A 288,358-nucleotide genomic window follows, 5' to 3' on the forward strand; every position below is an offset into this window, starting at 1 on the left:
CTTCATCCACAGATGCCATTTGGCAGAGGGCAGCCACATAATGACTCAACAACACACATGACTGCTTCAGAGCACCTTCACGTTGCTTCCATAGCGCTGTGTTTCAACAGATTGCAGAGTGTATTCCTTGTTTAGTTCTGCTATGGTCATCTTCGGATCTAGCTATTTCAATAGGAAAAAAACAAAGTCTTTCCTAAAGGAACAAAATCTATTCCCATTATGTTAAGAGTAGATGTAGGAACTTTGCTTCCAGAAAGCAAACAATTCTTAAAACCCATCTCTGAAAGTAGTGAATGCTAGAAACAAGCAAGCAAAGGAGTAAAATCTGAAATTCACCCTGGAAAAAGATCTCACGGGTGCAAAGATCCACTGAGGGAGGCTTTGGGAATCATTATGAGAATGAAAAAGACGAAGTGTAGCAACTGAGCTGATGATGCCTGAAACTAGGCATCATAATGACATTATGATAGCATTATAATGACAGCGATAGCTTTATTAGTGGTGTTTGTTTTTGTTTGTTTGGTTGGTTGGTTTATATTCCTGAGTGTGACCTACATGACCTCGAGGAAGTATTCCAGGATGTCAATAATAGTCTCATTACCTGCTGGGACTGCTTGCATTTACCATGCAACTCCTGCAGTACCACTGATCAGCAATCCCATTCTTATCTCATCGGCTGCCCAGCTTTCAGCAGCGGCTCCAGTGGTGACATGGCTGGAACTGCTGCTGTGTGCCTTGGAGATAAAAAAAGAACACCCTATCTGACTCACTGAGTTAATATCTATTAGCTCTGCCAACACTGTGTTCAGTGTCTGGGAAGCTGATATAGTAAATTTCTGCCCATATTGGTAATGGCAATGATTCACTGAAGCAGTTTTAAAGATGTTAGGATCATGTAACAGGATTAGGATTTCTCTAACTGGCAAAAGAAATAGGGATTTAAACTACTATAAATTATCCCTGAAATCTTTCTTTTGCCTTGGCTTTCTTTTCCATACTTGGATTTCTGTTCCCAATGTTCTTTTGTTGTTTCCCTTCTTTTAATTTCCTTCTTTTTTTCTTTAATTTTCCTTCTTTTTTAATTCTTTCTTTCCTTCTTTCTTTCTTTCTTTTTCTTTCTTTCTTTCTTTCTTTCTTTCTTTCTTTCTTTCTTTCTTTCTTTCTTTCTTTCTTTCTTTCTTTCTTTCTTTCTAACTGAAACCAGGACACTTTCTTTCTTTCTTTCAGCACAAACTGAGGTACAAGAAATACATTGATTACACTATGTGCCTTTGGTTTTTAACCTGTTGATACTGTACTTATGGGAGCCTGTAGTTCCACTTCTGTCAATGCAACTCTGCAAAAGTTTGGACCCTGAAATTTTCATGGGACATGCCTATACCTATCCCCCTTCGTGAGAATTCATATTACTTTGCTAATGACTGACCCCACAGAAGTAACTGGTGTCTAGAAATCTTGTAAGGGATGTGAGGCTACAAGATAGAACAGAAACACAGAAGAATTAAAGTTGCAGGATTCGGACACAGCAAACAAATACGATGCATCTATTTTGGATGGGCCTGAGGGAAGGAAGGAGTTTGAAGGGCAGAAGACAATGTAGGCATGGAGGTGAACTGAAATGAAATGTAAGTGTACCAGGGAGGTAGCAGAAGAGTCTTCACTGAGCACCTGTCACAGGACCACTAGAAACTGAACTCCTATGGCCCTCCCTGGGAAAGCAGAACTTTTTAAGAGGGATGGGTCCAGGAAATCTGTCCTTCATCACTTGTTCCCCTACCTTTCTCCCAGCAATAGCTCTGAGTATCAAGCAGACACCACAGCAAAACTTGTTGATGCCAAGAGCCTGGATGTGTCAGGAACATAAAACAAAATGAGTCACAACAGGAAGAACATAACTAATTCTAATTGCATATGTAGGAACACTGTTTACATCTGATCCGTTTTCCAGTTTTATAATTTTTTTTTTACCGGAAATCTTACTGGATGAGCAGAAGGAATCTCTATCCCACTTGCTTGCTTTTGCCCTTCCAGCTGTGAGATAATAATCACATTGCATCTTTTCTTCCCCCTGCCACTTGTTCTCAGAAGTTTTAATCTTATTTTCTAACCACCACACATTTTCCATCTGTAGAAACAACATAATAAAACACCTCTATACAAAGTTGAACTTTTTCTCCTACTTATTTCTAGTATTCTATTTTTTACACCAAGTTGTCTGTTGTTCCCATAGTGTCCACTCTTCTAATTTTTCTGCTTAACTAGGGTTATGTGCAGTTCTCCTTTGTGTTCTCATCTACCCCTGTTTTCAAGTCTTCCTCAAATCTTCATGTGGTGGTTCATGTTGCTGCCATCATCCCCACCAGGAGGAATAGTGACTGTGTACTTGCCAGAATTGGAAACAAAAAGCTGTAGATGGAACAAGAGCTGTTATTGCCTGTCTACAGATAAAGGTCTTGCCTTGAGGATATAGATACTTTACTTTCGTGATACTTTGCAACAGTGATCTTGAAATATGTGGAGCTCCATGAATGAGTCATCAGTGGTGTCTATCTAGTGTTCACTAATTCCCAACTACTGTTATCCATAGTTCTGCCTTCAGCAATACTTCTGAATATGAGTGCTACAGTTGGCTATAAAATCATTGCTTAGCCTGGTTTAAATCTGCACAGGCTGAATTTTCTTGACTTGCATGAGGCTGGAGATCCAGACCTCTTCCTAAGATGCATTTCTTCTAAGTGAAAACCCCAAAATATATGTTTATAAGAGCCTCCTAACATTTTTTACAAAAAATTAGGCAGAAAGGACCAAAACAAATTATGGAGCTTGGTTCATTCAAGGTGGCTTAACAGCAACAGACAAGACCAATGTCTCATCAACAACATACCACCTTGGACTATAATCAGTACATAGCATTCTTCAAATATTGAAACAGGGCAGTGTTTAGATCCCAGGTTTGCTCAAAAACACTGGAATGAAAAAAAAAAAATTAGAAGAAAATAGTTGGCTACCACTTACATGTCTTCTGTTTGTTTGGAGCTGGGAGAAAAAATGTTACTAGAAGCTGTAGTGAGACTTCCCTAATTATACTGAAAGGGATAGATTGAAGCCCAGGTTAGGTAGATGTAACTATTGCCCACTAACTATAAAAAAGGTGTACTTTTGTGGCTTATTTTTGCAAAAAGTACCTTGTGGCTTCAGTGAGGAACTGGAAAACCTCCTTGCCTTGGCGCATCCATGACATATGGTGCTCCATGCTTTTTTCCCACATCTGTTATTTTGTGTTATTTTCACTTTTGGCCATGTAATCAAACCTTGTAAAACTCAAAGCTCAAAACTCAAAAAAAAAAAAAAAAAAGTCCTAAAGATGCAAAGAACATGCAGTACCAAATAACATTTGAGGCTGATGTGGTAGAAGAAGAAAATGAATCAACAATTTGTGAATTATAGGTTTGACACCAATGGGGGAAAATGCTGTAAAACACTTCGCACCCTCAAATATTCACTATTTCCCTGTCTTTGCATGGGGCCAAGTTCTTGAGCTCTATATGCGTCCGTCTACTCTACAGCTCAACAGCCTCAAATGCCAGTGCAGAATGACATTGACCAGTTCCTTTTTAAGTAACTTTACCGGAAAGCCTGAATGTTTGCAGATTAACTCAAGGCTAATCACTGAACTTCCTCAGTGATGGAAAAAATGTTGGTCACACTTACCTTTTTTTTTTTTTTTCAGTGGGGGAGGGGATGAGGGGAGACTAAAAACATTTGATTTGGCTTGAAGTAAAAGTGCATACTTCACACATATTTCTAACCAACCCCCCAAAACAGTCCCTGGCTTTGAACATGTTGAACAGGAAGCCATTTAGTGTTGGAATGCTTGCTTTGCCAGTCCAAGAAACACACATTCTTATTACTCCTGGGCTATCTAAAAAGGTTCAGGGTGAAAAAGTTTAATTTATATGTAGAACCTTGTTTCCTGTTTTTTTTTTTTTTTTTTTCCCTTGTGTGCCAAGTCTGTTTTTTAAACTCTGTGATAGGAAACACATTTCCCTTTTCTCCCTTTCGTCTCACTTTATTTACCCAGCTGTATATTTCGCTTCAATTTATAGCTTATACTCTTACCTGGCTTGAAGTCCAAAGACAGAATGAGAAAGAGGGAAAGATGGATGTTGTGTTTTCTTGGTTACTGAGGCAAGGGAAGAATCTGGGTGGAGATAAAGCTGCCTTTACATCAATATCAAGGGAGTGGTGGATGGAGACTTTTCTTTCAGGATGGTCTACAGTGTATGTTCAAGAAAGGTGAGGAAGAGGACACAAGGAAAGAAGTGGCAATGCAGAGCAGTTTTCCCCCCATCACTGAATGAACTTGTGCAAGTCTGCACTCTATTTACTGTCTACAAATGAGATAGGCATCTCATATTTTGCTCAGTTTGGAACTACTTGCACATAGAAGCATGAGAAACTAAAACTAAAGTTAAAATTAAAATAATATAAAATAAAATAAAATAAAATAAAATAAATAAAATAAAATAAAATAAAATAATAAAATAAAATAAAATAAAATAAAATAAAATAAAATAAAATAAAATAAAATAAAATAAAATAAAATAAAATAAATTAAAATAAAATAATAAAATAAAATAAAATAAAATAAAATAAAATAAAATAAAATAAAATAAAATAAAATAAATAAAATAAAATAAAATAAAATAAAATAAAATAAAATAAAATAAAATAAAATAAATAAAATAAAATAAAATAAAATAAAATAAAATAAAATAAAATAAAATAAAATAAAATAAATAAAATAAAATAAAAAATAGTTTACAGATCTTTGGTGTGCCTAGTATAGATATGTCCATATGCATCCACTCTGCAAGAGAATTAGCTCCCCAAAGAGGAAGAAAAGCCTTCCTGAACGAGGACTGTTCAGAAACAGTCATTCAAAAGGAACAGGCATTCAAAAATGAAATTGTGCACAGCTATTAAGTTTTCTACAATTAAAACCCAACCATTATACACATAATTGTGCGTGTTTATCACAGCTAAAAGGGACTACCAGGTCCACTACATTTTTGTAGTTCATTTCTGAAATTTTTAAGACAACAGCCTTTGAAATGGTTTAAGGCTTTTCTCTTCTTGCTGTCCCAACACCTTGATATTACCCAATTAAAAAAAAAAAAAAGAGAGAGAGAGAGAGAGAGAGAGAGAGAGACAATGCACCAAAAAGAAGCCTGTGACTGTGGCCTTTCCCATGTGCTGCTCTGTGGGTGAAATGATGCAAAAATGCCACTCCTCTGTTTTGCATTACTCTTCCTCAAGAGGTCAAAGTATTTTCATGAATAACCTCCAATTTAGAGTTTGGTATAAACACAAATGATTTCGTCCACGTCTACAGCAGATCTTTTGCTTCTCTATACCTCTATTACTAAGAAAATCTGAGATTTCAATAAAGTAGCTGATGTACCTACAAAATCTCTTCAAAGAAATCCCCATTTCTTCAAGATGTGGTTGGGACACCCAGACTGCAGAGCACCTATACCTGCAGGAGAACCCCTGACCTTACACGTGACATTGCTTCCCCATGGACTGCTATAGTGTCAAGTATGTGAATGAAGAGATTTGCCCACATTTCTACCAATATTCCCAGACATACTGACTGGCACACACCAGCTGGAGTTGGGACGGAATCCTCAGGGCTGTCAGGAAAGCAGAAATTCTTGAAAAAAGCTGTGGCATTTGTAGCATTTTTTCCATTTTTCCTTAGGCCTGTGAGCGGTTGCTTCCTATAAGCTGGCATACTCTAGGAAGCGGTGTGCTGAGGAGGCTCTGCTATGTGCTGGCCACAGCAAGTCGAGAGCTTGAGGTCTTCCATCCCCCACATCTTTGATTTATTTTAATTTATTTTAATTTATTTTTATTTATCTTTATTTTTTATTTTTCTGAAGAACAAGAACAGAAAGTAAAATTGTACCTCCTCTCCTGTCAGAACCGCACAACCATTGCTAGAGAGTCCCTGGAACAAAGTTCACGCTGGTTTGAAGAACCATTCTACTTTTTCTCTCTCTAGGGATTTTGGACTCAAGGAAGAAAGGAGGTCTGATACTTCTCTTCATATCACCTTGCTCAAGAAGGAAAGATGCTGAGTTCAGTTCTTGACTTTTGGATGTTGAAAATTCTCACCCATCCTCTGGACAGCAGAATAAAAGGGTCTTCCATGGTCTGTCAGAACACTTGCAAAACCAAGTTTAATTAGACCTTTTCTGACTAAATGATAAATAAATAAATAATAAGAAAGGACATTGTGCACTATTTTGAGGGCTGGATGCTAACAACCAGCAGTAAATGTATTTCAATGGTAATTGAATTCAAGAATTATGGTAGAGCAAATCACTATTTGGAGACTGACTGTGACATATTATTACAATGTGGAATTGGCAGAAGTAGAATGAACTTCTTATCCAACTACTGTGCTTTCCATCCATCATCCCTTTTGTTGTCTGAATAATTATAAATATTTTTTCTGCTTAGGTGTTCCTCAGTCTTCTGGGAATCCTTAAGTACAGCTCTATTTCTTCTCTGTTTTGTGAACTCTTCATTTCGTTTCTGCAGCACCAGCTGCAACCATATGGCTACAGGCCTTCCCTGAGGGAGTAGTCCTACAACAGGCAGCATGGAGTGACTTGCATACATACTCTTCAGGGCTGCACTGTGCAGCAACTCTCCTGCTGTCTTCTCTGGAGTCCATAGAAAAACTCCATGGCCCTAAGACACACTTATTGTATGTCATGGCCTTTCAGAACATTTCAGCCTGCTTCTTTGGTGTCACCATAGCATGATATCAAATTAATGCACACCATGGACCAGGTATAAGTCTGTGTGAGGATACCCAAGGGCATGAGTTTTCTAGAATAACAGGAAAACTGCATAGAGCTGAGCAAGCCGAACTGGTGGTTCCTGGAAGAAAATTCTCTCCAGAATAACTTGTGGGTTTAATCTCAGGAAGACTAGATTTATTCCAAAGGGGTGCCTGGAACCCTGTTATCAACAGAAAGAAAAAAAAATGAGCAAAGGTCCAGAGCCTGAGAATAAACTGGGCACCTAAGCAAGAGTGAGGACATATCTGCAGCTCTGGCATTTCTACCTAACCTGTAGCTTCCTCAGCTCTTTTTTCTTAATTAGCCACAAGTGATCCTGCAAGTGACAGCTGAGCACATCCCTACCTGCTGAGAGGCTTTGCATGATTCTTGAAAGTTTCCAAAAGGTTAGATTATTCAGGAAAGAGAATGTCTGCTTGTGCCTCCACCTACATTTCTTCAACTTCTGACCTGTATGAAAATGAAAAGTAATTCTTTTAAAAATTAACTTCTTTCCAAACCTTTAAAAAAATAAAAATAAAAATCAAACAACAACAACAAACACCACAGTTGATTAGAATTTTTGATGGAAAAGACTTCCTCCCAATAGTTTTTATTTTATCCCAACAGAGTTATTCCAACCTTTGTAACTACTGTGCAAGCAGGATGAAGAGCTGGCATCCTCCAGTGCCCCCTCTCATCAGTGGGGAATGAGAGCCCAGGAGCAATGCTCTGACAGGCCTCCTGCTGTCTCAGTTGGATTAGTTTTGGCCCAACACTTTCAAAAACTTCAGGGGCATGACTCTATGCTCAGCAAAGTTGCTGGTAACCATCCTGTTGATTTCCACATTTGCTAGATCTGGGTCAAAATGCACAATTCCTATGAAAGTCTTTGGAGTTTGTGCAAAACACTATCTGGAGAAAGAGTGCCCAGAAAGTTTTTGGAGGCTCCATAAAGCAGCCTAATGAAACAGAAGGTAAGTCTCCCCAGGCTGTGATGCAAGTGGAGGTAGGCAGTCACACAGGACTTTTGGGAGTCACTTAACACCAACTGAGGTGTAAAGCCCATACACTTATCCAGGAGTAGGTGTTTGCTGATAAAACTGAGCAAACTATAATCCACATTTAATGGTTAATGGTTTTGCATAGCTGATAATAGAAAATTTTCTGATAAGGGTTTAAAAATCCTGTCAAGCTCTTTGTAAGCTTCCTCAGCCAAATGGTTCAGGCTAATTAGAGAGCATCATCATCATCTGTATTTCTGCTGGAATGAGCCTAGGAAAAGCTGCTTTTATATTGATTGTTATGAAAGTCTGAAAAAGTAGTAACTCTCTTGTATGCACCAACTTAACTCCTGCCTGATCTGTGAATCCTGGCATACAGCCTGCCACCTCCAGGAGCTATGTTTCTTATCGAACTAATCCAGAGACCAGCTGTCCACTGAAAAAAAAAATATACCTTCCCAAATCCTAATGTTATTTTTTCCCAGTGTACCTTCCTTAGAGTTGACCTTATAACGCAGTGTGAACCACAGAAGAATTTTCTCATTCTGTATAACTCTCTATGACTGTAAGTCATCTTCAGTCTTACAGATACCTTAATTGAAAAATAGAAGGTTTATTTTTCTGTTTTTGAGTTAAATAACTGCAGGCATTTAATGAGACCTCCCATACACACTGGGATGCTGGAATTATTATAATGGTTTTAACGAGAAGATTTTCAGCTATTTTCTGTTCCCTGACAAATTCCAATAGACTGACAAAGATGATCTTTGTTTGATCTTCAGGGATTTGTGGCATCCCTGTCCATGGCAGAGGGGCTGGAACTGGGTGATCTACAAGGTTCCTTCCAACACAAGCTGTTCTCTGATTCTATGAAGGAATATAACAGAAAACTTTTATTGCTGTAGATTTAAGACTTTAAATCGCAGTAACTAACATATATTCTGTCTCTTTCTGGCTCTTGAACTTCCAGGTAAACAGAGATTAAATTATAAACTCTTCTGTGTGATAGCTGCACTGTCTGATTACTTAACTCAACAAACTGAATTATGTAAATACTCAAACATTAATAAAGATGAAGCTGAAAGGAAAAGATCTGTGAAATTACAAAAAAAGCAACCCAAGGTATCGAAAAAATCCAGTCTATAACTTACTCTGTGCTTAAGCTGTTAGTAAATGTTGTGTCAATGTCCTCCTAAACTGTAGAAGAAGTAGGTCTTCCAAAATACCTAGAAAGGAGCCTCCAACCTGTCTTCCAACAGCAAGGCATGGTAAAGCACACACAAGCTGTCATGTACAGATATTTGTCTACAAAAGCTCTTAGCATCTGTTCCAGAAGTCAATACCCCAATTAAAAATTTTCACATGAAATCTAATTTCTTTCTTTGCTGAGAATTAAGTGGATCTCTTGTCCTGTTCCCAAAGAGAAAAGAAGGGAAAATGCTCACTGTCCTTTTCATAACAACATTTTTTATATTGAAGGATTATGTTAATACGTCATGTCTTAGTCTTCTGTTTTCTAGACAAAACGAACCCAGTTCCTTTACCTTCTCCTCTAGGTCATATTTTCTAAACTTACAATTTTTACTCTCTTACGAACTCTCAAGCCAAAAAAATTGTTTCATTATTGTAACTAGGAGCCAAGTAGAGTAACATATTTGCCTCTCTAATCTTGCCACCTTAAAAATCACATTCCTCTTAATGTAAATCACAGCTTAAATGTTTGTTGTTTTGTTGTTGTTTGGTTGACCTTTTCTTTCTTTCTTTTTTTTTTTTTTTTTCATTGACATTGTAAATGCACCCTATTCTCATCCATACTTGCTTTGCATTGTACCAGCTAAACATCCCGCCAGATCCTTTTAACCTTTTGGAAAGTGCTGAATCTGTGGGTAATTTTCATGTAGCTGTGGTCCTCTGACTCCTTCCCTATGACCTTGAAGTTCAACATAAGTTGCATGTCAGCACAGCCAAGTCTTCACAAACAAGTTGCTATGCTCATCTGACCCCAAACTGAAGGATGCCCCCCACCTTTTTCCACAACAGGAAAATATGCCCTTAGGCATATTTCTACCCTCACACTTAGTATGCTGCCAAAACCACATTTGCCTCCCTGCATCCAGAAAATGCTGCACTCAGCCATCCTGGGGTGGATGTGCTCACGTGGAGAGGAGACAGATGTGTGCCAGGAGCTCAGATGGCACAAAGCACTTAAGGACACTGCAGTACGGTGAGGTAAGAGGATAACCTGGGATAAATGGTTAAATTGTTTTTTAAGTAGCTTAATTATTTCTAACTCATCCATGTAGCAAATTATTGTAACTGGTTACATGAAGACAGTGACAGAACTTTAGTGGCCACAATCACTAACCAAAGTCTTGGTGAACAAAGGTGTAGTTGAGCCAGTACCAGTGATTGTTCTTTCTGTGTAAAACATGGGAAAAATATTTAATATACTTTATTGTTAGCTTATATCCCTGTGGTGGAAAACCAACGAAGTATTATTGGGTGTGTAACTTTTAAATGTATTTTTCTTCTTTTCTGCCAATGTTGTGGGAAGAGTAAGTAGCTTTCAAAGATTCTGGTCATTGACTTCAGCTTCCTCAAATCCCAAAGCAGACTTTTTCAATTCTAGTAAAATTATCTTCATTTTTCAAACCTTGCTTTATCTGTATGGCTGGCGATTCCCTCAGCTCTGTATTTCACCAAAAATAAGATTACTTTTATACAGTTAGTATAAAGACATTAGTATGTCTGCAAGAAAAATAGACTTTAGTTAATAATGTATCTATGGAAATTATGTTAATGTAGCTTACTGCATTACCTCTACATCAGTAGTAATTTACATTAATAATTAGAAATTGAAGTTGTGACTAGATTCTGAGCAAGAGAAAGTGGCTTTTGATTTGAACCCAAACGGCTAAAAGGCATTTCCTTTAATTTTGGATCAACTGTCAAAAAAGCAAGATTAAAACCCATACTATATAATTTCCTCTGCTCCCTCGAACACTGGATGTTGACATTATTCCATCCCAATTTATCAAGAGTTATTTTTCTACTATATGTAATAATGATGACGCTCCTTTTTTCAAGATTTTATGTTTTGCGTGAGTGAGTATGCACATGCAGATATGGACAATTTCATGCACATAGTGTGAGACTGGGTTTCTGTCTGTATCAATCTGTGCTTTATGATGAATTTTACCTTTAGAGATTTCTCTGAGTATCCTCAGTTTCTTTCTAGAATCTAACTCACTCTTTCAAGAAGCACTAGGCACAAATCCAAGAAGCTAATGCCTTTCTGTTAAACCCTTGACTGTTTCCCATAAGTAATATTTTGGGAAACAGGCCTTGATAAACATTTTAGTTTTCTCTGAGTTCTGTGTGTATATATATATATGCAGATATGGGTATATCAATGAGTCCATTGTTTATTAAGGTGAAAAAAAAAAATGAATTTGTATATTAATGATCTTGTTTATTCTTACTCCTTTTTGACTTGTGATCCTGATGGGAATTGGGTTTCTTTAATGTTTTATTTATAGTTTATGCAAACATTACAATTTTCATTGTATTTGCATCAACTCGTCCTGCAGAAGTCCTGTAAGTCTCAAAATAAATAGTTTTCTGTGTGTTGTCAAAACTCTATTTAAAACCAGTTTAGCATTTAAGTGTGGTTCACGTTTACCGTCTTTCAGTGACTTCCCATCACTTGTGCTTAGTTTAGAAGTAAAAGGATGTTGGTGGTTTTAGCAGAAAGTAAGGCAGGATTCTTCCTGGTTCATGTATCATCACCTTTAAACCAGTCCCAGTTTCACTATGATATTACTGTAGAAAATTAGGGACATCTTGAGAAGCACAAATGCCAGGAAAGCACCACAAGGTGCAAATCATTTATAATAACCAGACATATTATTTGTGATGGGGTAAGTGGCAGTGCACAAGGATAAAATGACTAGTGTTTCCTTATCAACCACACACACAGTCCCTGGGATTGAAAGATAAACAGTATTTTAGCTGTAAATGGATTAAAGCTTTTTTAAGCCATGTCCTGGTTTCAGAAGACAAAAACCATGGTGTATACCAGCATTTTTAGAGAAACACTGCAGAAGGAAGTTAAATTTTGGTCTAGCAATAAATACACTGGTTGAGAGAAACACTTCATGAGTACCTGCTATTATCTACCAAATACAATAAATCTGTCCCTGGTAATGCATTTCACAGTTGTTTTTCTTTTGTGAATACATATATCTTTAAATATCACTACATTTGTCTGTATTCGTGTAATAGGTCCAGGTTTTAATGTCTTGAGGTTTCCTGGAAAACACTGAGGTGAGGATGGACAAAGTAGTTTCAACAAAATAAAAGACCTTTGCCTTTTCTTAGAATCAGTACTATCCACAGCTTGCCTTGCTTTCTGAAATATTAGGTTGGTCTTTTTTACAAATGTTTTTCTATGCTTTGGTGCTTCTAGATCTGGGATAGACATGGAAATAAATGTTAACAGTACAAAAGAAAAGCTGAAACTTTAGTAGTGCCAACTGGAACCACCAACTGGATATATGACAAGAAAGTCTTATATCATTTCCAGTTCAATTTTGCAGTATCAAGATGTTTGACTCGTTTAGATAAGGTCTGGATAGAAGTCTGGGCTCTCTGATGTGTGTCTGAACTGAAAACACAAATTAAAGTGAAGTTGCCAATGTTTTGGGACAAAACTATTTGGACGCTGGGTAAGTTAAAATGTTATAGGAAGAATATTCTAAAAACTCCAGTATCCAGCTGTTGTATAAAAATGTGGTTGTTTGAAATTCTGTCATCAGTCAACTTTTTGCTAAATGGATGAATAAATTCCGAATGTGAAAAAAATCTCATTAAGGCAGTCTCTGTCCCTCATCTATTGATGAACTACTGAAATCTAGGTAACACATTATCAGGAGAAGTCCTGCTTGTGCTTGAGGCTCCAAGGGGTTAGACTGATGCTTAGCTAGGAGTCTTTCTAGTGACCTTGTTGAATTTTGGATCAGCCAGAGAAGTCAGTTTATGTGTATATTTGAAGATCAATTCTATATTATTTTCTCCCCCTTTTCCTTTGAGAAGGGAGAGTGAGAGAGCAGTTTTGGTGGAGTTCAGCTGCCCAGCAGGGTAAAACCACCACAACACTATGCCTTAGGCTCTGCAAAAATACAGAGTAATAGATAGAAGGACAAATGTGATAGCAAGTTAGTTAGATGAAACTAGTACTCTTTTATAGTTGCAGTTAAGAGTTAAGCAAATGGCAATTGCAAATTTTCATCTTTCTAACATGGGAATGCAGATGTTTTATGGCTGTTAAAAGACAGGCCTTATAAACCACACTGTCAAGTATGAGCAATCAGTTTTTACTTTAATTTTCCCAGGGTTCTATCTTTCCACAGGAACAGTATAATGTTTCTTAGAGGGGTACATTTCACAATGGCTGCTTAGGTGACTGAGCACGCTGCCTCAGAAAACATGCCATTTCTCACAACTTGCTACATATCTCCTACCTGAAGTGAAACTTTAGTCCATTTATACATCTCAGACTTGAATAAGGAGTGAGACATGCATGATGTCTAGGTACTTCCTAGCTTGCCCTTGATTTTGCATCTTTTGCATAATAACAAATTATCACATTGTGGTTGTTTCTGAAGTGGACGGCATAACAAATTCATTTCCCCGTTTAATGTTCTCTGTGTTACTACATTTTGAAACATTAGAAAGTCTGTAGTTATTCCACATTTCTTTAGTCTGTAGAACATGAAGTGAAAGTAAATGGAGAAGTGAATTCTGATGCATGGCTTTTCTTTGAACGCAATCAGGGCAGTTTTCTTTCACTCAGATTGAAAGTAGGTGACTCGTTATCCCCCCTGCACTGTTAGGACTCAACTCAGTAGCATATGATTTATTATTCCCAAACACCCACAGAAATGTGAGGCATGTGTTGCACGCTTGAAGGTACGGTAAGGTCTGATTATCAGTCTGCCTTTACTCTGAGTAAAAACATATTAATGTCAGCATCAAGTCAGTTGAACAACTTGCAGAAGGTTTCCAGGAAGCATCTTTCTTCTCATGAAGAGCCTTAAGGCTTTTGTTACAACTCCAGGAACTCTACCAGACACAAAAATGCATACGACAACAAGCATGCCCTGTATTACTCAGTCACAGTCCATGAACTGTCACTTTTATAATTGTAAAGCAATTGCAATAACCCGAGTTGCTTAGAAAAAAATTGTGTCAGAAAATGTTTCTTTTGCTTTCCCCCCCATCCAGCTAACTGTCCAGTGTTAGAGTCACACAAAACTCCTGCAGATGATAAAGGCAAGTCTTCCTCTATATGGAATGGGTCTCTGCTCTGATACACCAAGATTATCAGCAAGGTGATCCAGCTTTTGCACTCAATTTTTAAAGCAGACCTCTGGTGTTTGTTTCTTCTTCCAATTAAACTCTTACACTGGGAAAACGTGATGACCCACCTACTTCTCTCCTTCTTGCTGCACTAAGATAAAGGAAGATGGCAATAGGTTTCAGAGCAAGATGTATTGGAGAAGAGAAGCCCATTCTCCTGTCCCATAACAAGCAGCATCTAGCCAGCACTGCCTCTGCAGATCTTTTCTTCAGGTGACTCAGTCTCCCACATTGCCTGTGATCCTGGAAAAAGGGCTCACGCCAACTAACCGTCCAGATAATGCTGCAAATTCCAGGCTAATCAGGGAAATTGCCTATTCACTTGAACAACAGCCACAGGCCTGGGAGACGCCAGCCTCCAGCTGCAGTCATGCCTTGGCTCATTAGTCCTATGTGCCCCTGAAACTCAACTGTCAAAGGGGTGTTGAGCGCACAAAGCACTGGGCAGCATCTGAATTAAATTCCTGTGCGGAACCAAAAATAGAACACTTTGAGCCCCTTCTCTGTTGTGAAGGAAAAATGCCTGGACAAAAAAAAATGCTTTTCTTGGTATTATTTAATGTGTTTTTCTGTCTAAAAAGCTAAAGATTTTTGGCCTCAAGGGGTGCTAGCCTGTTACCTTAGAGACTGTTTCTTTTAGAGGCAGTGGAGTGGCAGAGGGCATGCCTTTGCTGCTTACCTTGGCAACCATGAATTGCTAAATGCTATTCCCATGAATGCAAGCCTTTCACTGCCATTAGCGCTTGCCCACAGGTATAAACATTCCTTCATGAAAAGGTCCAGGGGAATGTACACTACGTCGATAAAAATCAAGACGACAAACAAAAGCATATTATATAACGGAGCAGTTATATAAAATTAGATTTTAAAACAAGACGTGTCTTTAATGACATTGATCCTGGACGCGGTCAAATTTCCTGTTCCATTTATATTCCCTACAGCCATACCAAGCGGTGGCAGCAGGGAAGGGAGGAAAGCAAGAAAGCTCGACAGGATATTCTTGTTTCTGTAATTGCAAAATGGAAGACCACTGCGTCTGTACTCAGAATAAACGTGCTGGACGGCCTCACAGGAATAGCACGACTCCAGCGGTCTCCCTGCCTGGCACTCGGGCAGATGGACACGGGAGGAAAGCAGAGCTCCTCGGGGCCGTGCAGTGTCACCAGCTCCCCCTGCTCACAGGGATTCTTTATGGTCTAGCTGGGCAAACACTACAGGCAAAATTCTCGACGTGTTTACCTGTATAAAGCCCTTGTGCTGCAAAAACAAGAGATTTGTTGTATTCTTCCTGTAAATGAAGCTGTTGAGTGTGGAGGAATTAAGTTCTAAACTTAATTCTCCCCCTCCTCCTCCCCCCAGTCTCCATTTTGTAAACTGATGATTTTTAAAGAACAGCATTTCCATGCCATTATCAAATCAATTCACTTTCTCAGGTCTCATCTGATAGGACTTCCAATAAAAAAAAATGACTCATCTGGTTTTGTTAGATTGTAGTGAAGCATATTTTAGAAGGAGAAATCTCTCGGGAAAACGACACCACTATGAGACTTTTCTCTAAATGCCGGTCAACAGGGAGCCAGAAACCAACTAATGGTTCCCATGGGCTGAAAAGCCCAGAGCTCAGCAAAGCACTAGGACACTATGGTCTTGATATGCCTATACAACAGCACCTTTGTGCAATGATATTGTGGTATTGTCAGGCAGGCTCATCCAGCCTGGAGAAGGTTCATCCCACCTTGGGAAAATCCATGTAGACGCAGTGCTTAGCACCGCACAGAGAAGTCTCCCTGCCTTGCATCACACATGTGCCATGACAGCCAGCAGTCAAATGGGCTCTTGAAAGCTGACCCTGATACAAGGGCAGAAGGAGCAGGCTCTGGATGGCTGCTCCAGAGCACTGCAGCCTTGAAGAGCTTCATCATCACTGCTAAACCAGCAGTGATCAATGCAGTGGTCAAATTTATTGGAAAATAATGTGAGGCTTTCCTGAAAACAAAACAAACAAAAAGAAAATACAAAACAACCAAACAAAACCATTCACCAATCCAACTCCAGCATGCAGGTTTTAAAGCCAGATTTCAAAGGAAGGCTTTGGAGGGGCTGGCCAGCTACCCGCAGAGCTTCTGCCCCAGCATCTCCCTTCACGCTCCCACCTCCTGATGTAGCCCCCACACACCTGGCATCAAGTACTTTCAACCAGCACACAGCAGCCTGTGAGCACCAGCCAATGACCCAGCCTCCTCTCCCACTGCAGGGGCACAAGCTCAATGCTGCTAAACAGTTAGTGCTGGAGCTTTGGGCTTTTGCTGGTTTCACTGGGGAACAGCTCTCCTCTGCATGCTAGTAGCACTGGTGGTTGGGATGCCGTTGTACCCTTTTAAGAATGGGATCTTTACAAATGTACTTCACATGCTTCTGTTATCCCACCATTTATTCTGCTACTTTATTACACAGGCTTTTATTACAATTTTGTTAGGGCCAGAAAAGGTTGAATCTTCAGTCAAATCAGCAGAACGAACATTCCTGGTGCATCAGTAAGAGAACGAGGAACCACTTGCTTCATCTTTTAGAAGAAGAGTCCATTTTTCAGAAATGCTGACGTGGAAATACGTGGAACAGAAATGCCCAAAGCCAGGGCCATGATGCCTTGTAAGAGGAAACAGGTGTGGTGCCACCCTGCTGGCCCCGAAGCTGCTGGGTGTCACAGCAGACAGCAGTGCTCTCAGGACCTGGCTGAGCCTCGGCCGCTGCAGTGTCCCACGTGAGCATCGCAGCGGGGGCAGAGCTCTCGTCCGGCTGCTGCCCCCAGGTCTGCCGCACCGGGCAGGCGTGCCTGTGGGTTGGATCCGCTGTTGGGTCTCAGGGACGTTCAGGGGTGTTGTCAGGGTCCAAAAACCTCATCCTAAAGAGGCTTCTTATGAAGATGAAACCTGGAAAACTTGAAGAGCACAGGACTTACTCCTGCTTGAATTCAAGTCATCCAAGAGATTACTTGTATCCATCTGTATGCACATAAATCTAACCAACACAGGCCATGCCAGACAGGAAGAAATAGGCACCAACAAGTACCTACCTTTTGGTCCCCAGCACTGTGAATGTCCTAAGCAGCAGTAAATTCAAAAAACAGAAAGCTGGTTCATGGACTTCCAGACTGAAATTACCTTTCTTCACAAAACAAATTGTGTTGCTTTCCAGGTGCCTGTCAAGTGAGAGACAATGGTAGTTAAAGGACATTGCTACAATCCACAATTCCCAACTGAGGAAACTTGAAAAGACATTTAATTTATGAGACATGAAGAAACTGTGAAGCAATGTAGTTGTGAAATCCATTAGTGCATACAGCTTTCAAGGAATGCTAAAAAATTGGTGATGCGTAGAGCAAGCTTAGCAACTTTACAAACTCAGAATATTTGCTGTGTAAAAGTTGTGGTATATTTCAAGAAAACAATCCCTCCAAAATGTATGATATTTTTCCTTGTTTTTCCTGTACTAACTACATGACATTGTTTCAAGCACCTGGATTTCAGTTCAAAGTAGCAGAAAAGAAAATGTGCAAATTGAATAGATTAAACAAAAAAGTCATAAGCATTTCTGAATTAAATATACACTTAAGAAAAATCTTCTGTTTCATAGTTGTGTCCAAAAACCGTTCTTTGGGTTGTTTACTGAAGCCCTTAGTGTACGCACTGAGAAGGCCAATGTGAGCCCTGGCATCTCCTTCAGGAAAAAGAAAAAGAAGAGAAAGAAATGAAAACAATCAGGAGTATCTGTAAGCATCCACCATCTGGCAGCTGAGCTGGTAGCAAGCAGACTTTAATATTTACAGTCTGTTCAATTTTTTAGTCAAAACCATCACAATTCTGTTCCCTTTGAAAAGTTTGGAGGGCTCAGACTTGGGGTCCCTTCCTTCCTCTTCCCCATGGCACCCTCACCTTCCTCCCTTGTCTGATTCCTTTTTGAAAGCACAAGACAATGGCTGCTGCTCTTTCTTTCCTGGCATGGAGCAGCAGCAACTGTTTACATCAATGAAACACAAATCTGGGCACATAATACCATCAGGTATCAAATGAAATGAGCCAGATACTAAACAAACCTGGGGACTGGTAGTGGAATAAGGATAAGATCAAAGGCTGCAGTTATCCTAACACAAGCTTTTCAACTGCTTCCCAGTCGTGCCATTGCAGCTCTACCAAGTGACGACAGTGAGAAATTTCCATTACAGGAAACACAGAGAATAAGGTCAGATACTTCATTATTCTAGTTTTCCAGCATCCATGTCAGGTTATATTTAGATTTGTTTAGCTGAGTTTTCTGCATCTGGGCTGTAAATTCTTGCCATAATCTACAACTCCCAGAACAAGACAGTCATGACTTGCCTTGCCCTGCCTTGCCTTTCCTCACCTTGCCATGTCTGCCTTCCCTCCCCATAAAATTCTCCTCCTTCCCCAAGAGAGGAATTTGGTGTGGTTTGGTACCAGCTATGGCACTTTGGATTTCAGTGGATGGCTTTCCCCAGCTCTGCAGCCTGTCGGCAGGTGGTCCTAAAGGCAGCTCAGCCCCAGCCTTGACCCAAGAGCATCCACAGGATCACCAGGTCTGGTGTCCCTGGCTGTGACATACAGTGTTAGCATACAGGGTATAATAGTCTGGGTGGGTGAAATCAAATAAATAGGTATAATTTCGGGAGCAGCAAGTACTGGTGGTTTTGTTTCTTTAAGCTGAACACATTCATGTTAAAGGCCAAGTGTTGCCATTAAAAGGACTATGCAAATTAAGGGATATTTTTTTCCTCTAGCATGGTGAAATTAAAGAAAACCTAAAATTAGCATTCTAACACTAGTTTCACAGGTCCCAGTTCTGCCATTACAGAATGAATGTGCTGAAATGGAGGAGGGGAGAGGGGGGGACCTCTTATTTCTGGCAGAGAGTTGTGAAACGCTGTGATTATCAGGGAGCAGCAGCAAAGTTCCCTGGAATTAGCTAGCAGTCATACACCTCTAGCTAATCATGTTTCAGCCACTGTGAAGAGCTCGTACCCACTGTGAATACACCGGGGGAGCAGCCCTCATCTCCCCCTGCCCAGATTTTTGGCCGGCTGGATGTTCCTGATTATTTTCTTCCTCTGCTCAGAGTAAACCTCCTCTAATTCATTCACCAACATAACATGTCAGCTTCCATTGTAAACCAGTGGTCACAGTTGAAGGTATCAGTGCAGATGGCCCACAGTGATCCTCTTATACTGCTGTTCCAAAGTCACCATCAAACATTCCTCATCTGAAAGTAACCGTAGCTAATTGTGCTGCTGATTTATGTCAGAAGTTATTGTGTTACCTAGTCATGTTTAAAAACACATCTTACTCTGAGAGTTTTGGACTAACACAAATTCTTGATGCTAAGTACCACAAGAATACGCTACTAATTTTAGCTCATCCGGTGGCTTACTTTAATCACTGCCACTATAGTGAAGTCGCTGCTGGGATGTTGGACAGCAAATATTTAACAGCATTCTATCGTGCGAAGGTGTAGGGCACAAATTGAGGAAGAATACCATATCCAATTGAAGTGGCAGAGGAATGCAGTAGACAGAATGTAATTACTTGTATGAAAATTTGCCTAGGAAACTGAAGCTACCACCTCCAGTCCTTTAAAAAATATATCTTTAGACTATAATAATTAGTCCAAATTTCTTTTCTAGGTGCACATTGCATTGTTAGAGAGTAGGCAGACAAGTTAGAGTGAAAAAAAAGGTATTAAAAAAGCAACAACAGAATGAATGTTTCCTGAATTTCTATTAAATTCAAGCTGATATTAAAAAAAGGCCATGACTGTCTAAGAAAAGCAAAATGGAAATCAAGGGAAAATAAGGTCTGTTTAGAGATTTACACATTTCTGAACTTCCAGAATCCAGAGTCAGAAGGCAGAGAGAACCTGAGATACTTCTGACCCAGGAAAAGGTAGACTCCCTGTGAATGCCTTTTTCTCCGTAAGATTTAAGACCTGTGGCTAGGCTTTCACTTGGAAGCTGTTTGTCAATTCATTGGCATTGTGGTAAGAGCGTTCAAGTGTTCGAACAATAACCTGGGATTTTTTTGATGCCCTTAAGTCTTGTGGGGAAAGCCTTGAGTCTGTACTCATTAGAAACAGCAAAGTCTACATCCAGAAGAGATTCAGAGGCAGCGCTGCAGGGATGCCCAGTGTTGAGGAAGCCAGCACCCAGCCCTGCAATGCTGGGCTGCTATGTACCAGGCACTGTGCAGGGGATGCCTACAGGGAACCACATCCATTCTCTGCACTGCAGAGACCAAAACCAAGCAGCAAGCCTCTCCAGCTTGCAAACAAGTAAACCCTGAGGACATGCATAAATTTTAACTCTATCCACGGTGGCCCAGGTTTTGCATTCAGAATTATTGTAATGTACCTTCCTCTCCTCAAGCCAAAGTCCTAATCCGTAAGAAGACAGCCTAAATTACAACAGAGAACACAGATTCCTGGCCATGCTTTGCAAAATTGACCACAGGACAGTCTCCAGTGGTCTGGTGGACATTTGCACTTAGGTTGGAAGTGGCTGATTACTACTCACCTTGGTCCTTGGGCTCTGCCCTTCCCTGTTTCTTTGGAAAATTCCCAAACAGCAGGTTACAGGCACTTGTCTTCTCATCCACTTAGACACCCCGTGCAACAGAAGGATAGATTCTCTCAAAGACAAAGTGACAATTTGGTGTCGAGTATGAAAAGGGGCAGCCCTCCAAGCCAACCATAATCCCTTGAGCTCTGGAAGCAGCACAGCTAAGAAAGCCAGCTGGCTTAAGCATAGCACCATGCAGAGACAGCAACACTTCCATCCACCCAGAGGCTAACTTGGGTGTGCAAGGCACACATACACACTGTAGACATAGGACAGCAGGGATATTTGCTCACTGCTCTGATCATTGTTCTGGTTGTCAGTTTGCTATGCTGTCAGATGTTCCACAGGTGTTAAAATGGGGTGTTTTGTATCTATACAGGCTGAAGACAAACTCATTACCCATTTGAACACTGTGGTATATACCTGCAGCAAGAAAGAAAACTAGAGAGTGGGTAGATGAGCCTCAAATACAAAAATCACTTTGATGATATATCATATTTTGGGCCTTTCTCCCTTCACAGTGTTCCATAAAATCAGCCTTAACAGAGACATTTACAAGCACTGAGCATTTAGAGGCAGCAAAGACCCCTTTTATTCCAGGAAATTGAGAGAAACTTTCCATGCACACACACATGCTCGTGCACTCACAAAACCTCCTTGAGTATAACTTTAAGAGATCCAGCACTATCGCTCGGCTCATCGGCCAGAACCACTTCATCGGCCAGAACCACTTCATTTTGATTGAAGAGAGGAAAAACAACAACAGTAAAACTCAAACCACTGGGTTCCACAAATTGGGCCAAGTTCTAAAAATAGAAACACTTTCTTATGGAAAGAAATACAGAAAAGAAAAGAAAAAAAAAAAAAGACCAACACCAACAACCAGCCTCCAGAAGATCTGAACTGTTCCCAAAATTGTCTGAATTTGGTGCCAAGCACACAGGGCAGCCTAATACTTCAGAAGTCTCTCATGCCAGCACTGGATCTCTGCAGGAGCTAGTGACTGGATGTCCAAGACCGGGAAGTGACTGTGGAAAAAAAAACAACACACAACTCTTTTCTAATGGACAAGCTGTTCGACCATTTTAACTGTTGCTTGAATGCTTGTCTTCAGGCAACACGATGTAAAATCTTCCCTTGGAGACTCAGCCCAGCTGCTGAGACTTGCAGCCTGGCACGGTGCTGCAGGCGCAGCCTCCAGCAGCCGCCTCCCCACAACACGAAGAGGAAGGCAGCAGGTTTTCTGCTCATGAGGACGCAGTTCAGCTCCGCTGGCGAGGCAGGCATCTTGGGCAGCCTCTGCCCACACACAGGGGGGCAGCTCGTCGGGGTGGTACCGAGCCCCGCTGGGTGCACAGCAACCCAACGGCTTCCACCCCAGTGCTGAGCAGGGAACAGCAGCTACACGGACAGCACACACAGGGTGTGTGACAGCGCTTTTGCCTGAATGTAACAGCATGTTTTCTTTCTACCTCTGAAGACAATTTGGATTGCTTTTCATTGAAATATCTTTCTCCTAGAGACCCCAGTTTATTATGGATGGATTCCAGCACTTACAGTCCTGAACACAACTCTTTGCTGCTGAAAAGAAACTTCTTGTGACAATGCAGCAGACAAACAAAGGATACCTTAAAGTGTGAAGTATTCTTTCCACTTGCACAAACACGGCAGAAGTGGCAGGTCAAGCAGCCCCGTGAGCGTATGCTCAGTACGTGCCGCACATTTCCTCTCCGATGGAAAGGGAGCGGTTCAAAGGAAGCAGAGCAAAGTTCCAACACAGCCTGGGCGGGCTCCGACTCCAATTTCTGTTTTGAAACCTTGCCTGCATTTCTCCGGGTATCACTGATTGAGAATGGATCTGCTTTCTCACAACAAATAACTCCTGTCAATTATTTGTACTGCAGCAGGGCCTGAAATCAACAGTCACGGGCCCGAGGTCTTGTTCTGTTTGGTGCTGTACCACCCTAGACATGTTTCTGCAGGGCTGAAAAGGCACAGAGATGTGCTTTCAGTGAAATTTTAAGTATTTCAAGAGGAAAGGCCGATTTCTGTTTTCCTGCCTGCACTGTTCAGAATGCACAAAACACAGAAAACAATGTTAAGAAAGTAAGTAACAAAGCAGCTTATGTTTATCCTCTGAGACTATTATCTTACTAAGAACCAGGCAGAAACACAGCTCCTTATGATTTTGCTTTCATGTTTTGCCCAATCTCAGGATATATGGTACTAAAAGAACATATCCATTTCAGGGACAGAATAGCAGAACAACTGCTTTCTGCACATTGTAATGGCAAGAAATGCAGGCCTTTAATATCCAGGCAGGAAGACAGCACTCAGGATTTACACAAATCACTGGAGAGCTTCGTGCTAAAATACCTGAAATGTCACTAACGACCTCCAGCAAATGAGTTCTGGAGGGTTTTCAAACCTTCTTGTCCTTCTGTTTCTCCCTAGACCTACGGCCTAGCAGACGTTTGTCCCAAACACTTGAAGACGCGGCGTGCAGAGACCCTGGCAGGGCAATTCTGCCATCTCCTTCTGTAATCCATACCAGCCTCTGGTACTTTTGTGAGGCATTTCACTTGTTATCCAATGCAGTCTCAGTGTTTCTGAGTGGTCATTTGCCCTTTCTATTAAAAAGATTTAAAAAAAAAAAAGTTTAAAAATCTTAGTAATACAATGTTATTTAAACTTTAACAGCTTTACTGATGCTAAACAAGCTCCGTTGTAACTCTAGCAGTTTCCATATAAACTCCATATCCAGTTCTAACTTCTGCTTCCTGAAAACCTTAGCTAGGATAGCAGGGTAAGCTATCTTCTTACTGTCGACACAGCTGAAGCTTGTAGAAGGAATATGAAGGGCCAGGACTTTTAAGGAAGCAAGGCCACTTCTTTTTTCTTTTTAAAAAGGGTTTTTAAGAAGCCAGATCCCAGCGGAATTTTTGTATGCCAAATACAAGAAATATAATATGAGAGAAACAGAAGTGCTATTTTGGGTCACATGAGTATCATATTCTGGACAATCCTTTTATTAGCAGGCAGATAGCCCTTTCCTGCCTCTTCTTTTAGTATTTTCAGACTTCAGCCTCATACATTTCCACCACTGCTGTGAACGGGACATTTATAAACTTCCTGCCACTAAAAATTATAGGTAAATCTGAACTTGAACTTAGCTAGAAGCACATCACAAAGCGCAAAGCAGCGACTCGCATCCTTGTTTAAAAACATGTTTTCAAAGAGAAGGTCAATATTTTTTTGTATTATATTTATCTTCTTTCTAAATGCCTGACCCAAATAAGTAATCAAATAGAATGAAAGCCTAAACCCATCAGTTCAAATTTCATCATGTGATTCTATCCTGGTGCGTAAAGAAAACACTCCATTAACTTAACAAGCAAGGTGTGCATTGGAAATATTATTCTAAGCATTTAATGGAGTTACATAAGTCTTGTGTGTTTGCTACAGATAGTAAAAATAGTTGAGAAACTTTTTTTTCAGTAAAAAATGCCCTTTTATTTTAAAAATAAAAGTTGTTTATAGTTTTCACAGGCAATTATATCAGAATGTTTCTGATAAATATTATCAAAGCTCTTCATCTTACATATTTAATAAAACTAGTTATTAAAAATAGGCTCTTTTAAACATGGCAAAATAAAAATTGAATCTTTCTTTGGAAAGTTTTGTTTTCCAGACAGCTATCACAAATACCTTTACTTCAGAGTAGAATGTGGTAAAATTCGATTATTCAAGAGTCTTAATGATTCAGGCATTTTCTCCCCCTTCTTTGTAAGTTTAAGCACATACATAAGTTTTAAAGCTTTCGTATGTTTTGGACCAATAAGAGAAACCCCTTGGAACTAAGACTGTGTCTGTACTAGGCACAGCTCCGACGCCAAGGCCAACCGAGAGAGCGAAGGAGCATTTTTAATTACAGCACTACCCTATGCATTTATGATTACTTAAGTGCACTTGACCCCACCAGTTGTCTAATCCTTCCTTTTAACTTCTCCACGGTCTATTAAACATCCCCATTTACAAGACTCTCTGCTGGAATCAAACACTTGCTGGTTGCAATGTCTGTCTTTCCTGCTTACAATGTTCTGACAGCCCTTAACATATTCCAGTCCAGATTTGACCTCTCAACGGTATGCATCTAAATTGAGTCGATCTCACTGACAAAGATCAAGCTGCTACTTAAAGTGTCTCGTGGCTGGATTTTCCAGCAGACCTACAACTCCAAGCTGAAGGAGACATGAAAGACTGTGTGCAGCTGCAAGCGGTATTAGGAGGTAGGAGAACAGTGCAAGCCTCGCATGAGCTGAACAGCAAGTGCTACAGCGAGAAAGAAAGGGACATAGGCTACAGACTCTTGGTCCCAACGTAAGCCCATGCCTAGAATGCATGATGGTTACACTCAGCCATGCATGATGGATACTCACCCATGCACTACTCATGCATGATGATGATACTATCCATATTAGATAAACAGGCTCTCCGAGTATAAATTAAAGATTTTATGCCATCTCCCTTCTGCTGGATTCAGTTGTACTAATGGCTTAGAACTTTTCTAAAATACCATGAGGGAAAGCAACTTCCCTACAAATCTAGGAGGTTCATCAGTGCAACATGCAGTATAGGTCCTCTGTATGGAGAAAAGATTTGCTGCTCTCAAGAGAGTACTCACATAGACTAGTTAATGAATGTTGTCCTGAAGGTGATTGCCAGCTGACATTAAAAAGAATAAAGAATGTAATTCCTACAGTTTTCCACTCAAAAGTCACAAACAATGTAGACAAAACCACAGCTTGCATGGGGAGATGAAGAGACTAGGCAAACAGCTGTAACATTTACAGTTATATCTGTGTTTTTGTTATTTACTTACATTTCATTTTCCTTTGAAGTAATAGCCTCTTCTTTTCAGACAGTTTTTGCTGCTGATGTCCTTAATAAACTTTAGTAGTATTTTAGCAGGGAGAGAGGAGAAAGCACTTGATTTCATTTTCTTGAAAAGCCTGTTTTGCTATCAATATATTGGAAAGCAAACAATAACTATCTTCCTGCAGGGCCTACATAAAAAGATTTAGTACAAGAAAAGTCTTTGAAATAATTCTTGCGACATCAGTGTAAAAGAAAATCATGTGCTTGCCTGGCAAGCTCTTTTGGTCTAATGCAGAAAGAATGTGCATCTTGAAAAAGACAATCTATTTCCCAGATAATGTTTTTTGAATTTTTTTTACATGTTTCTAGAAATGAATCTGTGCAGTTTGTATTCTGGTTACCTTCATGAGGGAATACCGATCCAGAAAATATTCTCATCATTTTCAGTGGATTAGAAAAGTTAATGCCTGTCTCTCACAACTCTTTTAACTTTCCTTGCTCCTCTCATTTTTCTAGCCATCATTTCTACACTCAGTGACTCTAATCTCACAGAATGTAAGCTTGCCATTCCTTGATTTCTTTACCTACATCTAGTTCCCGAAGCATGGAGTTGTCATTCAAAACCTTTGTGCAGTGAGTCCAAGTATCAAGGAAAACAAAACCAGAGGCTTGACAAGATCTCACTGGGTGACTGAGATTTGGGACAACTAAGGCTTTCTCAGGTCCCAGTGCTAAAAAAGATACCTCTTATTGTTCTGGTAATGGAAGGGAGAGATCGTTAGGTGGTGACTCATATCTAATCCAGGCAATGATAAGCAATTATAGAAGAAGAAAACCACTACCTCATTTCAAGAAATACATATATATACGTATATACAGCTACCACTGAAATAATATATCCCCTATGAAATGTTTTCTTCTTCACATGTAACACAATGGGCTGAAGAGTTTTAATTATCTTCTCCCAGTGCTCTCCTCCCTGCTAGGATACAAAAACCTGTGACATTTCAACTCCATTGTGCAGCTAAGCATTTTCAGTATAGTTGCTTGCCTTGGGGTAACAAAATCAATTTGCTAATTTGGTTGTTAATTCGGGAAGAGAGGAATGTTGTTTCAAGGTTTTCTAAGGCTTCTGTATAATTCTCTGTCCCTTAACTATGTCTGATTTTCTTCCAAACATACTGTAGGTTTTGGAATTTGTAGTAGAGATGACAAATTATTCTAGGATTTGTTTCTCCCTTCAAAAGGTATTTAAGCTGAAGTACCTGGCTAGTACTCGGCAATTACTACTTACTGAATAAACTTTCTTGCTAAATCCTGTGTGCACCAGGTGTCCATCAGTCACTGAGCTGAAGGAAATTGAGGTTATTCCTAGGGTTTCCACTAAAGATGTGTGTAGACTTAAAACTTCAGCACATATTAGGTAAGCAGTTCTATTGTTTCTGAACTCTACATCTGAACAATACTATTGTCTTCCTGTCTGCTTTGAAATGACACAGGGTGTCTGCATAATGACATTTTCCCCTTTCAACAGTATAAAAAGTGATGTCATCTCTCTGCAAGCACACACATAAATCTGCTGGAATTACATATTATGAAACATTTGAGGCAAGACATCCAGTATCTCTAGTATGAGACTCTTATGTTGTAGAAATAAAATGCAGGAAAGGATTAACAGTATCTAAGTTACTTAATAGCTCAGAAATGTAGGCAGAGATGATCTACCATACAGATTTCTTTGCACTCAGTATGACTAAATCTTTGACTAATTTAAACATTTTAAAAGCATTTCATGTGTATCTCATAATTCCAGGAACACAGCAAGCATGTTGCTGCATTGCCATTTGGATGTTTTAAGTGGTAAGTCCTGCACTCCATGTAAGCATCTGCTTCCATTACAGTTGGCTTAGTTCCCAAGAACCAAAAACCTCTGCTTTTAAAAACTTCCTCTAGTTTCTTTTGAATTTTTTTAATAAAACTTATGGAATATATTTAATTTGCATAGAATTACCACATCCATTTTACTCTAACTTCATCCTGGGAGCATCATCTTTCAGTATGCAAAAGCAAAATAATTCTGTTTTATACTATTAAACTCAAAGTAAACTGTCAGTACACCGGTTGGTCTCTGACCTGATTTTCTTCTGTCAGAACCAGGACCAAAATACTGTGTGACTCAACTAGTGAGACTATCTTCAGCAATTTCATTCTTTGCTGACTTGTAGATAAGACAGAAATAATACACCATAGTACATCATAACAGCTGCTTTAGCATTTTTTACAGTTACACCCACAGAGAGCAGAGTTTTCTGACTTGAACTTAGACTGACTAAGCTAGCCTTCTCCCATCTTAAGACTGAAGAACCTTCAAGAACCTATGGGGCAGATCCTTTGCTGTTATGATTCTTCATAGTTCCTCCTTTCTTTTAGTTCTCACTTTTAGTATTGAAGTGTTCATTGAAAGTGAGACCCTTTCTGCTCTTCTCAGTATGTCAGCACTTAAGTAGCTGATTGCACTGGAAAAAAATGGGAATTGCCTAGAACAGTGCAAAACGTACTACCTTTTACGTAGATAATGACTATACATTTCTGTTCCTTGGAAAAAAATATATTCCAAATTGTCTAGATTCTTTGGCCAGTTGAATTTGTTGTCACTGAATTCCCTAATGATATTCATTGCCTGGGACTTTTTCTTCTTCCAGCCATTTTATTCTTTTTCAAGGACCCATGCTGCTTTGTTCATTTGATGTTCTCCTTCAAAGAACTCAGCTTCACCCAGCTGCAGAAATTTTTCTGCTGCTCTTGTTTTCGCTTCAAGTCTCATCCTCTATTCCAAGACAGCAGTGCTATTCTCTTTTCCATGTCATGGACCCCAAGAAGCCCTTTTGCTTCCAACACTGCTTCTCCCTGTCTCTAAATCCCTTCTTCCTTTTGGGACAATATTCCCCTTTGAGCCTCCTATCTATCCACTTGCCACTGAGATCGACACAGACAAGTTCCCTTCTGCTCATCTATGCCATATCTCATACTCCAGCACCAGTCCTCCTCCACTCCAGCACTACTTCTTCACACAAAACAGCTCAGTTTAACCGGTTGGCATGCAAAGAAAACTGTCAGATATATCTTCCTTCAGAAAGATTTCAAGGCTCAGTTTTAGCATAACAGGCACAGTGAAATTATCAGTCCTTCAGTGTTCACATATTCACAGGAACATTCTTGCATTGTGTAAACAGTTTTTATACGTGTTCCCTCATTTCTTTTCTCCACGTCTCAAGTTTAAGATTTAGCTTAAATACATTAGATCAAATTAATGAGCACTTTTCTACTATGTGTCTCAGTCACCCTAAAAAAAAAAAATAAAAAAATTTGCCACTATGTTTTCTGCAGTCATAAGAAAGTAATTTGGCCTAGGTGATTCATTGTTTATTCCTGCCCAGATTTAGTGCTCACTATGAAAGAATAAAGATCTTTCTTTCAAATGCCCAGCAAAACAACAGTAGCTGTTTTCACAGACTGAGTTTTGTGGTCATAAAGAAGTGTCGATACAGGAATGGAACTGTCAAGACTCAGTTTCTTGTTTCACATGCACAAAACTTAAGCATGTTCAAAACACACCATTTGAGTACAGAACATTATTTAAAGCGAAGCACTTTCGGGAAGCAGCTCAACTGACTGAATGTGCCGAAGCATAGCTTTGAAGAAGAATCCTATTTTTCTCTATCTTTCCCAGGTATTTCTAAAGCATTCATCACTGCAGCCTGCAAGGCCACAGCAGAACATGAAGACAACATGATCGTACCACATTTACAAATCCCAGGTACTACCCTGACTTTCTTAGTTCTGGTTCCAGTGGGTCGTGATGCTTTTTGTCAGTCCTGAATACGTCAAAACCTGTAACTGACTTCAGAAGTGGGCCCAACTGGGACAGCTTCTCATGGGGGACCTTGCAATGCAAGACCGAAAACAGCTTGTACACCAAATGCAGTTTCTCACTGCATGTGGGCTTGTTAGGTGAGGAGTTCTTGTAGGGTGGGATACTGATCCATGCATAAAGCAGTCTGGTTCTTAATATCCGGACTAAATCATGAAGAACAGTACAAACCATGGTATTTAAATTAAGAGTAAATTGCAATTTTCAGTCATGTTGTTGCTCTGTTCTCTAATATGCCGCATGTGGTGGCTGAACCATCCAACATCTGGACTGTGAATATGATACTGCCAAAGCTGTACTCAGTGGCTGCCAAACGGCTGAGCCCATGTGTGGCTTCACAGCTTGATATCCAGAGAGCTCAACTATGATTCAAATTCTGAAAAATCATCATGTCTAAGATTGCAGCATGATTCAGCAGTTTGGAGGAGAGCCTTCTTAAGAGGAGAGAAAAAAACAACAGCAACAACACCAAAAAAAAGCAAAACAAAACCACCGCAGCTGACCATAGATGGCATAAAACTTTTAACAAAGAAGTAAATGTCTTAAACACCTTTGCTTCAGAGCAGAGCTCCATAACTTGACTGGTTGGTACAAAATATGGCTAGTCACAAGCACCGGGAGCTAAATTCTGCTCCCCTAACAATGGTGCAAGCTAATTTCAATGGTACCCAGCCTGTTTAAATATGAATACACAGAAGCTCCTCAACACGTCTCTTGCTGGCTCTGTTTGAGGTAAGTCTGAAATCATTAACCAGGTAGAGAGCAAACTTCTTTATGAAAGAAAGCCTCCAGTGGTATTCCAGGAATGCTGCGAGAGAGGTGGACTCAATCCCTACCACACAAAGATGCTTGATTTATAAATGAATTAAAGCTTGTGAACTGACAAGGAACAAAAAACGGGGTCCTGCACACACACACACACACACAGAATGCACTGGAAACCCCAGTGTTGTGCTAATTACTCCGTGTGCTCCAGGGATGTTTACACATACATAAAAGGTGAACAAAGCTTGTGAAAACGTGAAAACCGGGTGCCTACTGTCCTGGGACATGGAAGAGTTCAGCTGCTCATTCACATTGCAAAGCCTATTCCTTCAACTTGGCTCCTTGCCTTCTTAAAGCTGAAAATAGCTAAACTGTGTGATTTCCTTCGTGCACTGGTGGATCAGGCGGGCCAGCTCTGCCTCCAGCCATGAGAACGCTCGGACTTCCCACTGTGCTTCTGAACGCTGCCTGGCCAGGCAGGTCACACACCGTCCATCCATCTGTACCGCGCTCATTCTTCTGCTGACGATGCCTACATTTCCCTTGCCAAGCAGAGTGGCTTAACGAATATTCTCTACTCCTTACAAAATACATGCTCGGTCATTTGGGAAATAATAATAATAAAAAAAAAAAAGTGGCATAAATGCTGCTCCAGTTCAGGCTGAACAATTTGATCAGCACTACAAAATGTTGCTTTAGGAAAGCTTCCTTTTAATATAGTACATGAGATAAATGGAGCCTTTTTTTCTCATTCCCTTCTCTTTACCAGTAATTGAATGAAGTGGAGATTGTGAAGTAAAATCAAGCACATCTGGGTCAATTAGCATGGAAAGTCAATTCTTTAAAACCTGATGGATGCCTCTGGGAATCGTGCACTTCACAGCACGAATCTCAGTGCAGTGCTGCTCTCTCAGCAACTCAACTCAATTAAGCCATTACGTGGTTCTTTAAATCGGGGATCTGGGGGAATTGGTTAATTGTCTGCTTGTCATGGTTCCTCCTCAGGGAGCATGTAAACTTCTTCTGTTTCTCCTATAGATGTGCAGTGCACATAAGAACAATCCATTTTAGCTGACTTATTCAAAGCTTATTTCTCCCGTGGGAAAATTAATCTTCCTCCTCAAATACTGCCCTGAAGAGCAAAGCTGTCCAGTGGAAAAAAACCATCCCATCAATACGGAAAAGGTTTTCATTGATTACAGTCAGGTTTGTATTTCTTTTTCCTTGCAAGTCTCAAGTATTTCTCCCTGCTTTCACTTGATCATAACTTTCACAACCAACCTTCTCAGGCTTGTGGTAGGGTTTCACCGTTCTCTGCAGCTACGAAGAGCTCTGCAACACACGTGGACTTACCTAGTGCACTGTAAGTCACCCACTGCCTTTACAGTCAGCAGAGTCTGAGCAAGCAGTCTAAGCATGTATGAAACTCTGCACTCAGTGGGCAGGGCTGACCATCTCTGGAGGACAACTCATCCTGTGACCAGATAGGTGGACAGAATGACACATTGGGGAATTCTCATCTGCCTCCACTGAGAGCTGTTCTGCATCCACTGAACCAAGGGATCCTCTAAAGGGATTGTGAACAATCAGCCTAAGGCAGATATCCCACTTCTAGACTGCAAAAATAGTGAGATTAATCCCACCTGCATCTCCCCACCACCGTCACTGTGACAACCAACCAGTAAAGACAAACTGCTGCTCCTGCCTCACACCACGTAAGTGAGCTTCTCTTCACGTGCACACAAACAGCTGCCTTTGCTCTTCTTTTGCTTCACGTTTCAGACTGATGAACACCCAAAATCTCCAGCTGGCCTCAGTGGGAGACAGTTGCTGGGTGCTCAGGGTTGTGGAAAACAAATCACCCCATTTAGCCCCTAAATATGGATTTAGAAGGCTAACTTTAGATTCAGACTTTTTTTAACTTGGCACGGTACTAAAATCCATCCAAGAGGCAAGTTAATTTTTTTACCATCAAAGAGAAGTAAAACAACTTCTCCAAGGTCATACAGTAGGATGACTAGGATTAGTATGCCACAAATTTTGTGTGCTATAACCAGAAAATTATTCTGTTTCCTAAATGTGACATAATTGGGACATAGTCTGATAAATGGAGACTGAGTAAGCCACACTAAATCTACTGATGTGTTCTGTAATGTCTGGATGTGTCCCCAACCCTAGCTATGAAAGGAAATGTAATTATGGTAATGGGAAAGTGCAGTCCGCCCATCATTTGGGTTACCACACACATACGTAACTGATTTCAAATATAGAACTGCAGTAACATCTCTTATACTCTTATCTCCTTTAGATAGCTTTTTCCTTCAGTTATAAGCTTGACATCTTTTCCTCTGACAGGAGAAACACAATTCTGGTGCATGTGCATTAGCCAGGGACTGTCATACCATTCAGAGGAGGTGGAAGGGCTGCTCTGCTCATGAGAGCTGCCATTGGGGCAGGCACCCTCACTTGCCCACGTAGGTCTAACCAGAGTATTTGTTTGGGTGCAATGGTGGGGATGAAGGAGGGAAGCTAGGTCTGAGGAAGAAAGTTCAAGAAGATCAGGAAGCCAAAAAATTTTACAAAGCACCCTTGTGTTTTGGAACCTAGGCCAATTTTAAAAATGAGGCATATGGCTCTTGCTGCAGTCTCAGCCGTGAATGCAGGGCACTGTAGAGATTCACAAGCCTTATTCAGACAGCCTCGCCTGGCTCTGGGCAAACAGAACAGCACAGCACACAGTGTGGGCTAACTCACACAGCTTCTGAGATGGCAGCTTAAACCAGTCAGCTCCTCAGGTGTAAAAGGGTAAATTTACACTGGCATCCTCAGAACATATCACTCACTCAGCTTGCATCATCTGGAGGACTTCTTGTCTTCAGAAGTTGTGCAATACGTACGTGTAACTTAAAAACTTGAGCTGCCGCCCCAGAGTACGTGCGAGGGTTCCTGACGACAAATCTTCTGGCTCTCCTGCCTGTCTGCACTCCAGTGACACAATGCCAGGCTATTTTCCTCCTGCAGCGGACTGGCAGGCAACCATTTTTGTGCACTTCTGCTTGCCCTGGTTACAGAAAAGAGAGGAAATATTTTATTAACTTCCATCTCCTAAACCAGAGTGTGCTAGATAGCCAGACTTCTAGTTTCACCAAGCTTTTGTGGGTAAAAGAGAAGTGGCTTTCTGCCAGATGTTTGCAGAGGCGTTCAGAGGTATCTGAACTTTAAAATGTTATTATCTTTAGGCTGTCATGCCCCGATGTTTATCATGAGCTAGAAGAGTATAAACAGAGGCAGCCGTGAATAGCGTTAAAGGGAACTGTGACCTGCACATCGCCACACAAAGCCACCTTCTTGTAAGCGCCTTGTTCTTGCGCTGAGCAACGGCATGTAGCAGCAAAGTAATCCCAGCCATGCCAGGGGCAGCCAGCCCGGCGTGCTGGTGGCAGCTCCTCCAGCATCCAAACGCAGCCGCCAGCCAGAGTTTCATGTCCAAAGGGGCTCTCCTTTCGTCTTCCACCCTGAGCCAAAATCACATGGTACTTCTGTTCTCTCTGAAAATAACATTAGTGCTCACATACATGCACCTGGACCAATTGCCAAACTATTGTAGATTCAAGACACTTTATATCCTTTCGTGAAAACGAAGCAAACAAACAAACATCAGCACGCAGTATCACTTCTGCCTTCTGCCTTTCTTATGGCTTGGAATTCATCAAGATCGTGCCTCATCAATCATGTCTGGAAGAAGAAAAATGGGGAAAGACTAGCACGGTCACAGAAAATTCAATCTAACCAAGTCAGCAGTGGCTTGAAAGCTTTTGGATGCCTTGCAATTCACACGCAAGTAGTTCCCACAGTCTAATTTCTAACAAAAAGATATTTGCACCCCAAAGTTAGCGCAGGTAGAGGCCAGTAACATCTGAAAGGGGCCAGTAACAACTGATTTGCTTCCTGACCATCAGATGCAGTAACCCCTACAGTTAAATATACCTTCTCTGCATGGCGAGGATGGGACAGATCATTGCACAGCCAACGCATATCACATAGCCAATGCATGACTGCCCTGCATGTCCTGTACTGCAGCCTTCCATCCCAGGTCAGAGACTCTGCACAGTGCTGCCACCGTGTTTATGCTGGGGCTGCTCTGGCGCAAAGGGCTACATGAAATGTGGCACATGCTGAATAAAGACAGGCCTTCTTCCACAGCTGTCAGCAGCACCTTTGAAAAGCTGTATATGCATCTTAAAAAATAATTTTAAAAATAATAATAATAATTAAAAAGGAACCATTTACAACAAATAAGAACTTCCTTTTCTTGCCTTGCTTCAAAAACAGCTCTGGCACCCTCCAAGCCCCAGAGCAGCACAAAAACTGTTATGCTGGCATTGGCATTGCAAACACGTACGCCCAGAGGAACACACATACACATACCTACACAGACCCAAAGCCCTCTTCCCAGGAATGTGGCCATCTCTTTTCAGGTACATACCAGCAGGAATGCATACACTGAAGAAACAGAGGAGGAAAAGAGTAATTTTTTTTTTCACATGGTCGCTTTCACTCTGCTTGCAGCAGTCCCCTCCTTTTACAGCCTCAGGCAGGGCTGAATTTGGCTGTGCCAAAGGCGGTGGAGGCATGATGCAGATGAGACCACACCTTCCAAGCACCCTCCAATCACACAGAAAGAGAGCAGATGTCAACAAACCCACACCTTTGTGGGACCAGCCCCCTCTTCTTACGTGAGGCAGTTTCCACTAAATAAGACCGCTCCCGCAGATGGCCGGCCTGTTTCCACTTGTGAGAGGTAAGCAAGCAAGGCCAACACTTTCCATAAACTCTGAAGCAAGGCTGAGAGGACTGTAAGCAGCTTTTCCGCTTCTGCTCAGAGAAAAGCTAGCTCCTTCCTTGGGAAGCGCTTTCACGCTGTGTGTGGGGTATCAGGAGCCAGTACAAACCTTCCCTCAGTCTTCCCTTCAGGCAGTCAACAAATTGTTTGCCTACAGAATATGGATACACATTCAAAGATGTGACTACTACCTCACACTGACAAGCCTACTTAACCTCTCCACCGACATTAGATGCCTTCTTTGCCACTCAGCAGAATTCAGATGAGATCCTCTTGCATTTTCTCTTACATCCTTCTCTACACATGCACATCAAAACATCTCCAAAGCTGCTTTTGAGAATTTCCAGCCCAGATCAAATGCAAGAGGCTTGTCCTAAAAGGTAAAGAACTGAACTGCAGCCAGGCTTCAGTATAACTTTTTCCAGATGTCAGAGCACACTCAAACTATCTCTAACATCAGTTCTGTTTTGGGACAACACGCAACATAAGCATCAGTAAAACCTTACTGTCACGGGACAGTAATTTAATTCCTTGGAAATGCTTAAGATGTCTGGGTTAAGAAGGCAAACAACTTGAAGGCATCCTGAGAGGAAAACCACAGTTCTGATGTACACTTTGCACAGCAAGGAAGTCCTGTAGAAACGAAAGAGGCAGACTCCAGCTTCCTAGAACAAGAAATATGAGACATCATGAAAGTGCTTGCAATGGCACACACTCTAGCCAAAAAAGTGGTTTTTAATAAAATTGGAAAAGGGTGTATTGCATTCCCACAGAAATGGTAGAAACACAGATGTTGTCCAAGTTTAGAGAAGGGAAAAAAAAAAAACACAACACTATCCACATTTTTGATGTTTGCACCAAAAGAAAAAAACTCCTGCTTTGAACATTTGATGGAAGAGTATTAAAAGAAATCATTATTATTATCGTGGCTCCCACCAGCAATACAAGAGGCCAGGATCTGTCAACATTTTCCTTATAAATCCATCCTTCAATAGAATCTAAGTTGGCCTGAAATAGCTAGTTGGGACCAAAATCTGGTTTGTGAGATCTCTGGAAACAAAACTCCATCTGGCTGTTTACAAAATTCTAGTCCGAAGAAAATGAGAGAGACCGTGAGAGCGGAAGAGGGATAATTTTTAGTGGCTAAAGCTATCTTGTTTGTTTTGCTTCACAGTGCTAATCAGCAATCAGCAACTGAAAAGAAAGTTTGGAATTAGTGCTGATGAGCATCCCAAAGCCGGCATGCATGTTCAGCTATCTCCAACGTTTTCTTCTGAAACAGGCAGCTGCCACATAAAACAGGCTGTCTCACGATATATCTGGAGCTCGCATTTCCTATGACATCCTGGACAAAACTCATCAAGGACCACAGCAGGAAAAGAAAGATTCCCAGACATTCCTGATTTTCAGCAAAAAACCATTTCATGCCTAGGCTTAAAACTAAGTTGTCTAAACCAATATTATTATACTCATTTATTGAGCCAGTTCATTAGGCTTCAAGGGTAGCACTCAAACCAAAGGATAGATGCCATTTTCCTTTCTGAGCCAGCCTCCAAAAAGTACCTAACCCAAAGCTGTCCAATCCAATGGAAGACAGAGAAATGCAGTTTCACTGCAAGTCAGATTTGGCAGATTTTTCATTTTATTGACTGGAAATACTGTTTCCCACCCACTGGTCCTGCACCATTGCATTCTTCAATGGCTTGGACCTCCTTCACATACACGAAGTCCATCCCAGCTTTCTATTGGCTTCTGCAGTCTCCTTCCACACTTCAACTCCCACAGCTATAAAACAGGAAAAAGCCAAAGGCTTTGTGATGTCCATTAGCATTTCCCTGTACCAACAGGCTTTGGAACCAGGCAGAACAGCAATGGGCCCTCATGCTTCAGCTCCATTCTCCTTTCAGCTGAAACTCCCCACAGTCAAACCAATTTACCTGCACTGTGATGAAATATCCATCCCTGAGTTGCTTGTTCTCCCTTACTTTCCCAGAGTTTACAAGCTCTTTTACACAAACATTCCCTTAATCTGTGCAGCACGACTGCCAAAATCAGGACTTGAGTGTGGTCTCTTCAACGCTTGGGCTGTGTTTTACTGTTCATTCCTGCAACACTTTGCACAACCAGTATCTTTTGCACACTAGTTTACTATTAAAATTGTACAACCCTCTCAATTATGTCTTAATTTTACCAGTTCAACAAATTACATAAATCCCTCATATTTTAACTCTCTGATGAGTTAGATCCTGTAGGAACAGTTACTTAGCTCCTAAGCTTAGAGCAGAATTACTTTGCGAACAAAATCTCTATGACAGTATCTGAAAGAAACTTTGAAACAAAATATTACAAGAGAGAAATTGCAGTTGGTGAGAGACCAATAAACACACTGTAAATTCTGAGGGTTTGCACAAGAAACACTGCGTCGTGAATGGCTATTCCAGAAATGGAAAAATAGAGAGCCTCTTAACATCCAAATAGGGTGAGAAGGCAGTGCTCCAACAAGCAAATCAGAAGTGGAAAGAAAAAAATGTCTCTCGGATCCAAATAGTTTTGAAAATGAAAACAGGGATTAAAAAAGAAGAATTAAAACGTGGGAAGCCAAAGCCTATTCTCATATTTTATTGCGCCACTTGAAAGAAAACTAAATGCAGGCTATGTCCTGATGAGAAGCAACATCCTGTGTTTTCTGCCAGTGTTAGATAAGACTCACTGATGAAGATGGGATTTAAAATAGGATGGGGTTCAAATTGATACACAGAAAGAGAGGTCATGTTACCTCTTTGCTTTTTTAAATGCAAGGATGACTTTTCTAACCTATGCACTTGGGAGGTGGTAGATACAGCAGGTAAGGCTCCTACATCAGTTCTTCCCTGTGGCCATCTGCAAAGCTGTGATTCTGAAAGAGGAACTGCTGCTAACACTGACAGGCACTGAATGCTACAGCCCTTTGTTGTGAGAGGCAGGAAAATCCCTGAAGGAATAACCTGCACCACCTCTCAGACTCCAGGCACCTGCAACACCACCCACTTTAGCCCTCTCAAAATGTCCCTAGCTTGTCACCCTTCCTTGAGATCCTTGAGGAGTCACGGCAGAGATCCAACTACAACTACTGTGGAGAGTTGTTCTGTGCAGGGCCACTAAGATGAAACTTTATAAACAGGAAATATCCAAGTAGCTGTGAAGGGAGGTAAGGCCCTAGTATGTGAGTGCTATCAGAAAATGGCTTGGTATCTTCAGTTCTCCCAGTTGTCTCTCAGCAAATTCAGGCCTTTTTGTGCTGTATCTCAGCAACTCCCTCTCTAACCCCAGCAATGATTAAGTCCTACATACAAGGACCACTTCATTCAAAGCAATGAAGCTTGAGCCAACACTCCCAAATACAGTATATATTCAAGCGCAGGACTCAAGGAAGAGCACAGAAGACACGAACTGATTGCTGAAGGTCTCCACAGAAGTCATCAGTGATAGATTGCTCCTACAGGTCTGTCATCCAAAACTGAGCCTTTGGACTACTTAATAAGAGGCCTTGTAGTCCAATCATTCACAACACTGGGACTTGTTTTAGAAATAACTACAGTGACAGAAAACAGTAAAACTGTTACCAAATTTGCTTTTACACAATAGGCTTTAATGACTTAAAATGAAACATGAAATATTTTTAAGTGTTCTCTAATGTGGGCCACAAAATGGTTTTTCTGCTTCTTGAAAAATACTGGTATTCCAAACGTCTCTTCCAGCTTCACTTAAAATGACAAAGATCAAAAAAGTCCCGCAAAGTGAAAAAAAAAAAAAGTATTTTTTCATGCTAATCAAACCAGTGGGTTATTGATACAAACTGAATTTCAAAATATACTACCCCAATGTTTTTCCCTTCCAAAATCAGAAAGGAACATTAACATGTTAAAAGAAAGAATTATGAACTTTTTGTAATCTTCATTTTACAACAAAATTAATACAAGTGATGCCCATGGTCAATTTCATCAGAATGCCTCTTTCTAATGAAAACAAACTTTGATGAAAGCTTTCCAATTGCCCTAGAAATTTAAGGAGAAAAGACTACAGATGTTTCTGGTGACTTTTCCTGTCAGTTGAGAAAATGCGAGGCTGTACGACCTGCATAAGACAGATGAAGAGGTATTAAAAAAAAAAAAACACCAAAGGTTTGACACAGAGATTTGAAAGGGATTTTCGTGGCCTGACTGTAGTTCTGACTGGTTCCCTAAGAGGAAAACATCTGATTGCCTTTTATACTCTTAAAAAAAAATCCTGTCATAATTTTTAAGTGTGTTGATCATAGCTTATTTTTAGCTCTGACAAACCACAGAAACATCTCCAAAAATATTCCGAAGAAACACAGTGACCTTTCCAGCTTGGAAAGCAGAGGTCTTAACAGAATTGTCCATACTACTGTACAGGCTGAACAAATCTGTAAGACCCCTTGATGGCCCATTGAAAAGCTTTCCACATTTCCCATAAAAACCCTGCTAGCCCTTTGGCTAGCAGAAGGATATCAAACCATATTCAGAAACAGCTCAAGGAAGTCACCTACAAAAGACTGGAGCGTTACTCTGAAGACTGCAAAGGAGATTTATGGGACCCCAAGCTGAAGGCTGTGAGGAATAAGAGTTTCAGAGAAGGCAACTTACTGATGACCCAAGTGAAATGGGGAAAGGCGGTAAAAAGGACTGAGAGTCAAAATGCATTTGGAATGAGAAAACGATGGCCAGGAAAAAGAGAAAGTTGCTAAAATGAACAGGGATTTGATATGTAAATCATGTGAAAGTCAGTGAATGCTTTGCAAGATGGAGAGCGTAGACACGTAGGGAAGAAAGTTTTACCGCTCACGTGCCAGTGACGACATTTTACAGTTGGTCAGGAGGAATGTGACCGCTGTCCTATGGCCAGTCTGCTGAAGCTATTTATAGCTGGGACTGGTTGTATATGTTTAATGATTATCTCAGCCCCACACTTACTCACTTCATGGATTGTCATTTCCTGATAGTAATTCCTTTGGGTTGAAGCTTGTTCATATTTGGTCACCCCCTGAAACTGAATCTCTGAGCAAGATGAAAACAATTACTTATGTGGGGGTGGGACAAGGCACTTTCTGCTAAATACTATAACCACGAAGGTCATGCTCACAACTCAAAAATAGCTAAATGTTACAAATTTTTTTTCTGTGCTGCTTAGTAGAGTAAGCCAGGACTCAGGTTAAGTTTGAAGAATATTCGTCCAGCACTTTTAAAGTCAGGAGTGCTTACAGTTGTAATTTTCACATGTAAAGCTTAAAATTATCTATCCCTTTAAAGAAACTTTGCTGTCATTCCAGTTGTGGAGCAATGTTATATGACTGTGTACTTCATATGTCCAAAGCTGGGGAACTCAGACTTTTTTTTAAATGATGGCTGACAGCTAAACCAGAAACTTTTTAAAGACAACCGCATAAAAAGATTGTGTCATCACAGCAACAAGCTGGTATCTACTGTCTGCACTCCTGATTCAAAACTTCCTTCCAAGGAAAAACAGTCTCTAGTCAAGAGCATCGCAGAGCTTGTGTCTATATTCACATTTGTCCATGAGAGAAGTTTCTCATCATCGATGCTGTGGTCCCATATCACATAAATTATGGGAGCTGTACTGCCTTAACCTTTTGGAGTTTTCTTCTCTCCATCTTCCCTGTTATTCTCATCTTAGTTCTCCACAAAACTCTAGCACATTGGTTCATTTAGTCTTGAAGTACCAAATATGCTCTAAGCCTCGCAGCTATGTTCCAGATTGGTTTTCTTGATAAATATCTGTGGACAGAACTTTTTGTTACCTTGGTTTTTATTCATTCTGTTCTAATTTACGTATTTTTTTAATAATTAAGTGATGAGAATTTACTGCTTTGTGTTGGTCTGCAGGAGAAGCATGACAATTTCTGAGTAATAACATAACTTTGGCAGGATTTGTTCAGACTAGCCTTCAAGAAACAAAAATCAGACATCCATTCATCAACTAATTTGGCTTGAAACACAGCATGTGTGGTTTTATTGCTGGAATTGTATCATAGCAAAATAACCTTTTTCAAATGTCAGAAGTCCTTTATGTGTCAGCTCTGAACATAATGTACAGTGTATTCTCTGCAGGAACAAACCTGTGACCTACAGCACCAGAAACATGTATCTACACCTTTTCAACTAAAAGAATGATTTGGTTGCATTACAAATAACAATACAAATTACAGTAACTGTGCTGTCCATTCATCCTATCCAAGGGTTAAACTGTAATGAAGAGTAGAAATAGAAGAGCTAACACATCTAGCCAAAGTGTTGGATGTCTTAAACTGTCAAAATGGATTGCTGTAATTTCCCTCAAACTCCAAAATATTTTTATTTTTTTTCCTGAAAAGAATAAAACAATGAAAACTGAAAAGCCACAGAAAGGGTTATGTAATCACTAACCACATAACGCTGGTTTTGCTGTTGTTTTTGTCTTTGTACGTGTATTCATTTTTCAGATGTTAAGGAACATGCACCATGTCCAGAATGAGCATCTTGACACGGCACATAGCAAAAACGCTCTAACTTCTTGTTGTGGTTTAACACAGCCAGCAGCTAAACACCACACAGCCGTTCGCTCACCCTCCCCCCACCCTCTCTGGGATGGGGGAGAGAAACGGGAAAGTGAAGCCTGTGAGTGGAGATAAAGATAGTTTATTAAGACAGGAAAATTAATAATAATAATAATATAATAATAATAATAATAATAACAACAATAATAATAATGTGTAAGAAAACAAGTGATGCACAATGCAATTGCTCACCACCCGCTGACCGATGCCCAGCCTATCCCCGAGCAGCCGGCCCCCCACCCCGGCCAGCCACCCCTATATATTGTTTAGCATGACGTTAGATGGTATGGAATACCCCTTTGGCCAGTTTGGGTCAGCTGCCCTGGGTCTGTCCCCTCCCAGCTCCTGCTGCACCCCCAGCCTGCTCGCTGGCAGGACAGAGCGAGAAGCCGAAAAGTCCTTGGCCTGGTGTAAACACTGCTCTGCAACAATTAAAACATCAGCAGGTTATCAGCACTCTTCTCATCCTAATCCAAAACATAGCACCCTACCAGCTACTAGGAGGAAAATTAACTCTGTCCTAACTGAAACCAGGACACCTGTGCCTAGGATTTTTACATTGTTAGATGTCTTCCTTTTTATCTTCTTTTATACGCTCGCACATCAAGGCCGACTAGCAAATGTTCTAGAAGAAAAGACTTGACAACATAAGCTGAAAGTGCTTTCAGAAGAGTAGGACAGTAGTGCGGGTAAATTTACATGTGACACTGTGACACTAACTCAGGTCTGTGTTCTGCAGGTTTTTATGATTTGAAGAGTCCCGATGAGTGCAATAAACGGTGGCACAACTTTCAGTATGTTTCTGACTTGAGTTCCTTCTAGTACTCATGCATCACTGGAACTAAGGGACAAATTCAAAGTTGCTCTGAATTTATTTGATTTCAGCTTTTTCCATTTGCAGCTTTGTCTCCAGTTAACTCTTGAACTTACGACAACTGTCCCTAAGAATAGTCCAGAACCTGAGGTTTAAGAACAAGTTTGCCAAGTGTATAAATGTTCTTGTTACTTTAGATATTTATTGCTGAATAAAACCAACCTTGCATTCCGTAAGACTCTGAATATACTTAACATAGATCCACTGAAACCTTGATACGTTACCTCCCAACAGCATAAACAAATTCCTTGTGTCTTACTTGGAAACCAAACCATTAATTCTCTTTTTTGTGTGTGTATGTTAGTCTGTGGACAAGGTTGTGGAACAGGCACTGAATTTATCAATATATTTTAAACAAAGAATGTGGATTTCTCCCAGGTTCTTTTTGATGATAGTTCATCAGTCCTAGAATCACAGGCATACAAAAAACACAGAAAAATTTCACCCAAAGAATTTTCTACTTTCATATCTACTTTGCTGTTAAAATGATAAGGAAGACCTGCTCACCATCTTTCCTCTGCATTTTTAAAATAACACATTTAGCAAGGAGTACATACCATTTTTTGTTATTTCTCATGATAGGTTAGGAAAACATAAATGTCTTTTTTGCATTTTTCCTTTAATTCTTCCTTCTTCCTTACTTAGTCTATCTCATGGTGGATCTGTACGCTCAGATCTGGAGGATTTCATAAAAGAAAATGTGCCTGATCTATTCCTTTCAGTTGCTTTCCTGATCCATAAGTAGTTCCTGAAAATTACTTCATTCTTTCCCCATTAAAAAAAAAAAAAAAGTAAAAATGTTGACTAAGTTGTTCAATGACATAGCTCCCCAATACAGATCAGCCTGTTCCTGAGTTCAGAGGGGCAAGTTAAAAGGGAGACTTGCATCCAAAGGGGCTTGGGACAGAAGCACACAGAATTCACCACAGACGCATCTCTTTTTCTGGCAAATGAGTTCGCCCATGGGTTAACAGACCTGAACACTGTTTCATGGTGGTAAAATGCTGTGGTGGTGGTGGTGGGAAGGAAGCTGCCAAGCCCACCTCATCCTTGGCCAGTTCATTCTCGCTGCTCTCTTCACACACCACATTCTCCGCTTCCTTCTCCGTCCCCCAACCCTTCCCACATAAACACATGCATGCACCTTTCTCTTCAGCCCTGCTCACCCTTTGCCACTCCAGACCGTGTCTGTGTGCCTGAGGGTCCTGGACACAGCACTAGACGGTGGCCCCGCACCAGGCCCAAGGTGTAAGAACATATCTCCCAGAGGCCAGCTTCCAGCTGCTCCTGTTTTACACAGGGCAAGTGGACTTCACCAGCCCTAGTGGTCCCACAAGAACAACCCTTTCCCATCAAGTTGCAAAGTCCTCGCTCTCTCCTCTGCCTTGCAGAGATGCTTTGCCTCTGCCGAGCATTTTTTCTTCATTAGCAAATAGCTTATCGTGGGAAAAGCCTTTTGTCAGACTGAAGGAGTTTGCAAGCCCTGTACAACTCCCACATGTCATCTTCCCTTCTGAGCCAGAGAAGCAATTCAGTCACATTCCCCTCACATCTGGATAGAAAAGCTGGTCACAGCGAATAAGAAAAACAGCGTGGTTTTGCGACGTGGTGAACCATTCAGCTCGCCCCCGCTGCACAAACCTTCCAGCTCCTTCCTCCAACAAAACCTTTAATTCCCAGCACGTACGTTCTCCTTTTGCACCAATTCTCCTCCACGCACCGGACTGTCTAGGGTATTCACTTGGAGTACAGCACTTGCCCTGTATCAGTGACTTCTTGGGCAGCATGGTCCTTTCCAACCTTCTACTCCCCCCTGTGGCAGCTTGATGGCAAAAAAAAAAGAAATACAAAGCACACCTCCGAAGCCACGTACTGTATCATCACACTTTGTAAGTCATTTATGAAGAAAAAAAGTTATGTGAAGGCCTAGGAACAGTCTCACTAGATTAAGATTGTAAAATAAGAAAGCTGTTCCTAGGAAATTTGAAATTCAGCCCCCTGTATCTTATGAATGACATGAGGAGAAAGAAAAAGATGTGACTAGTACTTATCTGCTTTCAAAACTCACCTGAAAATTTTGTATTACAAAGTTCCTAACTCAAGAGATGAACATTGGTTAGGACTGTTTTAGGATTTCCAAATACCTTGCAAATCTTAGGTAATGAAAAAAGGCAACTGATGAACTGTCTTTTCATCCTATGTCATAACTGAATGCTAAATAATCATAAAGATTTACCATGCTATTAAGGTCAGACTTTTCCACAAGATCCATCGAGGGTAACTTCCTCACAAGAAATGCACCACAAATAACTTCATAGACTCAAACTTCATAGAGACCCCACTGTCCAAACTGGTCAAAACAAACACCTAGGTACAGTAAAAACCTAACCTTGATTTCTATTTAAAACTCTTTAATAAAAATGTTGTACACAGAGTAATATGCTCAGAAACACTTGCCATTGGTGTAAGTCCTACCACTTTTACAACTTCATGCTTATTACTTAAAAGCCACTCATCACCAAGACGTTTGCTGCAACACATCTGTAAGCCTCAGACCTGGGACCACTGCACAACTCAGTTTCCTCAACTAGTTCCTGCAGGAAATTGAAATATCTTAGAAATGTCCCCACTTCCCTGACAACGCACATTTCTTCGAGTATCTGCTCTTCTCGTCTCTGCATGAAAAATGGTCTAACAGAGAATTTCCCACAGACACCAGAGAGATCAGCATTGTAGGATGGTTTTCAGACCTGGTCTGGTGGTTGCCAAATTTCACACACATCCGCAGGTCAATAAGGAAGCCACCTTGGCCGTTGTAGGTTACATCCTAGTTTCCCCGTCTGCGTCAGTGTACAGATGTATTTACACAGTTCACATACCACAGATCACTTGCTGAAAAAACAGCCAGCCAAGCTGGCAGCTGAACCATGGGGAGCCATTTTCCTGAAAATCAAGCACTCCCTAAAATAATATGTTAGTATGTTGAAGTCATAGGTCAGCTGATGCAGCATGCTTATCAAGTTCTCCAGGGGCTTTGCAGACCTGTGCGATAATCCAATCTGTCTACCACCTCAGGAAGGCCTGTGCAAACAGAAAAGCCCATGTTACACCATACCAAGGTCAGTTAACTCAGGTTGCAGCAAAAAGGAGCAAATTTCACAGACAGTGATATCTCTCTTTCTCCCCAAGGAAAATGGTCCATTCTATTCATCATCCCTGAATGTATAAATATTGGCCCTACCCCATCACACAATGTGGACAAATGTATCCCACAGGATTCTCCACAGGACTCTCATTTTCCACAGCAGCTACAACATAAATTAACAGCTCCCATAGTCTACTGCAGAGTAAACAGCATTTGTCAATTAAAGTCCTTAATCTGGTCAAGCCTTAACTAAACATTGATGTTTCCCAGCTTGGGGAAAACAAAAGGCAAAACCTCAAAATTTACACTGACAGTTCCTGAGAGCAGCAAGGTGGAAAAAATGAAAATAAGATCACATGCATTTTAAAATAAGGAGATCTGATTCACTCCTTCTCAAGTAAGCCATGACGGAGTTGAAGGAAGTCTTCCTCCAACTCTTTTCCATGTGGTTCCTCTAAGAGAGGGACTTCAAAGGACTCCTGGTGAATGTCCTGAATCAGGTCCCCAAACACGTTCCTCTCCATCCAGCACCACTCATTTTTTATGAACTCTGTTAACCATTTATAGGATAATTGTCAAAGGAGTGGCAGGTGACTCACTTCAGTCCCAGTTTGACTTACTGCTGAAAGAGGTTGTGAACCTCAGTCAAAACTGAGGAACTGACAGCTGAAAGCCTCTTCTCTCTTGACTGTCTCTTGCAAGCTGTGGAAAGGGCTCTGAGCTTCCCCACAGAAATGCAGGACACAGCCAAACTCTGCACAATGTAGTGAATGCTGCTCCTATAGCACTGAAAAGATCCAGGGCAAATTTGTCAGAATACATTCAGATATACTGTACCTAGGGTTTGGTAGGTAAAAGACCCTTGGCTTCATGCTCCTTAGAATCTCTCTTTCATACAAATAGTTTTACGTGTGCTTTGAATACTCATTTTGATTATTCTACTTCCAGTAACCACGTTGCTGCTTTAAGACCACACACATTTGTGAAACACTCCAGTTACTTTTTAAGAATGAAGCCAAGAGCTGAAAGCAACGTTCCCAGTGACTCTAGAAGCAATAAAGCATTACAAGTTCGAACATAAAGAACATAAGTTTAAGGACAATGATTACAGAAAGCAAGAGAACTCGGATCTGCTAACGGGAATTACATTGGAAGGATTTGCTTTACTCAAACTGCTGAGTAGGCTTAGCTCGATGGACTTGGACTTCTCAAGTGCAGATATTTCGATGGCCAACAGTGCACTCAATGAAATGACCCGCTTGACACTTGCAGAGAATCTGACCTAGTATCTCGAGGAACCTGGACTACGTCCATAAGTTCAGCAGCGAACATTTCCACAGGCCTTATGCCCTCTATCCAGCGCACCGCCCAGCCTTCTCCTTCCACTTCACCCTGGAGAAGAGCTAATGACTATTAGCAAATAAAATATCACTGGCAAGGTTAGCTGAAGTGAACCGTTGTTGCTCCAGCGCAGAAGAGTTGAGCCATGTGACTCACTGACACAGCAAAACAACAGCACGACGTGGATAACTGGCTTGACAGCTCCTGGGAAATGAGGTTTTCTGTTTTCCTCTGCCTTTGTTGATTCGTGAGTGCACACATGCCTCCAGAGAAGGACGAGTAAAAGTGCAGCAAGCAGTCTGCTTTAGAAGCACTCTCTGTGCCTACAGATGCATAGAATAAGTCAGCAGATGACTTCTAAGAAAGATAAATACCAGGCAACCACAGTCACGACAGAATAAATCTCTTTATTTTTATTTTGTGTCCACTTCTGAGCTAGCAGAGCAAGCATTGCTCGGAACCTGCATTTTAAGCGAAAGCCTGTGAACGTAACTTTAATGAGACCTCTCTGGATTTTGAGATATATTTGTTACGATGCTTAAGAAATATCCTGGTGAGCATTTTGGGAAAGGAACTAATTGGCACACTAAAGCCGAGGCAAGCCAGGAAGGGTCCGAAGCCAGCTACAAGCCCGCGGTGATGATAAACAGCCCAGGGTCCAGGTGTCCATATATGGCCAGACTTCCTATAAGACTGACAGTACTGTATGTGCATTGCGTATGGTTCTTGGATCCCGTTCACATTCCTCGGGTATGTTTCTCTGGAGCTTTTGATTTCCGCTTTGAGGGCTGGCTCAGACCTCCAATTGCTCTTATAAAAAAATATCTGTGACTGAAAGTTGAAAATGTGCAAGATTCTTTCTTTAAGTACACAAACACTCCAAGTCTAGCCACTTTCCTGTAGTCTTGCCAGGTTTTCAGTATGTCTGATACCCGATCAAGTGACTTTTTGGGGGGAAGGAGGAAAAAAAAAAAAAAAGAAGAAGGAAAAACACAAGAGAGGAATTTAGCATATCCACACCTGTACATTTTACAAGACTTCACCAAAGGAACTGCACCAACCGAAGCTGATGTAGACACATGCATACCGTATATAGCTGTGTAAACAAGTCTGCAAGGCCAGTGTAGTGAATTCCTAATTTCAGCAGAAAAAATATACTATCTTAAAAGCATGTCCTGTATAAACACCTGCATGGAAGTCAAAATGAGTGCATTTCAACCATTTTATGCCTCAATGCCAAGATGTTCTTCTCCAGCTCGTGGCACAGTGTCACCAGAGAGGACAAGCTAACGACAGCTTAGCCTCTGAAAGAACCACCCTTAACTCCAGGGTCCCTTTGCCCCATGGTAGATGGTGAGTCACATTCAACAGCGCAGAAACCAAAAATGACAAAACGGCAAACCTGAAGAGCACTGATCCCTATCCCACTTCACTGGCTGGCACAACTTGTAACTCAGGGGGCTAACTCCCGATTCAAGTCTGTGCAAGGACTAGTTCTGAGGTCCAAATGCCTGTGTAAGTCTTTTTTCTCAGGGCAGCAAGTGGATGGGGCTTGCTGTACTTGGCCCGCAGTGTGAGGACTTAGGACAGATTTATCCTTTAATTTTGGATTTCCTGGCTTTCTGGTGGTTTGTTACTTTTAAACAGACTTTTTCTGTCGGTGAGATTCTCGGGTTTTGTTTAATAAAATTGATTCTCTGAAAAAACCTCTTACATGGAAAGTTATAAAACATGTCTAGAGCCTCTCTCTCTCTGATGTTCTCCTACCATATTTAGGCATTTAAAAAAGGCATTCTGTTTACCTGGTTACATTTGCATTTTGGTATGCATGTCATACATAGTTTGGTACACATATTATTTACCCAGCACTGAGGCCATTGGAGTCCTTCAAGTAAATAGAGATTTCGGGCGGCCTCATGTTTGAGAACATATATTATTTACCATAACCGTTCCTCTGGGACTTCTTCCCTTTCAGAGCCAATCTCATTTCTTTTAATGGAGAACTTCAAGTAGACGGAATGACATCCAAATGACTTTAGCAGCCAAAAGTACAGGGCTGGCAGAATATAAAGACAGTTTTACAGTACAATATATCCTACTGGGGCTTTACATGAAAATGTATCTTCTTCCCTCAAGAATCCTGTGAATACATATTGCAGTGTCATAGCGTGGATATGAGCACGCATGTGTACAGAGGAATGGAAAGAGGGAGGGATATGGCAGCGGGAGAATGACTACATGCAGAAGATGCTGGCTTTTAAGACACCCACCAGATTCCAATTTGCCTAACAAGATGCACGAAGGCAATCTCTCTCGTTAAATGCTAACATACTTCTGTGGGTCAAGAGTCAAAACGCAGGCATTCCTTGTGCCAAAGCGGAGGTCAAACATCGTGACATCACTGAATATTCAACTGGTACACGGGGAGCGGGGGGAAGAACCATCCTTCTGGCCTATGAATAAATAAATAAATAAAAGAAAATGCAAAGCCTAAGAGTTATCTGCAAGGATTTAATCCAAACCACAACACGTAGGTTTGGGGTTCGGTCAGATCCAAGGCACGGTGCTGGGGTTTCGGCTGAGCGCGGTGGCACGCCTGGTTGTCCTCCCGGGACGGTCTGACAGGGAGCTTCGGAAGCGGGGCTGCGCTAAGACTGTGTTGCTCGGGGATGACAGCTGCACACAGGCAGCGGGAAAATAATAGCCACTTCTTCCATGCTCCAGACTCGCTCCGTTGTGCCAAATATTTCAGAGTAAATAGGCACTCTCTCTATTCATAGAGAGCATCTATTAGGAAAGGAACACATTACAAATATTCGGTATGATTCAGGAGGACACAGAGTCAATTTATACACCCCGCGGGGTAATTATACCTTTTTTGGTCGTAACAAAACGCTCGGAATACGCCGGGACGGGCGGCGGGCACCGGCCGGCGAGGGCCTGGGGCGGGGGGGGGCGAAGCATTCCCGGGCCGCCCCTAGCAACCGGCCGGGCGCGGGGCGGGCCGCGGCGTGAGGAAAACACGGCGATTTTTTTTTTTTCCCTAAAAAAAAAAAAAAAAAAAAGGGAAAAGGGGGGCGGAACGGGGGGAGGCGGAGGAATGCGGGAGCCAGGGGTCAGGGCCGCTCCGGGGCGGGGCGGGCGGCGCGGCGCGCAGGAATGCGGGGAATGCGGCTGCTGGTGCGCGGCCCCATTCAGCCCATTGGCGGGGCCGCGCCGCCGCCGCCTATAAAGGGGCGCCCGCCGCCGGGCTCCGCAGTCACGCAGCCACTGTCCCGGCGGCTAACGGAGCACCGAGCACAGCACAGCACAGTCGAGCCGAGCCGAGCCGAGCCGCGCAGCTCAGACACCGCCCGCACCGGCCCCGCTGAAGGGAAGCGCTCTCCCGGGACCTCGCCTCGCAGCCGCCTCAGGATGTCCCCGTCCAGCCTCGCCGCCGCCCTCCTCCTCCTCGTCGCCCTCCTCGGCCCGGTAAGTGCCGCCGCCGCCCGCCGCTGCTGCCCCGGCCGGCCCGGGCACGGCGTGGCGGCGCTGACGGCCGCTGTCTCCTTCTCTCCCCCCGCCGCCGGCGCAGGACGAGGCCCGCGGGCAGGAGTGCAGCGGGCAGTGCCAGTGCGGGGCCGGGCCCGGCCCCAGCTGCCCCGCCGGCGTCTCCCTGGTGCTCGACGGCTGCGGCTGCTGCCGGGTGTGCGCCAAGCAGCTGGGCGAGCTGTGCACCGAGCGCGACCCCTGCGACCACCACAAGGGGCTCTTCTGCGACTTCGGCTCCCCCGCCAACCGCAGGATCGGCGTCTGCACCGGTGAGTGGGGGCCGGCACCGGGGACGGGGGACGGGGGACGGGGTCCCGGCGGCCGGGGCTGAGCCTGACCCTTCTCCGCCTCCTGCCCCCGCAGCTCGGGACGGCGCCCCGTGTGTCTTCGGCGGCATGGTGTACCGGAGCGGGGAGTCCTTCCAGAGCAGCTGCAAGTACCAGTGCACCTGCCTGGACGGGGCGGTGGGCTGCGTGCCCCTCTGCAGCATGGACGTGCGCCTGCCCAGCCCCGACTGCCCCTTCCCGCGGAGGGTGAAGCTCCCCGGCAAGTGCTGCGAGGAGTGGGTCTGTGACGAGCCCAAGGAGCAGACTGCTGTGGGACCTGCTCTTGCTGGTGAGTGGGGGTCCCTCCGTGGGTGGTGGGCTGAGGGGAAAGGGCTGCCTGCTTGGGGTCAGGTGTAGCAGGGTGGGTTGATGTGGGGCTGCCCCAGCAGCCGGAGGGCAGCAGTGAGTGGGGTTGCCCTGCAGATAAGCATAGTTACGGAAATTTCCCTGGGAAGGGGACAGAGCCTCTAGCAGGGTGCAAACTCGGATGGTAGCCTCATCCTGGTTGTCTGTCCCCTGCAGCGTACAGACTGGAAGACACTTACGGTCCGGACCCGACCATGATGCGTGCCAACTGCCTGGTGCAGACCACCGAATGGAGTGCCTGCTCCAAGACCTGCGGCATGGGCATCTCAACCAGGGTCACCAACGATAATGCCTTCTGCAGACTGGAGAAACAGAGCAGGCTCTGCATGGTCAGACCTTGTGAAGTGGACCTGGAGGAAAATATCAAGGTAAAGAGTCTCAGCTTTAATGTATGATCTATTAGGATGCTTTCATCAGCTGGCAAAAAAATATCTCACCAAAGAACATGGCATTCTGATAGGTAGTAAGTTTCAGTAGTAAGTTTCAAGTGGCTCATCATGAAGTTTGAGTTTTGCCCCAGTAGTGAATATTTTGCAGTTAAATGTCCTTATAATTCTCTTTCACACGTTATTATGATGCTATGTAAACACTTTCTCCTGTTGAAAGCATTGTAAGGATTCGTGCATCTGCCTGCTTTTAACATTTAAGCTTAGTGCTACATCAAAGCCTACCTTCTAAACATGTTGTATTCACTTATATCCCAACAGAAAGGCAAAAAGTGCATTCGCACCCCCAAAATCTCCAAGCCCATCAAGTTTGAGCTGTCTGGCTGCACCAGCGTGAAGACCTACAGAGCTAAGTTCTGTGGTGTCTGCACTGACGGGCGCTGCTGCACACCCCACAGAACAGCCACCCTCCCCGTGGAGTTCAAGTGCCCTGATGGGGAGATCATGAAAAGGAAAATGATGTTCATCAAGACCTGCGCGTGCCACTACAACTGCCCTGGAGACAACGACATCTTCGAGTCTCTGTACTACAGGAAGATGTATGGAGACATGGCATAAAGCTAGAAGGAGACGCTAACTAGATTCTCAACTTGAACTGATTTGCATCTCATTTTGTAAACATGATTCAATAGCACAAGGTATTTAAATCGGTTTTTTTAATTTCAACAAACTGCTCCATGTGACCTAAGACAATTTGTCTACTGACCCCAAACGGTGGTTTGAAGAAGAAGGTAAAACGGACAGTGGGACCACAGCAAGACACAGCTTCAGAACATGCTGTTCATGAGGTGGTGTGAAGGGGTTAAGGGAAATGTGCAGGAAAAGCAGATTCAAGCAAGTGTTCCCTTAATGTGGTACAGTATTTTTCATCTGGTAGTGCAATTGAGAAGGAGACCATTAGCATGTTTGCTGACACTGGTTTTAGTGACAGCAACAGCTGGAATGCAAACCCTCACCCAGCAAAGTGCTAAGCAGAAGGTGTTCTGTTAGTCAGGACAATAATGTTTCAGCTCTGACACTCTGATTCATATGGCTTGGTCAACAAGAATCAGAATCATGTCTATTAGACTGGACAGCTTGTGGCAGTTAATTTACCTGTAACAAGCTACTTTTTATTAATATTGTAAATACTGTGTATATATATTTGTACAGTTATCTAAATTAATTTAAAGTTTTGTGCCTTTGTTTAATGCTTTGAAATTTCAGTGATAGCCTTCTTTTTTGGAACAAGATAGGTAGGATCTAAAGCTTGTCTGACAATGCATTCAAAGCATGAAATAGATACTCTAGTGGAAATCATTCAGATGGGGCGAAATGGTGTATTGTGATAAAGATGGAGAGTGTAAGACTTGGTGTCTGTATCCTTAAAAAGCACTCATCTGTTGGGCAAAATGCAGTTGCCTCCATTTTATTTGAACAAGTGGCTTTAAGAAGAAGAACTCTTCTGTAGCTAATCAGTCTTTCCACTTGAGCATTTGTTTCTGTCTTTGACTATGGCTCTTTTTGGACAGTTCATTTGTTGAGAAGTGTGACCAAAAGTTACATGTTTGCACCTTTTTAGTTGAAAATAAAGTATTTATATTTTTTATATAAATGGCTTGGCATTTCATTTAATCTTTACTATGACCTTATATATTTCCTAAGGGGCTTTGCTTTGCACTAAGTAAAACTCAAGTGCTGTATGTTTTATTTGTCCAGAAACACATACACTGGGGAATAAGCTAAATGATTTGTGGTTACTTGTTCTATTAATAGTGAATCAAATGTAGCGTATTACTCTTCTACATTTTGAATGGAGGGCAGGGCCAGGCTTGCTCTGCCAAGCCCAGTATTGCATTAGAAAGTGCAATGGCTTCCTCAGGCATCACGCGGTGTCTTTAAAACAGGCCAGCTGATCACCTTAGTGTTCAACCCCTGTCATAATAATCCATGCAACATGCTTAATTACATTTAAGTGTTTCACTGGTTAAAATTTCTTTTTCAGCTAAGGAAAAAAAAAAGTGTCTGCATTGAAATGGTTCCTGACTCAAGTCAAATCTAGAAGTTTGAAATCTGGTAAAATTCTCAGTGAAGAGCTAATGAGCTGTACCATAAAAATCATAGAATAATACAGGTTGGAAGGGACATCTTAAGATCTCCTGATTTAACCTCCATGCAGAGTAATTCCAACTTACACGTGGTCCTACCTAAATTAAGACCTTAGTGTGTTATGGTAGACAGAGCACAGAACTCAGATGCCAAATACCTGGATTATCTTCCTACCTGATGACTGGGGAGCAAATCTGTTTACCTGACAGTTCTGCCTGTAAAATATCCATTGATTCAAACTCATGCAGGCCCACAGGTAAGAAATGTGAGAGCTACACAATTTGGTGATGGTCCAAGCCTCTTCTCAGATAAGAGAGAACAGTGTGAGGACAGTGAGACTCACTTTCCTCATCCCCTAAAGTTAAAAGGGAAACTTCAGTCCTGTACTAGGTCCTACATTAATAACAGAGTTTCTTTGCCCCTTTATTAAAACTAGGGGATTCTTTGAATTTAAAATTAACCTTTGCACCAGAAGCATTAGTTCTTGTTTTCAGAAAAAACACGTACCCTCCAACAAGAATCCTTTTCAGGCAAACAAGTTCAATCTGGAATTTCCTGGTGGTGAAAGAGTGTTAGCTTACAAAAATGTCCATCCTTCTTGAGAAACTTCCAAGCCCATTGATTTCAGCTAGCATTAGCAGCAAATCAGTATAACACCAGCTTTGACTAATGATGGACAGCAGGGCCCTAAACTAATAGGAAGTCGATGGGAGTCTTTCCAGTGGCCTCACGACTGTGCATAAGGCCATAGAAGCATTTCCCCTTCCTCTTAAAAGTACAAGGAATTCTCTTGGCATGAGGAAGTGGCTTTCTGTGTCCCATATGAAATACTTTTGGGTAGCCTCTGGCTCTTACACTCCCTGAGACGCTCCAGCATTTTTTCTCTCTTTTTTTTTTTTTTTCAGGTTATGAATATGATGCAGCCGTTCAGTTCAGCCTGGAAACACTTCAAAGGTTCATACAACCACAAGGACTGGTTGTCCAACTGCTACTGTGTCTCCACCCCCGAGTAATGAGAGAACTGTCATTTCTAGTTCCAGCAAGGACAGGACACACACGGGCTTCATTCATAGCCATCACTACACAACCTCTCAGGGTCGGAAGAACAAAAAGGAGCACAATGTTTCTGGCAGGTTGTGAGTAACACCTTTAAAGATGAGGTACTTATGGAGCTGCTCAAGCCTATTGATTAAAACCCTACACTCTGTTCTTTTACAATGGTCAAAATTGATATTGAGCATTATAATGAATAGCCATTCCTTATAACATCAGTTTGTGGGTCTCCTGACCGGCTCATGAGATACACTTGGTTTTTGCTCCCAGTCCCCTAAGGTGGGGGCTGTATCTCAGATCCCACAGCCGCACAGCGCTGTGTCCTCCTGTGGCACCATCCACCAGCTGTGCCTGCCTTATGAGGCTGCAGGGCTGCAGAGGGGCAGCAGCGCCCTGCTTCAGGGAGCGCCGCCTGTAACTGAAGGCACCCACACAGGGGTTCCCCCAGAGCAGCCCACGACCACGGCCTCTGGTTGGTAATACAACAATACAGATGCTTTGAGCACCATCTGACAAACTACCACGCTATTTCACAGGCCAGAGGAGGAGTATGGAAGAGGCTTCCTATTAGAATATTTTAATGGTGGTTGCTCCTACTGCCATGAATTAAAATAAGCAAGTATGTTGCATATGCAAATGTGTTTGCAAGTTGTTACTCCCCCCTGAGCCTATCAAGGATCATAAATTTCAGCTACCGCTGCAACATACTAATTTGCAGTCCTCTTCTTTTCCAAGGACAGAGGTACTCTTCTGGAAGAAGCATGCATTTTACACCTTTTCACAGGCATTAGGTTTCCACCTCTGAAGGTAAAGAAGTTTAAATAGTTTGTTGTAAGATCTCCTAGAGGTGTATGCATCACACTGTGAGATTTTCTTTCAAAAGTTTCCTGGGAAAAAGGAACTCTTGTGTGGAATTTATGGTATCTTAAATGATGGTTACAATGTGGACCTTTCAACCATAAAGATGTTTCCTCATTTCATTCTTCGTGCCCAAGATATATGGATGCAAGAATAAAAACTTGACTTCAGAAATCCCAAGCCACTTACATGGGAGAGAACGTTGATTCACATTCCTTCCAAAATACCTTGTTTTGGGAGTTTGCTTTTAGGTGTTTGAGTTTGCATTCTCAGAAAATTCTATGATGTGGGTTTGCTACTGCACTTTTAAAAGACCTTATTCACATATGAAAGTATAAACATTCAAATAGCTAGCTCCTTAAAATGGATCTCCAAGAATACTAATAATACAGTAGGTAAAGCACCACTGTGAAGTCAATGCTCATTTAATAAATGATACTCAATTAATCATTAAACAGAAGGTGGTTGGAGACCAAAGTATCAAATAATTTGTGAAATAACTGAGCCATCGTATTGCAGAATTTTGTCCCATAACACATTTGCATGGATTTGCAGCTTAGTTTTCTAACACAAGACAGATGTGAACAACAGACACTGATTATAGCCCTTTCATATGAAATAGGCTCTACTATCCAGATGGAAATTTGTCAGATTCCTTAGAGCTAAGAAACATCCAAAAGACACTCGTTAAGAAACTCTTCAAGAATGAGCGACTTTTAATGATCCATAACCACACAGGAACAAATAAGTCTTTGAGCAGTGTCCAGTTGTTTGTCTCACAAAGATGGGGGCTCAGCTGAGAAAACTGACTTTTGGAGACATCACTAGAAATAGCACACTCTAACTAGATCATTTGTATTTTTATAATGTAGCCCATCTTTTTCAGATATTGCACTTGAAGAAAGTACTCTTAGCATTACACTGAAAAGGACATTAAACGTTAGAAGGCACAGTAATATTCTACCTAAACATATAATAATTCAACCATTCTGACTTTGTATCCTACCACCAAAAACACTGCTTAAATGTGGCTTTAACTGATGTTATACTATGCCTGCATATGGAAGTAGTTAGCAAGGAGAAGTTGGGATGAAATACCAGTGTAAGGCTTTGCCCAAAACCCAAGAAGAATCTGAGAGAGGAAGTAGCTCAGTTAACTTATTTTTCCTCTCATTTTCCACTTCTTTCCTCCCTGCAGTTCCTTTGATTCATGCCCTTAAATGGACATACCAAAAACCACCACATTCTCACAGTGTTTTTCAGCCTGACTGGAACCAGGAAATACCAGAAATTTCTTCAGAGAACCTGTTCCCAAACTGTACTAAAGCCTTCAACACATTTAGAGCCTGAACGCAGTTTAGAAGCATGACTAAGGCCCCATCTCCACCGCACGATCGAGCGTTGCTCCTGCACTGAGGGATGACTGCTTGCAGTCACTACTGCTAGCCCCGGCAGCTTCAGCTCTCCTCTGTTCTCATCTGAGCCCATGCCCCCAGAGCAGCAAATCCGGAGCAATTCTGAAAAGACCCCCCAGAAACCTTGCCCAGTGTATTGTGACAGCATTCCTCAGCTCCTGCCCGTTACTGAGGCAGTGCCAGATGTATTTGCTTAATGGGCAGTAAATCCAAGCCTAACAGTGGCAGTGTTTATGCTGTGAGGAACAGCCTCGTGTGCTGGACCAGCAGGTTGCTAGCAGTACCGCGGGGTAAGCACAGCCCAGTGGTGCCTCCGTTCATTACTCGGCCCCACTAATTGGGCTCCTGAAAGAAATGCACAATCTAAAATGTTTGTTGTTGTAAATTAGTCTTAGTATAAGCAGGTATTTAAGAGCTTTCAGCAGCTACAAAATACGTTTCCCTGCTCCCAATCTAAAAGCTAAGAACAAGCGTTTCAGCTGGTGTCAGGACTTATCTCAGCCCAGGTAACTGACATAGCTGCATTTGCAGTGGTTTACACCAACCCTGACACAAAATCCCAAGGCTAAACAATTTAAGGGAATCTGACAGGGCTCTGTGCCTGAGCAGGCTCCCAGGAGGACACAGGCTGGCACCTAGGGCATTTACTGGGCAACAAGCACTTGGGGGAACACAAATTACACAATAAAGCAATCTGTAAACAGATAAAAGTACAACCTGCTAGGCAAGTGATAAAGGCAACCAGAGTATCTGGTAAACAAACATGATGGACTAGACTTCAAAATACATCTGAAATACTGTTCAACCTCTAGATAACAAAACATCTATGAAGGTACTAAATACTATCTTAATGCACTGTGATGTGCTACGAAGTCAATTATGCTGTATTTCTTAAATCACACAATTTAAAAAAATAATAATAATTGTATTCTTAACCAAAGAAGATATTTGATAGTTTCCAAGGGCGATCATCTCATCACGGGCTTTGTGATTTGGTACAATGCCATACTCTGGAGGAACTTGCTTTGCCCTAACTCTCAGGCTTTGGTCTCTCCACAGGTGCATGGCGTTTCCATGATCCAAGAAGAGGTATGGCCCAGCCAACTCTCCGCTGCCGCACAGCTCAAGCCCCAGGTGGAGAGCCCAGCAGGAAGAGAGGACTGGTAAAACAACAGAAGACAGATCAGCTAAACAGACAACCATCCCTCTGGGGTTCAGCTTCTTGGCCAACAAGAGCAAGATGAAAATTACTGTGCGGAATTTGCACCTTCTTACCAGTGAATCAAGAGCAAAAAGAGAAGTGCATCTTTGAAGAAAAGCAGCAGGGAAAAACAAAAACAAAACCAAAAACATGAGAGCAGTTGTGTATGACTACAGTCTGTAAAGCCAGGGAATAAAAGTACACGGTCTGGCTGAGAAATGTGTTATCTTCACAAATTCCCAAGTTCTGCTACCCTAAGTAAGGTCAGTGTTAGAGTTCATTGATCTCAGTGGAAAAGCCTATTTGTTTTGAATGAATTTTCCACACTGTTTATGCAGCAGAGGAAACATGCAGAACAATGGAAATATGTAGATAGTCACATTTGGCCTTTCCCATTTAGAAATATTGCGCTAATTCTAGGCTTGTTTTGAGGTCAAAAAGGCCAAGGTCAATAAGCTGATGAAGCTTTTAAAATCCTATATGATAGGAGTTAATAGGCCAGGTCGCCTTATCTTGGGAACTGCCATGTGTCTCTCAATGGGATTCCCATCAGTGCTGTAGCTGTAATTGCCCTTCTGGGAGGACATGTCCAGCTGAGGATTTTCCACCATGCGTGACACTAAAACTTTTTGTAAGATAGCACAGAAATTAAATGTTTCTTTCCCTCTATTGCTCATTCCAGCCACAGCTCCATAGACTCAGACAAGGAGCCTCACTGGACAAGCTCTGCGTAGATCAGCACATGCCCCTGTCAGTGATCCCAAAGGGATTCCAGCATTGCTAACACCCACCAGAAACTACCTGGCATCAGCGTTGCAAGGGAAAGCAACATTTAGCCTTGCTTGCTGTGTTATACATTCAGTAATGCTGCTCATGCTTATGATCCACAGCTGTAACAAACAGCAGCAGAGAAGTGCCCTTTTACTTTGCAGTTATCATATTAGGTACCCAACAAAATGCTGCTGGAGGTGAACTGGCAGCGTTACCCACCTTGACTTACCATCCAGAGAACCAGACCCTTAAAGCCAGAAAACACAGGATAAATCTAGTGTAAGGATCTCCAGTAAGGGCTCACCATATACACACGCACATTGTAGCTTTCTGTATTATGCATTTATCCTCACGAGGATGCCGTTATCATAAAAATGTTTCATCTCATCCAGTATTCCACTCCACAAATCTGAGTGTAGTCCACTTTGGAAAACTGTCTTACAACTGAGATTCTTAACTGTGGCTTTTCTGACTTCTGCAAGTATATAATGAACATGGCAAAGCTTTGAAGTACAGCCAACCTTTAGCGAGCAATAACTTTCCAGGTAAAAACACGCTTTCTGTATCAAGAATTAATAGACAAAATATATGCAGAATTTTAATGTAATATTTTTCCTGTCTTTGCATGGCATTCTCCACAGACCTTATCACAAGCAATTCAGAAACTATATGAATATTTTCCAGCAATTGGGCATAGATATATATAATTCCACACACACACACACCAAAAAAAAATAAATAAATAAAAATGCACCTGTAATGCTGGCAGATAAAATCTCCTTGTGCTGTAGGTGAAGGCTGGTTGTGATAGGCAACAGGTATTTGTTCCAAACAGTTAACAGTTCTGTCAAAGACCTCTCCAAATAATTAAATTTGTTAAAACAACCTTCAGATGTGTTTGTGCTCTGTGGAGCCACACCAGGAAGACCTGTGGGCTCCCAGGATTGCACAGAAACAACCTGTCCTTTGGTCAGAAAACACAGACTTGTGCTCTGGCAACTGCATTTTATCTGGCTGCTTCTACAAAACAGGAAAGAGGAAAAAGTCAGTCTGACATTTAATTTAATGAGTGTGTTTAGATTTTTTTTTTTTTTTTTTGATGAGGCAAATTTGGAGCGCATCATTATAGGCTTTTCATTATAGGCTGCTGTTAATAGATGGTGCAGGGGGCATGGCAATACAGTCTAATACCTAGCCCAGCTGGCACTGACAGGCCACCAGACCCAGCACCGGCCCCAGGCTCCCAAGCAGCACGTAGACCCTCCTGTGGGCGCTCCCCGGACCCGCCGGGGGGCTGTGAGCGAGGTGCCGGCAGCGGGACGGGGCCGGTTGCCGGCCCCACACCGACCCCGCGTGGCTGCTGGGCGTGCTGCTCCCCTGCTGCAAGCTTCGCCTCCGCACACAAACCAGCCCTCGCGCTCTTGGCGGCGGTAGGCGTTTCATTTCTCCATTTCTCCTTTGAAATCCTGATATTTCTTTGAGGGTGGTGCGAGATAAGAACGGAATATAGGGAACGTAGGAAATCTTTCCTATTTTCCCTATAAAGTATTTGAGCAATAGCTGCAACACCCATGAGCGCCATGCATTGCTTAGGCACGTTCATGCACTCTGCGTACCAATGCCTGCAAGGATGCAGGAAATAGAAAGCAATAAACAAGTGCTCGGCTAATATTGTCTGGAAGCAGCTGCCAGACACAGGTTGAGGTCTCACTGATCCTGTCTCTCTCCACTGCTTTTGGGCTGTAACAGGAGCCCCGCACAGACCCTCCCTGGGCATCCCAATGGCACCCGGCCTGAACCACTATAACGTGCCTCAATACATCACAATTATCATCACCAGAAAATGTCCAGAAAATCATATGAAGGAGAAAACAAGTGTACTTATTGAAGGCAATAATAAAGAAAAATATTTTAAATGCCTTGCTTTTTACCTTGCATGTCTCTTAGAAACTAATCAACCCTCTGAGGTCCGAGTGTTGGGATGAACAGGGCTTGCTTTTCCTCCTTAGGCGGGCAGAGCTCCACACGTAGGCGTTGGGGATCTGTCAGCCATCCATGGCATTACCTTATGTAATTACACCTCTTTTTCCACTTGACTAATTATGTTACAATAAGCTTTTGCGTTAAATTGTTGAAAGGGAAACTCATGTCCCTCCTGGCTTCTTCGACGTGCATAGACAATGAGTCGCGTCCATTTTGTGTAGGTTGGGTCTGATGAAGGGGATTATGGGTCTGATGTTCTGGATCTAACCCAAACTGAGTGTAAAAAAACCCTCTGATCCAGCTCCTTAGTAGAGGCCCTTTTCTGCAAAACGGATTTGGACATGCAAGTGGCCAAGAGGGCTTCTGGGTGTTGTTCTCCCCATCATCTCTACCACAGCTGACCCCTCGGCCAAAGCGTGGAGCAGAGTCCAGTTTGTGGACACCTACATTACTTAGACTCAAAACAGTGGTGGAAAATGCTGGATGTTAGGTTCATACAATTCCTTCATTAAAAATACTTATGAAGATCCTTTCAGTAATGTTTGAATAACACCTTTAAATAACAGCAGCCTTTCTTTGGTAGTCGTTCAGAACCAGAGAATCTGAAATCTCACCTGAGAAGATTCTCACCTGAGATTTGCTTTCATTGCTCTGTTCCTGAACACCACTGGTGCACCTCATCGGCATGAGAAAGGAGGCTTTTTAGAGATATATTTCCTCACATCACCTTTTCCAGGCAAACAAATGGTCTTCACAGAATTTCAGACCTTTATCACCAACTCTTAACCAACCCAGCTGGAAATGCTTAGTAAGCCTCCAACCTGGCACAGGACCCAAGAGGCTTTGAGATATCAGGACCACTGTGTCAGGCATGGGTCAGAAAAATATCCTTCACTTTTCTGGTGCCAGTCTCTTTCTTGGGAAGACCTGGGGACAGCCCAGCTTTGTGCTCACCATCATCACCGTTCTAACAGACCAAACTCTTCAGCTTCTAAGTCTCTGCCAAGAGTTACACCTGGAAACTACCTGTGCACAAGTAGTGCTCCCAAGTTGCTGGTTTGAGAACCTAGATGAGGCAAACATTTCCTTACACAGCTTGGTTTACACAGAAATTTCTGTACCCCCTTTTTTCCTGCTAAAGGTGGTGGCTCAGCCAAGCAAGGGGGTCTCAGCCAAGCAGGTCTAAGGACATTTTCAGGTTAAATTCTCTCCCTAGTAAATATTTAATGTTCTGATTCTGCCTTAGCGCAGCAGCTCCAGCTGTTTTCAGGTTGGCTTCGAAATTCTGATGTTCACATTGGGAAGAGGAGGTTCCTTGATTTAAATTTTGAGTTTTGCTCTAAAGGCAAATTTCCCCTCTGCTTTTACTTGCTTGTCTGGTTTGTTTGTTTATGCTAGTATCATTGCTTTGGTCTTTCAAACATCCCCAAACAAAGGCATACTTCAATTGGCCAAGCCTTACTCACCTGCCTGGCCATTTTCTTAGCCTACATGTAATGTGCAAATCCAAGACTGATACAGATTTAGGCTCTAGACATCTAGGTAGTCTAACCCAAATACACAGAACACTGACTTCATAACGCTTAGAAGTCCAATACTCATTCAAGACCTGTGACAACACAGTGCCTGCTTACCAGCCATCTCAATCCTGTTCACACCATCTGCAAAGACCTTAGTCTGAGCCAAACTGAACTGTGACAAATTTACTCATACAGCTCAGCAACAGCTCCTGAATTCCCGGCATAAAAGCCCTGACCTTTCCCATGCTACAGGGCATGTGAAGACAGATTGCCTTCTTTATGGCAGCCATTAAGTTAAGGGATCTCAGGCACTGGGATGCCACAGGTGTGACTGGTCTGTGAAACGGTGATAGAGATCAACAGACATGGGAGTCAGAGCTGGGGTCAGGTTTGGTGGACCCACATGGTGGGAGACCTGAAGCTGTCTCAAAGTGCAAGTAACTGCCCAGCTGCATGGTGGTGCTTGGAAGAGCTGTGGCAGCCACCCAGAAAGATGCTGAAAGATGACAAAACTCAGAGTTTCAAGTTGTTTTGTTTTGTTTTATTTTGTATGTTTGTTTGTTTGTTTGTTTGTTTTTTGGGGAGGTGCTGACTAGACTTGTTCTGAGGGGTATCATTGCCACTACATTTCAGAGACTCACCCAGAGCATGCAATTGCCACTGTCAACTCAAGCACTGAGATGGAAGAGCCTCTGGTATACCCACAACCTGCTCCTAGGGCCAGTCTACCAGCTGCAAGGGTGAACCCCACAGCCTGATTTTGGGGAAGCCCAGGCATGCTGTCAGGGAACACCTGGTCCAGAAAACAACTTGTCCAGTTCCCCATGGAGTCAAAAGCCCATAAGTAGGCCATGCAAGCTTCCAGGTGAGCTTTTTCCTTGGGACCAAAGCAAGCTTTCTTTCTGTTGTAGTATGATCATAGAATCGCATAATGGTTTGGGTTGGAGGGGACCTAAAAGACCACCTAGTTCCCACCCCCCTGCCATGGGCAGGGACACCTCCCAACAGACCAGGTTGCCCAAAGTCCCATGCAGCCTGACCTTGAACACCTCCAGGGATGGAACATCCACAGCTTCTCTGGGCAACCTGTGCTGGGACCTAACCACCCTCTGAGTAAAGAATTTCTTCCTTATATCTAATTTAAATCTACCCTCCTTTAAATTAAAACCATTCCCCTTGTCCTGTCACCACACCCCCTGACAAAAAGTCCCTCCCCAGCTTTTCTGTAGGCCCCCTTTAGGTACTGGAAGGCCACCATGAGGTCTCTTCACTTAAGAGCCTTCTCTCCTCCAGACTGAATAACCTCAACTCCCTCAGCCTGTGAGGGAGAGGTCCTCCAACCCTTTGATCATCTTTGTGGCCCTCCTCTGGACTCGTTTTAATGCTTCCACGTCCTTCTTGTGCTGGGGGCCCCAGAGCTGAACACAGTTCTCCAGGTGGGGTCTCACAAGGGCAGAGTAGAAGGGGAGAATCACCTCCTTTGCCTTGCTGGCCACATTTTTTTTGACGCAGCCCAGGATATGGTAAGCTGGAAAGCCAACAGTATCCAATGATGCCACTCCTTGTCAAAACTATAGTTGATCTGGGGCAATGGATGTCAACATGTAAGCCCTTCATGATGGGGTGGCTTTGCCAAATTGTTTCCTCCAGATATGAGCCCTTTTACCCTCAGGAGACATTGTACTCCCTTAGCACACAATCGGTAGTTTTCACAAGCTCTTTCTTAGTGCTGCAGTACCTTGTCCTGTTTGGCTAAACCTGGGGAGTTTGCTGAAATATCTACTGCTTTGTGATTTTTGTGGACTCTGGTATTAAACTCCATGTGTCTTTTTCTTGTATATAGGTCTTTTCACTGGTAGTCCTTTGGATTTACCATCATGTCCTTGATGCCAAAAATGTCCAATTTTCAGAAGTTTCCTTCTGGTATGGATGACTTGTTTTGGCAAATTATCATTGCTTTGCAAAGGGTTTATTCTGGTCAATGCAGGAATCTCCACATTTTCAGTGTACAAGGAGCTACACATTAGTAAGCTATGAACGTTGAATGCAACTTTCATCAGATGCTGAATCTGTATGGCTGTCACCAACTGTTCCAGAGTTATAGCTACCTCATCCCTCAGATGACAAGGCTGTAGAGACTGCAAGTCATTGGAACAGACACTTGCCTCAGAGCCAGCTGGTGCAGATATCTAACAATTGGTGCCTTCTTCTTCAAGATGATTTTTGATCTTCCAAAGTGTTTTTGCCTTGCCCTTTATACAAACTGAGAACTTGTGTACTGGCCCAGCCCTGCTAAAACTCTTCGCTCCCCCATATGAACAGCGTATCAGGCCAAATCCTGTCCTGTGGAACCCGAGATCTGAAGCCAAACTTGTTGACTTAACCTACAGATTTTGCCACCCAATCCATTAGCTAAGTTTCCACTGAAGTCTTGAGTGTCCATTGTCATACCACCACCCACCTCTCCAGTTTGAACCAGACTATTCTGGCTATGATGTGTTCTGACCTTGTTGTATATAAACGAGCAAGGGAAAGAAAGCTACGGACAACCTGATTTATATTACATGAACTGCAAAATGGCATCCGTTTCTGTAAAGTACCTGAAGAACAACTATTGGTCACAGTGATCAAGCAGTCGATACAGAGTCATAGTGCATTTCTGCACTGCTGAAGCCAGCAGTGGGATTTAGCAACACTCATCTTATATGATTTGCACAAGAAAAGTAAATTATTAACATCTGCAGTGTAATTAGTTTTACTAGAACACAGGATATACAATAATGTATGTGAAAAACACCCTTCCTCAGTTTGTCTAGCATAACCTTCCAATAATGTTTTGGATTCTTAGGACTCCAGTAATTCAGTCTTCCCAGTGCTCTCATCTCTAAAAATTGTAGTAGGAGTGTTAGCTCATTACAAGAATGTGAAGTATTTCATAAAAAGCTTAGGAAAGTCCATTTTCCAAATGGTTTGTCTAGATTTCTACTATCCTGGGGCCATATTTCTTTAAAAAATATACGCCAAGAAAAACAGATCTTTTCCCAGTTACCTCAGATCAGACCAGAAGAGGGGCAGCTATCTGCAAACACGTTTGCTGTTGTGTAAAGTCAAATGAATCCATAAGTGATTAGTAAACTTTGCACTCCCTTAAACATTTTTTATTTTCAATAACAGAACCAAGTGTACTTACAAATTACTTTCTGCAGTGTAAAAAAGCCAATTACAGCTTTCATGTAGTTTCAGCATTACAACAGTTTAATTAAAATTTTGTGGTGGAATGTGCAATTTCACGCAGCCAGCAGGTACTCGATTTGAAAGTGAATTTGTTATTCTCAAGCAGTGCACTTTCTACCACCTGGAAATTCAAAGCTTTGGTACAGATGGAGGATTGCAAAGCTTCCAGCACAGGGAGACAGGAAGAGACACAAATGATTTCTTTTTCAAACGCCAGACAGAGGCTGGTGTTGGAGTATAGCTTTGCCCAGGTGCTGTGAACACAGAGCCTCACGTGTGTTATGGACACAACCCAAGGGCACTTCCGCTGCCTCTTGATTGGGGGACATTGGTCAGGGTTTTGGGGTGACTCAGTTTTCCACCCCACTGCATTTTATTCAAGTGGAGAAACTAAAAATAAAAAGGACTAAACCTGCAATAAAGGGCAACACAAATTTAACACATGTTGTGGCCAAGGAGGAATATGATAATTTGCGACAGCATCCTTTAAAATCTGTTGCCAGGCTTCCATAATTATTGCAAGTTTGTCCATGGTCTCCATAGCAGCTTTTCCTGAGGCTGGAGGCCGGCATGGTGACTCATAGTGGTTCAGTGAGGGACTCGGACTCTTTTCCAAGGGCGTCTGAGTCACAGGATACCGAACCTGGGCTGGTTTCCTGTAATGCAGAGGTTCCCAAACTATGGTAGACGTACCACTCATGATACACAAGCCACCTCAGCGCGGTGCTCCCAGACAGCTGGACGTTGCCGCAGGGTGTATGAGGGTAGGCAGGAGACGTTGCTGTTGCTGCTGCCACTCGCGATGGCGGAACCCAAACAAAATATTTGGCAATTTCTGCTTTAGTAAGTTGCTGGGCTCACATTCACTCTGTCCTTGAACTCCTCAGAAGGGTAAAAATGGCTTTCCACAACACAGTGATAAAAGAGCTGGATATAGTCCTCACCATGCACCCTGGGATGGGTTCCTAGCCCTGTTGTGGTGCTGCCGTGGGCATAGCGTTACAGCAGCTGCAGGGTGACTCTGCCGTAGGAGAAGCCCCTCATGGTGCCGTTGCCCTTCACATCCTCTCCGGGGCAGTAGGATGGGCAGCTCATCCTGGCACAGAGGCCTCCTCAGCAAGAGCACTGAGTTCCACTGCAGATCTTGGAAGAAGTGAGGCGAGAAATGAGGCCTTTCCTCCCAGCTGAGTGCCCTAACCACAGAGCCACAGATTTAGGCTTTCTTTGCCATTCCTTTTTGTCTTCTGGCCTCCGTGAATCTCATTTTCCTGGAAAAGGGAAAGTGCCCTCCCATGCAACAGAGGAGTAGGTCCTCCCTGACTGCCAGGCCTGGTTTATAACCTTGTATTAAAAGGGATAATTACGTACATCGAATCTCCTCAGACTAAGGACAGACAGATGCCCAGGCCACCCACTCTCCATCTGAGACCAAGCACCCTGGCAGGTGCTGATGGCAAATGGCTCTTGTGCGCTGGGTGGATGCAGTGGTCCCAGTGTGTGATGGGTGTGTTGAGAGCACACATGCCAGAACATGCCTCTCTCAAATACAGGCAGACAGATTTTGCCTCATTTTATTTTTAAAACACTTTGGACAGCCAGGGATAAGTGAGAGCAAGAAATCCATCACGTTAGTCAAGCGAATACAACTCCAAGGGCATTTTGTCAGCAGCAAAACCATCCTGAGATGTCCTCTCCCCAACGCTCATTCCTGCCCCACCATCCTATAAAATTAAGTAAATAAACAAGTCAAGTTATGGGAAAAAATAAAAGTGTTTATTCACAACACTTAGATGACACAATTGCACATTTTTAAAAAGCAAATATGAAGAAATAAAAGAAGCAAAACTATTTACACTAGGATGAAACCAAGATAGCTCTCTGCTCTGTCAAGTTAACTTGAAAATTTCTGGCAAGGCCACATCGCACACTCTTCTCAGCAACCACCCCGTCTTGATGACCACATCAGCTTTCACAGCCACTCTCCCATCCAAAATCTTCCCTAGGTCAAACCAGAAGTCAGCTGCTCCCTAAAGTCCATCCTGTTCCATCTTTACCCAGGAGCTAGGCTGGCCGTGCTGCCTCTCAATTGAAATTGGCATTGCTTCACTTTCTGAAGGCGTTAACATCCCTGTCATTTGCATTCAGGAGATGATACCGGTTCTACCAGATGTAAGAATATTTTGTCCCAAGAGGACATAGGTTTATCTCCCAAATTTACTGATTTATTGGTGTATTTCATTGAGATTATTTTATATTGGAGCTTTATTCCATGCCAATCTGAATCAAAACCAACCTTGATAAATGAGATTTATATGGAACTTCTCACCACCTCTTGCCTGAAATCAGGCATCGGTCAATAACTACTGCAGCTTAGAAGAGTTACAGAGTGCTATGTATGTGTACTAGTATTCAGCTAGTCAGTAGCATTTGGTACAAAAAAGGGTCAAGAACAGCATACATCATCCGATGTTTTTATTGGTCACAGGCAACGTTACAAAGCAGTTACACTGAATAATGCTGTCACAGTCATGTCGTCATGTGAGGTTGCTACAACACATTTAAATTTCACACAGTGAAACTACTTTAGGAAAAAAAAAAAACATGCTTGTAACAGAAGGTCAAGAAAATACACTTAGGTAAAGGAAAAAAATGTCCCAGGACGTCAGCCCACTCAAACTGAAGTTAATGGGAAAGCTTCTATTGACTTCAGCAGGCTTTGAATCCAGCCTCCACCATGCCCTGACCAAACTGTAAGGTCAAATGCCTCTCTCTGCTCAGTCACAGACTCTTCAGTCTTCTAAAATACTTGTGCGTGATGTATTTTCTTTCTTTTAAAATGAGAAGAACAAATGTGTAATTGACTACGCCAAACTTTATACATAACAGAGGCAATTTTGGCTCATCAGTTTTAGAGAGAGTGGGAGAATTACAAAGGCGAGAGTCTAGAAAAGGAGGGAGTTTCTACACTCCTGAGTGCCTGTAGCAGCTGTGCGTGTGACCTGAGAGCTTCCAAGAAAGCTCATGACATGCTTCTTCAGGATTTGCATCTAGCACTGTCTGCGTTCAAGATAGGTAACTTATGTGAGCTGGATGATGTAGCACTAAAGAGACAGCTAAAAATGTAGCTAAGATCTGACTGTTTGCTGCCAATGGACAACTGAACTGCCTGTGAGCATTTACTGTAGTGATGAGAAGTAAAACCTGTGCCATTAAAGAAGATCATATTACCATTTTAAGGCAACAATCTTAGTGCAAAATTACCTTTTCTTGGAGGAAAAAAAAAGAATTTCAAAACCACAAATGATGTAATCATGCACCAAATCTAAAAAGGCATCTTTGCTTTAAGAAAAAAAACTATTTTACTTCAAATTAAACTTATATTTGGTGAAAAATTATTTCTGAGAGGTCAGGCATCTTTCTGATTATTTTTTTTTCCTAATTTGTAGGTGACTTGATACATCATATTCAAAATAATTCTGAGGACGCATATGCAACATGTAAAATATGCATCAAACTCTCCCTCAGTGTTGGAGACACTAGAGGGCAGCAACATACCAACACTTCACTGCTATCAAAACTACCTAGGAGCCTATTCCTTGCTGAGGAAGTTTAACGTGTCAGTCTTACTGCTAACCTCAATATAGGTTCTTGCACCATAATGCTGCATTATTTTATGAGACCCAACGCTCAGAATGCAATTCATGCTTCAAGGAAAACTGGAGTAGAAAGGTGCTGCTGTTTGTATTTCAATGGTCAAGAACACAGTTATTTCCCCCAAACTGTAAGATATTTGCTAATTATCTCTATTTTTAGAGTAGAATATTGATCATAACCCATACCTCATAAATTTCTTCTTCTCCAGTGCATGTAAAAGATATTTTTTTTTGTTTGTTTCTCAGACTATGATGATCAAATGCCAATAACATTTAATAATGGACATGGTTTACCACATTCAAGTGGGAATGACAGGAGCTGCCGTCCTGTGTTATATACATAGTCCATCAGGAGTCCCTGAGATACAAATATGGCACCCACTCTCCTCCCTACTGGCATTTTGGTCAAGAGATCTCAATAAATGTTCCAGCTTATTTAAAAAAAAAAATCATTAATTAAAAACAGTCTATTTACAAATCAGTTGTGAAATGGACAACAACATTCCATAGGAAAAATCAGACTGTTTCAAAAGTTGGTAAATATGTTTTTAACTGTAAAATCTCAGATACTGGCTGTTTTCTGTCTTGATAGAAGCTGAGTCCTGTAAGTAATTCTATATCTCTGACCCGAGCTGTGTGAAACTTCATTCTCTCTTCAACCCACAAAGACTCAGACTTGCCATCCTATTGGGAAAGAGGAAGAAAAACAGGGTTTGTAAAATGTAATTTACTAATTGACTAAACATATGTCAGGGAATAAAAAAGACATTTTAATGTTTTATAAGGGCAAAACGCAGTCACTGGTGGCAAGCATTTAACAAATAGAAAGCACTGGCTTCTATAAATAGTTATAATAAGCTTGACTGAATTTAGTACTTGCTGTTAACATCCTCAAGTACACAGAACGAGAATCTGCACCAGCTGAAAGCTGGTGATAGTGAGGAGTGTCTGGTGAAGTCCAACATCTATCCACCATCTCTATCATAAAGCTGCTGCTGAGAACTGTATTTGACTTGGGGAGTGACTTGTGTAAATCTCTGTAGGACAGGTCAGCACGCTTCACATGCTTTGTTCTGGTTTATATGGAGAATAGCTATGTGGATTCCCATCATAATGCCAAGGCACCTGAACTAGAAGCAGCCAATGCTGTTCAAGACTATCTATGTCTTCTCCTTTTGGGTATGCATTTGATCTACAACTGAACCTTCTTTGTGGATGAAACCTTCTCCTAGAAGCTCTTCAGCCTTCTCAGATATTATGACTAGATACTACTGCTACAGAAAGTTATGTATTCATCACACCAATTCTCTCAACACATTCTCACTACTCCACTAGCTAAAAGTCTTGGTCTTTGAACAGAAAATGCCTATTTTCACGTTTAAGCATATATACACATTTTAACATAATTCTGTTTACAAAAATGTCTTCCCTCCTGGGATGATCATGATAGACCTCAGGGTTTTTACAGTCTTTAATTAGCTAATCACTGATATTCAAGCAAAACATGTTCAAGCCTCGCTTCTGATGTGTATGGGGACTAAACAGCCTACTTACTGTGCAGCTTTCACTGTTGTCTTCTCTGTGAGGCAAAATGAAAGACAAGGCATCTAGAGACCCTTCACATTCCAGAGGAGTTTCAGAAGTATTTTTACAACTAGTCAGCATAATGAAGAAATGACTTGGAACAGGAACTTCTGAGTTACCACGGTGTCTGAAATGCATAAGATCTTTCAGTAAATCTACCAAATCACACTTGTGCAAAGAACAAATGGCAATAATCAGCTATATTCTGGCATAATGACTTTACCAATCCATGTGTTTAATTGAAAGAAAGCCTAGTCCTGGAAGGCAAATTCATCTGCAATCAAAGTTGACAGTATATTCCAGATATCAAGTTTGGCTTGTAGGCTGATCCAAATAATGAGTTTGATGAGGTATAACAACTAAGAACTGATTTATCATAAAAAGGTGCAGGAATTTACCATCTGTCCTCTATCTTAAACCAATTTTGCTAGCTGGGACCAACTACTACATTTGTGCTGACAACTTAGTAGTGGAATACTGCCAGATACATAGACTCAGGAATATCAACCACAATACTAGAGATAAGACCCTGCCTCATCCGCTCCTAGAGGCAATGGCATAAGTTTTCAGGCTAACAGACATTATTCCACATGCAACAGCTTCTCTTACGCTTCACTGTCAGGTTTTAGGATGACACATTTCTAGCATGCATTTTCTATGTGCTTGTTGTTTACTTCTGAGCTTTACACAGCTCTGTCTGTTTAGAGCCATTTTACTGCCTCTCTCTGAACTGTCATAACCTGAGAAGGGTCCATCTCAGCAAGATGCCTTCCTGGCTAACAAGGATCATAATTACTTTGTGACTTCTAATGGAGTAGAGAAGCAAAGGATTACAATGCAAAAGATTCTCACCTTTTCACCTTTTCTGGGGTATCATACAGTCCATCAAAGTCATAATCAAACACAGGACCACTGACTACATTGACACCATTTCTGGCTGCAGCATATTCAGGCAGCAGGTATTGATGGAAGTAGTTCCATAACACTGAAACACAGCAGTTGAAGTGGTAAGCATCATCTCCAAGGTAGGAGATGTTAATATAACTGTGCAGAGTTTTCAGTAGAGTACAGGCAGGCATGGTAAGCTAGGAAAATAGCAAATTATACAGGTGTTCAGAGTTTACAAAGGCTACATCTATCATGGCTAGCATGTACACCCACATCTCTATTTCATGTGCATGTTTTCAGTTTAGATGTACATGCAACGTCTCCTTACTTCTATATTTTTAATTCAATTTAAGAGAGAACTACTGCTCCATTACAAAAAAAGGACACCTCTTTTGTCCAAAGGAAGTGCCATACTTCTTATTCTTTTCACCAGGAATGTGCTTAATCTCCCTTAGCTGACTGCCTTGTGTCCAGTCTCATCTAGGAACACCCAGGTCTTCATATCTTTTCTGCTAGAGATTTGATTATTTTCCTGTTTTCTTAGTGATTGAGACCCTAAATTTCTGCCAGGAAAGTCATCTGAGATTAGGAGATGTTCCTAAAATAGGAGTGAATTTAACTCACATAACTATACAACTGGCATCTAGGTTCTCTAGAAGACACTGTATAAAACCTTGTTTAGATTGGTAGGGAAATGCAAGCAAAAATATCAGGCATTAAATGGAGACATCTATACTACAATCCTGTGCAACTAGCCAGTTGATTAGGAATCCTAAGCTCACAATGGTAGGTCTTTGTCCCACAGGTGACAAGCCTACTTCAAGGAAATTTTCACCAATATAAGAAGTCCACAGTCTGGGCAGCTCTTATTTCACAGAGACAGCTGTATCAGGGATCTTTTGAATGGTTTGGAAGCAAGCAAGATATCAGGAGTCTTGCATTCAAATGCACAAATATATACCTTTAAATGCAGGATACATTGGCACAATGTTGCTGGTAAGCAAGGCATCATAGTGAGGTTTGCTTGCATCTGTCATCAAATCTAAAATCAAAAAGGAATTAGTTACTTGGATTTGTTACTTTAAAAGCATGAAAACACAACTTTAAAGATTAATGTAATGATGTTAATGTGGAGCTGACCTAACTTCACTTCTCAAAGTTGATGTGGGTCTCAGTGGTAACTTCAGTACATGCTGAAGTTTCCAGTTCCAAAAATAAAATAATCTTAGCAGCAATACTAATTGCACTTGTCACAGTGGACACATATTTTAACATTTTAGAATATCAGAACAGGTTTTTGAACTGAGGGGAAGGGTATAAAATTCACCCCATGAATGTCAGACCAACTTGTTCTGCCTACAGAATTTCGGCACAAAAATAGGAGCTCTGTTTGACTTTGGAAGTTACACTTGATGTGGATGTTAAAATAACCTACTACTCAATACTTTATGCAGTAAAATGGATGTAGAATACTTCCAGATCACATCAACAACAGTTCACATACAACGTAACCATTTGTAAACAGACGAATATTTTTGTAATATGCATCGAGAGCAAGAGCATAACTTTTCAGACCAAATACTAAATCCCTTTACTAAAGACCACATAGGGCACGTAAGAGTATATTTCAAGTATAAAATAAACTTAGCATGGCAGTTTTTCACTTAAGGACAAATGGCTCAATTTTACTTTGGGTAGTTCCAACTAATTCCTGTCACACAACGCGAATTTGCAGTTTTTTAGTTTGCCAGACTTGACTCATGTTTTATACATTCCTTCCAGTTTCTTCCGTGAGATGCCATGTTAGAAACTTGACAAGCTCAGAAGCTTTCAGGAAGTAGTAAATGACCTTGGACAACCCACCAACTGCTGAAGCACCTGCAATGTTTTTCTTTCTCATATGCTAAAAAGAATTGCAATAATTCAGCAACTACTGCTTCAAACTCTGATTAATCAATCAGTAACATTTATAAAAGAATATAGCTACTGCATTACAAATTATTTAAATCTCATATACTGTAAACAATGAAGGCAATGTATTTACTTGGAGGAGAAAGGAATCCATAAGATAGCTGAGGATGATGGTTGTAAAACGAACATGTCTGGTTATGATTAAAAGGAATACGAACATCCTTGTGTAAACAGCTGGAGATACCTTCTGTAGCAGAAAGCCATTTGTCCTGTTGAACAAGAAGAAAGTATCACTGGTAAAATGGACAGCTGACTTGCAATAATGTCACAGGGTGGGGGATTGAAGAACTCTAAATACTTAGCAACAGTTGCCTTCAGTGGTAGTGAAGAGACTTAAGATTCAACTGGTATCCCTGTTTCACCAGTGAAAAACAAGCCCTCCCATCTGCTACATATTTTGTAAATAGATTGAACAGAACTGCAGATTTCTAGTTGACAGTAACTTTTTCCAAATGAAAAGTCAGAGGTCCCTATTAAAGATAACTTGATCTGGTGTGAATGTATTTGCCCATTCAGGCTAAGAATCAGAGGCAGCCAGATGTGCTGTTAGTCATCTCTCCCCACATGGCCACTTGCTACAGTAAATGGTTGCTTCAGGCCACCAAACTCTCCACAGATTGAAGATCAAGCCAACCTTGACAGAGCTTAGTTTGATTTACTTGTAGTAGTCATTATTTAAAATCTATGAGGCCCAGATAATCGAACCAAAAAGCATCTTCTACAGTCCTAATTCAAGAATGACTTGGCTTCTACATCTTCTCCAACTTGGAAAACCAACCTGAAAAACTTTCGTTCTTGAGATCAGTGATCTATCTGCATGTATATGAACATTTTAGCATAGGGCCGAGGACAGCAAAGGCCAGATTTATCTCCACCGACTCCCCCCCCCCCCCCCCCCCGAATCAGGATGATCTGGTGGAAAGATTGGATTAGGGCATGAATGGTTGTAGATAGTACAAAGATTATCTTTTCAAAAGGCTCCTACAGCACTATGAGCACCGCTTAAAGACTTAAAGGATAGCCCTGCCAAACTGCTATAGTGGACCTATGTTGCCAAGCCGTAGACTCATAGGGCCTCAGTACCACTGGCAACGGTCTCCACACTTCCTGGTGGATCTGCTCTCTCCACAAGGCAAAAACCGCAGCTCATGCTGAGGAACAGGAAGGAATCAAAGCCAATCCTTACTAATATAGGAAAGTAAATAGAAGATCATACAAAATGCCTTTTTATATCTCACATATATTTGGACTCAGTACTGAGGCCACTTCTCTTCAGTATCTTTATCAATGATCTGGATGAGGGGATCAAATGCACCCTCAGTAAGTTTGCAGATGACACCAAGTTAGGTGTGTGTGTGTTGATCTGCTTGAGGGTAGGAAGGCTCTGCAGGAGGATCTGGATAGGCTGGAGCGATGGGCTGAGGCCAACTGTATGAAGTTCAACAAGGCCAAATGCCAGGTCCTGCACCTGGGGCACAACAACTCCAAGCAGAGCTACAGGCTGGGAGATGAGTGGTTGGAAAGCTGCCTGGCCGAGAAGGACCTGGGAGTACTGGTTGATAGTCGGCTGAATATGAGCCAGCAGTGTGCCCAGGTGGCCAAGAAGGCCAACAGCATCCTGGCCTGTATCAGAAATAGCGTGGCCAGGACTAGGGAAGCAATTGTCCCTCTGTACTTGACTCTGGTGAGGCTACACCTCGAGTACTGTGTTCAGTTTTGGGCCCCTCACTACAAGAAGGACAATTGAGGTGCTGGAGTGTGTCTAAAAATGGGCAAAAAAAGCTAGTGAAGGGTCTGGAGAACAAGTCTTATGAGGAGCAGGTGAGGGAGCTGGGTTTGTTTAGCCTAGAGAAAAGGAGGCTCAGGGGAGACCGTATTGTACTTTTTACAATTACATTAAAGGAGGCAATAGCAAAGTGGGGAATCAGTCTCTTCTTCCAAGCACCAAGTGATAAGACAAGAGGAAATGGCCTTAAGTTGCACCAGAGCAGGTTTAGGTAGGATATTAGGAAAAATTTATTCACTGAAAGGGTTGTGAATTGTTGGAACAAGCTGCCTAGGGAAGTAGTTGAGTCACCATCCCTAGAAGCCTTCAAAAAATGCGTAGATGTTATGCTTCATGACATGGTTTAAGGGTAGACTTGGCAGTGCTAAGCTAACTGTTGGATAAGATGATCTTAGAGTCTCTTCCAACCTAAATGAGAGGTGTTCAGGAATAACTTATGCTCAAGCTTTTTACTTTTCAAATTTGCTTTAACCTTTATTCAGTTACTTACATCTTTGTTAATGGTATACGCATTCCACAAAGACATCCTGTAGTCCTTGCTGTACGCATTTACATAGCGGTAATGGTAAAGTAGGCAGTAATTATGTCTCTTCTGCAGAACTCTGGGTCGTCCATAGGGCAAAGTAAGTTTCTCTGTCTTCTTAACTAGAACAGAAATAGTGCTTGTTACGTTTCAGTCAATACTGATTTTTGAGAACCCTCCTCTCTTATACACCTACACTTGCCCTAGTTTCTAATTACCAAACAGAGAAGTCACAGTAATGGAGTAAAAGAAATTAATTCTTGTATCAAAGGCATAGTTTCTGTGACAAGGCAATAAGTAAACTGACAATGCCAGTATAAAGTAAAACACCAATATCCATAATTCAAACATACCAAGTTCACTTTTACAGTATAGTTAAAACATTTTGCCATTTAAAATAATAGATGAATCTGATGCAAATTTAAGTCTTAGTTGACTTTGTGTTTTGATATAAATATATAATGTGGGATCTGCTTTTACTTAACATTTAGATGGGACACAAACAAACTGTCATGATTTCTAAGCTGCTAAAGGGACTACTTTAGCATAACCCACAAAGTCATATTAAAAGTGACACTTAAAGGGCTATGAAATATAGAGATCTAAATGAAATACTGGTTAGATCTTCAGATGCATGTGGACTTGCTTTATAATGACGGCGATAGCCACAAAAGCTTTCTTCTCTCTCTCATGGACCACACCTCTTTAGAAAGTTTGTATATGGAAATAAGTATCTCCAAGTGCCTTATGCAAGATATTGCACAAATCCTTGCCTAAGACACTGCCTGTTTATATCGATTGGCCAACCACCTCATCCAACAGACGAGTGAAGACTTTCCTTTACAACCGTATCAGAAAGACAGTATGTGCGATAAGAAGAGGAGAAGTTATTAAACATAAGCTGAAGAGTAAAGCAGAGTTAGCAACAGAATTATTTAGAGTCAATATAATTTATCTTAAAAAGAAAAAAAGGTAACTAAAGAAAGTCATAAGAAACACATGCTCTTGTAATCATCTGCTGCTGTCAAAAGACATCAGCAAAAACTTTCAGGTCCTTCTCCCCACCCACCCCCCCAAGATAGATTTAAATTTCATCAAAACATTGAAGACTATTTTGCTGACTGGAAACAAACAAAAAATAAGTTCTTCAAGTTTCTAGTTCTCTGACGTAAAATAAAAAACTAAGCAAAGCTAGAATATTATGAAATTATCTTAAATGATAAAAATATTACTTTGCTCCTGAAAATTGAAGTATTTTCAATTGTTACAGGTCTGGAATTATAAGGAAGGGTATCAAGGTTCAAAGGATATTTTCTGTTAAGTAGTTCACTGCCATGCACAAATCTACAACTTCAAGGCAATTGTTTTAAATGAGGAAAAAAAACGTTCAATTAATGCTGCAGTTTTCTTTCTCACTGTAATTCCACATCACAAAGAACGTCAAGATTATGACATTTACTTCTCTGTCCATGAAGGAAAAGGCAAACATTTTAGTTTTTTTTTTTTTTCATAAAACTGAATATGCAGTTAATACCTCATTGTTCTCACAGGCTGTCAAGTTATAGTGATCAAAGCCAAAATACGCAAAGGTAATTAATAAACTCTAAATAAGCTTAAGGAGCACCTAGTCTGGCTACTAAGTTTTCATTATCTGTGATAATGCCTTTTATAACTAATAAGTGCACAATTCATACAGCTTAAAAGCAAATTGCTGCTATTAAGATGAGTGCTAACATAGGTCTCACTCATAATCCAAGCCCAGACCCCACTGTTTCAGAAATGTAGATTGAGCACCTTAGGTTTATATTTTAAAAAAATGGGACTAAAATGGATTATGTGCCTGGCATATTTCTTCAAAGCCAGATTCAGCAGAGCACTCAGGCTTCTACCTACACATTAACAGCTTGTTTTAGTGAAACTGCTTACCTGCTACAGGAAAAGCACATACTTCTGTATCTTACTAACTGGATGTCACTGTGTGCTCTCATGGGTGTTACAATACAGAAAGATTTTTAAAAGGCTCTGGGACACATTTTAAGAAGATGCCCTGTTGTTAGTGGAAAAGACTCAAGAAAACTCTGCCCGCTTTTTGTGCCAGGGCAAACTACACAAGTCAACAGAAGGCTTAAATTAGTCCTGAATAAGCAGCAAGTATTGCTGTATGCCTGCCTGTAGCTGGCATACAAATCCAGTAGTTATTAGTGAGGTACAGTGTGGTGTCACCAAATACAGAGTTTATTTGCTTAAGAAACAAGGTTTAATGAGCAAACACATGGCAAAGGTCTCTATCAGCTTATTTCTCCTTCTGACAACCTAATTATCTTGATTTCACTTTTTAAAGTATTAGTATCAAGGTATTAGTATATTCCATTTCAACTTGATTTTCATTATTTATTTATTGTCTTACTTGCTTCATGCCCAAACTAGTCTATTTTGTTTTATGAGTCATGAGCACATTTACCACCTTGCAAACTGCAGCTCAAACTTGGCATGTGTATGCCCATAGTTTTGAAACACAGCAGAATCACAACAAGCAATGACTTAACCCCATGTAACAACCAGATCACATGAATACTCCATGCTTCATTATAAGTGTGCTGGCGTCACATTCTTGTCAGATACTTCCCTATACAACACCTTTGCTTTACCTTCTGGAGTGATCATTACTTCAGTGCTGGAAAATTCAGATGATACATGTGCCATAGAAACACACGTACAAGAATAAACATTTATTTAAGAACAAATGGTTCAGCAGGACTGCATCTGAATCCCAAATATATACACATCACTATAGCCCCAGAGTAGTTCAAAGAATTTTTATCCCACATGTCTGAGATTTGCTCAGGGCTTTAGACATCAAACATTTCATGTTTTTTAATCATTCTTACATTTTTGTTATCATTCTATTCTACTAGCTAAAGTGCTTACCTTCTGTTTCAGTGAGATTTAAACGCTGTTGAAAATCCCTTACTGGCAAACCCTGTAAGTATAAAGCAAAAACACTGAGATTCTCCTATGTGTTCCACAAAGCAAATTATGAGGTACTGCTACACTTAAAATAACAAATGTTAATACTTCTGTCTTGCAAGTTATCCCTGTACAGAACTCACTGACATCTACGGGAAAGGAGCTATGGAGAATATTCAGAAACATGCTTTTGCCACAGGCAAATCAACAGCCTTGAAATACACAGCCCAAGGACACAACATAGTCACAGAAAGAAAGTTTCAACACAATTTAGTGAAGCAAGAACTGAATGCTTTCCCCATCAAAACTTGCTTCTGCAGTGTTTTCCAGGCTCTTCATAGCTGAATGTGTCTTTACATAAGAAAACTGCAAAAATGAACGTGCAAATACAGGCTAGTACCCACTAGCCCCAGGCAAGATTTCATTTTGATCTGAGACTAGATCAAAAAACAGATAAAAAACCCAAGCTGAAAAACTACAGGGTAAATACATAATCCAGAGTCTCCCTCTGAATACACCACAGACATCTGCCTCCACAACTTCAACCATTTCAGCACATACCACTGTCTTGCAGGAACAGCCAAGGCTCACTGGAAAGGTTCTTTGTCCCACAACAGAGCATTCAGAAGGATGGATTGTTTCCTTGGGATGCTGAGGGATGTAAACGGGATTCCTTAAAAGATGGTTTAGCTGTCCATGGGTTCCATTGTTTGGGGCTGGTTTCAAATCAAGCAAGTCTACAAAACAATTCAAATAACAGGATGTAAAAAAAGACTGTAACACACTGCTGCTTGTATTGTGATTACAGTTATGGGTGATTAAAAGTATGGGTGAGTCAATAATCCTGCACTGCTTGCTATTCAGAACAACTGAAAGGGAAAGTAATGACCCCTTTAAAAGGAAGCACATATATTCTCAGCTAGGGTTCAGGATAGTATTAGTCTGCTTGCAAGGACAGAACAAGCACAAAAAATAACAGAGGATTACTTCTAAAGGGAAGTGAACTTGCAGCATCCAAACATGCAATAGAAGACAGAATGGAAATCTCAAACACATAAAGCCTGTGGCTACACATTTAAGTTTTGGGGCATAAGTCTGTTTTTTTGTTGTTGTTGTTGTTTTGTTTTGTTTTGTTTTTGGTGGTGGTGGGTTTTTTTCTTTGTTTGTTTTTTAATTATCTGGAAATTAAGTACATACACTTCAGTTAAACATCACTAACGTGTAAAACTGTAGAATAACCAGCATAGAACATGGGTTCTGCTTAGCACTGAACTCTAAAATGTTAAGCTTCAAAATTCCAACCAAAGCAGAGTCTAACCATAAAAAATGTCTGTATTGCAAAACCACATCTGCAGTTAAAGAAACTCAACCAACTAAAAGCTGCCTAACACCAGTGCTCAGAGACACATCAGGCAGTTTTGCAAAGCTGAAAAGACCAAGCCCCATTTCATGTTTAATCCTCACTAGGATTTGTAGATTTTTTGTTCCTCCATCTACTTCATATTATTTCATAGGTTTAGTATGTTTTCAAAGTACAGCACATGATGAGACAGCCTTGTATCCAAAAGCTCAGTGGTTAGATCACTCACCTAGAGCACAGGAGTTCAGAGCTCACCTTTCCTTCCTACATGTGGGAATTGAATACATTTCTCCCTGCACTGTGCCATTCATGTTATGACCTCATTCCCTCCAGAATAAGCTGCTTTGCTTTGGGAAGAATAAATCAAGGTTTCTAAAGCAGTCCCTGCTCCAATGAACATCTCAAACAAAACAATATATAAATAATAATAATAAAACAACAAAAAAATAATAATAACCCACACCACAGAATCAATCCTGGAACTCACATCCCCAGTTCAACAGCTAAATTACACTCTTATCTTCTTATCATTTTAATTGGAGCATCCAGGAACTCACAATATCTGAGAAACCCCCAAGTCTAGCAGTTCGAACGCTTTGGAAAACATGAGATGAAATTCCCTCATTCAGACAAGACAATCAGTTGTGCATATCTGGTGTTCATGATTTGAGCTCTGATGTGCTGCATAAATTGGAACCGTTCTTTCTCTAGCTGCCCTTTGAAGAAGGTGCACCCTAGGAACCCAAATGACAAGGGAAAGAAGATGCCTTTTTGCCATCCAGAACCACACCTAAAGCCCTTAGCAAGGAAAAGGTTTAGGAAGTTGTCTCGTGTCATCATTTTCTACCTAAAAGTTAAGTTGCTGGCTTCTAACTCTTTCTGTACAGGATAGAAGAAATCTGTATCTCAGGGAATACACACAAGATGTCTCATCTGTCACTGAACTTGCTTCCATGAGATGCCAGTAAGGACTCTACCCCTCCCCTGAGGCATATACAGAAAGGAATGGGGGAATATAAGAAGGTTCAAGGAAATCAACCACTACATGACAAGACATCAAAATATACAAGGGTATGCAATACACACTTCCTAATGGCCTCTGTTTCCTATTCCAGCAAAGAATTTAAACATGTGGTTTAAATATGGTATACCTGAATATTGCCACTGATCTCAAGCACGTGCAGTGTTCCCGTTAAGTGCTTTCTGGATCAAACCCTTTGGCAACATATTGTCTCTCACAGAAGCATGTGTTAGAGCAAGCATGGATCCTGGCAAGAAAGAGAAGGAGGCAGGAGATAATGGCAAACAGGTGAAGACCTCGAGGGGAATAAATTAACTCTGAAAGCAGAAAAACTAGCAATGGGCTTTGGGAGAAACCATGAAATACAGAATGAAGGAGAACGGGCACAAGAGCAGGAAATAACAGTCACATTGTATGTGAAAGGGGAAAAGCAGGAGGGCAGCCAGGTCTGATTTTCTGAAATAAAACCCACTTCTCCAGTGCACTGAAGACCACAGAGGTATAAGAAATGGGGAACCTGAGTACTGCAGCTATGCAAATGAAGAGACTGAGCTTTAGAGCAAGACTCTAAAGCCATGGAACTGCAAGCTAACAATATAGTTGCAGACCATTAAAAGACAAAAAAAGGTGCATTTGAAACAGCTGTGATATTAGACACTGAGAATGGACAGGGAAACATCCAAATTCATGTATTAAAAGATACAATACATACATTGAACACGTGACACAGACATGGGTGAATCAGGGAGAAAGTCTATTACATGACTCAGGAAGATATGTCAATTTCAAAAAGAAAATCTCAAATTCAGTTAACTGAATTAAAAACATCTAAATCAAATAATTAAAATTGAAAACATAGAAAAGGAAAACAACAAGTAAGAACACACATGACAGACCTCACAAGAAATTGCTCAAGTGCATGAAAAATTGGATGGGGCAGGGGGGACATGACTCAGGCTTTCTGGAAATGAGCTGCATGGCAGCTGAACCCATATCCTCATAACCGTTACTGTGATTGCTATTACTACACTGCCTGAGTAAGGTCACCTGAGGGATTAATATTGAATTAAACTTCTAATTAAATAGGAGAGAGAAAGGGAGGGTGCCTTCTTGACAAGAGGAAGATTGTAAAGTAGGCAGTTTTAGTACTGGTGAGCCAGTGGCACGCACAGGGACTGGTGGAAAATACAGATACAAGCAGCCTAACTTGCACAGCCTGAATAGTTCTCAGTCATTTAGAAGCTGAATCTTTCTCAGAAAAAACAGCTTTTAATTAATGAAAATCAGCATGAAATCTTAAGGACAGTTTTCTAAGGACTTTAAAAAGTTCATTATTAAAAGAAGATTTCTGACACCCAAAAGCTGTTATGTTTTTAATGAACAAAGGAGACCCCCATTGATTGTACTTACCACACATTAAATTATATACTTCAATGTTTTCAAATGGATCAACCTGAGTTTGAAACTTGAATCCTGGTCCAAAACCAATGAAGATAGCCTAGGGTTCACAGAGAAAAGTGAAATTCTCTTTCAGACAGTTTGAAACTGAAAATATCTTCGCACTCAGCATTTTCTTCCAAAAACTTATCTTTACTTTAGCAACATAGTATGGATCAAGTTAAAACATCCTTTTCTTTAAAAATAATTCCAGTAAAACACATGTAATCAGATATTTGAAAAGATATAGCAATGATTTTAAAAAATAGTAAAGGAGTTGTAGGAAAACCAATTCTGTCTCGTTGCCTTTAAAAAGATTCCTTCATCCATTTATGAAGTTCTTTGCTCTCCTCTGCTTTCCAAGAACTTAAGCTTATTCTCCTAAATGATTTAAGTGATTTAATGAAAATGTTGAGCCAAAATAACCATTGCTGTTCATGCCCTGTTGTGGTTTAAGCCAGCAGGCAGCTAAACACCATTAACTCTACTCTAGCCGAAACCAGGACACCTGTAGACAATTTGGAAACTTTTAATTTAAGTCTGTAAAAACATCTGTTAGAATCAATGTTCTAAACAGATGAAGGAATTGTGAGATCCTAGACTTCTATCTCACATTTGCAGCTGTTTATTCTTCTTGCACCACTTCCTGAGCTGTGCTGGCACAAGCAATTGTATAGCCATACAGCAAACCTGATCCAGAAACTCGGTCACTTCAAAACATTTTTTTTTTCTGCTGGCTCTTTTTCATCTGGTTCAGTTCCCAGACCTATTTAGCTCTGCAGCCACGTAAAGCTTACGCTAGGATAGAGCAGGGTTCACTGCAGGACTAAGAGCAAGGTAGCATAGGCAGCAAATGCTTGAATTCAACTGTTGTCAAGATAATTGTTTTTAAACTTACCCTGAGATATTCAGGTAGGGTTGTTTGTTTGTTTGTTTTTAAGTAAAGCAGCTTGTGCACATCTGCCACATAAATATACTGAATGAGCAATGGATGCTTTGCATTCTGCAGATCTCAAAGCTCTTTGCAAACAATGCAATTGTCTCATTTCATAGCTGTGTGGCAAAAATAGAGGCTGAAATTTCTAACTTCTTTTTTAAGATGTTAGCATAATGCAAGCTGTTATTCTGCAATTGTTGCTACCAAAATCTGTGGCCTAACAATGTTCTCAAGAGGCCTAATCGCAACTAGATGAGGCAGGAATACGCTACCTCCTTTCTGTTGACCTGGGCAATTACACAGTATGAAATCTATGCTGGTATGATGTAAGCTACAACAGGATGAGAAAGACCAATTAGGGATGCTATAAACTGACAATCCCAAGTCTGGCAAGAAGTTTGACTTTATTGTAAAACTGCTTAAGAAAATTTATGCAGTCACACTGTAGCAGAGAGACTACAGTACGCTGTCATTTGGCATCACATGGCCCTGTTGGTTTAACCCATGGTTAGGTATAGAAAAATCAACAGATTTTCTGTTGTCAGATCAGGGAAGAAGAATAAGCCTGGAAGGATAAACTGATACACAATTAATACAGGTTTGATTAACAGTTAACAAAATAAGTTGATGTCAACACTAAATATTTCTATTTATCATAATGTAAAATAAGTCTTTAAAGAGTAAAATATATGTTTTACAGGGACTACATAGGTCTTTTTACAACACTGTTTAACTCACAACTGTTAGTAGATTTTATCCTGAAAATAACTTTTTTGAAATAAAGACTATCACCTTTCGTTTTGTTGATAGAGACCAAAGCAGAGAATAGGTTAAGTGACTTGCCCAAATCAGAGGGAGCTGACTGAGAATATGATTTCATGTTTCTCAAGTTTAATACCCTATATTTCCTTTCCATTCCTTATTAAAGAGAAGATGTTAGGGACTCTGTCCTCAATTTAAACATGACTGACACGCTTAACAGCAGGGCTACCTCAGAACAGTGTTACCTAGGCTATCATGAAACAACAGAATTATAGAGTTGGGAGACCACTTGGTCAACTTACGCAATAAACAGAATCAAAAATAATATAATTATTTCTGCAAGATGTGTGTCTGAACAGTTCTTAGAGTATTCCTCTGGTGGGACCTCCATAGACTTCCAGGTCAAACTGTTCTACTCTATAATGATTTAAAAGGAGTTTTCTAATAATCAAATCCATTCTTCTTTACTGTAGTTTAAGACTGTTACTTCTGGTGGTAGTTACTGTGGAAAATGGAGAATGGACCAGCCTTAGAGACCAGAGGAACTGACTGGCTAAGGGATGCTGGCAGCACCATGCTCTCCAGGGGTACGTGGTAGGAGGCAGGGAGACAACAGTAACTCCCCACCCTCTTCCTTTTATTTATTTTTTTAAACCATGAGGCCAAGGAGCTGCCCAGAGAGGTTGTGCATTCTCTGTCTTTGGCAGTTTTCAAGATGCAGTTGCATAAAGTCCTGAGTAATCTGGTCTGATCTCACAGCTGACTCTGCTTTGAGTTGGAGATAGAACTAGAGACCTCCTGAGGTCCCATCCAATCTGAAATCTCGTGCTCTATGATTCCTATATTTGAGGATTTGGAAAGATAAGTTTTCTCTTTTCCTGCATTTAATGTTAAAACAATAAAACTTGGAACATCTTTATATTCTCACCAGCACAGTCAAATCTCTGGGGCGAGTCCTGTTGCATATTTGCCCGACACTTACAACAACAGAATCCCACCTTGTGTGGGTTACCCAGCACATCATAATAGTAATCAAAGAAATGTTTGATTTCTTTAATTGCAGATGACCATAGGTCGTAAAATAATAATAATCCCAACACCTAACAGCCACAACATTCATAAACTGAAGGTGCTAAAAGTAAGAGCTAACATAAGTTTTCAAGTCTCACCTGCATACTGGGGAAGCGATTATCAGAGCCATGGAATCCACCTGTGCAACTTTTAATCTCAAATGGTTTCCTATTAAAAAAAAAATCACAATTTATATAACTCATACTTTACAAACCATATCAGCTTAGAATACATTCCATGGTGCATTGTTTACTTGTCTATTTAAAGATTTCAGAGGTTTATCCATAGGGAATAGAAATTCTTCAAGCTCTGGAGAAGAATGCCTTTAAAATTAGAATGATAGTTTTCTCCATAAATCTTATTCCTCTGGAATTCTCAAGTGTCTATTTAAAGTCAAGTATCAGAAGACACATGAACAAAATATTTGTTCTCAGGGTAAGAGATTATCACTTCACTGGCATTTAAGAAACAGAACTTTACAGTATACTATATAAGTATTTTCTTAAGATTTTTTTAATAAACATTGTAATGTAATTCAGAGCATTCAGCTCGGCATCTTACAGTCTAGTAAAAACAAATCTCCAACATATGTCAGGTCCACATACATCACTTAAATCCATTCATTTTCAGTAACCTAAATCTGATTTACAAAACTTGCACGTTTTCAGTTTTACAGAACAAGACTTATTGAATACATGAGCTGAAAACCTCTTTGGTGATGCAAGCCCTGGAGTATCACAGAGGTGTTCAAAATTACATTATTACAGCAGGTGCCCTTATTCTGGGGGTTGTAATTTCATTGGTCGCAACATGTAAGCTAATTACTAACAACAGCATGTTCTGTAAATTCAATGTGGATCACTCACAAGACTGATTCAACAACAGTTATACACATGCTTAACATTCATGACTCACTTCAGAAATTCCTAAAGTATGGCACGATGTGCTTGAGAAAAAGGAGATCTTAGTTTCTAACATTTGTGTCACAAAGCCTGCCGCTACGTGCATATTCAACAGGGGAGTATCCATAGCTGTGAGTTTAGAATTGAGCCTTCTCAGGTCTGCACAAACTGCAGAGAAGAGCATGGTTTCTGCATCCCTTGCAACAAGAAATTCAAGAACAAGAACAAAAATTCCAGGCTCCGATAGCTGTCACTGGACTCTAAGCATCTGGAAGACAAAGGCTATGAGAAAACAATGAATTCTTTGCTGTATAACCAAGTACTGAAAACTGCAACTTACCTAGCAAGTTGCCACTGGGAGTTTAAATAAAAGTGCAATGGTTCAATCCGGTCATTGTTGGCATAATGGAAACGCTTGGGCAGAAGGTGTTTCATATAAGCTTTGAAAGGTTGATTTGGTTCTCTGCACTGAAATATTTCAAATTAAAATATAAATTGTAAATTTCATCACAATTTTCTTTATTTCATGCACAGTTCTTACAAAGCACTTCACTTACAAAGCATCTGCAACAGCTTCTATTAAGGGACTCCTTTAAGTTTGGAGTCATATGGTCTGGCACATAAATATTAATACTTAGAGCAAAAAATAACTGTTTTTTTTAATTATTAAAAGAATATTTATATGAGATTATAGAAACCATTTACTCTTCTTATTTTTTTCTTTACAGGCTACAGTTCTACAGAACCAAACTGTATTGCCTATAATTCATAAAAACTACAGAGACATGAACATTATGATATTTTCAAGTGGTAGGAGACTATCCAGCACAATAATTGTACATTTCTGTAATACTGGAAGTCACAGACACTCTAGGGTTTTTTAGATTGGTTACACAGGGACAAACAGATTTTTCAGTGGTGCAGGGATGTGAACAGAAGTCTAGAAGTATAGAGCAGAAAAACAAATTCCTTAAGTTGGAATTGACAAAAACGTATCACTATCCCAGCTCAAAGCTGTTTATCAAAAGGGTGTGAGCAAGCTAATCTTATGCTTGTCCAGGAAATGGAGCTAAGCTTTACATTGATTTGGCCCTCAGTCAGCATGGTCCAGATACACAAGTTCTGCAGTTTGAAGAGCAACATGATACAGCATGTAAGAGGTAGTGAAAAGAAATGAAAACAAAACCTTAGTTAATGCACAACCAGAGACAGTCAAATGACACCTTACTGAACTTTGACCTTCCCTTCCCTTTCCCTACAAGGAACTACTTTTTTTTGTTGTTAACTTTACAGCATATGGAAGGTCACTGATTCAAAGTCTAGATGCTATTTCAGTAGCTTGGAAAATAGCTGATGCTATAAAATACCAAGTAGAAGTTAAGCTAGAACAGGTAAAACGACACTTACTGTGAGGTTTCTGACAATGCCTTCATAGTTAACTGGAAGAATCATATGTAAGAATTAGTCACCTAAGTTAAAAAAGATCAGATATAAAATGAAAGCATTCCCATTATGTAATATATTTAACTTCAAAATATTTCTGACACAGAAATCATTTTTCCAGAATGAAAGCTCTGCGGAGCAAAACATTCACTAAACCGTCAAGTTACTGTTTCTATGAACTTTTAGTTCAGAGACACTCCTTCCTTGCTTAATTACAGCTTTAAATTTTTCAAGTACTTTAGCTACAGTTAGAAAAATAATCTGAGACGTACACTTTCACAAAAGAGGCAGCTAAATGCTGTGCTAATGAAGCTGGATTTTTCCTACTTACTAATAAAACTCTAAGGAAAAAAAGAAACAAATAGAACAATGAGGACGGCAGCTTTATCTGGCAAGCGTCCTTAGAAAGAAAAGCCAAGAACAAGCGAGCCAAGGTTCAGATTCTTAGACTCAAGCCAAAAGGGGACATCACATCATTTAACTTGACATTTTGTATAACACAGGCCCATTACATTTCACACAGTTACTCTGCCCTGAGTCTGATATTCAGCGCCTGACTGAAGTACATAAAGGATTACGCTTGCAAGGGAATCATTAATAATTCCTGCACAGATATACTCAGTGCTACAAAGACAGATACAATATTTCATGAAAATAGTGCATGTGTCAAAAACAGGAGATACTCTGCTTTTCTTCTCCCTGAACTTGTTTGTCCAAAGAGAACCTGGAACCCACACTTTCCAAAGGAAACATTAAAATTGTTTAGAATAGCACCAAGTAAACAGAACTTAAAGTCATTGGGGTTGAGGCATACAAGTTTTAATGGGCTTGGAAAACAATTATCTAGACAGAAAAAGCAATGAAGCGTGAAGGAAGCACTTGTATTCAACATTAAAATGAATTAAAAACTGCCAGCATTAAGTGTTCTGCTGCAATGAGACTGCTTAATGAATTGAAATTTAAGATCTGTAAGCATTCATTGATCTTTACTCAGGTTGATAAACTTCTTTTATGATTATTTGCAGTTTATTCAACTGGTTTGTTGTCAGGCTATTAGGAGAAAAAACTTTTATTTTAAATAACAATGAAATATAATACTCGATATGTAAAAGATGGTAAATTTTTTACATTTCTTTAAGTCTGAAATACAGCAACTCTATATAAACTGGTAAATCAGGAAATAATGTGAGACATGAGGGGAGATTTTGGGGTCTATCTTGAGTACTGAAGATACATTCAAAGGAATGACCTTCACAAAGCAAAGCATGTGCGTGTTGTCACTCTGAGGCATCCCACATAAGCAATTTGTAGAATTTATGTACACTTTCAGACCTGCAAAGGTGAATGGTCTTTAAAAGCACGGGTGTACCACTCAGTATTTCCCCTTAATTATTACCCAGCTTGTCCCTAGCTGACACAGAATATGTATATCCTAAGATTGTACTCAGAAAGCACAGAACGGTACAACAAAGTAACAGAAATTAGTTTAGCAACTACATACAAGAGAAATACTCATCTGGAACATTATTAGGTCGAAGGCGAGCTGCAGGACCAGGTACTAATATGAAATCTTGAACATTATCCAGGTAGGTGCTCAGATATGCTGTTTTCCTGCAGCTCCCTGCTTCCATTCCTGCACAAGAAAATAAGTTTTATTTAAATATGTGAGTATCAGTGTGGAGTATCCTTGCTGATGAGATACATAAGTTAATTGTAAAAATCAGAAATATAATATCTCAGGTCTTTTTATCAGCAACACCAAGACATGGTCAGACCAAAGATTCACTTAGCCCGATACCTTCCAAAAGCAGGAAAAAAAAAAAAAGATTGGTAAAAGATACAACTTTTCACTTATTACAGAAATAATTATAAAAATATAGAAAAGCTATTAGAGAAATAAACCGAAGTTTCACATTCACAGCCTTTTAGTAATGGATAAGAGAATTAATAACTGCAAGGAAGATGTGGCTTTGATTTTCACTTCAGCAATTCATAGACTTGTTGTGTAGTGTAGTTAAAAGAATAAAATGAATATTTTTTTTCAATTCTCCTTTTGATTTCTTTTATCAGTTGGTAATGATTACAGGAGAAATTTGGAATAAAACATGAAAATGATTTAATCCGTCTCAATGTTCTCCACTTCTTTTCCCCACACTCATAGTATAATTCTCACCCACACTGATTATCTCTTATGCCATGCCCATAATACAGAAGTTTATGTATATATTAGCAGGTTCCTTAACATTGCCACAAACATGCAAGTATAAACTCAGAATACTACTTTATAAAAACAGCCCTTCAAAATTTTGATACATTTTACAAAATCAAATTTACCATGATCTGATATAAAAATAATGTTCAGGCACTTATGCAGGTTCATCTGTTTGAGACCATCCATCAGCATCCCAACTATGTTGTCCACTCTCTGTAGTGCCAAAATGACCTGCAAGGACAAAAGCAGGAATGTAAAGTGCCTACTGATCACTTTAATTAAAAATAAATTAAAAAATACTGCTAGAGAGAGTGAATAAGTTTAAACTGCAACAGTACGTGCTAGTAATAAATAAGGATTTCTTCTTATAGACCATTCAAGGTTAGATGCAGTCCAGACATAGGTAAAGGACACAGGGGAACTAGCCAACAGTGCAGCAACCCCCAAATGCACAACAGGGAGCACACAGAGTTCACATGAGAGGAGGAACTGTGAGGACAGGAGAATACAACATTCTCAATACCACACTAAACCTGCTTTTCCTTTATTCCCACTTCTCTCAGTTCTGCACCCTTTAGATACATATTTTTTGTATCTACTGAGAACAGACTCAGGAGGTGCATCTGTAACGCTAAATGAAAGAGAGCCTGGAGACTGGCTAGCACCTGCACAGCTCAGAGCTACCTCCATCTACAGAAGACTGGATGTATCTACACTATACAGCTCTTGGTCCTACTTTTTTTCTGTGCCACAACCTTTACTAAGACACAACTACACATTTTTATGTGTTTTCTCAGTTTAAAACATTTGAACAAATCAGATTACAGACAGTAAGACTGGTTTTAAAGTATGATATTAAGGATGTTTGTCACTTTACCAGGAGCATAATCGAGGACAATATGGAATGCCTTAGGGTAAGAGTGCTGGTGGCAGAACACCAGAGGACTCAAGAGAAAAAAGGAAGCCAAGCCTGCGGCAATCTTCCTCCAAATTACCATTGTGAGTGGCCCTGGAGCAAACTGTCCTTGCAAGCACCTTTGAAAAAGCAAGAGCTTTTTCTTGTTGTCACCACTGCAGTTAGATACCTAGCTGATGCTCAAACTTTCTGACCAATCAAGACAGGAGGATTTTTTAAAGTTCCTGAGAGCTTTTTCCTTTGCATGTTTCACTTCTGTTTGTAAAAATATAAAGCTACTTAGTGCTCTTGTAAACTACAACATTAACCAGTCCCTAAAACTTATACAATAGCTTATACAACTGTGTGATAGGGTGAGCTTCCCTTTTATCGCTCTCTTTCCAAGAAGACATAAAATCTAACTGCAGGGAGATAAGACCAATATTCATCTGAACTTTGCACAGGGACTGGGGAAAATGAATGAAAATCATAACATGAATGCTTATCCACCAAAATTTGGACTATCATGGGTAAAATCTCTGTTCTTGACAAGATGAAACTGTACAAACTTTTGGTGGTGTGTTTTTGCTTTTTTTGTTTTGTTCTAAAATCAGCATAAAAGGTTTGTATGGGTCAGATAAAACAACATACAAGAGATGGCAATTTTAAAGTTACTGAAGCAAAATAAAAATTAGAGTTACTGAATAGGCTGTTTACTGCACGCTTTGTATTGATGTTAATTATGGACAGGCTGTCTATTCAAAAAATCTTTTTCTAATAAGTATACTGAACAGAGTCTTGGTTCATCTAATGTGATTTATAAAAGGTTTATTATAGAATCAGAGCTAAAGTTCAAATTAAAAGAAGAAAAAAAATAAATTACTTACTCCACTGCTTACTGGTCCAAACTTATGGCCTGAGGAATCTGGTTCTTCTAAATACAGAGTGTAAAAGTGTGGTCTATATCAAACAGTACCAAAAATGTAATATTTTACATATACGTTGAGACAGTTTGAAGAGATTATATTTCAACAATGGATACGGAATATTGGAAACAACTCTATCATTCAGAAGCAGGGCACATTAGAGGGAAATAGAGAAACATAACAGTAAAAATAGTTTTCAGTCATAAAAACAAGCGTGCATCAAATAGTATTTTAACATTTCTAGAGTAATATATAATATAGTTTAAAATAGAAATCATATTTGCAAAACATTTCATTGCAATACCACTGGAACAAGAACTCATGCTTGCAATTGTATACCTACCTTTCATCTTCAGGTAACTGCAGCCAGCGAAGAATAGTTACCACCCTTTCTTCAAAAGGGATTGAGCTGTATCAAAACAATATTAGATCAACTAAATATTTCCAAAAGCTACAAAACTTTAGTCACACATATTACAAAATCAGTGTTTATTAGCAGAGAAATTTGAATTCAACTCGATGCTATTAATGGATATTTACAGAATACAAGTTTCTCTGTGATAATTTTCTGTGATTCTTGAGGAGTTGATGTCCTATTCTAAAGCTTACTTACATCAATATTCTCCCCATTGACTGCAATGAAATTATAATATAGTTCTCAGTATTTCTTGTGTTTATTTTACAAACAGAATAATTGATACTAAGGTACAAAAGCATGTGTAGGTTTTCTTTCCTGTATTAAGTTTTGAAAACGTCTTGGTTTGGGGGTTTATGTTTATACAATTTGAATACAAGTTCTCATACTATGTCACAAAGGAGATCCTCATCAATCTGAAGCAGACCAAAAATAAGCATGTTGACCTGTAACATTATGAGGCATCCACAAAGTTAGTAATTCAGCTACCTATCACAAGTTTAACTGAACATGTATGAATCCCTAAAGAAAAGCATAGATAGTATGTCAAGAATCAGGATTTCCATGCTATATTAAGGTGTAGGGAGACAGACTGATTCAAGGAAGACAGAAATGAAAAGTCTTGTTTCTTGTAAGAGATTTGAAATTATTAAATAAATAGTGATAAATACATTTATGTGGCATTTTCATTAGATAAAAAATGCTTAATTGCAATGAAGACCAATCACTGACTAAAATATCACTGCCTTAATATGAAATATTTTGAAAATTTGCAATGAAAATAATTTGACACTGGAACAATTTACAAGTAATGATTTAAGAATACGATGTTAGTTTTCAGGGATAATACTATGTCAAGACCTGATACATTCACTTTATGAGAGATTTGGATTGAATGACTCTAAACACACCCATAGATGACTTGTATAAATATAAATGGAAAAGCACTAAAGCGTCAAAGCTGGCTGCTCTTAAAGCTGTTTTTTCCACATATTTCCTGTAAAACGTTTACTGAAGAATGGCAAAACCATTAGACAAAGAATCTACACTGCAGTGAAAGGAAGTTAATTTGATCCTACTTTTCTTTCATATGGTGTACAACTATTTAGAAACGCATAACAGGTTTTATACTTTCTCTGGGATCTGTCCCATCAGTATAGTTAATGTAAAATATTCATCCAAGACACAAGATTTCACATACCTATTGTATTTTTCATACAGATTTGGAAAGGTCCCATCAATTGCTACATCTGAGCCAGGCCAGAAGAACGTAGCAGCTTTCAGACCTTGGTACATAGCTGTTAGCCAGATCTGCAGGACAAGAATAATCATTCTCATTAGTGGAGTTCACTCAGTTGTGAACCACTCCCACCATCTCTGCACCTTTCAGAAAGATCAAAAACTAAAAACATTAAGCAGAGCACTCAGGACAGTCAATTTTGCACCTCTCTGCTATCTGCAGTCCCGATATACCATCCAGCCTGACTCCTTATTGCAAACACCCATACCCCTTCCACTGCTACACTGCAGGGAGCCAGGACAGAAGCAGGAGCTACCAGCTTCTGCAGCTAGGAGCAATAATGCAATAGCGGAACCACAGCTGAGTACTACGAAGCAGAAATTTCTCAAGAACAATGGAGTAAGCTAGAAAGAGCAGGAATGTTCCAAGGAGCAATGCATACTCTGAAATACAGGAGCAACAGTTAGGTCAATGTTTCTGATTTTAAGGCAGATCCCATGATATACAGATTTTTCTGTTTTCAGCGTGGTTTCCTGCCAGACTCCTGCACCACTTTCTTCTCTGTGGCCTGCAAAGTCTACATTTGTGTTCTTTCCTCCTCAAGTATCAGTCCTCCACACATTACTAAAAGGTCACATCTGCTCCTTCACTGTTCTTCATGTCCACTCTCACCCAAACTTTCCCATGCCAGTTCGTTTTGATGGCAGTCTCAGCACATTTGTCATAGCAGTATGATTAAACTAAGAGCTTTTCTTTTAAAACTGTATCTTTAGACTCAGTAGTAATTTGGGCAGAATGCAAACCTTTACTACTGCTTATTACTGTAATTGGTCTGAAAATTTCCTTAGAGAACTTAACTGCAAGCTCACGTGATATTAAGAACAGAAGAAAATCTGCTGTCTTTACTAGTTATTTTGAGCTAGTTTTCTCTTTAGGGAAAATTTCATTAAGTTCAACAAAATATATTACACTGCTTTGTTCCTAATTCTGCAGCTCTAGTATAGCAATTTTGAATCACGATGAGTAAGTAACGCTTCTTGGCTGACTTAGAAGTACCCTCTGTAACTTTTTTAACATCACTATGCAGTCGAGTGATGTTAAATAATATGACAAAATACTGCTGTAATGCTCTCAGCTGTGCAATAATACTTACAGGCTGTCCTTGGTACCACTGTGGATTAAACTTCTCTTCACTTCTAAGGGTGAAGGATGCATTTCTTTTGAGGTCATACATCTTGTTATCGATTATACCATGAGATTCAGGATACAGTCCCTGTAATTAAGAGGACACCTTGTTGCAATGTTATGACCCTTCTGGCTACACAAACATACGTTTGTTAGACAAACATGTTCAATGAGTAATCTGTATGTGACCCTACTCCAAGCTCAAGACTACACCAGTACCTCAAATCGCAAATTTAACAGCATCACCTGTTATTGCTACCAAAACCTACCTTACAATTTTTAAATGCTTTGCAGTGAGATTAAAAATAATAATTAAAAGCATTTCGAAGGAGAATTTTGTATCAATGGATGAAAGCTCCAGCTGGGGAAAACCATTCTATAAACAGTTAAAGAAGTTCCGAGTCACCAGCTGCTAGATAGCTTTAAAAGACTGAGTGCTCTTCTTTCACACAGACTGACTTCTTTTTAGATTAAAGGGGATAATAACACCATTGGGGCTTTCATGAACACAACTGCCTGCTAATTTTCACAAGAATGGGGAGCTGAGACAAAGCTCTACATGGTGTTTAGGGATACTCTAAAGTGGCCATAGAGCATGGTTAACACCTCTAGCTGCATATTGAAACATGGATACTTGGCAGGACTACACAATTAAAAATTTCATTCCTGCACTCCTGCTGATTTACCAAAAGCCAGTCGTGAAAAACTGGGAAGATAAGAAAGAAGATGCAGATCGTCAAGTATTTAATTCAATTTTACTTCTCACATCATGAAATTAAGAAGGCTCTACGGGATTCCAGCCCTGCATTCAGTGCTGACAACCTCCTTTTTTCTTTTTCCTTTATACACAGGAGGTGAAGATATTCACAAGGTCAAGTTTGGGATAATTCTATCCAGGTTTGGGTACAGTCCACCATGGAGCCAACACTAATATGATACTCAGATCTTTCCTTTCATTTCATGTATGTCTTTGGGCTATGTCAAGATGACTTGAAGAAGCGGAACAAGGCTGACAATTTAAATTCTCTGCTGCTCTCACAGCAGAGACTGTGAGCTGCTCTCACTCCTGACTTTAAGAACAGATAGTTCTGCAATTTATTGGAATGAGGTTTTACAAATGAGGTTTGGTAAAGTGGCATGATTTACATTTATATGGGAATTCCTGCAACTGGTCTCAGAAGAACTGGATTAGTTAAAGAGATTAGATCTGAGCAGTTAACTATAGTGTTATACAATGACAATCTAAATTATGCAACGAGTATAATAAATACATTTCCATATTCTGGGGGGAAAATCCTGTAGTTTTAGTAATCCACACAGGAAGGAAGAAAAAAAAAGAAAAAAACACTGTTGCCTTGGAGACAACTTGATAATGAACAGTCTCTTCGGTAGTGCAAACATAATATACATGAATTCTTACTGTAACAACGGAGTAATGATTGGGAAAGGTTTTTGAAGGATACACTGGTCTCATACTGGAAGTGTATGTTCCACATTTCTCTAGAAGGAAAAACAGCAAATTTACAGACAAAATTTCTGCAAGTTTCTATTATGCAGACATACGTTTTATTATTTTTTTTCTAAATCATGCTTCTAAAAAGTTTTCATTTTTCAGACTTCTGGTGTTAATACCTCATTTTTCTTCCCACATTCATTTACAAGCTGACTGAATGTTAGGAATACAAAATTTTGATATTCATAATGACTGACTCCAATGGTCATACGAGCAAGACCTACAGTCCCTAGGCACATGCATAGGTAAAAATGGGTAATAAAAGAAATCACACCCTCCAAAGCTGCCCTGGTGAGCGGTATGTAAAATGAGCAGCTTGAGACCAACTAGCTACTTCACCATGGGAGCTCTCAGAGGTGAGACAGCACAGCTGCCACCACAGTGGTGCCCTGGCTTTCTCAATCACCCGTCAAATCACTATTTTTGGCACTCTCTCTTCTTTATATATATACACACATATATACATAAAGTATATTAATAAAAATAAGCTGTTATTATAGAATGAATCTCAAAGTTTTCTTTATCTTGACAAAAAAAAAAGGTTCTTAAGGAGAAAATTTGTGCATAGTAGTATTTGTTAGTATGAAGTCACTAGCCAGGCCAAAACACTTAAGCAAAGTTTACTCAAGTTAGATTTCCTAAGGCAAATGTGTGGGACCTGATTTTCAGAAAAAAAGAAAAAAAAAAGAAAAAAAAAGCCTTCATTATCAACATTAAAAATACAACGTGATAATCAAAAACTTTTCAACAGATCCTAAAGATCCCTATAGAAAGAAGACCAATCTTCACTGGCCTTCTGGGTTACATATATACATATATAAATAAAATAGAATGAAAGGTTTAACAACATAAGAAGTGTCATGCCAAGGCACTTAGAACTCATTGGCTAGGGCTTTGGGTTAGGTCTCAGTTGAAATAACCCATTTCAGCTAATTAAGAAGAAGCCAAGCCAGCCAAAAAACCCCTCTCAAATTACATGGGCATTCTCTCCAGCTTTATGTTCTTAAGTAACAAATCATCAGTTTCACCCTTTTTGGTATGGCAACACACTTGATGCATTTCAACCACTTCCAAATCTGTTGTTGAGGCTATTTTCCTAAATAGTAGGGTTTTTTTTGCTGTTGTGTGGGTTGGGTTTTGTTTGGTTGTTTTTGTTTTGTTTTAGAGAAAAATACACTTAAAACATATTTTGTCCAGAATTGTAGGGGGTATCATTCCTATTTTTGGTTTGTTGTCTTAGTTAAAGACAACTGAAGACAAAAGGAGGATTTATTTTAAAATTATTATATCACAGTCTAGAAGAATGTGAACATGTTTTCTCCAAACCCCATAACACACATAATGGCTCTATCTAGGTTCCCTTAGAAGCCTCAGCACCATTCTGAATTCCCCACCTTCAACACATAACTCTGTGTGTGTGTATAATAAAAGTTGCTAAAAGTGAAATTGTGGTATTGCCTCATAGGCGTTTACTCTAACAAAAATCTCCATGGAGACATCAGAGTTATACCCTACTGACAGAATTAAAAATATTACCATTATTTTCTCTCATATGTCAGTATCAGGAAATAAATGAGGAATATAATAGAATGCTGCACTTGCCATCAAGTGTTTTAAAGAATAAAATCCAGGGATTTAGCAATGTCCTAATTTAAGGGAACAGTAAGTAGTCACATTAGGTAATGTGAATAACTGTTCATGGTTTTATAAGTCCTGCCATTCATAAATTGTAAGTCTTTCTGGACACTTACTAGTTTAGTCTCTCCAGAGTAATGGAGAATGATGATACAGAATAATATTTTTTCCCCAGATTGTTCTTTATTTTATTCTAAAACATTATTAGACATTCTGGCTTTAAAATCTTCAACAATTTAAGTTTTGACCACAAAAAACCTCAATGATTCTGAAGAGGTGAATTGCCTTTGATAAAGGTACTGAAGGATTTGGTTGAGGCAACTCAATTGCTTAGTGGTCAAAATTTACCATGGATTCAGTGGAAACAGAAATACAAGTTTATTATAGAAGTCACCACAAAAAGTTGCACTGCAGCCTATCCACACTAAAGAATGCAGAAACTTTGTATGCGGCAGTGGACATCGCAGCCTGGAAGTCCTACAGATGCTTTGTGATGCCACTATCTTGTATCTCAGCCAGAGCTATAACCATTTGTAATAGCCAACCTCTCTTCTCAATGCTCAAGATGTTGAAAATTTCAATAACTGCAGCTTATGAAATTGTTTCAAAGCCTCAATTAAAAAAAAAAAAAAAAAGCTAAAACCTCAAATACATCTGTGAATTGTTATCCTCTGGAACAGATCAAGTTGTAACAACCACTGTACAAAAAAACAAGTATTTTTACTGATTTATTTTTAGTCAAACTGAAACCAGTCATACCAGGTAGTAATTTATGAATGACAGCAAGATTGGCATATTTTTCAGACACGAAATGTCATCGGTTCTTTACAGACCACAGGAAAATGGAGACAGGAAAAGTAACTAAAGTTACTTAGACACTACAAAGTAGTGGCACTACCAAATCCAGAGAAAAAACATACATATGAGAAATGGAGTTCTCATTTCTTCTGAAAATGTTTGTTATATGGTTTTCTCAGATTCATCACATTTCTATGCTACATACCAGCCCTTCCATATCATCTTCCTTCTCTACCTTCCTTTTCAAGTAGAATGAAGTGCTTTCTATCTCACTTTCTGTTTTCTCCAAAGCCATTCCATCTAAATATGAGACAATATGCAATATAGAGCAAAAAGCATTCCTACTTCTAATTCCCCCCACATAAATAAAGTAAGCACACAACAGGAAGTGTCCATCTCTGAAATATAGCAATTGTTGCTTAACTGTTTTTTTAAGGTATTTCTGAAAATCCAAAGCCTAGCAAGCCCATCCCTCATACCCTCCCTCTCCTTGCCCTTCCACCCCCACACACCTCCAGTTCTGTCTGCACAGCTGTTCTACGGTGCAAAAATATGAATTTCCACAGAACAGTGAGGATTTAAAAGAGTAGTAATAGCAGCATACACAGAAAAACAAACCCCACAGATTTTGGAGGTAAAACAGCATGATATTGCTTAGACAAGGGAACTACTCACGTAATTTGCTAATAACAGGTAGGAGTCTACCCCACGTCTGCAAATATTCTGCTCTGAAGCCATCCAATGAAAACAGTAACACCGGAGATTTGGTAAATCTGAACAAACAGAAATTCAAGTATTAAAAGAGAGACTGAGAAATAAATTCCTATCACTTATTTCAAGAAAGCTTTCCCAAGAATCTTGGAGATGTTCCTTAGGGGACTGTAAACCAGGCTGAGGAAATTAGTCCTCTGAAGCAGGAAGGTTTGCAGGCTGGCACAGCAGCAAGCAAGACAGCCATTGTGTCCTCTTTCTTTGCAGGCTGGCATAAGTATCCTGCTAGAAGAGGTAAGGCATACACACACACACACATCCTGACAAGGCCTATTTTCACAAACACACACAATAAAACATAAGCCAAGATGCTCACATAATCTGCCTGGGGTTTTTTGGTACTCTATCTTGAAATCAGTTCCACTGGAGCCTCATTCAATCCTTTCCATCTCAAGGTATGAAAATGGAAAGAGAAAAGGCAATGCTAACCCATGGCTTTCCTTTATTTAGAAGAACTTATCTTCTGCACAAAACTCTGAACATAACTTGTGCACTAGATTTTCCTTAATCAGCAACTATAATACATATTTTTTCCTTTCATCTTATAAAGATTATTTAACCAAATAAGAACTGAATCTCCACTCCTTCTGTACCAGAAGTACTACCAACCTCCAAACTGAAAAATGTGGTCCTATAACTGGAGCACTATAATAATATTTCAGCCTGGACTTGGCAGATAAATCCAGAAACTGATTTCACTGGAACAAGCAAAAATAAATTCTCTTCTTCCAGTCTCCACAGGACCTATGTTTTCCCAACTTCAGCCCTGTTCAAACAATTTCTCTCCAACTGTAAGTTCTTAAAACATTGCATCACTGATGGAATAGTCATCAGTAACTTCTTCCTTGAAGAAAAAATATCCTATGTTGAACCTATAAATGAGGACATGCGAGGCTGCAATAGCACTGCAGTGCAGCAACAACCACTGAAAACATAAGTTTGTCGAAAAGAAATTAATATATTTTACATGCCAATTAGAAGCTCATTTTTCCTTTCTGTTTACAAATTGTAAAATGAAAATGTTTTTTAAAATTTTTATTGGACTTTAGTTTCCCAAAATAAAACAGTGATGACAGAAGACAAATATTATTTATAAAGTGTTGACAATTTCTTTATTGAGGTACTGCATGAAAAAATCCAAACAACAATTTACACTGACAAGTAAAACATTCATAAGCCTTATTTTAGTCTAAAACAAACGTGACCACATTAAACTGAAGATTAGTCAGGCAGCCAGAACATGTCTCTCCTTTTTTTTTGGATGAACAGTTGGAAGCTTTTGGAAGAAGTTCAGCTAAAATGACTTCATTAGTCAGAACATAGCCTACCCTTCCCCAGACAGAATAAAATATTAAGATGCATTTGTAACATAGAATCACAGAATGATTTGGGTTAGAAGGGGCCTTAAAGACCATCCAGTTCCTACCCTCTTTTAGTTTAAAGACATTTCTCCTTCTCTTGTCACTGTACTCGCCAACAAAGAGTCCCTCACCAGTTTCCCTGTAGGCCCCCTATAGGGGGTACTGGAAGGCCGCAATGAGGTCTCTTTGGAGCGTTCTCTTCTCCAGGCTGAACAACCCCAACTCCCTCAGCCTGTCTTCGTAGGAGAGATACTCCAGCCCTCAGATCATCCTTGTAGCCCTCCTGTGGACTCATTCTAACAGGTCCATATCTTTCTTATGTTGGGGTCCCAGAGCTGAACTCTACTCCAGGTGGGATCTCACAAAAGCAGAGATGTTTGTGGCCTGGTTTTCATCTGTATGGTATATTTAATACTGTCTTTTGGAAAGCTTAGTAGAGACAGTAAGTGAGGAACAAGAAATGAATGACCTTCAGGCCAATATGGAAGTCTTTAGCAGAAAAGAGCAGGGAAACCTCATGTACTACCTTTGCCCATATTACAGATATTTTTTGCACCACAGATTTTGATTTCTGCAACTTCTACAAATACTTAACTTTTTTCAAACAAATTGATTCTCTCCAATGCAGAGGTCTAAAAAATTTCACTGCAAAGTTTCTTGCAATAAATTATGAACTTCGAGGCAAAGACTGTTCAATATTACCTAACTATAAGTCTAACTTAAAAACAAATTTAAAATAACTCCTTAGACAGGGACTTTATGCAGTTGTGCCTGGCTTAACGTTTATGAGTAAACCAACTACTGAATACATGTTTTAGTTGTCTGCAAATCCATCTAATATCACCTCATGCACATAAATTATATTTGGCAAGACAGACCATTGCCACAGCTAGAGATATCGGCACTTTTGCTCTTTGTATACTCCCAAATACATAACTCAAATAGTCAATGACCTGTCCCATAGTCAGGGAAACGAACCTTGAGAGGCCATGTTAAACTGCATTCTTTGGAAGAACTCCAGTGCAATCCCCTTTGAGTAAAGCTCTATTTCACAAGACAAACCGATCTGAGCTCAGTTCTGAGGCAAATCAGTGATTTCTGTGACTTTTTCTGTTTGTAGCTTAGCTTTTGCTCCGTCAAAAATGTGTTATCATGAGCAAGCAGACATGAGAGTACAGAAGCCCAAGCTTTGGCTCTGCCAGTGATTCATGCTGGCTGTGTCCAAGCTGTATGACAAGGCTGTTTCACAGCTCTTGGATAAATATGTATGCCACAGTCACATCCTGACTCCAAACTGAAGGAAATGCAGTGGTAATTATCCACTCCTATAAACTGGCTTCTATGGAAACATAACGCAGGCAACACAAGCTTGCTGTGGTCTAGCAGGTTCACCAGCCTGGATGATCGACAGACCAGAACTGTGGACCATGCTGCCAAGCTGACCTGCTTCCCAGAAGGCTGGTTAGACCACAATTTAAAAAAAAAAAAAAAAAAAAAGGAAAAGAAAAAGAAAAATAAAAAAGTCTCCTCAAAAAGCTAAACATACTACACAGAGAATTTCCTACTGCCTACTGCCCCCAGGCATACAGTGCTGCCTACGCACAGCCATAAAGCATAGGAAGTAAAATGTTCTTTTCCATTAAATGTATGTAAGGCCTCAACAGGAAGCACAAATACACAATTATTAAGGAGAAAGTAAATAATAACCTTCAAATACATAGGAGAGAACTGCAAAGCTATTTCTTCCAGCTCACTGAAGACAGCACATGTATTAATAGGCTTAAATTACAGCAAAAGATACTAAACACCAGGAAAACCATCTAGTTAAGCAGTAGGATAAAGCGCTTAAGAAGGTTTGAAATCTCAAAGTAGTATTTCACTCCTGAGACAATGGGAAGGACTAGATGACTCTTGAAATCTTATAGCCCCTTATAATCCTATTACATAACATAGAATCCAGTATTGGAAAGATTTAATGTGTACTTCGTTTTAAGCATTTGAGCCGTCTTACTGAAATCAGTGGGATTTCTCAGATTAAGTACATCATCGAACACTGCAGTTTTTGTATCCTCTGTCGCATATAAGCAGTCCCAACTAAAATTTTAACAACACGTTGTTTTAATATGCACAGAATCAGAATCAATATCCTGAGGCCTCAAAATGAGCACTGAGCTAAAGTCACCTGCACTCCTACCTACTCCGCCACAGGAAGAAGTGAATTGTTTACAGACTTGTCAGTTTTGGGAGAAGTCTGTGTGCTAACAGTCTGAGATGAGCCTTCAGTAAACACCACTCAATTCAACTTTGACCACACATCACCCTTTCCTGGGCTGGGTTTTATTGCAACATTTATGGTTTTGCCAGGATTAAAACAATTTTAGTCAAGTAACTATGCATTCCTTTCATGCACTGAACAGGAACAAAAAAAAAAATACAACCAAGTTAACTAGCAGGAGTTGCCATTTGACATTTATACTATTGACAGTGGTTCTGGACAACACTCTTGTTTATCTGCTCTTTGGGGTATCACTCCCTAATCATGCATTCAGGAAAACAGCATCCTAGTCAGTTCCTAGCACACAGCCCTGAATTAATTCCTCAGAAGAGGAATTAATAATAAAAGGTTTAAGAACTGGCTGGCTACAAACCTCCTATGTGGAAGTTTCTCAGGGACTTGGGCTCAATGCTAGAAAGAAGCTCCAATGTCTGTCTTGAAGCAGGTTGTGAAGTGTCAGTGTTTGTTATTGTTCCAAATCAGAATGAAAAGTGCTCATTTGGTATAAAAATATGCCAAAAGGAAATACACCTTGTCTGACAATATTGTAACTCGAATAAATATAGTATGATTTACATATCTTAGCATAAGTAAAAAAAGTAATGATGTAAGAAAAAAATGAAGTGTTTTTACTTTACTAAAAATATTCCATTTCAAAATCATCAAAATAATTTGGGGGGGGATGTTTGACATTTTTCAGACAAGAATGTAACTTAACTCAACCCCACAGCATGTTTTCAAACCTTGTTTTCCAGTGGAACACTTTTCAGTCAAGAATGGTTAAGTCACTTCTATTAATGCCCGATTCATTCAACTACAGCATGCAGTAAACTTAAGCTTTAATGTTAATTTGAAGATCCCACAGCAATAACATTACATGAAGTGCAGGCTGATTTTCCGGCTGGGAACTACTTGAGTCCAAGTGCTACAGCCATAAACTAGATGATCTACTCCTCAGACAGGGCACATGCAGCTTGAAGGAGCAGGCCTGACATGGAGCTCCCCCACAGAAGTACAAGGATCCCATGTGCAATGTTTTACACCTTCTAAAGAAAGTAGCTCACTTTGCAAACAATTCTGTCCCAGTCCCGATGACACTGGGACAGTGATCTGCCCACTTTTTGCAGCTCTGGTGTTGGAACAGGCACAGAAGGGCAAAGGTCTTTAGAAGTGACTATGAAGACAAGCAGTCAGGAGTCTGAGATTGCTGGGTGGGTCCCAGAATATCTGAGACAGCATGTGTTGGAGCATATGTAGGACAATAGTGAGGCTGGCACAAGGGAGAGCTCCCCCGACTGTAAACACAGCTGTGAGAGATGGCAGGGAACAGGCATGTCTTGCAAGTCAAGCAAGTGCTGGAATACGTGAGTGCTGCTGGGGTAGAGCAATCTGATCTGTTAGTACGCGCGACCAAATACTGGCCGAACAGGTGTGCTCGTCTGGCTGGCAGCCGCTCCTACTGTGGATAAGAAAGGCAAGCAGCTCCCATGAAGGCACACAAGGGAAAATAATCTCAAAAATGAAACGTAAGCAAAGAACAGAGCTATGCAAATATACAATATCCTCACCCTTTTGGACACTGAGGTTCAGTAATGTCCTCACACTCTTCTTCAACCCAGCTTGCCTCTCCTTAAAACAAATGAGTGCAATTTATTTTTCAAGACAGTAAATTCCTTTGTTGATCAATGCAAGTTTTTCACTTCATTAGGTGTTTTTAAAATTATACCACATCCTTGCTCCTTTCAAATAAACACAGGTACACACAAGAGAGACTAAATAAATTTGTTGAGGGCACTTACCTTTACAAACAGCATTATAATTGACACAGCAATCGTTTTTTTCCACACAATCATCTGCACAGGAACAATGATATTCTGGTTGCCTCTTCTCTCCACACCTGAATTTATTACAGGTCCATATATGAGCTACAAATAGATGAGAGAGGGGGACAGTACAATGGTTAACACCAGTGTAAGTGCAGAAGTAACAAACTGAATGGTAAGCTTTGTCTCAAATGCGTACTCACAGAAAATCAGTCCTGAGGTATTTCATGCATGCATAATGGTGCAAGCTTTGGAAGACAGAAACAGCCATGGCTAAACAATTCAAGTGCACAGCCGACTGAAGACAACTATTCAGCATATGCTTATAAATACCACAGAACATAAAAGGTCAACAGGAAGAATCTTTTTACAGACCTCTTTAAATATGGTAATTTTTGTGGATTTAATCTGGCATACTATAAACAAGCTCCACAACAACTGCACCAAGAAAACCCCCAATTTAACTCTGAATTTGGAATACCTGGAACACACTGAAAAACAGTAACTTACTCTGACTTGCACTGAAGACACAATGAATTTTACCAATCACCATCATGCATTACAGCTTTTTTCAGCATCTCTTACGCACAGATATAACTCTGTTATCATACAAGACTACTGTGTGTAAACTGACAGAAAGACCTGCTGACTTCAACTTCATTGTTGTTTTCAGTAGCAATTTTTTTTTAGTGAATCATATTTATTTTTCTGAACAGAATATCCCAATACATCTTATCATTTCAAGATACAAATTTTGTTATCAGTTGTAAACACAAGCAGATCCTTCACTGTCAGTGAGGATAAACCTGAGTGATTTACTGAGTGAATTTTCAAACTGAATACCTATGTGATGGTTTTAATTGAGATGTGGAAACCAAATCCAGAAGCTTGAGTAGAGGACAATCATTATTCAATCTTCATACAAGACTAACGATTAGAAAACTCTAAAAGCATTTTCATCTGGTTAACAAACATATGTACGTAATCTCACTTCCAGGAATACTGAGCTTGAGTAACTCTACCAATGTCAGTAATCTTAACAGTTTTGAGAGAGAGCAGAATCTGTTATGGTTCTGGTTATGTGGTGTTATTTGTAAATCATAAGTTCATTCTCCACTGACATTAAGACTACTGAATTAAAAAACATCATTCAACACATGATAGTAAGTGAGTAGTAAGACATACACTCCTGTTTGTGAAGAATTCTTTAAACTGCTATAATGAAACAAAGTGGAGGGTAAATCCCATGTAAATATTGTAATATGCAAAAAGCTTTATGCAATGTTGAGGACCTTTGAAAAATAGTTAGCTGAAGAAGGCATCTGAGCTCAATTTAATCATTTGGTTCTACAAAGTAAACATTGATTTTTTTTATTTCTAAGACTACGTTCATAATTTTTACAAATACTTATAAAGATGGATAAGAAGAAAAATAGTTAACTGATAAAAGCACCATGCATCAAGCATTAAGACAAAACTACATTAGAGAATACAGTCAAGTTCTGTCCTTAGTGTTACTACCCATACTTAACATCTTTCACCATAAAATTTCTCCACAGTATTTGTCACACCCTTGCCCATCTGCCTTCCAGCTTCCTGGTAACTCATGACAACTTCTTACTTTGCAACTGTTCTCCACCACTGCAGTCTGTTTTGTTGTCATGCCGTGTCCCAGAGGCTGGCACACTGCCCTTGTGTCATGCCCAAGCTGGGCAGAGGGCTTGAGCAGCACGGTACTGCGTAGGGAGGGTGCATTCACAGAGCTGCTCTGTCCTTCCCCTTTCTCACGTGGGTGATGACAGACAGAAATACACAACACACAGAATCCACTCCTGTTCCCAGCCTGCCCCAGAACGTGCTAGCTGTGTATTTGATGCAAGGGACAATACAATGGATGTCACTGTTCTCTCACTCCCAAGCACAGAAAACAAAAAGCTAGCTGAGACCTCCAGTCACGGTTCTTCCTGCACTTTTTAAGGGGGAGTGCAGCAACACGGTCCTTCACAGCCTCTCCCCCCACAGGGCTTTTACAAGCTTTGCTGGTGTGTAACAACAGCTACGCACAGCCCTGAAGTTTCCACAGGGGTCCCCAGGACTGCTTTCACCACTGCACCTCCGCCTGCAGTTGCAACAGAGCGGGCAGGAAGAGGGGGAGACCACCGGCAGCACAGCCATCGTGCTGCTCAGCCTCCCCTCTCCTGTCCTTGCGGCCCATTTAAAGTCAGGATTACAGCCATCTGACCACAGCAGAGCTCACAGTGCAAGGCCCTCCCATGTCACGCAGTATGAGAGTTTGCCTCCGTCATTTTTTCTATCCTTACCTGGTTCTATGCACGTTTCCTGGTAATCTAAGCAGCAGTTTCCATGCTTGACGCAATCTCTGTCACAACGGCAGCTTCCAAAAGACCTTTCAAAGCAACGGCCTTTGCAGGTTTTCACTGTAATATTGGATAGTGTTATCAATTAATATGCAAAGAGAAGGAGTATGATCAGCATATGGAGTGACACAGCTGGTCATTCCACAACTTACAAGGTGGCTGCAAAAATAGCAGCAGCTGAAGACAACCAAGAGTCTTGATCCAGCTAAATACATTTATTTTCTCTTATTGAGTGGAAAGTATTTTTCATCACGTTGAACAAAAGGTTCTGTTTTAGTAGGAATGTGGCATCTCATTTGTGGCAGAAGGCAGTGGAACAAAGGATTACAATTCTAGTTGTGAGTGAAATTGCCTTTCTGCATCACCAGAAGATATTGGTACAGTCATTCAGCATATGGAATATCTCCATCAGAGAAAATCTGAACCCGTGTCTTCAGTTAGTGCGCCCAAACAGTGAAATGCTTTTGCAAAAGCCTCCAAGATCTCCATTTTGGAGGCTGACAATGTTCCACTTTCTATAACTAATTAAACGTTAATTGGAATCCAGACTGCACCTACACCTCTCCTATGCTCATGCCTTCTTGGCATTACTGTTTTCATGTAAAACACTGCCACTTCGGCACAAGGAATTGGAGAAGCCCAGCTCCACATGGCACTTTATTATGTTTGAGGTACTACCCTGAGACACAGGAAGAGTTGTTCCAAATCAGACGCAGAGATACAAACTTGAGAGTACTGCTCGCTGGTTTATTTTTTGTTCAGTTTTAATGTGAGAAAGGCATAGCCTTCTTCCACTAAAAATTATTGCAGGACTGTGTGTTAAACAGATTAACTTTGAAATTACTTTAGATCTGCATCATGAATAAAGTTGTCCCCAAAGTGAAGCTTAATTTCTTAAAATATATTTCTTAACCTTCTACCTGAAGAAATTTCAACCGCAAAAAAAAAATCATGTATTTTTCAGGACAGAAAACAGCCAAAGGAATTCCACAAGGAACATTTTCAGACTAGAATTCTAACCAGTAAAAAAACAACTTTTTTTTCATAGTTGACTGGAAAAGATGAAAAAATAAATGTTCCAGGACAACATGGAATAGAAATTGTTGTGTGTTGTTTTTTTGTTTTTTTTTTTAAATAGTGAACTGAGAAAAGTCAGCCACGTGACATCACCACAGTGACAGCTGAGATACAAGGAAGCTGCCAGACCAGTCACTGACTGCCAGGATCAGTTTACCTTTCAGTTAAGTACACAGGTACTGAGTACACCTGAGGTTTGTTTCCCAGTATTTTCATGCCACTCTAAGTGAAGCTATTTCAACCAATGCATCCAATCCTCTTCATGTAACAAGAAAGGGTGACATTCTGATAATATTAAAAGTAATTTACAGAAGAAGAAAAAAAAGGAATTGCTTAGAAATATTACTGGTAAAAGGCATGTCAATTACCATCTTTTGAACAGCTCGGCTTCAGGCCAAATATACATCCTAGGATTGTCGTTAACATGCAGACACAGAGTACCTGTGGGACAGAAAGGAAAAGAAAACAATCTTAAGTGACCACTGAATGGTTCTGATAGCATTCATTTCCTCTATAATGCTACACAGTTGTACTGAAATTGATAAACATGCAGATTAGGAGGCTGATTTCACCACTCACACACAGTTTTCACTTGCAGAAGCAGTAATGTTGTTTGCAGTCAATTACCCATGCATGAAGGTTCTCTAGACTAGGCCTGTGCATTTAATTTCTTAACTTAAAGTAAGTATTGGAAGGGACGGGACGAGACGGGACGGGACGGGAAGGGAAGGGAAACATATCTTTAGACACATATACGTTTTCTACAAAACTTTATTTCTTCCACTTCTTCCTTCCTCCCAGGCTGTTCTAAGAAAGTGAAGCGAGTTATGCCATTGACCACAGACTACAAACAAAAGCCTTGGCCCTTAAGTGATACCTATAATTTTCTTAGGCAGGAAAACCTTTTCCCACTTCCTAGTATGTAGTTCAGTGTTGGTCTATACTATGGTAAGCAACTGTGGGATGTCACATTAGACCGACCACAGTGTCTTACACTGACCAGAAACTATCACCATGCTTATTTTGGATTCTCGATATATTAAAGTTATCAAACAAGCACCATATTGTTCATGCCCAGTATTTTAACACAAGATCTAGTGCCTACTCAAATATAGGGCAAGATTGCTTCTAACCTCATTAAGCATTGGATTTTGGTCCATAAACTTTAGGAAAAGTGTATTTATTATCACTACACCTACAGTAATTAAAGGGAATCTAGGAAAGCCAGCAATGCACTCAAGACTGCTATTCTGTTCAAATGTAAAATGTAATAAAGTGCTTTGTCTTTCAGGACTTTTTGCAAACTACCTTAAGAAAAATAATGCACAAGACTTTCTTATTCAGAAGTATTTGGTGAGGTAAAGACAGCAGAGGATGTGCATCACCTTTCTGGTCAGGAAGAGGATCTTCTGAGAAAAATCACTTTTAAACAACAGTTCAGTATTTTCAGACAGACTTTAATAAACTTCACGTACATGCCTACACAAAGTCTTTATATTTTTTCTACTCCTCCATCAGCAAAAGCCACATCCAATCAGCCTTTTGAGTGCGATGCCGCAAAAATCACAGAATCAGGGAATGGTTGGGCTGGAAGGGACCTCTGGAGGGCATCTGGTCCAAGCCTCCCTGCTTAAGCAGGGCCAGAAAGAGCTTGTTGACCAGGACCATGTCCAGGTGGCTTTTGAAGATCTCCAAAGAGGAAGACTCCATGACCTCTCTGGGCAACCTGTGCCAGTGCTCTGTCACCCACACGGTACAAAAGCGCTGCCTGGTGCTCAGACTGAACCTCCTGTGTTCCAGTTTGTGCCCACTGCCTCATCACATTTTAACTCACCACATTTTAAAACGCACCCAACTGTTTCTCAAATGTACCTTTTAAGACTATGAGCACTTGAGTAACTAAAGACTTTGGTGTTTTTTTAAAACAAATACACAGTTCATAACACAGTTTTATTCACTAAAGACTACAAATATAGCATTAAAAAAAAAAAAAAAAAAAAAAAACAGGAATTATTGCCTGGATCTGATCAAACTTTTTCCTAGAATTCTGCACCAGGCAAGTCTGTCTTCTTAAATTATTTCATATAATGTCCAGAGGAGAAAATAATTACTTTTTCAGTTCAAATCTCTTTGAATTGACAGAAGGAAAATAATAAGAGGATAAGAACATTCGCGTTATCAACACACCTGCCAGATACACTACAACTGATGAAAAGTAACAAGTATCCAATAATCCAGTTGTCAAGAAAGATAGAACTGCAAAACCCTTTACACTGTTATTTTTCCCTTCCATTTTTTTCCCTAGCAAAATAACGTGCAGTAACAAGAAGATTTTTTTAAAGTCAGTATCAAAAGTATTATCTTCCATGGAAACTGTTCTGGACCTTTGAAATCTTCCATCTGAAGTACCACGTAGATAAGTATGTGCACAGTGAGGTAGGTAGCACATCGGATGCTAGACTTCAAAGCCCAGAAAAATCAGTGTAAAGAGCGAAACCTGTTACTGTTCTTTTTATTTATATATTATTATTCAGAATGTAGAAACTCCTTCATTTGGTTATAAAAAGACATCTTGAAAATAATTTATTTCAGGTTGATGACGTATTGATTTCTCTACTCCTAACGTGCAGTGCTACCAAGCTCAAGGAGCAGAATATCCTCTGATGTCTAACCACAAACAGGCCTTAAACAAAAAACACTCTATCCTGAGTGTAACTCTAATCCTGAGATTTTGGGACCAAGTGTTACAAAGATCTATTTTTGTATTGTGTTTCAGATTTTCAGTTTTACACTTTCCTGAACGTGCTTAATTTCAACTAGCAAAGGCATGAAAGGATTACATTTACTGTGGCATATGAATCTCTTTTGGGTTTGAAAACGCTAATGCTTTTGATGAAATAGTTCAACTCATGTTTCCTGCAAGCAATACTCTGGAAACCACAGTGCATCATAAATCACAGCACATTGCCAGTGCTCTGCATGTCTACTATAAACCAGTTCTGTTCTCAAATTTTTTGTATAAACAAGAAAAACAAACATGGTTCACGTCCTTACCTGGTATACTGTGTCCACCTATAATAAAAGAAGAGCTGAAAAATTGTATTGAATCATTACATTGGATATTCTGGCTTTTGCTTTCTTAACACTAGCCCTACTACTTTAAATTTTAATCTTAAAAATATTTTACTGTAGAATTCTAAAGCTCTTTTTTCTTCATAGCTTAATAAAGAGGCTTCACAAGGATGGTAGCTTAGAGCCAAAGCATTTCACAATGTTCTGGGACAGTCAACTGTAACTTCATACACTAAACTGTGTACTTGCTTTGAACTAAAGCTTTACCTTGAACCTAAATGATTTTAGTCATCTGGATATTCCCCACACATGACAAAAATGTTCTGCTGGAACAACTAAACCCAGCCAACAGCAGTAAAAGGTCCCGCAGGAGTTGTTACACTAATAGTTGACACCTTGTCAGTGAAAATGCTCCAAGACCATCAGCTCTGTAGATGACAACAGAAGACATCTCTTAAAGAAGATTGCTCAGGTACAGAGAGTCATTGCGCTACTATAGCCCAAAGGTGCACTAATTTACTTTGCTATACGGGACCTCACTGCAGCAGGTTACTAATATTACCTGAACTATTTTGCATATGACTAGCTCAAGTTTGGCATGCTGCAATGTGCTGTGTAAAGTTTTTTTTTATTATTATTATTTATTTATTATGGTTGCTATATAGAGACAAGTAGCTGCACATATTGCTTAAGATTTCCTATCAGGAACCTTGGTAGAACCCCAGAGCATCATGCTGCAAGCACCAGACTCAGCCATCCACCACACCTCTCCTGTTCTCTCCCTCATTCCCCGCCATCCCCTCCACCCCGCAAAAAAAAAGCGAGAATTGAGAAGAAAAATGTGCAATAAAGAAAGAGCATAGGAATCCAAAACATAACAGGAAGGCAAATAAAATTAAAGAACCAGACCTCATTACAGACAAAAGTAGCACATGAACTTTTTATGCTCTGTAACTTGAGAGATTGTTAGGACAAAATGTCAGATTTGGTTTTAATAAAAATATTTGAGAAGAGCTTCTAAACCAACACACTAACAACTGCAGAGAAGAAAATGTCCTGTTTTAAAAATATTTTCTGAGAAAGTTTGTTTTGGAATCAGAAACATTGTCATCTAGGGATGAATCTCTGTCCCATCACTGCTTCCTTTATGTGGGAGGACGCAATAAAAGCTTTGCCTTGTAAACATTATGGTGGTTGGGAATAGGTGGTTGTGCGTCTGGAAGACTGCAATCCCGAAAACATTTCAGAAGCCTTTTATTTTGAGCTGAGCAAATGGCAATATGATAACATGGTTAGAGAGCAGATCGTTTCCGACACTCTTCTCTGTAGAACTGAAGTCAAAGGGAATTCCGCCAGGCGGATCAGTGAGCTGGTGGAAGGGCCACAAAGCCAGCACACATGCAGGCTGCAGGTACCAGATACCAAAGAGGCTGATCAGCTGCACAGCAGGTCTTAGTGATACCCAGGGGAACCTCTCACCAGCCTTAGCTACTGTCACCTGTCCTTCGTAAAAGAACAAAGTTCTTCTGCCATGGTCCACTTCTCTTCACTTTTCCCTAGTCTCATCCATCCCTCCCTCCACTCTTCTATTTTGTATTTTCTAAGGCAAAGAACACATGGATATTTCTTTTAAGGAATAATCACTGTGGATTACCTTTCTTCCTGTGTTGACTGACCTTCCTTACTCTTTGCCTACCATGTACTCAGCTGCTTTCCATCTTCCTTTTTTAATCCCTGGCGTTCCATGTCACTCCAAGGTTGAAGACACATCCATTAACTAACCACTATGTAATTAATAAAGAAGCTGTGCAAATAATGGATTTTCATTCTAACCTCCACGACTGACTCTAGCAGTTGTTGTGTCATGTCTGTCTATGAAGTGAGCACGTCTAGACTGGGTTGGTAACGCCAGTATTACAAAACCCATGGAATTTTCCGAAACCACTGGGATCTGTGAAGGGCTTACTATTTTTTTCACCATTTTGTGTGTCTAAAATAGATGACTGAAGACCTGGACTTTAACACTGAAAGATCTTTGAGAAATAATTTAAATTTGCAAAAGTGTAAAGAACATAGTAATATATAATGAATTTCAAGTAAGAACAGAGGCACCTTCTGTCTTTATAAAGAGCATTGTTAAAAGTGCAGAAAACGTATTGTACAGATTAAAAAAATACTTATCTACACTTGCCGGAGGCAGCAGAACATTTGCTCATGCTTATAAAAGCTATTTTTAAACAGGGATAGCCCTCACCAACTCAGCTTTATTCACAATCAGGAGGATATTTAAGACTTTCTACTAAACTGAAATGAAGCAGATATTTTATCCACACCAGTACAGCCACGTAGCTAAATAGGTGGCCAAAATGAAGTAATCAACACTGAAACAAGTGCATCACACACATCCTTCTTCCTTCCTTCATCTCCATTTTTCCACGTTAGTAAATATTTTTATGTTCTCCAAAGACTTTCTTCTGTTGATCCACATTCCGTGCCTGGAGCCCACAGGGGAAGGGGAGCAGCAGAGGCTCACAGATGCTGGTTGTCCTGAAACACTGAAAGTGACTGAATTACCCTGAAGTCAGTGGAGGCAAAAATCAGGGTATCAGGGTTTGCACCCAAAACCTCCTCATAACTAAACAGAGGATTTACTCTTAAAAAAAAAAAATTGTTTTTCTTCTCAAACAGGCATGCAGAAGATCTACCCATGCTGTTTCTATGGAATGATCTCAGACTGTTATTACATACTTTTGCAGCCTAAGGTCATTCAACGGACAGGAAAGTTTTAAAAGGCAGCTCACGCCACTGTAAGGTATCGTAAAAAGCCTTTAAGGAGCTTACCAAAGAGCTGTGACTTGACTTGGTGGGGGAAATATCAGCAGAAAACATTATCATACTACAGCTCTCTAAGTACCTTCCAAAACTATTTAAGTGTCTAGTTTTGACAAGAAAAATATAAAAATAAAACAGCAGCTTTCAGCTCAGTTCTAAAATATTTTTCTTGTTGCTTATCCAAATGTATAGGTACAGTATGTTCTCTGGGAAAGTATTAATACACAAGCTCGTATCAAAGTACATGCATTTTACCCCTTTTTTTTGTTTTTAAAGCATTTTACTTGCCATGTGAAAATTTAGAGGGAGACAAAATTACAAGCACACACTAGTTTAAAAAAAAATGAAACAGGAAATGTAACTTATCTTTAAAGAAATTGAATTACCAGAAAGCAGCTGACTTTGCTATTTAATCAGCAGGTAGATTTTTTTTTTTTTATAAAGACTTAAGGATAAACAGGACTGAAAAGTGATCTTGATACTTAAAATAGTACAATACTTTCAAAAACAATTATTTTACTTAGCACAGTAGACAGAGACCGCCATCTACTTTAGGGATAGTGACACAAGAGAACATGGTCACATAGAAAAAGAAGAAATTGTCAGCGCTGTGTCACGTCAAAATTATAGTCCAAGCAAGCTGCACTTGACCTATGAATAAAAGCAAAAGTGGAGAAGAAAATAGGGCCTTGAGCCATCTTCATGCTCCTCCTCTTCCGAAAAATCTATTTTCAAGAATAAATCTAAAGCTGCTTTTATATATAGTACTGTCATAAGATTTGTAACAAGAAAAGTGTACAGAAGGTGCTGCTTCAACTGAGTACTGATAATGCTACCAAACGTACCAAGTAAGCCCACAGTCACCTCCATTTTTTCTGCTGCAGACGTTGGAGCTACTGCCATAGCAGCAACTTTAGGCTGAACAGGAAGACATGACCTTACAGAACAAGTGAAGAAATCCTGTAAGATGCTGTAAAACCATAGGGAGTGGAAAAAAATTACAGATTCACAAAGGGGTACAGGAAGAAGACAGGACAAATAAGGCATCAGAGTGATTGACTATGACCCTTCACTAAGCTCACTGATACCCAGTCACAGGCACACCTTTAGCCCTGGCTCCTTTGGACATTTTCCAAAGTGAAAGGCTGACAGAGAGGCCATTATTTACCTCTGCATCCTTTGAATGTAGTCCTTCAAAAAAAAAAAAAGGCAAACTATCAAACGTTTGTTACTTCACAACATGGAAACTTTGTATTTCGGCCAGAAGAGCACTTGAGAACTGGACCATTGTATCCTGTCAAACAGAAAGAGCACCATGGAAGATAAACAACGGATTTTGATTATTGCTATAGCTGCTTACACAAAATCAAAAGTTATACATTTTATGATTCTAAGAATAATACAAAAATAATGTGTATCTCAATCAAATTTGTGCCCAAATACTACTGCGTATTAAAAAGCATCTATTTAGATCAATTTGCCTATAAACCTTTGCACAGGAGAACTGCAAAAAGGTACATCTGAGTTTTTTCCAGTTCTGGAAATATTACGTCTTTTCCCATTAATTCTCTTTTCTCCTTAGCTATCTTATTCACTCCGTGTTGAAGAGTTAAGCAATAGCCAAAAGCCCTTACTTACTCTACTTGTTGGAATGTGCCCTCCACCACACTGCATTTACAACAAGATCCACTCCTGCCTTATAAGAACCCTTATGGAAACTTCTTATGTAACTGACCTGTGCAACATCTGTGCAGGAAACAAAAGTTTATTTATTTATTTTTTCAGTGCAGAAAGCATATTTTTACTTTGTTTTGATATATTTCCTGTGTTATTTTCAAAATTCCAATACTGATCATTATAAAATAGCTTCTCTGAAAATAGCATGCACTAACGTTTCATTCACGGGAACTCATCACGGGACACCACCGTGATGCACCACAAGGACAAATTCTGTTACAGCATTCTTTAACACAAGTATTTAGCCAGTTTCCACTGAGTATGGTCACAGTGATGTTTACCGGTATATTAATATCTATAATAATGGCTCCACAGCGAGAAACTCTGCAAGCCTTCCACGTTTTCAGAACCTTTAATGTGCTCCATTCCTCCTTTCAGCTGAAATCGATAAAAATGTACCTTCCACGGTAAGTGGAAACAGAACAATTCAGCCATTGTGTAATTCTACTGATATCACTGAAAGAACACCAAGGGAAAATGTTGAAGAGTTGAAGCTGGAAGGAAGCTTTGCATAACTTTCTATCTTTGACCTCACCTGAAATCTAAGAGCTTTAACACAGCAACACAGACAGTTGTTCCGATTTCAAGTTAATAGCCACGGCTACAGAAGGTTAAACTTTAAACTCTTAATTGGTCCCTTATTGCTCTAGCATCTGAGAGGAGGTGGTGCCAGGACCAAGAGCCCTCTCCCTGTTCCCAGGAGTTTGGCTGCCTGTGCTGGGGTCCAGCTCTCTGATATTGGTGCTGCAGCTGAGAGCACTGTTTGGGAAATCCCAACCAGCCCTAAAGACAGCTATTTGACAAAAAGCCAGCAGAAGCCTCAGCAGGGTCTCTCCCAAACTCCTTTTGGGAGCTCCATTTAAGCAGTTTTTCCTTTGTCCCCTGCCTCAGCTGGGTTACGGCCACCCTGCAGCCTTGTCCATCTTGGCCAAGCACCCTATTGATCCAGACCCTGACCCTAACTCACATACTTGACTTTATTCCCTGACCTTGGACCTGCTTCATCACTACAGACTCATCTGGCAGTCTAGACTACTGGCCAAACATGGTTTGTGTTTCCAAATCTGCTTTGCTCACCATGTCCCTCGCCAGCAAGCCACTGCCTGCGTTGGCCTTGTTGTCCTACCTACAGGTTTACTTCCTCCTCCAGCACAACATGCGCTTGGCTGGTCCCTGACAGGTAGGCGATTACTGCAAAATTAAAGAAATGCTCAAGCAGGACCTCTGAGCACACATGGCCCTAATCACAGCCCCCGTCGCTCATTTGTGTGGTCTGAGCGGACCAAATGGCTGATCCTAGCACACTACAGTCTAATCCATCAGCAGATAGTCTAAACTAAAATTCCCAGGCACAACGTGGATGTTTTCAGCCACACAAACAGCCAGGGATGTTGACAGAAGCGCGCACGTCCCACAGCTGGATGTACTTAGGTCGATCCCCAGCTTCGTGCTGCAGCTGTAGCCAACAAAACCAGAAGCACTCGTATGCTGCACTCAGAGGTGCGACTGAAGCCTGCAAGATGGTTTTCAGCCTCCAGCTCAGATACATAAGAGTATCTCATGGCCTGTCCTAAGCGCCACCCTGTTCTGTCCATGCTGGTAGCACTGCGTAACCTGCCAAGCTCAAAATGAGCTCAAGTATGCTATGAAAGCTGCAGTCACATCTGGCTGTGGCCTAGCCAGACGCAAAGTCACCTTGTCTCAGGTCAGACAGCAACTCTGAGACACTGCAAGGATCAGCCTAGCCTGCAGTAAAGTTCAAATGAATCCTGAGTACAATTACTACACAGGCAGTCCCTGCTCTCCCCGGTGAAGATTTTTTATATAAACTTTTGGTTTGGAGGGTTTTGTTTGTTGTTTAAACACAGACTAAACCTTAATTCCTGCAAGGGCTTCTTTGGATCGTGTTTTTATTTTGTATCAGCTTCTGTCATCTGGGATAGGATACACTGGCAAGCACTGTGAAGCAAAGCACAAGTTAAGCATGAATACAAGTTAACCCTGGAAATAATGCCTTTACAGTTGGAATGGCTGAATATTTCTTAGCTTTTTACAGGATGAGAGCGAGATGATGGTTTCTCTCTTCAATACCCAGCATAAAGGTAGCCACATGAAGTAAGGAAATTATGGGTTTACTACTCCACATGCACAATGAGAACTATTTGCAAAGCCTTCCTTGAAAAACGAGATGACTGCAGAACGCCACTGAAAAGATTATGATCTTAAGTTTGGCCAAAATCTGACATTTTGTTTAAATGGATTATATCAGGCAACAATTAATGTATTGTTTATATATTAATGGCTAACAAGTATAATACGTACTTGTAATCAGATGCATTTACACAATATCCACAGCAAATGCAATAAGAAAACATCTGACAAACATCATTTTTTATTGCATCTTCAGAATTCAAAACATATACAACTCTCCAGCTCTAATGGTAGCTCTACTGACAGAACACAGGCAAGACATTTACTGTAAAAGAGCCCGTTTCCAAACACTGAAATGGAGTATCCTACTAAATATTACCATATTGGAGACTGGCCAAGAACTACCTTAATATTTTCTAAGCAAATAGCACTTCAAAGGCTACATATACTGTGGCCACCCTGTCACTGTCATTTTTACTTTTTATATCACCAAAGGACATTTGGCACCATAAAAAAATAATAATAATAATAATCGCTTAGCAAACGATCACTTTAATATTACTGTTAAGCTGCGGGGAGTTTCTCGGGCCCATTTTGAGCCTAGTCCAACACTCTCACAGAAGCAAGTAATTTCAGTAAGTGCCACTTTTTTTTCTCCTTTTTGAGTAAGGAAAAGTCCAGTGCAAGACAGTACAAAAAGGCTGAAATGCAATAGTTTGCTGAGTGCCAAAAAAGATTAGAGAAAACACTTCATGTGGAACCCGCGCCTCCTAAACTCAGGCACGAAGTACGGTACCCTCGAGTCAGCTGGATCCACTGCTAAAGAACTGGAACCCACAAAACACCTGCACTAAAGTTTGTTAAGTCAATAATCACAAAGTTAGGGCTCAAGCACTTTACTGGCACTGACTTTCCTCTCATCAGTTACATTAATGCCTGAGCCTGTACAATAAACACAGAGGGAAAATCCGTGGGTGTGGAAGAGCTTTCTGCACAGCCCTCCCCCTGGAACGAAGGCCCCATCGCAGCAACTGCAGAAGGCAGAGAAGAAGAGTTCATCCAGCCACCACACCCACGGCAGGAGCTGGAAGTCTGCACACAGAATGCCCTTTTGAAGGGTCAGGGCTTCACACAGCTGAGTCCTGAAAACCTCCAAGGATAGAGCCTACACAGCACCTCTGGGCATCCTGTTCAAACAATTAACCTCACTAGGATGGTTCCCCCTTACGCCCAGTAAGAATCTCTTTTGCTCAATTTATGACCATTGTCTCATGACCATGTAGCCTAGGTTCATCTTCTTGATGACATCCCTGGAACTGTGGGATGGCTGCTGTTATGGGTGTAACCTAATCCCCATCCAAGACATCTCCTCCTTAGGCTGAATCCATCTAGCTCCCTTGGCCTCTCATCACAGGAGAAGAGCTCCAGCCCTGACCACCTATGTGGTCCTCTACTGAACTCACTCCGGTTTCACTGATCTTTCCTCTACTGGAGGGGTCAAACCTGGGCACAGTATTCCAGATGGGATCTAACTGGTGATGAGTACGGGGAAAGAAAAAACTTCTCCTGATTTATCAGTCTGTAGACAGCCCACCACACTTAACTTTCACTGCTTGACAAAAAGCCAGCTGAGAATGGCACAGAGACTTCCAGGGATGTCATAGAATCACAGAAAGGTTTGGGTTGGAAGGGACCTTAAAGACCACCCAGTTCCAACCCCCTGCCATGGGCAGGGACACCTCCCACCACACCAGGTTGCTCAAAGCCCCATCCAGCCTGGCCTTGAACACCTCCAGGGATGGGGCATCCACAGCTTCTCTGGGCAACCTGTGCCAGTGCCTCACCACCCATCTCTAGCATGGTGTCCCTCATGGGCTTCCATCTGCAGATGTTTACAACGTTTTATCCCACCCAATAATTTTGCCTAACCCTGAAGCTGATAAGGAGCTCACTAACTATCCAAAATAAAAAGCAACCATGCCTACAGGTGTGCAATCACATATCCTGTATTGGTCCTCATGGCATCTGCATTGGTCTGTACCCAGCTGTAAAACAGAGTGGCTTCTGGGAGCACATACCAAGAGTCACGCTGTCTTAACTTGGCACTTAAAGCTGTTTAAATTCACTGGGTATTACACAAGCTCTATCCACCCTCCCAGCGAACTGCAGAAAGCAACTGAAGAAAATTTCAGAACTCTGTTTTGTGTTTGGCACATGCCTAAAACACTAATCTTTAAAAACTGAGCTGACCTTTTTGAAAAGAAAGTAAAAGGAAAAAGTGATCCCAGACTTCCAAAATTATTTTACTCTTTATGCTCCCTGAAATGCTTCAGTAAATCTTTAAAAGAAACAATCATACTTTCAAGGTCTCAGCCCAGAGTTTACCTGAATTTTTCTGATAATTTTTTCTAAACACGAATTCTCAAGCTGTAAAAAAAAAAAAAAAAACAAACAAAAAAACTCCAAACAAACTTTCTAATGAAAGTGTCATTAAAATGAGTTTTCCAGCTCTGACAAAGAAAAGTCTAAGGCTGTCAACATGAAAAGTCATCTATTTTGTTACATTTCCCACCCCCCCATGACACTTCAGCTGTTTTAAACAAATGGAAAAATTATTTCAGTGAAATGAGTGAACCAGACCAAAATGCAATGCCTGAGAATCACTGGCAAATTTGAATTGAAAACACTAAACCTAAGGAAGAATTACATTGCTCACGTGTGGGCAGCAAGCTGCTCAGTCCTACAAAGGCAGCAGGTATACCGGGAGGGGCCATGAACAGCATGTCAGGCTTTGAGGGATGAAAGAGCTCAGAAAATGGGCAAGACAAAGGTGTGCTTAGAGATTTCAGAACTGGATAAAAGGCTCATCATCTCTCATGGCTGCTCAAGCTGGATATTTTCACTCTGTTGCCTTTAGGGAAGCACGATGGGTTAGTAAATCCTGCAGGCGTGTCCCACCAGCCAGGGGATCCTCTCTGCACACAGCGCCAGAAGAATGACCAGCGCCGTGTGAAAACCTACAGCTGAGCTAAAATTACACCTGCCACAGCACTAACTGCTAAAAGTGGAGGTGATTCTATACCACATCCTCAACTACCCACATCCTCCCTCAACCATCGTACGCTCTGGTAGCAATAGCTGAGCACCACCATGTAGCATCAAGAGGCTTCTGGAACCAGAACCAGAGCCCACAGGTTGGCTCTGTGTGGCCCAGCCATTTCTGCAAGGGAACCCTGCAGATCCTCTGTAGCAGGGAATGGTCACCCCACGGGCAGAAGCCAGTAACACAGAGGGCGTGCTCCCAACCTGCACAGACATCTGTGGGTGGCAGGCACACGTACAGGAAGAGGGGAATATGAGCAAGTCTCTGCTTTCCAGAAAGATTTGTTGTTGTTGTTTTTAAATAAAAACAAACAAAAACAAGAGAAAAAAAAAAGAAAAAAAAGCATTACCCAGACACTTACCTGAAACCATCTATACCCAAATATCAGTAGCAGCAGTGGTGCATGCAATTCAGGTAAATGCAGGCAAAGGAAGTCTACCTATGCCTACTTTGAACAACATCACTTTTATGGTTTTCCACTGCATGACCCAGGACACCAAGCAGGTAAGCTAACTCCCTTCTTACCTCTACACTGGAATGACACTATTAATACATTGTCAAATGCAGTGGCTGGTAACAGAAAGAACCTGCATTTCGAACTCCAGTTTTCCACCATTCTGACTTCCTAACACGATGTTTAAGCCAAATATACTCTTGTTTTACTCAGGCCAATATCACCTACAATACTTAGAAAGTTTTTTCAAGTTCTCTCTGAATACTCTTACTTGTCAGTGCCTGCAACAGAGCTGAAAACAATACTACGTGGTTCATGGTGGTTTATATTTAGAGCTTTCAAATTACTTCTGTACAGACGACGTATACATCACTTGAAAACTTTAGTCAGCACAGGATGAATGTTTTGCCAGCTGGTCTGGAAAATAAGGACTTGACTCAGAAGTGTGCATTAAGTATGCACAAAAGTTTAAATTTGTGCTCAAGTCCAGTCTTGAAGTGACTGTATCTAATTATTGTGTTGTATGAGTCTAAAAAGGCTAGAGCAACTGCATTGGGTTTGAATAACATATGATTTTTCACTATCACTACCTGTTTTGAGGACTGGAAAATGACGGGCTGTTTTCATCATCATGGCATTTATTGGAACAGCCTGTCCCTCCCAGAAGAGAGCAAAGTTATGAAACAAACTACTGCCCTTAACTTTCATTTAAAAAGACTTTTTGTCAGCATAGTTGCCAAAAAGACCTCCGCATGGAAACTATGATAGGACCTTCAGTGAAACTTGGTATTTTTCTTATGATAAGGTTCTGACAAGCTTGCAAATGCAAGGTACAGCCTGTTATGTCAGAAAGTATGACATAAGTGTAGCCGCGATGGTGTGGTGACCAGCTCATTTGGAAAAGTAACCACAATACTAAAAGGTCAGGAAGTGTGACCTGTATATAGTTGCTACGGTTCATTTGACACAGTAACCAGCTTACAACACTACCCCTAAGGTTGGAAAGGCACCTTAATCCTTATGCTGTAAACGCCCTGAAGGAGGGCTGCTTACAGGTGTACGTTATATATATATAAAGAAATAAAGGCTGCTGCGGTTGCAGAGAAGCTTCCTTCCTCGAGTGCCCCGGTTTAACCTTGACAATGACTTTAGCCTCGCAGTGATCACACCAGGCAGTCTGGACAGTCTTATTTCCACAGCCCTACAGGAAGGATAATTATAATATAGCAGCGCGGCTAAAACTGGAAGCTGACCTACCTGCTAACAGCGGCTTCGCACGCAGGTCCACCGGACCCGGGCTGCGAGCGGCCGCAGGAGCACTCGGAGCAGCACACCGCCGGCTCCCGCTCCCTCCCCCGTCCCTTCGGCTCCCCAAGGCTTTTAAGCCTCCCTAGGCAGACTTCCCCACCGCTCCGCGCCCCGCAGGCCCCCTGCCCCCCCGCCACCACTCACCAGGGACAGCACTTTGTAGGTGTTGGGGTCCTTGCTCCTGCCTCCCGCTGCCTTCTCCGGCTCCTCGGCCACCTCCATAGCGGGCAGCATGGGCACCGCCGCGGCCCGCAGCTCGCCGTCGGCCGCCCCCGGCCCTGCGGGGCCCCCCCTCCGCCCGCTGCCCGCCGCCACCACCATGGCCACCGTCTCCCCGTTGCCCTGCCCGGAGCCCCCCGCCGCCGCCGTCCCCCCGCCGCCCGGCATGCCGCCGCCGCTCTGCCCGCCGCCCGCCCCGCCGCCGTTATGAGCCGCGGCCCGGCCCCGCCCCGCCCGCCAGCCCCCGCTGCCCCCCGCCGCGGCACCGGCTCGGGGCCGTGCCCCGGGGCTGCCCGGCGGTGGCGGTGTGGTGCGGCGGTGTGCTGGTGGAGGAGGGAGAGAGGCCCCGGGAGGGCGCCGGGAGGTGGTGGCGAGGGGGAGGTTGCCGTGGGGCTGCCCTGCCTGGCCGTGGAGGCGGCTGCAGCTGCCTCCCGCCCTCCCCGTGCCTGCTTGGCCCGTTTTGAGGCAGCCTGGGGTTGGATGTCCCACGGGAGATCGGGGGCAGCAGCATCAGAGCAGCTCCATCCACGTACCTAGGTACCCATCTACAGACCCTTCCACGTCTTGGAGTTAGCCACGCCAACCTCACCCATGGTTCGGCTTCTCCCTTCCTATTCTCACTAAATTCAACCAACCGTTCGGTACAAGGGACGGGCACTGTTAGCTTTTTTTAGTGGCCCTACTTGCCAGTTTGTTCCATGTATATAGGTACAGCTGTTACTGTCAGTTACATGTGGTCTATGAGCTGACCAGACACCTGCAAGCTGCCCTGAATACGTCGTTCGTTTCTCCAAGAGATGTAGAAGCGCCCTGTTGCACTTGTTGAAGTGAAGATGAAGTGTTTCAGTTCAGTAGTTGCAAAGACTGCTCATGGTTGAAATCGCTAAAACTTAGCAGCCTGGCAGAAGAGGACCCGGGGACCGAGGTGGACAACAAGCTGAACATGAGCCCGCAGTGTGGCCTTGCTGCAAGGAAGGCCAAGGGTGACCTGGGCTGCATTGGGCAAAGTATTGCCGGCGGGTGGAGGGAGGAGAGCCCTCCCCTCTACCCAGCACTGGTGAGGACACACCAGTGGGCACAGCGCTGGGCTCCTGCGTGCAAGAGAGACATGGGCATGCTGGAGAGAGTCAGCAAAGGGCCAATGAAGATGACGAAGGGACCGGAGTGCCTTTCCTATGAGGAAAGGCTGAGAGAGCTGGGATGCTTCAGCCTAGAGAAGAGGAGGCTCAGGAAGCATCTCATCATGTATATTAGTACCTGAAGGGAGAGTGCAGTGAAGATGGAACCAAGCTCTTTTCTGTAGGGCACAAACTGGAACACAGGAGGTTCCCTCTGAACACCAGGCAGCACTTTACTGTGCGGGTGACAGAGCACTGGCACAGGTTGCCCAGAGAGGCTGTGGAGCCTCCCTCCTTGGAGATCTTCCAAAGCCACCTGGATGTGGTCCTGGGCACCCTGCTCTGGGTGTCCCTGCTTGAGCTGGGAGTTGAAGCAGATGGCCTCCACAGGGTCCTTCCAGCCTCAAACATCCTATGAAATAACACACTTTCCATTAAATTTTATGTATAGCTATGTATATTGAAATTAGATTTAGTCTTTCAGTTGTAATGTGATGATGGGTTTGAAATCTTAGGACTTGAGGATTATATGGCAGATTTATTTTAACAATCAATATACTCAGAAAAGAGTGGCACTTGCATGGTTTCTGATGAAATCCACGCTTTCTGAAAAATAGGTACAGCGAAATGAAAATTTCCTTTGAAAGTGATTTTAATCCCTTTCAAAATGTTACTGCTCTGTTTTCTGTTTCAGCTGAGTCTCATAGTCAAAGAGCCACTACAATTATCCATTAAAAAAAAAAAAAGTAAAGATTGAGCATTTATTTAACATTTATAGAATTAATGGTCTGAAGTACTACTTCAGCTCCCAGCATATCAAGGGTTACTGCGGGGCTGACTGCACGTGCCTGTCATCATCTTCTGAGGCAGGACTCTGATCTGTTGTGGCTCTGTAGGTGTAGTCTTGAACATTTCTATTCTGATGGTTCACTTGACAGAGAAAAGAAGAAAGCAACGGGAGCTGTGGGCATCAAACTCTTGAGTCTACAGTAAGATTCATCTTTATTCCATTAATGCAACATTTCAAACAACAGTGCAACTAAGCAACTGACATACGTTTATGGATTTTGCCATGAGTGATAAAAAAAATATATACATTCAACAGATTGTCTGATAATCTTAAAAGACTCATGAAAACTGACAGAGCAGAAAGGTTTCATTCATTGAATGTGTTTTTAATAACTAGTGCAGCAAAAGGCAATGATAACCTCCTCTTTCTAAAAGTGAAACGATATTGCAATCATATGTTTTTAGTTAAAAAAAACCATAGCTTGGTTTCTTTCAGTACCAAATACTCTGTCAGGAAATAACTTTTTTTCCCCGCCCCAAAAAAAAAAGATCAAGGAAAATTAAAAGCTTTCAGCTGATTTTTTAAAGAATTAAAGCTTCATTTTTCTTTTTTTTTTCTTTTTTTCTTTTTGTATATAGAAATGTATTTTCTGATTAAGAATAAGTCAAATAGAAATCTCCCTTCTTGTACTGTGTAAGTCATCCACTCAGAATTGCAAACAACACATTCTGGGTACTGATGATTCAATGGAAATGATATATAATTAGATCACAGACGAAAATGTGTCTTTTTTTCCATTTAAAGAAAGGCTATACTGCAGCTGGAGCTAATTTCCAAGTCATTCATTCAGTAACAATCCATAAACAGCTACTTTTCTATGTACAAATATTTTTGAAACACCTTCAATTTTACAATTTCTTTCTATGTCTATACAAACAGCTAAGGTGCTTCAGGCTAAGCATGGAAAATAATTAACCCATGTGGAAAATAATTAACCCACAAGTAAGGAGAACATTCATTTCAGCTGACTGAGAGGGTGTCAAGGGTACTCTAGCCAAGAGTAAGGGAAAGCCAAGTAGGGCTAAGTTTTGACGTCAATGAAATTATGTGAAATTACCTTTCTGTTGAATACCGGGAGAAGAGACTAAACATTTCAAGTGTTAAAACTTCAGAAATCTACAGTTGCTTCACCTCTTTGGGAGGAGATTGTGAAATACCAGTTAATACCACTTCAATAAATCTGTGACAGAAGGCATAACTGTGCAATGGATTAATGGTAATGATTATGAAGTTTGCCAATCCAAATCTAAGTCTTGGCTGTGGCCACTTCAGCAGAGACTCAGAAAGCTTCAGAAGGAGCCAGGTCTTCTGTCAGTGCAGCAGTCGGCCCAAGCGCTGACTGATTCCAGCTTCCTCGCCAAACGCAAAGGAGAACGGCGTTAAAAACTGCTTTGTGTTTCCAGGCCTCTTCTGCAAAGGGAGTCATCACAGCTTATCGATTTTAATTGTTGTCCGGCCATGAGCTGCAGCAGGGAAGACAAACAAATGCGAAAGATACAGTGAGAAAGAATGGCAGACAAGAGTTCTCCACAATGTTGCACCTCAATGCTCCTGTCACTTGCCGTTTACATTTTTTTTTTGTCCGGATGAGGTCCTCAGTGGATGCCCGTTTCTTCAAAAGACTGGAGCAAATACCAAGTGTCTGCCAAACCCTCGCCTGTCCCCAGTTCGTGAGTGGGCCTTAGAGCAGACAGGAACAGCAACTGAGTGTCAGGGTGAGCACGTCGCGCCTCACTGCGTGAGTGGGCTGTCCCTGGCCTGCAGCCAAGGCACGGAGACCCTTGCTGCTCTCTCAGCAGGAGGCAGGTTTAGCTTGCGGGCAGAGGAGTACCGTGACGTGAGGTTGCCTGTGATAACCAGCTCGGGGCTGGCAGGGGCTTGACCCTTAAACTGCAGCATGAAGCCCCTGCCAGTGGGTGGTGGAGCTGCTGGCAGCTGTTTCTCGTGGCATTATCTCTAATCCTCAGCAGAATGTCTGTAGCCGTAAAAAAGACCAAAAACTCCAGACTGATAGCCTGGATCAGCTTGTTAAAGAGCATTACATCTCAGTGCAATGCTGGACTCTGCCCCTTATGAGAGCTAACAAAGCTGTTTCTCAGCTCTCACTATAGGAACTTCTCTGGCATGCTTGTATGAGAGTTGCATTGTAAACTATTCTGAAAATCTACAGAGAAATTAGTAATTTCCATAGTTACCTGAGTTGTCATTGTTGGAAGTTTTATTCAACATTCAAACGTATGTATAAAACTTTTTTTTTTTTAATTAAGGAAATCCCTAATAAAGACAAATGAAGCCAGAGGTTTATCTGAGACTGTTTCACTGTGTCCAGCAGTAATGCCTCAGATGAAGTCAGAAATTCCACGATGTTTATGGACACATCAAACCATGTGGACTGAGCTGTGTTTTTCGGATTTATATCTGTAAAGCCAGCATCAAGGGATGGTACGTAGCTGAACAAGGATCCAAGGATCCAAATGTAAGATAAAGTTTCAGGACACACATTGCAAGACTCAGAATCTGAACTTTCTATCACACTGTTTGGCAGGAAAAAACTTAGAACAATTCAGCCTTTTATAAATGTTTATTTCAGAATCTGTTAATTTTGCTCTCCAAAATGCCCCCTTTTTGATAAGTACAAAAAAAAAATTTTTGCAAATAACTGCCCACTTATTTGGCAGTTTTACTGGTCTTCAAGAAAAATATGATTTAAAAATAACAAACTGATCATGTAGTATTTCCTGTAGTATTGAAAAAATGGCATAATCTTGCCTGCATTCAGTGTTAGTTTGGCATAGATCATTGTAAATTAAATAAGTGTTATTCCAACTGCTGTTAGATTACTGGCAACAATACAAACAAACAAGCCTTTAATTTTAGCGGTTTACTTGCTTTGCAGTGATAGTCTGCCTCTCTAAGCTACATAGAAATGTCATTATTTGATTTCAAAAACAAATGTCTAAAAACCTTTACACTGTAAAATCCTGACACAGCGACAATGTGTTGGCAGTGTTTGGTGTGAAGCACCAGTTATCACCTAAGAAAATACTGGTCAGATGTTTGAATACTTTAATGTTACCCAAGCAAACATTCATTGCAAGACAATTATGCTGTTATTATCAGAGCGATCTCCCTAGAAAGTATGGTTTCAATGTCTAATCTGCCAACCGTATCTAAGAGGTCTGCATAAGGAAGCCTACTACCAGGAGGAATACCTTTGTACCTACAGGGGAAAAATTGCAGAAAGTTCACAAACCGGAAGAAAAAAATAACAATACTGCATTGGAGTAAGTAGTCCAGGGAGTTCTTGAAGACGTGATGAGTTAATTCAGTGCTTGTTCTACCGAAACTGAAAGTAGTCCTTACAAATCTGAGAGGAGTGCAGAGCTTCTATCACTTGGCAATGGCTCAGAGCAATAGTAACGGTACTGTAACAGCCACTGCAGCTAGCTGGAGATTTAAAGAAGATAAAATATTCCTTCACAAGTTAAATTTTGTGTTACTATTTAAAATAGTCAAATAAACAGAAGTACTTGCGTTCTCTTCCATGTTGGTCTATGCATGATAGAGACAAGCTCCAGTGTACTCCTCTTTCAGTTCCTGCCTTAAAAACCATGTCTTCCAAGACACCTCTTGCAACCTGGTGTTTCAGGAGGTAACATAGGCCACTGTGAAACTGCATGCATTAACTCTTCTTTGAATAAGATAAATGTATTCTTAGGGCCCAGACACACCACTTGAAATTGCATTGAGAAATCCCGTCACATCTCATTGATTTTTCACAACACAGTGACCAGCAAGCCTCAACGCAAACTGAGATTGGAAAAATAAATAAATAAATAGGCTTTCAAAACAGATAAACAACTGGAGGCATAGATTTGAAAAAAAAAAAAATCTAAGGAACTTAGGAATGCACATCCTGCATCTCCAGACAGACTTATATTCCTAAATCATGTGGGCACTTTAAATCTGCCTTCATTTCATGCCTAAGAGTACAACAACTGCTGTATTAAGTCAGATTAAACAGCAGTCAGAGATCTGCAGCTGAGAACATTTTTGATCCAAAAGGAAGGTCTCCTGCTGTTTCAGATGATTTTTCATTACATCTAACCATTTTCTGAAAACATGCACACATTTAGTGTCTACCCCATTCTGTAGTAGGAAGTTTTACTGTTTAGTTCTTGATATCTGAAGAAAAACCTCTTTTTATTTTACTATTTATCATCATCATGCAAAAATATGTCGGTGAATGTAATTTCATAAAGTCGTGCCCTGTAGACTAGCTTTACCATTCACATGCTGCACATTTCAGCAGCTACAGGCATTGGCGTTCATATAACCTTTTTACTGGAAGCAAGTGCATGGAATGCCAAGTTAGTATTTCACTGCTGGAACAACATCTATTTCATATGGACTTTCTAAATGTCATCTCAACTAAAACAAGGCTCTGGAAAATATATTTCAAAAATTACCCAGAACAATTGACATGAAAAAAAAAAAAAAAAGTGATTTTCACAATACAATTTGTTCCTTCCAGGGTTTATCAGTCCATAAATGATTCAGGAACTCAGTGCACATTTAAGGAAACATCTGGTATTGTAAAATATGATACTATGCAATAAAAGCCTCATAAACAATTAAAATAGTACGTGCAAGAATAACAGAAATACCATTTGTTACTCAATTTCAGAAGAAAAAAAAACTGATGAAAGCATAAGGAAGAATTTTAATGGTTTGACACGGATAATGTTAAGATCAAATGGAAAACTCAAGAGAGAAAACTCAAAGTTCTCCAGAAGGGAGGGGAGGAGCACCTGGGAGGAAAGAGAGGGGAAGTTGTATCTCTGGTTTTTAGTGCTGCAGATATTGTTTCTTATTCATCTGAATATTGGTGCTGTACATGCAAGTTTAGGAGATGATCAAATTTGACAGAACAAAACATCTATTGAAAACATTTTGCTGTTGGGATCAAATTTCCCTTCTGTAAAAGGACATCCGTAAATCTTCCAAGTAATTTGGTTAGCTGTGGGATTTCTGCGCTTCAAAGTCTTGACCATCCCAGCCTCCACTAGACATCTGGTTTTGCAATCCTGACAAATCTGTGGACAAAGACTTCTGAAAGCTTAAACACTGTTTGAAAACAATATCCTTGCATAAATTTTAGTCAACCATGAATTTTAGAGCTCTCTAGTAATCTCTAAGTAGGCTGATTACTATCGTGGTTTGGTTTTGTTTGGTTGGTTGGCTGGTTTGATTTGTTTTGTTTTTCAGGAAGACAATGACTCTTTTCTGATGCAAATAGCTATCTAAGATTAGGGTTTTATGTGTTGTAACTGTCAGGAACAAATTTGTTTCATCATGCTACCATATTAGCCTGAGTTTCCCTCTGGTTCACGTCTCTTGCTCACCCATTCTACTTCTGTGCTTCTTCTGGCTTGATGTACGAACAGAAAAATTCAGCCCAAAGCGAAATCTTTCTACTGGTAAGAAACACTCACACTCTTGACTCCAAAATGAGTCTGGATGTGAGTGGATGTGATCAGCACCTGAGCTCACCCCAGTCCTCCTAAGTATTCAACTCAAACTTGTCCCCCAGCTAACCCGTACCACTTCCTCTTGGACTCCCCCAACAAAAAAAACTACCCAGGGAAATTTCTGGAGAATATTTTAGGATTATTTTTCACTCCATAGTTTGCCTCCTCTGCACAGTGATAACATGAAACTGTTTTCTGGGACATGGCCCAGGCCAGAAGTCCACCAGGAAATGGAATCTATGCATGTTTAAATGATTCTATTATTTTTTAAAAATCCTTCTGGATGGTTTATCTCAAGTATGCGCTAGGTGTTCTGGGGCAGTGCACTGCACCTACCCCTCTTTTTGAGAACAAGCATGAAGTCTAGCAGAGTGCCAGCTGCTGAACCCCTGCTACTTTATGATGTGATCTAGACCCAGACATCTTCAAAAGATTGCCCAGAGATTCACCAGAATTAGGAGTCAGGAACAATAGCTAATTCAGACTGCAGGGAATGCCAGGAAGCCCATTCTTCCAAGTTTGAATCAAGGTCTATGCAAGATGCCTCAGACATGATCTTCAGGAGATGAGAAGATCACAAGAAGATCAAATCCAAACTCAACACATTGCCCTACTTTCAGAGTAGAATTTAATTATATTTATGTAGGTCATGATTTTATTGGTGAATGAAGTTTACTGGAGACTGCAAGTGAGGCTGACAGACTCCATCAAGCAAATGTGTTAAACCAGTCCGAAATGGACACATGGCAAAGTAGTCATTGCTGGCTCCATAATCAGGATAAAGGAGGAGTAAAACCACAAGTCTTTCATTCTCTACTATTCTCCTATTATACTTCCCATAGCGCTTGAGAGGTGGAAGGCAATACTCCTGAATGTATTCAACAGGTAGAATAACAAAAAGCATCTCTTTTACACAGCAGCGACTCTTCTGATGATTTCATGTGCACAGTGGGTATTTCATGCAGCAGCCTCTCAGCCCATTCACTACTCGATCCACTCTGTTCCAGCTTAATTTGCAAACGAATCTTCTGAGAAATAGGGCTTACTTTATAAAACACACAAAGCATGTATGTCAGTTGTTAATAAACATTTTTTTTCTGCATATGTCTACATTAAACTAGTCCTGCAATTCCGTCATATGGGCATGCCATAATCAGATTATCTTCAAATGTCAGAGACAGATTTGCTCCTTTCATACTTGGTTCCCTTGCCTACTCTTGTTTGCCTCCAGTTTCTCAGTAGTCCGTCACTTACAGGAAAGTTTGTTTCAATTCAGCGAATCTTGTCGAAGCATCACTTACTGTAGTACATGTAATGCAGACTGTGCAAGTGACAGATGCAAGCATTGCCTTCTCATATGAGCTCTTCGTGCTAGGACAAAAAAGCTGGAAAAGAGGAAAAGGCAGCATATGAAATTTATGTGGCAAAGAACTCCTTCAGAGAAAAGATCAAAAGCTCACTATTTTTCTGTTCATGTGTCTTTTTCTAAGAAGATATGAAGGGAAAAATAAACACACTGAGTGTCAGCTCTTGTGTGGATGTTTCTTTGGACTATTTAAAAACTAATATGTCCAAAAAAAAAAAACAAACTATGTATTTTAAGGGAGGTTGAGTTGACTCAACCAGGATGTTAGCGGTGTCTGAAAGTCATTTTACCTTCACCCAGAAAGAAACACGCTGTAATTTCAGTCAATATTTATTTTTGTCTGGGGTTGCTCTTTCACGGAAAGTTCCAAAATTTCTGTGTACAAGATACCTGGGACACATCGTTTACAAGTTATTGGTAAATCAGTTCGTCTCAGACTAACCATTGCAGCTTCTGAAGAATAGCTTGTCTTTAGAAGGTATCTTCCTATAACACTTTTGTGGTGTAACTCACCATTTAGTCACCCTACTACTTACTCTTATCTTCTAAATTGCAACATAATTCATACTAGTGAGAGTTGAGATTTTTAAGATGAAGTGTTTCTGCTAAGGCACTTCTTTGTTAGTTACCAGTTCAAACTTGTTTAGTGTCAATAACGCTGATAGCATTCAGCAGCAACAAGTTTACTCCTGGTGATGACCTGTGGCACACAGTTAACCATTAATCTAACAGCTACACAAAACGTTCTTATATTTTGAATCTGAAGTCATGTTTCTAATCTATCCTGTTTAGAAAAAGGTCGAGTTTACTTTTGAATTAGTCTACATGTAGAAGGGGGATAGGGCAAGCAATTCCTTAAGATGAAGTAATGTCACTTTAATTGACGGTCAGAACTCATTGCCCATAGTCTTCTGGTTTAGCAATCAACTATGCCCCATGGGCTTTTGGAAAATGTATGAACAATTATGAAACAAAAAAAGAAAAAGAAACTTTGGGCATAGCTCCATGTTCTTCTTGGCATTCTTAGAGAATAATAGTAGTGTCTAACAGGATTCTGTTGAAAATCTAGTTTGCATTTACAGAACCCCGTTAATCAGCACAGACTATTTCTTCGTTTAGACGAGTCATAGTTTCTTCTCCTGATGCCTCACAGAGACCTTTCCTCCAGCTTTTGACACAGCCAAGTTTTCAACTAAGTTTTCAGCTAAGTTTCCCCAGTGAGGATCTAAGCCACTGACTAGCACAATGTATAGAACAAGAGCCCCAAACCTGAACTTGTCTCTTATGAGACTTGCATCTCTCTAACATGAGGAAATCCAACTCAAAGACTGTGACACCAATCAGGAAGACCCATCTCATAAGAAGGCCTTCTTATAAAGGATTAACACCCAGGGCTCCCACCTTGATCTGATCTCTCACCACAACCATCAGTCCCAGAAATGAACAAGCCAGCTGGCACTGGATAATAAGGTATAATATGAGACTAATCCCCAAGCACTGGTGGCCAGTCCCATCAATGCCAATTGTGCTCTGTTAGTCTGTACTTTGTCAAAGTCCACTTGTACTTTGTTCAGTCTGTACTTTGTTTACAAAAAAAAGAAACCCTACATGTTAACAAGTATTAATATTGTTTAGCTTCTCCACTAATTACTGGAAGATAAATATTAATGGAATGGGGTTAGAGAATGTGAGGAAAACATTACTATGCTCATTTCTGCATATTAGCTTAAAGTCTTAAAGTACGTCAGACATCCATCTGCCTTTTTAGAAGTTTTATGTGAAGAGCAGAGAGAGATAAGTAGGCATTAATTGTACCCTGTGAACTATATAAATACTGAATCTTTGCAAGACTTAAATGAAAAATATTTGGAATAGCTTCTTCACAAAAGCTACAAGGCAGTAAATCTGCTCATTCTTCCCCTTTACAGTACAAAAATTCAAAGCTCCAGCATATAAATTTTAGCTCATGCACCAGCTCGAGCATGTAAACCAATTTACTTCTGATCTTCTTTCCAAGGTTACTTCTCAGTCACTAGTATTTATCCTATACATTGCGTATCACCTAGATAACTGAGAGGTGGACAGAAAGCAGAATCTGTTATTTTTTTCAACCACTGTGGAAGTCTGCAAGCTCTCCAGCAGATAGGTCTTGCCACTGCCCAGCACCCTAGCACAATAGCTGATTACTCTTCTGTCACTAATGAAACAATGCTGCTGATAAATAGCGATCAACAGCCACATCCTGCATCTGAAACTATAAGGAGGCAGGGACCCAGCTGTTAAGATAGTCACATAATAGTCTCTTAGTCAATCAGCTCTTACACCTAGATAATTTGATATGTTTAATTTCCTTTGGCCTCCTGCACTTCATCTTCATCTTCCAACTGACTGCTCTCAGTGGATATAAATGTGTGTGACCTGCAAGACAGCTTCTCTGCAATAAAAGCTTCTGAACACATTCAGTAACTACCACCTCCTTCATCATGTGTCTGAGCTCTTTTTAGCCAGGCTGCCTTGCCCCACCCTCTGTATATGTTCCAACTAAATTTCACATCTTTTTCTTATGAGGAGTTAGGATAGGATTTTGGCAAAGAAAGTGAGGACAACAGCATGGGTTCTGGATGAGCTGAAGAGGAGAGTCATGGCAGAAATGCTGTGCTTGAATGAAATTTCCTGTCCTTGGGGAATTTGTAGGACCACAGCCATTCTCACATTCTGCACCAGGTCATAGCCATCTCCCAATGTGGACAGAAAGATAACAAAGCAGGTAGCACGTTGGCTGTTAAGACACTCACTCAAGTCCATACAAAATCCAGCATCAAGCTTGTGCTTCAGGATGCTCCAAACTACAGATTTTGTCAGCTCAGCCAGCTGTGCAGCAATGTGGCTGTCAGCCAGGACTCAATGAGTTCAGGTTGTTTGTCAAGGGGAGTCTGAAACAGAAAAGTCACGGGGTTGATATGTTGGCACCTAACATATCTTACTCTCAAAGTTCTTTGGCTGACAAGGTTGTTGGGATGCCACTGAAAGCAGTGCAAAAATGCTCTGCAAAATTATTTAATTTCAGTGAACTGACTAATTCAGAATGACAAAAACCAAAAGAGCTAACTTTTATTAAGATTCTTCTGGCCGACTCTATTTGTGCTCTTTTTCCCCGACTAGTCAAAGGCAGTTTGTACACACGTTTTCTCTGGCTCTGCACGATGTCTCCTGTCGTCACATTTCAGAGAGGTTCTCTTCACACATTCTTGCAGAAGCTGTGCAAAATAGTCACTAAAGTCAATAGAGGAAATAGATATTGATGAGCTGTGTTACAGCTCCACCCTTGGAGTAACGGACATCCTCTGCCCCTATCTCCACGCCTTTTCCATCAGTCATCCACACACATACTTCCCAACCTCACAAACACAGCTGGAAGTAAAGCAAAGAGGGAACAGTTTTCCTATCCAAGCTTTCAGGAGGATGATTCACAAGAAATGAAAGCAGAGTGGGAGCTAGGACTGCTGAAATAGCAGCACAAGCAGTACTCAGAAATCCTGGCAATAAAGATACATATTTTTTTCAATTGCAATAAACCCAAAAATGTTTCTCAAGTTCCTGTCCATAAGGACTTTCTGTTTTATCTCCATTAAGTATTCTTGAGCACTGTTTGGTAATCAAACATCTTGCATTAACTTTCTATGGTAAAAATGCCTTTTTACTCATTCAATCATTATTCATTGAGGCAAAGAACACAGATCCAATCTGAGTCACTGAGGCAGTTTTCATGGGACATTTCATGTCATTCAAGCTGACTCATAAACTGACCAAGCTCCTTCTTGTTTGTCCCACTCAGCTTCCACTGAGTAGCTGTTCCTGATGCTTACTGGTGAGAATCCATCTGCTGATTTCCAGCTGGAATCGACTGCTAGTAAATTTATATATTATTCCTACTGCCAACATTGCTCTGTAGCATAGACAGCTCTTTTTCTCTTTCTGCTCTTCACCACTACAATCACTCCTAGCAATGCAGCCAGAAAAAGCGGTTTATAACCTTGCAGGTACTGGGTCTCATCTGCTATAAAAGACAAGATTTAAAATATTTTACTGTTTGATAAATCATAAAAGTAGGTAAGAATATAGGGAATTCTCTTTCCATGTCATAGTAGGCGACTTCCTTTGCTCCTGCTCCAAACTGAAATCACTTGTTCAGTAACTGGAATTACAATGTTTCTTTACAGTTTGAAGTCCTCTTCACCCACTAAACTGCAACAAAAATTATTATCTCTGTGCACTAGCCAGTTTTGCATTGGCTCTGCTCTGGTTTTGTCTATAACACCTACTTCTCGAGATGATGTGGACAAGCCTTTAACAAGCTGCTTAGCTACTGACAACTAACAATCAAAGATGGGGAGGTGCCACCAGTGACAGTCACACCATTTTTCACATGTGAATGTGAAAATACATGTGAAGCCACTCAGAATCAATACCTAAAAAAAAAAACAAAAACAAAAAACAAAAAAAAAAACAATTACACAATTCTATCTTTTATCTCCTCTACTTGGCCATTAGGGCATCACTATAGTAGCCTCTCTGTTCAGCTAAGCCCATGTGGCTATATAATCATAGACTCATAGAATGGTTTGGGTTGTAAGGGACCTTAAGACCATCCAGTTCCAACCCCCTGGGATGGGGATTCCAGGGATGGACTTCCAGGGATGGGGTATCCACAGCTTCTCTGGGCAATCTGTGCCAGGGCCTCACCACCCTCTAAGTGATTAATTTCTTCCTTATATCTAATCTAAATCTACACTCTTTTAGCTTAAAACCATTACTCCTTTTCGTGTCACCACGCTCCCTGACAGAGTCCCTTCCCAGCTTTCTCGTAGGCCCCCTTTAGGTATTAGAAGACCACAATGAGTTCTCCCTTAAGCCTTCTCTTCTCCAGGCTGAACAGCCCCAACTCCCTCAGCTTGTCTTCATAGGAGAGGTGCTCCAGCCCCCTGATCATCCTCATGGCCCTCCTCTGGACTTATTTTAGTACATACATGTCCTTGTTGGGGGCCCCAGGTCTGCACACAGTATTCCAGGTGGGGTATCATGAGAGCAGAGCAGAGGGGGAGAATCTCCTCCCTCGGCCTGCTGGCCACGCTGCTTTTCATAGAATCATAGAATATCCCGAGTTGGGAGGGATCCATAAGGATCATCAAGTCCAACTCCTGGCACCGCACAGGTCTGCCCAAAATTTTAGACCATGTGACTAAGTGCACAGTCCAATCGCTTCTTAAATTCAGACAGGCTTGGTGCAGTGACTACTTCACTGGGGAGCCTGTTCCAGTGTGCAACCACCCTCTCGGTGAAGAACCTCTTCCTGATGTCCAGCCTAAACCTCCCCTGCCTCAGCTTAACACTGTTCCCATGGGTCTTATCACTGGTGATTACAGAAAATAGGTCCCCTGCCCCTCCACTCCCCCTCGCGAGGAAGTTGTAGACTGCAATGAGGTCTCCCCACAGCCTCCTCTTCTCCAGGAGGAACAGGCCAAGTGACATCAGCCACTCCTCATGTCTTCCCCTCTAGGCCCTTCACCATCTTCGTTGCCCTCCTCTGGACACTCTCCAACAGGTTAATGTCCTTTTTGTACTGTGGTGCCCAGAACTGCACACAGTACTCAAGGTGAGGCCGCACCAGCGCAGAGCAGAGCGGGACAATCACTGCCCTCAGCCGACCAGCAATGCCGTGCTTGATGCACCCCAGGATATGGTTGGCCCTCCTGGCTGCCAGGGCACACTGCTGGCTCATATTCAACTTGCTGTCAACCACAACCCCCAGATCCCTCTCTGCGGGGCTGCCCCCCAGCGTCTCATCGCCCAGTCTGTACGTATAGCCACAGTTGCCCCATCCCAGGTGCAGGACCCGGCACTTGCTTTTGTTAAACTTCATGTGGTTGGTGATCACCCAGCTCTCCAATCAGTCCAGATCTCTCTGCAAGGCCTTTCCACTCTCAGCCGAGTCCACGACTCTTCCAAGTTTTGTGTCATTGGCAAATTTGCTCAAAACACCTTCTAGTCCTACATCCAAATCATTTATAAAAACATTGAAGAGGACTGGCCCTAAAATGGAGCCTTGAGGGACCCCACTGGTGACCATCTGCCAGCCAGATGTGGCCCCATTTACCACAACCCTTTGAGCCATGCCCGTCAGCCAATTGCTCACCCATCGTATGATGTTTTTGTTTAGTTGTATGCTGGACATTTTGTCCAGTAGGATCCTATGGGAAACCGTGTCAAAAGCTTTGCTGAAGTCCAAAAAGATTACATCAGCTTGTTTCCCTTGATCGACTAGACGGGTGATCTTATCATAAAAGGAAATCAAATTTGTTAGGCAGGACCTACCCCTCATGAACCCATGTTGGCTGGGACCAGTGACTGCATTGTCCCCCAGGTGCGCTTCAATAACTTCAAGGATCATCTTCTCCGTAATTTTACCAGGCACTGACGTGAGAGTGACAGGCCTGTAATTGCTAGGGTCTTCTTTCTTGCCCTTCTTGAAAATTGGCACAACATTTGCCAGCTTCCAGTCTACTGGGACATCTCCAGATTCCCAAGATCATTGAAAAATAATTGAGAGAGGTCCCCTGATGACGTCAGCCAGCTCTTTAAGCACCCTGGGATGGATCCCATCCGGGCCATTGGACTTGTATGGATCCAGGTGGAGCAGCAAATCCTGCACAAATTCGGGGTCGGTTGGGAGTTTGTCATTCCCACTGTCATGGTCCTCCAGCTCAGGGCACCCTGGGTCCCGAAGCCCATCACCAGTGTTGAAGACAGAGGCGAAGAAGGCATTAAACGTCTCTGCTTTGCCTATGTCATTGTCTGTGAGGAAACCTTCCCCATCAAGTAGCAGACCTGTTTTCTTTGGTTCTCCTTTTTCTGTTCACATATCTAAAAAAACCTTTTTTATTGTCTCCCACAGACATGGCCAGCTTCAACTCTAGTTGGGCTTTGGCCTCACAAATTTTCTCCCTACAAACATGAACAGCATCCCTGTATTCCTTCATCCTTGCCTGACCCTCCTTCCAGCAGCCGTACACTTTCTTTTTTCACCTAAGCTCCAGTAGAAGATCCCTGGTCATCCAGGCCGGCCTTCTGCCCCACCTGCTTGACTTCCAATATTTTGGAATTGCCTGATCTTGTGCTTTTAGGAGGCAGTGCTTGAAGACTGACCAGCACTGATATAGCCCAGGGTATGGTTGGCTTTCTGGGCTGCAAGCACACGTTGCCGTCTTGCGTTGAGCTTGTTATCAAACAACACCTCCAGGTCCTCCTCCACAGGACTGCTCTCAGTCGTTCTCCATCCAGTCTGCATTTGTGCTTGGGATAAACACCAATGCACATGGAATGCCTCATTTGTTTGAAAAGTGGTATGTAAAAGTTAAAAGCAATTCACAAATGACACTTTACAGTTAAAAAGCAGATGGATTATCAGAGACCAAGAGAAAATCATTGTTTTCTTCAGCTTAACCTCAAACCTCAATAAACAATCCAAAATGTCACACAGGAAAGTCCCTGAGCATAAACAATATACTGGTGTATCATGTCCCACGTATCATTTCTCATGTATCATTATCCCATGCTGTAGCTGTACAAAATGCTGTACAGCTTTGTCAGACAACAAGTAGACTGTGGATTCAGTGATTCATAAAACAGAAACCTTAGAACATCCAAAGTTTGTCAGTGTTATTTTTCTCTGCAGTGATGTTGCATTAATTACAGTATATAAACATATCATAGAAAACATAAGATCAATTCTTATGAAGAAATATAATCTTTCTCACAGCAGGTTTTATAAAGTTCCTGATGCATTCCAGAAATCAAACAGTTCAACAACTTCCCTTTGACCTTTATATCACTCATCAGTTGTGTTTCACTGGATGAGATTTTTCAAGCAATCCATCAGCAAATTTGTCAAACAATATTACAGCAATCTATTCATGCTCGTATTGGGTTGTTCATGACTAGAAAAGGGAACTTCCATAACTGCACTAACAGCATGTAACCAATCCTGCTTGCTACTTTGAAGTATACACAGATTGTCTTTTTACAAGACACAAAGATCTTTTATTCTATTTTTATTTCTATTTCTAGAAAGTTTTCACATTGCCTTTGTAGCACTTGGTAGCTTTTAATAATTAGAACATCTGGGAGTACCACTAACAACATTTCCATTGGATTATTCCTCTTCAACATTTTGCATGTGAGGAACATTTTAAAGAAAGTCTATATATACTTCTGTAACCCATATGGCTTTATAATATATCTCATACGATGGTGTTTACTTGTAAGTAATCACCAACAAGTCATTCAGATCAACAGAAACTTTTTCTCTAATGGTCTTTACATCAGTATACTATATTGAAATCAGTACCTCAGAGAACGGTTGTAATGACAGACACATTATCATAAAATGTCAAAGCTTTCTGTTGTTGAAAATGCTTATTCCTGGACTTCTTATAGCTCATCTTATTCCTTTGGCAGAAGCCATCCATTTTAATGACTGGATTTATCACTTTTACACTAAGCTCTCTTAAAGTCCTGAGTTACGAAAGCAGCATGATTTCTGGTCTGAGAAAACATGGGGGGGCAGCAGTCAGAGTCCCAAAGATAGAACAGGGAAGTGGTTTACATGCTGGATTCATTCCAAATTAATTATTTAAGGAATATGGCTGGCACACGAACAGTTGGCCCAAATGCTGAGAGACAAATTGGAGAAAGGAATGGGAGCTTCTTTAACTGTAAGAGGTAACAACTGGAGAACACAAAGACCACATTGAGCCAAAGCTGCAGAACAGAAACATGATTGGGGCTAGGAAGAGAAGAAGATACACCTTGGAGTAATAAAGATGATGAGCATAAACCATGGGAAGAAAGTACAGATGATGCTGCACAGTAGATACAGCCAGTGAAACAGTATACAAAGGAAACTGCTGTGGTTGCATCTTATATCTAATGCGGATGGACTACAGAGAGGGGTCACTGTCCAGTCCTTCTGCCCTCCACAACCCACAGTCTCCTAGGAAAACATTACCACTTCTTTCTGAAAGATTCCCGCTCATCTCCCACCAGGCAGTGGCCTGTTTGCTGTCAGTCCATGTGACAGTGCCTTTAGGAATCGGGGTTACAGGCAATCAACTGCTGCCAAGATGCCAGAAGCCTGTCTGATAATCCAGGCAGAGCCTGAAAGTTGTTGGCAACGTTTTATTTCATTTTAATTTATTTTATTTACTAAAATAAGTACTAGAACATATCATCTGCTTTTCCTAAGCATATGCAACTAAAATTATACGCTGCTCGTAAGATTAACTCACCACATAAACTGTGATCTAAATCATAACTGTGGAAAGGAAATGAGACAGGATTTCTCAGTCTGTGGAAAAAATTTGAGTAAGCAACAGCTTGAACTTACCTTTCCCATGAGACTGCAGTTAAGCTTTCAAAAATGCTAAGGAACAAAAGCTTGAATAATCCTAATAATCCATTTTTTCTTTTTTTCTTTTTTACATTCAGATGGCTTTTTTTTTTCTGCCCTTCTTCCTCCTTGTAACTGAAGACTGATTTGAAATGTTTAATGATGCTAGGGAAATATACAGCATCCATAATCTGAAATATATATATATATATGAACTGCTCAGATGCAAAGATGTGGACAATGTGCCTTAAGGAATTTTGGAAAAGAGGGTTGCAAACTAACCTCTTTGCAACCCGCTGCTGCATAAAAATGTGCTCCCAGATATAGAAAAGGCATCCGTTTGCCTAAAAGAGAGGAGAAATTTATAAGGAGAAATTAAGACCAACTGTGATTTCTGAAGCACTTTTGGAATACTTGGCTGATGGGAATATCCTTCAAATGTTCTTGAGAGGATAGAAATGGTATTCACAGATGTAGTTTTGGTAGTTAGACACAGATCTGTCAGCTTTTCTTTTGAAAACAAAAAGCAATGGAAAAAAAAAAACACAAAACAAAATATAACAGCTGAATAGATGGAAATTACATTCATTGGCTTGCCTGCAAAGCAAAAGGAACACTGCTTCACAAAACGTTTTTTCTCTGCCATTCCCCATCCACGCTCTTTCATTCCCTTGAGAGCTGAATACCATTCTCGAGATCTGAGAGGGATTTCTGTGTCATGCCCTGCATATATGAGAAGGAGAAGGACAGAAAGGCTGATAGTTCCTGTAGTTATTAGGAAAAGGTTTTGGTTGAACAAATTGAGGGCTTTTTATTTATAGCTGACTGACACAACTTCCATCTGTGCTAAGGGTTATACTTCTCATACAATAAAGTCTGGCATATCTGAAATGCAGGACCTCGAGAAAACTTTTATCCTGTACACAGTAAGTGAACAGGCCTATATTTGGCCACTAAGAAAATTTCATAAAAATAAATAAAATCCCTGCCTTTGGAAGGCGTCCTAAAAAGTACAATGATCAGTCTTGCAATTTTTGAGGCATTCCCATTGCTGGGTAGTCATGAGTGGTGTACTCTAAGGACTGATACTGGGCCTAATGCTGTTTGACATCTTTAATTACCTGAATATTGGAGGCAGAACATACCCTCAGCAAGTCTACAGATGACACAAAACTGGGATAGTCATGCTGCCATCCAGAGGGACCTTGACAGGCTGGAGAAATGGGCTGACACGAACCTCATGAAGTTCTACACAGAGAAGGACAAAGCTCATGCTGGGGCAGACAATCTGGAATGCAGCTTCTCACTGGTGGTGGACGCCAAGTTTAATATGAGACAGCAGTGTGACCTTGGGACCAAGAAGGTCAACGGGCAACCTGGGCTGCATTAGGCGAAGTATTGCCAGCAGGTGGAGAGAGGAAATCCTTCCCCTCCAGCACTGGTGAGGCTGCCCCTGGAGTGCTGGGCTCCCCAGTATAAGAGAGATATGGGCATATAGGAGAGAATGCAGCCATGAAGATAATCAAGGGCCTGGAGCCTCTCTCCTGTGAAAAAAAAGCTGAGAGAGCTGGGACGGTTCAGCCTTGGAGAAGAGGAGGCTCAGGGAAGATCTCATCAATGTCTTACTGAAGGGAAGGTGTACAGAGAACAGAAACAGGCTCTCTTCTTTCATGCCCAGTGCCAGGACAAGAGACAAACTGAAATACAGGAAATTCAACTTAAACGTGAGAAAAAGCTTTTGCTCTAAAGATGGAATTACTTGCCCAGAAAGGTTACAGAGTCTCCATCACTGGAGATATTCTGATACCTGATGGGACACAGACCTGAACAACCTGTTGTAGTTGACCTTGCTGTGGGCAGGGGGTTTGGACTGGATCCTCCACAGAGATGCCTTCCAGCCTCAGCAGCTCCGGGAACCTCTGATTCCCCAGAGTGGCATATTTAGATCTGCTATGTTTGCAATGACCTAGAAAATGCATCAAATCTAACCTTCAAGTTACAAGTCTTTTCAGCTTTTTATTCCACCTTACCCTGTAAGTGGTCCTTACAGGCACTCAGACCCTCCTGAACCATTGTGCATGTACTGCCTGGAACCTGCTGAGAAAAATTCAAGTTGTTAAGGGGTAGAATTAGGAAAAAAGCTGGGAAGTTTTGCTTTCAAGGGAACGAAAGAGCATTTGTTTAGAGTGCTCCCATCAAAGTGAGGACCTGAACCCATAGCTCATTTCTCTTTCAGCCACAAAGCCCTACAAGCAGTCATGAAAATGATTTAAAAGGCCTCGGTCATCTTTGTTGTACCTTGCATGCACAGCTGGAGTTGGTATTGTTGGTATGTGTCTGTTTGTGAACTGTTGATCCTGCTGAAGTCACAACGTAGCCAAAATTCACGTGTCCCACCATGAGGCTTATAAGAGTGATTTCTCAATTATCTCCCACTGTCATCATAACAGTAAACAACATCTGGTGTTGAGGCACAATCAGCCAGAGAAATGACTTCCTTACCACCAACTACCTACATGACTTCAGCCTCTTCTTTCTCCTGAAGGAAAGGCTGTGCCCGCCACGTGCTCAGAAGAGACCAGCCTGCCCCCCAGCTCATAGCAGGGCTCTCTGCAGTCCCTAGCGCTGTGCACACGCGTGTGCCAGGTGAGCTGTTCCCTGAGCTAACCAGCAATCTGACTCGGCAATCAGAGGCAAGCCAGAGACCAAACAAAGCTCAGCAAGTTTGCTTTTCCTTGGAGAGCCTCTGAAAATCAGGAGTCCTCTTCTTCCCACGCACATTTCTCTCGCATGGAGTAGGGCCTGGAGACCTGCCCTCCTTGCAGCTGGGCTCGGGAGCATTTGCTCTCCTGCCAGCTTTAACCATCGCAGACAGAGCAGGCTGTGGCCAAGCTTCATTCCTTAATGGCTTCCTGGTCAGTGGGCAGTTTCTGATCTGGCACATCAGTTGCCATGTGTCCTTAATATACACCCAAAAGTAATTTGGATCCTTGGCAAAAGACACCCCCCAGCTTCATGTCTGGGTAATCCCAAACCTGAAGCTGCCCTAAATTGTAACCCTGACTGATCCCAACTCATGCTCCTCCCTTCACTTCTCATCCCTCTGAGGGCTGTCATGTTCTTTGATTTCTGCCCAAAGGGACTGAGAAGGATTCAGACTTTCTGCTATTTCCAGACTTTGGGAAGGAAAGTCATCCCAGCAATCTCCAGGGAAAAATATCTTTGGGAAAGGAAGCGTGGCTTGATCGAGAAGAGGCAGGCGCCTCCTCTTCTCCCAAGACATCAGCTCTGGATGCACAACATATTTACCTGACTCCTTATGGACAGCAATTCAACCACAGGCAGGGACTCTGCAATGCATAGAAACTGTACAGTTAGGATAGAAAACACAGCTGCACATTTTGAATATGAAAAATCCTATTATCCTACGTGCAAACATTGCAGGATCACCATGGGAGGTGAAAATCAGCCCTATCTGTATCCATTGATCCTATTTTCCTAGAGGAAGAACGTCCAAGAAATGAGTCAAGAGTATTCTGTGCCAGTGTATTGGCACAGAATTCAATAGCAAGAGTGCTCTGTGCCATTTAAATGTCTGCACTCAACTTTGAAGGTAGCCTTCAGTGAGGTACTGACAAAAAGTTAGCAGCGTCTGTAATAAATATTAAAGGAGAAAAAAAAGATGTGTTCTTACATGGTGATAGTCTCTAAGGGTCAGGGCGTGGTGCAAGGGAAATGTGGTAGCACTTGTTAAACAAAAGTTCTTAGGCTTTTCCTTGCTCTGGCTGTAGGATTTTCTGGGGCAGGGTAAGCTGTGTTTCCCTCACCTGTTCTCTCCCATATAACCCTGCCTTGATGCAGGAACAAGACTAGCTATAGATAGTGCCAAATTTCTGTATTTACTTACAGATTTGGTTCTAATACTGAAAGAAGTCAACATAAGAAAGGGAAACAACCAAATCCACCTGAGCTCAGATTTTCAATGGCTTCAGGAGTGTTAAGTTTCTGTTTCAATAGTGGACAACGGAAAATCACGTTTTACAGAATTTATATTTTTAATTCTCACACATAAGGTGGCTATGAGAGCCAGGACTCATCTGTTTTTATAGTCAGCAGATTGATTTATATCTATTCCACTTCAGCTTGACACTTAGGTCTCCCAAAAATGGCAGAAAAACACAGAACCAAAGGTCTTGTCATTTTTGGAAAGTTATATGTACATCCCCTAGAAAAGAGGACAAGTTTTAACCTTTCAGAATCAACATTATTTCTTAGTTCTCACAACACTTTAGAGTGGTTATCAAAGGAGCAGAATGTTTGTAAGAGTAAAGTAAATATTTACTATATGCTGGTTTTATTATGTGTTATTGTCAATTTGTTGTACCTTGTACTGTTTCTGTGTTTGCATTGGTAAGCATTTCTGAGTTAAAAATATCAGTTGTATACATTCATTCTGTAGAACACTATTTTGTCCAGCTTCCCTATAGCGTGCCCTAAGAGCACGTCCTAAGTAGACTTCTGACAATGTTGCATTTAGTTCCACTGCCTGAAGTGCAATATGGAATATATCCCCCTTCTACTCTCTTTTATATATCAGAAATTTAATTATTTGATAATTTTAATGAAAGAAAAAAAAAGTATTCTTTGCATTTGTAACGCCTTCTAGAGTTGAGTAACACAACCAATGTTGAGAGTCTTGAAATGTAAGCAGCTGAAATGGTAAAAGTCAATTTTATTTGAATTAATACGTACATATTTATATTGTTCAAATGACTGTGTTAAAGTTTCTAGCTTTAGTGGCATATGAATACTGTTTGAGACATTTGAGGCAGCTCTTCATTCCCATCTCTATGCATATTGCAGAAGTTATTCTATTTCAAAAAGCAGAAGATCCGTAAAAATATCTTAGGGAACTAATATAAAGTTCAGGCTACACCCTTACTGCTAATGCAACCCTATACATACAGTATTGAGTGTTTTCTTGTGAACTGGAAGAAGACTGTATTTAATAAATAAATAAATAACATTTCTACCTATGGATAAGGAATCACACTTTCAAATTTAAACAAAACGCCTGTGCAAACCTATGAACCTTTTAACAATTTAAGTTAAGGTCTCTAAAGCCTAAACACCAATGAATTTCCCTGGCACAAATCTCCAGGGTTGAAGATCTGCATTTTCTCCCATGTGCAGCTCTGATTATGTGATGCAAGGGGGTCAAACAGGGACAAATCCAACCCCTAATCATGATTCTATCAACCTGATTTAAAGATCTTTGAAGTCATTATGAGTCATAAAATCCAGATTTCTTATAATAATCAGTGTTGCACAGTACATCTATAAGTTTTCTAGAATCAAAGATTATTAATAGTAATCTAAAAACACTTGCTGATTTAATGGAAGAGTTTCAGACACGCTCACTGCTAGGTACCTATCTGAGGTTACAGGTTTGAGCACTTTTTGCGCTAGAGTTCATACTGAACATATCAAGATGATATTTTGCCTACTTACTGTATTCTGAATTCCCCAGGCACAGAAATAAATGGGAGTATTCTAAAAATGATATGTTTACTGCAAGTGTCCTCTATAGTAATACGTATTATATATCATACATTATGTACAAGAGAAGACTAAAAGTTCCCCCAACCTGTAATGCAGGCATTGGCTCACGTAACTGGGGAAGGGGAATTTTCCACCAAATCAGTCATAAATCCAGACATGTTGTAAATCAATTGATGACTGGGCTCCCTATTCCCTTCTACTTAGTGTGTGTGGAGGGGGGGAACAATTCCCATGTTTTTTTCCTGTAAATAGCAAAGCATGCGACAGTTTCAAGGAGTTCTGTGAAACCACAAGATCAACTAACAGATGGATGTAACAGTCTTGGGGGAGAAGAAGAGGGAAAACAATACTGCCAGAAGCAATGTATAGCACCATTTATGTCACGGGGTGTGAGAGATGCTCTGTGTACTGCACACAGAAGCTGCACTGAGAAAGCTGGAGACCCTTGATCATGGAGAATACCAAGACGTCAGTGCCAGAGGAAGGATAAAGGGCTAAGAACCAAGTCCTTAAATAACTTTTTCAATTATTTATTCCTATGCAATCTCCCCCACCTTTATCTGTGGATGACCCATGACACTTGCAAACAGTAAGTAGTACGACAGTAGTACGACAGTAGAACAGTAGGGGAAATAAACCCAACCCTGGCAAAAACACTTTCAAATTTGCTTTTTTAGAATAACTGCAATTTCAGACTCCATTCACACAAAAGTTTTTTTAAAACCCATACATGTGATCCAGATCCTCTTGTGTTAGATGCTACACAATACTGAATGAGAAATACATTTTTGTCAGCCTGAGAGGCAGGGATGTTCATACAGAAGGGGCAACGTATATCAGCAGGGTGAGGTGGGGTGGGTTTGGGGAAGGAGGCGAGGGGTGGTAGACATTTGGATAAAGAGGAATTACAAATAAGTTTGTGAAGGAGGACGGTGAATTAATTTTGCAGCTATTTAAGTCTAGGACCTGCCATGTGTGGTACGTTGGTCCCACATCTTGATGTGTGATAAATATTGCTAAACTATGCTTGGAGTATACATGAATAAACAGCTCACCTAAGATGTGGAAAAGTATTTTTTTCTACAAGTTTTTAAGACTTCTTTTTAAAGAGATATCTTCTTCAGTCTACAATTAGTTAAAAATTGAAACACTCTAACATGTTTCTTCAAAATTCCCCACTGTGCCTACAAACAAGACAAATGGTCAATTATCTTCTGTTATTCATACCTGTATTTAATAGCACTTTTAGTGGAGAAAATCAGCTCAACACAATTAACACATAGCATTTCTGTAATAGCAGAATTGGGGAATTTCCACTGCCTTGTCCTACTGCCCTGCTCACAGCAGTAATTTGTGTACAGCACAGTTTGATAGATTTTTTGTGTATAAAGTCACTACGGAAGGTAACACTGACCATTTTTTGCATGTTACCACTAATTTCATCCTCTAATCTCAGGTTTAACTTTAAAAATAAACACAAATATTTTGGTGTTGCCAGACATTCGTGAAACATTGCAAATACAGGTAAATATCCTGACAAAATCCTTCTGGCCATAGTGTTACTTTCACCTCTTCTTGTTCAGAATGCTTTAAGGTTTCTGAAGGGTACAGAATACAGATTACTCATTGACTCTAATTTCACTTCAGTTGTTACTAGTATAATGAATTAACTCAAGTGGAAAAGACAATGGATGGTCATAGAAGACAAGTCCACTATATACAGACTCTATGTGAGTCTGAATGTCTTTTTAAGTACATAGCAGTTTCCATGTGAATTGGATGAGAAAGAGGAATTCAGAACATTCCAGGGTATTAGATAACCTTAACCTCACTGATAAACACAAGGGAAAAAGCACACGCACTCCTCTCAAACTGTTTCTCTTCCCAGCTCCATTGCAGAAAGTTTCTATACAGCTTACAGTTCTGGGTTTTCTACTATGAAACATGTTCCTGTTACAGGTTTTGTTTGTTTGTTTGTTTGTTTTTCCCCAAACCATTTGCATTAAAATATTCTCAATTTAGAAAATTGGCTTAGCAATGACAATTTAAGTAAATTAAGATAATTTTTATTCAGTTCATACAAAACACTTGACTGAAGAACAGGAATCTGAAAACAAAAGTAGCTGTGTAGTGTGTCTTTTCTTAATGAGGAGCTGCAGCCGTGTTTCCTGCATAATTTAGCAAGGAAATCACTTTGATTTTCTTTCTTCCAAATACCACTTTTTAAACGCACAGTCAGTTAATTTCAGTCTCAAATGTTGGCAAATACGTCTTTAGCTGTAAGATCTCAGAGACAGATTCCTGTCTTTCCTGGTAAAAGTCAAGCCCAGTTAGCAGTTCCACATCACGAACACGTGCCGAATGAGCCTGAACTCTTTCTTCAACCCATTCAGAAGGCAACCTGTTTTCCTGCCAAAACAAACAAGAACAATGTTCCAGCACTGGTCATTGTCTAACACAACCACCACACAAGAGAGTGCCTTTTATGGCATTAAAGGCCTTCAGTTTGTAAAACGTTTTTCAGGTTTTCCTAGACATCTTTGCAGCCTTGCTTTTAGAGATCTCGCTTACATAGAGGCAAAGGGATGTCCCCTCTCACCACTTCCAAAGTAACAAAGAAGCAAAATTATGCTGAAATGGCAAATTTGGCTTTTAACTACAAAGTACATGTGAGTATTATTTTAAACAACCAAGTCAGGATAGTTTTAGTTACTGTACAAATTAACTACAGTACTCAGGCTAGCCAAAAAACAGGTATATGAGAACCTGAACAAAGTCTTTACAGCAGCTTAGCCTTGATTGTTGGACAGCAATAATAATTGCTAGATAGACAGGGAAAAAATGGAAATATAAGCTCTAATCAACGCAATATAAGCACAATCAAATATGCTGAATTATTTACCTACAAAGTTTTTATGCAAACAGATGATAATTTGCTTTTCTGTTACCAATATCATCTTCTGACACAATTGTTCACAGTACACAATGAAAAATATGGAGTGCAATGATATTGAGTTTTTTTTGCTAAACTTTAGAAACAACAGATTAATTGCTAGAGTATAAAGGCTAATTCATAAAGATTATTTATTTTGTGCATTTGGTCAACTCTGAGATGACAACACAGAAGTGGAGATACCCAAGTTCTTTCTAAGCAATAAGCTTGTACCCATCTGGGTTTATGAGTTCAAAATCACTAACTAAATAAATACAATTAAATTGCTTTGAAGTCTAGTTCAAGTCTGTACAGCTATACTTTTGTGTGGGAAGACTAACACAGACACTGAGCTAAGGAACCTTCTGCATCCCAGGGCTTATGGAATAGATATATTCCAATAATTGGTTCAGCAATACAAGTTATACTCCACTAATTTATTTTCAGTTTGCTACAAAATGTGAGATTTGCACTCTTAGTGGAAAGCATATGTCTTCTTTAATTATAGTATGTATTTCTGATTGTTAACTGTGAATTTCAACTGCAGAATGATCCATCTAAATGCCTGCTGTCTAATTTCTAACAAACATGGAACAAAGGACTGAAGGAATTCCTCTGGCTACACTGAAGGGAGTAATATTCCAAGACCTCTGATACCTCCAGAGTAAGTTTATCCTGCAGCCTTCCATACAGATATTTCATCAAACTTGTTTGTTCTGCTGTTCTCAGCCTTTCTCACTCACCTGTCAGGTGACAGTATTTCCAAGTCCTCTTATCAAACCCTCATTTATTCTTCTCGCTTGCTTCCAATCAGCTGGTTTGTTTCCTGCTGCTTCTCCTGGAGCTTCTTGCTCTCCTAGTCTTCATTATCTCTCAACTCATGCTCAGCTAACTGGGAATGAATTTACCTAAATACTGGTCTAAATACCTTAGACATCTAATGATTCTCCAGATAACTGTATCACACAGGGAATCAGTTCACAAAGCTTATTTGCACATGGAAACATAAAACTATACTTACAGCACAGCTTTCAGTGTTGTCAGGTTGATGAGGAATGATAAAAGACAGAGCATCCAAAGAGCCTGTACAGTTCAGGGGAGTATAGGATTTGTTCTTGCAGCTAGTCAGAACCACAAAGTAATGGGTTGGGATAGGGATTTGTGTGTTGTTTACATGCCTATAAAACAAACATTAGTTAAGGGATTTATCTGGATATCAACTGTAAAAACCATTGATACCACTAGTATTTTATAGAATTCATCTCAGTACAGATCTTTCACTGTTATGTGACTTCTACTTTTCTTATGATTAAAATAAACAGCTTGGGGGATTCATAGTCAGAATGATGAATTGTGGCTATATGCCACCAGTTTAGGATACCTAATTCAAAATGTCTTTTCCTCCATTTACTGGTTATTCTGTTAGCATGGCCACTTCCGTATATAAACTTATGAGGAGCTTCCCAAATTTGCTGTATTTCTTCAAAATTTAACCAAACACCACCAGTGAAATCATTGTTCTGCTTACTATGACTGAATAGCATGCTGAATGGAACATGCTTTTTCAAAACTGTAGACAAAATTATGTGGTCGACTGTGTATTACGGCATTCTGCTTGGAAGGAAGTTCCAGTCTCTCCTCCCTTCCACCCTCCTACTTCGCGGCAGGGTTGATTTTCCCATTCTCAAACCATTTTTGACAGATGTGGTATTAAGTCTAGCCTTGAATAAAACATCTCCAAAGACAGATTCAGCAGTACAGATTTCCAAGCATTTTTCTACTACGTAAGTGTCCTTACTGTCAAAAGGTATTTTCCCTATATTTGGAACAACCCAAGTTGTTTGCATATTCTGTTTTGGGTTATTTTGTGTGTTTGTTTGGTTTGGTTTTTGTTCTTTTCCCTTCTACTTTCACTACTCCCTAGTAAAACTTGGTCTTTATCTTTTACAGAATTCTGTTTTATGAAAGCCAAGAGTACCTCTCAGGAATGTTACACGTTACATACCCAGCTACATGAATGCATTGAACATGCAAAACTGGTCTTTGCTAAAACACAGTTTGAGAAAACAGGGAGAAACAACAAATAGCTGAGTGGGCACAAACATAGAAGCAAGAAAACTGCACTTAAGCACATCCTCCATATATTTAGATGTCATATATTCTTCCAGTATTTCCACTACAGAGGACAAAAAGTCTAAGCATAAACTTAGGAAGTAAATTACTGCTCTGTATCTGTGCATATGTACATAGTTACATATGTAACTGCAAAGCCTTTTTCTCTTTACTGGAACTTCAATTTCTACAGTATTGTACCTGCTTACAAGAGAATTTGCCACTGCATGAGCAACAGTGGATGTATCATTAGAAGGGGAAGACTCAGTTCTCCTTGACACTTGTTTTTTTCATTCTCTCTGAAAAAAAGGCTTGTTTGGAGACAGTGGGAAATAGTCCAGAGTTTGACCTTTGGCTTTTCTGTATACTTACTGTGTAATTTCATCAACAGTGTCAACATGGCCATCATAATTGTAATCAAACACTGGTCCACTGACAACATTTACTCCGTTCCTTTCTCTAGCATACTTCTGAAGAAGCACATTATGGAAATAGTCCCATATGTCTGCAATTAAAAAAAAAATTACAAGCAGATTTAACTTTAAATTGGGGTTATTTCTGCACTAAAGAAGAACACCTTGCCTTTTCTTTTTTTTTGTTATAGATAGATAAGAAAAAAAATCCAAACTAAACTGCCCATAAAATCAACTCTTGACACACAATTTGGATTTCATCAGAAAGTACAGGCTGTCACTCACTGTTCAGGGTAATGGTAAATGCTATTACGCCTCTTGCAAGCTCCATTGTACTACTGGAGACAATGCATTCATTATCAATTTGAAGACAAAGGTAAAATTATAAAGCTGAAAGGCCATTTATTTCTGGCCTATCTGCTAGCACCCAAAACTGTGCCAATTAGTAGAATCCAAGACAATGGCTTTGAGAAAGGAATATTTACCACCTGAGAGTTAGCCTAACTCTACAGAACTCATGTGAAATATCACTAGGCAATTTGTCTTATTTCACAAATGTTATTTGAGCAAATATAATTTGTAGATTACAATCTACTAAGACTATTTGAATATTTGCAGTTATCAAGGAAAAAAAAAAAGAAAACATGGGTTTGGAGGGCTGGGAGGTACCCCCTATAGATTTATTCTTGTTTATGGCCTATAGTAACTTCCTGTAAGTTTAAATCTCTTGTACAGTTTTCCTTGGAACACTGGATTTTCCATAATGTCTTTGATTTACTTGGAAGATTAAAGCCACTTAGGTTTTCTGGATCTCTATTTTTTATATGATTTGTGAATGAATAAATGATGTCTGAATGCATTAGAAAAGTAGTTACATCATAAAATCATAGAATGATTTGGATTGGAAGGGACCTCAAAGGCCATCTAGTTACAACCCCCTGCCATAGGCAGGGACACCTTCCACTAGACCAGGTTGCTCAAAGGCCCATCCAACCTGGCCCTGACCACTTCCAAGGATGGAAGACTCGTTCTAATACTTCCATGTTCTTCTTGTGCTGGGGGCCCCAGAGCTGAACGCAGTGCTCCAGGTGGGGTCTCACAAGAGCAGAGCAGAGAGGCAGAATCACCTCCCTCAACCTGCTGATCACACTGCTAATTGATGCAGCCCAGGACACGGTTGGCTTTCTGGGCTGCAAGCACACATTGCCAGCTCATGTCAAGCTTCTCATCCACCACCTCCTCCTTGTCCCTCTCCTCAGGGCTGCTCTCAATCCATTCTCTGCCCAGCCTGTATTTGTGCTTGGGATTGGCCTGGCCTCAGCCCAGATCATTACTTTTACTTCAGTAATTTCTCTTTCTATTCTTTGTCTATGAGAATGAGCATAAGCCTAAAAGTAAAACAGGACAACAGGCATTTGTATAAATTCTAATCAATGATTATAAACAAATGCAAGTCAAGTTGGTTGGAAAGGGTTAATGTAGCTTACTGTACTTGTATAACAGAAATATCTGCCTGAAAGAGATATTCTACAGTATCTCGTTTGAGGTTCTGTTTGATGAAACATCAGGTATCAGGGCATTGTTTACAAACTTTGTCCTGTCTTCCCTTGAGACCTTGCAAAAGAAAAGAAAATGTGCCATTTTCCTTCAACTCGAGCTTTTCCCCATGGGGATATTGTTCCACAAGTTCCATAGCTAGTACTTCATGTTATGTACACTTAAGCAGACGACTATACACATTAAAAAATTAGTTCGTGTAAGTGTATTGTAAAATTTCATACATCTATTTTTAAAAAGATTTAAATATATTTGCATGAGATCTGGATATACTGAAGGCCATGACTTAATGCTTTTAAGTCCTTGTCATAGCTATATCAAATCCACAATGTTAATTACAGAAAATTAATCAAAAATAATCAAAATCTTGGATCCTACCTCTGAAGGCTCCATACATGGGAACAATATTGCTGGTGAGTAAGGCATCATACTGTTCAAGAACAGATGAACTGAAGTCTATATAAAAGAACAAAGTATATATTAATGAAATGGTATACAAAGACCTATTTGATACATGCGTCACTATAAATTTCAGGTACATGTAATTAAATCACTTTACATTTCTTAACATTTAAATTTTCTGCTACTCCACAGAAGTCAGAACACAACACATGAAGCCATATACAGACACAGTTATGTCTGAACTATATTGGGCTAGATAGAAAGTTTCTGTCATAATTACATCAAATACCAATGACAGTTTTGTGGTTTTTTTCCACATGTAATATCTCAGAGAATAATTTTAATTTATTTGTTCACGGAGTAGACTGGAAAGGAACTATTAGAGCATAAAGTCACTGTATTTATCACCTATTGTAATTTCCAGGCTATTCCGCTTTCATGAGATGTGTTTTCTTTTGATTTCATCTCTCTATGAAGCAAGTTCCCCAGAAAGAAAGTATCTTCCAAAGTATATTAAATTGTGTGGTACCTTTGTGATATGATTAAAAAGGCTCTGTGCCTATCTGATTCCTATCCATTTGTAACTGAAGCTGATATTTGAGCACCAGTGCATGATCCTCCTCCAAAACTAATATCTCCAAATTTGTTTCTACAACCTGTTCAATACAGTCATTACCAAATTTGTCAATAGAAAATGAATTTTCATACAGAGGAATAGGGGGAGCTCTTCACTCAAATCCTTTTACATCTTTCTGACCAGTTTTCATCACATTCAAGTTATTCCATTTTCTAAAGAAAAACGTAAATGTTCTAAGCTGAAAATATTTAGATACAAGTAGCAGTTGTCCGGTTTTTGGTCAGTCTACAAACACTGGAAACCTTTTTCTGCCCAACATGCAGATCCAAAGAAGTTTGTTTTGGTGTTTGGGTATATGTTTAAACATAAACCCACATCCAGCTGATTAAGACTTTCTATGCTCCAGCTATAAAAAGAATCATGCTCACTGGGAGGATAGAGGAAACCGTATGTCAAGTTCAGCCCTTCTGGGTAGTCGGAACAATTTTGGCTATGAGCAACAGGGATTCTAACATCAGCCCGCAGACAGTCTGAAACAGTGGGAGGAAGAGAAGATGTGCTTTCCTGTGAAAAGGGAAAAAAAAGTATTACACCCACGGCTGTGGCTAACATAATGCTCTGTATGTTTTTAACTTTCTAGAATGTTCTTCATTGAATTTTCTCCTGTTTTCATAGTGAATCAGGCCAATGCAAGTAATGGACACTGATGCTCTCTGCCAAGTGTTTTTCCTCTACTTCTGTTTGTAGGTAATTCAGTGAAATCCTTATGCAGCATAAGGATTAAAACTGTATTAGCAAAAATAAGGTTATACCTTAGGCAAAAACAGGTGACAACTTTGTCTCATTCATCCCTTTTACAAATTTCTGGAAACACAAACATGATTTCACATCCTCCTGCAAACCAGTTTATATATAAAGATGCCAATAACACCACACCTTAGCATCTGAGAATACTGTCTCAATAATAACAGTCTGTGCCTTTGAAGAGTGAAAGTTAAATAAATTCAGGGTAAATTCAGCACATTTTACTGGCTAGCTTCACTAACTTCAACTGACTAATGTTAGCATACACACTAGTTAATATCTGGCCAAAAGTGATTCTGATTAGTGTAATTGTTTCTATAGCCTTATATTATACAATAGCATTAAATAAAACATGAGAATGTGTATTTCTGTATTTAACTACACTTTCTTTTTTCATACTTATTTACGCGTTATTTATTTTCATTTTGGTAAGAAGGGAACACATTTAATTTTTACACCTTTACATGAAGAAGTTAAACATCTAAATTGAATTTTAGCACACTAGATTTTGATTGGTTTAAACCAAGCAGAAAAAAAAAATAAAAATAAAGAAGTGGAAAGTTCCTCTCATGCCTCTTCACACTTCTTGATTTAATTTCTTTACTTACTTTCATGTGAATTTCTAAAGATGCTCATATCACAGTCAGGTAATATATTAATGGAAAATACATATACGGCATGCAATGAAATACAAAATACAAAAGGCTGTTTTTGCCATTGAGAAGATAAACTGTCCTTGTTAAGCAAATGTAAATCCCAATACAAAACTGACACCCAATTCACTTCTGTAATTTGTCCTTTCTAGTGTTGAAATCAATCAGGCAGGGTTAACAGATCAGGTTCACTCTGAAGAAACTAACTTAATAATTAAGCTGTGATATTCAACAACAACTTTGATTTCTCCATGGTCCCTGAAAGAAAATATGAATCAAAGTAACAAGGGACAGAGTAAACATGCCAAGGACCGTCCTGAACAGAACTTCATTTTAATTCTCATTAAATATAGGGGTTACACCTATGTTATCCAAATACAGCAATGAATCAATGTTCAGACCTATATCATGATGTTGGGTTTTCAGGACCATTCATGTTTTCTCCAGCCTGAAGCCATGAGAATATCCCCCAACTCTTCCCTTATTATCTTATGTTACTATCTATACAATATGAGCTGCAATACAGGTGCCATGGCAGGAAGACAGTGGTTTAGAGCTGTCTCATGTATGTACTACATCCTGTATTTTCTGAAACACTCTCATACATTCAGGAGATGAAAGCTGCTCATGGCTGTTTACATTGGGCAACACAGCAGAAAATTTAACTGAAGAAATGAGAATTCATAATGAACATCATATGAACTCTCAAAATATTGAAAAAGCAACCACTCAAGAATATTTCAGCTTGCTTTTTCAAAGATCTACAAGTCAGGTGGTAAATAATATCTAAAGCTGCCAAGAGATGAGAATGGCTACATATGTCACCTTTTAGTTCAATGAGATCAACAGTTAGTGAAACCCAAGATTGCAAGCCTTATTTCTGATGCTCTATAAACTAATATACTCACTCTACCACCTCTCCATTCCTCTTCCTCAAAAGAGAGAAATTAGCTCTTTTTAAATAGGTAGTCTTTCAATAAGAATAGAAAGATTCTCAAAGAAGCTGTTGGAAGGGCTGATTTATTAAGAAATGAGGTCTTGACACTGACAACCATCTTCTCAAAACTTCAGAATCAGGCCAGGTTTAGCTGTTTGGCTCCTTGTCTTTAAGTTCAAAGAACCATAATGCCTCGTGAAGAATGCAGTTACAACTGTAAAAAATAGCTTTGCCTACCACACCATGCATTACCTTTTCTGATGCAGATTTTTGTCTTTTGACTAGTTCGTAATTAACATTGAGAAGCATGAGATATTTGCATTACATGACAGACTTGAGCATCTGCTGTGGTCTGACATGTCAACTTCAGCCACTTCCAGGAATCTTTTTTCGGTAATCAAGAAGAAAAAATGCCAAACCACACAAAACAAAACTTCCATTATCCCAGTGCACTGAGCTGTAGTTCCAAAAAACTCAGTGACTTAGACATGCATCATTGCAGTTTTCATCATAAAATAGATTAGATTATTATATATTTTAATACATTTTTATAGTAAACTTAAAAATTCTTACACGTAATTTTCTTTGACCTCAAAAAATGCTCCAGATTCCTACACAGAAAACCTCTTGAAAGCTCAGAATGGCAAATAAAACTGCAGTTCCACTGTAAAAAGTGAATTCACTTTTATACACAGCAAAGATATTATATACAAAGAGTTTATATACAGCAAAGACATTCTACATTCCGTAGGTGTCTGCGGCCAGATGGAGGGGCTATCTTTCTGCAGGTAAAATCTGCCTTCTTCCCTGGCAGATAAGTATAAAGCCTCAAAAAAAAATATATCCTTCAATCTTTTTTTTTTTTTTTGACTAAGAATACTAGGCAACCTGAAGTCTGACATCATTTATTTAAGATCTGTAACTATATATTATTCATGACATCCCTGATACTGTATCAAGTGCAAGTGTGCAAGTGTCCTGGCTTCATCAGCCAGCCCAGTTTCAAAACTTCTAAATCACACAAAACCAGCAGAACTTCAGCCTGTACCACTTGTTTTATGGTTTAAACCCTTCTTTATAGCTATCTACTGTCAAAAAATACCCCACCTTACAAATTGTATAAATCTCTGCACAGGCTTTATTGAAAACATAAATAATGTAAGAGACATTAAAATTAGGTAGAAATTGCAGTCTTCTGCCATTCCCATGTATTGTAGCCAAAGCTTACAGTCAAAGGTAGTGGCTGTAGCCTTCTGTCCTTCCACTGCTGTCATAACTTGCAAAGCTTTTCCTCAAGTGTTACATGTTGTAATTAAACTAAAATTGCGATGTCAGCTTACTGTGGAAGGTATGTTAGTAATTGAGCTGACTTTTAAACTTACAACCTTTCACCATTGTGCTTCCGAGAGCATTAGAGAGAAAATTTCTTCTTTCCTATTCTTTCTATAGGAAACGTACATCATTGTATTTGTCTGCTGTGAGCTATACACTTTAATACTTCTGTCTTAATCATTCACTGCTTCCCACAACGTTGCATAAATCACCACCAGAAACTCCCACACATATGTATTTGTGTTGACTTAGATGTTACATTGGGCAAAAACTTTTCCAACTGAGAATTTGGTTTTCAACAAAAGAAAATGGCTGAAAAGTAACTTGATTTTCCGAGCTTTTTGCTGCTGTTGTTGAAATATTAAAAAGACCTCAACACTGGTGGGATTTTGTAATTAAGCAAATTCACAAAAAAAAATCTGCCCACAATTAACTGGTTTTCAGTATGGTAATGCACTTTCATACCAGGCTATAAGAGCAGATCATCAAAAACAATGAAGTAAAAATAATCTTTGTTGAAATTGACATTTTTTTCACTAGGTTTTAAACCTTGTTAGGGTTGGATTTATGATCTTCCACCCAGATTATGAACAATTAGTATAAAGCATAGAGTAAAACTTTCTGAAATGCAAACATTCTAGCAGCATATATTTGTTTAAAATTATTTCCTCATATGCGTACAGATAAAATAAGAAATCACGTAGATATCATTAACACAGTTCTCTTGAGAGAGAAAAATAAAGGTTGAAGTGTAAAAGTTGTTTCCTCGTGGCAACTTAGAAAAAGGGTCAAATTATACAGTGGATTAAGCTCATGAATGTCCACTAGCTTACAGACCCTGGGAACTCAGATTTTTCTAGGGTTGCATACCCTTGAACTCTCAGAGTTTCATTCAGATGTAATGATATTTCATAAATTATAGAATGTAATAGAAAACAAATAGGCAAAACATATCATGCATTAGTACAAATTGTCTTGCAGAGTTGTATAAAGGTTTGTTAATAGGATAAAGACTATGATAATCATTGAAAAACTTAAAAGTTTCTGTTTTGGAAATCACAGACCACTTTTGCTCAGGAATTGACAGGCAAGTTGGAGTAACCTTCACACTTTCTCTCTTTTAAAGAACTGGCTTAATGGAACGAACTTCTTTTATATCTTGTGTCCCTAACATATGGCCATTCCCACTTATTTAAACATATTTTTAGATATTTAAAATTTGACAGATATCATTGATACTTTTTCCTTTTCAGAAATAAAGGCCTTGGTCACATAATATCCACCAGTCCTTAACCAGAATTCCTAATGAATGAACAACATTTTCAGTCCAGTGTATTAAACATTTAAGAATGATACAAATGTTTGATAACTTACAGGCTTATTCACAGTGTATGCAGTCCACAGTGGCATCCAGATATCATGGCTGTATCCACTCACATACTGATAATGGGGAAGGAGGCAATAAATGCTGTTCTTCTGAAGAACTTTGGGTCTCCCATATGGCAAATGGTATGAGGTTGCATTCTTTACTATAATTTAAGAAAAAATGATTGATTCATTCTTCTATAACATTTCTGATGACACAAAGGTTTAAGCCAGCAGAGAAAAAACACAAAGCAAAGTGTAAATTAAAGCATTAATAAATACAGACAGAACTGACAACAAACATAAGCATGTATTTCTTTAAGCTATTAGCTTCTAAGTGGAATAACGAAACGTAGAAAACAGTTTTAATTTTGTTTAACGTAGAGGGGTCAACATGATATGACATCAGACATGCAAATTCTCATTTCTTTGCAATTTCATATGAATATAAATCTTTTGAATTCATCTTACCAGTGGAAAGAGAGCTATTAGGCTAGCAAACATTGAAATGCTTCGTAAAATTTCCAGAAACCTCACAGAAAAACATGGTAGCATGAGAATTTTTATCAAAGACAAACATATGGTTGCAAGGTGGCAAAAAACAGATATGTCATATGGTTCAGAAGTACTCAGGCTTTCCACTGAAAACTGTGTGGTTTTTCTCAAGATTTTAATGGGATTCAGATCTAGTTCTTCTGCATAAATGTCACTACAAAAGTATCAATTAGTATCTTTTAAGGAAATGCAAAGAAACAAGAAAAAAAAGTTATGCTTCTGACTTGGCTCTCCTACTTCACTTCAAATTGCAATTAACATTGCAAAAATTCCCACTGAAACCAAAAACTTAAAATATAAAACAGGCACAGATTTAAAAATATTGATGTCCCTTTCATTTCTTTCTACTTACTTTCATCTGTGGTGAGATTTAACCTCATGTTTATTACTGATGAATTTGTGATCTGTAAAATATCAGAGAATCCTTCAGAATGAATCAAGCATTTAGAAAAATCAAAGAAATGAGAACACTCTTGAAAAAGATGATTGAAAGATTCCAAAAGTTCCTACTTACACTATTGCATGTGCATCCCAATTCATCTGCAGGAGTCAGACTGGAAACTGGACATGATAAAGGAGATGACTCCTCCTTTGCATGTGAAGGATTGTAAAAAGGATTTTTTAACAGGTGGTTTAAGCTGCCGTGTGTTCCGTTGTTTGGTGCTGGTGTAATACGTAGCAGATCTGTTGGAAATTTTGAAATTTTAAATCATTTGTAAAGCTATTTTAAGACTAGAATAGCATTTTAAATAGACTCTCTTTCCATTGCTATGCATTTTCTGTCAATTTTTTTCTAAATGTAGAACCAACAGGTTATTCAATTATTTAAACTTTATTGCAATTTTCCAGGTACAAAGGTTCATTGATATCTTCTTCAAGATTTGTTAATCTATGTACTTGAGTACTGTTCATGCAGTTTTATACATTGCCATAACATTCCTGAGATTAAATGATTTTATGCAGAGTACAAACTTGTTTGCAAGTCACAAAATCACAGAACCGTTGAGGTTGGAAGGGACCTCTGAAGATCACCTAGTCCAATCCCCCTGCTAACAGGATCACCTAGAGCAAATTGTGCAGGATGGCATCCAGGCGTGTTTTGAATATCTCCAGAGAAGGAGACTTCACAGCCTCTCTGGGCAACCTGCACCAGTGCTCTGTCACCCTCACAGTAAAGAAGTGCCCTCTCATATTCAGATAGAACTTCCTGTGCTTCCCGCTGCCTCTCATCCCGTCTCTGGGCACAACTGAAAAGGGTCTGGTTCCATCCTCTTGAGACCCTCCCTTCAGATATTTATACACATTGATGAGGTCTCCCCTCAGTCTTCTCTTTTCCAGGCTTAACAGGCCCAGCTCTCTCAGTCTGTCCTCATACAACAGCTGCTCCAGACCCCTAATCATCTTAGTAGCCCTCCTCTGGACTCACTTCAGTAAGCATACTAGTTGATTGCATTTTTGTGTGATCCTTTAATCCTTATTTTCTGAGGAACATACTTCCTAATTGCTTACTGTCGTGGCTGCAATGGTTCATCTGAAGCTATGAGCAAGAGTTGTAACTGTCTCTAAAAGGCTCTTATCCCCAAATGATTCCACAGACACCACTTCAACAGCAAGCCCACATGGCAGGAGCACTTCTCCATGGTTCTTTAGTGGACTTCTTTTGCAGTCAGAAACAACCTCCAAAGCAAAATAATTTCTGGCAGTTAATCTTTCAGCACCATATAGGAAGCAAAACATCATGGCTTCCATATTGTATGTGAAAAAAATAGCTTCTGAATGAATTCACCAAACTTTTTCTTTCACAACACTGGCATTTGAAAGCACTGCTGGTTTATCATCTTAAGTACTAGATTGTTTCTACTCACCACACATAAGGTTGTAAACCTCGATGTTTTCAAAAGCATCCACTTCTGTTTTTTCTTTAAAACTTGGGCCATATCCTAGGAATATAGCCTAGATTGGAAAAAAAAAATGCTATTTAAAGGAACCCAAATTAAAAAAGCAATTCAGTTGTATTTTATGCAAATGGGGACACTGGACCAAAATAGCCTTTTCACAGCCATAAGTTATAATACAGGATTGCTCTGATAAAAAAGGCAAATTTTGCCCATTACCTATAATTTTAAGAAAAAATATTTTATCTTTTTTTAATATTTTGATGCATACTTATGAAAATTATTGCTTGCTGTGTTTCAAATTCACACATTTTTATATTTTCATTGCAAAAGTTGGTAACAACAATACCACTTCAATAAACGCAGAGTTTTGGCACTCACAGATCCTATTTAAATGCTAATATTGAGCCAGAAATATAAGGTTTGGATTTGTATTTTTTTTGCATTCTCAAAAATCTTTGGATAGCTTAGGAGCCTATTGCTGTGGCTACAGCCAGCAGCAGGGAACTGGGGAGACCCATCTCAAGCTTTGCTGAGACCTAAGTCAGTAACGCCAACAGAACAGTTTAGTACTGGACAACCCTTGCTGGGATCTGTAAGCATTTTAACAGAACACTGATACTACCTACAGTCCCACATCAGTTTCTACCACTTCATAAGCCTTCTTAGCTCTCTGCCATGAGATACAGAAATCATGACTAAACAGGACAATGATCTGTTCTAAAATAATATTCTTATGTTCTCACAATAGAAAAGGAATTTTTAATATATTTTTAAAGACAATATTAAGACATATTACTACTTTATAAAGAAATATTTTTTTAATCAGTCGTTGTGCCACCAGCATAAGATTATCTATGATTAATGTCTCTATGTCAAGCAGAACTTTTTTATTTTTTTTGTCCAACACAAACACTGAGTGCCATTCTGATCAGTATATTGACATGTGGTCTTAATACAGTTGTGAAGACCTAGAAGTATCTCATTATTAGGCACAGGACATGGGACTAATAGAGGTATGCTTGACCTTACTTAAAGGTTCACATCACAGAAAGTACATGAATAATATGTATCCTCTTGAGCTCAAAAGCTCAAGACCTCTAAATAGACCTGTTACAGGACGTGAAAGAGACAAAATTTCAATACAAGCTATATTAATGTACAGACTATATTAATGACCTTTTTGCCCTGATGACATGCCTAAGGCTTGTAAGACAAGCAGAGAAAATGAGATTTAGCTTATTTGAGCACACAGGCCTTCAGATGTTCAACTGGGTTCCCAGAGCTTATGGAGATTTTTCAGTCATTGCTTCGGTAGAAAAGGAAATAACTTAGTGTTCCACATCTGAACACAGTATGCTTGATTTACTGGTTCCATGGAGTTAAGGTGAGCCATGACAAGTTTTACTACAGGATCCTAAAGAAGCTGGACTTGTACACACTGATGAAAAGCAATACCAATATGTGAACCCCATACATATTCACAGTTTACATGTCTGGATGACAGGTAAGAAAAAGCGCACTGCAAAAACTATTATATATTCTCCTGGTTCATCTAGCACATACTGATTTTCTTCATGAGAAGATGCAAGACTTTAATAGAAATCATCTTACCTCCATACTTTTAAATTCATTGTCATAGCCATGGTTACCTCCATCACAAAACGTGTAACTGTTGTCCCTAAGAAGAAACCATCATACACTGTGAATTAAAATGGCACAAATAGAGACAGCTAGTAAGAGTCATCCTGAATCACTGCACTCTGGACAACATCCTCAGAACTGACTCTGAAATAATATTGTGCTGCTTTTTGCTCATCCTGTGTCCATCTTTATGAAGAACTCTCCATCTTATAACATAGTTTGCTATGGACAGAAACAAAATGTATTCTAGGCAACTATGGAGTGTACAGTGAATCAATGTTTTCAAAATAAATTGAATAAATGCCTGTTTTTGAACTGAGGCTTTTACTCAGCAAGAACTTTCACAACAGTGTAATCTGCTTAGGAAGAATTCTTCAGTTATATTCTGTGGTATCAGCAACATAATATAAAAGTAATAATGGGAAAACTTATCTGTTATCTTCTGTGGAACGACACGAATAAGACTGCAAGGGATTTTGCCTTACAAGAGAGTGCAATCTCATCATATATCTTAAAAGGGTGAAGGAGAGATGTGTATGTGTGAGGGGGTTATAGAATTATTAACATGCCAAAATAGTCTGACTTATGGTGACTAATGCTTGTATTAATTTAACTGTTGCTGAGATACTTGGAAAGATAAAGACATAGTCATATTTATTCAACACATAATTGTCAGACCTATGTATCCTGTTTTCAGAGGCACAAGAACACTCAAGCACAGCTAAAAAGAAAAGGTGAATGTGATATTTTTATCCATGGTCTAAACTTTGGGCAGACCTGTGCGGTGCCAAGAGTTGGACTAGATGATCCTTATGGGTCCCTTCCAACTCGGGATGTTCTATGATTCTATGATTTTTCCCTGGGCATTTCTTTTTAGGTCCAGGACAATTATTTGGTTGCATTAAAATAAACAAGTCATGTACTGATCAGGTATTTTCTAGTATTTGAATAGCCTTGAAACTACAAGTCAGATCATAGTTTTGCTATTGTAGCCCTGTATCTAAGAAATACAGTATTGCTACTAATGCCACCAACTTTGTCCTGAGTTTTACATAGTTTTTTATACAGATAGCAGTAAAAATTGGTTATTCTGTGTAGAATGAGATATTTACAGCTCTGAGGTAATGATGTAGTGTGGAGAAAAACTGACCTGGTACAGTAGCAGAGGGCCTTGAGAAGGGGATACACAGAAGACTACAGACATGAGATGACAACAGACTTGCCCAAGCTGGCCTCTGGAGACCCCAAGGCTAGAAACAACTCACGAGTGTTTTGGTGAGTTATTAAAGAAATGTAGATCTGGAAACTAATATAGCCATATTTAGAAGTAAAAAAGAGAAGACAAGACAAGTATTTAACACATGTAAAGTACACCAGAAACAGTAGAATGAGATTGTGTTGACTTGCAGACCAGGGAAGAATGACAAAGTTATAGAAGTGTGTTAGCATACATATAAAAATGACCTCAGTAGGATCACAGAGTGAAAAAAAAGAAACATAAGCATCATATTCCTACTGATGAAGGATTTATAACGCTAATTACTGGCCATATCCACAAGCACAGCAGACTGAAGTCATAAGGGCCCAGAAGAACAGTGACAGGATGACCTTAACATCAGGAAAAGGTCTAGATACTAGGAAGGATTTGCGTAACACTTTTAACTGCACTATTTTTGATACTTTTTTTTTTTAATATAGTTTTTTTTTTCTTTTTTTTTCTTTTTTTCCTGTAAAAATTTGTTCTGGAGTACTAGAATTCTTTGACTAGACTGTTAAGATTTCAATCATACTAAAATACATTCTTGGCTTACATTATTTTTACACATGAAAAAAAATTAAATGTAACACTGCAAGTCTTACAAAACAAGAAAGGAGGCATCAATGAATGAAATGAAAAGGAAAACAGTCACAAACATGATGGTACCTTACAGCCAGCCACTGTCGATCCACCAAAAGATGAACTTTGTCAATACGAATGTTGTTAGCATAATGGAACCGTTTTGGCAGGTTAGGTGTCAGATAAGGCTTGAAGTGCTGAGGGGATCTTTTGCACTGCAACACAGGAAAAGGCCCAGTCATGAGTTTTGTGCAGTATCAAAAATAAATCCATCATTGAGTATTATCACAGTGACAGGTGTGTAAGCACAAATCATATTGTTCAGAGATAGCTTCTCCAATAACCCTGCATACCTCATTTTCAGCCCAAGAGGCAATGGAAAGAAAAGCGACTTATTTTGGAATTGTTTGAAAATATACTGCTCTAATACATATAGTAAGCATACCAATACTGTGGTAAAAGCACTGCTAAGGCTGAAAGACATTTAGTAGTAATGTTTACTCTATACATCCATACTAATGTCACTGGCATCTCGTATGTAAGTTCACAAACTACAAGAGAAAGTTCCTAGGTAGTTCATGATTTTCTGCCATCGTCTATTACTTTACCATTCAATAAACAACAAAGAAAACCAAGTATACATAACATAGTACAGTCTAGAGTTTTAGCTGCAAGATTGAACATCTAAATGTCTAGTGCTCAGCTATTAGCTACAGACCTTAGCTTTAACATCCACATTTACTATGTTAATATAACTGCTGTGTTAACAGGCATACCATGAAGGAGTTTGCCATCAAGAGCCTAATGACAACCATACAACATGCTGCAAAGATTTAACTGCATATCATCATCAGGAGCCACTCCACCAGCCAGCAACCATCACAGCAATGTTTCAGAGGTGTTGATCCCGTTCAGAAATCTGGGACAACACAGAACAGCTAAAATGCTGAGGGAATTGCTGCTAGAAAGCAGGTTAAGCCAGAGAAGAGGACCTGTTTTATCACACAGGCAGCACACAAACTATCGCATGCTTGGGAGTCTGATCTGAGATTTTCACCTTTGAGCCATAGAATTCTATACTATGCACAGAATGACATTCATATATGAAATGAGAGTAAAATGTCCCTGGATAGTCATCTAAGAAGCACAGTGAAAAACAACAAATAAGGATTCAGTGGGTTTGCTAGCTCAGGAGAGGAGATCATTCTGCAAAAGATACTTAATAAAAGGGAAAAAATAGAGGAAATCGACCTAATTAATATACAATCCACAATTTCCTTCTCTGCTCCAAAGCCTCCTTCTAACAACCTGAAAGAGACAAAATACGGGATGTAACTATCTATGAATAGACAGGGGGAAAGGAAGTCTCCTCAATCCAGATTATTCCTACAAAACAGAGATGTTGCATCTCACCTTGTAACTATTACCAGTAGCAGTTTCAACTAGAGTAGAGAACATGGAGAATCTGCTATTGCCTTCACACTAACGCTCTTTGGTATGACAGGCTCCACGTCATTTAATGGGGTAGAAGATGTAACACTGAAAAAGCTCCTTCCTCTATTCCCAGCCCGTGATATTCTACTCCCGTGTCTGCTTTGGATGCTGGAACAAAGGACATGTTCTTAGGTATTCAGAATCAATAAGAATTTAAACAGGAATTTCACCGCTTTCTGGACTTCGGGTGGCTGGCAAAAGCTACGTGTTGTATGGCACAGATGTTATTCAAGAGGTTACAGGAAGACCTCCAGTGGTGGTTTACTGGAAATACACTCAGCTGAGACAGCCTAGTATTTTTCCAAGCTGAGTAAATACTCAGCTCTAGAAGTTTCAGAACATCTATCCACTGCTTGGACTAGGACTAGTCACAGAGTAGGAAACAAATTGCCATTGAAGGAAAGAAAGGAAAATTATGGCAATACAGAGAGAGTGAGCAGTTTATATCTTTAATTCACTGTGAATCATAAATTTAAAGGAATACAAAAAATCAAGCTTCCTACAAGGATGCTAGTTTTCATACCACATGTATAACAAGTTAATGTATAACTTGATTAAAAACAAACAAACAAACAAACAAATAAATAAATATAAAACACCACCACCACCAAAAAAAAAAAAAAGCGAATTATCTATCTAAAAGACTATAAAGAAAAATATGCAGTGTTCCACCTTATCACCTTTCAGTAAAAGAAACAGTCTTGGTCTTCCTGTGTTTTGCACTCCATCCTGCACTCATTTGTTTGCATCCTTCAGCACTCAACTGCCAGAGCACACGTAGAAGGAGCAATGATCTACACAGGAGACACAGGCAAGCTTGGACCTGCTCTCAAGTGCTACATCCACAAAGTATGGCAGAACTATCACCATGGAGACCAGTGGTAGTGCAGCATACCTAAAAGTCCTGCAAGTGCTTAAATCATATGCCATAAAAGATCCTAAAAGAGCCATACCGCCTCATGCCAAAGGTCCATCTTGCCTAGTACTCTGTTCCAATAGTAGCCAGAATCAGATACCAAAGTATAAAGAAAGCTTATACAAACAAGTCAAGTATTAAATTAATATTCTTTCTTGTACCTGCTCAGCTTCCTCTAGGCTTACTTGTGCATCATGTTTAACAGCCCTTACAGGCCTGTCCTTCTTAAAGTCATCTAAAATCTTCCCTTCGTATTCATATAGTAAGCCTCTACAAAACCCTGTGGCAATGTACTCTACAACATCAAAATCTGTTGCATGGAAAAGTTGCTTTAACCTAGCCTGGGTGCAGCCCTTGTGATACAGAGCTAACAGGATGTCTATTATTTAAAGCACCACTGTGTTGTATTCTGTTCCATAATGAAGATATACCTTACTTTCTCCATCTGAAGTCAGCTGTTTCTTCCATTTCAAAGTGAAGCTCAGAAAACTTCTTTGCTTTGAACAGAAATACAACACAGCACTCATCTGTGTACTATTTTTGAACAACTTCTAGAACTACCTCCTGTGGTACATTACAATATGCTATTTAAACTGGCACTGTAATCTCAGTTTTTCACAAATTCTGTTTTTTGATCAGATTCCCATTAAGAGGAACTATGAGGAAAAAATATTAAAATATTTACTCACTGTGAGGTTTTTAACAATTCCTTCTGAGTCAACTGTTAAAAAGAAAAGATCAATCAGCATACATTAAAACAGTTGAAGGTCCAAAGCCTTGTGAGAAAAATTTCAACACACTTTTTCCCTGTAAAATTGAATTTCTTTGTTAACTTGTGAAGATCATGGTAACCATAACCTTCCATGGATAGGAATGTTATGTTTCCAAGAATAACTGCCTGTATACATGATAGCCTGTGACAATACCTGGGTACATCAAGAAAGACTGCCTACACCTAAAGCTGATAAATCATGAAAACCAAATTTTCTTCTCCCTACGAACCTCTGTTTGAAATAGAACCTTCTTTACATTGAATTGGACCTGGACTGCTTGTCTAGTATTCCAATTCCAGCAGCAGTCACAAAGAATCCAGTCTGTCTTAGCACTTTCACCTTCCATGTTTTAGAAGAGTAACTTCAGTCTTTTGACATTAGCTTTCTAAAATACAAATCAGAGCATTTTACAGAAGGCAAGTTCTTTCAGAAAGAGTAAGATCATTAGAAGAAATAAGTCAACAATTATACAGAAAATAAAACACATAATAAACATCATTATTCGCTCCTCTGGACTCCTCAGTATACTTTGTTACTCTGTTCCTGTCTGATTTAGTCTGTTACTTAAGACAAGGAAAGTCTGCTTCAGGTTGTATAAATGCTGTGTCTATAAATACAAATACAATTAGAAAAGATAAAAGAAAGTGCAATAGGATTCCCGCTTTTCATTAAAATCTGCAATAATTAAGCCTTTTAGAATACTTTATGAATTCTCTAAACTCACTGAATAGAGCACTTCCATGGTTTACCTCTCTCCCTTCTTTTTCCTGATACAGAAAGTTTTGTTTGTTTATTTATTTCCTGATAGAGTGCTTGTGCAATCCCAGGATTGGTCCACACTTACAAGTATAATAGTCCTGAGGAACATTGCTTGCTCGAATGCGAGCTGCAGGCCCAGCATATATGTAGAAATTAACCTGTTGGAAGTAATCAGTCATGTATTCTAATTGGCTGCAGTAGGTCATATCCATCCCTAGAGAACAATACAGAAACAGTTATATTTCAAGATACCATAAAGTGATTTATAAAATTGATTAAAACTAGTAAACACACGTATTACAAGAAAACAATGACTCAGTGAAGTTTACATTGAAAAACAAAACTATATACATTACCATGATCAGCTAAAACAATGAGGTTTACACAATTGTGCAGGTTTCTCTGTTTAAGTCCCTCCATTAGCATTCCTAGTGTTTGATCTGCTAGCTCTAAGGCTTTGATTACCTGTGAGAGAAACAAGGTTCATTAGAACTTTCCTTTGTTGCTGATTTCAAGTTATCACTTAATCAAGTTATCACTTAAATCAAAGTCTGAAAAAAAAAAAAACAAGTTTTTCTGTCAGCTTTCATGCTGTTCATATTGCTTCTTTATTTCTTCTGCTCCAGTGCAATTGACCATCACCATTAGAGTATAGATGTGCAAAATCCAAATACTCTACCACAGAATTTGCTACACTAAGTGCATTTTAAAGACTCACATTAGATTTTTTTCTATTACTTTAGCTTTAAAATATGTTTATTAAAAGAAAAATGTAACACATTCAGATAATTTTTTCCTTACCCCCCAATTTATATAAAATATAAAATTTATAATATTAAATGCAACTGTCATTGTAGCATGAGAATGTCGTATTAACAATAAGCAGCGTTTCAAAAACATTTACATACACTTGTTACCTATAGCATCTAATGAAACATGGTGCCCTTCTCCAATACAGAGTCCCTTCAAGCTTCCTACAGAAAATCACTGACCATCTGTACTGAATTTACATGGCAAGGTTTTGGTAGTGGGGGTCTGCAGGGGTGGCCTCTGTGAGAAGAATTCAGCAGCTGCCTTGTCTTACGTAAGGGCCAGTTTCAGACGGCTCCAAAAGGGACCTGCTGCCGGCCAGAGCCGAGCCAATAAGCAATGTCTGCACCTCTGCGAGAGCACATTTAAGAAAGGGAAAAAACTGCTGTGCAACAGCTGCTGGGAGAGAGGAATGAGAACCAGCCCTGCAGACCCCTAGGTTAGTGCAGAAGGAGGGCAGGAGGAGCTCCAGGCATGGAGAAGTTCGCCTGTGGAGAGGCCCCTGGTGGAGCAGGCTGTCCCCCTGCAGCCCATGGGTCCCACACGGAGCAGATCTCCACGCTGCAGCCCGTGGAGGAGCCCCCGGTGGAGCAGGTGGATGTGGCCTGGAGGAGGCTGCGGCCCATGGAGAGCCCCCGCAGGAGCAGGCCCCGGGCCGGAGCTGCAGCCCGTGGAGAGGAGCCCACGCAGGAGCAGGGGGCCTGGGGGGAGCTGCCGCCCGTGGGGGACCCGTGCTGGAGCAGTTTGGAGCACCACACCACCTCTGAAGTAATATGGGAGAAATCCATCACAACCCACCCTGCAGATCTTCACAGAGAATGGCTCTTCCCTAAGTGGCATAGCTGACTTACTGTCTCCTTCTAAGAGCAAACAGAAAGGACAACACCTTACTCAGTCTGAGGAATTGCACCCTTCTTGTTCCCCTAGCTGCACTCTCTTGACAATCTTGCATGCAAGGACAATGCACACATATACAATTATGCATACAGTCAAGGGTTTTTAAACCCCTTGTGCACAAAGAGGAATTGAATTTGCTTTTCAATTAAGGAGCCTAAAACTGTCCTACAAAGATCAGTTTTTCTGTTCTTGTCCACTACAAGAAGGCCTTCTGTGGAAGATCATTTTCAAAGCTATTACGCAAGACCATTCTAGGAAGGAGCTGATATGATAAGCCCTAAACGCCTTAAAGATTGAACTTTTTTCATGCATGCAGATAAAAAGGAAATATTACAAATTAACAAACACTGAACTAGAATGAATGGAATATATAAGAGACAGTTCTGAGAACTTTCTAGGCCACATGCTTCCAAATATCACTTGCCAATAAAATTGCAGTTTAGTCTAAATGCACTCAACTTGAAACTTAATACTATGTATTAACAGTATGAACAGTATGAACAGTATGAACAACAGTATGAACAGAAATGATTTTCTGCCAGTCTGTTTGTATTACAGCTCTTTTGGCTCACACACACTGCTGAAATCATAACTACGGGCTCAGCCACAAGCAAGAGTCTAACTTAATGAAAACTCAGAAAACAGTCATGGTAATTTTTGATCTAGTATACTTTCCAAGTTTATAAATCAGATAAGTTTATAGTATGGCACCATTTTTAGTGATATTTAGTCTAGAAAAACCACAAAAACTACTTACGCCACCACTAACTGGTCCAAATGAATGTCCAGAAGAATCTGGTTCTTCAATATACAAAGTGTAGAAATCAGGCCTCAAGTTACAAATAAATAAAAAGGAGATATTATGAAAATTTGGAGACAGCATTGGAAAAAGAAAAAAAACTCACTTAAAACAAAATAAAAGGAAATACGAACATAATTATAAGTAATTTCCTCTAACCTTAAGAAAAAAGAAAAAACAAAAACGGTAACTATAATCATCTACCTTCCTCTGAGTTTTGTAATTAATCAACATGGACTATTTTATTTGGAATTACATTTTAAGAAACAGTATCCAGTATCTTTAATAGTATCCAGAAATCACTCTGTAAAACCTCAGGATTTTAGAGAAAAAAGCAAGCTGTTCCTTGAGATACAAATGAAACTACCACCAAAATGACCTTATCCTGCTCAAGCGGTGAGGCTCTAGAAAGTATCTCCTAACTGCAAATATGAAGACTTTGGTAACAAATCATCATATAAAAGATTTCAATTGTTTACATGTTACAAAGATCAGCACGGTAATCTGTCATTCTATTTAAACACACACACACACACACACAAAAGATTCTTAATCTGTCATTATTTCATTTAAACTGCAGCAGATACAAATCTATTAGGCACTTAACTGCCAAGTTACAGTCCTAGATCACTACAGGGTTCAGAATCTCGTGTCATTTAGAAGATGTAAAAGTGTTCTACTTTGTCATTCTCTGATACATGCAAACATAGTAATATCCACACCACTACTACCAGTACTGACATCTGCTTTTCATCCTGAATTACTGCCTGCAATTACTTTCAGATATTTAACCTTTATTTTGTAAGACCTCTCATACAAAATCTTTCATCCTACACTCAGACTAGAAACTGAATGTTTCATGTTTCACCTAGGGCATATGCCAAGAAAAAAAAAAAAAGACAAAACAATAAAGGAAAACTTAAGCAACAGTACATTCCATTCAGATACATATGCACCTCTTCATCTTTTGTATCTACAACCTTATGTTGAAAATCGTTAACTATACTTATACTACAATTTCATGTTCAGCAAATTCTCATTTGAGATGGCGAGGGAGATTCCACGTTTCAGAAACACTAATAGAAAGTTCAACAGCAAAGTATTACAACCATTCTAAGCTGTATTCTTACAAACTACTAGGATATTACTGTTACCTTTCAGATTTGCTATAATCAAGCCATTTCAGTATTCCTGTAATTCTCTCTTCATATGTAACTGAACTGAAACAAACAAACAAAAAGGTATGTCAACAAGCCCTTTCTGATTTGCCCTCCTAATTCCAAGGAATCTAAGTACAGAGAAAGAGTCCACCTAGTTACTATATTACTTTATTACTCTAGTAACATAATAAAGTCAATGACTTGTAGTTCAAGAATGACATATCTTAGTAAGATACCAGTAATAAGTAATTTCTTATCAATACAGCCTTACAATTATATACTAACTTTAGAATGTGCAGAACCATGAGAGATTTACTGAAATCACAAAAATAAAATAAAAAAAAAAAATTCGCTAATACCAATGCCTTCCAAAAGATGAAAAATTACTTGGTCTAAAGGTCATCTTCCTTCAGTAGCTTCCCTATGCAGTGTCTTTCTTCAATTAGCTTCTGCCTTCTATAACCTCTTGCCAGTGTGTCCAAGTTAGTTAGGGCATAGGTTATCTGAAAACTTATTATCAAGTACAAGTACGTTTAAAGAGTTAGTTATTATGTGTAGATTTTATGTGTGAAAATATGGTAGTCTTTGGTATAGCTTGGAGGTGGCTACTAATTATTTACAGGATGCCTTCTGAGTGGGAAATTAGTGGTTTGCACTTGGCTGAAACTTTCAAAACCATCTAGGAGAGGAGAACATACAGTACCTTTTGCCTTTCTTATTGTGAATCACCTAAATGGGTTTGGAAATTTTAACTATTAATGGCAGTTCCATGGCAAACACAGGACTATGTGACATGGCAGTTGCCACTCAGACTGTTGTTTAAAAATGTAATTATTAAATTAATTATTTAGGTATTTAACTGTTATATGACAATTTGTATTTTTGGAGTAATTTAGGGGAATTTACCACAAGCCTTATAAAAACTTACTTGTTGTATATATTGTACAAGTCCGGGTATGTACCATTAATGGGAACATCAGAGCCTGGCCAAAAGAATGTGCCTGCTTTCAAACCTTGGTACATTGCTGTCAGCCACATCTATGGATAAAGATATAAACAAATTATTTTATTGCATTTACACCACTGGAGGACCTCAGATCACCAGAATCAAAATACATGATTGGATCAGAAATATGGGCTGCAGGCATACGTTTCTTTCTTCTTTCATACATCATGTACCTAACAAATCATCATGTTGCCTAACAAATGTATCAGATTTGAAGTTTGTTTTCTGTGTACACATTCTGAAGAAACATTGGTAGCATGGGAGTGAGTATGCTGCAGTTTCTTGGGAATTCTCAGAAAAAAAAAAAAAACATTCAGGTATTTCCATAGCTGACAACAGGTAGTGTGGCCTTTTTCCCAATGACATATCCCACAGAATGGATATGTGGATCCAGTGGAATGAATCATGAAGATGGAAGATATGGTTTCTTGTTATATAATTTTATTATTATGGGGTATATTTCTCTTCAAGAGTGCAGCTGTGGTCCCTACTGAATCCTTCAGAAAATAACAGCACCAAGATTTTTGTACTTGAGTATCCTATAAACATGACTACACATATATATATAAATATATAATCTGTATGTGTGTATATAATTAAATATATGTAGGTTAAACAGATATATTAAGCATATACTACATGTGTAAATATTTTTTTTCTATTTTTGTACTACTTGGTATTTCTAGTAAATTAATAATATTAGCCATAACCACAGATACAATCAGGAGGTAGGTTTTTTTGATGAAATGAGTCACATTTTACACAGAAGTGTTCATTTAGCTGGAAATGAAGTTTCGTGCTATCCTATTCTTTGTTTTTATATGCCTGGACTTTATAAGTGTATTTTTAAAAAGATATATTTTGGAAATAGATTTGCAAATTTCATTGTTTTAGCTAATTGTCAAAAACTAACTAACCAAACAAACAAACAAATACAACCCACAAAACAAAACCCTATCAAAAATTTACTAAGGTTTCCTGTGGCAAGAATTCCATTACAATAACAGCCAAAATATTTAAGGATTTTTCAGAAACTGTCACATGAAGAGAAATTTTTAAGTCTCTGAGTCAACATTTTAAAAGTTCTTTTACCTTCAGAAAGAAAACTGTTTTGAAGGCAGCCTATAATATGAACCCTACAGGACATTTAGCATGTACTGCATGTATATCACACAATTTTGCATTTTATTCTCTTTTTGTTTTGTTTTATAATGTGACACACGATCCCTTAGACATAGAGGAACACCATGAATAGAGGTAAACCTACCGGCTGTCCCTTCCACCACGAAGGCTGGAATTTTTCAGTCCCTGAAAGTGAGAAATGCTTGTTCAAGTCTACATCATACATGCTGTTATCAATAATACCATGAGATTCTGGATACAATCCCTGCAAAATGAAAACAAACAAACATAAAACTATGAACCTTAAAACCAAATGAAACCTAAATTATGTTGCAATACACAGTATTGCAATTATTTTATGGCTGTTTTATCACAGAAACAGCATACATTTCCTATCTCACATAGTTCATCAGATTCCTTCCAGTGAATTCAGTGTGCCTTGCAAGTTCCCTTTCAGTTTTCCTGTTTTCTCCACAATCCAGTTAAAAGCTGATATGCTATAGATTAAGTATCAGATATGTCACATGGTTACGTATCAGCTGCCAAACTCATCCTAACACAGACACTCATCAAGTAGCAGCGCCCTCACCCCTATTCACCCATATCCAATTAGACTGACAAAGATCAGGAATAACAGGTTCATAGGCCAGAATCAGATAACATACCTACATAAGCACGTAGGCATGCCTCCTTTCTTCTACATTGCTGCATGTACTATCTCAGCATGTCTCTTTATATATCACTTCTATAGCTTGAGTTCCCATGTTCCACAAAAAGATTAGTTAATTCCTTGGTACCACAAAATCTTTTCTGTGTCATATAGATAAAGAAAAGTACAAATAGCAAATTCTCACTTACTGTGACAATAGTATAGTGGTTTGGAAAAGTTTTTGTGGGGTAAGCAGCTCTCATGTATTTTGAATGTGTGCCACATGTTTCTGCAACAGATTACAGAATTAATATAAATTTCCTTTTTCTTTTTTTTAATTGAAAACTAACAGTCTTAAAAACAAACAAACAACAAAAATCACCACAGCCAGCTGCTCAGTTGTCCAGTTGCTATGGTATTAGACAGGAAATTTGACCCAAAAATAAAACACATACATTCTGGTGTTTCCTTGTGAGCTAGGTCTACGCTCGATTGCCATCAATGAACACAGGACACTCAATTCATCTGCCTGAACCCTATATGCCTGAGGTCATTTGAGACATCTTTAATGATTCTGCCCAGTCTGCAGGTGCTGCTCCTGCATCTGGTCTGCCAACCTAAATAGACGTCTCTCGTACTTCAAATCACCCAAAGTGGCACTGGATATATATGTTTATGTAACCAGACTGAAGCCTCAGGTCAGACCAGGCAAGACAATCTGCAGAGCTGTCTGGCGATCAGAAGGACTCAGTTGCTACAGCACTGGAGTCCAATGCCATTTTAGATACCCTCAGATATCCAAGACGTGTACAGGAAGCCAGCAGTTTTGATGCAAAATCAATGGGAGACCTGTGCCCCGACGTAGATGCCGAAAGCCACCCAGTCCTGTGGCACCCTCTGTAGGCTGAGCTGACATGCTCTCTAGGCACTTGCACCATACTGCACAGACTGTACTAACCCTAAGTGCACTGACTACAATGGACATGTAGATATATGGAGATATCTCCAAGAACATATCTAAATATAGGTGTCCTGCTCTGGACTGAATCCCATACCAAGTGCCCAGGAAGGCTGGACATGCTTCAAGAATGAAAACTTGAAGGCACAGGAGTTTGTAGCAAGATGGGTGTCATTCTCTTTTCTCAGGTGACAAGTGATAGGACGCAAGGAAACAGACTCAAGTTGCGTCAGGGGAGGTTTAGATTAAATTTTAGGAAGAATTTCTTCACGGAAAGATTGGCATTGTACGAGGCTGCTCAGGGAAGTGGTGGAGCTGCCATCCATGGTGGTATTTAAGAGACGTGTGGATGTGGAGCTTAGGGAAATGGTTTAGTGGTGGACTTGGCAGTGATGGACATAAGGTCATCATTGGAATTGATGATCTTACGGGTCTTTTCCAACGCAGATGATTCCTTGATTCTTTCTCTCCAACCATTGTGCCACTTTTCAGCAATTAATTTTCAAAGGCACTTACCACACCTGAACATCTGTAATAGCTAAATGCACTGCAATTCAACTTATTTATCCACAAAAGGAAAGGTGTGAAGACTCTAAGATGCCTTAATGCCATTTTTAACATGTCGTGGAGAAACAACTCTGTATTAATCTGTAGTCAGCTGATTATTTGATTCACACAGAAGCACAATTTATTAGTTGATATAAAGCATTTCCATTAAAGAATAGAAATTGATTTTAACTGAACAAGTTCAACTAAACAATTGAAAGCCTGATATTCAACAAAACTGTTCCAGTGCTGTACAGAAAAAAAGGCTTATAAGAATGTTTAAAGAGGGACTGAATAATTGACAAATGAGAAAATCAGAAGAATTTTTTTACAGATTTGTCTTGAACAGTAAAGGAGTTATTTTCATAACATATATTCTGTAACAACTTGCTTGATTAGCTCTCTTGAAAATGCTAGGTTAATGGAGTCCTAGAGAGGAAATATTTTATGGTACAAATCAGCTTGAAAGTCTTCCTTTTGCAAAGAAAGGAAATTCCCTTTTCTACCCACAGTAGATTATTGAGAAATATAAGCATGAGTGTGCATAAGTAAATATTAAAGCTGACCACAAGTATTGAATTAGAACTGATCTTGTTTAAAGGGATTTCTTGGAAACATACACCTAGCATGGTTTTCATGCCTTATGTCAAATTGGCATTTCCTTTTCACCTCTTTCAAAAGACTGGAATTGAACACTGACTTCTTCATGCATGGTTCCTTCACTGATTCAAATTCCTTCCATTGTCAGAAAGACAGCAAAGAATAAAATATTTGCACAAGAAGTCATTTGCACATTGTTTTAAGTTCAGGCTCCTGGATATCTTTTGTAATCCACAAACAAGATTGTTTACTATTCAGTAAGCAGAACATGATATATTCAGAACAGACACAAACACTGTCAATTTAGACTATTACTGCTAAGAAGAAATGAATAAATTTGCAGAGATTTTGTCCAGGTACAAAGCATCTTGAGAGTTGAGCTCTAAAATATACAGGAAATTTGAATACAAAGTGTGCACTAATGGTTTTCAATTTTCAGAGCCCTCTACAGCACAAACTAAAGAAATACTGAGACACAGTTGCTTGAACCTTACTGCAGTTATACCAATACATTAATTTATACCAATATGTAAATTACATTATATTTAAGTCTAAGATAAGAATATTCACTGTCATTCTCTTAAATATGCAGCTTCTTTTTAATCTGTTAAAATATCTGACTTGGAAAAGTGCACCTTTGAGGGATACTTCCCAATAACCTAATGCATTTTTTCTTAGTATTATACTTTAATGAAGATCTCTTTACCTAATAGAATTTTTACTGGAGTACAGAAAATGTATGAAACCCTTTGCTGGAACTATTTTTCAGCCTTAAACTGTATTTGAATGTATATTTCAAACTAGTTATTTAATAAAACACTGCAGACCAATATTAATGGCCTTCTTAAAAAAGAGTCGTTTGCTGTGCACTCGAATACAAGAATTACTGTAGAATGTGAAATATAAGCATACAACTGATAAGGGAGACCTGATTTAGGATCTTCTTATTGTTGAGCAACATGTGAGCAGCATGTTGAGCAGCAAAAGGGACTAGAGAGGCTGTATGCAGATTTTTAAAGAAAACAGTCAAAGCACTTGTGGTAACTTACTGAGTTTTTCAATATTTGGCAGCAAAGAACTCCAAGTTTGCAAGTATTCTGCTCTGAAACCATCCATTGAAAAAAGGATAAGTGGTGGCACATCAAACCTGTAAGAAAATACAACATCTTGATCATTAAGGAGTTTGAAGAGTTAGTGACTTGTTAAAGTCTTTAACAACAAAACAAATTCTATTTTTAAAAGCAGTATCCAGAACTCCCATGTGATTCCAAGAATTAAAGTCACAGTGAGAGATAAACAAATAGCTCAAGTACAAACACACAATCCTCCTGAAAAAGAAAGCACTGAAGGCATAAAATACAAGCTACTCATTATATATACAGCCCATGAAAATAAATTGTTTGGTTCTTTTTCATCTTTTAATTACAAATATAAATCTACTGACTAGCGTCCAAATTCAAGCCCAGAGTACAGAACAGCCAAAGCACCTCTGTACATAGCAGCATTGAATTCTGTCTCTTCTCTCTTTACACATCTTAAAAATCTTTCAGGGCACTTGCACAAGAACTGTAAAAGTACAGCAATCAGCCAGCAGGCAGTTAGGGTCTGCTGGCCTCTGGGCTGGGAAGAGTAATCTCTGCACTGCCAGGTTTGTGCTGTTTACCTTACCACATTTGCTTTGTGAAGACATTAGTGGGCAGTCTAGGTTCTCTGTGGATTGTATCTTTCAAGTTAGCTCTCTCATTGAGCTAAAGAAAGCTTTCTTACCTCAAGTCTGCTAACAGACTGCACACAAAGCTAAGAAAAGAATGCCGCTGCTATCATGCCTTTGGTAAGGCTTAATGTAAAGGAACATGGATCAAAAGCCTTAGATCCGAGTTTATATGGAAGGTATGATAAAGCGTGTGCAAATTGAAATTGATCTCTAGAACGGTGTTTAGATTATTGTTGTAAACGTTCTAATTAGGAAGTGCTACCTGTGAAAAAAAAACTTCCAAGTTATTAGACATGTTTTTTTTAACCAATCTAAAAGGACTGATAAAGAAAAAAATGCATTAGGAGATATAAAATGCTAGTGCTACAGCATTTTACTTATAACACAAAGGGAAAAAAATCAGTAGGATCAAGTTATCTAGTTCTGCAATTCAGTCTTTTTGTTAACCATCAGTATGTATTCCACTGTTTCCTTAGAAAAAAATGCTTACAATTGAATGAAAAATGTAGTTTGAAATAGGTTTCATTATATGTGATATCTAAAATAAATAAAAATAGAACCAATTATTCATAATTTGTAGAAAAGGTTCACTACATAAACCTGGAAAATATCTGAAAATAATAACTATTGATTAAATGCAGTTACTAATATGTGACTTTGAAGAATTTTTTTGAGTAATACTTTGAGTGATGACTATAAAGTTATATATTCACATCACACAATATCACAAAAAAAACAAACTATCCCAGTTTTCTTGTTCACCATAGTGTTTCCAAAATACTGAAGTACACTGTCATCAAAAGTTTTTATACAAACATTTTGCATAAAATAGCTTGCTGATTGGAGTTTGAAACAAAATGGAGCTTTATGTAGCTGTGTTGTTTACAGCACTTAAAGCAGCCTTCTTCCTCCACTAATGTCTAAATTCTAACCTATGAAACTTTGTGAACTCTGTAAGTTATTTGTTAACCTAAGAAGTACGTATCTTTGTACCTATGCTTGGAGGTGCACACAGGAACCCATGAACTTTAGAAAGAGGCTGCACTACTAAAGGTATAATTGCTATAATTAAGTATAATTTGGCAGTAAAATAGATAACATAGTAATAACATGGCAGATACTGAGACTGAGCCAGAAAATAATCCTTTTTATCTTGAGAACAACATTTAAACTATATTTCTGCCTACCCTATACTTATAATGTCTGCCTGTAGATATAAAATGTCCTTATAAAATAACTACAGGTGGGCATCAGAATTTCCATGTTCCAGATATTGCAGATATAGCACTACTTTCATATCTTCTTTTTTTAATTAACCTTTCCTCCCATATGTTCTTTGAGTAAAAATAAATAAATAAATAAATCTGTTACTTAGATAAAGAATTGCAGTCTTCTAAGTTATCTATCTAAGTTAATCTAAGTTATTGTAGCCTGCATAAGCTCGTAGAAGGTCAAGATTGAATTATCAGAGATACTGTACTAATAACCTAAAATGGACTATGAACAATTTGTGATACATGAATTAACTCTAACTATTTTTCCAGGTCTTTGCAAACTGACTTTCAATCTGGATTTGAACTCCTGTACTCTGCTCTAAGCTGTAAATGATAAATGAATTTGCAACAAAATTACATAGGCTCTAGAAAAACAAAATGTTGCTAGCCATAATCCATTTCTATAGAAAATACATTCTATAGGCAGGCATCTTATTCTCAGTAATTATAAAAATCTCTTAAAGACCTACTGTGGCTGAGTGAAGCATTTCTGCCCACCATAATATTTCTTATTTGTTAAAAAGAAAAAAAAACTTTATCCTACCCAGCTGGACACTGAGGAGTTTCAAGTGGTGTACATGGTTCTTCTACCCAAGGTATTTCACCTAAAATGAAAAAAGAAAATACTGAGTTAGCATTACAAAATAATACAAACAACAAATAGTACTACAAAGAAGTTTCCTGGTTGACCTTTTTTTAGAGCTCTTTCTGACACTTTTTGTTTCAATACAGAATTATAGAAAAGTAGGGCTAAAAATACCTATAGACGTCATTTAGCACAACCTATTAGGCCTTTAGACACTGAAAGGACTAATGCTTACAGCTGTAAGTTAAAAACAAAACACACATACAAACAAAATGGAGGAGAAATTACTATGAAAGCTTAGCCTAAGTTTTATCTGGCTCTAAAGGGGTAAGATTTAACTGTATCCAGGATCAACACCGGAATACTACCTTATTTTTCTGCAGATTCTACTTATACATTTAGTGATGGCTGCCAGGGCTTCCTTTAGCCTTTGTTTTTTCTTCCCCCCCCCCCGCCCCCCCCCCCCCCCCCCCCCGTAAAGAGCCCAAACTCCTTCAGTTTTCCCTTGTTGGCTATGACTTCTGACTTCCAGGTCTTTCTTTCTGTTATCCCTTGAATGTTCTACACCTGCTTCACATATACACTTATTTATGATAATGATCTGCCCATCCCTTTGGAAGAAATACGGGAAATAAAAGAAGGAGTAAGTAAAGCACAAAAGGAAGGGAAAAAAGATAAAGAAAAGAGAAGAAGCAGTGGCTGTTAAAGTTCTTGGCTTACCACAGAAAGCTTCTATCCTAATAAGCAACCAGAGGTGTGGATGTACACTAATCTTAACTAGGTCAGTACTCTCTGCTCAAACAAATTAGCATCTAGCCAAAGCCTTGACTGTTTTTAGCTTCCATTTGCATTTAGGTGACAGATATAATATTGCAGAAGTTGACTTCAATCTCTGCCACCTCACAATATACAGGAGTTCTAATAACAGATAACACGTTTTAAGTCACCAGTATACTCTTCAGATATCATTTCTGTAATCCAATTTTACCAAAGACGTTATGTGTTTAGACAGAGTCTGTATGAAATAATCAGGTATGAACAATGACATTCAAAATAAGTAAAACATAAGAAACGCATTCTATAAATTAATTTTTAGTAAAATGAAAGGGAAAGTTTTAATTAGGGCTCATTACTACTACTAAAAGTACTTCAGATTCCATGGAGTTTGAAGCAGGAACCACATCTCCAACTATTTTTTGGGGAAAAAAAATAATTGGCATAATGCTGCAGTATTCAGAACACTCTTTCTTATGAATGAAACTTCTCAAACTTCTCTCCAGAAATCTTCTTCTTCCTAGTCAAAAATACCAAAAGCTTAACCTCAAAACATCTTCATCTTCCAAAATGTAACTATAAGAATCCAGCCTTGAGAAACAAATGTATCGACCTTTATATTTCCAATGTTTGACCAAACGTTTATTTCACAGGAACATTTACATAACATTTTTCTGACTTCTGATTTACCTTTGCAAATGCTGTTGTAGTTTACACAGCAGTCTTTATTCTGCAAACAGTCATCAGAACAAGAACAATAACTTCCAGGTAGCCTTTTCTCACCACAACGGAAATTAGTGCATCTCCAAGATCGGGCTGAAAATTATAAGAAAAAGATTACTATTCAGTGCACAGAATGTTATGCAAACTCCTTTGTGTTGAAATCTCCCAAACATAAAGAAAAAAAAAGAAAAAAAAAGCTTTTGTTAAACCACTATTCATATGTCCTATTTGATTTACTTTAAAAGTTTCATGTAAGAAGAAAATTCAAGATTTCTCTTAACACATAAAAACACATAACATGTTGCTGCCATTGAATGGTAACACCAAATCATAGAATAATTAATTTTAGAAAGGTGTTACCAAAGCCATCTTGTTCAATGCCTTCCACCCTTCAAAAATAAATAAATAAATTAATTAACTAATTAAAATGAAAGAAGGCAAGAGATCTTTTTTTTCCTTTCTCTTGTGCATAATTCCCAGCAGATAGGAAAAAAAAAAAAAAAAAAAAAGATCTAAGGGTCTAAGGGCAGAAGCAGGCAGAAAGTGATACGGATGAAGAAAAACTGAGTTGCTGCCAAGACAGCATAGGGACTAGCTGGAAAAGAATCTGGACTCGAAGCAGAAGTAAACAAATTTCCTGGAAGAACACTGCAAAGCTCTGATTCCATTAATTCACAAGTAATCCCCGAGCCTACATAAAGTCGACGATATCCTTTACAGGAACTCCCATTAATTTTCAAAAGGACAAAAAGTTCTGGTGCACAGGCATTGTTTCAGACCCCTAGTCAAAGAAAACCTGTCATTTCATTCACACTGGTCCATAACTTCATCTGGGCCAGGAAACATGCACTGCAAATGCTCTGGTTATCTGTGAAGGAGTTGGCTGTACTGTACTGTTGTGCTGTGCACTGCTGCATTGCATTGTGCTATACACGAAGCCCATTAAAATTGCTTTAATTAATATTTTTGCCTAAAAAGCTTGTCTCTCCATAAGAAAAAAGATGAGGATATAATTTGAGAAAGAAGTGGAAAGATTTCATGCTAGGCAGTCTAACAACCTGAATGCAGCATCAACTCAACACCACTGGCTTCCTCCCTCCCCAAGTCAATATATGGCATAGCACGCCCCGAAACCTTTTTCCAGCATGGCCAGAGGGCCTTCTGTATATCAGTGTAAATACAAGAACTGATCTTTTTCCATTTAGTACTATGCAATGAAACAGAATAGAATGGAAACCAATGAGCATGGACTGCTCAAGAACCTACTTGGCTCCACACAGGCATCTTCATAATCCCAGCAGCAGTTTTGACGCTCTTTGCACCCACTGTCACACTGGCAGCCTGCCACTTCTTTTCGATAGGGCTCATCACATTTGTGCCTGCAGCTGACTGCAACGAGAAGGCAAGGGATCTCAATGACCAGGCTGCAAAACAGTCCTGTCCCAGCCAGGTCAGCTGAATGGATCATGGACATGGAAAGAAAGGTGATTAATTTTCCAAACCAATTTCCCAAGTCATTTTCCACTGCAGCCGCTAGTGCACAGGTCAGACCAAGCAACATGAGATTTGTAGGAGGTCCTCTGGATGCTGTAAGTCCTGGGTTTTGTTTTGGTGTGCTCACCCAGGACCTCTGGCACAGCTGTTTCTGCTACACTTCTCCCCAAAGAGGCGATGCCCACGTATCCCACCCTCCCACTGGTGTCTCCTCTGCTTGTTTCTGGATCCAGGATGCTGAGAGAAGAGCGACTCCCACCCTGGGTGTGGGCCAAGGGCTCCCTGAGGGCTCTGCAGCAGCCCCATGTGGGCAGGGGCTGACAGCCCCCAGGCTGAGGTGGTGCCCTGGGCCCTGGGTGGTGGGGGGAGGCCCAGAGGGCTGGGCAGGGTTTATTGGTGTGCATGAGAGATATGGCCTGACTATCTCTCTCCCACCTAATCATTAAAAAGTGCCTTAAAAACCTGCAGGTTTGATTGTTTTGACCCAAAGAAAGAAAAGGGTCCACATAAAGGGCCTTGCACAGGAAATGGAGACGTGCAGTTCCTCGCCACTGCTCTGATACCTTCAGGCAGGGAGCAAGAGCTCTGCCTCTGGGACATCCAAAGGCAGCTCCAACTCTCCAAACATCACCTGCAGCTCCACATGAAAGGTTCATGCTTGTGCAAGGTGTACTGCCTACAAAAATCAGGCTTTAATATCTATGTATGGATATGGAGCTATGAGCTAAGATTGCTTTTTTTTTCATGCTAGTCAGCTTGTTTCACATGTAGAAAGTTCACAAGTTGTACTTTGCTCTTCATGTGCATACAATAGCAATAATCATTCATTCAAGAAAGCTAGGCAAATAATTAGAATAAAAATATGTAATGAGCATAAATGGATCTGTGAAAAGAAAAATACAAATGGAAACAAGTAATAAAAGGTTGTATTCCATGTTCTGCCAAGGAAAAGCTGTGATTTTTCACAAATGTTTATAAACATATGCAAACATTTTTCTTCATTTTTAGTCTCTAAAGTGTTTCATTTAATTTTCCCTCTATCCATTGGCTTTAGAACAACTCAGAGTAGTTCAGATGGTCTACCTGAGTTAAAAGGATATAGAATATACATGGTGAGTCTAAGTCAGAAGAAACATAAAACTTTTCCTCTGTCTGAAGCAGAACTGTTCATACTCCTAACAATCTGCAATCTATACCTCTAATTTCTTCACAATATTTACAAAACTGTGTGAGTTCTCTTAAGTTAGTATGTTACTTCATACTTCAGAATGCTACTTCATCTTTCTTAAGTAGATCTGGTTATAAAGGTAGCAAACAAAGTTTAGCAGTCCCTATTTAGGATTGCTCTGTAACATCTGCAGTCAGAGACACAAACACTCTTGCTCAGTGCCATCTTTCACCTTCCATTCACTTTCCACAACAATGATTAAGTTCCTCAGGTAAATGTCATTAAAGACTCATGTGGTAGGTATCTACATATTTTACACAGAAAGTTGTAATGCAACACGTACCATCAAACAGTAATTACAACTCCGTTTCATCCTGCTAGAATTGAGTGATTGAATGAGTAAAGAGTTGATGTAGGTAAATATGTTTGATACATGTTGATTAGGAGTGAGATAGATACTGTGCTTTCTTGAACGCCTCCAGTATGAGATTATTATTGTTTTGATTCTAAGTGAGGTGTTATAACTCTCCGTGTGATGTCTATTTGTTCTGATCCTGCTTGACCCTGACATTAATACGCTATTCCATTTTTTCAAATTAAAAGATAACATTCCACAAAATCAAAGCATTATACCTTTTTTTGCCACAGATTTGCAGAAATTGATGATTTCACAGAAAATTCATGATCAGTTTTAGCCACCTGAACTATGCCAAATGCACCTGAATTATGAATCTTGAAGGTGGTCCAATGATATCTCTTTTACAGAACACGCTGCTGAAGTAATTGCAATGTATTATATATAATAAGAATGTCCTATCTCAAATTTTCTAAAAATATTATTAAGATAAAAATACCAAAGCTGTTGTGAACTAGATTTAACACTTCTAGTGCATTCAGTGGTTTAGGCATTCAGTGGTTTAGGATAGGTTTTCAAGTATAATTATGTGTACAGATTTTATACAATCCAACTTGAAAAATGCAAGAACTTTATTTTCATAGGTTGTCACAGAACATTTATACTTTATAAAAGAGGGTTTCCTGAAGGCCGTTAGCAGATCTAGCTTATGTTGTAATTATACTGGAAGTATTATAAACATACCTTGCTCCTGGGCTCCACGGTTTAGTCCAAGTCCCAAACCTAGTCCCAGCGACACAACCACCAAAGCAACTAGCAGAAACTGTCACACAAACACACAAAAATTAAAGTTCATAATTGTGATAAACTGTTATGTTTATTAGGAATTAACTATGTGACATGGGAAGCACAGAAATAATAATCTTGTGAACTGTTTGTAAGGCAACGCCTAAATACTGCACTTTTAACCTAGGGCAGATCCTATCTTGTAACTGAGGAATTCCTTGATAGGGAAAAGATAGTAGAAAGTAATGACTGTATTCACCTGTTTTGCAAATTCTTAATCTATGTAAAGAGAAGGAAATCCCCACCTTTCTCAACCCCAAAGCCTTTTTTATAGTTTCTGTACTTTCCTGAAATGCCCACAGGGGTTTCTTAAAAAACTCAGCTGGACAGAGGCTGCAAGTGTCAAGTTTTCATTCACTAGCCAGTTTCTTTTAATGAGTAAGACATTGTATTAGTGAGGTTAGAGAAAACTGGAAATGAACAAGCAGCCCAAGGAAAATGCGTAATAGAAAGTCGCATAATGGTTGGGAGACTGGGGAAGAGCTGAGGAAACCTTTATCAGCTTAACAGACACTCTAGATGTGCTGGCTAAAAGGCACGGTGAAAAACGACAACTCTCTATATTACAGCATATCCATTTTTTACTTAGGCAGTAACAGGAAGGAAAATGCCTGTCAGAGAAAAGAACCATGAAACAATCCAGCTTACTTCCTGCTTTTGTCTCAGAGCCTAATTCTGTCTCCTGCCGCTTCCAGCAACCACCAGGCACTAGCAAATACCGAGATTCAAAACAGAGTAGAAATGAGAGCAGCTTACCCTCATACATTTCATCACTGTAATAGAGCCTCTAGGGAAGCACCCTAGGCTTTTCATTACTGCCCATGCTGCCCCAATACTTCACCCAATGGCAGCAGCAGAGAGTGCTGCCCTGTTCTCAGGTGAGGGGTGGGTGTACGCTTTGGCCACAGAGCAGCTCCACTCCAGGACAGAGCCTAAATGCACATCATTCCTACCTGCAGACTGGGAAGATCAACCTTACTTGCTCCCTGCTGCTCACTCCCTGGTTTTTGGACAGGAGAAATACCCCAGCAGTAGGAATGGAAATGGAATTGGTGAGAGAAATGGGTAAAAGAGACTGGTGGGAAAAGCATGAAATGGAAGGATTGCCCAAAGTGGCAGAAGAGTCTCTTGAAGAGAGACCCCAGGTGTGAAGGTAGCGGTTTAATGTCACATCCAGTCAAGCAGGACTGAGAATTAGCAGTCACATCCGGGCTAGAACACCTGCCTCTTTCTGGATGGGGAGCACAATTCTTCCAGTGTACTGTAATTGGTTTTGTTTCCTGAGCACAGACCAGACCAATCCCCAGGGCTTGCAACCTTCATCTAAAAGTTCACTCTGGTTTTACCCTCCATTTTCTTACAAACTTATATTTGTAATTGAAGTAAATAGGCAATACTAAATTCAAAGGATAGCTACTACAGCAACTAAACGTTCCCACTGCTGCAAGTCATTAGAGAGCTGAAGTAAAAACCAAAAACTCATGTTTAACAGGTATAGACACAAGGTATTGCATTTTATTACCAAATTTACACAAAGGCCCTTGATTTTGGGACACTGATCCTTAAGGTAAAATAACATGAGTAGCACCTATTCAAATCCTCAGACTTTCTACTGCTAACTTCTATGTCTAAATTCATGACTAGGGCTTATTATTCAAAAAAAAGTTGTCCCTAATGCATATTCTCTGACTCTCCTCTGGAGGACCTACTAGGTAGTATGACTACTCACTGAGTACACAATTCTCCATCTGAACTTTCAGGAAAAAGTTACCAAGGAAGTAGTTCATTCATGTAGTTTCTCAAAAACATAAATCAATTGTGTAGAATATTAACAGCTGACACCCCCAATATCGAGATTTTCTTTCTTATAAAGGCAAGCGTTTGAAAACCACTGCATTTGGAAAAACGAATATTTTATGATACTTAAACTTCTCAGTTTACTCTCCTAAGTACCTTTTGAAAGTACTGTTTACTTTCCTTCCTGGTTAAGCATTCTTCTTACACTGTTTATTGATTAAATTATTTTTATTGAAGACTTAAGGAAAACAATGTCTGTTATTTTCACTTCTCTTTTTTTCTCCATTTCCAATATTTCTCGTATATTTTATGCAATACTTGCATAATGCAGCATTAAATAGGAACTTGCATTATGTGACATTGTTCTGATGACATAATGTTGAAGAATATCACAACCTGCCTCTCTTTTTCATGGGTCTGTTTTCAAAATTAAGTTTTTAGTCTTTTGAAAATCAGTACCTGTCATTTTCAGTAAATTCCAATTCTAGATGCAAGAGCTTGTGTAAACACACACACACATATGTATGTATAAATATATATATAAATTTAATATTTGTTTCATTTATGGTCAGAAACAGAAGCCTAAAATGTGTAACAGTTCTAACAAAAGATTTCAAAAATGTAGAAAGAAAAAAAAAAAACAACACACACATTCTTATCTACAAGGTAGCTGAATGACTCTTAAAGCCCTGGGGAAGAAGGGAAGAGTTGACACAGTATTTGAGACGTGAGAATGACAATACTGGATGAAATGGTTCATTCATCTTTTCCTATACCTTGCTTTGGGAGTGATTTTCATTAATGCTTTGCCTACATACTCTTTTTTATTAATGACAAATCCAAAGACACAAAAGAATAAGCAAAAAGGAACTGGGGATGCATTGGCCACAAACAAATGTATAAAATACTATACTGAAGCACTGTCTGCTGTGCAAAAGATCTGTCAGTTTATCATAGCAAAAGTCTAATTAATTGCCAGGAAATAAATAAATATATATATATAAACACACATATACATATATATATATATATGTATATTTGACAGTGTTAAACTGCTGGGTAAGTACCACCAGAACTTTAGAAATCTGCCAGAGAAATTAGTTCCTTTGTGCTGTAGAACTTTAGGCACCAATTACCAAGCTACCCTGAATCATTACATTAATACAACAAAACTAGTAAAAAGTCTACAGATTTGAAAATTGTAAAGTTTCTACAGTTCTGAAAGGAAAAAAAAAAAAGAGTAGCAGCCCTGAAGAACAGCGGCTACTTACAGCACAGATTATCTTGTATTTCTGGAGTGTTTTTTTCTTCACATACTGTGATGGTTGTAACATCATGTCATCCAAATGTCTGCCTTGATGCATGTTTAGTTCATCGCGAGGATTCATTTTGCCGAGGTCTGCCTCTCAGCTGTGCGTATGCTGTGCTCCTTTGGCTCCCCAGCTGGGTTAGCTGCAGCCTAGAGGCTGCTTCTGCTTCAAGTGTGTGTGTACTTTGCTCAAAGGTTTTTAATGAGGTCTTAGCTTTTACATCGGTGATAGGTTTGCAGGAAGCCAAAGTAAGCAGGAAAACTACTCAGCAAGGTCAAAGGCTGAAAAGAAATATTCACGTAGAGAGAATTGTTTTGCCACATTTCAAGATAAAGATGGCATTAGATAAACTGTAGATTAGGAATAATATGTTGCTAAGCAATAACTTGCAAAAACTACACAAATTTGACTACCCAACTATTTGTTAAAAGCCTGTCACCCAGAGTATTTCTTGACTTCACAGAAAGCGTTTGGGATTCTGTTAAATACATTAAACAAAACCAATACCTAAGTAGATGGATAGCTTCTGCTCTATGTTACATCTATGTTTTGAGTTCCATTCCCTTATTTAGCACCAGAGGATTCCTCCCATTGAGTTTCAATCCATTTTTGTCATAGACTTCTTTCAGTCTGCTACACTTTTTTTTTTTTTCCCAGTAGTGGTAGATGCACTCATTAAAGACAAATGGTATACAGCCAAATCAAATTCAATAAAAACAAAATTTAAATACAATTTGAAATGTATTCCTCATTCAATTTGGTGGTTAATGGGAGGTCTGTTTGTTATGGAAATGTATAGCCTTCATAGCCTCCCAGGATTGAGTATCAGGGTTCTTGAATCATAACCTATTGTAATTACTCAAATTTTTATCCAATTCTAAAGTTGAGTACCACATGAGTCATAATTTAAAATAAATTTATAACATTTATTATAAAAAACAAATGCAAAACATAGAACCATATGAGCTGCTATGAAGAAAATTAGCTCTATCCCAGCCAGCCCAAACCAACACGATTTCCACACCTTATTATATGCCATTTATGTTACGCTTATGTCTCACACTATTCAATACATCCTCATTTAACCACCGTGTCCCTGCCCATCCTTTGATATCTACACAGATATCATTCTCTTAGTCTGTGGTTCACCTTTGTAAAATGTTCCTGAAATGTCCATGGACATATCTTCATGACTTGGGTTCCATCTGTTATGGTGGTCACAGGATAGGAGAGCTGCTGTGATGTTACTGGCTGCCAAAGCCAGCTCAAGTTGGGTCACTGCTGCACTTGCGTGGCTTTTTGCGAAGCTCATTCTTCATCGGTTTGAGTGGTTCCTGCTGCAGTACTTCCTACAACACGCAACTCAAATCATGGGTTACAACTTAAGGGTCTATCCATTCCAGTCTTCACCCGACAAATCCCTTTGGAGCAGACTATCAGACTTATCTTTGCAACGGACTCCTCACCCTTGCCCCTGCTCCTAACCAAGGGTTGCAATTCCTGTATGGGCAGTGCTGCAGCGTGGACTTACTCGGAAGGCACAAGTCCCTCTGACTTGAGACGCTGCAGTTGCAGCCTGGCCAGTTAGCAGCACAGGAAAAAACAGCAATGCCCTGGCAATTTGCCAGCCCAGGGACATGGCCTTTGCTGTTATCAGAATGTTCCCAGGCACAGCAAAACACGATGCTAAGTGCAGCAAATAGCAGCCGCTAACAAGCACTAGACTCCGATACAGAGAAGCAAGCAAGACCTGTAGCAAGCACAGAAACCTGCCAATGAACAGCTGAACAGTGTAACAGCTATAAATTAGGTCTAGGACATTCCAATCAAATCTGTTATTATCTCTAGCGGCACTAGCCCCAGGTTGGGTGCCAAAAACCACTCCGGTGGTTTAACCCCTGTAGGCAGCCAAGCCCCACCCAGCCACTCGGTCCCTCCCTCCCAGAGGGTTGGAAGAGAGAACTGCAGGGGTAGAAAAACAATAAAACTCATAGGCTGAGCTAGAGTCAGTTTAATAGGTAAAGTAAAGCTGCATGCACAAGCAGAGCAAAGCAAGAAGATAGAACTTGCTTGCTGTCCTTGTATAATAATTGTGAGAATTAAATTGTGTTTTTTGCAATAGAAAATACCACTAACCTTGCATATGCAAAAGTGATTGCACAGGCATAACAGTGGGGGGTATGTTAGGCAGATAAGGGGACAGTGGAAGGTCCCACTGTCCCAAAATATGGAGGATGGCTAAGAAAAACAAGACAAGCAGTTGTGGAATCAGCAAAAACAAAACAAACAACCAAAAAAAGATCACGGTCCCTTCCAGTAATGAGAGAAGAAAAAAGGGGGAAAATGAGAAATTATAGGTTGGTCAAATAAAATTGTACATATATGGTATTGTAACAAGCATCGAGTAGGTTGTGAGCCTGTAGTACTCAGCCAGTGAGGAAACGGGAGGAGTCGAGTGTTGGATAATAGGGGATATAAGGTTATGATACACTTCTACTGTGGGCTCCTGCTTGCAAGATGCCTGCTATTGCAATGGTGAATAAAAATGCTGCTTCACTGAGATCCTCGCCTGAGCCTGTTATTGGCTGCAGATTGTTTCTCACATATAATGTTGCTTGTCAAAATGTTTGCTTGCTTTTTTATATATTTAAAGTCATTTTGTAAGGTGTATTTCCTTTTCTGTCACTGGAATTACAGGGTCATTTCTTCTTCATGCAAATATTTCTTTTCTTCCTTGTTTGGTCAGGCTTACAGCTCCATTTTACTTAACACACAGAATCTGCCACGGCCTCATTCCTTGGCAGAGGGAACTATGTGTAATCCCAGCCCTTAAGACTTGTACTGTTCTTCCTCTTTGACTCTTGGGTCCCTTACAGAAGGCACGACGACCTTTACATAGACCTGACTTGCTCAAGTAATGGCCCTGACTTGGGCCTCAGCTCTACCTCAGGGACCAGGTTCTCTGCCATAGGTAGGATCATATGTAGTTCAGTTTTATTAAAATGAGACGAATATGGTGGTTTCACACTGATGGACACCTAAACTACACCACATCGTCCTTCTGCTCCCCTTCCTCAATACAACATGGGCAGAAAATATGATATTAAAAAAATGGGGCTGAGATAAGGACAGGGAAATCACTGACCAATTACTATCACTGGCAAAACAGACTCAGTGTGGGAGATTAATATAATTTGCTGCCTATTGCTAACAGACTAGAGCAGTAAGACACTAAAGCAAGCTACAAAGATCTTTCCCCCCATCCACTCTCTTCAACCTCCTCCCCAAGTAGCACAGGGAATGGGGGCTGCGGTCAGTCCCTGACGATTCATCTCCGCCGCTCCTTCACGGTCCCTCTCTGCCCCTGCTCCACGCGGGGTCCCTCCCACGGGATGCCGTCCTGCCCGAACTGAGCCTGCGGGGGCTGCCCACAGGCAGCAGCTCTTCAAGCACTGCTCCCACACGGCTCCGTACCACTGGGTCCATCCCCCAGGAGCAAACTGCTCCAGCACGGGTCCCCCACGGGCGGCAGCTCCCCCCAGACCCCCTGCTCCTGCGTGGGCTCCTCTCCACGGGCTGCAGCTCCGGCCCGGGGCCTGCTCCTGCGGGGGCTCTCCATGGGCCGCAGCCTCCTCCAGGCCACATCCACCTGCTCCACCGGGGGCTCCTCCACGGGCTGCAGCGTGGAGATCTGCTCCGTGTGGGACCCATGGGCTGCAGGGGGACAGCCTGCTCCACCAGGGGCCTCTCCACAGGCTGCAGGGGAACTGCTGCTGCCTGCCTGGAGCTCCTCCTGCCCTCCTGCTGCACTGACCTGGGGGTCTGCAGGGCTGGTGCTCACTTCTTGCTCTCCCAGCTGCTGTTGCACAGCAGTTGTTTTTTTTTTTTTTTTTTTTTTGTTTGTTTGTTTGTTTTTTTTTTGTTTTTTTGTTTTTTGTTTTTTTTTTCCCCTTCCTTAAATCTGCTCTCACAGAGGTGAGCCACCCAGCGTTGCCCCCTGGCTCAGCTCTGGCCAGCGGCGGGTCATGTTTGGAGCTGGCTGGAGCTGGCTGGGATCTGCCATGGGGCAGCTGCGGGGCTCTGCTCCCAGAGGCCACCCCCGGCAGCTGCCCTCTACCAGACGTCGCTGTGTGAATCCACAGCACCAAAGGCACCATTTATGAGATAAATCCCTGTTGGGACCTATTAGGGAGTTCAAGACTATCCTGTGATCCACTTTTAAAACGCAAAATAAGGTGTGGTATTTGGGCCAAGTTATGTGGCCCAGGACTCTAGTTACAAAGTTAGATTAGGTTTAAAATAAAGGCAACCCTTGCTTTCCCCTCCCTCCCCGCCCGGAACGCAGTAGCTGCGGAACGCCCGTGCCGCGCACCGCTTCCCGGGGGTGGGGGGGGCGGCGGAAGCAGCCGGGACCTTCCGGCGGGGGCGCGGAGCCGCCGCCTGCGGCTGCCGAGGGCCCGGCGGGGGCGGGCGGCGGGGCCATGGCGCTGCCCATGGAGACCCAGCTGCAGAGCATCTTCGAGGAGGTGGTGGTGAGTCCGGCCGGGCCCGCGGGCCCGGGGCGCCGTGCGGTGCGGTGCGGTGCGGTGCGGGCGGCGGAGCCCTGTCGGGAATGGCGGCCTGAGGTCGTTCGTGGCGTGGTATTTGGCCGTACCTGACTGGCCTCTTTGTTTGATAACTTTTATTTATTTATGTATTTTTTTTTCACGTTGTCATTCAGATTGTGATTTGACTGTGCTGTCGCTGCCTGTTTTTTCAGCGGTGTTCTTTCCCTAAAGTTGTAATGGGACAAAACAAAACGTTTTAACAAATTTTCACTGCATTTTTGAAGCTGTAACTGAGAAAATAGCGTGTAGTCACTTTCACTGCTGCTATTAGTCAGCTTACGGACAGCAGTGAAGCTTAGTTATGTTTCTGTGAGGAACAGATGAGTATCAGGTTTTCTTCAGTGCCCTGAAAAGGCTGAGAGTTACAGTCATGTCTAGGCTTTGCAATTGAGCATAATGGCGTTTAAGAAAAAAAAATGCTTTAGAAAAGATAAACTGGATATTCATAGATTATCTTCTACTGCAAAGCCGTATGATTGCTTAATGGAATTTTAAAAGCAATGGACTTAAACTCGGATGGAGAAGTAACTGCGTATACAATTGATTTGTGTAACCGAATGTCATGAAACAGGAGTGGGACAAAAAACTTAGTGGGATTCAGAAATACTGGTTTCTTCAAGCGTGGGAGAAGAGCTACAGTTACAGAATTGAATCATTTCTACAACTTTGGGACATAAATTAAGAAAGAGTCTAGCATAACAGAAGAAATGCATCCACCTCTGATACAGTCCCATAGGAGTCCGGCTGTTATTCCTTAGTGTTGCATCCTGCTGGGTAGGCACCCTTGGAAAACCTTGTCACAACAGCTCACCTGGGGCTTTTCTCTTGCAGAAAACGGAGGTAATCGAAGAAGCTTTTCCTGGGTGAGTGCGATGTTAGATTTGTTGTTTGTGACTTTCTGTGTAAATGTATTTTTCTACTTGTGCTCTTTTGCTGGTGTAATGCTAACAACTAATTTTCTCATTTGCATTAGTATGTTTATGGACACTCCTGAAGACGAGAGAACCAAACTGATCAGCTGCCTGGGTGCTTTTAGACAGTTCTGGAGCAGTCTTTCCCAGGTTAACATTTAATTTGTTGCTTCGATATACTTTTTTTTTTTCCCCCCTATGTAGTAAAACCTTGTCTAGCAGACCAACACTTAAGCTATAAGGTCTGTTTCCAGTTATTCAGAATCTGATTTCAGGTATGGCATGGTAAAGAATATAGGAAGACTATGCAAGAAAAAGATCAGCTTTTACGTTAGAAAGACTATATAGTTGTTTAGCAAAAATTGTGCATTTCTAATAAAGATAACCAATTGGAAGTAGTAACTGTTAAAAAAAAAAGTTATTTTTGGTAGAAGTGAATAAGTAGGGAAAAAAAATGAAAATAATATTTATGTTCAAAAATGACCTTTTAATAGTTAGATACCTCTAGGCATTCTTCCTGTAATGGGAGATCTACTCATCTTCATTTTCAGTGAATTTTATTATAACTGATACGGGAAGAATTGTTTAAAACAATTCTACTTTATTCTCTTCTGTGCTGAACCCATATGTGAACAACGAGGTTGACTATAGAAATCAGTTTCAGGTATGAGACTGCAGTGGGAAGTGTTTACAGTACTGTATCAAATGACTCGTAGGGAAAACTGAGTGTTGGACAACTGGACTAAAAACATTTTAAATCTCATTCTTATCTCCTGTCAGTTTCAGTTCTTCACAATAGGACTTTATATGAATTTTATGGTTTGTTTCATTACCCGTAGATACATTGTTTCTCCCCTGTGCTGTTTTTTCAGGAATCCCATGAACAATGTGTCCAGTGGATTGTAAGATTCATTCATAGCCAACACAGTCCTAAAAGAATTTCTTTTCTTTATGACTGTTTAGCAATGGCAGTTGAAACTGGACTTTTGCCACCCAGGTAAGTTAAGCCACAGTGGGTCAATAAATAGGATACTTGGAAGCTGCAATATTGCAGGGTTTTATGTGAGGGTGTTATTAAAGTATTGCTGAAGAGCACGTGCTTATAATCTGTCATTCATTCTTGCATTGTCGTCTTCTGCTAGGATGGTTTGTGAATCTCTGATAAACTCCGATACGCTTGAGTGGGAAAGGACGCAGCTGTGGGCCTTAACATTTAAGTTGATCCGGAAAATTATCGGAGGTGTAGACTACAAGGTATTTTCCCCCCATTCCTTTCTTTGTGAGAAGATGTATTGCTTTATGGCTTTGCTTCTATGCTTTTGGGCTGGTGAATTCCAGTGTTTCAAAGTCTGCTTTGTTAATGAAAGAAAAAGGTAACTGAGTGAGGCCAGTTTTAATGCCTTTTCTTAACTGTGCTTTATGTTAATAGATAAATCTTTACGGATATGCAACTTCTCCTACTCTCTTTTCTAGCACACAGTCATCTTCCATCCCTTTATTGGTTACTCAATATCCCTAATGCAGTTGCATAGGTGGTACATACAGCAAAGTAATGCTATCAAGCAGTAAGGCTGAAGTTCTTGCATTTGCTCTGCCCCCTGTTGCTACATGGGAAAAGCAAGTCTGAGTCCTTGGCATGGTCCGACTCCAACAAAAGGAGTAGAAAACCATGCATATCTCTCAAAAGAAGACCACTTCACAAATGTTGGTGGGCAAGATGTTACTAGAGCAAAACCCGTAAAGCACAACATTGTACGTTGGGCAGTCTGCACAAGACATCATACGCTGGATATCTCTGGATGCACATCAGAATTTCAACAGTTATTTTTCTTATCTGGGGTATGCCAAGATTGAGAAGTCCAATAAGAGGTTTAACGTCATTAGTGTTCGCATTCTCCCTAGCAGTCTGTCTGCTGGCACTTAGCAAAATCCATCTGATTTCACTGAAGATGCTGTCTGGTCATATTCACTGTGTAATTTATCTGCCAGAAATAAAAAATATCCCAGAACATTAATTCTGTGTGCTTTCTTTTAGGGTGTGCGCGATCTGTTGAAAGTGATCCTAGAGAAAATCTTAACAATTCCAAACACTGTGAGCTCGGCTGTTGTGCAGCAGCTTTTAGCAGCAAGAGAGGTAGTTATCTGAATTTTATACGATGTCATTATGATGTCACATCGTTCTTTTGCCATTCATCAGTCTTTCAAATAGAGCCACTCTAGCTATTAGAGTTGATACAGATCAACAGCAAAGACCTGTTCTTTTGTTATTGTGTTTTGTACCTCATATGAAGAACTTTTTGGGGATGTTGTTGTGCACTAAAATCCCTAGAGGAAAAATCAGACCCCATGTTTGACTTACTGAAGTAAGTTGTATGAGATAAAATGTTGAGATCAACTACTTTCTTTTTTCTTAGTGAGTGAAAATACTAGTTGTTTTCAGCCTTTTATAGGCAGATGTAAAGGCATAGTTTTACTTGGGTTTAAACAGCCTAACCTACAATTAAAAACAGATTTTAATCTAATGTACTATCAGGGTACAACTTAAGAAAAAGTATTTTAATCTTATTGGTATTTATTTTTATGGGTTTCCCCAGACTAGTAGACAGGCTATACCTTTGTCTATCTTATCCAAACTTTTTTAATGCTGATACATTCTTCTACTTATAGGTGGTAGCCTACATTTTGGAAAGAAATGCATGTTTGTTACCAGCCTACTTTGCAGTTACAGAAATCAGAAAGCTGTATCCTGAAGGAAAACTTCCCCACTGGGTAATGACAAGATATGAAATTGTGTAATCTAGAGTTTTGTTTTACGCAAAACAAAATGGTGTCTTTTTTTTTTTTTTGCTTAACAAATTTAAAAGCGAAGATTTAGAATCTTTTATTTAATGGCAAATTCTGTGTTTAGGTATGTCAATTAAGGGCATAGGCTTGTTGTGATTGCATCAGCAGATCCCTGTGTTCTTGCATGAAATTGATGGCATAGTTTTGACCTCTAGCTTGGTGTTCAAAAGTCTTGATGCATTGAATTGGGTTTGTTTGAATACATTTGGAAACATAGGTCATGCTTACCAACCAGCTTGTGCTCTTTCTGTAGTAAGGAAGAAAAAAATCACTTTAAATTGCTGACTGGCATGGTTTTATTTGTTTGTTTAAATTCAGTTCTGCAGAAATATTTGGGACTGTCGTGCAATAAAAATGGTCATTGTTTCTATAAAGAATGTAATATTGATTCAATTTTTAGTTTTGTTTTCTGTTAAAATAGCTAGATGTCTGGGAAAAGATAAAATCCTGACCCCTTTGAATTAATAGGAAAACTACTACTGACTTTTTCTAAGCCAAGAGTTAATCCAGAGCATACTAATGTAGGTGCTTTATTGTTGTGGTATTGTTATCCAGAGGCAAACAGAAATTCTGAAGTTTATTTTGTCTTAAAATCTTTGCTCCTAGATAGCATATACTGAAATAATAGGGTATATGAAAAGAAACCATTATTATACAGTTATTATCAATTATTATTATTATTCTCATTCAAGTGCAAAGTGAGAAGAGTGCTTTCTTCCTCTTTACAAGGTTGCATTTTTCCTTTTGTGGTTCCTAGTTTCTGGAGTATTTTTCTGATTTCATGAAATGTGTAGGGAGATACTATTTTTAGCAGATTTCTATGTATCTTACTAAAATGCATGAACTGTTTTTTTAGTCTTAAATATTCTGTATCAATATATGCAACTTAGTCTTATTTTTTTTTTCTCCTTTTCTCATCCAGTTACTAGGTAATTTAGTATCGGATTTTGTGGATACCTTCAGACCCACAGCAAGAATAAATTCCATTTGTGGTAAGAGAATGACTTGAATTCACTAAATATTTTGTTTCATATAACCTTTTGGGGCATATATTCATCTAAGCGAAATGAATCAGAGCTTATGTTTCATGTAGTATCTTTCCTTTTGTTAGTTTATTTTCGGACTTGCTTCTCGTCAGTTTTTGCTTTGAAGGGGAAAATTGATATTGACGAGGTTAAAATCATTCAAGCTGATAGCAGAAGTGTACTTTTTGTTACGTGGCTGTGTAGTTTCTATCTACAGTAGACCTTAAGAAAATCATAGCTTTTCTACATTTAAGGATTTTGAGATAATACAGATCCACCGGTATGTCAGTCATAGAATGTTTCCTGTTTTCAATTTCCATTGGAGCTTTAGTAGCTGCTCAGTTTCATCCCTATTGTGGCAAAGTTCTCTGTGCACTTCCTAGTTCAAATGAGTACTGGCTCTCTTCTTTCATGAAGGAAAAACTCACCTTCATTTATTGCTAGAAATCAGAAGAGCGAAAGTTTGCTGTTTTAATTGTGATGCATGTTGTGGTTTTCTTTAAAAAGATAAAGATTTCTTCTGTTTGCTTTGGGAATTAAGTAACTTTATGACAGTTGCATTATTTCTTAGCTCTAAGCAACTTTTATTGCAACTGAACTTAAAGAATGAAGAGATTAAGAATGTAAAATCATAATGTCCCCAAGCATTTTGATTACAAAGCAGGTAGTTATTTTGCATGTATAAAATGGTTAAGGGGAAGATGCAAGTATTTTATACTTTTTGTTTCGTGTGATCGTGTTATGGTTGCTCTGGACAGTAGAAGTCATGGAATTTGAACTAAGAATTATATTTAGGTCACAGTTAGGGCACCTAAATTTAGATGCTTATACATAGGTGCACTAGGGGCTCAGACTAGATCCTTATGGTTAAACAATTGAAATACGTCCCAAGTCTCTAATCTATACTACCTAATGAGTCTAAATTTATCCTCCAAAAAACTGTTGGTGTGCAGTCAGCTGAATCACACTGGCCTACGCTGACATAGTTGACTAGATTTCCTGCGACTGCGGGAGGAGCACAGACACTTGTATTTGACTAACATCATCTTGAATGGAATCCTGCCCACGGTCTGTCTTAGGGGATGAAAGAAGGAAAAGGGAAAGAATAGGTTACATACTTAAACTAGTTAATACCACTTTTGTTGCAAGGGCCAGTGTACTAAAAGTTAATCCCTAGGCCAAGCAATGGCATTAGAACAGTCTTTGGGTAAACTGAAAAGTCTTTGGGCACAGAGGTTACTCCTCTAAAAATGAAATAAAACTGACAATTTGTGGAGCACTATTTTTTTGTGTGTGTGGTTTGGCATACAGTATGAAGTGCTATGATTTTTCCCCATGGGAAGTAGTGTTTCTTTTAGATTAATACTTGCAAATATTTTCATGTTCAGGGTACCCAATCTGAATAGAAGGGGATTTAACTCCTTAGATATTTTGTTAGTTGAAAAGTTGAACTTTCTGTTGGGAAAAATAAATCAGCTTGAAGCAATCCTGTGGTAAAAAGCTATAAACAATGGAAATTTAAGGAGAGCATAAAAGTGGCTGAGGCTACTTTTTGCATCAGAATGATTAATAATAGGCCAATTTCACTGTTTTAGAATTCATAATGTTTCATTGCATGTAGGTCGCTGTAGTCTTCTTCCTGTGGTAAATAACTCAGGTGCCATGTGTAACTCCTGGAAGCTGGATCCTACAACCCTTCGTTTTCCTTTGAAAGGTCTCTTACCATATGATAAGGTATGCCTTATTAAGCTTATTAAACCTCTTTATGTTCTGGAAATACAAAGGTTTTATATTCTATGGGCGGGGGGAAAAATTCAGCTGTGAATATCCTATTGTTCCAGCTAGCCTAACATTAGAGTTGTAGATGTTTTCCCTGTGTTATGTATTTCAATGACCTCCGACTGTATGTGGAGGACCTTTAAAGTAGCATGTGGTGTAACTGCTGCCCAGGAGGCTGAAGAAAAAGTTGTTTCATGTTCTTTGTTGGTGTGTGCTTCTGGGAGCAAGCGGGAGCAGAGAATTGATTGAAAAATAGTTTAGCAGTGAGGAGACGAAAGAGAATGGGAAGGTGATTTCTTCTTTTCTGTGCTCTTTGTTATTCCATGGCAAAGATACATTTGCAATTCAAATGTAAATATGTTAGCTTATTTGAAGTTAGAACTCTAGAGTGTGAAGCAGTGGTCTACTGAAAGAAGTTAGCAATGTAAATGATCAGGACAAAAATCCAAGGTATCCCGTCCCCAGTATAGCCTAGGTGTCTAAGGAAGGATATAGAGGATACATATATACATATCTAATGTCGAATACTGTTCATAGTCCGCAGCTATTTTCAGTTTAGGGGGTTCCTGAGACAATCTTGGTTTCTATATTTAATAACCATTTCTTTTCCAAATACTTGTTCAGTCTTCTCTTGAGCCCACGTAAACTGTCAGTATCCTCAGTATCCTTTTGACAAGGAGTTCTACCCTTCAGCTTTGTTGCATGAGCTGTTGGCTTCTATTTGTTTTAAATCACGCTTCAGATAACTTTTTATTTAAAGTGATTCAGATGTTGGAAGATACAGTGAGCAGTTCCATATCTGCTTTCTTCGTGCCACTTGTGATTTTTATGAATCTTGATCATGTGCTTCCTCAGCAGTCTTACCTAGCTTCCTTTCAGTTCTTGATGGTCTTCCGGAGTCCTGCTCACAGTTTTCCAAGGCTGTTTTCAGAAAGCATGACACCCTGTTACTGGTTTTAAAGAATGTCTTTCTATCTACTCCCCATAACATCTCTAAAGAATTCTAAAGAGTTGCAATTATTTCCTTCTTTCTTTTGGGTATCAGAGAGCAAAAAGATTTGCATAGGTAGATCTGCATAGATAAAACACTTGTTACATTGCTAACTCAGTTAAATGATAGTATTAAACTTAATGTTGAGGCAATATATGTTTGTATATGTTTGCCTTTTTTTTTTTTTTGAAGGATCTGTTTGAGCCGCAGACTGCTTTGTTGCGATACGTGCTGGAGCAACCGTATTCAAGAGATATGGTCTGCAATATGCTAGGTCTGAATAAGCAGGTACTGTACTGTGCTGTAACACGTGGTTTAAATCTGCATAGAATCTGCACTATTCTTTTTCTCTTTTCTTTGCTATAGCTAACTAAGCAAAACAGTTTAGGTCCAGAGAGTGATTTTTTTATTATTTTTACTATTTTATTTTTATTTTATTTTTTAATGAGATCATATTAGGTTAATTGGACACTGTTGTTCCTATCATTTGGATATTGCTTTACGAATGTTAAATTAAAAAGTAGAGATTTAAAATATGATTTTTTTTTGCATTGCTTTTTTTTCCTATAAGGCCAGCCTCAAGTACACCCTTGACAGACAGTAGGAGACTGCTAGCTCAAAAAATCAGCTTGACGGTTACTGTTCCTGTTTTTAATTCTCAAAATGTTGTATTTTGTTGTATTGGCATGTTACAGTACTACAATAGTGGAACGTTGGGCTTTGCTTTATTATGTTTTTTCTTTTATACGTTAGAATGGGGGGGCTTAGTCTGACTTGGGGATCCTTGAGGCTGGCCTCATAGTCACTGTTTTGTCTTTTCTTTTTTTCTTCCTTTATTTTTGTTCTGTCCTGTCTTGTCCTGCCCATCCTCCAATGCTCTAGACCTTGAACATTGCTCAGGTATGTTCACAACCTTACTGTTGTATTGTGACTAACGATACGCTGGCCGCTTTGTAGCCACTGATTCCAGTTAGAGAATACATGTACAGTCAGGGCTTGAAATTGGCAGGACCATTAGACAAGGGCAAATTGTCAATAAAATCTCTTCAGATATGAGAGATGTAGCATAAAACCGACAGTCAGTGGTCCTTTGGTCCTAAGATTTTGATTGGAATGGACTGCTACCATTACCTTTACCAGTCATAAGTACTTTTATTGCTGGAATTTTCAGACAAAGAGAAACTCTTAGTTCAAGACTTCTTTCCTTATGCAGGTGGAAAAACATCCACTGCACTCAATTGTAAAATTACAAAGCTGTAAATACAATCTTTGTTAATATATATATATATATAAAAACAAAACACATTTAAAAAAAAAAAAAGCATTAGGAAGTCTCTGTAACAAACTTCCCAACAGGCAATTATAATATATTCTTCAAGCTAGGTGAAACACAGTAGTGTGATAAGTAGTTCCTTAAAATTTGGACTCTACCTGTGGGGTTTTGTTTGTTTTTGTTTGTTTTTGATTTAAAAAAAAAAAAAAGGCAAGCCTGAGCAAATCAACCAAGTAGACTTTGTTCAAAATTTGAAATATAGTACTATATTTACAGTTGATCCTTTGTTACAATAATAATTCCTCTCCTATTTAAAAAAAAAAAATCATTTCAAGCTTTATAAAATGGCGTTGCTGTTTGCAATACTATAGTGAAGGTTGTGTCAGTGTTTCCATTTAAGAAACTTTTTTCAGATTTTTAACTTGACTATAAAATTCACATGATCCTGAAACCTTGTGTACATTTTCTATTGTAAGTGAAATACAGCAATGCTCCAGTGCTCTTTCTGGGTTGAGACAATATTTTGGAATGCACAGATTCCTACCTCTTGGCAAACAGTACTATACTGTTGTATTCAACGGTCTTCTGTATTTGAGACGCTTAAAGCAGCTGAAATGGTAAACCTCAGAAATGGGCTGCTAGGTTTAGCGTTCAGATGAGTAGTATTTGTATTTTGTGTCTTTTTCTGTGTCTACATTTAGATAATAAATCAAACTCTTCTTGTATGTATATTGTAGCTGGTAAATCATACAAGACTACAGAAAAATAAATATTGAGCCTATTTTATTCTTCTATTTGTGGTCTGTGCCTTACAGTCAAAAAATATCAATGTTAAAAATGCTGATTTTTTAGTCTTATTTTCCATCCTCTAAAAATAGTTGATGGAAATTCAGTTGAATTAATGAAATATATTGAAGCATACTTCTTAAAACTTGCTTAGTAGCATAAGAACTTCTACACAAAGTTTCAACCTGGCATGAAATTTTATGGCCAAGGAACAAACTTGAAGAATGTAGCTTATAAAGGAAATGCTGACAGAACATGAACTATAGCTGTGCTGCTACAACTACACCAGCGTAAGGATGTTTAGGCTGCTGTGATTCAAAAATGCAAATTTAGAGTAGGGTGGTGTAGTCGTATAGAACAGGAATACTATATGTTCTACTGAGACATTGATATACTCTGTTTAAAACTGTGAAAAACATTACAATTTTAATCACTTTTTAGGTACAAATTAATGTTAGAGCTGAATTTGTTAATGTAGCCAGCTGATAAAAAAAAAAAAAGTAATAGCGTGCGCTTCACAAGTTGTGTTACTGCGTTGGTGTTTTCAGTAAAATGGCTGATAATTTTGTATTTTATACGTAGAACTGGACTAACCTCTATACGTTGATTGTCACTGTAATAAAAGATGCTTAGCAATGCAAATAGTTCCAAGTTTGTTTCAAAAATGAATATGGAAACACCTCAAAGTGATGATCAGGCATTCCTTTTTATTTATATGAAGCTGCTTGTATGCCCTGTCAACTATTCACACAGATCCAGTTGCAGGATTGGAGCCTTCATTTGAATCTTTTGGCATCACAAACTAGGTATGGTTCAGCAAATCGGAAATTTGCCCTAGTTCTCGAATATTCTTGAAGACGAACAATGAAATTCTCTGGTTCAGTCTTAACTAAGCAGATGTGTGTTAGAAAAATGTTCACTCAAACCGTCTCTGAGTTGTGTAGAAAATACATATCCAGCTGTCCTGCTAACCTTGAGAAACAAGAAGGTAAAATCTGGTATGTTTATGGATTCATATGTTCCTTTCAGGAATTTAAGTTTTGTTGTGGGATTTTTATGAGCTTTTTATACTTTTACCAAGTCTATGTATGGCTGTAAGTCCAGAGGCAGTAATACAGACTTCAGAATACTCCTTCTGTTGGACTATGGGGTTGGATTTTTTTTTCCTGCTAGTGTATACTTCTATGTGTGGTAGTATTTTCTTTTCTACCTGTGTGAACTGGTTTATAGGAAGGAGAGTTTTAATTTGCATTTTATCATGTCACTTCATATATATGGGTAGTACTCCCAATACTTACTTACCTTTTGACTAATTTTGTTGAGGTATTTAACAGTCTGCGTGGGTTTGGGTTTTTGGGGAGTTTTTTGTTTGTTTTATTTGGAAAATGCTTAGAGTGTCTTACATTGCCAAATTAAGACTCGGTTTAGGGACCATATTTAAGGGAATACTTAAAACAGTTGATTCTTTAAATCAAACTGCAGTAATGTCTTAAAACAGTCATGAAATTACTTTTGAACATTTTGCTTTATATTATTACCTTCTCTGTACGTACAGATTTGCATGGAAAAAAAAAGTCCTTTTTGAATAATTGAATCCTTGAATAATTAATCTGGATGGCACTGCAATCTTCTAAAAAATGAAATTTACTTAAGTTTAGATTAAACTTTGATTGGTCTGAGTTGGGGAAACTTTGAGAAAAGGAGGTAATTTTTCAGGTGTCTTGTTTCTATAATGTTACACAAACTTTTAATTAGGACATACTGTAGTAGTGATTTTGCAAGTTGCCAGTGGTGATCTGCAGCTTTGACTATGAGATTATCTGTACTGTGCTGGGTTCAGGTGGGTGTGTAGTTGTAATCTCTGCTAGCTACAGACCAGAATAGTTTGCTTAGGGAAGTTGTTTATTTGATGTCTGTCCATGTATCGTGGAAGTGGAATTAAAATATCAAGTGAAAGGAATGACATAATGCAAAAAATGACTTCTCCTTTTATTTTTGAAGTATTATATATTGATGTTGGGGACTTTCTGGTATCAGTGTTAGCATGGCAAAGTACTAAAACTAAGGGGTGTGATTACCTTTTTTGATACATTTCTGATTGTGTGTTGAGACCTCTTGAGTGCAATTTCCTTGTTCAATCTTACACCATTTTTAATGAGGAAAACTTCAAAATGCCCACTGAGCTTGGTAGAAATAGAATCAGGTGTAATATAAACAACAAACTGTAGGGGCTCGTTTTGAATCTTGGCAGCATACGGTTGTGGAAAATGGAAGTGAGAGGGGGCTGTAGTTCTGTTCTGTGTCAACTACTTTAGCCATTTAACTTATGCACTTTGAATTTGACTTCTGGAGATACCCGTTGCTCAACAGGACTCTTTGGCTCTGAGGTGTGATCTCCTGAATCCACTATTTATTAAATATTTTCAAGCTAAATGGTGTTTCTTTAAAATATTTGAAACAATAATAACCTGCAGGTAGCCTTACTGACTTCTTAAAATAATTCTCTTATAGGGAAGTCTTTTAACAAAAAAAAATGAAAGACAATTGAAGCTTTGATCTGCTACAGAAAGGTACCACTGGTCCGTTAGAGGGCTGGTCTTGAGAGAAATTTTAGCGTCAAATTGTCCTGGTAGTACTTTTTTTTTCCTGTATCTCTTTATCATTTAATAACGTTTTCAATGACGTTGTGTATTTGTCAGATATTTAAAGGTTATTTTCAGGAGTGAAATGGAGAGTGTTTACTTTATTCACATTTTTGTAATTTGGTTATTTCATTTATTATTTTTAAAGACCGAAGCATAGTGGTTTTTACCGCTGTATTTTTCCATATGTAAAAATATTTCCAAAATCCCAAATCAGTTTCTATTTGTTTTTAATTTTGAAACACAAATTCCTGTTTGTTTGAGGAAAATCAGCCCTCACCTCTATTTTGTTCATGTCTCAATGCACAGAGAAGTTCTCTTTCAGTTATGAGTAGCTAATAAAATAAGACCCCAATCCTGCAAAGACATAGGCAAGTGTAGTATTTTATTTCTGAGCGCTCCAAAACTCACAGATAGAAAATTTCTGCTTAAATGCGTTCGCTGAAAATAGAGAAAAAAAATGCCAGAAAACTTATTAAAGAAGATAGAATAATAAATACTGCTATGTTTATCACAGAATATTGTAAAGCAATAAAAGGATGAATTTCAGAATAAAAGAATGAATTTATTTTACTAGTTTCCTGGCTCCTAAACCTTACCCAGTCTTAGAATTATTGAGAATACTGAAAATTCCTACTGGAAATTCTGGCTTTCTTTTTAACAGTAATATTTTCCTGTTGTATTCTTTCAATAACTTTATCCTAAATTAATATAGCCTAACATGATTAGGCTTTTGGACATTAACCCAGTGCTTAGCAAACTATTAAATTTCAAGCCCTGTACGTAGTAGTTTTGCATGCTGGATTATAAACTAGTCTGTAGTCTTGTCTGTTGCACCCTGCTCTGCTTCATAATTAGTTGCTTGGTGAGGGAGGGGGGGACTGGGGGAGAAGGGGATAACAGAAACAAAAAGCACAACAAACCGAACGAAACCAAAGTATTCTCAACTGATGATGTTAACATTGCTCTCTGTAAACCTGTAGCGTGGTTGATCTGTGGCAATGGCATTGGCATTGTGTACTGGAAGAGAAGGTGAAACAGTAACCGGTGCTTTCTATTCTAGTTAGAGGTTTGTGTTAAGCATGCTTCAAGAAAGCACAGCTAGAATTGTAGCTTTCTGCAGTTTGGAGCCGGCAAAGAGCATGCAACAGGGGATGCTGTTCACTATATTTTGCCAACTTTTCCCATTCGTGCATTTTATGTTCAATTTAAGAGAATATTTTCTTTTTGTTTTCCTTGCAAAAGATTGCCATCAATGAAAGTTAGAACAAGCATCCCCTTTGAGCATCTCTCTTTCCTTTTATTATTTCTTACTTTATTAATTAAAAGGTGTTTTTAGGCTGCCTGGCTAGTAAGTCAAAGAACTCATCTAAGGCATCTAAACTCATCTAAACTATTTTATGAATATTTGGGTAACCTTTTAAAACTTTTTTTTACATATGCCTTTTTGCCTTTAGAAAGGGACCTTGCATTTTCATGATTAGTGTTTGAGCAGCTCAGTTCCTTTTCTTTTGTATCATTTAAAGTAATAATGTTTTCTTTAAGGCTGCATTATGTTACAGGCACCAGATGTAAAAATAAAAAAAAAAAAAAGAAATAGAAACGTGACCATTCCTGAAGAGAGACTGTAATGAAACAGGCAGAGGTTAGATTAGTTCCATAGTTCTAGCATTGTCTGAAGTAAATTAAATTCCACACAGCTTTTTGTTCTTAGTAATAGCAGTTTGTACCACTAACTGTACAAATACAGAGCAATACAAGGTTGTTGCACTATGCTTAAATTTAATACTTGTGATCTGAGTTCCAAACTGCTAGTTGGCCTGGCTTATGTACATCAGTGCAAACATACAGATCTGAATGTATAATGCGTTCCTTACTTGATTGTTGTTGAAGGTCATTACAGGAGGTGTGTTATTTTAAGTGATTTGTATGATTGCGTACCTCGCTATGGAGATTGTGGCCGTCTAAATCCAACATGTAAAGTGTTCAGCACTGTAATACATAATTACTGTTCTATGCATGGTATATAGAACACGCTGGTTACATCAGATTAACTTTCAAGTCTTCTTGATCTTGCCTTGTACCAGGTGGTCCTGTGTCAGTAGGACTTCTAATTTTAGGGGTACTGACCGGTTCATTCTGCTGCTAATTGTAGGTGAGCCCAAACAGGGTGAGAAAGAGAAGAAATGGTCATGAAACATCTGTACTGTGTATTGGGATGCTTCCTCTGATTTTGTCAGTATAATTGGTATTTTTTCCTTTATGGTGCTTTCTGCTTTTGAAATGTACTTTACAAGGAAGAGGAAAAAGAACAAAAACCATGTTAAAAGAATATTTTTTTCTGTAAGTGCAAGATCATAAAAATAACATTGGGCATGAATTTCTTTAAAATACAGACAAAAAAAAAAGTCTTTTTTGGTGCACTGGTGATATGTGTTATGGAACCGAGTAGGGAGTTACCTAAAAATCATCATGACCTGTAACATAGTGCAGCTTTAATACAGTGGCTTATCCTTAACTTAAGTTCAGACTTCATTTCATGCTTCCCAGCCTTCTGTCAAAGTACTGTACTATAACTGCAACTGTACAAGTCCTGAAGTTAATGGCAAGACTTTTGGAATACTGTATCTGATCTCTGCCTTACAGCACAAGCAGCGCTGCCCTGTGCTGGAGGACCAGTTGGTGGATCTTGTGGTGTATGCCATGGAACGGTCTGAGACTGAAGAGAAGTTTGACGATGGTGGAACCAGTCAGCTTCTGTGGCAGCATCTCTCCAGCCAGCTCATTTTCTTTGTGCTCTTTCAGTTTGCAAGTTTTCCTCATATGGTGCTGTCACTCCATCAAAAGGTAAATTATTTGTATCACTCCCAGTTGGTAAGAGAAACTTAATAAAAATTAAAAAGTAATCCTCACCCCTCCCAAGAAGTACATTATGGGTAACAATCAGTTACTTTTATTATTGTGCCCTGTAGAAGCAAGTCAAATTCTCAAGTTACATTGTTGTTAGGTAGGTCTGTTTTCAGTTTGTTCAGTTACAGGGTATTGTATTATATTTCAACTCAAAAAGTGTTAGTAGCGAGATTCGGGAGATAAACTGGCATAATTTAGAAGGTCTGAGTACTGTACTGCTGCATCCAATATACAGTGAAGCTTCAAGCAGAGCAAACAACCTGTGCAGTGTGTGAACTAAAGAAACATGCCTTGTAAATGAAAGCAAGAATTTATGGTTTGTTTAACCAGTCTAATCAGAGTGATTTAATCAAAGATCATTTGTCCAATTACAGTGACATTAGCAGTGACAGTCTACAGTTACTGTTACTTCCTAATAGTAATACTGTTAAAAGTGATACACTTCCTGGTATTTACCATCTCCTTTCTGAATCCTAAAGGTGGTGTTGCCAGTCTTCCATTAAAAAGGATAGGAAGGGTTACAGTAAGCCAGCAACATCCTGAGCTCTCAGCTGAGAGAAGTATGGTGTTCATGACAGGAAAAGGGTGTTCTCACTATATTATCAGCATGTGGCTATTTAGATAAAATTTCTAGCATGCTACACCTTGTTCCATCTTTGTTTGTCCATGGTTCCATGCGTATCCAAATTTACTATATGTAGTATGTTTTACATGTGGAGGATACTTTTTTCCCTGCCCTTTTTGGTAGCCCTAAAATTCAGTTGTTTTCCTATAATGACTGTCAATGAACCTTTGGTAAAGCAAGTCAATGTTATTAAAACAATAGGTGCTATGCCACAAAACTGTACAGATCTAAGCTAAAAATCAAGCTAGGTAAGAGTAGAGGTTGAGTAGAGTATTTGTTATTAGAGAATTGCTGTATCAGATGAACTAAACAAATTAAAATAAAAAAGATACTCGGGCAGGCCCAGAGAGTCCAGATGAAGCAAGTCCAAGTTAGCTGGGTTCAGAAACTTTCTGAATAGTTAGTGTAAAACCTATGGCCTGCCGCAATATTCCTTTTGGCTACAAGGCCACAAAGTGACAGCTTAAGGCCAACATTTAAGAGTCGCTGATTTTTTCAAAACAATGACCCTGGAGAGCTAAATACATTTTAAATCCTACGGTTAACCTTTGTGGCCCTCAAAGTCTGTTTCTCTGTTATGACTAATGCATCCATTTGCCATCTTTCTGAAAATACGACGTGTATTTCTATGACTCTATAATTTCTGTCTATGACCTGCTATAAAATGCCAAATAATCTCTGAAAATTGAAACTATTGCAGCCTGCTTTTCTACTTTCGTGGGAATCATTGCAGTGTTTTTTCTTCTGCATTCAGTATTTGTCTGTTACTGAGTGTTTTTGACAGTTGGCAGGCCGTGGTCTCATTAAAGGGAGAGACCATCTGATGTGGGTGCTACTGCAGTTCATCTCTGGCAGCATCCAGAAGAATGCTCTGGCTGACTTCCTCCCCGTTATGAAGCTTTTTGACCTCCTTTATCCTGAGAAAGAAGTAAGTCTTGTCTATCAAATTGTTTGAATTTCTAATTATTATTCAACATGACAGCTTCATACATAGGTATTACTATTGTTGTTGAGTTAGTGTTGCAGTAGTGTGCTGCATAGTTACAGAAGTCTTATAATTAAATGAAAAATTTCAGTATTTCCTAGCTATGTTTTTTTGATAGCCACACTTGGTCAGTGTTCTTGTAGACAAAAGAAAAAAGAAAAAAAAATGACCAAAAAACCTTTGCCTGAAGTAGATCTGACTGAGGTTTTGAGGAGGGGATTTTTAGCACACTCAGGATACTGTTAAGGAATAATGTTATGGAATTTCATTGCTATGTCTGTTCTATAACAGAATAATATATTATCAGACAATTCCAGGAGCAAGAAGATGAACGCGACACTTTAAATTCATTTTGTATTAATGGTTCCTTCTGCAGTTGTAAATCAAATCCTAGTCACGGTTGGTGCATTCCTCTAGAATGAAGGTTCTTAAGACAGGGGAGTTAGAGGAAGTATTTAAACTTCACCACGACAGCATTTTTCTCAAAACATCCTCATTGTGATGAGGCCTCTTGCAGTGCCTTCTGTTTGAGGTCAGTAGATACATTAGCACAAATGTGTGGTGTACCAAACTGATAAGGGTTAAGTGTAGAATTTTTTCTCCTCCTAGGTTAGTTTTGACTGGCAGAAATTCTGTAGTACATTTTGTTGCATGACCTCACAGTGGTTTTTATCAGCATAAACTTTGGGAAGAGTGACAGGACTGGTTGCTTTTAATGTAGTTGGGCTTTGAGTTATGTTTGTTTCAAGTGCTTTTGGTCTTAAAGCATTTCTGAACATTTTCTAAATGTTGTCAAAGGCTGTTGCTCTTAGGAGGACCTGTCTTACTCTGCTCTTGATTATGCACTGCTGCCATCTCACTTGTGGTGCTGAGGCATTAGATAATTTGCTGTATTTCAGAACAATTACTGCGGTCTAGTTGTGTTCCAGAGCTCTCTAATTCAAGTGATTGACGAGGAATAGAATCTGTCCTTTAAATATGTTGCTTGTGGTGTTGCAAGTCAAGAAGAAAAACTTAACCTTGTGAATACCGGCTATCTAAGCTGGTTTTCTGTACGTTAATACATGCAACATGTTACATTCACGTGTTCTTTCTTTAGTGTATTCCTGTACCTGACATTAACAAACCCCAGTCAACTCATGCTTTTGCAATGACCTGCATATGGATTCATCTGAATCGGAAGGCCCACAGTGACAACTCCAAGTTACAGATTCCCATTCCTCATTCTCTTAAACTTCACCATGAGTGAGTTTTGTTTGTTTGGAGTGTGTGAGTTTGTTTGTTTGTTTGTTTGTTTTACGTTTTGATTTGTTTCTAGAGACAATGAAATAGGACCCTTCAGGTCTGTATTCAAAATGTATTCTGTGATGGAATGCTGATGGGATAAGGGTTATCAAAGGATAAAAGCACTAAAATCTCAAAGTCAAAACACCTCATAAAAAGTGCAATGCTGTTATACCTTAAAGGAAATTGTTTTAAGTCTAAGAGTGATTAATCTGTTCTACTGATAGAGAATCGGAAAGCAAATTGACTACCTTGTTGTGTTATGCTGTGGCTTGGAAAGTGTGTGTAAGCGGTACACTGGGCTATGTTTTGTCTGGAAAAGTGTTTTTTAAAGTGTATTTTTCTCCTAAGGTGACAGAAGAAAATATATTTTGAACTGCTTTTACTAAACAATGAAACTAACTATAGCATAAGACCTAGTTATTTGATAAGATGCAATTGATAAATATTTTCTTTTTTTCGCGCTATTTATAATCGATTTTTAATCTGTGGATATTGTGGTTCTAATGTTGGAATGCATGTGTATTTTTCTTCTTGCTTCTTCCTACTTAATATATAATCTGTCTTTGGCACGCAGGTTTTTGCAACAGAGTTTAAGAAATAAGAGTTTACAGATGAATGACTACAAGATTGCCTTGTTGTGTAATGCTTATTCAACCAATTCAGAGTGTTTCACTTTACCAATGGGTGTCCTGGTAGAGACTATTTATGGCAATGGCAACATGAGGATATCTCTTCCAGGGACTAATTGCATGGCATCGGGGTCTATTACCCCATTGCCAATGAACCTCTTGGACTCGCTCACAGTTCATGCAAAAATGAGGTACAGTATCCAATGAGCCTTTTTTTTAACCTATTAATGCTTATGCATCAGGACAACTTTTCTCTGTCTGAAAACGTCATGTTTAGATTTGTTGACTTACATAATAAACTTCTTAACTTCCAAGTACTTGTTTTTGATCAACAAATATTTTCTTTCTTTCTTCAGCTTGATTCATAGCATAGCTACAAGGGTAATTAAGTTGGCTCATGCAAAATCTAGTGTGGCCTTGGCTCCTGCTCTCGTGGAAACCTATAGTCGCTTGTTGGTTTACATGGAAATCGAGTCCTTGGGCATCAAAGGCTTTATCAGTAAGAAAGCTTTTCTTCCCCCCTCCCACTTTCCTTTAGTTCAGTAGCATTTTCTTTCGGTAGGAACTGGAGGCCGTATCAGAATCTAATGATGCAACATCATGAATACATGTGTAAATTGCCTTAATATTAAAAAACAAACAAACAAAATGTAATAGTTACCCCAGTGCTGCAGTAAATTTCAGATGAGAGTGCTGCAGTCCCTTTATATCATCACTTGTACTGTCAGGACCTTCCTACTCAATCTGTCTTGTATAAAGAAAAATAAAAAGACAAAAAATGCTTAATAGAAAACCTTAAGTAAAGGTACTAAATTGGTCAGAAATTATATTTAATTTCACTTCATAAAATAATTCAGATGGCTGCTGTATATGTTCAGCCATGAGATTGAGCTCTACGCGTTTACAGCCTCTTAAAGCAGTGCTTGCACATCTGCTGTTTGGAGATTCAAAAAAAATCTGACTTGCAAATAAATATAATGATCTATCCATGGTATACTCTGTAGTTGTTTTTTTGAAGTGTAATCACTTGGAAAACTTAACTTTACAAACTCTTTTTCATAAGGTCAGCTCCTGCCAACAGTGTTCAAATCTCACGCATGGGGAATTTTGCACACTCTGCTAGAAATGTTTAGCTATCGCATGCATCACATCCAGCCTCATTACAGAGTCCAGCTGCTCAGCCATCTTCATTCCCTGGCTGCTGTGCCGCAGACTAATCAGAACCAGCTTCATCTGTGGTGAGTGATGGTTACCATATTTAATCGTTATCTCAGATTGCTTCTTCAACCTGTGTTGAAAGTTGCTTAAGAACTGTGTTTGAAATTGGATGCAAGTACTTTCTGGTCTCAGTTCTGTGAATGTGGTGTTTTGCGGAACCTCAGCAGGTTGTGTTTCGGAGATATAGTTAGATGTTAGCAGTACTGCTCTGCAGAGTTGCATGAGGCAGCCTCTCTTGCACAGACATGGCAGCAGTGTCACAGGTGTGACAGGTTCCTTTCACACAGTAACGTGCACCAGCACCATCATATCAGGAAGTGTCAGAAAACTGTTGAGTTTATTGCACTGGAGGAAAAGGGCAATGCCTGCTTCTTGCAGTCACAGTGATTAGTTTGTCTGCCCGAGGGGACTGTGCTTGCTTACTCCTGTAGAAGATGTGTAATTCCATTACAAGAATTAAATTTGTTCCACTTAATTCTTTAGTATAGTTTATTTTCAGTCAGATCAAAGAAATAATCTCATTCATTCTGAATATGTAAAGGAGTTAGCACAAATCTGTGGTGGTTTTATGTGAATCTGAATGGATCAAAAAATGGTACGTCTTACATCAGTGTAAGCCACACAGTAAAAGAAAGGCTAATCTGCATACAGGAAAGATAGAATTAGTAGCTGAAGTTGTAGAGCTGATACACAGTTGATTCTAGGGAAAAGCTTTGAGTTTAACGTACTGTTAAAGTGACATTTTTATTTTTGTATTTCTTAAAGGTTAAGCTGCAGACTGAGATACAGTTTGTATGCAGAATGTGGGGTTTATTTGTTTTTGGTTTTTTTTTTTTTAAGTCCATTTATTGTTACAGAAGGATACTTCCTGGGGGGAGGCCTGCGAGGAAGAGAGAGCAACCTCATTGGTTCATATCAAGGAAGTCTAATTAAATTAATTTCTCAGTCCAAATTCAAATTGCTCAGTTGCTTATCCTTTACAAAGAATGAAGAGAACAAGTGAAGATAAATTTCTTCTTCAGTCAAGATCTTTCTTTTTATTCACCTGGGTACTGTTTTGTCTTGTTAGTTGGGAAATATAAAACCTGATCATTAATCAGACTACCTAAGTATGCATAACATGTAACTAGATTGGAGTAAACTAATATATGGCTTTGGCATTTCAAAGACACAATGTTGTAAAAGTCTCTTAAACTACTTCAAAATATCTGGTGTGAAAAGCACTCCCAATTAGAGTGCTGGAAGATAAAGTGCTTCTCATTAAAAGCAGTACTTCTTCATTTCTTTAATAAGGATGATTTACTGCTGTCTGCTTCAAGGTGATAGCTTTGCAATTTTCCATGCCTTATTCATGCTTTTTTGCTCTGTTCTTGCGTATATATGTATTTTTTTCCATATATTTCATGTTTAGATGAAGAAGTTCAAAAGGTAACAAAAGGGGGAACTCTAAATTGGAGAGACTCCTGAGTCTTTTTGATGGGCTCTGCATCTGGAATTTTCACTAAATCAAAGTTTGAGAGCTTTATTTGAAAAGAAAGTACTTAAATGGTTGATAGGTTTATTAAACAGTGTGGGAGTGTGGTGGAGAATTTTGTCAGAAAATTAAGAATGTTGCTTTCAAAACAAATGCTTCTGTATTATATGAAGCAGAAAGTGGTGGAAGACTTTATTTTTGGAATCTTAGAAGCAGTAGTATAAGCATTCTTTGTTAACTAGGCTGTTTTCTTCTTTCAGCGTTGAGAGTACTGCTCTAAGGTTGATCACAGCTTTGGGCAGCTCGGAAGTCCAACCACAGTTCACACGATTCCTCAGTGATCCCAAAACAGTTCTTTCGGCAGAATCAGAAGAACTCAATAGGGCTTTGATCTTAACTCTGGCAAGGGCAACACATGTGACAGGTAATAGTGGTACTTTGAGATATAATCTAACTGAATGGTAAAGTCAAGCTTCTTCTCTAAATACCATTTAACAGAATATCCCAGAAACGGCATGGTCAAATACATACCCCCCCCTTTTTTTTTTTAAAAAAAAAAAAAGAGCAAATTTTTTATTTCCAAATACTGAGATTGTTTTTAGGGAAGGGGCTGCTATTTATAACAGAAATCAGATGTTAAGAGCTGTTTTTTATGCATAGATATAGTGTGACCAGCTTCTTTTCTCTGTCTTGTTTTCAATTTCATCATTAAACGTTTGGATTGATTAAATATGTGCCATTTAAGGAAAAAAAAAACAGTCATGGATTGTTGAGGACAAGTATGTTGCTCATGCAGAAGCCACCAACTATATAGCTTACCTTTAAGACAAAGTAATGCGTGTTTTGGATTCCCTTCCTTGGGGAAGGGAAGGGGCAGAAGCTTTTCACCTGTATTTTAATGTGTTAACAATTTGCAGTGACAGTGGTCAGGTTTTTGATAGCTTGGAGAGGGATATTTTCTCTAGCTCCTTTGTTTAAATGGGAAAAGTACAGTTTTAGTCTGGAGACTGGAGAACTAAAACAACTGATTTCACAAAAACTGGTGGAGGAAATTTGAAAGGGAAAGGGTTTTGTTTTTTTAACTTTTGTTCAGTCTTTAATGTTGAGTCAACATTGGGGCTGGAGGAAGATGAGTTTTGTGTTTTGTTTCTACAGCTTAATTGAGAAAGGTACTGCTGAAGAGTTTAAAACAATACAAAAGTGCCGTCTACCAATTTTTCCATCGCTAACTTACTCAGGGTTTTTAAAATTAATTCTAATGAGTTAATTAGCAAAAGCATGTCTTGCTGTCATTACAGGAAATTAAATATAAAATCTTAAAATTATTTGCTTTATTTCTAGTTCAAAGCTAAAAATAATTTCATTACTTTTAATGGCATAAAATAGCTTGTTCTACAAAATATATAAGATTCAAAAGAAGGGGGTGGGAGAACTTTATCAAAAGGGGAACACTGTTGAACGAGCAGAGGCTTAATGCCTTTTACTGCAGAAGAAATACATGTGAGAAATAATAGTTTTTTTGTGTGTGTGTGAAATGCTAATGTCATCAATCCATTTTCTAGACTTTTTCACAGGCTCTGATTCAATTCAGGGAACTTGGTGCAAGGATATATTGCAGACTATCATGAGTTTTACTCCACATAACTGGGCATCACATACACTAAGCTGTTTTCCAGCTCCACTGCAGGTAATAGTTTCAAACTGATGATTTTATAACTAGAAATACAGAAAACTTACTCTTTGCCATTTGCTTGTTCATGAGATTCTTCTCCCATCCATACGATCTTTATCTCAGGTCACTAAAAACCAGTATGATTGTAACACTGATCTTCAGAAATGCATTAGCTTTTCCTGGAATGCTCTTAGGCCGAGTTTGGTGAGCTGGTAGTACCAGTGCAAGGTAAATCATACCTTTCAAAACAAAAAAAAAGTAATAATGGAGAAGCTTCTTCTCTTGTGGCAGTTTGTAATGTGACTTTGTTATAGACAAAACAGTCACTGTGGTGTCACAGTGAGGCAACAACCCTGTCTAGTAGGTTTGTATTGTACAAGGAAGTAGAAACTTAAAACCTGCTAAATCAGGCTAAAGTTGACCTGTTGCAATGTTTTGTTTTAGGCTCTCAGTCACACCAAAATCTACTTTTATTTCAGGTATTCTTCAAACAGAATAATGTACCTCAGGAAAGCCGTTTTAACTTGAAGAAGAATGTGGAAGAAGAATATCGAAAGTGGAAGTCCATGACCAATGAGAATGGTATAATCACTCACTTTTCCGTACAAGGTTCACCCCCACTTTTCCTTTGTCTTCTGTGGAAGATGCTGTTAGAGACAGATCACATTAATCAAATTGGCTACAGGTGAGCTTAAAAGCTGTGCAATTTCAAAGTTACTACAATAATGCTTTCAGTTCTGAGGACATAGGCCCTGTGCATTAGAGCTTGATTTTTACTTTTCTATTAATTTGAAGCATGGGGAAAAAAGGAGTGGAGCCTAGGTGTTGGTATATAGTAATAATTTTGTATTGTTTAAGGTTGATTACACCTTCTAGCTGATGTTTTTTTCTTTTGGTGTTGCACACAGTGGTCTGTATGTTCTTCCTGGTGAGAGAGGTGTAGGCAAGGATGTGAGGTGTTTGAATTCAGCAATTTACTTAGCCTTTATACACTAATAGAAGATATATGTATACATATATATATAACGTTGTATTAAAATGAAAATTATGTAAGTAGTCCTACAATTTTTTGACTTGTTCTCTGTAATAATAGCATCAGCTCTGGTCATGAGAAGTAAGATTATTCTTTTTCAGTCCTCATTAGGTCTGTTGAAAAAATGAATATTTATAAGAGCACGTGTTACTCTTCCTTGCAATCAGGAAATAACTGTATTTTAATGCTAAGGTTATATTAAAAACACACAGTACAGGAAAATAAAACCGTGTTGCAGAAGATCATGCTAAGAGTTGTGTAACTTTATAGGTTATGCGTATAAAAATGCGTAACTAAAGCATGTATTCTGAGCAGAATGGTACAGGTAAGAATTGGTGAACTTGAGTAATTTCTTCTTATTAGTGTCCAGACTTTGGAATTCCCTTGCTCAGGGGATGGGGATTGTTTTGGTTTTGTTTTGTTTTCATTTAATAAGGTAAGGGTTTTTAAAGCAAACATTTGTATAAAATCCACTTGTTCTTATAAAATAGATTGCTTAAAAACGTATTAAGAATACTAACATCAATTGGTTGCTTTTACAATCTGTGCAAGTATCCTTGTAAGAGAGACTTTTCTTCTTCCACAACAGAGTATTAGAAAGAATTGGGGCAAGAGCTCTAGTGGCACATGTCAGGACATTTGCGGATTTCTTGGTGTATGAATTCTCTACCTCAGCAGGAGGCCAGCAGCTTAATAAATGCATTGAGATTCTGAACGATATGGTATGGAAATACAACATTGTAACACTGGATAGGCTGATATTGTGTTTGGTAAGTATTGCCTTAAAAGAAGGGATGTGAGAGGTTTCACAGAACTTGGTCCTTGCATTCTTTGTCACTTTTATGGGAGCAATCTTTTTAAAAAATGTATTGGTTTTATGTATTAACTATTTGCTAACCCCAAAATCAAGTAAAACAGTAGATTAGTTCTGTAAGCAACATAGAACTCAGTCGTACAGTTCTCTGAATCTTCCGGGGAAGCTTTTCTTGGTTATTTAAAGGCAACCATTGAGTTAGTATTACTGTATGTTATTGTTATTATGCTATGGTGTGAAAACAAACGTGAAGTCTTGTACCCATTAGAGTTTTCTATTTTTGCTTGGAACTCAGCCTTTTTCATGCAGAAAAATAGGGGAGAAATGGCATTCTCTGATTTTCTAGGTTGTTCTGCAAAATAAAGAAAAGCAGAATTTACCCAGAGGAAATTAAACTGGGTTTTAAAACTCTAGTCCAAACATGTCAGTGGCCAGAAGCTTGAAAAAATTTTAGATTCACTGTCATTAATTGGATATTTTCAAGAAGAGAAATGACAGCCAAAAGAGAACTAGAATTCTTGGTAACATACTTCCACTGGAAATTTTTTGAGACTTTTTGCCTGTTGGATAGAAAATGTGATGCTTAGTTTTCACAGGAGATGACAGAGCCTACCTCTGTTGTGTGTCTTCACTCCAAAATTACAGTTGAGAGATTACATGTTCAGTGTGAATTTGCATGCAGATCTATCTAATGTGCTAAACATAGGCTAGCCAATGTTTAAAGGTTCTAAAGCAGACAGTAATATCAACTCTAATTCCATGTTTTCTGATCCTTTTTGTTTAAAGGCTATGCGTAGTCATGAAGGAAATGAAGCTCAAGTCTGTTACTTCATAATTCAGTTACTCTTACTCAAGCCTAATGATTTCAGAAACAGAGTGAGTGATTTTGTGAAGGAGAATTCTCCAGAGCACTGGCTGCAGAATGACTGGCATACTAAGCATATGAGTTATCACAAGGTATCAAAGCTAATAAAATCCTTTTATTGTAATACTATGCTATGGAGTTCAGATCAGCTAAAAAGTCTTTTGTCCTGTAAATTACAGGACAGTTCTGTAGATTCTTGGAGTTAGTTTATAAGTAGTAATTTATTTGGACTAGTATGAAAAAACCAACGCTATGTTTATGTAATAATGTTAAAATTATAATGCAATCATATCTAAAGATGGAAGCATCTGAAGGGTTGGTTAGAAACTTGTTAAACTAAATCCAATAATTTTAAAAATTATTTTAGAAATTTAAATAATTAAAATTTTAATTATTTAAAAAATAATTAAAAATTTACTCATTTAGAATAGAGGTCCTGTGCATCAGGGAAAAGGTATCTGTCCTCTGGTTCCTCATTATCAGGTTCCCCATCCCTGTAGTGATGGCACAGGGCCTGGTTGCGTTGTCTTCACTCCACTCCACCTTCCCTCCTATATCTCTAAGTCTGCGCACCAAGCTCCCCTGGTGTTACGAATGCCTAAGGTTGCAGTTTCCCAGGGAGTAATTACATGCATGTTATTTCTAGTGTTCTGACTCAGTACATAATGCAGAAACTTCTGGTAGTGCTGATTCCCCTAGATTTTCTCTTAAACCACTCAACAAGGAAAACACAGTCACTGCCTGCTTTCAGCTTTGCATTGGTTTCCTTAATGCTCCCTTATGCCCCTTCAAGTGGTGATGAAACTTCGTATATTTTTTTTTCCTGAAGAAGTTGTATGTAGGTGTCATAACCACTATTTAATTTCACTCAGAGATAAATTTTCCTCAGTAAGATTTACACTGGTAACCTCTCATTGCATTCATGTATGATAATAAGGGTTATGAAGTGTCCTTTGAAAGCAGTGTCGATTCTGAATATTTAATGCAGTGCTTTTAAAGAAAGAGCTTTTAATTTTGTTGGATTTCTTCCCTCCAGAAATACCCTGAAAAGCTGTATTTCGAAGGCTTGGCAGAGCAAGTCAATCCCCCAGTTCAAATCCAGCCACAGTACCTACCAATTTATTTTGGAAATGTATGCCTGCGCTTTCTGCCAGTGTTTGACATTGTAATCCATAGATTTCTGGAACTGCTTCCAGTGTCTAAGTCACTAGAAACTTTATTGGATCATCTGGGAGGTTTATACAAATTTCATGGTAAGTTATCTGGGAATGCAGACTTTTTGTTCCTATTGTGACAATTCTGTTCTTTCTCCTTCATTGCCTTCATTCATAATTTTAATCTGCTAGCACAGTGATGTTTAATCCTTTCCTATTCTTTGAGCCCTATGCACATTTCCACAAAGAAGTGCATTCCCTGGTTAGTGTATTTCAGCCTACAAATAGCGAACTTACTTTTATTCTGGTAGCTTTTGCTAGTTCATGCTTGCTTTACGCCTTTCCCTTTCACTCCTTTCTAGTAGTGAGTACTTGGACTTGTGTCTTAACAATCTTTCTGTTACCAAGACTGAAACAGATAGAAAACAAACAAAAAATTCCTCCATCTACCTTTGTTTAAGGTGAAATAATTTAACCTGTTTTTTTAATACTTTTTTATTGCACTTTTACAGTAAGTTTTGTATAGATGACATAGATATGTTATGGCCAGACATTTTACAATATTCTTTTACAGAATTTCATACCTGGAGTCTTCCTATTTAATACCTTTTATATGAAGAGGTGATTAAGTGGATTAATGTTGGATAGGTTATTAAATGTTCATATGTTAATATTGACTTTCTTGCTTAACCTCTACCCATCTCCCCACACATTAAAGTATAAATGGAAGACAAAAGAGAATCAGTGTTGTTTAGTGAAGTAAAGCACATGAATCCATTCCAAATACACTGTTTTGAAATACCTGCAATTTAGTCTCAGGGAGCTCTTGATTTTAATTTCATGTTTGCGACCAGAAATGTAACGGTGATGCTAAAAAACATCCTGTTCACTTTGTTGTTTTCTTCTTGGCAGACCGTCCTGTGACTTACCTGTACAACACTCTTCACTATTACGAGAGGCATCTCAGAGAGCGCACAAACCTCAAGAGAAAGCTTGTTCATGCCATAATTGGCTCTCTCAAAGATAATCGCCCACTGGGCTGGTGTTTAAGTGATACTTATCTCAAATGTGCTATGAATGCCCGAGAAGATAATCCATGGATTCCTGATGACATTTACTATTGCAAACTCATTGGAAGACTAGTAGACAATATCCTTCTTAAATAGTGCATGAAATAAGCTGTGCCAGTGTCTTGTAGCTTCATTTCATCAAAATGTAAAGTTCAATTTCCATCTGTTCAGCCTAAATTCATGTTAGGTTACTTCAGTATATTTTAACTGTATGCATTTGTTTCTAGAGGTGTGAAGAATGTCAAAGCAGTAAACCAGTTAAGCAGCTATAGAACTGACTGCAGATGATTTAATATTTACGTATATATACACATATATATTAGGTCAGTGGTCTCTTTGGCCAGTACAGAGCAATACCTTCTAATTACAAGCATTGTTTAGAAGATGAAAACAAAGTTGTAATGTGTTTCTTCAGTATTTCTGTATTATTTTATGCAGGGACTGTGCTCTCCTGGTAAAAACAGCTTGAAAAATATGGTGAAAATGATATACAGTACAACTTTATAAAAACTTCACTATTTATTCCATTATTTCTAAATGCTTAATGCATTCTAAATTGAATTCTAATTGCCTCATAAAATGAGCTTGACATAAAGCATGATTGTTTAAAGAACAATGTAGAACATAAGATTAATTTTTTTTCTAGTGCCATTACGAGTATTACTAAGAAAATATGTTGTAAGCAGTGTCACATTTAGGCATGTATATAGCTGAATATATATAGGTGAAAGTCAGTATACGTGCTGTTAGCTACTGCTGACAATCTGGTTTTTAGGTGGGAAGAACTAGAAATTACATCTTTAACACAAACCTAAATTTTCTTAATTGTTCCTTTTTACTTTTTTATGGTTATGATCGCAGTTAATTTAAATTCCTGTGGAAATATCTGGTGAACCCATGCAGCTATGTTCTAGAGAACAGTGCTAGACACTTTCTCTTTCTGGGTTAGCTTTATGGAAGTTGGCCAGTTTTCTGGGTGTCGTGTCTCTTCCTTCACTTATCTTCCCAAACCTGCCTTTCCTTTATGTGTAACTTGGAAAAAGTTTACTCAATCTATCTAAAGAAAGCTAAAAATACATAAAACCCTGCTTTTATGCAAATGTCAACAGTGCGGTGGGAGATCTTTTCTGTATGTAGCTCAGATGAGCTAGTGTTCCTCGTGAAAGCAGAGTATTTTCAGACTAAGCAGGTGCTCACTTTGCATAAACTGTCACCCTGGAGTTCTGCTAGGAGATCATATACTGAAGCAAATTAATGGTTTCAGATTATGCAGAGTAGAAAATTCTTGTTATTTTCATCTTGTCATGGAAGCAGATGGTGGATGAGATGGTTGGTGTTGTTTTGTTCCACCTCTTAATCAGGGAAATTTATCCTCTGCATGACCATGTGTGTAGTGCATCTGTAACTATGTATTTGTGCAATCCTTCAATGACTTACATTGATGCTCTTGGCCAGATGTCTTATTTTTATGAACTATGGTTTTTTATTAGTTCTCAGTAGCTTATCTTTCATTTCAACTCAACTATATATGTATATGTGTTATATTTTTAAATACCATGCTGCTTACACTAGTCCTTGTTGGGGAAGCTTTTTTTTCCTTAATCATTGTCACCTATGGCAGGGAAATCACCTGGTCCGTTTCCAAACTGTGACTGGAGATTCAATGAGTTTCCTAACCCAGCTGCCCATGCTCTTCATGTTACCTGTGTTGAGCTCATGGCCCTGGCAGTTCCAGGAAAGGATGTGGGCAATGCACTGCTGAATGTTGTGCTGAAGAGGTACGTTGCATCTCTGAAACTGTTTCCTGCAATTTTTTTGAGATTGCTAAGGTAGTTTGTAATATTCATTTTCATTGAGTTTTATAATTTTTAAGTATAAATAATGACATTTTTAATTAGGTGGTTTTGGAGGACAAACAAAGCTATAGGGATCGAGCAGAAAAATGGTGTGTTGGATTCGTGCATTGTTGTGTATTGTGTGTACTTCAGGAACCATTGATTCAGCACAATGAAAAGATGGTGGGAAGACCTCACACTAGCTAAGGAATTATCCAGTGGGTTCAGTGGCACAGAGACTAGAAAAAGGCTGTTTTCCTTTCAGCTGGCATGGCAGGAAAAAAGTTGATATGCAGAGAAAGGGGCAGGAAGCCTTGGCAGGATTCCAGATCCTTGTGATGCTAGTGTAAAATCAGAGATGCTTTAAAACGGAGTAGTGTACCAAGGCTGGCGTTCTGTAAGGATGCATTAAGCTTTACCCATAGTTCTCTTTCTTGATTCCTAGCTCAGTCACCGTGAAAAGAACTGAAGTGAAAGGAAGGACCTAGTATTCTTGCAGTGACTCAGATGTCATCTTTGATAAGCACTGATAAAGTGAAATGATTTTTTTTCAGCCTTATTCAGCTTAGTAATGTATTATTGTTATCTTTGTTTGTGGCATGTGGAGGGAAGTAGTCAATAAAGGGACAAGTAGCCTTTAAGCACTCAAGTCTGTTTTGTAGCAATCACAGTGTGATTACAGTATTTGAAGAAAACACGATACAAAAGCAAAATCATGTCTGAATAAAATTTTGCTGGTAACATCATAGTGGTATTTATATTGTCTGTTGGCTCTCCTACATAGCTGCATATGTTTGTATAGTTCTCTCAACTTGAGAAATGTTCTTTGTATAAGTACACCTTGTTCTAGGTACGCGAAAAGCACAAGCTGCAATTGTGAATTTCTGAGACTGAGTTTTCTTTTTCTTTGTAGTCAGCCCCTGGTGCCAAGAGAGAATATCACAGCTTGGATGAATGCTATTGGACTAATTATCACAGCCTTACCAGTAAGTCGATAAGTTGTACTTTGAAATAAAAAAAAAAAATCTTTTTTCCACGTAAAGATTATCATCTTCCTCGAGCATGTCGTAAAATGTTTTGTAGTTTGCAATGTGACAGCCAACATCTGTAGATTCCTCAGAGCGCCATTCCGAAGGCTACTTCCATGTTAGAAAAACATCTTTTTCTACTTATCCAGCATGGAAAAAGTGAACAGGCTTTCTGTTTTTCTATTTTGTTTTGAGTCTGGGGGAAAAAGAAGTGAATCACTCCTATTTAAAACATATTTAAATCCCACATCTGTAATATTAGTTGTAGACTGGAGCTATGAAGATGAGAATCTTCATAAGACTTCTGATGCAAATCTAATGTTTTTATTAATGCTTACACTTGCACATCCTGTATCTCTTAAATCACGTAAATAAGATGTGCCTATGACTGCAAAAGCAAGTATATGCAGTATTAGAGAACATTTTTCAGTAGAAATGTTGATCTCCTGAATATAATGACTTCCGGTATCTGACCAGGAACGTGTGAATAATTTTAATCTTGCTAACATTTACATGTTGCTTATATGTGCAACATTTATTTTCACAAGGACTTCTGTCCAGCAAAATGGCTCCTTGGAAGAAAGGCAACATTAATTTTGTCCTTATTTTTATTATTTTTGATACATGTGTTTCTCCTGTGTCTTCTCCTTGCACCTTCATCTGTATTCTCTGACATTTGTACCCTTCTTTGTTTTCTTTTTTCCATGTTGGATTTTTGGTCTGTTTGTTTGTGCCTATACTCAGAAAATTCTTGATCTCTTTCCACTAAGGCTTTTCATCTCTGCCCTGTTTCTTTTGGAGCCCTTTACTTTAGCTCTCTAAATAACGAAGTTCATGAAATACGTCTTGATAATGCCACACCCTTGAGTGTGCCACGCCCACTAACAGTGATGTATTCTGTATTACGCTTCTTAATTTTTAGGTTTGTCAGACAGATTTATAAACTGCCATGTAGTTGAAAACATCTTAGAAATGTGATAGTGGTAGAGAAAAGATGAGGAGCGTTATCTTAGATGGTGTTCTTTTCAGAAGGAATTCAGGCTTTTTGTTTTTCCAGGAGCCATACTGGATTGTTCTCCATGATCGCATTGTGAGTGTTATCAACAGTCCCAGCTTGACATCGGAGACAGAGTGGGTTGGTTACCCGTTCCAGCTGTTTGACTTCACAGCATGTCACCAATCTTATTCTGAGATGGGTTGTAGCTACACTTTGGCTTTGGCACATGCTGTCTGGCATCATTCTAGCATTGGACAGCTTTCTCTTATTCCTAAGTAAGTGCAGTGATACTTGATGATTTAATTTGTCTTTAGAACTCCATGCATATTGTAGATAAAGAAGCTGTACTGGTAGTATTTATACAAGCAAATATCTAGGGGGTAGCACCAAAACTCACCTGATAAATCACAAGGTTTATTCCAGCTCCTTATTCCACGACACGACTCTTGTGTCTGTAAGTTTCAGAGCTCTCATATAGAGTGTGATTGCCTTTCATCTGCCTGTTTAAATTTTGATTAGCTTTTATGCTTTTGTTTGTTCCTTTCATGTTTAGCTTTTCTTAAAGGCATTAACTGTAGAGTAGTCTTAAAGCATCAACTGTAATGGGTAAGTGTGTCCTTTATTCTGGCAAGTGCCCTGTGGCTGCCAGTTGAGATGCTTTACTGACTGAAAGATGCAGTAGTGATCCACTTAGTCATTAAGGCAAGTAAAAAGTACCAGAAGTTGATTAGACTTTCCCCAGTGCTGTGTTAATGACAGAATTAACAGATGTCATTTACAAATACCAAGTTGTAACATACTGGACAGAAGTGAAGGTATTATGATGTATTCCTGTCAGTCAGTCGTGACTGTTGATTTAAAACTGGTGTTAAAACTTTAGAGCACAGCTTTTTCACTGTACATGGCATTCTGCTAAGCTCAGGTGGGATTGTTTGTCTCCTTGAGACAAGGTTCTAGTCTTGTGATAACGTCTGGAAATGTTCTAGAGTTTCACTGAAATAGCTAGTATTTTCTGAAGTATGTTGTAATTTCTAAAATGAAGACTCAAATCTGCGAGAGAGAATCCTTTGTTTTGGTTAAAGTTTGGGCTGGGGGGAGAAAAAGTGCCATTCAAATAGGATGTATCTTAAAATATTGCAGGTTCCTCACAGAAGTATTGATACCCATAGTGAAAACTGAGTTCCAGTTACTCTATGTTTACCACCTTGTCGGTCCTTTTCTTCAACGGTTCCAGCAGGAGAGGACACGATGCATGATAGAGGTAAAGTGTAACTCTTGGATTACTTTATACTGACAAGCAAAATTAACATACACTGTTACATTAAAGAGTAGACTGTGACAGAGATCTCTCTTATAAACATTCAGAATTGAATTCTATACAAATAAAACAGTGTTTTCAAGGATCTATTCACTGAGTTGCTATTCAGCTTCCTTGTTAACTGAAACCCTGTCCATTTGCTTCAGGATGAAACACCTAGCACTTTTTTTTTTAAGTGACACGTTTGCTTTGGCTTTCAAATTGCACGTGAAATGTGCGTCAGACTTCATGTGTTTTTTAAAAGCTTCTATGCAGGTTAAAGAAGGTAAGTAAGAGCTACGTACTGTGAGAATGAGGGAGCACAAGCAGTTTCTTACACTGGTATCAGTGGGGGGCGGGGGAGGGAAGAAAGGGAGAAAAGAGATGGAATTGGCCAGCAGCCAGATGAGCTAAAAAACTACAGATAGCGGAGTCCTTTAGAGAAAGACGAGCTAAACATGGGAAATGTGTCTTTACGTATTTGTGCTGACAGCAAATATCTGCTAAGCCTGTATGGCAAGTATGCATCTCATCTCCTTCTAGAGTTTGATCAACATAACATAAAAGTTTACCACCACTACTATTTTTTTTATCCCAAATTATGCATGTCCATGCTGGGGATTTCACTTTAATCTTCTTAGGTTCCCATTAGATCAGGTGCTGCAATATTTTCCCTCATTTCTTTATAAACTGTTTAGTTTACATACATCATTTTGTGAACAAGTCACAAAGTGTAGGAAGGCATAAACAGTGAGCTTTGTAACTGTTGTTCCCATGTTTTTTGGATGTATTGTGAATACAGGATACTGTAAGGAGCTGTATTAGTTAAATAATCATATTATAGTGTTTCTGTATATTTCTTTACATATTTCCTTCAGTTTTCTTACTGAACTATGTCATTTTCTGATTCTTTTTAAGTATACTTTAGAAGCATGAAACAAAAATACATACATCATTCAAAGGTCGGACTAGATGATCTTTGAGGTCTCTTCCAACCTAAATGATTCTGTGATCATTTGTGAATCCACTGATCTGTCTCTCCTTTCTTTTTTAATTCTTCTTTTCTCTTTTTTCTCATTTTCTTATAGCTACAATAAAAGTCAATCCAAATTACTATTTTTTTCATGAAACAGTGCTTAAGTACTGGAAGGGCAATAGAAAATGCTGTTTAGGTGTGGAGCAGTATCTTTTTATAGGCTCCTGTATAATACTGTAAATAGCTAGTAAATACGGCTTTGACTGGTTTCTTCCTCCCTTAGGAAGGAACAGTTTTTGTCTTTTTTCTCTGCATTGAACCAAAATACAAAAAAAATGGAAAGATGATAGATTTTCAAGTTTCTTAGCATTCTCATACCACTTATTTTCCTTTGCAAGGAACTGATTTCAGTGTCAGAATATCATGATGAGTTACTCCCTTCAGAGTAGGCAGCAGCTGTCGTGTGACTAAAATGACAAGTCACAAAGTTCAAATTTCACATTGTCGTTTTTAAATGGTCATAGTCTTACATAGGTTTGCACACAAAGCCTCCTTTATTAAGTATGTTGAATCATTCTGGTTGTAGAGAATTCATCTCTCTGTGGAGAATGCTTGAACCATTAAAATGCACTGTATGCATTTGCCGAAGACCTAGCTGTAGTCTAGGTCCAAGCTAAAACAGTAATCCGTAGTCTCTTCTCTGCAAAAGACTCAAATTTTGTGTTAAACTTCTTATAGGTATTTATTAATGTCTACTTTCCCGAACATTTGCAAATTTTTTAGGCACTTATTCAAAGCATATTGCAGTCAGTGATGTTCAAGCATTAATTATGTAACGTGTACCAAAATACCATCACTACACTCGCTGAAATTTAGCTTCGGAAAAAAGAATCATTTAGTCAAGCATGATGGGATTGGTTAGACTTGCCCATTTGCCTCTGCAAGAAATAAACGGGAATTACAGGTACTTAAAAAGCAGTATATATATTTATTACACTGTTGAACTGTGTTTCTGCTCTAAAGCTCTTCAAAACCTGTTCTGATTTTGGGTGTTTTTTGTGTCTGTGGAGACAGATTGGAGTGGCGTTTTATGAAATGCTCCTGAATGCTGATCAGTACAGCTCGCACCTGAACTACATGGATCCTATCTGTGATTTCTTGTATCATATGAAGTATATGTTTACAGGTGACAGTGTGAAAGACCAAGTAAGTAAACAGTAGATACTGATACTTAATTATCCTTTTTTCCCTATGGCAAATTAATATTTTTAGGAGTGATTTTTGTATGTAGCATTAAAAAAATGCTTAATTGTTGACTGGTCTCTCTGTATGCAAACTGGGGAGTTGATATCCTTTTATACAGTTGAAACCTTTAGACACAGTAGGCTGAGTATCTCAGATTTCTAGATTTTATGTAGTGTGAAAGAAGATTACAGCTTGAAATTTTTAAAGTACCATTATTAAGTAACCAGTAGAAAGAAAGCTGTATAAACTTTTGGTTGTTTGACAGCTTTTTCCTCATTTCAGTCCATAACTTTTAAGTTTTTCCTTAGTTTCTGATTCAGTTAATGTAACTTGACTTGTGACAAAAACAAGAATGTATCCATAGTTGGTGGAAAAGTAATTCAGCTAGTTTATTTTATAACAGTGTGAACTTCTTTAAAGCATAATTAGTGTGAATCATTTTGCAAAGCTTTGGTGTACAGCTATTACTAGAGGTCCGTAAGTTAGCATGGTGAATAGAATGTTAACATAAATACCATGATTTACTGTATCTTTTTCCTTTTTTAGTTGTGCGTATGTAATGGTCATGTACAGTGGTCAAAATACTTCTGTTTTACCAAATGCATTTCTGTCTTTATTATTATTATTATTTATTATTATTATTATTATTATTATTTTATTTTACAGGTTGAGAAAATCATTTGTAATTTAAGACCAGCTTTGAAGCTTCGGTTACGTTTCATAACGCACATCAGCAAAATGGAGCCAGCAGCTGTTCCACAGCAACCTCTCAGTAATGGCTCACCAGCACCACAGCCTAGCCAAGTGCCTGTTAATGTTGCTTTGCCGGTTACACAGTGAAATGAAGTGTTAGGTCGGCTTTGGTGTGATGGTTTCCTTCTACTAGTCAAGGTGAAACGTTATCTGATCTGAAATCTAGTATGCTGTGTAAAAGGAAAGAGAACCGCGTGCAAATTTCTGCTTCATTTTCTTTTGCATAATGAAGCTGTCTAATTGTATGCACGCCAGTTTTCCTGCCTATTTATATCAGACACTAAATAAGGTATATGTTACCTTTCCTTGAAAGCACTGAGTAAACTTTCTCTGCATGCAAGTACATGGATTTCTGAAGAGTTTACAGTATTCCTGCTCCCTATCCAGATCTGAGTCACCTGGACTTATCCTTCCTTCTGTCTATGAAATGAAAGGACATTCAAACAATGTAGCGTGGTAGAAGAATGGCCTTTATAAATTTGGCTTCTGCATTATTAGAAATTTGTATTCTTTTTGTCCAACAAAACTTATATTCTTCTCATCTTTTGGGCAGACAAATTAAGTTATTATACAGAAAATCTCCTAGAAAAAAAGACTGCATCAGTTACATTGGGTCAATTATTCTCAGTCTTTGGGAAGATGTTACGAGCTTTTGAAAATATCTGTAAATTTTATATGTACAGTTTACATTCAACAAATGAGCAGTGGGTTTGATCTAGCATCAGTTACTAGACTAGATTACTACCCAGAGGCTGTCTCTAATGAATTTATTATGAAAGTCTGCATATTCAGTTAAAGCTATGCTGGTTGTTATTTTATCTTTCCTATTTGGGAAATGGTGTAATTTTTATCAGGTCAATCGTATGAATTTTATTAATATCGATATCTTATATTTTAGATTTATATAATATTCGACTAAGTTTTTTCTGTGTACTGTGTTCTGAGGGTTTTGATAAGAGAATTGAAAGACTAAATGTTTTGTAAATACTCATTTGACAAACTTTTTTTTAATTAAAAACAAAACAACCAAAAAAAAAGCAACCTTTTATGACTGTAGTAGTAGTGTTTATTTGTTTTCCATACATTTTATGTTAAAAATAAGGATACCATAGCAAGTATATTTCCATGGCCCAAGTTCTTTATCAGCTTCACAATAGCACCAATTTCAGCCCATTTCAGAGTCAGATTTCTGTCTTTGATCTATGCCTTTCTAAAAATGTGATAGTTATGAAAAGGAGTTGTTGGTTCTATGGGTGGAAGTGTTTTGGTTGGTTGGTTATGAAGACTGTCAAAAAGGGACAGCAAACCTACATTGCTGGAAACTGCCATCATCTAGATTGTACCCTTGGATCCCAAATTCTGCCAAGTGTAATTTAAGTAAGAAAAAACTGTGAGTGCTTTTCAATTAATTTGTCTGATACAAAATCATGTTTGCTTATCGAATGCTACGTTTGGTCTAAAACATGTTGTGTTCCATTCCAGAGTCAAGTTATTTTAGTGATTTTTGGCTTAGTTTTGATAAGGAGGTGAACACAACTGGTCTCCAAAACTCCAGTGGGGACAGGCCTATCCATAGAGCCATTCCCACAGGCTTTCAGGGCAGGTCTGAGAGGCAAGATTCTGATGGTGGCTTTGAAAGCTTCCGTTGTCAGTGAAACTGTATTAATAGTGGTTCTCTTCCTAAACAATTTTTTTTGTCTGTTGCCTGCAGAACAGCACGTTACCTGGCTATTCAGCATGATAGTTATGACTGAATTATATTTAACACTGCAGGCGTTTTCCTGAATTGTCTCACTTCATACTGAAATACGTTTTTAGCTTGATGTGGACCGTGAGTGTCCTTTTAAATATTTAAACCTCATCTGACTTTTATAGAGAATATTTATTTAGGAGACTTGAAAGTTTTATTTAGGAGACTTATTATGAAATACGTTTTTAGCTTGATGTGGACCCTGAGTGTCCTTTTAAATATTTAAACCTCATCTGACTTCTATAGAGAATATTTATTTAGGAGACTTATATTATTATATAGCTGGTTGAGTCAGTGCAGATTGTTAGAAAAAGTTTGCATTCCCTCTTTAAACACCAGAGGGAGACTTCTTCAGAAAATCTCATCATTGTTTGATTGTGTGTGTGTAATGCATCATGAATACTCAAATCTTTGGAGTTACCAACATTTTTATCCAAGATTTAACAACTTAGAAGCCATATTGTGCTCTTGTCCTAGGCGTTTAAAATATGGTGTTTTTTTTTTTTCTTATAACCAAGTTTGCTTAAGGACTTGCTAGAGCTGCGGGATTTGCAAAATCTTCCAAACACATCTAGGAGGCTTTAAGCTACATGCTTTTCCCTCTTAATCAATGTGATAGTACAGAGAGAACCTGGAAGAGGATTAATGAAATTGAAACAATAATACATCTTCTTATGGTAAGAATAAAGGATTTTTTTTAAAGTCAATCACTTGATGCGTGCAACTGTTACCAGAGTTGATAAGAGATTTTTGTATCTTAAGCACATCAAAATGTAGGCAATAAAGGAGATCAGTATATTTGACTTGGATTTTGGCACTAAGACCATTCAGATTATATTAGTATTTGTGGACTGTACCTGAAATCGTGCAATGTTTTCTGAAGATGCACCAAAACAGGGTAAGATCATTGCAAATTTTTGCTGTTAGTTTACTTACCCCTCTGATTCTCCACAAGATGGGTTTACCTCCATCCTGCCTACTGCTGAGAGTAATCTTACAGTAGTGAGTCAATGTTTGAATAAAATGATCATGCAGTATGTAACCTGCAGTACCCTCTCCTGCTCCAAAAGGCGGTGAATGTTGTTGGTTTTCACTGTGCCTTTGTTCCAGCCTTCCTGTTCCTTCTGTATCAGCTGTTAGCTGTGGACAGAGAGACACTGTTTTGTTTATGCATTCTTCTAACCATTTTAATCAAAAGCAAGGTTTTACCTTCCCTTCCCACGTGTGTTTGTTGTGCATAAGCAAGCTTATGTAGTGCTCTTCAGATCTGGTCTTTCCCCTCATTAGTGTTTCCCTCAGGGATTGATGTGGGACTTGGAGATATGCATCTGTTGTGAGACTTGATGGGAGTGAGTTGTTTTTAGGATGAATGGGCTCCTCCTAATATTTTTTTTTCTCCTGAAATGTGTGGGAATCTTGTCTATGGCCTGGTGAGAAGAACTCAGTGGGTTCATTTCAGCTGTCCCTCTGAAGTGCCTCACCGTCAAAAGCACAGGTTCTAGTGCCCTAAGCCTGTTGCAGCACTGAGTGATTACAGGTGCCTTCAATTAAAAAGCACAGATGAGATACACCTAAATGCCCCCATGTCAGTGCTGGATGGGGAAAAGTCTAAAGCAACGAAAGTACCTTTGAAACAAAGCTGAACTGTACAAAGGAGAGACTGAGGGAGGCCATGCAGGCGCTGAAGGAAAAAAAAGTATATATTAAATAGTTCTCTGTGCCTAGGTGTCTTATTTCATCCTTACTAGGCAGGGTGCTGATACTTTCATATCTTTTAACTTAAAATTTATTTTTAGAACAGTGTTACAGATTCAAGGGGTGAGTCCATTAATGATTTTTGCTCATGAGAAGAGTTATGTTGACTAATGTAAAGGTTTCTTTGGGTTGAAACTGTGATGAAAACTTGCAGATTTTTGTTTGGAAGATGGAAGCAGAAACTGTTGGTGAGATAGCAAATGGCATTTGGGTGACAGTACAATTCAAGAACTAAATTGTGAAACGCATTCATTTTTTCCTTAATAAAGCTGCTACTTTTTATTGGAATGGCTGCTATAAATGCTCCCTGGGGACTTACAGACACCTAGGGTGCTCTAAGCCTGCAGATATGAGGGGATCCTATTTGATTGCAGGCCCAGCTAAGTCAAAGTTTCCTGTCCATCAAGGAGAGCCATCCGTACTGTTACTGCCTCCCAGACATGAAGGAAGGTCACAGACAGCAGCAACTTCGTGATTCACAGCCTTGGGTGCTCTGGGCAGAAGCGTTTTTATGTCAGTCTGACAAAAGCCAGAGATGCTGTTTATCTGTCCCCCTGAAAATGGAGCTCTAACTACTGCAAGCGATGGCTTCAGCTTGATGCTTGTTTAGTCATGCTTCTGGCCCTTGGGGAGCGGCACCAAATAGGGCAGGTCTTTGCCTTTGGACGGCAGCTTCTCACCTGTCTTGTCAGCAGAAAGCAGGCTTCCCTCGCTTACAGCAGAGGTGAAGCAAGAAGCTTTGGCTTTCTTTCTAACCACGGGGAAAAAGCAAATGCACAAAACAGCAGCAGCAGTCCCTGCTTTCTTGTCCTTGAGTCTATTGCAAAGTAATTGTTTTACGTGGGTTTTTTAGACTGTTGATTTGCAAACCTTTGTATGACTAAAAGTCCACTTCTGCAGTTTTTCAGAAACTCATCCCCATGACGTACAATACTAGTCAGCACCTCTTGGGCATCTTTAAAGGACAAGGCTTTTACAAAATACATCCTATCTTGTGTTGATATTCATAATTTGTCCTTTTTTTTTTTTCCTTACAACAGTTGCATTTTAATGTAATGCATTTGCTTTAAAAGCATGTACAGGCAGGGCTGTGCAGAGCTTCCCAGGGCAGCTCAGGGCTCCTGCGCTCCCCAGCTTTCTCCTCCCACAGCCAGTGAACCACCTGCTAAGGTGGCCCCAGTGTGAACCACTGAGCCATAAGTTCTTGGTTTTCTGCAGTTCCCATACTGACATTGCCCCATTTCTTTGACTTCTCCATGCTCCAGCTCTTGTTGCTGTTGGTGAACATGGGACTTCATCTTCAAAGAGAATAAAAGAAATCATGTTAATCAAGAAAGTAAGATGTCCATTCACTATTATTTCTTAGTATTATTTTCAGAGGAAATCTGAAAAAGCCCTTGGGAATTCTGGAAGAATGCACTGAAACATATTTGGCACACGGATTTGATAGATTTGTTTTTTCCCCAGTCGCTCGAACACAAGGGCATGCATAGGATTTTTGCCACTGGCAAAGGGATGCCACTGTGTCATTTTATTTTCCACAGCTGTCTGAGAGCTGGGCTATCTCAGCGGTGGCAACAGTCCCACCTCCCAGCCTGCAAAGAGTTTGATTGAGCTTGCTGATGGTGCTTTTGCCTGTTCCAGTGGCAGCTTGGGCCACTGCTTTCTTCCCTTGAAAATAAGCACTGCAGCCAACATGAAAATAACAGGATGCTATAATTATATTCTATTTTTCTCTTGGTACATGAAGTCAACATTCAAGATGTTGGCTTGATAACATTTCTAGCCAGTATGCAAGCAGAGCCTGCAGTACTGCAAGCTGTGAAACAGATTTTTACACACGAGTTCCTCATCTAGGCCTTATTTACATTAGAAACATACGTAAGTGTATGTAGTACATTCAAGCTGTTCTCACACGGAAGGCTTTTCCAGTGCTGTATCCCAAACCACTGGTACAGCCCTCACCATTATTGTATGAATGAAAAATAGAGACCGCGCTCTGGAGCATGTGCAGTGGTGCTGGAGTGGCACGCGGTGTCAACCTGTCAGAGAAAAGAAAGCCCTTTGAAATGGTTGGGACTCCATAAAAATCCAATTTATATGATCCGTCAGCAAACTATTTCTTTTGCTCTGTTAGATGACAAGCTGACAAAGCTTGTTTTAAAGAACATTTTCAATTTGCTTAATAAATTATAAAAGGAAACTTGCAAATAGCTTATTTCATTTGCAGTGACATAAATCCAGAACTGATTTTTCAGTAGTGTTATGAATTATATAAAGTGATTTATAGGTTTCCTTGGCATCAGTTGTCTGTCTTTCTCCCTGAAATTAGACAAGCTAGAAGACAGAAAAGTAGGACAGCATTAAAAAAGGATTAGAATAAAACATTGTGGAGGGGGAGTGTGTGGAACATTAAAATATAAAATGCTGGCAAACTACAAAGGAACGAGGGGCTAGTGGTTGAGGTCCAAGAAGGGACTGCAGGAATCCACATTTATTCTTCTCCGTCACGGTCTGCCCACGTAACCTTAAACAAAACTCTGAGACTCACTCTGCTGTTAGTGTCCATCAGTAAAACATGGCCAATAAGGCTTCTCTGCCTCCCTGTTGGACTGGAGAGCACCCTTATGTACAGAGTGGCAATCAGGGCCGAGGGATTGCCATGGGGGGATCACAGGAAAGATGATAAAAGAGCATCCTTTCCCACACGCCTCGTCCTGTCTGCTTCATCTTCTGCAGGGTTCCCAAGCTTGTCTGGCTATTGTGCTGTTGCCTTTGTCACTGTCATCAGCAGCTGACCCAGTTTCTGTGCTTTACAGAAAAATTTCAATTGTTTGGTCAGCATCTGTAGGATCTGAATTAATAGTTTAATAATAATGCTCTGTGCTAAATCTATCCACAACTTGGGTATCTCAGGTAAAAATACAGAATGATTAAAGGCACAGGTGGATTTTGTTTCCACCAGAGAAAGAAGAGTAGATAATGACGTTTCAGGCACACTCATAAGCATTCAAGGAGCAAAACCATCTTGGTACTATAGGTCAATTTTTACAAGCTATTCTACATACATTTTGTTTATTCGGGTAGGTGATGTTTCCTGACAGAATCTCCTTCAGTCAGAGGAGCACACGATGGCTCTTTTACTCTGGAGTTGTTTGTCTTGGAAGAAAGGACATCTACAGAGGGAGGACAAAAAGAAATTAGAAAAGGTATGGGAAGCCTGCTGACAAGCCCCCTACCGCCAAATGTTTAAATTCCTCCCTGCAGTAACTCAGTCAAGCCTCTCGGTTTGACACTGTGAGAAAGTGTTAGTCCAGCAGAGAACTAGGAGCTTGCTTGTAAGCAGAGCTGTGTCCTTTAACCAGGCCAGCGTGTCAGTGCGTGCAGCTCCATAGCACATCCAGGGGCAGACACCTGGTGCCCCTCGTTCAGCTTTTCCACCTCGCAGTGTGTTTTCTGTGCTTGTCTTTCCACGGGATGGGCTAAGGTGTTTTCAAGCTTCTTCACCTTAAGAAGTGGTGAAGTCACATCACAGCTGTGAATGAGGAAAACACTGGACCCTGTCACCGTTTGCCCGGTTGTATATCCAGGTGTTTTTGCCACAAACAGCACCCCTGTGGCTGAGAAGAGTCTGGCGGGCAGGGCAGACAAGAAAGCAGCACTTTGCTGTGAGCGCGGGGGCTGTGGCTCAGCACCGCTCTGTGCGAGAACAGGTGATGGCGGCTGCTGCCACCGGCCCACACTCATGCGGACAGCTAGCTTCCTTTCCTACCAGCACACTTCTATGGGTAATAATAATACTTACTGTTTTCTCATCTTAAATACGTGGTATGGGAGAAACACTACGGGGAAGGATTTTTTCCCCCGGACCTAAGAGGTACCAGGGATCAGTCTTCACCTTGCACTGTTTTTTTGTTTGTTTTGTTTTGTTTTGTTTTTGCCTTTTTTTTTTTTTTTTTTTTTTTTTCTGAGCAAGTATTTCCCAGCTAAGCCCTGGAAAAAGAAGGCAAACTTAGGCACTTACTATTTCAAGTGATAACACCGGGGTATCCACCTTTTCTATCTCCTTCCCCTTCCTGTTTGCTTTCCCCTTCACCTTCCTTCTCCCCATCCCCTTCCGTTTTTTTTTCCCAAGCATGCCAAAAGCAGCACTCTACTGAGAAATGGAGAACCTGGGCTTTTACTGAGAAGTGTGTGTAAATCCAATTACTGCAGTTTTACCAATGCAGATCCTAAGCTTTCAGCAGTGTGCTTAACTTTACGCACAGCAGCTAATCTCATTGCCTTCACCAGGCCAGATTAATATATCTCATTTGCGCCCCTGTAAGTGTGAAACAGAAGTGGTAGTCGTATCAATGACGGTAAACCATTTAGGCAGCTAGAGCTCATATTTTTCTCACATGCAAATATGCAAGACCACAGTGACCTGAAAAACCTCTCTTCTGATGGCACGAAGTGCTACTTGACTTCCTCAGTGCTCACAAATCGCCGTCTCATCTTGCTGTTCCCAGACCACTTGTTCTGGAACAGATATTGATGGGAATTTGTTGTTTCAGAAACTCTGCTGCAGAGAAACTCTCTCTTATATCATGTTAGTTTTCTTTTTCCTTCTCCCTCTTTTGTTACAAACATATTCCTACCATTTGTCCAAGTATTCAGAAGGAAAAGATCATTTGTTGAATGCAGCAGAGCCTGGGCAAGGTTACTGCTTCCAGGTCTTATAACTTCAACTCCTATAACTTTTCGGGGTGTAGGGGGTTGTCAGAAAACAGGGATTTATGCTAGTGTCACATTCTTTATCATTACAGTGCTGCTACTTCAATAAAAATTGCTGACTTCCAAGGGAGCTGGCTTTTACGTCACTAAGAATAGTTAAAAAGACTGGAACTGGATGCATGCTCTGCTTCAGAATAGATCGTCTTTCGCAGTGCTGTGCCCTTGTCACATAAATGCTCAGCAGATGATAGATGATAGCATTTTAGTGCTGTTTTGTTTCTATATGTTCTAAAGATCACTCATCCAGGCACGGTGTCCACATTTACAGGGACTAGAGCTGTAGACATAAGAAACCTGTGCATTAAACACAGCACAGCCAGCTGGTTAAAAGAAGTGATTCTTCCACTGTATTTAGTTAAGGTGTGGCCTCACTCTGAATATTGTGAGTGGTTCTGGGCTCCATGATACAGAAAGGATGCTGAGATACTTGAAGATGTCCAGGGGAGGGCAACAAAGCTGGTTACAGGGCTGGAAGGCATGTCCTGTGAGGAGAGGCTGAGGGCACTGGGTTTGCCTGCTCTGGAGAAGAGGAGGCCAAGAGGTGACATCGCAGCTCTCTGCAGCTTCCCGAGGAGGGGAGGCACAGGGAGAGGTGCTGGTCTCTGCTCCCTGGTCACCGATGTCAGGATGTGTGGGGATGGCACAGTACTGCACTGGGGGTCAGACTGGGCATTAGGGAAAATGTCTTTACCGTGAGGCGGTCACACACTGGAACAGGCTTCCTGGGGAGGTGGTTGATGCCCCGTGCTTGTCAGTGTTCAAGAGGCATTTGTAATTACGGCCTCGATAATATGCTTTAGCTTCTGGTTAGCCCAGAAGTGGTCAGGCAGTTGGACTGGATGATCTTTGCAGGTCCCTTCTGACTGAGCTATTCACAGCTTCTAGACCTTGATGTGGTAGTGCACCAAAACCATTTGGAATTGATTTTAGCAAAGCAGAAGTGTTGCAAGGTATTCAGTAATATGCAGAACTGCAATTTTGCACATTAGAGTAAATACGAGAATCAAACATAAAACAAAGCCATGAAAGTAAAAAATGCAAGCCTGGAGTTAACTCAAACAACTCATTTACAAAGGAGGAAAGTCAGAAAGCAGAGTAATCAAATTATGACACAAATGTACACCCTACACTAAAGATAAGAAAGTGTATCACATGCAAGATTTTATATTCATCAGTTGTTTTCTTGGTTTAATTATAGCAATAAAGAGGAGTGATGTTCCTTCATTATTTGTCAGCTAGGGAAAGGCTATTATCATTTTTCCAACTCCTAAAACTCTGTGCCATAGCACAGTGGGGGATTCACAAGCTCTTTGATTAGGGCATAAATCACATGCAAATTTAAAAAAAAAAGAAAAAAAGAAAAGAAAAGAAAAGAAAAGAAAAGAAAAGAAAAGAAAAGAAAAGAAAAGAAAAGAAAAGAAAAGAAAAGAAAAGAAAAGAAAAGAAAAGAAAAGAAAAGAAAAGAAAAGAAAAGAAAAGAAAAGAAAAGAAAAGAAAAGAAAAGAAAAGAAAAGAAAAGAAAAGAAAAGAAAAGAAAAGAAAAGAGAAAAGAAGAGAGAAGAGAAAAGAAGAGAAAAAGAAAGAGAAAGAAAGAGAAAGAAAGAATGAAAGAAAAGAGAGAAAGAAGAAAGAAAGAGAAAGACAGAAAGAGAGAAAGAGAGAGAGAGAGAAAGAAAGAAACAAAGAGAAAGAGAGAAAGAGAGAGAGAAAGAGAGAGAGAGAAAGAAAGAAACAAAGAAAGAGAAAGAGAGAAAGAGAGAGAGAGAGAGAAAGAGAGAGAGAGAAAGAAAGAAAGAAAGAAAAAGAAAGAAAGAAAGAAGGAAGGAAGGAAGGAAGGAAGGAAGGAAAGAAAGAAAGAAAGAAAGAAAGAAAGAAAGAAAGAAAGAAAGAAAGAAAGAAAGAAAGAAAGAAAGAAAGAAAGAAAGAAAGAAAGAAAGAAAGAAAAAGAGAAAGAAAGAAAAGCAGAAGTCTCCTTGTAAGTGTGGTTCCAAATGAGACAGAAAGGAAGGCAAGATGCACTCCCCTGTTTTCTTGCTGTGCAGAGAAATTCCTGGATTTTGAGGATCTTGTGGTAACATAACAGGATAGAAGAAGGCACCAGAACAGAAAAGGTTGGAAAGGTGCTTTTTTCCCCACTAACAGATGAACCAAAATCAGATTTCTTAATGTGAGATTCTATCAGGGGGGAAAAAAAAAAAAGCTATAATCTTAGAAGCACTGACATAATATTTAAATATGCAATACTTGAATTTAAATAATTTAATTATTGCATATTTAATATGTAATATTAAATAATTCAAGATGAGTCAATAATTTAATAATTACAGTTAAATATGAAATACTTTTAAAATATACATTCCACAGTGTTGCTATGCAGAATGGCAGTACGCACAGATAACCATGTTTAGGTTTTATTTATACTTTATTTATATCCTGTATAGTAGTAATTAATGAATCTTGTCCAGTTCCTCTCTAAATCTATACATCATGCGTGCACATTTACATAACCCTCAGTGCCATAGCGTATTAGCACCTCAGAAACATCCCCAGCTCCACCTTAGGTACATCCTCAGCTGCACCTCAGAGGACTCTTGTATATGTAGGTCAGTTTTGCTAGTACTCTCTGCAGCCCAGCATAAGAAGAGGAGAGAAGGAAGCCAAGGGACTTGTTTAGAAAATGTCAAAACGCTTCATGTTAATGCTGTTGGACTAGAATGGTTTGATGCTTCATTCAAAACAACAGCTTTTGGTATAGAGAGGAAGCAAAATTAAGGGAAAAAATTTGAAAGGAATTTAATTACACACAACATATTTTGTTTTAGTTGAATGAATCATCAAATTGTTTAGGTTGTTTTCATCTGCGAGGAGAATGTTTGTTTTGGCTTGATTAAAGCTGTTTGTTTCCAAGATTAGGGGAGGCCTCTTACTGTAGTCCTTGCTGTCTACCTGTGGACCTAAACCCCTGCCTTTAAACCCCTGGTTCAGTCCGACTCTGTGACCTTTCTGAAACCCTTCAAAAAAGCCCAGATTTGGTCTCTGTCCCTTTGGATCTCAATACCTCCCTGCACTCCCTTCACCTTGACTCTTCCCATTAGTCTTGCGCCTTATCAGCGTGTTCCCTCCTGGGCCATGAACAGTTGCAAATGTGGCAAGTGTCCTTGGGCCAACCAACTGCTGATATCTATGCAAGCGGAGAGCACACTGAAAATTTGATTTTACTAAATGTGTTTGCACAAAACCTTTTTTTTTTTCCTATTGTTTCTGTGCATTTTCCTCATCAGAGCCAGGTCAACAACTTTTAAGCCTGCCTACTTTTTGTCATACTGCATTCTCTGTGATAGTGTTTTTTCAAAGGGGTCCTTTGTTTGGATTTTGGCAAAGAGAAACAAGACAGCAACAGCACTAAAAAAAAAAAAAAAAAGTGTAAGAAACTGCCTTATTTTAATCCTTGAATAATTTAGATCACAAACAGAACAAATTATGTCAACAAGCAGCTACCTAGTGAGTTAAATAGCTGTGAATTTTTTAGTTTGAATTCCTCAGCAGTCATGCTATCATAATCCAAAGACAGGAACGAACCTTTTATGTTATTGTCCTAATGATCACATCTTTTGTCTTAAATGAGAGAGAGAGGTTGATTGACTGCACCACAGTCAGGTGGTGAAGAAAAGCTACAGTAATTTTACTGATGGATGGGAGCTGACACAAAATGCCTGGATAGTGTCATTCTCATATGAACTGGAAAAGCCAAACATCTAATGCACACCCATGTTTAGAGAGGCAGAATTTCACTTATTTGTTCATAAGATCCAGCAAAGGCAGATCAGGTGGAGCTGTGAGTGTGAAAAGGTGTAACATGCTTGGGAAATAAAGCCTTAGTGACCCAAATGCTCCTGTAAAATAATATGTCTGAGTAAAAAGAAAGGAATTGACAGGAAATGTCTCATACAACCCACATAATTGCTGTTCTTTCTAAAGAGTATTTTTTCTTTGAAGTTATTCTAAAGCGACCCAATAACGTGTAAGACTTACCTTGTTGCAGAAACCATATATAAGTATTTTTAAAGACCAGTCACAAGGTTCTGCTTGTTACAGCAGCTCCACTGTGAACAAGACTTCTTGTTATTTTTTGTTTGTTTGCTGGGTTTTGTTTTTGTTTTGGGCAAGCTTTCATAAGTCGCCTTCTTTCCTGAAGACCTTTAATTCTCCAGTGCCTTCTGTTGAAAATACCACAAAAGTTGGGAACTTTTATTGCATTAACTTTGTTTGGATCGCCTTCAGTGCCTGGGTGGTGAGACTATTCTATGCTTTGTAAGTGGTGCACATCTAAATGGCATCAAGTCTCACAGGATGACAATCACTTCACTGTGCAAGGTGTTGTGCTACAGATTGGAGGAAGTGGATGGTCTTGCACTAAGGCACTGGATCAGAAGTCAGAGGACATGGCTTGCATTGTTTACTCTGTGAACCTGAGATCTTGTCTCATACACCTGTGCTCTACAAGGGTGTTTTCATGAACGATGTTTTTCATGTTTAATCAGATACTGTATAAGGGCCATAAATTAAACTGAATAAAAAATGTCACTTCCTCTAATTTTCTTAGCAAATTGAAGAGTCTTCATATAACCTTTCCTAGTACCTTCTACTCCAATCCAGCTGAAAATAATGGAAACAGAGGAATTCAAGTTGACGAGCTGATGTTCTTCCTAAGCTGAGAGGTTAGACTACCATTTTCTTTTCTTGCAAGAGAAACATTCAACAGTGTTGAACTTGGTTTAGTTTCACTACAGTTCTTTATCATTTTATTAACCAAATAGAGAGCATCTGTCTTCATCATTGTCAGGGCAGGTGTTCAGTAAAGTCCCAGACTGAAGACTAGTGAAGTTCATGAGAGTCTTTTCACAGACTCTGAGAGGAGATACTGATTGAAATGAAAAATAACCTCAGAAATTTCTCTATCCGCCAGCCCAGTATCCTCACTCACAGACAATCTGTTTATTTCTTCAGTTTGAGGTCAACAAGAGGAAGATTTCCATGGGAGAAGGCTCATTTGAAAAATCCAATATAAAGTGTCCAAAATACAGCAGCAGAGGATAAAAACAAAAATAAAATCTGAAACAACCAGTAATGAGCAGTATTCAGAATGGCAAATCTGCAGAGGCAAAGTGACCAGAATCTGAAATTAATGACACAGCCTGTTATAAAAAGTAGGATTCTTTTATGCTGGATTTACTTTTCTTATTTTAGGGATCGATTTTAAATGGCTCAGAAAATGCAAGAAAAGGAAAATACCGTGACAGGCAGTATTTATACCTGGTGAGCTTTGTGAGTACACTAGAAGCACACTTCTCTGAAATTCCTGAGCACACATTACAAACAGAAAATTATGATGGGTGTTTTCTCAAATTGTTTTGTTTATGGCCTCTTTTCAAAGGAACAAAGTCCTTCCTCCCAGGCACTTCCCAGATCTGGGGTTGCAAATGGAATGATTCCTTCCCTAGACCTCCCAGATGTCCCTCTTCCTTCTCCTTCAGCTATTCTCTTCCCTCAAAGGGCGTAGCACACCATTTGGGGAACACCAGACTAATGTTTTGGCTGCTATTTATTTGCACTTTCTCCTTCATGCTGGATGTCCCTGTACTTTCAGTGTTGAATCTGAGTCCCCTTTTGTCCTCTGCTCTCAACGATTTCTTGCCATTCTACCTATAGAAATAATAACAAGTAAACCAAATGGTAGAAGCTGACTTTTTGTTTCAAATTCTTTGTCTACCCTGACAGTAAGACTAGGCAATACCTGCAGGTTGTTCCCACCACATTCTGGTAGAGGAAGGAAATTTTAAAATTGGCAGGTGGGTTATCCTGGCCTCTTACTATCTGAAACCAATGTTCTTCTCATCTGGATTCTTACATGAATAAAAAGAACTGAAACTCTTAGCAAAAGGTAAATTATTGTAAAAATAAATATCTAAAACGTTGTCAAAAACTGACAGTATCAAGATCAGGATCCCCAGTTCCAGCCATCATTTTGACAATAACAATGTTTAAATGCACAATTCCTCAGAATTTTCTACTGTAACCTATTTCTCTGCATGCCCTATATAATCTTTAGATAAATTATTGAACTAAGTACTTTTCCTTTCCATTTTATAGGGGGCTTAATTCATTTAGACTCCTTTCCAACTGTGTAACTGTTCCCGTTTGCACATGAGAAGAAAATGCCGATTAATTTATTATTTATGGAGAACAAATATTAATGGTTTATGATGAATTTGGTATGGTGGTTGCAACAGGAAAGTTTCTAGGTAAAAACAGAAAACCTACCTTGCGACACACCTTTTGCTGCAAATGCTTTTACTGCTTAATATTCACTGTGTGAATTATACTTGAGGGATGATGACATTGGTTTCATTCTGCTTTGACACCAGCAGTGACTGCTAACACAGTGATTAACTAAAAGCAATGGCATCATTACTGAGTGAGTCATTAGCATCCACAGAGAAAAGCATTAATGAGGAGGGGGAAAAAAACAATTGCTTAGAAAAAAGCACAAAGCACAAGATGGAGTATTTTAATTTGTTCAAAAATAGTTGCTGTTTCCCTACCCTTATAATTAAGGTTTTATTAATTTAGGATGGGAACGGATAAGAGACACACATGAAGCTTTGTGTGTCTGCATCAGATCAGTGAGGCTCATAGCCCTGAAGAGAGAGCCCCGTGAATCACAAGCACCACAACCACTTCCAGAAGGAGAGGTTCCTTCATGGCACAGGCCGTGGGGGAAATGAGTATCAGCTTCCTCTGTATTGATGCTTACTTCTGTATCAGCTTTTTCCAGCATGCACATATGGACAATGTCAAAAACTGGCAGTTAAATCAAGTTTGGTATGATTTATTTTCAGTAGACTCCTAACAACAATAAATAACAGGGAAACGATGCAAAATCCTACATCTCTTCAGGTCAATGGGGGAAGTTTGCTATTAATTTAAGTATTTATGGGCATTCAACCATAACATAATGATGGCCCAGCACCATTCTGAGTATATCTGTGTTGAAACTATATCCAGAAAGTTCTCAGGCAAACAGACACTGAAATTAAGGATGAACAAAATGTATTGTAGTTAATGAGGTCTGTATCAGCCTCCAAGTCTGGGCCTGACAAGGGGAATTTTTTCTCAGAAAAATCTGAATTGACATCCTGAGATTCTCTGCAGGAACATTGTACAAAAGGGCAGAAATACAAAATTTCCTGATTAATTCCACTGAGCATATTTAAAGGAAACAAAGCGTTGACCTTGTCTAGTTCATTCAATTGGATGGGTGGACAGTAAAAATGACTTGCATTTCCAACACATCCAGAGAGAGATCACAACAATGAGGGAGCAAAGATTAAAGGCCATCCCTGACAGGTTCTGTGTGCCTTGAATCACAGTCAGAAAATCACAGAATAATTTGGGTGGGAAGGGATGTCCAGAGGTCCCATCTGCTCTGCCCTCCTGCTCAGAGCAGGTACTTGGGGCTATGTCCAGTCGGGTCTCCTGTGCCCACTGGGTTAACCTCTGTGGAAAGACTCCTGTGAACCTCAGCAGGATTTCACTCCAGCACTTCAGGTTCAGATTTAAGAAACCTAAAATTCATGTAAATCCCCGGGACAAGAGTTTGCTGTTGGGTCACTCTTCACTGCCAGGAAAACCCGATAGGAAATACTGGGCATGGGGATTTGGCTGAAAATAAGGTGCGGTTTAGGATTTTGGTCTTCTTGAGTCTAGGGCTTGTCATGGCCTGGCCTGTTCTGCTCAGTGTTGGTCCATGTATTTCAGCAGCCAGAAATGGGAATGATTTGGCTAAAATCTCAAGATTCCTGCATTATTAACTGGCATGCTACGTAAGTTCACATGTAAAAATCTCAGCACTGGGGATGTATTGCAACATTTTTGAAGGTGAAACACAAAACAAAACCAAAAATAAAATAAAATAGGATGAACAACAGAATAGCTGGAGGCTTGCATCTGTCAAACCCACTAGGTGTTTTGCATTCTGTTTACTAAACAACAGCTGTAGCCAAACAGTTGGATGGCCCAACTATTTCCGCACTGATCTTGAATATAAATCCATTTTTGCTCAGAATTATATTCTGATTTAACACTTTAATACCAATTTCAAGATGATTTGGAGATAAGACTAAGCAGAGCTCTTTTTAAGGAACCTGTGGGCTTGGATATCAAAAGTGGTAGAATAACATTTGAAGCAGGACTCATGCAGACTAGCCAGGTGGGGCTTTAAAGCTTTAATTGCTAATGCCAGAACGATGCAGAATCCAAGTGTCACTCCAGTGGTTCAGGTCTGGGCCAACACAGCTGAAATTGGGTGGCTGCTCCATTTGACTACAGCACCAACTGGGAGACCTCCATACCTCACTGTACAGGATAGGTGTGCCTTAGGATCTTCTTGGTGCTAGTGTTACCATACATTACAAATAGTTAAGCACTCAGCAGGAGATTGGACCAGATGATACCCGGAAGGCCCTACTAACCTAAATTTTTCTGCAATTCTGTGAATTGACAGGCTACATTTTGAGACTATTTTCCCTGCTCCCCAGCTGAGGTTTTATGTAACTTGTCATTGCAAGGGCTGGTGATTCAAGGTTATTAAAGGAATAGTTTAGGTCAAACCTGTTCTGAAGTTCTCCTGGTCTTTCATGTCTGATCCAGACACGTGGCTCCCACAATCCTTTTGAAAAGCAGAAACATCATACTTTTAAGAACAGCTCTGAACCTAGTTCAGTGGAAGCACGTACCTACAAGTATTCCAGGTCAACAGGACATTCCAATGTTTAATTTTCAGTCATGCTTCTCTCTAGGCCATCTATTTCCTTATTAAATTCATAGGGATAATTTAATAACTAGTTTAATAAAACGCAGCAAGTAAGAAAGGTGACATCTAGACAAGCTAATGAGTTTTATCGTTCCTTACCCATGCAAAATGGTGCAGTTTGAACCACAAGGCTTGAGGACCCTTACCCCAGAGTTATCTCACAGCTATATTGTCCATCCTCTGGAGATGGAGTCTAATACCATGCAAACAGCAAAGAGAATAACACAAATCTTCCTGTCTCAGGTAAGACCCCTAGTAAGTGGTTAAGGCAGTGAAGAAGACAGGATACTAACCATGGCACCAATTTCATCCTTCAGATATGACAGGATGATGGACACTCTCTATCAGCCCCAGCACAGCCCATACCAGAGTCAAGGGAGGGATTGACCTCCCTCAGAAGAAGGCTTTGTGGGGCTTCAGTGCTGCAAGCAGGAACCTGAGGAGCTTATCGGAGGGAGCACCAATGCCCAGAAATGTGAGGTAGTTTGAAGGTCAAAATGATGCTTTTTAAGAACACATATATTTTGGGGACGAGAGGGTAGCTAAATCGATTTGTGAAGTCAGTTTTCTTTTTTGGAATGGGCCCTCTTTTTAATATAAATCAACAGATTAGTAAACAGAATATGAGCATTAAATTATACTGTATAACACATAGCGCTTCAGGGTGGAAAAAGAATAATCTGTATCATAGTCTTTAAAACTTGTGTAATTCTAGTTGAATCATATTTAAAATCTATTAATCATTTAATTGCATGTTTGTCTTTTAAATTGATGCATATTTTCCAACACTGTCATGTAGTACTTTTTTATGTTTTTGATATAAGTAAAAAAAGTTAAATACTAAAAGCAATGATTTTACAGAATGAAAGGGAAGGAAAATGAAAGCAAAAACATCTCGTCACTTCTCTGCCTGGAAAGGAAAGTAGTTCAAACTGATTATCATTTTATCTGTAAGTGTTGCAGGCTTCTGGTTACAGTGAACCCTGGAAGCCCTGTGCATTTGCACTTCAGTTTGGCAAACAGAAGCCTTGCTGTTCTCTTTGTTCGGAAAGGTTTAGTTCAGAATTAACAAGCTGATAAAATACATTGCTATAAATTTTTATAAGAATCTGTGACAGGTCACATCACTACGTTGTCATGGTGATGAGGAGTACAGATGTCAAATGCAAAATAGAAAGTGGTATATATGATGGTCTGATTTTGAACAAGACTTTATTAAAGCAGCTTTCAGGGGGCTCAGATGTTCTTTTTTTCCAACAGATTGCTTAGACTTCAGTAGCCAGAGGCCCAATGCAGAGATGCACTGCAGCCCTTGGTCTGCTGGTTTCAGTGGCCTGTGGACATGGCCATTGGGAAAGTACTGATGTGAGACAAATGCATTAGTTTTCTCTTTGCACAGTGACAAATACCTCCTGGGGACTGAGGCCCTACAGCTGCTTGAAGTACATGTAAACTTAATAAGGATTATTTTTAGATAACTGCATTTGGTGTATAGTAAATGGGATGGTACTCTTAGTAAAATTTGCTTCTATCTGAAGTGTATTTTCTATCACTGCCATTGACCAGGTTTGTCTCTGCTATCTCCACTGCAGCCTGGCTATTTCTTTCCACTGTCCTCAACAAGGTGAAGCCAAACCCAATGCTGAGGAAGTGGAAAGAAATGGGAAAGAATGTGTCACATCGTGCTGCATTGTAGGTTTGGGGGAAAAGCTGTGGTGTTCCAGCCTCTGGAACCAAGGAATCAGTCAAGATATTTCAGGCCAGTCCCGAAAACAAATGCTTCCTTTTCAAAGTGAAAACCATATATGTAAAGTGCATACCATACCACAATGTCTAACAGCATTATATTTAATTTTATATGTTTTCCTTATTAATTACCTACCAGGTAATAACCAGGAGAAAGAAGGTTGCCTTCTGGTATTGAAACCAGCCTTCCCTCAGCCCAGTCAAGTCCCTCACACCTGAGATTACTCTGACTGTGCTCCAGTAGCCATTACCCTGGCACGCGAAAGCTTGTGGCAGAAAACACACAAACATGTATGCATGTATGTATACACATACTGCTGCAACCTATCAATAAGAATTAAAATTCTAATTTACTCAGCACAAACATAGAGTAAAAATAATACTTCGCATACAAGTTGCTGACAATGTAGTACAAAATATGTTGAGTGGCAATTTAAAAAGCATCATTGTCTCTACTGAAGGTGAGGGAGACCGACTGCAGGTCAATAGTGGCATTGATCAGGAATGGAGTCCATGACAAGGATGACAATATCACAGTATCACAGATTTCTAGGTTGGAAGAGACCTCAAGATCATCGAGTCCAACCTCCGACCTAACACTAAGTACTCCACTAAACCATATCGCTAAGCTCTACATCTAAACGTCTTTTAAAGACCTCCAGGGATGGTGACTCCACCACCTCCCTGGGCAGCCCGTTCCAATGCTTAATAACCCTTTCGGTAAAGAAGTACTTCCTAACATCCAACCTAAAACTCCCCTGTCGCAACTTTCGCCCATTCCCCCTCGTCCTGTCACCAGGCACGTAGGAGAACAGACCAACCCCCACCTCTTTACAGCCTCCTTTAAGGTAACTGTAGAGAGCGATAAGGTCACCCCTGAGCCTCCTCTTCTCCAGGCTGAACAAGCCCAGCTCCCTCAGCCGCTCCTCATAAGACTTGTTCTCCAGACCCCTCACCAGCTTGGTCGCCCTCCTCTGGACTCGCTCGAGCACGTCCATGTCCTTCCTAGAGCGAGGGGCCCAAAACTGAACACAGTACTCGAGGTGCGGCCTCACCAGAGCCGAGTACAGGGGCACAATCACTTCCCTAGACCTGCTGGCCACACTGCTTCTTATGCAGGCCAGGATGCTGTTGGCCTTCTTGGCCACCTGGGCACACTGCTGGCTCATATTCAGCCGACTATCAACCAATGCTCCCAGGTCCTTCTCGGCCAGGCAGCTTTCCAGCCACTCATCTCCCAGCCTGTAGCTCTGCTTGGGGTTGTTGCGCCCCAGGTGCAGGACCTGGCACTTGGCCTTGTTGAACTTCATACAGTTGACCTCAGCCCATCGCTCCAGCCTATCCAGATCCTCCTGCAGAGCCTTCCTGCCCTCGAGCAGATCGACACACGCACTTAGCTTGGTGTCATCTGCAAACTTACTGAGGGTGCACTGGACGCCCTCATCCAGATCATCGATAAAGATATTAAAGAGGACCGGCCCCAGTACCGAGCCCTGGGGGACACCACTAGTGACCGGCCTCCAACCAGATTTGACTCCATTCACCACAACTCTCTGGGCCCGGCTATCCAGCCAGTTTCTAACCCAGCGAAGCGTACGCCAGTCCAAGCCCCGAGCAGCCAGTTTCTTGAGGAGAATGTTGTGGGGAACGGTGTCAAAAGCCTTACTGAGGTCAAGATAAACCACATCCACAGCCTTTCCCTCATCCACCAAGCGCGTCACTTTGTCATAGGAGGAGATCAGGTTCGTCAAGCAGGACCTGCCTTTCATAAACCCATGCTGACTGGGCCTGATCGCCTGCTTGCCCTGCAAGTGCCGCGTGATGACCCTCAAGATAATCTGCTCCATGAGCTTTCCTGGCACTGAGGTCAAACTGACAGGCCTATAGTTCCCTGGGTCTGCCCTGCGGCCCTTCTTATAGATGGGCGTCACATTGGCTAGCCGCCAGTCAACTGGGACCTCCCCCGATAGCCAGGACTGCTGATAAATGATGGAAAGCGGCTCGGCCAGCTCCTCCGCCAGTTCTTTCAGTACCCTTGGGTGCATCCCATCCAGCCCCATCGACTTGCGCACATCCAAGCTCCGTAGCAGGTCGCCAACCATTTCCTCATGGATAGCGAAGGCCACATCCTGCTCCCCATCCCCTTCCACCAGCTCAAGGCACTGGGTATCCAGAGAACAACCGGTATTGCCACTAAAGACTGAGGCAAAGGCGGCATTAAGCATCTCAGCCTTTTCCTCATCCTTAGTAACTACGTTTCCCCTCGCATCCAGTAAAGGATGGAGATTCTCCTTAGTCCTCCGTTTCGCGTTGATATATTTGTAAAAGGATTTTTTGTTGTCTTTAATGGCAGTAGCCAGGTTGAGCTCCAGATGAGCTTTGGCCTTTCTAATTTTCTCCCTGCACAGCCTCGCTACATCCTTGTAGTCCTCAAAACTGTTCCTCCCTTTCTGTTCTTTTTTTCCTGGTTTTTAGTATCTTCTGTTATCTACTTTGTGCTTGCACCACAGAGGGATGTTTTTCATACATGTGTTTGACGTAAGTTCTTTGTTCCCTTTGTCATGCTCTAAAACCAGTTCTGCTCAGCTAGGTCTGCATCCCTTCCATGACTTGTACTTGTCTGCTAGTGAATTTTATTTATACCCCTGGGACCTCTGCTGTGATGCCTCTCAGGCCTCTCAAGGCCTCCATCATCACTATTTGCTTATTCCCTTGGCAGCCGAGGCCTACAGGTCTCTTGGTGACATTACGAGTTTACAAAGCAGTCCCTCCAGGGCCTTCTGAGCTGAGCACCCCCGCTGCAATCCCTCCCAGCTCTGCCAGGCCTGAGGAGGAGCTTGGTCTGTATCAGTGTCATTAACAGAGCATCTTACCTGCAGATTGTCTTGCCTTACCTTCTCATGAACCACACCAGCTGACTGGATGTGGAGGAGATCCAACCGCGCCTACCACCAAAATCCAGGTAGGGCAGGACATCCTTCAGTTATGTTTAAGGACTGACTTTGTATCTTTTATCTCATGCTCAACTTCGGAGCAGAAGCTGCAAAGTGCAGACAGTAGATGACTACATGATTTATCCAGTTTTCCATCAGGAGGTTACATGTGTCTTCTGCCTGTAATAATGGAGGGATAACTGCAAAGCTGGATTATTTCTTTACTTAGAATGTTTTTCTTATGCAAATTCAATAAGCAGATTACTGAGAGGATACCTTTGATGTTTTCCCATCAAGCATTCAATTAGTTGAACTTGTACAGCTGCCTCACCCTTCTCCTGTGTGCAAAGAGATAAAAAATACTAGTACTACAGAGAACAGTCCTATGGAAATTTTATGCAGGACTTCATTCTCCCACCACCTTTTTTTTTTTTTCCCCAAATGTTGAAGCTTGGTCCTTGTCAGGCTTCCAGCTCTTGCAGAGAGAAGCAGGTTTGGTGACTGCTGGCTCTGGGGCCTAAGATGAAGGGGAGATACCCGGTTACTGCTCACCTTGGTCTGCTCGTAGAGGGGAAAAGTTTGGTAAGGAGCAGACATATGGTATGGGTTAGTACCTAGCTGAACACTTGGTGTCACAGGAGGACTTTGGTGTCTGTGCCCATCCACAGGAAACAGGAAGCTGAAACCAAACAAGCACCTGCTCTGCCCCCATGAAATATTTCCTTCTGAAACTTAGATTAAGATACTATTAACCACAGCCATCTCGATGGAACTAATTAATCTGATTGGCATTTGTGAGACTACATCTGGAGCACCGTGTCCAGTGTTGGACCCCCCTGTTACAGGAGAGATGTCGATACACTGGTCTGTAGAGAAAGGCCACTGGGAAAGGTTTGGACAGGAAGACATGAACATGTGGCATCAGAGAGGCTGAGAGAAATGGGTTTGTTCAGCCAGGAGGAGAGATGGCTTTGGAGGGGAAATAATGACAGTCTTCAACAGCTTTATGCATTAGAAAAGGTCTTCTTAGAGGTGCACAGTGAAAGGACAAGAGGCAACAAACACAAGATGCAACAAGAAAAATTTTGTTTGGACATACAGAGAAAAAAGTTTCACAGATCAGGCCCTGAGACCGGTGACAAAGATACCATGCACGCTTGGTGGTATTGATGCTCAGCTGGATGCAGCCCTCAGAAATCTCCTGCATTTCTGTGATTAGTGATTTAAATTGGAGGTATAAAGCAGTGTTGCAACAAGAGACCCCTGGCTTCCCCTGTGCAACATAGTTGTCCAACAGTTTTCCTACTTTGGTTTTCTGTTTAGATTTAGTGGCATTTTTTAGCCTCTTTTCATGTTGACTGGTCAATAACTATAACATCACACTTTACAGAAATGTCAGTGCATTTGGCTTTAAATATTTCAGCCTATCTCTTCTTTAGGTCTGTGAAATATTTGTCGCTCAGCCAGAGACCACTTCAATCAGCAGCATAGGCATTTCTGATACAGATAAAAATCACAGGTCTCTGCAGGAGCACGAGCCTAAGCAAATTTCATTTGCACAACTTACAGCCAGTAGTGTGTTAATGCTGGAAAAGTTTGGGACCAGTTACCATAAAATTTCCCCCTACTTTATTTTCCCAGTGGGATCTACCCTGCCAAAAGGCCAAAACCTGGGGACTGCTCAAAGACCAGCATCAGGTTCCTCTGCACAATACTTTGCAGAGTATTTCAGTTGAGGATGTCAGACTTCCCCACTTTCCCACTCCCTGTCCAGACACACCACATCCTCTTCCCTTGATATTAGCTGAAACATCTCCTATATCTAATGTCAACCACAGCCACAATGAACCTCCCCAGACTCAAGTACAGTTGGTATTTTGGGCTGCTCTCAGTGCAGTATGGACACCACTCTAAGACTGCAATCTTGGAGGCAATGGGAGGGAAGAGTGGAGTCTAAGAATCATCAGCTTGGCTTTTGAGTTTTGACCTGTTAGCATGAGCTGGCCTTTTGAGCTCCATCCTGTCGAGATTTCATCAGGGACTTTTTGCCCTGCCCAGGAGATGAACCCCCAAGTGCAACATAAGCAGTTCTGCTCAGTTGGGTGTGTAAACGGAGTGTATTTCTGACATCACCAGATCTTGATGGGCATGTGTGTAGTGGGAAGAGAAAGAACAGAGTCAAAACTAGAGGGATTTATTTGAAGTGCGGTGATAATTTATTTATACTTCGAAGATCAGCTAGTAGCAAACGTCTAAATAAATTTAAGAGAGCTACAGTCCTCAAAGTTTTCCACAGTTTCTAAACCCAGAGCTCTTTGGCTGAGAATACATCTAATCAGACAGTGATTCAAACTGGTGCGTTCTCACTGCAGACTTTTCTTTCCCCCAACAATTATACTATTTTATGTGGGCCACAGATGTTCTGCCACAGCAAATAACACGGAGATCTGGGAGTTTCTTTTTCAGAGATGCGTTACCAAATAAATGTGATTAACACTGATGGCTCGAGAAAGGGATGGAATATGTATTTCTCAACAGAAGTGTCAGAGATAAAAAGAGAGTGGTTGAAAAGCACTTACAACAGACCATATGAATGAGGTACATGTTTGCATTAATCTGTGCTGCTGTGAAAAAACAAAACAAACAACAACAAAAAAAACAATAACAACAACAAAAAACATGGCCTGAGCCTTCCCAGAAACCCATGGAGATACCTGCAGGGGCAGCCCAGATGCAGCCAGCTTGATGTTTGGACAGAAACTCGGTGACTGAAAATAATGTTATTGAGCAGGTGCACCAAAAGAAACTGAAAAGGGTTTTAGAGGTCAGAGTCAGTAAGAGGAAATTTCATACATTAACTCAAGTATGTTAGCCTCCTTCACATTATTTCCAGATAAATAGAAATATGACTCATTTCCAGATATAAAATAAATAAATAAATAATGGCTTGATAGAACGGCAAAGGGAGTTTTCAAAAAGCAACTTGACTCTAAGTGCTCTGAGGACATTATTAAAAACATGGTTAGCTGACAATCTGAATTAATTTATCTGTATACAGACTGACATATTGCTTCATCCAAATGCTACCTTTGGTAACCTGGCTCTTTGCCTAGCCATTTCAGATGACATTTGGTCAGAAGCCTTAAATGAAACAGTGATCACAGGGATTTCAGTTTAAATCATTTTACCAAGTTGAGGAGAGTAGTGTAGGCTGTAATTATTCATCAACTATTGGATGATACTCAGCTTCTGAAATCAAGGGAAACCTTCAACTGACAGTAACAGGCACTACTGTGGAATTAGGAGTGATGGGATGTGGCCTTCATTTTCTGTAATTGTCCCAGCTGCTACCACAATTATGATCATTATTCCATCCAGAGCTAATGCTCCTGATATGGAAGAAAAGGGAGGATGTTTGGCTAATCTGTTGCTGATGGCTTAAATGTCGAGACTTCTTCAGATGTCACAGGTTCAGTTGCAGCTCTGGTACTTCTACTGCTAGGTGAAAATTGAGACTGAATTGAGACTGAATCTCTCATGTCTGCTAATGATCTGTGTGAAAGAGACAGTGTTCAAAGTTCATTCTGCAATGCATGTTACATCCTTCTTTTAGGATTCAGTGCCACTATTTGAGGGATTAGCAGAAAGGAAAATGAAGATCTGCCAATGGCCAGGCTCTGGAAAGTGCAAGTGACTTTCACTGATTTTAGTGGAAATTTAAAACAGCAAATCTTTTAACTTCTTATGACCTTTTGTTCTTAAGAAACAGCTTGAGTTTTGTACTCCATGCAAACACAAGCACAGGAAATCAATACTTAAATCAAGTATTCTACAATGAATAGTAAAACCCATCTCACCCATAATGGAGTGCTTCATGAATTATCAAAGACTTGTCTGTAATACATTGTATTCACTGTAGCAAGAAGCAGGTCAGAATCAAGCTCTTGGGCAACTGTACGACCATCTTCATCTGTACACATTCTCATTTTGAAACACATGATTTAATAAGTTATTTCAGTTTTACGTGAAAATACTTTCAAAAAGGGTTATTAATGAGAACCAACCCAGGTTACAGCTCTGCCACAACCTTGTGTAGCACAAAAGGCTTTTGGTCTGTAAGAAACAGCTCAAAAATATTCATAGGGACTTACACAGAGGACAGGAGTAGAACTGCATGCTTGTTTGTATTGTTTTTAATTTGCCCTTTATTATTCTTTTTTTATATATATATATCCTCAGGGTTCAACTATGCTCCCCACTATATTATCACAACATAACTATTCCCTACCTAATACAAGTTAGAGAATCACAGTATCACAGAATATTTGAAGTTAGAATGTCATCTGGTCTAAAGCCCCTACTCAAGCAGGGCAAGTTAGAGCCCCATGCCCAGGACCATATACAGATGGCATTTAAATAGTCATATAGTAGACTCTGCACTTCAAGTGTGTCCTCACCAGTGCTGGGTAGAGGTGAAGGATCACCTTCCTCTTCCTTCTGGCAACATTCTGCTTAATACAGCCCAGGATACCCCTGGCCTTCTTTGCCGCAAGGTCACATTGCTGGCTCATGTTCAGCTTGGTGACTACCAGAATTCCCAGGTCCTTTTCTGACAGACTGCTTTACATCTGTGTGGCTCCCAGCATGTGCTATGATTGGGGTAATTCCTCCCCATTTGTAGGACTCCACACTTTTCCTTGCTGAATTTCATGAGGTTCCTGTCAGCCTGTTCCTCCAGTTTGATGAGGTCCCTCCAGATGGCCACATGACTCTTTGGCATATCAACTACTCCTTCCAGTTTTATGTCATCTGCAACTTGCTGAAGGTACATCATCCATATCCTTAATGAAGATGTTTAACAAGACTGGACCTAAAGGCTGGTCTTTGAAGACAGGTGTGACTTTAGCTTTCCCGCAGTCCTCAAGCACTGCTCCCACTTCCCATAATCTTTCAATTATTATCAAGATTGACCTTGCAATGACATCAGCCAGCTCTCTTAATACCCTTGGGTGCATCTCATCAGGACTCATGGACTTAGAGTCATAGCATCATAGAATATCCTGAGCTGGAAGGGACCCAAATGACAGAACCATAGAATCATTCAGGTTGGAAAAGACTTTCAAGATCATAACAACCAACCATCAGCTTCACCTACTGGGTCCCATCAACTAAGCCATGTGCCCTAGTACCACACCCATACAGCTCTTAAATATCTCTGGGGACGGGGACCTGACCACTTCCCCGAGCAGCCTGTTCCAGTGCTTGACCACCCTCTCTGTGAAGAAATTCTTCCTAATGGCCAATTGAAAACTCCCCTGGTGCCGTTGCCTAGATCATCAAGTCCAACTCCTGGCTCCACACGAGACCACCCAAAAATCAGACCATGTGTCTGAGAGCATTGTCCAAATGCTTCTTGAGCTCTGGCAGGCCTGGGACCATGACCGCTGCCCTGGGGAGCCTGTCCCAGTGCCCGACCACCCTCTGGATGCAAAACCTTTCCCTAACCCCCAGCCTGACCCTCCCCTGTCCCAGCCCCATGCCGTTCCCTCGGGTCCTGTCGCTGTCCCCAGAGAGCAGAGCTCAGCGCCTGCCCCTCCGCTCCCCTCGTGAGGGAGCTGCAGGCCGCCATGAGGCCTCCCCTCGGCCTGCTCTGCTCGGGGCTGAACAAACCGAATGACTTCAGCTGCTCCTCATAGGAGCACCATCTTCACCATCTTTGTTGCCCCTTGTTGGCTTATGTATGTCAAATTTGCCTAAGTATTCCTTGACCTAATGCTCTTCCACCAAGGCATGTCTTCCTTGCTCCAGACTTTCCCCCTGTTCTCTGGGTCCTTAGATTTCTGAAGGACAGTCTTACTAGCAAAGGCTGAGGTGGATAAAGTATTTAGTACCTCAGCCTTTTCCATGCCCTGTGTTACCAGGACTCCAGATCCATTCAGCAATGGCTCCACATTTTCCTTCAATTCCTTTTGCCATTTATGAAATTACAGAAGCTCTTCTTATCACCTTTGACATCCCTTACCAGTCTCAGCTTCAGGTGGGCCTTAGCTTCCTTAACCATGTCTCTGCTTGGAGAGTGTCTCTGTATTCCTCCCAGGTCATCTCTACCTGAGTCCATCTTCTACCTGCTTCCTCTTCTACCAGAAGGGGAGGCTTCCTCTCAGTTTCTGAGTTAACATCCCTCAAATTAGTCTGTACAGCAATTCAGAGACATGTCCCAGGCCCTCTGAGTATCTAGGAATAGGTGCAGTAGTGCTGGTTACTGTGACAGTGTCCAGCACACAGGTTTTTAGTTTATCCACCCAAATGGATGGACATGCTCTGGAACTAGACACAGTCCAGCTGCATCACTAGGGAGCAATTAAAGGTCAAAAAATCTCTTTACATAAAGACAAAATTTTACCTAAAAATAAAAATAAAAAAAAAAATTGAGGTTTATCATTATATTTCACAAAAGTGGTTTTCATCTGATCTGCAGGTGTCTCAGGTTATGAGCAGAATAACTAGCTTCTGCAGCTTTCCTCAGTGCTAACCTGTCTGGACTGTTTAGAGCTTTGTAGAGCAGCTTTCCTGCTCCTATTATTAAAAGGAACAACGGTAGCACTTGTCCCAAGTAGAGAGTCTTCCTGGTCTTCAAAGCTGAAAGACTTTTCCCCTCTCATCCAGTATGGCTGGAGATTAGATATCATATGGTACTGCAGAGCATTATTATTTCATTCTTCACTCCTTTGTAAGGTTAGAAATTAACATTTAAATCTTATTTGATATACTGTATATCTTAGCTATCATGTTCCAAAACTGAGATTTCATGCTGATTTCTCTTTGCTGATATCCATTAAAACACAGCAGTATATCTGCAAATTGGATGTCATAAGAAAGTCTGAACTTCTTTTATTATTCATAATGCACAGTCTTGTGCAAGCTTTGTGCAAGGCTTACACATAGTGTATGAAGAGAACAAAAGCTTGCTCTAAGGATTGGCTTGGTGGCTGAATGCAACTACCTCCTCCTACTTTGCAATACTGTTGGGATGTGTTCATGGCAAAACCACATTTCTTTACCAGATGGTGCTATCCCCTTTGCACACAAGACATTTCTGAAGATCTACATCTTTCAGAGTACTCAAAACACAATACGGCATTTAAAGATCCTTTCCTCACAAAGGGTATTTTTACTTCCCTAGAAGGAAAACAAATTATTTCTGGGATCACTTGTGCTGTTACCACCTTAGATTCAGCTCCCTACTGTCTCATTAAGTCATGACTTCACTTCACTTGCAAGTTCTGCAGAATGTGAAACCCACGAGGGTCCTGGCTAACAGTGCTGCCAGCAGCAAGGCCCTGCTGGTGCCTCCGAGGCCAGCAAACTGCTCCAACAGTGTTGCCTTAGCTTGCCTTGTTTCCTCTGTGCCTGAGCACAGCAGGGCTTTTGAAATCAGAATATAGGCTGCAAGTCAGTATGGGAAGAATCTGTGGGTTATTTCCTACCCAGACCAGCCAGGTTTCTAATTGTGGGGAACGGGTAGGAAAGCAGGGTTTCCCACAATAAAAGATATCACTTTATAAGGTATGATTGGTGCATAAGCAGCCAGACTCCAATAGAGGCCAGGCTAGCTGGGTATCCTCCCTCATCAATTTCTGCTGCTCACATGCCTGTGTTTTGTGCATGCAGATTCCTACACCTGCTGGTTCTTCCTCCAGAGAGGAACGGCTTTGGTTGAGGCAAGTCAGTCTCAGAAAGACCTCCTGTTTCCAGCTCAGATGACAGCTGTGTGTTCAGCACAGGACCTAGGATGAGGCTTTGCATCCCCTGCAATCCTCAGAGCCACAAGTCAATTGAGTGAGGTGCTGCATTGCCTCTCCAACCTGGATGATCTTGGGGCATATCATCCTGCAACATCCGTGATGGTTCTAGCATAGTTATGATTTTCAGGTCACTGGCAACCAAGGACAGACTGGTAAATTCCTTCATTATAACAGAGGAATCCTGAGTTTTTTAAGCCACTGTTAATCAGAAAAAGCAGCTGCAGCTAAATCAAGGTTTAAAAACAAAGCAGTCCACAACAGAGTGGGAGAATGCTAAAGCAAACGTGGCTATTGCACCTATCAATTTCCATCTTCTGTCTATTCTGACCTCGCATACACTTCTGCCCACAAAGATTAATCACTGCCTTTTTCACAAAGAGATATAACAGTGAAGGCACTTCCCTCCTTTTCAAAGTGTTTATTTATTTATTTATTTATTTTTCCTCATAGTAAGCAAATTACTCACTTCACTGAATTGTTCCTGGCAATCACCTTTAAGAACAGTAGCAACATTAGCAGTAACATGCCATATGTGTCTGTCTGCCTAGTCTGTGGATACACATTTAACAACTTAAAAACAGTACCCAAGAACAGGAAAGAGATCATCTCACTGAAAGAATTTCATTGCTGTGATGTAACTTCACCTAGTTATATTGCGAAGGACAGCACTAACTGCTCAGAAACAGATGATCATTTCCTTTGGCTGTATGATCAGTCTTTCAATGCACTTGTCAGTGGAAGAGATGGGAAGTAATCCTGCAGAAGAAATTTCAAGACAGACCTACTGTACCTGTAAAAGAAGAACATATAATAGAGATATGAATGAGAAATATGCATATAATACTACCATATCAACTTCAGAGGTTCACAATCCTCATATTTTGTTTAATGCTGATTTCGTGTCTCCTTGACACAATTTACTATTTACTTTCTCTAAAGCGAATGTTGTGAGCAAATTATTGCCTTTGTTCTAGCTGCTGTTTTTGAAATACATGAAGACTTGTGTCATATCCTCTCTATTTTTTTTTTTAATTTTATTTTATATTTCACACTGCTCTTTGGTGGATTTTCTCCCATTGATCAATAGCTTTTCTGAAGTACCAATACTGGACTTGGTTCTGCAGCTGTGTCTCACCAGTGTTGAGTAAAGCAAAGGAATTATATTAGGATAGTATACTCAACACTCCATTTTTTAACATTCCAGAATGATGTTCCTTTCTAGGATGATGTGCTTTCTGTTGGTCAGTTGCTAACCCAACATTCCCTACCCAGTACTCAGGCAATTTCTTCCTTGTGTAGAATTTTTCACTTGTTAAACTGCATTTGTTTCTTTTTATTCCAAAAGTATCTCCAATTTGTTTAGTTCATTTCAGTTTTCTTCTTGTACTTCAGTGTGTTTCAGCTTTCCCAGTGCTGGAGTTGCTACCTCAATCCCATCATCTAGTCAGGAGTTTTACTCAGCCCGAAGCATGGAGAGCATAGGGACACCTCACAGGTGTCCAGAAGACTATAAGAAGACTGAATTTTTAGGGGGAAAAAATCTGCTTAACTTCCCACAAGTGAAGAAAGCTGGTGCAGATGCCAAAACAGAGAGTTTGGTTTCAGTGAATCAAAGGGAACCACCCTTGTTTCCCGTTCTGTGGAAACCAAAATATCACAAGTGTCCCTCCCTAGTTTTTGAGTGAATCAACCAAGTGTCAGGTCTTTGGCCTACACCTTCTCTGAGGTGCAGTTGGGCTACTTGGCAAGTCCTAGGTTAGGAGCTGGTGGTCACTTCTAGCTATGAGTTTCAGCAGTGGTAACCACAAGAGTCCATCTCAGCTAAAGTTTCTCCTACTTGTGTCAGCAAATGATTAAATGTGATACAGGGGCTTTCCAAAAGAATACAATGGTCTTCCAGGAGTGCAAAGCATACAAAGACTTGATATAAAGTTAAATATACTTTCTTAAGTGTAAACTCTCCACAACAGCTCAGGCATGCTCATCCCATCTTCAAAGAGCAGGCTGCATTGCCAAGGGATGCTCCTCTTCCCCTGTGCTGATCTGTTTTCTCCTAGCCTGGCCAGAGCCAACTATTGTTTGATTAACTGCTTTACCTGAGACCATATTTCTTTTTTCTTCTTTTTCCTGCTTGTTCTCCTCCAGCTTTTCACAGCCCCTGTGGAACTCAGTTCTAGGCATTCAGCCAGACAATGTTGTAAAATTAGAGAAGAAAAGAAAACCTCAAGTATATTCAGAGAAAAATACTACATAGCTGCCAATCTGATACTCAACATTTTCCACCTATGTGACTACCAATGGTTTATAAACCATCAAGAGTTTAAATGTTTGGGGATTTGGTAAACAAAAGGCTGTAGATGAGCCTGAGAAAATAAAGGCCACTGAAGAACTACCAAAGGAATGGGAAGTTGAGACAACAAACTTTGTCTTCTTCTACCCTTGGCCACTGAAAATATTTCCTTGTACTTCTCTGAAGCTCCAGTAAGAATTGCTGGTTCTACACCTGCACCTGCTGGAGAAGTTCCTTGTAATCCCACAGGCCTAACCTATTCCAGAGTGTTATCTCATGAGCAGGAAATCTCCAACTTTCAGTTCAGTGGCATGTATTTATCACTATTCCCCAGAGATTAATGCGCAAGATGTAGCAGCCTGATATTCACTGTTTTTACCAAAGGATGCATATATACTGCAATGAAACAGTTTCATGTATCAACCATCATAGGTTAAAAAGCACAGGTTATACATTCTTCTGCCTCCATATCTTGTTATTGAAAAACAAAAACAAAACCAAAGCAAAACAAAAATCTCTTTTCACTGTCGCATGAAATATTTCTGTGTAGAACAGCTGCTTGTAATGTAGTTCATTGATTTTACAGAGGGCCAAAGCAGGAGGGGTGTCTACATCTGCATCGTGACCTTCTGCAAATCACAACCCATAAAGATCACCCTATTTCCCTCCAAGAAGCTCAGAGGCATGACCTGATACTTCAGTCTTTCAAAAATAAACTGGTTTGTGCCAAGCTGAGCTGGGGAGACCAGATGGTACCAGTGCCTAAAGGCACCTGCAATCACAGGGATTTAATATGTCCAGAGATCCTACAAACAAGCAATGTGCCACAGTATACAGAGTAATTTTGTCAATCTGATCTAGAGAAAAATCTGACACTAGAACCATTGTGCAATAGTTTATAAGTAAAGACAGGTGTTGTGCATCAGCTCAGAGACCTGGTCCACTCAAAGGCTTTTCCTAACAGTCAGTGCACATTTGCTGTCACCTTGCCAGTTGAGTTGCTGTGTGGAAGATGGACTATAGAAATGTGTGGTACCCAACAGGACATGACCAGGGAAATCACAGACAATTGCAAACAGCTCCGGAGAAGGTTGTTTCTCTGTCAAAAGTTGATAATTTCTTAATAGTATTTTGTACTACATTGATTTTAACAAAAAGAATAGAAATGATTCACCATCAATTCACCATCAATTCATTTTTCCCTTTCAAAATGTATTTGTGTTACGGTTGGTAGAATATTACGGACTTCATAGACAATATATATATATGTGTATATATATATATTCTTTTAAAAATATACAAATAAACAATAAAATTACTGATAACTTTAGGTTTCAGAAAATACATTTATTGGGAAATTTTGTTTGCTTGAAGTTTATTCTACCTTGGGTAAGAAGTGTGTTCTGATTTTATGGCAATCTTTGTGAAATGGAAAGTCCATTTATTATCCATCCTTGAATTGTCCAGTTGGCTAGGCTTTATTCTTGGTTTGTCTATATAACTTAATCTGATGTGTTTCTGTACCTGTAAAAGAAATTACACAAATTTTATTTCTGAAAGGTAGGATTTTGGTGTGGTTCTGCTGTTTGTTGCTGATATGTTTTATATTTCCAAAGTTAATACAATTTATATCTGGGAATTCTTAAATTTCATTTAAAAATTACTTCCAGAAAAAGAAAGAAAAAAAGTTTTATTATATCACACATTGACTCCTTTAGGATAATAATTTGAATGAATCAGAAGTCACAATGCAATGTTGGTGAAATGCTAAGTGTACCAGAAGCTAAGGAAGCGTGGAGGTGGGCTTTCTATGTGAATATACCGTCTTTGGCAATGGTTGTGTTGTGGAGATTGACACTTTCCACCATGGAAATAATACATGCAAGCTAGATTTTTTAAATAAAATGACTGCATGTCTGGCTCAAGACCCGTTAGTCCTTTTCCCAGAGCTCATAAAGCTGTGCTTTGTAAGCTAGCTAAAGTTTAGAAGGGGATCAGTGATAAGGTTAGATCTTTCAGAAACCCAATAAAAACAGAGAGATGACTTAGAGTTTCCTTGCAAAGCTAAAGGGCAATTTTGCTAAGAGACATGGTGGTTTGAATATGCAGTGTGCCTTGAGAGTAGAATTGAACTTTCAAATTGTATTCCTATTTTTCCTTTGTAGCTCTTCTTTTCCCTTTGTATCTATTTTAGGAGCCTTGGAGTACAGTTCCCACCCTGTGACAGCAAAAGATTCTTTATACGGCGTAAGCTAGAACAGACTGCAGTGTAGGAGGATGGCGGATTGCTGTAGCCTCATATTACAAGCAAATTTAGCAAGTGCTTTAAAAAGCCAACACAAGAAATAACATCAAAAAGACCATGAACAAAAAAAAAAAAGTCTAGAAATATAAACCTTTTCTAGGAGAAAGGGACTGGGGATGGGAGAAAGAGCACACTACAGTAAGACACAGTAAGAGGAAAGAAAGTCAACCTGAATGATTGGTTTCTTGGTTGACTCACTATTGACAGGACCTTTGGATAATTTTTGACTAAATACTTTGTTTATATTTTAATAAAGGATCTTTGATTTATTTTTTACTACATCCTTTGTTTTTATTTTAAACAACTTTTTAAAGTTTAATAAGATAGATTAATGAGATAAATATATAGTTAATAACAGGAGCAAGAAAGGCTTCAGATGTTATTTATGACTACTGGGACTTAAAGGTTTGAGAGGCATGTAATCGTTTCTTCTCCAAAGTGTGAACCAGCCTATTGTTAATGTAGGTTAAATAACTTACCCAGTGACCAGTGGCTCTCTAGTAACTGCTGGTTTGACAATAAACAACCTCTACCTAAAGAGTAAGAAAAAGAAAAAAACCGCCTTTGTGGTTCAGTAGATGGCGCTCTTCCCTTCTTCTGAGGTCCCAGCTCATGATGTTGATGTCCCAAGTGCTATACTTCAAAAGTGGTTTACAGTTCTTCTGTCTTTCGGGCCACCACTACTTGGTATGTGTTTTGCCAAGATTTGATTATTAACCCCTTTTATCCAGGTCCAGGTCTACTTTCTCTTGTGCATTCCTAGAAGGCCTTCCTGAAAAGGCAGAGGCATTTACTTCTTGTGTAAGGAAGAGTTGCTTGCTATATTTTAAACGTATTTAATTTGGGGACATATTTCTGGTCACATGAAGGAAGAGATGACTGGGAACAGCCAGCACAGATTTACCAATGATAAATCATGCCTGAGCAACCCAGCTGCCTTGTAGATGAGGTGAGAGCAGTGGACTGATTGACGTCAGCAAGACTTTCAACTCTGTCTCCCACAATGGCCTTGCATCCAAATTAGGATGTGTAAACGTTTAGATGGACGGAAAACTTTGTAAAGAAGTGGTTGAATGATTGGGCTCAAATGGTAACACATTATGCCTTTCCTGGAGACAGGTAACAAAGCTGATTGAGTGCACTTCCACCAGCTTGGCAGATGAACTCAGATTGCGGGTGCACAACCCAATACCCTCAAGGGAAGGCTCTGCCATTCAGAGGTACCTGGACAGGCAGGAGGAATGCGCTGACAGGAACATTATGAAATCCATCTGGGACAAATGCAAAGTCCTGCACCTGGAAAGAAAGAGCCCTTGGCAAAGATGTAGTCCAGGGACAGGATAGAAGCTCTGCGAGGAAGACCCTGGGCTCCTGGTGGACAGCAAAGTCAAAACGAGCCAACAGTGCACAGTAGCATGAAAGGAGGTTGTGAGAAGGGTTTCGCTGTTCTCTGCACTCATTGAACCACCTCAGATGGGTCCAGATTGGGGCCCCTGACAAGAAGAGCCCTCTGGGTACCTTTGGGGGTTGCTTGAGAGGAGGGATCCAGGCTGTTCCCAGCCATGCATGGTGGGAGCTTGAGAGAAAATGGGCACACAATGAAAATGTTTTTTCATTATAAGGACAGTTGTACAGGGGCTGGGGCTGCTCAGAGAGGCCAGAGGCTAGACCAGAGCCCTCTGAGATCCCTTACAGCCCAAACAGTCCTGTAAAAGAATGTTACTATAATTTCCTGTTACGTTACACTTTGCTTTAAAAGTAGAAGGAAACCTGAAAGATTACTATAGCTGTTGGTGACCTAATGTGGGATTTTATTTCAGCCTGCTTTAAAGAAGCAGGAGGTGCTTAGAGAAATGTACACATGGTGGCCTGCAGCTACCAGTACTGCCTGCTTCCTCTCTGCTGTGGGAGGAAGACTTTGGGGATGCTGTTGGGCTGGCGACAGGCCCTGGCATGAGGGATGGGGACCCTGAGGGACCCTCATTGTTCACAGATTAGCCCTGGCTTCATTTACCTTGTTGTATTACTCAGAGAGGCTGGGATACACCAGCAAATTCATTATAAAGACAAAAGAGGGAGAAGTCGTGGGAAGGAGAAAGATCAGTCTGGGCAGATGCCAACTTCAGTGGGAGACCTTGGGTTTTCCTTTGAGAAGCCATTCCATAGCACACAGCTGAAAGAAAAGCCACCAGAGAAATGGAAAATAGCTGTAAGATTATAAAATGCTAAAGGAAACCTTCAACTGTGAATAATAATAGTAATAATAATAGTAATAATAATAATAATAACAATAATAATAATAATAATAATAATAATGGTTGTTCATTCATTTTCCATTAAAAATGGCTACAAAGGCTGCACCTTGTAATAAGAAAGGCATTATGCATATTCAGATTATGAGCAAAGTTTCATAATCATGGAGGATCAAGTCTGATAGAAGAAATCATAACTCCCTGACATTTTATTATGAAGTAATATCATCTCTGTGTTCTCCAGACGAACAAATACTGCTCCATTGCACACGATGATGTCACATCATAAAGATATGGATGGTTTAATAAGTACTAACTACTTATTTTGTCACTACTGCTTGTAAATTAAATCCTTGCTCATGCTTGCAGAAATATATCTTTTTATCCTGATTTAAAATTACTGAGAAAGACCAGCTCCTTTTACCCTCCCACTGGATTGCCTGGCTTGCTGCTGTTTTCTGCCACATCTTTTCTGCTAGCTGCAGCTACTCCCAGCTGGACCTGCAGAAATGTTTCTGACATGCGCTTGTCTTCTGTCACAATCTGTCTGGGCTTTGCACAACAGCCCAAGTGCAGGCCCCACCAGTCTGCACGGCAGAAAATGAGCCAGAAAACTTATGACAATCATTTTGGAGTTGCAAAAGTAGTAACAGAATGAGATATCTGACCTCCTCTGTCGTAGTCACACTGAGCAACAATGCTGCAATAGAGAAAAATCATGCTAAAGGTGGGACACCTCCATCGCCACTATAGTAGAGATAACTGATGGTGGTACTACCCCACCTCAGCCTCTAAAGACATTTTTATACACAGCACACCCTGAAGTCCCAGCTAGATTACAGCTCTAGCTGTGTAGAAAGGTCAGTGAACCCCCTTTTTTGCAACATCGCACACTCTTCTAGTAATGCTTGGTAATTGAAAGGGCCACCATGTAAGAACAGACGTGGATCTAGTTTACATAGGGACTAAAAAAAAACCTGCCATAGATGCTGAAGTTCAGGCTCAGGCAGGAAGCAGTCTGGGTTTCATCCTGTAAATAAGCAAGGATTCAGAGACTACTCTGAGCTGCAGACACATCTTTCTCCAAGCTGGTTTTCTCATCCCTGTTTAGAGGTGAATATTGGATACAGTTCATAGTCTAGCAAAAATAGTAAAAATAGTCATCAAAATAAATATTCATGATGAGCTATTTCACACTCAAAACAAAATGCATATTTGATTTTCAAAGGGTTCCTTAAATTAATCACTTTGTATTTTGATTTTCTCTTTGTCTGGTGTTTGACATGTGCTATACCATTCTTTACTAGTTGGATTTCACTGAACAGGATTTTTAAGAGCTCTGACTAATCTTTATAGTAGGGAAAAATTTCTCCTCTGAGCAAGGGGAAAGCAGGCGGCACTAATTATCTCTAGCATGGAATAACTCTGTGTCAAAGAAATCCAGGCTTTGAAATATATTTTCCTGTCAAAGCTTGACTCATTAATATGCTTATCACTTGTGTACATATTCAAAGCATGTGTCATATAATACAAATTTGAATGTGTCAGTGTCATGTGGATGAAATATACAATCCTTTTTTTTTTCTCTTCTTTTTAATTAAGAGACTTTTCAGAAATGTGTTTACCCTCTTCTGTGGTTGTGCATCTCTGCTTCTTGCCAAGCCAGCAAGTGGGGGAGGGTTTCCTGCGCAATGCAAGGTTCCTGTCTTTCCAACAGAAAAACTCGAGCAACCAGCATTTTTTCTGATCCTCAGCTCAAAGCTCAGTAAGGGCTGATGTTCACACATGTGGATAAAAAGCCATGGCATGAACATGTTTCCAGATTTTTTTTTCCCTTGCTCTCCTTTTTTTGTTTGTTTGTTTGTTTGTTTTGTTTTGTTTGTTTTGTTTTGTGGGTGGGTGGGTTTTGTGTGTGTGTGTGTAAATGTTCAAAAATCAGACCATCAGAGACATAAACCATCTTGATTTCCGTTCTTGATTAACCCTCCATGTTTTCCTTTATCATGGAATGGTTTGGGTTGGAAGGGACCTTAAAGATCATCTAATTCCCGTGTATACTCATTCCCCTCGTGCTTTTTTGCCATTCAGATCTGCAGTCTGCTGTGAGCTGGGTGCATCTTCAGGCAGGGCCTTTGCTGTGGGCTGGACTAGGACCTGCACAGTCCCTGTGGCAAAGCAGGAAACTTTGTCTTCCCCCAGGGCTCTGAATTACATCCCTTACTTCTCTCCCCACCCAAAACCAACACTGGCTGATGTAACTGAAGAACATGACTGTGGCTCTCAAGCTGTCCTGTCCCTGGGTGGGCAGGCATGCATGTGTCCAACACACTTCCCATAAGTGCTGAAGGACCTGATGCCCTGAAGACCTTGGCAATAGGGACATCTGGAAGGAGGTGTCCCTCATTCCTTCACATCTGTTATCAGGACTCCCACAGGCACAGCCTGAATCGCAAATACGTAAGAAACTTTTTCCTCCACCACGTAGAGGAGCGCACCCAGCCAGGCTCCTACCACATTCAGAAAGCTTTTGGGAAGGTGGGAGCCACTGAGTCCTGTTCAAGGGCTAAAGGAAATGGGCAGCTCTTCTTGGTGCTGTTCCCAAGCCTCACAAACTGTTTGTTTTCCAGATGCAGAGATAGGTGCAAAAGGCTTGGGCTAGGCCCACACGATTACTGAGCAGGGCTTTTGCACATGTGCTGGGGGCTAAAGGCAAGGAAATTAAAACGTGACCTCCTGGTGACAAAACTGGTGTGGGGACCAATGTGGCAGATGCAAGGAAGAAGCTGCATGAAAACTGCTGCAGTAGGGACAGATAACAGCACTACAGCAGTAGTTTACTCCCTTCTCCTCTGGCTTCTTACAGTGATTTTTACAATTGGTATTGAAAATACTCTGGAGATGGGGTTTTTAATAAAAATAGACCAAGCTAGAGCACTTTATTTCAACATTACAAGCTCTCCTCAAGTTTTTATAATTTGGGCACTGTGAAGCAATTTATTACCATGTTGAAGTCTGAAGGTTGTCTACTTTGGACCTACATTTCTTTAAACATATGACTTTTATTTTCTAACTTGCAGCTCCTTGGTTTTAGCCTTCACACTCCAGCTAAAATGTCCCTGGTGCGAAGGCTGACTGATGCCTTCCACTCTCCCCAGTGCCTATCCGTTTGCATTGCTTTCTGTGCAAGGCCCCAAACCCAAAGCAGAGTAATTGGTTGCCCTGACAACTTATTTCTAGTTTAGGTCTTTTTTTCTTTTTTTCTTTTTTTTTGGCCTCATTTTTGTTACAATTACTTATGAGAATACATATGTACTCTTTGCCCTACCTGCTGTCTGAACAGGTGTAATCTCCTGTGAAAGGCAGTGTTGACACTGAGAGTACGGGGCTACAGATTTTAAAGTAGGCACTATTTAAAAATATGTTGGTGACCATGGAAGACTGATGTCATATCACCAATAGACATTTGCTGATTAGGTCAGCCCCCTAATGGGTAGCCCACCTGACTGATGCACTTTGAAATGTTTTAGATGGCTAACATTAAAAACCAAGATAGCATTTACTTTAAAAAATCTATATAAGAATATATATAAAATAATATATGTAAATATATATATATATATATATAAAATATATAAAAGAATATATATATATATATATTCTGATTTAAGCAAACTCTAATCCACTAACCGATAGGGGGTCATGTAGGAGTACTTTTCTCCACCATTCCTGGCTCTGAATATGCAATTTTTCAGACTGTTTGAAGTCAAAATCTTCGGCTGGTATCCAAGCTTTCAAGACAAAATAACAACATCATTATTATTATTTTCAGCTAGATAAATTAGTTACAATGGACATACTGATAAATGCACTTCTTTTTTTCCTCCCAGATTCCTGACTTCTCAGTAATAAGATAAATCTCGCTGAACTTTTCAGTTGAGTTAAGAGATTGACAAATCTCCTGTATGCTGAGTATTTTTCACACTTACATTTGTCTTTTGCTTTCTAGCATTCAATAGTTCAGTGCTACTTTCTCTGAATCCCCTGGGTATGTACAGAAAGAAAACCTTTCTTTCTGCACTAAAAATAAACACTGGAAGTACAGGTCATAGTCCAAGAATGTTTCTTTTATTTATGTTAAAATTGTACCGAACTGAGATCAGAGGAGTATTCTGCTGGTAACCCTCAAATTTTAGTCACCCACAACCAGTTCCAGGTCTGGGCTGAATGCTCGTGGCTGGTAGCACATATCATTATTTGGGCTATTTCAAACAGTTACCCTAAGTAATAGGGAAATTAATACCTTAGAAAAGAGAGTACTGAGTCTGGGTTAATGAACAGCCATACCTAGCAGCATCCCTTAGAAGCAATGAAGTTTCTTGGGTCTACAGAAATGACAAAAATGTATTCCTTTATTCATTATTGTTTTTTTTTTTTGAATCAATAAACCAACTGAGCAGAGCCAGTGTGCTGTTCTAGGCTTTTATTTCTAATTAGAAATAATGATTTGTCAAGAGAATAACACAGAGGAGTCACTGATTGAGTCATATACCACATTTCTAAGCAAACAGGCTATGCGGTTTCCTCTGGGGAAGAGTTCAGCAGCATGTCATTCACAAAGGGTGTTACACAGACAGGTGACATGGATGATTTCGTTATGCAATATTTAATCCTAAAAATGTTTCTTAAGGTGTAGTAAGAGCAGAAGTTGAAAACTTCAATGTTACATTTCTTTTCAATTCAGAGACAGAAAATTTGTAACCAAATAAGTTCACAATTTGAAACCTAGCAATGATAGGATTTGGTCAAGATGGATGTGTAACTTCTCCACAGAAAGAAAAAAGAACACTATTTTAGAATATCCCAGGGAAGATTTGTTCTTGTGACTGTTAAGGTCATTTGAAGTTAAGGTCATTTTTATTGTTTTGTTTTGTTTTGGATTGTTTGTTTTGTGCTTTTAAATACCCTGTAGCTTATGCACATCTTACAGAAACCAGTGCTGTGCCCTACTAAGTTAAACTGCTGATCCTCTAGAAAGAAAAAATGGTATTAGGAGCTGTCAGGAGGGGAGGACAGATAAGTGTGCTATCTGGAATTTCCACAGATCTTAACGCCAGACCAATCCTGTGGCACTGATTCAAAGGAAAATAATCCCATTGGAGTCAAAATGATTTTTTTAGGCAGTAAGGTCTAGTCAGACTTTTTTAGAAGTCTAAGTAACAAGCTTAAGAGTCAAAAAAAAAAAAAGAAAAGAAAAGAGAGACTTCAAAGACTTTGAAGTAATAATCAGTTCTATGCTTGTCATTGACAAAATCCTTGTAGGTTTTAGTGCAAAGGTGTCTTTAACTCTTATCTTTCATGACAAATTCCTAAAACAGAAGGATTGGGACATGAGTGCAATAGAGGCACCAGTAATGGACTCAAAGACCAAAGGAGTTTTCTATTCATCATTTGAGGCTGGACTGCAACATCCCTTGCACCCCCAGACTGATGCAAAGTAAGTTATCGTCCAGCTTAAAAGTCCGTCTCATTGAAGCAAAGATGAAGGGTTGTGTGGCAAGAAACCTGCTTTAGTTCCTATTGTGGTTGCTTATGGTTTGATCTTTTGTATGCAGTTCTGCATCAGAGTTGTGTTCACCATGAATTGCTGACCATTAACAACATGGGTTTGGGTGCACAAATTCTGTGTGCATTTCTTGACAAGTGCAGCTGTTAGCTGATGCAATATTCTAAATGAAAAAAATGGAAACCTCAATGAGGATTGTAGTTTTTGAACTGAGATTCGGAAAAGCTTTGATTTCCTTGGGTACAGAGCTATTCTTTTTATGTGTATTTGATTGTTTTATTTTGTTAAAGTATATGGCACTGCTGTGTCCTAATGATTCTTGCAGACATCTTTTGTGTTTGCTTTCTACTATATTTATTCTCCATCTTCCTTCTTCTCTGTATCTGCTGTTCTCTAATCTTTAGCTTCGCTGCTGTTGTTGTTACTGGTAGGGAAATTTTGGAAGGGCACATCAATATGGTTCTTTATTGCAGATGCAAAGAAATACAAAGGAAAGGTCTTTATTGCAGATGCAAGAGGAAATACAAAAAGGACATGAACAGTGTCTATGAAATGCTGGGAAATGCTATGAAATTAGGGGAAATGCTTTCCCCTAATGGGAAAGGAAAAGCAGGTAAAGTAAGAGAAAAAATTCTCATTTTCAGGTGAAGGATTAATAAAATAGGGCATACCATCATAAGACACCATACAGTATTTTAAGTTAATTGTGTCTATTTTGAGATATCTCAAACCAAAAGCACTGACAGCACTCTCATCTTAGTACCTAAATGGCACTCTTACTCATCGGCTACACAAGTTTAAAGCTGAAAGTATGCATTTCCACTACATGTTATCGTGAACAAAAGCAAGACCTGGGTGCATTCATTACTCATGGCTGTACTATGAAATACCAACATGATAGAGCCATGAAAGGAGTTACTGAAGGTAAAGGACAGCACCGTCACAAGAATATACAGACAGGAACAAGCCATTTATAACTATGGCATGGAGACAGGAGATTTCTAAGCATTAAAGCTGTGAAGTGATGGTATGTCTTCCCATGGGAATACTGATTGTTTCTGGTGTTTGTTTTTGGTGATTCAGTCTGAGTTTGGTGATATGATTTTTTGATTTTTCAGTCTCAAACTACACTAAGAAACTTCGGAATAAATTCTCTCTCTCTCCCTCTCTATATCTCTTTTGGATAAATCTTTGAGTTTTAAAAGTTAAGTTTATATGGCAGGAATTTATCCAGAAATTTTCCCCGAATTCCTTCCTCTCCAAGAAGCAATGACTTGTTCTCCTCAAGCAAACTCCTGCTAACAATTCCCTTTGAAGAACAGTCACAGAACTGTCTGTGGGGCTGAGTCTCTCTCCCAGCTCTGGCTGTAAATGCAGCTCAGTAAGGCTGTGTAAAGTGTAGTCATCTTCCTGTCTTGGAGCCTGCTGTCATCCACAAAGGACTGCAGAGCAACTGAAAGTAGTGGTGAAGATGGAGATCTCAAAGGATTTCACAGACTTCCCTTGTAATTCCTTAAACAAAAATTTTGCCATGAGCAAGTCAACGCAATTTCCTTCTATCACACTTCCGTCTGTCAAAAACTCATGACTCTGCACACCAGCAGCAGGTAGCATTTATGGATTTAACGGTGTGATATGCATCGGTGTCTGGCACAGTGATGTGCCCCAGAGTGCCCAGAAAGCTCTGACCAAAGCAGCATTCGGCCACACGCCAGCACCAGAGCGGGGCTCTCTCTGTTCTTTCTTCCCTCAGTGGCAAGGAGCCACGTGCTAGCACAATGCCTTCGTTGTTGAAACATAAAGAATAAAATGGGCATGTTTAGCCAGATCAGTAGTGGAACAAATCACTTGTACTTATCCGATTGCAAGGTCTTTTCTGGGAACAGAAATTTGGAGTCCTCCAAAACTCAGATAAAAAAAAAAACAAGAACAACCAACACAGTAACATTCAGGCAAGTCAAAATTAAGAGAGAAAGCTCCACATTTTGAATCATGGTGTTTAACTAGTTGCTGTCACAAACTCTTTTGTGTGACTACGTATTATAGAGCTGGGTGACACACATTGAGAGAGCTGAACTAGAGGAAAGAAGTTTTCTTGCCACATAACTACCTGAAGTACTAATTCTTACTGACTAGAAACAGATTTCTCCCTGTTAGAAGGGAAGGTATGAACTAAAGAAATGGGAATTTTAACTCAGGACAAGAATAGTCCAATGTCTTCCTCTACACCTTTTAGAATAATAGAATCACAGAATGGTTTGGGTTGGAAGGGATCTTAAAGACCAACTAATTCCAGCCCCCTGCCATGGGCAGGGACACCTTCCACTAGACCAAGTCGCTCAAAGCCCCATCCAGCCTGGCCTGGAACACTCTGAGGGATGGGGCATCCACAGCTTCTTTTCATAGCAGAGAAGTTGATGTTTCTGGGTAATCACTTCTCAGGATATTTCTTCCCACTCCCAGCACTTGAGATACAATGCTGCTGCCACACCCTTCAGGACTAAATCATGTCAAAACATGACACACATAAGAATAGGATGTATGTCCTTTACTGAAATTTTGCCTGCAAGTCACAGAGGAACGGTAAACAGGGAATGGCTGACATGCATATCAGTCCTGAACATAACTGGGCTTAGAACAAAGCACTTCAGAAGAAGATCACCTGATGCATTTGCTGGGATCTGCGATTCAATGACCTTGGCAGTCCTTCAGTCCTGTCCCTGCAGGTCCCTGCAAACAGATGTCTGATTGTTACCAATCATCTTCTGTGTCTCTAAGTAAGCTAAGCTCTCTCTAAGCTATATGGGTCTAGTTCATTTAGTGTAGGAAGTTCCCTAGAGTGAGTAGAGTCAAGACTCCACCGTCTTCCTCTTAGAGTTGTCTTTCTGACCCTGCCTTTCCCAGCCTAACAACTCTCCTTTATGCTGGTGGTCTCCAACACTTGTCTCATTAGGGCTTCCTTCCTTCCTTCCTCCAGAAATGACTCTTTCTGAGTCAGCCAGCCAACCCCAACCCTGGCTTTTGTCTTTATAAGTAAGCCAAAGCATCTTAAGTGCCTGACTCTGGTTTAGCTGGGAGAGATAGGAGACTTATTTTTTCTACTCCACCCCTAATAGCACTCGGCTACCTTAATGCAAACAGGCCACTGCATTTGGAGTGTATATTTTGGTATTAGCTGTAGTAGTCTCAAAACAAACAAACAACATTTGTGTAAGTGTATCTACCTTTGCTCTTCAAATGATCAAAGAAACAACTAAAATAAACTATAAATTATTTCCTGTTTTATTTCTTTTTTCTATTCTTTTCGTACTGCTAGTTCTCTTTTACAATAACTCAGTAAAATTTCTCCAGTGCAATTCACAGCTTCCCTTCAACATGCAAAAAATGCTATGTTTGGATATTTAGGGCATAATCCCGGTCTCTATTGATATATGCATGAAGAGTGCCATTCCACTGGCTTCCTAATGACTGGGCTAGGTCCTGCAGGCAGCAACTCCCTCTGGCTGTGATGTCTGAAAGATACTTCTCATTCTTTCCAATTCTGGAAAAAAAAAAAAATCTTTACTGGCTGTCCCCCTATACTAATTGGTTCCATTTTACTACTTCCACAAAAATACATGAAGAAAATGATTAAACCTGACAGATATTGTTTTCTTTGGTGACCTTCTCATTCCCATCAGCTAGACAACCAGATAATGAAATTTATGAGTGGATTGTCATGCTGTCTACTACGTCCTGAAAGTTTTATTATTGATTTTTACAGGGCTTTGTGACATGTATATCTCAGTCAGACAGAAGGAGGTACAGCCCTAAAAGCTGCTCTCTGTATGTCTGTAGATGTGTCTAAAAATACCATAAATTACAAATCCAATCAAATAAATGTGGCCAAATGTAACTACAGTTCCACGATCCATTTCTTTTTCTGCCTTCTTTTTCCTTAATGCTCTTCTACTGAGATTGGTAAAGTAGCACCGGTGGTATAAAACAGTGGTTGTTAAATTAAAGGTAAAAAAGAAATGTCATTTTGCATCTGCAGTGCAGTTAAATTCTTACTTGTTTTCTTCTAATGTGTGAAAGCTCATCTGTTACGTATTTATTGATCCTTCATAATAAAAAGGCATAAATACACAAAACAGGTGTTGATTTCCCAATCTGCATTTGACCCTTTGGCAATGTTTTCCTCATTGCCACAGAAGTGCTGGGGCTGGAGGAAGCATTTAAGGAGGGCAGGCAGACCATGTAAGACATTTGGTTTGATGGGGCAGCCCCATGCAGTACCTGTGCTTCCCTTCTGCTTTTATCACCTAGTAGTAAGATGGGATGCCTGGGACAGTGATGGATCTAAAGGTTGAGGTGAATGACAGAGGCAGGGAGAGTGACTGTGGTCAATGCCTGAAAGCTGGGGGAAAAAGAAATCTAACTGTGTAAGATTGCCCTTCAGACACGTGGTTATTTCATTATCCTTGTGCTGACTGAGGGTAATGTTCCCCTCACAGCCAGAGGTAGCAGAGCAGGTTTTGGAAGGAACTTAGGACAGGAGGGCAATGTCCAAGCAAGGGCATGGGCTAAAGAGTAGGTGTTGAGAGAAAGGACATTCAATGACTGATAATCCAGGCTCTGTTTCCATCCTTCCCTAGGTTTTTGTACTTGTCTTGTTGTTATTGCCCATGGCAAAGTGGATATCTGAGCTAAGGAGTGGGTCTAACTTCTTCAACTGCAGCGACAAATTCTGGTCCCTACTAACCTGATTCACGTTTGAACCAGTAACCCAGAGCTGAGAAGCTGCCTTGCTCATTAAAAATTCCCTGAGCGAGTTTCCTGACCCAGTTCCAAAACCACAGAGAAAGCTTTTTAAGTTGTTTTTTTTTTTTTTTTTTTTTTGGAATTCATGTCATAAAAAATTCAGGCAACATATGGATTATTTATTCATGTAGGGGATTTTAAATTGCTGCTTTATTAAAAAAAAAAAAAAGCATCTGATATCCTCCACTGTCCTTGTTTTACAGCTATTCAGCAGCTACTAAAGGAGCAGGTGGAGGAGAAAAGGGGAAAACTGGGACAAGGTCTTGGGCATAACTGCAAGGATCCAACAAATCCCATTCTAGTGCTAAATTGTTTTAAGGAAAAGGATGATTTTATTTTCTACTTGCCTGTGAAAGTAAAAAGGGCACATTTATTATTTCAGCTATTTTATTTCATTCTTGCTATATAAAGAACCTATCTCTACATATTTTGAATTAATCAGGAAAAAAAAAATAAATTGCTCCTATACTTATTTGTGCAGTATTCATTGTGCAGCTTCATTTTAGAGTCAAACCCACAACAGATGTCACCAGGGACAGGTCCATTGAAGACACACCAGCTGTCCTGATTTGTACCAGCTATGGCTCTACTCCACACTTTGTTAATGAAAATGAACGCAGGCTTGCAGCTTCTCCAAAGCTATTGTTCCTGGCTTCAGGCGGTATAGAAGACCCCTCCCATTACAATTCCAATGCACATCAAAATATTTTTGAGAAAACTGAAGGGAAAAATAGAAACTCAGAATCATAGAATCATGGAGTGGTTTGGGTTGGAAGGCACCTTAAAGACCACCTAATTCCACCCCACCTGCCATGGGCAGGGACACCTCCCACCAGAGCAGGTTGCCCAAAGCCCCATCCAGCCTGGCCTTGAACACCTCCAGGGATGGGGCATCCACAGCTTCTCTGGGCAACCTGTGCCAGTGCCTCACCACCCTCAGAGTAAATGATTTATTCCTAATACCTAACCTAAATCTACACTTTTTTAGTTTAAAACTGTTACTCCTTGTCCTATCACTACACTCCCTGACAAAGAGTCCCTCCCCAGTTTTCTTGAAGGCCCTTTTTATGTACTGTAAGGCCTCTATAAGGTCTCCCCACAACCTTCTCTTCTCCAGGCTGAACAACCCCAACTCCCTCACCCTGTCTTAATAGGAGAAGTGCTCCAGCTCCTTGATCATCTTTGTGGCCCTCCTCAGGACTCATTTTAATTTGTCCATAAAATAGAATAGCAGCATCATCACTTCAGACAAACCTCAAGCAGGCTTCAGCCTCTCTCCAGGCCCATCAGACGCTGCAAGTTTCTTTGTGTAAAATCTGAGTAGCATTTGCACTCCTTGACAGAATATACAGCAGTCTGCTCAGGGTCTTGGTGCAAGGGAGGCAATGGACTAGCTCCTTTGGTAGCACTTCCCTTGCCTTCCACCTCCTCTCCTACATCCCCAGCCTGTGGGAACTGTGCAGCCAGCAGACAAGGACACCATTTGGTGTTCAAGAGAGAAAGAGTCAAACAGCATTTATGATGAGGAATGTATGGTGAAGTCTGGCACTTCTGAGGAGCCCATCTGACCACAGAAAGAAACCATATTTACGGATGCACACAGAGAAATATATGGGACATTAAGAACAGTCACAGTAGGGATGGTATCATAGACTTATGACCATCAGCCTCCTCACATTTGAAGTAGAAGTGTTCCTGGCATCTTCCCTGGATGGAGGAGTAAAAAACAGCAGAAGAGCCACAGAAAAGACACTAAGGTCCTCCCTGCTGCCTGTGGGCTGGTCCCGCTCTGCACCGTACAGGGCCACCAGAGGCAATGCTGCTGCGGAGGGACCCCCAGCCACACACTCCTTGTGCTCTGGCAGTCTCCCTGCACTCACTCCTACTGCTCTGCTGGCATTAGGACAGTGGTTTCCTCCACTCGTTTCTTTCTGAATAACTCTCATCTGAACTTGGAGGAGGATATGTTTAGTTCCTAAATACTTCAGTGTGGAAAAACTGCAGGACCTGTGCAGTGGACCAGAACCCAGCAATTTCCAAGTTGAGAGGCTGATGTCCCATGAACTGATACTGCATCTGAAATATTCCGAAAACAGTCTGGGTGAGGTCATGTTATATTTTGAATAAATATCTATTGCTGCACATGTGGAAAATAATAATAATAATCAGCCATATCTTGTCAATCTTCTCAAACAAGACAAACAGAGCAGTCCATGACAATATAAGCCTGATAGCCTGAAACTAATCCCAGGTAAAATACTCTGCAGCTGATATGAGAGTCAACTAATAAAATAAATAAATAAATAAATAAAATAAAATAAAATAAAATAAAATAAAATAAAATAAAATAAAAAAATAAAATAAAATAAAATAAAATAAAATAAAATAAAATAAAATAAAATAAAATAAAATAAAATAAAGTGGTATATTTAACAGTGAACATAGCGCAATTATGCAAAACTAACAAATAGCAGATTTGTTATTTGTTGATAATGTTACAAGACTGATTGCAAAACCTAACTGGGGCTGTTGTCATAGACTCTGCAGGGTGTTTTATATGGTACAGCAAGGCATTTTGATTAAGAGGCAGAATGAATAAAAAACTGGCAGGTATGTCTCAAATTCTAATGTGGATTTCTGTTTTAATGATTGCATTTCTACTGATTCCCACAGAGATCAATTTTTAGCATTATGCCATATGAAATTGTTCCTTATCTGTCTAGAGAAATCTAGCAGTTTTAAAATGTAGGGGAAAGTATCTGAAAGTAAATGAGATGCAAACAAACAGTAGGTATTTGAATGTGGCCTATAATGAAGATATGCCTCTACAAAGGTTGTAAGTTAAGATATGGGGAGGACTGCAGCAAGGGCTGGTGGTCCTGCTGAACATGACCTTCAAAATGATGATGGCCAAACCACCTGATATTATCTTTGCTCTATCTTGCTTCTAACAGTACAAAACAAAAGAAACAAAGAAGTTTGTTTCATGCCTACTGGGAGGTTGCTGCTAAAATGTTTGTCTAGTCTGATGCCTACAAATTCAAGGAAGATGCTGATGAAATTGGAGAGGATTCAGGAAACAAACAAACAAACAAACAAACAAAAAAACAGAAATTATTTATGGAGTAGAAAATTCACCTCTTGAGAAAGAAATCAAGGGGTGAAAAGAAATCAAGGAATAATAATAATAATAATAATAATAATAATAATAATAATAATAATTGTTATTATTATGTTATTATGTTTGGCAGGAACCTGTACAGTTTTTTAAACACGGGGAACAGTGATTAGATAGTCAGTTTTCAAGCTATGAAACCAATTAAAAGCTGGAAAATAGAGCTGGCCAAATGCAGAGTATTTTTTTCATTTTTTCCCAGGGATAGCAAAGTCTCTGCAATTGGGATGTCCCTCCGTCTTTCAGTTCATCCCTTTGTTTTTCCTCCTTCTCCATTACCAAGACAAGTTTAAAATATCTGTAACACATTTGCCCAGTTACAACAAAAGTTGCTGGGGTGAGGCAGCTGCAATGGTGCTTTATGCTGTTGACTGCAAGTGCCAGCTGGTGCACACATGCAGCCTGGCCTGCCAGCCAGTCCATGACCCATTTGGTCCAGATGAGGTTTTTCTGAAAGCCTGAGCAAGAGTAACAAAGACAGTATCAGAGCAGGCCTGTGGCTTGTGTATTATAGAAGGTCAGGTGAGACGGCAGTGGCAGCACTTTTGGTCTTACAGTCTCTGAATCCATGACCACTTGACTCATAACAAAACAAAACAAAACAACAACAAAACCCCAACAACTTAACCTGTAGGATTGTCCAAGAGAAATAGCTATGTCAGAGAAAAATGAGCAGTTTAATTCCCTGCTCCAGTTTTACAAGAGCCAGCTGGGCCTGACTGTGTCCTGCTCTTGCTGCTCAGAGCTGTGTGAGCAGAGCTGCCAGGGAAGCACCAGGGAGGTGCCCGCAGCATTGTCTCTCCCGTGGCCCTCTTTAACTGGCCAGGCTGGAAACGGGGCAGCACCAGTTCTGGGTAGGCTGGTGTGGGACTGGAGCAGCAAGCTGTCAGCTCAGGTTTAGGCTAAGACAAAAGCTGTCCAGCTGTGTATGGTGTGGCACCACTGCTCATAAGGCAGTCTGTATCGTCATCTCCTGAGTGAAAAAATGGCCGAACCCTGGAGAACGGCAGGGTCATTTTGTGTGATGTGTATTCTAGAAGGCTTTTTTGGGGGGGGCATAATTCCTTTTCCTATAAATGTACAAAAAAATGAATAGATGTAAGGAACTTTGCAAGAAGTTGTCCATTGCGCTGGAAACACTGGAAATTCGCAGTGCCCCTGTGGGCCCAAGGTCTCTGGTGCAACCAGCCCAGCCCCAGCAGTGCAGGCTGCTGGGGCCTCCTTAGGGATGAACCTGGGTACAGCCCAAATTCTCCCTTTCAGCACCACTGTGCAATGTCGTATCTGTCCTGCCATCTCAATACGATCTCAGTCCCTAAATACCTGGAGACCCAACACAGACGAGGCTTGTTTCAAAAACTCATCAGCCTACAGGGTGGGCCGCAGAAGAAGCCTCACAGGCCTGCGAGCCCCTGTCCTGCCACTGCTTGCTACTTCTTGCACTGCTCCTCCGCAGACACCAAAGGGAAGGGGCTGATGACTGTTTCTGAAGAAACTGCAGCTCAAAAGGCATCACACCAGCACAGAAAACAGAATACAATGCAGAGTAAAGTTTCTGTGCAAGTAGAGGATAGTATTTACAGGGCTTGTTCCAAGGAATAAAGAAAAAAGCTCTGGGGGATGGTGCAGGAGAGATCTCTAAACACTGACTAAGGTTTTAATAGCATTATATCTCACTGAATCAACCCAGCCAGCCAATAGTGTTACAGAGTTAAATATCACATTAATTTCTTTCATATCTTCCTCCCTATGGTCCTGACCTTTACTCTTCCATCTCGGCTACCTGCCTTCTGTGTTTTGTATTTTCTATCCAAGTCTGTTCAGCCTTCCCTGCTCTATGCCCACACATTCTCCAGAAGTAAATACCAGCTGCTCTTTGAAAGTCGAAGTGATGGATTGGAAAAAAAAAAATCCGAAGCCAAATTTTCTGTAGTTGCTAAAAGGCACTAAACCTGACCCTGGAAACTCTCCACTTTGAACTTCCAGGGCTCTCTTGTCAAAGCTGTTGACTGAGGAAAAACTTGTGCACGGAGAAGGAAAGGCTGGTGGTATGCATGTCACTCATAGTCGGGATGGCACCAGTTTCTCTGTGACTTAAACAGAGCAGAAGGCAGCACCCAAGTTTTGCTCTGCTTTTCTCTGGAAGCCAGAAAAGTTTAAGACTTGCTTTGAAAGCAGTCATCCCTTCTCTGTGGAAAGGACACATCTCTTTCTGCCCCAGAGGTGTGTTAGTGAGGGATGGGACCAGGACTCCCAGCTCTTTGCCTGAGTTTGCTTCTGATTAGCTTTGTGGCCTTGGGAGAATTCCTTAACTCCAGCAATAATGTCTGCAATGGGCCTCAGAAGGGCTTTGGAGAGGAGGCCTTAGTGGGGATCAAGCTACCCAGCATAAAAGGGTTGCTTTTCAGTTTGCCAGCATGGACAAACTCAGTAGGTATACCACTCTTAGCAAAGCCTGTCAGCATTTGAGGATTCACGTATACAATTGGAATTTATTATTTAGTCAACAGCAGAGAAAAAAAAAAATAACAGGGATAAAACAGAACTTACAACTGTTATGCATAAAGCTGTATCAAACATGCTTGCTGCTTGGAGTTTAACCTACAAATGTGTCATGTTGTCCTCCCTTTCATTGCAGAACAAGAGTGTGGTGTCTTCATAGTGGTGAGATGTAGCATAAGAATAAAGCCTTTTTTTTGCATTCATCTTCAATCACACTGATACAAACATTCAGAGAAGTCTGTAACTGTGCTTTAAGTGAAGAGCTAAGAAAACTGCCATGAATGTGTTTTTTTCCAGACTCCCGGGAGCGGTGAGTCAATCACAGCTGAATATGCATAGAAAGCCCTAGATAACCTTGTTGGAATTTCATTACAAGCACTGAGTAAAAATTGTGTATATGTGCAGAAATTAGGTGCTAAATATAAATCACAATACAATATTTTGAATATTTTAAAACTGCTGGTAAATGCAAATGAGTTCCCCCACCAGTCTTCATTAGTATAAAAAGTGTCTAATTATTCTCCTGAATTTTTATTACCGTAATGGTTTGCTTTTCCATCTTTATTCCCTTTAATTACTTCAGTATTAACTGTAACATGAGTGATAGCAAAACGAGCTTTCCCTTCCCATCTGGAGGGCTCCCAGGGAGCATGGTCCCTGAGATGTACTATGCATCAGTCCAAGAGAGTGAAGCTCCCTGCGGGCTCTCCAGCCCCTGTAGTTGCTGCTCACCTGCTCTTCCCTAGCGGTGGTGCCACAGATCCTCCCAGGCGGCTCTGCCCCCTCCCATGGTGGAGGCAGATGTGCAAAAACATGCGGTGGCAAAAAATGTGGTGGCATTAACCTAGCTCATGGCTCCACCAGAGGCGGTGGGAGGATGGAAAGTCATGCGAGTGAAAGGGCTGGCACTGCCTGCTGGCTGCATAGGGCAGGCAGACAGTCAGCTCCTTGCTCGGCTGCATGGAGCTGGGTTTGGAGGCTGCATGGTGGCTGCCCTGAGCTGTAAACAAGCACACAGGGACTCAGAAATAGCCAGCCTTCCATGTCGCTTGGATGATTTTCTCTCTTTCCCCTTCCTTTGGTGCTAAGTACCATCCCTAAATAGATTAATGAAGCAGAGCCCATAAACTTTGCTATTAATTTAGCTGAAAAACATGCCAGCTTGACAAGCCAAGAGTATACGAACTAAATAAGTTATTTAGTTAGCAAGCCATGTGGATAAATAGATTTAGAATAAATAAATTCAGAATATATGTTATTCATTATGTTCTGTTCATAGGTATTTCTCTTAGATTGCTGTCCACAGAGGTAACTGTATACACTATAGTTAACATTTTACATATTTAGATATTTGTCCGCATGTATATTGTTCTGGGGGAGAATATGTACAATTAGTTTCTAAGATACTAACTATGCACCCAGTATAGGTATTCTGCACAAATTTTCCATCAAACAAATGCTTATTTTACATGTTCCCAAAGCAAAAGTACCAGTCTTTGGCCTATGCGTTTGTTTGTTTGTTTGTTTGTTTGTTTTGTGTGTGTGCTTGAATAGCTTAAATAAGCATATTGTTTTTAAAGGAATAAATAAAACTTGAGTTTATTGTTGTTGTTGTTATCATTACGGAAAAGTAAAAACAAATATCTCCTGTCTTTGTTCTTTTGAACTTTGGTATGGAATTTCAAATGTTGGCAAAGATACTATTTAATAATTTATTGAGGACTGAGGCATGAAACATACGTCATTGTCATAATAAGAGTAACAGTAATAGAAATAATAAATAATAACAATAGCAACAATAATAAATAATAACAATAACAACAATAATAATATTGGTAAATAATGCAGAGAGGGCCAGGGCATTCTGAGGATCCCCTGCAGAGCAGTGGAGGATGCTACATCTTGCTGCTAGGGGAGAACAACCCCTGTTGGATGGCTGCTCTGCAAGGGGAAGGGAGCCAGCAGCAGCTTGCTTTGCCATGAATTCCTCCTGCAATTTTACCTTTGGGAGAAATACTTTACCTCTTACAGTTTCTTCGGTGTTTTTGGTTAATCTGAGTATATTTTTGAGAACCCATGGGGTTCATACCATTGGGAGGTTCAATGTCCATGTTCACAATACAACATCAAGCAAGGGTATAAACCTTACTCTGTCTTGGTCTTCCACAGACTGCAAGAGATCTGGGATTTTACCCTTCGACTTTTACATTTCAAAGTCTTGAGATTTTGAATCAAGGAGTAAAGAAACCAGTGGCACTATTTTACAGCTTCAGTATTTCATAGTGATGCTTTCTTCTCATACTATATTAAGGACAAGTAATTGCCGGGGTCAGCTCAGACACCCATTACACTGTGCTCTACAGAAAATAACCTAGCACAAGCCACAGCTTTAATGGGGGAGCTCCCTGACTGCTCTCACATTGCTTGGCTGAATTTTCTGCTCTGAAATCTCTTAAAGCTGATTTAAGGGTGGGCTAGTGTCAGAAAAAGTGCTTTTATCCTCCTTCAGTCACCCTTCAGTCTGCCACAGGCTTCGTGTTGTTGCCGTGTCCCTCGAGCAGGAACCAGTATTCACATGGCCAGCAATGAGCTGGATCACACAATTTGTCTGGCTCAAAGCTAATCTTTACTTTTCTAACTTTTCTATTTTTAGCTGTTTCCTGGGCAAAGGCAGTGGTGGTGCAAAGGAGGCACTAAGAAGAGTTGGGAGAAGGTAGTGAGGTCTACAGGACCAACGTTTTTAACGAAATCCTGATCACATTTTGATTTTAAGTGACCAGGGGACGATAACACCCTTTCAGAGAGTGGTTTGCAATAGGTAGTGGTGTCAGAGGGCATTTTCTCCCCTCTACTCTGTTAAATTTGCTCCTGCAAAATGCACTGTTATATAGACAACCAAAAATACTATAAAATCAGTCATTTTTTTCTGCACGTTGCTGTTCTTGGGTTCTCAAATGAAGCACAGATGAGTAGGAAGTGAGGGAATTAAGGGAAAGAAAGATAAGGGAATTTCAAAATGGGTCTTTGACCTGCAAGACATTGATGAGAAGAGAATTTTTTCTTTAGTTTATGGAAATTGCATTCTGCTGCCTAGATAGAGATAACTCTGCAATGAAACTTCATTCTTGCTGAGCTTTTCTTTCCTTTAATCCCGCTGACTAGAAACAGTCTATTTTTGTACTGTAAGCATCATCTACTTCCACTGAAAAGCCTTAATTTAATTTTTCTAGACAGGACTGAGAGATGTTTCTGTGGCTTCTATTATGAACAGAAGAAAGCTAGGTAAAAACTGCTTCTTTCTCAAATTGAATATTGTAACTAAAGATTTAAGTCCTATGAAGTTGGGCAGCACATTTTTGATTCTCCTGCATCATCTTGAGAGCTTCTCAAATGTGACTACTGCTTTCTGGCTCCATAGAGAGAATAAGATGCATAAATCAGGCACTGAAGTTCATCTGCATTTTTTTTTCTGCTGGGAAAGGGGGAATTAGAGAGGAGTAGAATGAATTTCCATGTGGAGATTCATCTGTTAACAAAATCAGATTATAAATGAAAATTATAAAGGAAATGCGTGCGTGACAGCAGCAGTTGAGGAGTGCAACGTGGAGTGAAAAATACGCAAGAGTAGCTCATGAACTAGTGATAGCTTGCTTAATTTCACTGAAGTTGCTGGAATGGCACTCAGTTTTTTTTCCACCTGAAGAGCAGAAAAATGAAGAGCTTTCATCAGAAAGAATGTGAAAATGTATTTCACAGAGACATAAATATTGGGCTGACGGGTGTGAAAGAGGAAAAAAAAAGAAGTCTGTGGTTAGTTTTTCTCATTTGGGAGAGAATGACTGACACAGACTGACACACCACAGACCCCTAAATGTATCCCTTCAATATCTCTGTAGGAAAAGCTGGAGGAATTATTAAC

The 288,358-nt window shown here is 39.8% G+C and overlaps 4 protein-coding genes and 2 long non-coding RNA genes across 11 annotated transcripts; 2 read left to right on the forward strand and 4 right to left on the reverse strand.

Moving 5' to 3' along the window:
* Positions 1-16,270: 16,270 nt before the first annotated feature.
* Positions 16,271-36,730, reverse strand: LOC308191466. 2 transcript variants are annotated; one of them, XR_013948014.1, is made up of 3 exons: positions 34,906-36,730; positions 33,375-33,538; positions 16,271-17,477 (listed from the first exon to the last, which is right to left on the reverse strand). It is a non-coding gene; the product is annotated as an uncharacterized lncRNA (long non-coding RNA). The 2 variants fall into 2 exon arrangements; XR_013948015.1 differs by having other exon boundaries at positions 34,964-36,695.
* Positions 36,731-50,446: 13,716 nt separating this feature from the next.
* On the forward strand, positions 50,447-53,556 carry CCN2 (cellular communication network factor 2). Its single transcript, XM_080583853.1, has 5 exons — positions 50,447-50,764; positions 50,868-51,093; positions 51,188-51,439; positions 51,673-51,884; positions 52,224-53,556. Exons 1-5 carry the CDS (start codon positions 50,453-50,455, stop codon positions 52,518-52,520), a joined length of 1,299 nt encoding a protein of 432 aa, XP_080439979.1. The 5' UTR covers positions 50,447-50,452; the 3' UTR covers positions 52,521-53,556.
* A 14,972-nt stretch (positions 53,557-68,528) lies between these two features.
* ENPP1 (ectonucleotide pyrophosphatase/phosphodiesterase 1) lies at positions 68,529-123,961 on the reverse strand. Of its 2 annotated transcripts, XM_080583848.1 has the most exons (26): positions 123,929-123,946; positions 123,696-123,829; positions 109,263-109,335; positions 107,761-107,877; positions 105,416-105,541; positions 105,185-105,245; positions 99,885-99,982; positions 96,684-96,763; positions 95,232-95,351; positions 94,040-94,149; positions 92,767-92,832; positions 92,385-92,457; positions 90,725-90,833; positions 89,892-90,023; positions 88,355-88,386; positions 87,288-87,415; positions 86,144-86,213; positions 83,249-83,336; positions 80,019-80,194; positions 79,419-79,470; positions 76,458-76,612; positions 74,255-74,390; positions 73,172-73,252; positions 72,175-72,307; positions 71,293-71,449; positions 68,529-70,422 (listed from the first exon to the last, which is right to left on the reverse strand). In XM_080583848.1, exons 1-26 carry the CDS (start codon positions 123,936-123,938, stop codon positions 70,255-70,257), a joined length of 2,685 nt encoding a protein of 894 aa, XP_080439974.1. In that variant the 5' UTR covers positions 123,939-123,946; the 3' UTR covers positions 68,529-70,254. The 2 variants fall into 2 exon arrangements, with proteins under 2 accessions (XP_080439974.1, XP_080439973.1); XM_080583847.1 differs by having other exon boundaries at positions 123,696-123,961.
* Positions 112,841-123,685, reverse strand: LOC308191468. Its single transcript, XR_013948017.1, has 2 exons — positions 115,967-123,685; positions 112,841-114,521 (listed from the first exon to the last, which is right to left on the reverse strand). It is a non-coding gene; the product is annotated as an uncharacterized lncRNA (long non-coding RNA).
* A 24,195-nt stretch (positions 123,962-148,156) lies between the features above and the next one.
* Positions 148,157-194,901, reverse strand: ENPP3 (ectonucleotide pyrophosphatase/phosphodiesterase 3). Of its 3 annotated transcripts, XM_080583850.1 has the most exons (26): positions 192,337-194,898; positions 191,149-191,468; positions 187,979-188,057; positions 185,484-185,606; positions 184,185-184,310; positions 182,679-182,739; positions 180,196-180,293; positions 177,252-177,331; positions 176,539-176,658; positions 175,194-175,303; positions 174,260-174,325; positions 173,064-173,136; positions 170,956-171,064; positions 170,685-170,813; positions 169,757-169,788; positions 166,745-166,872; positions 164,791-164,857; positions 163,147-163,234; positions 161,796-161,965; positions 161,634-161,685; positions 160,736-160,890; positions 156,064-156,199; positions 155,035-155,112; positions 153,059-153,191; positions 151,596-151,752; positions 148,157-150,051 (listed from the first exon to the last, which is right to left on the reverse strand). In XM_080583850.1, the coding sequence occupies exons 2-26, from the start codon at positions 191,263-191,265 to the stop codon at positions 149,878-149,880; spliced, it is 2,661 nt and encodes an 886-aa protein (XP_080439976.1). In that variant the 5' UTR covers positions 191,266-191,468; positions 192,337-194,898; the 3' UTR covers positions 148,157-149,877. The 3 variants fall into 3 exon arrangements, with proteins under 3 accessions (XP_080439976.1, XP_080439977.1, XP_080439975.1); XM_080583851.1 differs by lacking the exon at positions 191,149-191,468 and having other exon boundaries at positions 192,337-194,901; XM_080583849.1 differs by lacking the exons at positions 191,149-191,468; positions 192,337-194,898 and adding an exon at positions 189,034-191,121.
* A 613-nt stretch (positions 194,902-195,514) lies between these two features.
* Positions 195,515-232,949, forward strand: MED23 (mediator complex subunit 23). Of its 2 annotated transcripts, XM_080583821.1 has the most exons (30): positions 195,515-195,719; positions 196,626-196,657; positions 196,768-196,855; positions 197,578-197,702; positions 197,848-197,959; positions 198,741-198,839; positions 199,373-199,474; positions 200,472-200,541; positions 202,196-202,308; positions 203,537-203,632; positions 204,227-204,244; positions 210,692-210,892; positions 212,365-212,508; positions 213,665-213,810; positions 214,427-214,672; positions 214,838-214,980; positions 215,545-215,719; positions 217,434-217,597; positions 218,736-218,860; positions 219,325-219,530; positions 220,468-220,648; positions 221,479-221,649; positions 222,594-222,810; positions 223,624-223,860; positions 225,394-225,559; positions 226,530-226,602; positions 227,702-227,916; positions 228,782-228,902; positions 230,989-231,120; positions 231,826-232,949. In XM_080583821.1, exons 1-30 carry the CDS (start codon positions 195,669-195,671, stop codon positions 231,997-231,999), a joined length of 4,143 nt encoding a protein of 1,380 aa, XP_080439947.1. In that variant the 5' UTR covers positions 195,515-195,668; the 3' UTR covers positions 232,000-232,949. The 2 variants fall into 2 exon arrangements, with proteins under 2 accessions (XP_080439947.1, XP_080439948.1); XM_080583822.1 differs by lacking the exon at positions 204,227-204,244.
* The last annotated feature ends 55,409 nt before the right edge of the window (positions 232,950-288,358 follow it).

This window comes from Anser brachyrhynchus, assembly GCF_964034855.1.
Source record: "Anser brachyrhynchus genome assembly, chromosome: 3".
NCBI lineage: Eukaryota > Metazoa > Chordata > Aves > Anseriformes > Anatidae > Anser > Anser brachyrhynchus.

Coding starts and splice junctions, on each gene's coding strand:
- CCN2 (XM_080583853.1), top strand. CDS start 50,453: ATGCGGGGAATGCGGCTGCTGGTGCGCGGCCCCATTCAGCCCATTGGC. Junction 50,765..50,867: donor TCGTCGCCCTCCTCGGCCCG/GTAAGTGCCGCC, acceptor CCGCCGGCGCAG/GACGAGGCCCGCGGGCAGGA. Junction 51,885..52,223: donor ACCTGGAGGAAAATATCAAG/GTAAAGAGTCTC, acceptor ATATCCCAACAG/AAAGGCAAAAAGTGCATTCG.
- ENPP1 (XM_080583847.1), bottom strand. CDS start 123,938: ATGCCGGGCGGCGGGGGGACGGCGGCGGCGGGGGGCTCCGGGCAGGGC. Junction 88,387..89,891: donor TCCAGATGAGTATTTCTCTT/GTATGTAGTTGC, acceptor TGATTCTTCCAG/TTAACTATGAAGGCATTGTC. Junction 76,613..79,418: donor AAATCTCACTGAAACAGAAG/GTAAGCACTTTA, acceptor TTTCTGTTCTAG/TTAAGAAGACAGAGAAACTT.
- ENPP3 (XM_080583849.1), bottom strand. CDS start 189,171: ATGCTTTTCCCACCAGTCTCTTTTACCCATTTCTCTCACCAATTCCAT. Junction 180,294..182,678: donor ACTCCTCAGTGTCCAGCTGG/GTAGGATAAAGT, acceptor ATTTTCTTACAG/GTTTGATGTGCCACCACTTA. Junction 175,304..176,538: donor CGTGGTGGAAGGGACAGCCG/GTAGGTTTACCT, acceptor CTTTATCCATAG/ATGTGGCTGACAGCAATGTA.
- MED23 (XM_080583821.1), top strand. CDS start 195,669: ATGGCGCTGCCCATGGAGACCCAGCTGCAGAGCATCTTCGAGGAGGTG. Junction 215,720..217,433: donor CAGAACCAGCTTCATCTGTG/GTGAGTGATGGT, acceptor TTCTTCTTTCAG/CGTTGAGAGTACTGCTCTAA. Junction 222,811..223,623: donor AGGTTTATACAAATTTCATG/GTAAGTTATCTG, acceptor TCTTCTTGGCAG/ACCGTCCTGTGACTTACCTG.